This window comes from Antedon bifida, chromosome 9 (assembly GCF_963402885.1).
Source record: "Antedon bifida chromosome 9, ecAntBifi1.1, whole genome shotgun sequence".
Taxonomy (NCBI): Eukaryota; Metazoa; Echinodermata; class Crinoidea; order Comatulida; family Antedonidae; genus Antedon; species Antedon bifida.
Genome location: NC_136234.1, coordinates 5,064,545 through 5,279,441, shown reverse-complemented (window position 1 = coordinate 5,279,441; position 214,897 = coordinate 5,064,545). Strand labels below are relative to the sequence as shown.

Genomic DNA, 214,897 nt, shown 5'->3' with positions numbered 1-214,897 from the left:
GTATTTTCTTTTATTAACATATATAGCACTGATGATTTCAACTCCTGGAAAATAATGGATAAATTACTACTATTATCATAGCCTTATAGCCATGTTTGTTTTGGCATTGCTTGGATTGTATTTGTAGACAATTTAAACATCAAACATCAACATTGTCATCATCACGCACACGTATATATTGGTACAATTGTAAGGTATTTAAGGCTACTCATCTGGTGGATGAGTTAGAAATCATTAGTTAAGACAAACTTAACATCAATCATAAGTAATAAACATTATTGTTGTTTGTTGCATGATACAACACGCTGGTGTGCAATATCCCTATAATGTTGTACACTGGCTTCCCATAATTTGCATCTACAGGTGGACTACAGGTAAGTAACTAACGCAGCAAGACATCGCTTCAAGACTTAAAACCTGAGTAAGTTCTAAGGTATAACCCTGGGTAGTCCCTACCTCGTTTAGGCTAGGCTAGGCTAGGGTAGGCTAGGCTTGTGAATTAGCTAAAAAAACTCATGTATATTTTTTTTCTTTTAACTGATTGTTAGAAGCCAATGCTTCTGACAACTTCAAGTTAAAAGAGTATTTGTGTTGGTTTTTTTTCTTGACACATTGTTAAAAACAACTTTGTGACTGTCGTAATGGCGTCTTCTGCGTAAGCCGGTGCTTTTCTATCTTTCTATCAAATTAGTGACTTCGCAGGTCAGCACGTCTTTGCATGACTGTCACTAATATAAAATAATATTTCCGTCAAATGTGGTTATCCAATGCGGTTGTATAGGGCAGCTCTTTGAGTAACTGTATTTGATTTAATATAGGTATTTAAAAAATAAAAAAAAAGAATTGTATGGAGTTAAAATAACAATAAAACACTATGTTGTATAAGGTTTATAACGAAATCTTTATAGGGAGATTTCTTATAGCCTTTTCAACATATAACAGAGATTGAATTAAAATACTTTTAATAAAGTATAATAAATCGAACTAGCTAAACTTCATTCATTTCATATTCACATAACACATGCTTATTTTGTCATCGTGAGGACAAATAAGTCATTTAGATAAATTGAAAATGTACTTGAGCTAACAAAAACTAACCACTATAATTGTAAACAGACTGTCTTCCGGTCATTGTGGTGGGCAGTATTAGAAAACAATGTAAGCTTTATTTTTCAGGTTTAGGGTCATTTTGTAAACTGTCTGCCAAATGGCTTGGAACTCAGTATTTCAACAAATCTATAAACTAAATTCACTAGGTCTCGTTATGTGACTTTGGTTACCACATGCAATCGAGTTACATGGCCTAGATATTACCACATCTTTTTCAGAGAGTTATTTATAAGTGTACTTCTGTACTCTATCAAACTGTTCATATAAAAAGTGGTAATTCATTGGTTAGAATGGTTGGTTTTTAGGTGTTGTTCCCACCATAAGCCAGCTTGTAATTTTAAAACCTTTGTATGACGCTCTGAGGAGAGTTGTACAAGTTTCTGGAACAATGTTTTTTTTGTTTGTATTGTCTTGTCTTATAAGGTTTGTATGATTATGTTCCTGGTTCCTGATAATTATTTTGTGATCTGCAAAATATAAATTATTATTTAAAGAGGATCTAAATACGATAACATTTCAAACAAACTTTTCACAAAAGTTTGTACATTCCCTTCTTCCATTCTCATCAACTATGATTTAAAAATCATAGTTACCGACTTTCCCCTAATGGATTACAATGAACAACCCCAAACACCATTTTTCTCCCCTCCCAATACCACTCCACTCCCCTCCCCTCTCAATACCATTGACCTTATTAATCTCTAATCTGGCGCCTCGGCCAAGATATATTCTATGTATTTTATAGTTTCAGGAGTTATATAATGGTTTAAGGTGTGAATAGTAATCAACAACTTGCTACTGACCAAATGACCAACAACTTGCTACCAAATGACCACCAACAACTTCTTACCAAATGACCACAAACAACTTCTTACCAAATGACCACCAACAACTTTTTACCAGATGACCACCAACTTCTTCTTACCAGATGACCACCAACTTCTTCTTACCAGATGACCACCAACATCTTCTTACCGGATGACCACCAACATCTTCTTACCAGATGACCACCAACATCTTCTTACCAGATGACCACCAACAACTTCTTACCAAATGACCACAAACAACTTCTTACCAAATGACCACCAACAACTTTTTACCAGATGACCACCAACTTCTTCTTACCAGATGACCACCAACTTCTTCTTACCAGATGACCACCAACATCTTCTTACCGGATGACCACCAACATCTTCTTACCAGATGACCACCAACATCTTCTTACCAGATGACCACCAACAACTTTTTACCAGATGACTACCAACATCTTTTTACCAGATGACCACAAACAACTTCTTACCAAATGACCACCAACAACTTTTTACCAGATGACCACCAACATCTTTTTACCAGATGACCACCAACATCTTCTTACCAGATGACCACCAACATCTTCTTACCAGATGACCACCAACATCTTCTTACCAGATGACCACCAACGTCTTCTTACCAGATGACCACCAATGTCTTCTTACCAGATGACCACCAATGTCTTCTTACCAGATGACCACCAACGTCTTCTTACCAGATGACCACCAACGACTTTTTACCAGATGACCACCAACGACTTTTTACCAGATGACCACCAACGACTTTTTACCAAATGACCACCAACGACTTTTTACCAAATGATCACCAACTACTTTTTACCAAATGATCACCAACTACTTTTTACCAAATGACCACCAACGACTTTTTACCAAATGACCACCAACAACTTGTGCAGTTGCTTAAATGTTGTCAAAGATAAGTATGATTGATAATAAAGTAGAAAATGTGAAAACAAAATTATTGTAGTAGTTGGTTACAAAATTGTATGGCAACTAGTATGCCGGCACCGTATTTGATCAGATTAATGTAATATTGAGGGTTTTCTTTTTTACTAACGCTAACTAATAATATAACATTACTAGCTACCGTTCATCTCATTAATGTCAGTGCGAATTGTTATGTGATTCTTGATGTTTTTGTGTGGCACAGTGAAAGTGTAGGCCTACGTGTGTGTATGCTGTGTTACATAGTGATGCATATTCCACATCATTTTAATATCATTGTGATGTGCGCACATTATTTCCTCCAGTATTCTAGGATTCCGTGGATTTCCAGAACTGAGCTGCTGATGACGCCTGCTGCAGATGTATGTTACACTAATATAAAAAGTAAAACCCTCAATATTACAGAAGTCGAATTAAAATGATCAAATCAATTTAAGCATCATGAGAGTGCGTTCTCTCCAAAAAAAAGTGATTGCCTAGAAAATAATGTCACCACTGAATAACTTCGGTTTTGTAAAAGGTATTTATTTTCTTTCCTAGATGTACCTCAAGATGGGCCAAGTTTAACAACCAAGCTTGATCTGAGTATGTCGACAGTTCATCTGATGACCAACAACTACTACTTGCATCTGTGTGCCTTGCATTGGATTTGCAGAAGTTACAGAAGACTACAGTAGCAAGAACCTAGACTTCAGAGCTATCAAGTATGTTAATATTGTGCACCTCCTGTGTAAAAAGGATGCTCTCTCAGTACTGTTTACATATGGTAATTTCTCCATCGTCACATGCTATTATTCTTGAGTGATGTAAAAGATTATGGTAGTTAAAACATTGCATTTACTACCACTAAAATGTTTCACAGCATTCTTTGTTGTAACTATAATTCTATAATTTTCTTTCTCTAAAAGCTGTCGGTCATTGGTATGCAGATGACCGACAAATGGACAACATTAGAAACTGCCCAATTGTCGGTATGGTTTCTCTGTGGATAGACACACGATAGAATAGTAGGCCTATGTTAGAAGCTAACAGAAGGATGTGATTGTGGTAAGTTTTCTGCCAATGAACATGATGAAACCGATAATATTCATCATCACAAGTTGGCCATACAAATTGATTTGCCGCTTAAATATGAAACGATATTCTTTCAGAAAACCAGAACTGATGTAATGCAAGTCCTGGCACCAACAATCTGGACTGGTTTCATCTACGTATTTCGACAGTGACTTTATAAAATTATCATCACTGGACTGGTTTCATCTACATATGTCGACAGTGACTTTATAAAATTATCATCAAGAATCAAAATAATAGGGTCGACAGCGAGTTGTTAAAAAAACCATCAACAATATAGATGATTTGATCTTTTTGGATTACGTCGACAGTGAGTTTTTCAGGTGACCAACAATGTTGACCCTCTGGTATGCAGTACATCGACAGTTTTTCGGATGTTTCTTTGTTTGTATTTATTTATTAGAATTGCTAACCGATTGGTGGTTTAAAAACATAATACAAATATTTAAATTATATATTATGCCTTATTATATTATGAAATTAATATACTAAATTTAAAATCAATAGAAATTTAAAAAAACATTTTTTGGGGAGTGGGAGGTCGGGCGGTGGAAATTGAAGTATGCAAAAATTACTAAAAAAACAATTTAGGCTCTCTTCCATGTTCTAATCATACCTTTTTACTGTATCTATTTCTAATCTTAATACATATTTATTTCATTCAATCTTTCTGTCTCTCTCTCTCCATTCATTTAACCATTAAACAAGTGTAAACAGTATCCTTTTTATCAAACTAGGTGCGCTTAGGATTTAGTTTCAGCGTAGAGTAAGTTTTTTTTAGCTCAGTTAGGCCGTAATTTAAGTAATGATACTGTTTACATCTATCATCTAACCCACCTTCATAAACTTCTATATAAAAACTAAATTTTATTTCTACGTCTATTTTAGTGAAAAGGTATGAGTCATGACTATTGTTTGGTATCTTTAAATTTTCTTAAATTGTAATGCAAATTTTTATCGATCGCTAACCTTGATGAAGAATTGTTTATTTTAAAGAATAGAAAATATATATCTAGTAAAAACAATTATTTCTATTTAATTACATAATATAATGAGGCATTATGTATTTTAAAAATATTCTATGTGGAGTTCTCTGGTAAATCAACTTATAACCTGTGTTATGCTTATTATTGATCAATACATTTTTTGTTGGATGTATAAATAAATGCTATATACTTGTGAAAATTAAAAAAGTACATGTTTATGTTTGTGTGAGTGATATAAATAAACTAAGGTTACATTCTCGCTAATTTGTACATTATAAAGAAGATGTCTGCGCTTATTCAACTGAAACGTCAAAACATTCTTAACTTAACTTTATAATGTATGGAAATACCATGTAAACTTAATAAAACATGTTCTGACTTAATTGTTTAACTGATACAATATGTACGTTTGGTGTAACCTATTATATATGTATTTATTATCTTGACTACCCAGAATGAAATTATTTAAAAGGATTAAACGGAGTATTGTATATACCGTTGTATTTCTTTATAAAGACATAATTCACTACTTTCAATAAAAGTTGTGGCCGAATTGGTCCCGATTAAATTTGTACCACCAATCATGGCCATTATGCAAATTAGTACTTTGATGCAACTAAATAATTATTTTTATTTGAATAAAGTATTGCATTGTTGAATGTACTGTTTGTTTTATCTATTCTATCTATATTTTGCTAGTATATAAAGGTACTGTGCATATTAATTAAAACAACATTTTGACATACATGGCGTGTCATACATATACTTAGCTAATTCAAAACGTCCGTTGGAGGCGCTGCATCAAAAAAAAAAAAACAAGAGAGCGAAGCATGTTTAATACCGGTGATAAATGTGCTTACTAATTAATGTTTCTAGGCCCCTATATCAATCAACAAGTCGTGACTACAAGTGTGTTGTATGCCGGAAATGGTAATAATAAAAATCTTATAATAATACGTTATTGTACCAAGGGAAACTAGTACGTCTGTAGGCTAGGCCCTAGCTAGGCTAAATGACCGATTCATTCATCTCGCACCTCATTTCGGTCGTGATGTAATGGACTTCGGTCGCCTGCCGGCTCCAAGTGTACAGTGGAGTCCTGTACAGTAAGCCTACAACAACATTATACTTATCCTTATTAAAATTAAACAGATTTATGAAATTTATATTGCTAATTCGGTATTTTTATATAGGCCTAGGCCCTAGTTAGTAGTTAATGCTCCTCTCTTCTTGCTGTAATATGATCATGAAACAAGGCGAGTATGCCGCTATTGCGGACATGTTGAAGCAACCCAGACCATCCGAAGATGCCATCAATTCAACACTCAAAGCATTTCCAAAGTAAGTACAGTAAAAGATAAATTGCTTTGATGTCTCATTAAAAATAATGCCACTTCTTGCTTGCAACATATTTGAGTAGATTAGTAATTAATAGCTGCATGTTTTTTTATGCTCACATCTCGATCATTGTACCTTTTTAAATCCCATTTCATTATTTTATAAAGTCTAAATTACAAGACGGCAGTGGCAATTTACTCGCAGATTGTGCAGAGGAAAGTAAAAAGTTCTTTACACAAACACCAGAATGTGGAAATGGTCAAGTGTTATTACGAAGAGTAAGTATTATTTGCTGCCACCAGGAGGATGAACTGTATACGAGTATGGCCACATTCAATAATAATCCCACCCCCTAATTTAGGCTTAAGCACAGTACTTTTGTAATGATTTTTGCCACTTTTCTATCCAAAACCTCTGGAACTATACTCGGTCATACCAAAATGTATTTATGGATTTCACATTGAAGAACTATTCAAGTCCGACACAAATTTCAGTAAATTTATCAGCTTTATTGCATCACTTTTACAGTAATTCTCGATACTAACAAAATATTTTGTTTCTCTCCAGATACGTAGTGAATTCTAAAAAAGATCCATGTGGTCCAGTAATGCTGAATCTTGCAATGAAGGTAATTAAATCTTGGTAGATAGATGATGTCATGAATAAATGTTAATCTACCTACATTTTATCTTTTTGAGGAGAAAAAAAGTGTTTTTTATAAGGCTGATATACTGTATGTAAAGTATGATAGTGTACAACAGTTGAATACAGTGCATTGCCTGAAGAAGTAAGGTATAAAAAGAAGATACAAGATATAAAAATAAGATATAAGGTATAAAAAGAAGATACAAGATATAACAAGGCCAACAGCCATTAAGTCGCGTGCTACAATGCATAGTGATCTATAGAGTCGCGTCCACGCGACTAAAAATAAGATAAAGGTATAAGAAGATATAAGGCATATTTACTGTATGTAAAATTTAATAGTGTACAAGAACAGTTGAATACAGGCACCCCATTGCCTGAAGATTAATGGTGTGATCAGGAATTATCTGCTGCCCCCTACAATTTATATAAGTATTCAAGTGGTGCGAAGCAGTTACATACTATATTTCCTAATGTCTGCTTTTCTTTAGGTTGATCTTCCACCAGCTCTATTAGCAAGGATGATACTTGAACAACATCTTATCAACTCGGACGACAATGATGACGAAAATGGTAAACATTACTCAATAAAATAATCTACTTGTTGAATTATTTTTCCCTTTCCTCTTCGTTCCTTGTGGCATATATTCTATCCATCTCTAGGTTCTCAAACTAGTTTGACAACAAAAGTGTGATGTGCCCAAATATGGTAGTGATATGCCCAAATATGGTAGTGATATGCTTAAATATGGTAGTGATATGACATCATCATGTCCATATTTTTGTCACATAAAGTTTGTTGATACAACAACAACAACAGAGCTTTAGTACCGAGTGCCACTGATGTTAATAAATATTATTATGAATATCCACCACATTTATTGTGTGTACTGTGTATTGGTAATTCTTTCTTCTATTTGTTTACAGTAAGCAAACTGCAAGTAAATCAATTACTTAGAGATACACACCTTATAAAAGATCCAGTCCTCTCATTCCAAGTTCAGCAGGTAGTGGTGTGTTCATATTACGAATATGGATATTTTGTATCTACAGTAGAACCCTTATTAATTAAAGCAATATCAAGAAAGAAAGGGATTACATATGTTTTAATATTTATTATTATTCCTTCCATTGACATAGTTTCTTTACCAGTGTTGGTTTAATATTCTTTAGTATTGTGACTAAAGCTCTAACTACACTATCAAACTAGTTTGACGAAAAAAATGTGATGTGCCCAAATATGGTAGTTGATATGACATCATCGTGTCCATATATGTCACATCACATTTTTTGTCACATCAAGTTTGATAGTGTAGACAGAGCTTAAAACATATAAAACTTAGATGCAGGAATAATGTAACTTAAAGGTTGATTGATAAGGTAGCATCGGCCCACAGACAAGCTGATCCCAAACGTCACTTGAGACCTTATAATTTAATATCTATTGCAATTATTATCTGGGTGAATTAATACTATACATTCATTTTTGTTATAATATATAATATTCATTTAATTTTCTTTTTCAGGCTGTATTGAATGACATGACTTATGGACCTATTGTTGAAAGTATTAAACAGTATCCTTTCAAATTTTAAAGTATACAGTAAATATGTAAACATGTTTTTATTTAATTTATATGTCCTTAACTTCTGCTAAAGTTCTGTTGGTAATGAGTATGAATTCTTGTTGAAGAGCCATTTAAAGAAAAATAACATTTCATTTATACGTAAGTATCATCTAGTACAGTGTAAAGCGTGGTTCCCACTAGAGACGCAACGCAAGCGAGTTGACTAATGACACAATGCAACTGTTGTATGGAATATACATAATTTTTTGTATTACTTTTTAGGTGAGGAAGAGATGAGAAGCAAAGGCTATGACAAAACACCAGATATAAAACTCCAAATACCAATCGGTAACATTTTAAATTTGTTTTTCCCTCTACATTTTTCCTAAAATTACAAACAATAAACAAAGTAAAATTAATATACACAAGGAACATATTCACAGCAGAAATTTGTAATAAGGATTAATTTAATAATGATAATTATTCTCCCGAGATCTGGCTGTAAAGTTGGAAGAGAATTGCTGAATATTGTATAAGATGTTGGCATATTTTTATATAAATTTTACACCAGCCTGTGTCTCCTTTTTAAAATTTTATTTTATTCCAGTCCACTCAGGCAGCGCTTGTCTGCTTAATACTATCTACTTTGTCCAAGTACTCTCACTTGCACTGATGAAGGGCTAGTGTTGTACGAAAGCTCTGCTTATTTTTTGTTTTACTTTTATTGTTTTGATTTAGCTTTTTGCTTATTTTATTTTGTATCTCCATTGAGATCCAGCCACTGATACACACAGCATTGTCATTTTTTCAGTGCTTATTTTATTTTGTATCTCCATTGAGAACCAGCCACTGATACCCACAACATTGTCATTTTTTCAGTGCTTATTTTATTTTGTATCTCCATTGAGATCCAGCCACTGATACCCACAGCATTGTCATTTTTTCAGTGCTTATTTTATTTTGTATTTCCATTGAGAACCAGCCACTGATACCCACAGCATTATTTTTCAGTAATTTGCCATTGGATTTGTATAAATTTTAAATAAATAGTTTTTAAATAATTACATAATTGAAGTATTGTTGTTTATAGCTATGGATGGGTATATTATAAACTGGATTGAGAGCAAGGCTTCATTTGGAGACAAAGTCAGCCAAGCTAACTACCTAAAAGATCAGTTCTGGAGTTACGTCAACCGGTAATTTAATTTATGTTCTTTAAGGCCAATTTACACAGACCAGCGGATAACCGCGTAGCTTGTCTAATGTAGAATCTGTATCTATCATGAGCGAAAACCACGCGTCTGCTCCACATATTGTGTGTAAATGGTCAAATGGAATAACATCGATTCTATATTTGTATTACCATTACCGCTCGTTTGTGTAAATTGGCCTTTCTATGAGACTTCAAGATTTAATCAGCACTGTAGGAACCTAAGATATGTGGAAACTTGGACATTTTTGTGTCTCATCAGACATAATAAATGCCCTCTTCCATATCTCATAATTCATAATTTACCAATTTCAATTTGAATTTTGTAATATAAATTTTTACTGTATACATATTAGTTTTATCATATTTAGATTTCAACACTTTATCAAAATATTTTTCTATAATCTTTTTACCTCAGACTGTGTAATATCACTTATATATTCATTGATAGATTGATAATATAACCTGTATCATATTGTTTATCATTGCAATAAAAGTGGGTTGCCCCCACAAAAGAGAAAAAAAAAAATTCAATTTGAATAACAGCTACACAATTTATCTTACAGATTTGGCTCAGGTCTTGTAATCTATTGGTTTGGATATATTGAGGAGTTGGACGTACATAGAGATAGAGGCATCGCACTTGCCCAACATTTTCCAAATTCATTAGTTACGTTCAATCCGCTAAAAGTTGAAAACAGGGTGCATAATAGTTGAAATAGGACAAGGGAATAGTTTGATACAGACTTTCTTAGCTGCATTATGGGACTATAAGTGCTTGATCAAAAAATGGCCAGGGTAATAATATGTACAGAGGTTAGCGGCATTTATTATTATTATTACGATATTATTATATTATATTGTTTATAACATATAATTTAATATAAATCTTGTTGACATAAATTTTATTGTTTTGTTTGTTTGTGAAATTTATTTCCTCCAGAGAATAGTGAGGAGCTGGTGGGAGAGGAGGAGGGGCATACCATTCCCATTTGTAAAGTATATTAGGTCCCTTTATTTACAGATGATGTGAACATTCGTGCTTATGTGTCAAAATATATGTTGCACAGTAATTTAAATTATAGAAGCACATTATTTTGTACAGGTTTTATAATGAACCAACTCGCATTGCAAGCCATATGATATTAGATCATGTACAAAGATATACATTGAGGTAACATGCGCAGACCACATTATGTGCGTCTGTGCATGCCATTTTATAAAAAGGATCAAGTTTCGACCCTTTTGTTTTTTGACAAAACTAGCTACTTTGGCCCTATAAGATGATAACACTACGTTTTGTCAAAAAATAAAAAGGTTGAAATTTGGGCATTTTTCGAAAAAATCCCTGTAATTTTTCGAAAAATGGCCAAAATATCAACTTTTTAAAAATTAATAATTATGCGATAATATTGCCATATATGGCCATATATTGTGTTATCTTTTATGGCCATAGTAGCTAGTTTTGTCAAAAAATAAAAAGGTCGAAATTTTGGCATTTTTCGAGAAAAGGGAAATTTTCGAAAAGTGGCCAAAATATAAACTTTTTTTAAAAATCAATAATTATGCGATAATATTGCCATATATTGTGTTATCATCATCTTATATGGCCATAGTAACCAGTTTTATCTATTTTTTTGACATAAATGGTTACTATAGCATAATATACATGGGCAGAGTCGAATATTGGGTTCTGCGCATATCAATTATGCTATAGTAACCAGTTTTATTGAAAAATAAAAAGGTCGAAAATTGGCCATTTTTTGGAAAAATTCCTGTTCTATAGCACAGGGAAATTTTCGAAAAATGGGCATTTTTCGGCCCTTTTATTTTTTGACATAAATAGTTACTATAGCATATTAAATATGCGCAGAGTCGAATATTAGGTTCTGCGCATGTCAAATATGCTATAGTAACCAGTTTTATCTATTTTTTGACATAAATGGTTACTATAGCAAAATATACATGCGCAGAGTCGAATATTGGGTTCTGCGCATGTCAATTATGCTATAGTAACCTGTTTTATTGAAAAATAAAAAGGTCGAAAATTGGCCATTTTTTTAGAAAAATCCCAGTACTATAGCACAGGGAAATTTTCGAAAAATTGCCATTTTCGACCCTTTTATTTTTTGACATAAATAGTTATTATAGCATAATAATTATGCGCAGAGTCGAATATTGGGTTCTGCGCATGTCAATTATGCTATAGTAACCAGTTTTATTGAAAAATAAAAAGGTCGAAAATTTGCCATTTTTTGGAAAAATCCCTGTTCTATAGCACTGGGAAATTTTTGAAAAATTGGCCATTTTTCGGCCCTTTTATTTTTTTAAATAAATAGTTACTATATCATAATAAATATGCGCAGAGTCGAATATTAGGTTCTGCGCATGTCAAATAAGCTATAGTAACCAGTTTTATCTGTTTTTGACATAAATGGTTACTATAGCAAAATATACATGCGCAGAGTCGATTATTGGGTTCTGCGCATGTCAATTATGCTATAGTAACAAGATTTATTGAAAAATAAAAAGGTCGAAAATTGGCCATTTTTTGGAAAAATTCCTGTACTATAGCACAGGAAAATTTTCGAAAATTGGCCATTTTTCGGCCCTTTTATTTTTTGACATAAATAGTTAATATTGCATAACAAATATGCGCAGAGTCGAATATTAGGTTCTGCGCATATCAATTATGCTATAGTAACCAGTTTTATCGAAAAACAAAAAGGTCGAAAATTGGCAATTTTTTCGAAAAAATCCCTGTACTATTAGTACAGGGAAATTTTCGAAAAATTGCCATTTTTCGACCCTTTAATTTGTTGACATAAATAGTTACTATAGCATAATAAATATGCGCAGAGTCGAATATTAGTTTCTGCGCATGTCAATTATGCTATAGTAACCAATTTTATCTATTTTTTGGACATAAATGGTTACTATAGCAAAATATGCATGCGCAGAGTTGAATATTGGGTTCTGCGCATGTTAATTATGCTATAGTAACTAGTTTTATTGAAAAATAAAAAGGTCGAACATTTGCCATTTTTTGGAAAAATCCCTGTACTATAGCACAGGAAAATTTTCGAAAAATTGCCATTTTCGGCCCTTTTATTTTTTTAAATAAATAGTTACTATAGCATAATAAATATGCGCAGAGTCGAATATTAGGTTCTGCGCATGTCAAATAAGCTATAGTAACCAGTTTTATCTATTTTTGACATAAATGGTTACTATAGCAAAAAATACATGCGCAGAGTCGATTATTGGGTTCTGCGCATGTCAATTATGCTATAGTAACAAGATTTATTGAAAAATAAAAAGGTTGAAAATTGGCCATTTTTTGGAAAAATTCCTGTACTATAGCACAGGAAAATTTTCAAAAATTGGCCATTTTTCGGCCCTTTTATTTTTTGACATAAATAGTTACTATAGCATAACAAATATGCGCAGAGTCGAATATTAGGTTCTGCGCATGTCAATTATGCTATAGTAACCAGTTTTATTGAAAAATAAAAAGGTCGAAAATTGGCAATTTTTTCGAAAAAATCCCTGTACTATAGTACAGGGAAATTTTCGAAAAATTGCCATTTTTCGACCCTTTTATTTGTTGACATAAATAGTTACTATAGCATAATAAATATGCGCAGAGTCGAATATTAGTTTCTGCGCATGTCAATTATGCTATAGTAGCCAATTTTATCTATTTTTTTGACATAAATGGTTACTATAGCAAAATATGCATGCGCACAGTCGAATATTGGGTTCTGCGCATGTTAATTATGCTATAGTAACTAGTTTTATTGAAAAATAAAAAGGTCGAAAATTTGCCATTTTTTGGAAAAATCCCTGTACTATAGCACAGGAAAATTTTCGAAAAATTGCCATTTTCGGCCCTTTTATTTTTTGACATAATAGTTACTATAGCATATTAAATATGCGCAGAGTCGAATATTAGTTTCTGCGCATGTCAAATAAGCTATAGTAACCAGTTTTATCTATTTTTGACATAAATGGTTACTATAGCAAAAAATACATGCGCAGAGTCGATTATTGGGTTTTGCGCATGTCAATTATGCTATAGTAACTAGTTTTATTGAAAAATAAAAAGGTAGAAAATTTGCCATTTTTTGGAAAAATCCCTGTACTATAGCACAGGAAAATTTTCGAAAAATTGCCATTTTCGGCCCTTTTATTTTTTAAAATAAATAGTTACTATAGCATAATAAATATGCGCAGAGTCGAATATTAGGTTCTGCGCATGTCAAATAAGCTATAGTAACCAGTTTTATCTATTTTTGACATAAATGGTTACTATAGCAAAAAATACATGCGCAGAGTCGATTATTGGGTTTTGCGCATGTCAATTATGCTATAGTAACAAGATTTATTGAAAAATAAAAAGGTCGAAAATTGGCCATTTTTTGGAAAAATTCCTGTACTATAGCACAGGAAAATTTTCGAAAATTGGCCATTTTTCGGCCCTTTTATTTTTTGACATAAATAGTTACTATAGCATAACAAATATGCGCAGAGTCGAATATTAGGTTCTGCGCATGTCAATTATGCTATAGTAACCAGTTTTATTGAAAAATAAAAAGGTCGAAAATTGGCAATTTTTTCGAAAAAATCCCTGTACTATAGTACAGGGAAATTTTCGAAAAATTGCCATTTTTCGACCCTTTTATTTGTTGACATAAATAGTTACTATAGCATAATAAATATGCGCAGAGTCGAATATTAGTTTCTGCGCATGTCAATTATGCTATAGTAGCCAATTTTATCTATTTTTTTGACATAAATGGTTACTATAGCAAAATATGCATGCGCACAGTCGAATATTGGGTTCTGCGCATGTTAATTATGCTATAGTAACTAGTTTTATTGAAAAATAAAAAGGTCGAAAATTTGCCATTTTTTGGAAAAATCCCTGTACTATAGCACAGGAAAATTTTCGAAAAATTGCCATTTTCGGCCCTTTTAATTTTTGACATAATAGTTACTATAGCATAATAAATATGCGCAGAGTCGAATATTAGGTTCTGCGCATGTCAAATAAGCTATAGTAACCAGTTTTATCTATTTTTGACATAAATGGTTACTATAGCAAAAAATACATGCGCAGAGTCGATTATTGGGTTTTGCGCATGTCAATTATGCTATAGTAACAAGATTTATTGAAAAATAAAAAGGTCGAAAATTGGCCATTTTTTGGAAAAATTCCTGTACTATAGCACAGAGAAATTTTCGAAAATTGGCCATTTTTCGGCCCTTTTATTTTTTGACATAAATAGTTACTATAGCATAACAAATATGCGCAGAGTCGAATATTAGGTTCTGCGCATGTCAATTATGCTATAGTAACCAGTTTTATTGAAAAATAAAAAGGTCGAAAATTGGCAATTTTTTCGAAAAAATCCCTGTACTATAGTACAGGGAAATTTTCGAAAAATTGCCATTTTTCGACCCTTTTATTTGTTGACATAAATAGTTACTATAGCATAATAAATATGCGCAGAGACGAATATTAGGTTCTGCGCATGTCAAATATTCTATAGTAACCAGTTTTATCTATTTTTTGACATAAATGGTTACTATAGCAAAATATACATGCGCAGAGTCGAATATTGGGTTCTGCGCATGTCAATTATGCTATAGTAACAAGATTTATTGAAAAATAAAAAGGTCGAAAATTGGCCATTTTTTGGAAAAATTCCTGTACTATAGCACAGAGAAATTTTCGAAAAATGGCCATTTTTCTGCCCTTTTATTTTTTTGACATAAATAGTTACTATAGCATAATAAATATGCGCAGAGTCGAATATTAGGTTCTGCGCATGTCAATTATGCTATAGTAACCAGTTTTATCTATTTTTGACATAAATGGTTAATATGGCAAAATATACATGCGCAGAGTCGAATATTGGGTTCTGCGCATGTCAATTATGCTATAGTAACCAGTTTTATTGAAAAATAAAAAGGTCGAAAATTGGCCATTTTTTGGAAAAATCCCTGTACTATAGCACAGGGAAATTTTCGAAAAATGGGCATTTTTCGGCCCTTTTATTTTTTGACATAATAGTTACTATAGCATATTAAATATGCGCAGAGTCGAATATTAGGTTCTGCGCATGTCAAATATGCTATAGTGACCAGTTTTATCTATTTTTTGACATAAATGGTTACTATAGCAAAATATACATGCGCAGAGTCGAATATTTGGTTCTGCGAATGTCAATTATGCTATAGTTAACAAGATTTATTAAAAAATAAAAAGGTTGAAAATTTGCCATTTTTTGGAAAAATCCCTGTACTATAGCACAGAGAAATTTTCGAAAAATGGCCATTTTTCGGCCCTTTTATTTTTTGACATAAATAATTACTATAGCATAATAAATATGCGCAGAGTCGAATATTGGGTTCTGCGCATGTCAATTATGCTATAGTAACCAGTTTTATTGAAAAATGAAAAGGTCGAAAATTTGCCATTTTTTGGAAAAATCCCTGTTCTATAGCACTGGGAAATTTTCGAAAAATGGCCATTTTTCGGCCCTTTTATTTTTTGACATGAATAGTTACTATAGCATAATAAATATGCGCAGAGTCAAATATTAGGTTCTGCGCATGTCAAATATGCTATAGTAACCAGTTTTATCTATGTTTTGACATAAATGGTTACTATAGCAAAATATACATGCGCAGAGTCGAATATTGGGTTCTGCGCATGTCAATTATGCTATAGTAACAAGATTTATTGAAAAATAAAAAGGTCGAAAATTGGCCATTTTTCGGCCTATTTATTTTTTGACATAAATAGTTACTATAGCATAACAAATATGCGCAGAGTCGAATATTAGGTTCTGCGGATGTCAATTATGCTTAAGTAACCAGTTTTATCGAAAAACAAAAAGGTCGAAAATTGGCAATTTTTTTGAAAAATCCCTGTACTATAGTACAGAAAATTTTCGAAAAATGGGCATTTTTCGGCCCTTTTTTTTTTGACATGAATAGTTACTATAGCATAATAAATATACGCAGAGTCGAATATTAGGTTCTGCGCATGTCAAATATGCTATAGTAACCAGTTTTATATATTTTTTGACATAAATGGTTACTATAGCAAAATATACATGCGCAGAGTCGGATATTGGGTTCTGCGCATGTCAATTATGCTATAGTAACAAGATTTATTGAAAAATAAAAAGGTCGAAAATTGGCCATTTTTTGGAAAAATTCCTATACTATAGCACAGGGAAATTTTCGAAAAATTGCCATTTTTCGGCCCTTTTATTTTTTGACATAAATAGTTACTATAGCATAACAAATATGCGCAGAGTCGAATATTAGGTTCTGCGCATGTCAATTGTGCTATAGTAACCAGTTTTATGGAAAAACAAAAAGGTCGAAAATTGGCAATTTTTTTGAAAAAATCCATGTACTATAGTACAGGAAAATTTTCGAAAAATTGCCATTTTTCGGCCCTTTTATTTTTTGACATAAATAGTTACTATAGCATAATAAATATGCGCAGAGTCGAATATTAGGTTCTGCGCATGTCAAATATGCTATAGTAACCAGTTTTATCTATTTTTTGACATAAATGGTTACTATAGCAAAATATACATGCGCAGAGTCGGATATTGGGTTCTGCGCATGTCAGTTATGCTATAGTAACAAGTTTTATTGAAAAATAAAAAGGTCGAAAATTGGCAATTTTTTGGAAAAATCCCTGTACTATAGTACAGGGAAATTTTCGAAAAATTACCATTTTTCGGCCCTTTTATTTTTTGACATAAATAGTTACTATAGCATAATAAATATGCGCAGAGTCGAATATTAGTGTCTGCGCATGTCAAATATGCTATAGTAACCAGTTTTATCTATTTTTTGACATAAATGGTTACTATAGCAAAATATACATGCGCAGAGTCGAATACTGGGTTCTGCGCATGTCAATTATGCTATAGTAACAAGTTTTATTGAAAAATAAGAAGGTCTAAAATTGGCCATTTTTTGAAAAAAATCCCTGTACTATAGCACAGGGACATTTTCGAAAAATTGCCATTTTTCGACCCTTTTATTTTTAGACATAAATAGTTACAATTATGCTATAGTAACCAGTTTTATTTATTTTTTGACCTAAATAGTTACTATAGCATAATAAACATGCGCAGAGTGTGAATATTGGGTTCTGCGCATGTAAATTATGCTATGGTAACCAGTTTTATCGAAAAATAAAAGATCGAAAATTTTTCATTTTTGGAAAAAAAACCTGTACTATAATAGTACAGGGAAATTTCGAAAAATGGCCAAAATATCAACTTTTTAAAAAGTAACATGCGCAGACCACACTATGTGCGTCTGCGCATGCCGTTTTGAGATTACATGCGCAATTTTCTGAAAATGTTACAATAAATTAACTAAAATATGTATGCAATTTGTTTGCAATACCTGTCCTTTAGGTTTAGGCTTTTCACAAACAAACAAACCCACAAACAAAATTACAAACATACTGGCTACAGATGCGAAAACATAATTAATAGACCTAAATTGTGTATGGTTTTCACAAACAAATGAACATTCCCTTTTGACTTTTCCACATCAATCACTATCAATGAAGCACGTTGATCCATTGAAAAATGCAAATCTAACATTGAACAAAAGTGTGTGTAATTGTCTACCGTTTAGTCTCTCGTGTTAGCACGTCCATACTTCCGACATCTTTTCTTCGTAGTCTTGTTGCTCGGCATCAGTGACTTATTGACGTTGGAACCATCAGCTGATGACTGCAGTCTATAATTGGGCAATAAGTCTTCGTATCTCTCAAGAAGAGGAACAAATTTATAACTTATTTTACGCGCGAATGTTTCTTCCTCTGACGACAGTGCTGCTGCCTCTTCGTCAGGTGACGGATAGTCCGGCAAACGACCGACCAGAATGTAGCTATTATTTGACGGTAATAATTTCTCAGCGCTTTCGTATTGAAATTTTCCCAGTTCCTTTATAACACCTAAGAACCAAATTTGAAATAAAATTCTTAATTTCGTATAAGTATATCCTATACCGTATCAGAACGATTACTGTTTAGAAAAATAAATATATAATAATAAATTGGAAATGTAGGCCTATACTAGGTGACAACTATAAACTAGAGATCAACAGTAAAAACACCAGATTCGGGCAATCAAAACAAACCATGCATTTTAAAATGCAAGCATACCCGTCTCATCTGCTAAGTCGATGTCAAAGTTCGAATTTCCATATCCACATCTGATTCGAATGTTTCGGAGTAAGTTGATGACTGTACAGGACGGGTTAAACAACAAAGATTGGTTGAAACCATATCGAACAGTTATAAACATGACTGCAAAAGAACTGCGCCTTTTTGTGGAGTCCACAACACTTTGATACCTACTGGAGGAGTACCGTCAACTACAGAAATACAAACCGTCTCTTCTACTATTCCTTTGACTACTGTTTACACTGATAATAGAGTCTCTATCTAAGAGCAGGCGCAGGTGTTACTTTCTCGATTCTATTTGAATTAAGATGCAAAGTGGAAATGAGATTTCTTTCCGCAGCGTTGTGTGAAAAGAAATGATGATAATAAATGTACGAAATTATATAACAAGTAGTACAGCCTTCGGCGAATAAAGGTAGGTTGTTGTCTTGGGGATGAAGTCCTATTATTAAGAAGCTCACGCATTCATTAAAATAATGGGCTGCCTGATGCCTGGTGTAGATTCTATTGTTACGATTATAAAGAGATAATTTACATTTCAATCAAGTGCAATCTCCACCCCACTGTGACACTTCAATTGTTAAAAAGTCAAATTATTCGAACAATCACGATAGGGAAAGAAGGAAGGTGCTTTAATATGTGTCGCAAAAACAATCAACAGCGACAACAACGACTTGGTGAAATTACTTTTGTTGCGTCCAACATTACTAGGTCGCAACCAATGGATAAAAGTGAGAGAACAAATGCAGTGATTATTGTTCCGGAAAACTCTTTAAAGAAGTAGTGTGCAATCCAATAACTTTATTTTAGTGTATGGGTTGGCTGCGGTTTTTCCATGAATCTCCACAATTTATTTTTGTAATTTTAGTGTCTGGTGATTGGCTACTTGTTAGGTCATCTACGTCACAGCCAATAAGCGGGCCTAATCGAACTGAAACCGCGGTTCCTGTGCTGGCGTCAGAACGACGCATGCGTAGTTAAGGAAGAAGGTTGTCTATTTTGTAACATTGTGGGCGGCCCGCGCGCTGGCGGCAAGATACATTAAACGTTTGATCTTTTTTCATTTTTATCCATGGCATTTGACTGCTTACAAAAGCCAGAATCATCATAGGATGGGTCATCCCTCATCATTTATTAGGAGACAGTACTCACTGAAGAAGCACACCTTGATTTATGCTGTACATTTCAATAAATAAATAAAAATATATTGTAAATTTCTCTCACAGTTTTGTTTTATTCAAGCAATCTGCTTTGTTTACCAAATGAGAAAAACAAATTTCTCGACCTATTTATAGATCATGGTGTTTTTTAAACGAAAAAAAAATACAATCATGTAATAAAAGAATGTAAAAGATATTAAACAGGAATGTGAATTGAAAAGAATATATACCTGTACAAAATGACGTTAACACAATACTATACGCATGTATATGCATATATTTACTATAAAAGTGTAACAGATTTCACACAAATACGGTTTATCCAATTCACATTCCAGTTGGTTTTCCATTTTTATATTAAAATAAGTTTTGTTATAAATATTTATTACTAACTACACTCCCCACTAAACTTGTTTACATATACAAACCATTATGGAGCGTTCTCATGACAATGAGCAAGAAAAAATTAAATAAAAGAACAAAAACCGCAGTATCTAACTATAGAAACGGTCGCCGTAAAAACAAAATAAACGGTGAGCTTTTATGAATTCGATTTTTAATTTGAACAATAATGACATACCTTGGATAAAGACAAAATGTGTGAAACATTCCGACATTTAACCTTTAACCATTTCATTTTGCTTGAAACTTTTTTTTGTTTTAACTTACATACTGTCAGCGTGGTTGGGCACTGACACACAAGGCGTTAAACTGTAGTAGTCTGACTGTATCTACAAGTGAACACACAATTCGGCTTTTTACAACGGAGACAAATCTGAATATTTATGAGCTGTCAAACTATTTAATACAACAATATTTAGTTTGACATGAATATTAATGAGCGCCAATCATGAATTTATTAATAAATTATGATTTTTTTTAAAGACAATGCATTATACAGAATATAGAAATTCATTAACCAGCATTGGTACAGTTTTTACATATAACAGCAAAATGTTTTTACCTTAGCTAATTTAATGAATATTTCATACGATAAAAAAAAAGTTACCAAATATGAATATTCATGACTCATAATTAGCATAAAATTAATATTCATGTATCAAAATCACGATTATGAATATTCATGAGCCATAATTAACATAAACTGTATTCATTACAACTATTTCTGTTTAAATGGATATCTAAATATTCATGAGGTATCGTTTTCTTGTCAAATTTATGAATACAAACAATAATTTAGTTAAATTACTAAAATTTGATCAAATGACATTAAAAAAAAACATGTTTATAATTTGTTATTTAAAAATGACAGAGCACTTAACGTCTAACAACTATCACATATAAACATACTTACAACACACAGGTTTGCTGTTTGTGTTTTTACTCTTGCAGAGAATTTTTTACGAATGGTCGAAGACAAGAACGTACAGAGAAAGACGACTTTACGTAGTTAATGTGACCACGCACTAACAAATACCTATACATATATTCTCCCTTCAGTCTATTTACACTAAAACATACATTATTTAAAACACCCATTTTCTCAGTAACCACCAGAAGTGAACAGATTTACAAGAGCAATTGAATCCAAATCTTCCTTCATTTCAACAAAGTTGTTATGAAATGATAAAACTGGAAAAAGAAACTGGATATGACAAAATATTGTAAATGTCGGGTTGAAACTTTTTCTGTTAGACTAAATAGCTGTGAATGTATGTTTATCACTATACCTCAGCTAATAGACCTAGTCTGCTTTTAAAAAATAATTTATTAAAATTTAAACAGCATCGGTGAATAAAATTTATTCAGTGCGAGTGCAATTGTAAATTTCACTCTTATAAACTTGGTCATTACCTATTCCCCATCGTCGGTGTGATAATAATATTTGGGATGATACATTACTGTCATTTTCCCCGCATATCTCATAATTCTGAACACATTATAAAGATGCTCGCTGATATTCTTTATAATGAAAATGAACAAAAATGAGATCAAAAATCAATGTGAACGCCATCTATCACTTGAAGCCGTGGATAAATGCAAATACAATTGACATGTTTAGCACCTTCAAATCAACCCAATTTAGATTTTGTAATACTAAGAATAATAAATAGTTGAAATTTATATTCATTTTTTTTAAATAGAGAAAGGTTTAAAACAATCAAGGTTAAAATTGATTATTAAATATTAACATTTTTAAGAATAAAATAACAAGATTATTGATAAAATAGCATTTCATTAAATAAAATCAGCATTTATATTTTTTTACAATACATTATGATGTAAGGTATCTGTACTAAAACTATTATTTTATTATATTTATTGTTGAATTAGCTGATTTTGTAAAAATAATCCATTCATAATATCATTGTTATGTAATTAATGATCCCTTTAATCGCTTTGAATAAATTGATATAATCAGATGCTTAACGTATGGAGGAAAAACATATTTTTTCCTCCATGCTAACTCAAATACTCAAAACATACACATATAAAAATTCATCACTATGTCAGCATATTGTATAATATTAAAAATATAAATAAATAAAATGTCCATGTGACAAATTAGTTAACATACCTTGTTTACACAACAAGTAAACAAGAATATTTCAGATATTCACAAGTTTAAATGGATGGAATAAAACAAGCTAGTTTACTTTTCTAATTCATAAATAGATTCATCATCTAAAGGCCAAGAAAAATAAAACTTTTATTTTTAAAAACAGAATAATTTAAAATATGATATTATAAGAGCTGTCTTAATCTTACATGTGTCCTCTATTTTTGAAGAGCTTAGTTTGTAAACCCACCCAACTAAATACATTTTAATAATGTTTTTTTAATGGCCTATACCCTGAAAAGCATGTGAAAGATTGATAGAGTTTGAAACAGATAAAGTTGAAATCTAAAGAGAATTTATACATTATATTCTATCTAAAAGGTTTTTAATAATAATGACTTGTGAATGATTTTGCAAGTGAGAACTAAATACAAGTTTCCAATCTGAAAGGACGGTAAACGAATTATAGGGACGGTCATCGGTTTATTTCAACAACGGTCAGTTTGAGTGCAGGTCCATATGAGAGTCGACATCATTGGGGTTCATCAGAGCTGGTGGGCTGTGATTGGATGACAAACCGTGACTGGTTGGCATGTGCGCCATCATCATAGCATGATGGGCGTGGTTCGGTAGAAGCATCGCCTGCGAATGGACTGTTGGATGGTACTGGGAGATTTGGGGATGGGCGTATGTAGAACCGCTCATGTTCATACTTGCCATGGATGAGGTCATGATGTCACCACCTGGAGTAAACAAATACAAACAATCAAACATGAATATCTTTTCAAAAAATATACCATTCAAATATTAATACTTGTTCCCTCCTAAATCCTAAATAATTACTTAAAATCAATTTCTCATAATTTAGAAATATGAGCATAAAATGTATTTTAAGTGGAGAGAGGCACTATATGTCAACAAATAATTCTTGGTCCTTTCTCCATAACGGTTGTCACATAATGCTTTGTATTTCTTTTCTTTTTCTATTGTATGAATATGTTTCATATGGACAGTTTTTCTGTAATAAAGTTAAATTGAATTGAATTGAAAAATTAAAAAAGGACACATAATAAAATAATAAAATATATAGAAAGCATTAATAATTACCATAAATAATTATCAATATATATTGTTAACATTATAGTACAGTACATACTGTATATACAGCTATTGCTTCATAGCAGATTGCTGTACATTTCAGCTATGTAAATCCTGCAGATTTAAATTTGATAAATTAAAAGTGAAACCATTACACTACTTTTAGTACTACATGTTAATTTTTGTGCAAATCTATGCGACTATTAACTCTAAACACAGCCTTCGGACAAAACAGATGATGTAAACATCGACGATAAGAATCACCTACACTTATAAACAACGACTAAGGTTCATTATGCATTAGTACATACAGCTAGATATTCTAAAAAGCTCTGTCTACACTATCAAACTAGTGTGATGTGCCCAAATATGGTAGTGATTTGCTCAAATATGATAGTGATATGACATCACCTTGTCCATATATGGGCACATCACATTTTTTGTCACATAAAGATTGATAGTGTAGACACAGCTTAAAACTACTACTAAAAGTTCTAGTGCATACATACATGGGGGTCAGGGGTCAGGGAGAGAGGGTTGGGGGGTGATAGTGTCCCATCATACATGTTGGAAATACTGATGTAAGTGAACTAAGAAAGTTGTATATTTTATTGTTATAAATTGTTAATTTGTTACTAGTTTGTATATGATACGGACATCATAAAAAACAAATGTATCTTTCATTTGCAAATAAATGGGGTTTTTTTTCAAAATAAATTTATTTTTGTAATAACTTTCTATAGTACACTTCCTTGCATTAAAATTACATTTACTTGAGAATAAAATTTGTGGTAGATGATATGTTTTGTGGAAAGCAGCCCGTGCATTAATGTGTACATAGAAACATTTATATTATGCTGACTGTAATTTATTGGAATCTTTTCACCATTGAATCTCAAAAGTAATATTGATAATGTAGTAATATTCATACGAATAAAGTACAATAATTTGAGTAACTAAGAGTGGCAGGATCCAAAAAAGTAAAGCTTGTGAGAGGCAGCCAAATAACATGTTCAAGATTGGTAGTCTCTCAGTCCCTTGTGTTGAGGATGTCCCTTATGATTTTTGTCCCTCCCATGATGTTTGTCCCCACAATGATATTTGCCCCTTATGATGATGTTTGTCACTTGGTGGAGTCCCGTCCAAACAAATAGTGTAAAAAATTAACAGCAACCTGCTTAGTACAGGTGAGGATGCCATTCATTACCCGGTGGGCGCAAATGCATCGAGGGTTGCTGACCGTCCATCATGAAGCTGCCAATGGGTTGGTTATCTGAACCGTAGCCTGGTCCGCCACCAAGCCCGCCAGGCACTGCAAGACAAAAGACGATTGAGACATTACAATAAAGATTAAGAGGCATTTAGTTATACATGCTGGGTAGAAATTGATTGATTAATAATCATAAATTAAATCATAAATAAATTAAAAATAAACCTTCATTTATTTCATTCTTACCTTACAAATTTATTTTTTAAACTCTGTCTACACTATCAAACTAGTTTGACAAAAAAATATGATGTGCCCAATTATGGTGGTGATATCCCCAAATATGATCATCATGTCCATATATGGGCACATCACATTTTTTTGTCACATAAAGTTTGATAGTGTAGACAGAGCTTTAAACTTGCACATCCAAGTAAGAAGTACACAATAAGATGAGAACAAACTCATGTTTACCATTATGCAGTTTAGGTAATGATTCTGATACTAGAACAGAGCTAGGATCGAACCAATAACCCTGACAAACCAATGCAATTAGTGGTAGTAATTGCCATTCAAATTGACAAGCAAACCAAACAATCATTTATTAATGTTCTCAAGAAATAATTATTTAAAAAAAACACAAACCTTATTCTTCAGTAAGCAAGAATCACTTACATGAATACAGTAGAAAGAAAAAGTTGAAACAGTTTCAAGTCCAGAAGAAGTAAATCAACGTCACCCTCAGTAGTGGTGACATGCAACGGCAAGGGGTACAACAAAAACCAAGGGCCCTGGAGAAGGGTTGTTATGCTCTGTACACTATCAAACTGTATGTGACAAAAAAATGTGGCCATATATGGACATGATGATGTAATATCACTACCATATTTGGGCACATCACACTTTTTTTGTCAAACTAGTTTGAAAATGTAGAAAGAGCTTTAGAAAGCGCATGCATACATTCACTACATGCCATCTGCGATCACCTTATGCTCTGCGATCATTTTATGCTCATTTGAGATGCTTTAATTTGTTAATAAATAATAAATGCACTAGAAAGGAACAGATTGATTTTTTTTAGGACGGACAGTGCCACCATTGATATCAATATTGTTCTTCATAATATATTTTTCATAAACATTTCTCATATTCACATAATCTATATATAGCATTATAGCGTTTTTATATTAAATTTAAAAATTGTGCAAGGTTATCGAAAAATTTTAGTTCCAAAAAATAAACAGCATTAAATTTGTGTAATTAATTTTGAACTTTATCTAATGTTAGAGAAATATAAACAACCTTTCCAATTATAGTAATGTGAACATTGTATACTTGTATAGAATTTTAATTTTCTATGACACAAGCAACAGATCACATTAACATAAATGCTAATGTATTTGATTTATGTTGATATATTATGAATTCAAAAGCCGAGAAGACATCTGCGGGGAATAACGATCAAGTCGTGGTCCAAGGACGCGGTGACGAAAGAAGGAAGGAGATGAGGAGACTAGGACAATCAAGATATTAAACTGAACCGTCATCACTCTCGGGAATATCAAGCGAGTATCTTAGATCGCGAACATTTGACGCACAATTGGGGATTACAACGGAACATAACGAAGCTATAAGAAGCAAACGATTATGACATGACGGCCTGTTACTAGGTTGCAGAGTGGAAAGACTACATGAAACTTTGTCAAACATGATTAAGACATCGTAGGCTAGAGATTCAGCCGAACGCTACATACACGTCTTTTTTTACATGAATGATTTCTCCTGACACCGGTTTACGATAGCCGATATGAAAAGGGTTTTCCCAAGTGGGGTGATGTATTAGAGTCTGTATGGCGGGATTAAATAAATGGGGGATCCAATGTAGAGACGGGAGACTCGGAGGGGGGGATGTAAGGATTGTCGAGGGACTAGGTCGCCATTCAAAATTATCTAGTGTCAATATTAATCGAGGGTTTTAAAGCAATCACTAAATGCGGAGAGACACATCTAGGGGACGGATTCATTTAGGACCCGCGGTACGCTGGTATACCAAATTCTGGATAAAATCGAAACTTAAAACTTGTAATCACGATTGAAGGGTATACGAAGAAAACATGCAAAAGTTTCTTACAACTTTCTTGTAAGGAAATGTTTTGTACAGTAGATGTCCAAATCATTCATGCTAAACCATTAAGTGGGTAGTAAAGGGGGGTAAGGTTTTGTGAATTGCGCATTGGGAGTGGGGCACAGACATACCAGGGGAGGGTCCTGGTGACAGACAGGATGATGATTTACGTCTTCTGGACTTGAAAACAGTTACAACAGGCGATTTACCTGCTCTGTTTGATTGGTCAATCATTGGTTGAACAATCCGACGTCGTGCGTTGATAAACCTAAAGAAAATAAATTTAAAATCTAGATTATAATTTAGGCTTGAAAAAATGTTATTACAAATTGTTATTTTATTACCAAAAAGCAGGTCGTTAACACTTTGACCCCTCTACAAATAGTGTATTCCAATTTTTATCAGTAAGTTAAGGGGTAATTTCCTCGACCGCCATCATTAATTTCAGTAAATTGTGTACGTGAACAGACTTCTGTTTTTATCATTTGTGATAATTTAATAGGAAATAACAGAAATAAAATGCGTTAAAAACGTAATTACTTGGGTTGATATTGTTTAGTAGAATCCAATAGGTTTTGACAAGAACATATTTTTATTACAGATTAAAACTTGTAATGTTGGTTTTAAATTAAAAAAAAACTATTTCATGATTTTCGGAAATAAATTGTCTATTTAGAAGCTTTCACGGTTAAATTCAAAATGAAAACTGGTTTTTCTTTTCGTTTTTAACAACACAAAAATTTATGAAAGAAATATTTTACAAAACAAAAGCTAATACTATAATCATCAACAATTTAGTATTAATTATTATTAATATTGTAGATAATCTACAATTTAAGTAATACAATAATATTAAAATTTCTACGTTCTACTGTATTATTATTGGTTGTATATTTTTTTAATGTTCACAAATGCATAATTATGTTAAATATCGTAAAAATAATGATCACTTTTAAAACCTTGGCATATAAAACAGGCATGAAAACAAATAAAGAATGTTTATTGGATATTATTATGACCATTAGTAACCTTTGTCCTTCTGCTAATCCAATCAAATTGGCATCTGCAAAGTCTGAGCATGAGCAGACGATTTTACAATTAATTCTTTTTAGTCTGCTATGACTGAGCATGAGCAGATGGTTTTCTATTTCCAACTAATCAAATCATTTTATTTGAGCATGTGTAGCAGATTTAACAGTTAGTCTGCTATTACTGAGCATGTGCAGAAAGTTTTTTATATCATTTTCAGCTGCATGGCCAATGGCTAGTGGTCTTTGAATTGAAATCTATTTGTATTAATTAGATCAAGAAAGGCAATTTACATCCAAGGCCTTTGGCTATCCAGTTGGCTGGCTGTAAATTGATACTTTGCTTTGTTGCCAATCTCTAGGGCTTTAATCCTAAAATTTTACTGTGTGAAGGAATCCATTAAAATATGTTAACTATTCCATAATAATGCTTCTTCCATTAGGACGACGCCATGTTCTTTGATTATTTTTCTACCACCAGTGATATCTAATAACAGAATTTAAGTCTAGTTACTTAAATCGTTGATGATGATATTTTTAGACAGTAATGATAACAAAAAACGTTAACTACACATCTGCGGCGATGTAGGATCAAGTGAGTGGTGTAGATCACCAGGGGCATTTCAGTATAACAAACAGTAATTTAGCCCTGATGGTGCAAATTATCCGCACATGTTACTGTGTGGTGTAGCTTTATAGCTGTCTTTTTAGTGCGATACTGCTAACGTACTTTTGTAATGAGATCCGTGTTAGATCTGGTGGGTGGTTAGACCCCTGTTTTGAAGTAGTATACTAGCAGGCATTTATCCACTATGATTAATGATTTGGCATGCGTCTTAGGCGCCACACATCCCAAAGTATGCTAATGACTTCGGCAGCCCCCTGAGTTTCACCAGCTGTGGAATCTGCTATTAACCCTGTTCTCGTTCATTTTGGAGTTCTTCTTCTTATTATGTACTTGGATTATTAAGTCCCTCCCATTCAATTACGCAACAGAGGGAATTAAACAAAAGCATAGATTCTTCCAAAAAATGTAATCTAATAAAAAGAATAGTGCAAACAACAATTTAAGTATTGTTTATATTTTGATTTTCTTTTATTTTATTCAAGGTATATTTATTCATTCAATGAAATCATTTTACAGATATAAAATCTTTAACATTAATGTACATTATATATTAATCAAACATTAAAAAACACATAACATCTAGAAAAAACATTAGAATATAAGCATAAAAAAGACAACTAGGAAAGTTTAAGTATAATTAGCCTGATAATAAATACATATATTTAATTTAAACCAACTAAATTTATTTTGGTGCCTATATCTATGGATAAATAAAAACGAAAACAGCCCTGTGCTAATTTTATAGAATTATATTATTAGTTAGAAAATGGTGGTTTAAATTGTAAATATTTTCAAAATTATTAAAAACCTCACAAACATAGGGGGGTCCTAGTATTTGTAACCTAATTGAAACAAAGTGACTGATATAGGGCTTCAATCGAATTAAGCAATTTAGGGACGGAAATGCGTTAAGTAGGGTAATCCACGATAGCTTTGAAATCACTCAGAGGTCAGACGAGTCATCAATGAAAAAGATGAAACATCAGTTGAAAACTTTGCAATCGCTCTTCTTAATAGAACCATCACTGTCAACCTACTAATTAAGTATCAATTGATCTTTAATTAATCAAGTTATAACAGGTAAATGTCAAAAAAGAAATACAATTTTAATATTTTTCAGTTTCTTGAAGCGTCTAGTTAAAAATATAGTGATTTTTTTGATTTTAAAATAAATTAATACTGAACCAAAACTGTTGAAATAAGTAGTGTTTGCGATTAATAAATAAAAAGCGAGTCTAAATAAAAAGCGAGTTTAAATATAAAACGTTTGAAATGAATATTATTCAAAAATTAAACATTTAAATTTTGATGATGCAAATTAAAGATATTCTGATTCTTTGGGGAACAATACATGTTTTTTAAAGTAAATTCTAAATTGTTATGGTAATATAAAATACCCCCATCAGAGATTAGGCTACTCTCCTGTTTTGAAATATTAATTACACTGCATTTGAAGAACTTTTCAATGTCTGCTACAAATTTTGTCCAAACCGATCTATAATTTCCTGCGGATTTAGATTTTAATGATGCCTATAAAATTAAAGATCTTTATTTGTGGTTCAGTGTTCTATGTTCATCAGCACTCCTTTAGTAATATGTACGCTTCCTTAATTTGGTTTCCTTTTCAATAACATTTTAATCATTTCACTTTTCGTTAAAACATCATAAAGAAGTTTAACCAACAAATTCATTCATATTTATGTGCATCTTGGCACAAAAAATATATTATAGTAGAACTTTCTTAGGACGGACACACCATTAAGGGGACAAATAAGGGAAAATATTTTAATATTTGGTCAACTCTTATTTAAGGCACATTATTTGGGTCTCAATAGGTGTTCTTCTACTGTATTTTAGAATAAGTCGAGGAATCTTAAGCTACACTATATCAAGCTAGTTTGAAAAAAAAATGTTGATGTACCCAAATATGCCAGTGATATGCCCAAATATGCCAGTGATATGCCCAAATATGGTAGTGATATGACATCATCATGTCCATATTTGGACACATCATATTTGTTGTCACATAAAGTTTGATAGTGTAAACAGACCTTAGGTCGATATGGCACAGTAACATTGTGTGAATTCCCTTCTTTCATAGGCGGGCCATGCATGCCTTTTTTTTACACTATATAAACTTCAATTTGAGTGTATAATAATAATATTTCATTTTAAATATACTCTTATAACTTTTATAATCAAAAACTGTATGGGTTATCCTCTCTAAAGATGGTTATTCAAACAAATATTGGTATTAAACTAAAATTTATAACCAACTGTTTAATAAATATAAAAATATATGAATTGAATAAATAATTAATCTTTTATGTTTACTCATAATATTCTTTTATTCATGTTATCAATTTAGATATAATTTACTACTATAAATACAATTTAATTTCTACACTATTTATTAATAAAAATATTAATAAAAATTAAATAAATATGAATGAATGACTTCCCAAAGAAAATTACTAACATTAAATGTACTCCATGTCACAGTAAAAACTGTACACATTAGGGAAGGGGGCTAGGCCCCTGTTAGTTGTACCTCAGGGAGTTTCAACATAATTATCATCCTTTCCTATACATTATCTCTGGCTAAAGCTTAATAGACTCCGTCGGCCTTGGCCTATTTCAAACTACAGGATGGAAGTGAATAAAAACCAAATAAAACCAATTCCAATAAAAAAAAATTAAGCGTTTACAAATATATTTAATCATACATTAAAACAAAATTGATCATGTTTTTAAAAAAGTGAATACAATTGTTTTAACAATGATAAAGTATAGTAAAATAAATGTACATTTAAGTTTATATAAACATAACAAGGCCATAGCATTAGCAAGAGGTTAAAAACAGAAGAGGCAAAGATGCTTTAAATATAATTATTTATATAAGACGAGCTGTGCTGGGGGATTGGAAATCTGCAAATTTCAGACAAGGCTGTTTGAATAAGTTCTCAACATTAAGTAGTAGAGTTGTATGTTTTGACAAAACTTTAGTAACTTGTAAGTTCAAAGTCAAGCAAGAGTAGGCAGGTGTTAATGGGAATGTCAACAGGTGTCACACCTAGCTGGAGTCCCTGAGAACTTGCTCAAGGAAAGGTTCTAAGTTGAGCTACAGTTGTACAAACATACTCAGGTAAAAAAGAATTACAAAGCCAAGCACGAATATAAATACATTTCACATAACCACAAACAAACAAAAGATATCAACTCTAAAAAAATAACAGTATAAATGAACACCATGTGGAAGGTTTTGAGTTAAATGTAGCAAAAGAGTTCGTAATAAGGCCATATTATTAAAATTTAAAATGCTAATAACTGTTATTTATTAAACCATTTGGATTTAATACGATTTTTTAAAATGTAATCAGTGAATCAAAATTAAAAAGCAGAAAATCTATATATACTTATAATTATATATCACAACATTATTTCCAATACGACTTGATTTAAAAAATTCCTATACATTGTTGCTTACAGTTTTAATTCATTATATTTTGACATCGATAGCCTCCCATAGGAAATTTCACAACAACCAATGTCTCTAAATAGACAGCGCCCTCATATTTGTGCATGACCATGATCTAATATGCATAGTTTAATACTAAGTTACCATAGTAACAAAAGCAGTTGCTCAGGAAGTCCATAAGGTAATAAGATTGAAGCATAATATAAGGGCATTTAATGCAAACATTTACTACACCTGAAAAAAAGATAAGACTCAACAAAACACTTCCTGTTCATGATAATTATGCTAATTATTATGTTAATTATATTCATATTTCTAACAATCTGTCCTTATATAAATCCAAAGGCAAATTACTGAAAAAATGACAATGCTGTGCTGTCCTTATATATATAGGAATAAACATTTACAAGTTGTTTCCTTTTGTTGATCTATAAACTGAATTAATAACAAAAACAGTGCATTCTCCACATCCCAACTTTAATTTGTTTGCTAGCAACCTATGCTATTGCTACCTCTCTAATTTCTTTATTCAATATAATTCCTTAACTCTTTCTGAGCCCATTATCTCGGACATGGCATTGTCTTTAATTTTCAAACCCATTCACAATCATATATTACATTCGTAATTACACAAAACATTGACCGGCAGACAAATAAAAATCCTTTTTGTCCGGTCAATCCTAACTCTAGGCTACATTATTTTAATTCCACTGCCGATAAAACTAAAAATATCATTATTCTTAGAATGAAACATCCATTATTTTGTCCAATGACCATCAGATTTATCAATCAAAACATTTAATGTATCCTTGAGCGAACTCGTTTAAAATTCCCTGAACTACTTTCTTTTTTTAGTGTCATCCCTCGATAGTTTTTCTTCAAAATCTTATTTACCATGTAAAGTTACGACAGGATATTGCCAGCTATACAGCGTGAAAGAGATAGGCGACAGCAGGAAAAGCTTTTGCTACTACCCACTGTTTAGCGCGCTCTAGACGATCATTTCATGGGGCAGTATCATGAATAGAGACATCAATTTTAAATCTGAGTCACTCAGATTGTCAAACACAAAATAATACGACTGCCTTGGTATAATTTAACATATCTGATTGGAGAAGAATGGAGCTGAGCCAACTTCCTTACGATTGGTTCGTCTTGGCAGAAGACCAGAGGTCACAGAAGCAAACTTAACGCTCGTTTGTACATAGTATTATAAATGCTTTTAATTATTAGACTTTATCTACACTATAATATTTATAGCTCCATGGTAGAAGTAGTACTAAATAAATTATTATCAATAAGTTAGTAAAGAAATTATAATACTACAGTTATACTAAGCAACACTGTCCAAATTTCAAATCTTTTCCTAAAGTAAAACCACCTCATTAACAAAATTCCAACATTTTTACCCAAACCACACAAATATAATTGCTAAGTTGTCATACCTGGTAGTACAGTATTTCCTTTAAGTTTAGGCTAATTTTCAACACACTAGGGAGTCTGAAAAGTGGTAATCACAGACCTGAATGCACATTCTTTATTTTGTTTTTCTTTTCTTTTTAAGATGGTACAAAAGATGGTACAGACAATAGACTTGTATGTAAAAAGCTCTAAGTTCGAGGGCTCTATATTATCTGTGTCCTCAGAAGCATAATTATTGATGAAACAAAACATTAATAAATGTTAATAGTTATCTGATTGCAGGATTTTGGTCTGGGTATGTTTTCTGGATACCAAAATTATTATACACGATAAAACAATTTGTTTTTAAATATAAGGAAACTTAAAATTAATACTGTAGTTTTATTTTTGTCTATTTAAGATAAATTTTGTTTATATATTCCTTAATTAAAAATTGCAGCATTCAATTTATTTTTCTAGACAATTTTTGATTGACCAGAAGGTTATTAGAGGACCTTTCTGTGGTCACTTGATAGTTGGCCAAAATTCCATAAGCCAATCAATCATGTATTAGCCTCATCTAAACAGACCAGTTGACATTCACAATAATTTGCATAATTGTATGAAAGTTTAAGTTCATATGATCTGAGCATGCTCAGACCATCATCCAGACCACCTTGAAGCAATTGTTAAAACCACATTTCCCAGAAGCCTCTGCTCACATTAACTTACTAAATTGAATCACAAATACAGAGGAACCCCAATTAAGGTAAGGGGACAACTTTAAAAAGTGACCTCCTAATAGGGGGGGGGGGGGGCATTAGGAGACATCTTTAGAAAGTGACCTCCTAATAGGGGTGGGAATTACAAGGGGACACTTTAAAGGGGCTGGTTGGCCTTAGTGTTGAAACATACATGCCATTTTCGCTCATTTGTTTCAATGGAAAGTGTCTCTGCAATTTACAGAAAATGTTTTCAATTCATTTATTTTTTACAATTCTTCAAAATGTTATGAATGACAGACTGTTCCAAGAGTTAAAACTCTGACAAAGGTGGAAGGTGAAGGGAAGTGATACCTGATCATGTACCCCTCACAAAGGATTCGGTGACACCAATCTGTATACTCTGCTCACCTTTCGGAGACCCTCAATGAGCTGTAGATTATCCAGATTACTTGTGTTGAGTCTGTTTACATAAATGAGTGAACCAGCTATGACCTTTGTGGAAGAATGATGAAGACTGGACAAGGAGCAGATACAAGGGTAATCCATCACTGTCTTACCAAAACAATGTGACCCATATTGCAGTTATGCACAGCAGATGGAGACACATTTTAATTCAGTGCTGGATCTACAATCTTGAAGAAGAATGGAAATTGCACCACTTTTAATCATAGTAATTATGTGATGTCCACCAATTTTCATTCTTTTCTTTTGTTTATTTATTTAGAGTTTTAATCCAGCTGGATCTAGCAGAAGAATGGAAAGAGTTGTCTATAACATTGCACCACATTTAATCATAGCCGATTATTTTTGGTCTTTTCTTTTGTATTATTTTTGTGTGCGTTTTGTAAATCCAAAATTCCTTTTTGTTTTTTTACAAAGACGAATATAGTTTCTTCTACACCTGAGTTATATAGTTAACCGCAAGTAGGGTTGTGGGCTTGATCATTAGGGTAAGCAGTGTTTACAAAGGCGCAAATCAATCAGAACGATTTGCAAATGGGAGGTGAACACCCCAAGGAAAACCTCTCACACAACAACGAAAATAATTATAAAGACAACTTTTTATACATCTGACTGAAATCTCAGAAATTGAAGATATTTAAAAGACAACTTTTTATACATCTGAATCTGAATTTGAAATCGAAGATATTTAAACCGTTCATTGTTTTCTTCCTATTGTTCAGAAATCAAAATATTCACCCATCTTTGTTTGCAAATTACACATGAACGAATGGGGCATGTGATTAGAGAAAATGAATGATGTACTCAGGATCAGTAGCCTTGAACTTGCTGCAGACTTGATATGCAGATGATGCACAAATTCTCTTCAATCATTTCACTATTATCACAATTGCTTTATCAATATTTCTCATCTTCTCAACTTGATAAATTATTCATTTTCAATTGTTTTTTCATTTGTGAAGATCCTAAATCGAAACTGATCTACAACTGAATATCGTAGTGAATGCTGATGGATGTTGAATGCGCTTAAATTTAAACACGTTTAAAAACAAAATATTACAAAGAGCGCCAAACAACGCCTCAGCCCGACCCCTTTTCTTGGGATTTTACTTTCAATGTACACCTAAATCGGTATATCTTTATACTTTGTCCAGACTCTTTTTATGATTGATAATGGTTAATAAACGAACAAAATATATATCGAAATAAACCATCCCACTTTATACTCCTACACAAGATATTAATTAATCACCTAACAATAATTAGTTTAATTTACTTGTTAATCCTAGTACAAAAATAGGGAGTCTAATGACAACTAACCAGATGGGAGCAAAGCCAATTTGATCAGAGCACAGAGCACTTTGCATTCCTCAAACTAGGAGTTGTTGATTGACATAGGTCTTTACATTAGTATGTACAGGCTTGGTACCAGGGAGCAGTCATCAATCGACGGGTTCACAGCTCAAGCCTAGCTTGCTAATGACGCTAATGATTCACAGACTGTAACAGTATCGCAATCCTCACTATTCCTGGTGACTCCTGGGAAGGAAGTTTGCCCGAGTTCAAATGCATCTTTTAGTATTCTTCTTTTAATTTCCCAATTAAGGCCAACTAATTAATCCCTCATACTGCATCCGCAACTCAAGGGCTTGTCATATTTTCTACTACAGTTACATACAAAATGAACATTAATAAATGTATTTCAAATAGCCATAAATTAATATATAATATGGCAAATAACACATTTATGTATGTATCATAATTTAAATACATGATGACCTAACATACTGACCCACTTTACAATTAATTTTCTGTTTTAATTTATCTCCTTATCAATTAACAGTCCGGCCGCCCCCTTACATGTCCAAAACATGAAGTAGATAGCAGTTTAAGGCAATTGCAGAAGTATTTTTCTTGCTATTTGAAGGTGCCTTATAAAATAGATCTTTTACTTTATGATAATAAACTAATGGTCATAGTACAATCATAATTATCAAAATATATAAAAATAACAAAATTAAATACAGATTATGAATAATGCTGTAATAAATTTGATATACCGCCAATTTTCATAATTTTAATACTTTATTAGCGACTTCCGTCAGTTCATTCAGACACAAACTGAAGGTCTTATAAACTGTCAATCGCTTATTACTGCTATATATCGTTATGTAAACTTATTTGGTTTTTAAATATGGTAGAATCCCTATTAAGGAGACATCTTATATACAACAAAATCAACGTGTCCACTTAATTAAGATTGTCTGGAGTTCAGTTCCCACCCAAGAAACCTCCAAGCAGTACCCATCCTAGATTTCTCTAGCTACATCCCTGACCCACAAGTACTGTATAGACTCCTCCTATCCTCCATTTTCTTCCCATGCCCTCCTTTCCCCTCTCCTCCTCACCCCTTCTTTTTTCCTTCTCTCCTCTCCCTCAAAATAAAATAGATCAATCACAGAAATTTATTTTATACTATTTAGTATTTTTCATTACAAAAAGCATGCCATTTACAAAGTACAAATAAATAATTCTTCGTCATCATTTCATTCTCTCTTGGCTCTAAATCGTTCTAACCCACCTAATTGCAACTTGGTTTCTAGGCCTAGATGATGAATTGGCAATCTAACATTCAAGCGCACTAATTAGGACTTTGTATCAGTTCGTTGGAATTCCTGGTAGAGAGTGCAGTTAATTAGTCAAGTATAAACAAGAACAAGGCATTAGGCTAAAGTGCTTATTTGTTGTTGAGATTTTGTTTCCGATCTGTTGGATTTGCTTTAGATCAAAACGAAAAATTAATTTTTGTTGAACTGCCAATTACGATGATGATTATAGAAATTGGTGAAATACATGATGTTCATACTGATAACAATCATTATTATTAATATTATTATGATAATATAAATGAAGATGTTTATGGTAATAAAGGGACAAGATAGTGATTGCTGATAATAAATAAGTTTATCAATATTTGTTTGAATTAATAATAAAACTAAAATGTTGATTAAAATAATTGTCATGCTATCTACAATCTTAATTGTCAATTTAAACACTTTAAGCTCTGTCTACACTATCAAACTAGTTTGACAAAAAAGTGTGATGTGCCCAAATATGGTAGTGATGTGCCCAAATATGGTAGTGATGTGTCCAAATATGGTAGTGATGTGTCCAAATATGGAGTGATATACCCAAGTAAGGTAGTGATCATCATTCCCATATAGGCATATCACATTTTTTTGTCACATAAAGTCTGATAGTGTAGACATAGCTTTACTCTTTTTTTCTCAAACTTTCTTCAAAGTTCCAATAAAAAGTCAAAAAGTTTCTAATTCTGTATTTTTATAAGGAAATGACTAAATTGTTAGAAGAGGAGCAAGAGAGAGTGCTATTGGTACCTGGACTTAGCATTCATTACTGGTAAAGGAAGTGATGATGATGATATTAAATTAAGCGTGCAATAAAGCCAAGGATCCAATGACTGACTGACCTAGTAACGACAAATTGCTAACTTTCCATATTGCAAAGTTAAAGATTCACGTGAAAGTAGTGCATCAACCAACACAGTAGGCTCCATTCTGTGGCTTATGGTACTCATTATAGGTTTGAAGACACTATTGGAAAATATTGGTCTAGGGTAACTCTGAAGGGTCGATGGTATCTCTGAAGGGTCGAGGGTGTCTCTTAAGGGTCAAGGATAACTCTAAAAAGTCTAGGGTGACTCTGAGGGGTCTAGGGTGACTCTGAGGAAGGCTCTGAGGGGTCAAGAGTCACTGAGTGGTTGAGGGTGACTCTTATGGGTCGAGGGTGACTCTTATGGGTCGAGGGTGACTCTGAGTGGTCTAGGGTGACTTTGAGGGGTTTGAGGGTGAATCGGAAGGGTCGAGTTTGACATTTGTACTACTCACCAATTGTTAACTTGTAGTATTGTTAGTCCAGTGTCTTGCGCTAGCTGCTTCTTTTGCTCTTCTGAAGGGTACGGATGCTATCAAGAAAAAAAGGAAAAAGTTATTAACAAATTGTAGAAATGTAATGTAACAATCAACTACATAAACTTAATTCTTAAATGATATAACAAAATGAGTGAGAAAATGCCAACATTATCATTTTGTAACATATATAATATAGTAAAATAATTTCATTCTCAGTATAAGAAAAAAATAATATTGTAATAAAAATTGATGATGATCAATATGATGATTTTATATACAGTTATCAATCATAATTATAAAATAAACAACTACTATTATGTTGTAATTACATCACCACTATGCATTTTCAAAACACACCCATTTTTAATATGATAATAATGTCAGTAAGTTTAATAAAATAAACTTCATCATCAATTATAGTTCACGTAATTTATGTTTTAATAGTACACTATGATTTATCCACCTGCCCTCATGCATTAACATGACGACAGTGTTATAAGGTTCGTCTACGTACATCCGCCGTTTATTTTGTGAAATGTATTTAAATAAAAAGATAAAAAGACAAGCTATATATTGAATAGTTTCCTTCTTTAACAGGTGTCAGAGAGCCATGGTATTCATCAGCGAAAAATGATTACAGTAAAATGTGGTGAATATGTCATACGCTTACAATGTACAGACGCGGGATTACGTTTCTCGGTAGGAAAACGAGGAAATTAACGTGGATATTACAGAAAATAATCCCCCACTCTACTAACACGTTTGGATAACATCAAGCAAACGTCAATATTTATTGCATAATTATAGTTCTTTTGTTACATTTGATAGAGGAAGGTGGGAGGGATGTTACATAAGGCACAGGCCTTTGATAGTGTTTTACATACAAATACATGAAAGATGTATTGTCCCCCTAAAAAATGTTTACATTTTTTTTGTTGAATATGCCATTTTAATGTCACATAATAGTTATCCACTTTGACCTGAAAAAACTGTAAATTACAGTAAAATAGGGTCAATAGCCAATGGATTTTTGGTTGAATTTATTATGTTATTTTGTTTTTTATTTTTTTTATATTAAAACTATAAAATAATCTATTCAAAATCTGATTTAATTAATCTTCATTTTTTATGTTTTTGGGGGACAATACATCTTTAAGAAATGGTTCTGTAATGTACAAACACTTCTTCAATATGTTAAAATTATCCTAATTCTACAATCACATATTGTACAGTTTTTACAACTTTATAGATGATTTTCATGCTATCAAATCAAATTCATATTATTTAATTTTAAATGTCATTATTTTTACACGTTGTCTTTAAATTCTTATAAGTAAAATAAAATACTCTATCTACTAAGACAATGCTCTCAAAATTCATATCATCAAATCACGCTTTTATATTCGTCAAGGATAAAACAATCAATACAAGCCAGATTTTATTAAATTTACTTAATAATAACGCACAACCCTTCTTCATTCATTTCATCCTTACAAAATATATTTCAAAAACCCCCTAAGCTTCCTTTTACATTTTTTTTAACAAAATGCACAATTCCGTTGTAGCTATTACAAATTTCCATTTTAATAAATATTCTTTTTAAGATGAAAGCGATTTAATAACTAGAATGCTACTCCAAATGTGCTCGCAGAAATTACTTTTCACAAGATGTAATGACTTCTGAGGTGGTTTTTTAAAAGATTGTTTTCTTGATTATTGGACATTAGAGTTTAATGAGCCTGAACTAATTGTAATAGTACTTATTTTAAGCTTTCAGATATTCATTTTAAATTGAAAATTGTACAGTACTGCAAAATACATTAATAAGAAGAGTACTAAAGGTATTGTACATAAAATATTGCTTAACTTTCTCAGCGAAATGAGGCTGATGAGAATGAAGGTAGTTTGAGGCTGTCCTGTTTTCTGTTTGTCTGTCTTGAATTAAACAACTAACTCTATAATTATGTTTAATATAAAACTTTTCTTTTCTAAGTAATATAGTTTAAAAAAAATGTATAATCTAAAATTTCAATACAAACAGACTTTTATAATATTTGGAAGAGGTTAAAAGACAATAAAAACAGTAAGGTGGTAGTCTTCTTTCCTGTTTGTCTGTCTGTCTAAAATTAAACAACCAACTATAGGCCTATGTTTAATATAAAAAAATAATTTTCTAAATATTTATAGTTTAAAAATTTCAAACTTTTTATATATTTGGAAGAGATTATAAGATAATAAAAACATTAATTAAATGAATATAAGTTGACAAGGGTAAAACAAAAAAAGAATGCCAAATAAATAAAATTGTTATTCAGCAACTATGAACTGATAAACTTGATTTTGTTGATCTAAAGTTGCCCAATAGTAATAAATTATCTTGGATTGCATTAGTAAAATGGTTGAGCAATGTTTGTTGTAAACAAATTATTCAGCAGGCTTTTGTAACATTATCCACAGAGTTGACATCCCTCGCAGGCCTAGGCTCTGACCTGCGACGACAGTTCAGCAAAGCGAACTGTATTCTGGTGAACCTAGAATTATATTTGCCCTGAAAAACTTTTAATCAAAATTACTTGTGTCAGATGTTTTTACCTCTGTTTCTCGATTTGAACTTGGCAATTAACAATTACGAAATTAGAAAGTTCGTAACTACTATGTTTAAGTTTCTATTTGATGGAGTAATTGATGAATGAAAGAGTTCATCAGAATGTATATTTCAGAACTTTTCCATCTGTGTTGAGAATCTTTTCAAAGATAGTTTGTAAAATGTTGAATACAGTTACTGGATTAAAGAAAGAATGAACTACAATAACCCGATACAAAATACGATAGAGATCAGTACGGGAAACCAGCAAATAATTACATCAAGTTAACAGACGAACAACTAGGGGAATAAATGCCATGACCGTTTCATGCAATCAAACTCAATCGATGTTGTAACTTACAAATGTTTTGAAGATTTGTTAACTACTTTAACTATACTACTCTCTAACATGGCTACTTTAGATTTTGGCAAAAGTAGTTAGTTAACGTAAAAAAGAAGATTTGCAAGAAGAGTAAAACAAGAGAAACAACCAGACATTCTAAGCTTTTGGAAACACATGGTGTACCGTTGTAACTTACAAATGTTTTGAGAATTTGTCAACTACTTTAACTAGCTACTCTACTGTTAACATGGTTACTTTAAATTTTGGCAGAAGTAGTTTTAAGTAAAAGCAGGTTTGCAAGAAGAATGTTAGCACAAGAGAAACATGAAGAGATTTCCAGCTTTTGGAAACAAATGGTATACCGCAAACCTCACATTACTAGGTTTATTAGTATGGTAGTTAACATTTAAGAGATATGTTAACTATACTGTGTTTAACCTGTTTTTTATCATGACTAATAGTACACATTACTAAAAAGCTATGATTAACTTATCGTATCATTTTACTTAAACTTTCTTTTTTTTGCAAACTTTTAACAAGTTGTTTTGATATAGCCTTAACAAATTACTATAGTTTTTTTTATAAACTTCTTAAATCGGTTAATAATCTATCAACGTTATATAAAAAAGTCAATGCTTGATTTCCTTTTAATTTGCAATTAAAATCTCTCAAAACATTACATGCGACGAGAAAACTGTTGTAAGACAACCAACACTTCATAAAACTGTCAATAACCTTCATGTCTTCAACAGAATGACAGTTTTAAAAAGTTGCGCGTGATGTTTCTAAAATTTGCAACGTTGATAGTAATAAATGCTAATTCCTAAGCCACTAAGCCTATCAGGACAGCGGATATGTAAAGTCAATGTAAAAGGTAACAAATGCCCTGTTACATGCAGAATAACTAATTTGTTCAGTTTTAAAGAATTGAAATTGATCAAAAACAAAGTAGGCATAATTACTTTAAAGATGGGGAGATTTCTTCATATTTATAAATATCATAACTGCCTGATATTTTGTGTTTCTATGTTATTGATAATATTTGAGTTAAATTAAATAATAAAAATATTTCTTTTTTTAATTCATCCTAGAGATGCCTAGATTTTAACATTATCAGGGGTTTTTTTTTCTGTAAAAGTTATACTATTGACTCAAGCAGATTTTATTAAAAAAAAATTATTTTTTTACTTATCATATAACTGAAAACTTTTTAGCAAATATGAGCAAGTCTAGACTAGAACCAAAGAACCTGGGAATCTATGGGAGGCACTGCTACTATAGACTCGCATACATATGAACAATCTCACAAGTTTCATAGGATATAGAGAAAGACATCGATTTTCCTGCATGGGATTTACGGCAATTGAAAATGTCTCCTACAAGAGTCCTACCACACTCTGCTCGCATCCAGTGTGGCGACACGTTTCACATGGTGTTATAGAAATACAACAGGCCACAACATTTCATTTTAATACTACGATTACTTCAAGAAAGCCTGGGAACATTTAATTCAATATAACATAACTTAATTTGACATCATTAGTATAGACTAACAGGAAAAATTGTTTAAAACATTTTATAAGATAAGGATATATTCTTAACTAAATATAATTTATATGGAGTAATTTATATGGAAATAAATCAATTATAAATAAATATTATACGGTATTCATAAAATATATAAATATTACATCCATTATATAAAAATATAATATTTATAAAAACTTAAGTTAATATTATAGCATTAACAGCTAATGGAAATCTAACACTGTACACTTTATCCATGTATTTATTACTGTACTTTAAATTGCAAATTTAAACATTAAATTTCGTAGTTGAGCTAATAAAAACAGAATCAAAAACGTTACTACATTTAATACTCTATTTGAAATTGCAAATATAATCATGAAGTTTTGCAGTTGAAGATGAGCTGAAGATAATTCAATACTCGTGTTTGTATGCATTACATTGAATAGGTACAACTGTAAATTTATACATTAATTTCCGTATTTAAACATACAAACTGACAAGCAAAGCCTCTATCCTTGAACCCCTTACTTAAGTCTACAGAAGTAACATCCATTAAGGCTTATCGTAAGATGGGTATATGAATAAGATGCGTCGCTAACAAATATTGACAACATCAAATCTGAGTATCCATTAGATGACGAGACTGGGGAAATGGTAACCGGAGAATCATGAAGGTTAAAAAAAGGGTAACGTCATAGTAAGAGGGATTTATTGAAATGCTCCAGGGGTAACGTGAAGCGTAATGAATGTTACGGGTAAAATCTATTATCGTTAAGTCTCGTTTAGAGCATTAAATTTTATTTGAGAAAGCATGTGATGCTCGTATATGGATACTATAATTGTTATAGTTTGTTATAAATTGTAAGAGTTTTCGTTATGGTGAACGTCAGGCGGAATTTATTGAAAATGCTTTGGGGTAAGGTAATGTTTTCAGGGTGAAATCTATTACCGTATTAAACTTTATTTAAACTGTTAAATTTTATTTCAAAAACATGTGATGAATACATAAAGGGGATTTACTAAATAATTTGGGGTAAAGTATAATTGTTAAACTTTATTTCAACTGTTAAGTTTTATTTTATAACATGTGATGCTATGATACAGTATACACTATCATTTTGTTAAAATTAAAGATTGTAAGGGAATTTTTACTTTGACCATGACTTAAGGGGTAACATATGAAATAAAAAGTTTAAATAAATTTCATTTGACCCTTATGGAGATATTAAAATAAGACATAAACCATTGGAAAAATCAGTTCTATATTAGCATAAGTTTTTAATGTTTTACAAAATTTTTTATAGATTGTAGAAGAAAAAAATTATAGACAGAAAAAAAAACCATAGACAGACAGACAGGCAGACAGACAAAAAAAAACCCAACCTAAAGAATGTGGCACTCCTAAACCAAACATTTCTCATGAATTACACGATTAGAAACTGGGGCCCCAGACATTGCTAAGATGTCTTTAATGCCACCAGGGTCCCAAGCGGTATTTAATGCCACAATAAACCAATGAATCATTGACAGTAGAAGTACTGTAAATTATCTTTAAGTAACAAGTACAGGAGACTATCATGCTTTATAAATACATTGATGAACTTTTAGCGTTTACAGTACGCTACATAAAATGTGATACATACATAAAAGCAGCCGATTGAAGTTAATGGGCAACATTAACGAAAATACGAAGATGTAGTTGTTCAGAGAAACCAAATGATTAAAGTTTCTTTACACATAAATTTCACGTCAGAAAATGTTTTCGTAAAAAGATTCTAATAAAAGTGACAAATGCGGAAAGATTGAAATGCTAAACAAACTTGATACAGCCGATATTGCAACGGGAGAGTGCGTGATTCGTCTCGGATTTAAATACGTGTGTGGCTTTTTTACAAATTACTCTAAAATGAATAATGTTCAGGAGAAAGAAGTTACGGTGCATTTAGCTGATTATTTGAATAATCATGTCACTGAAAAATGATGCATATAAATTTAAAACTCTTGTTCACGTCAAGATTAATAAAAAACAAGAAACTACAAAAAAATTTAATAAACCCGTCAATTTTCCTATTTTGCAAGCCATCACAAAAATTAATTTTATAAATACATATTATAGGATTCGAACCCCGGACTTTCAATTTCTGTATGTAAACCCTACCAACCAAACCACTATCCTGTTGACTGGACTTTCTCACTTTCTGAGAGGTGGTGGTCTTTACACATTAAACAACAAGGCTACTGTTGTACAGTAAATAAACTATTTTTTTGTTAATACTGACTAGAATATAGACAGATGGTAAGTAATAATTGTATAATATGGTAGGACACTCAATGATAATTATGTGTACAGTACATCATTCAGATATTTAGACATTAAAAAAAAAAGCTTTCTCGAGAATGAAAACACGTCCAACAATTCTTGTTATACGCTCATTTATTTAAATTGGCGCATGTGTCTGTCAAACATTTCATTGTTGTGATTCATAATTTAATTGTTATTATTATCTATTATGAGTTATTACACTCAACTCGCTGTAATAGACATCAAACACATTTGATTGTTATTTCGTATATGGTAATCATTTTGTTATATGGATTTAAAATTACTAATCAAAAGCAATGAATATTAGCAAGGAATCCGAAATGAATAAATATGAATTTATGAATTAAATGTAAAATGTGGTAATTAATTTACTACTGTATATATAAGAATGCAAAAGATGAATAAAATAAAAAGAGAATGGTTGAAAAAAAAAAACCAACACAATTACGACAAAGTGGAATTAACTTTTTGTCAGCTAGTTATCAAAGGGTTTTTATCAAGTTTTCCCCCTGGACTCGGCCGGATTATGGCCTACTTATTCATGAATAATGATTGTGGAATTATGCAAGGATTACGATGAAAATGATGCATGAAACTGCGCTAATAATAATCCATGTAAAAAATGACAAATTAGCAACATTAATAACGCCAAATTCTCCATCTAATTAATGTGCATCATCATGTCTGTTGTATGTTGAAATGTTTAAGTAGGTAAGTATTAAGATTTTAAAAAATCTAAAAAATAATTAACAGTTAACTTTTAACATAATGCTATAATTAATTTTAGATAGATTCACTAATATAATACAGTAAGTGGTTTTTTCCCACCTAAAGAACTTTTTAAACAAGGCATGAATTAAAATAATACTGCTAAATCCTTTCGATTCTATTTAAACTCCAAAGTGCCCCTTAATAATTGTAAACCTAGTACTAGCTATGTACCATATAAGCTCTGTCTACACTATTAAACCAGTTTGACAAAGAAGTCCGGTAGTGATATGACATCATTATGTCCATATATGGGCACACCACATCACATAAAGTTTGATAGTGTAGACGTAGCTTTAGAATTCCAAATAGTAAACTTACTGTTAGATGCTGAAATAACCACGCCCTCATTATATTGGTTGCAGATTTTGGGAATATTCCTCGTTTTTTCTGCCTTCCTTTTGACCTGTCATCATCATCCTCTTCCGTTCCTTCCCCTGACCCAATGCTGTTTTCCAAATTTCCATCTGAAAAATGAAAATGACACAATATATTTAGGGATGGTGCAGTTAGAGAAGTATGATGTGCCTAAATATGGTAGTGATGTGCCTAAATATGGTAGTGATATGCCCAAATATGGCAGTGACATCATTATGTCCATATCATGGCACATTTGGCACATCACATTTTTTGTCACATAAAGTTTCTCTCCACCTACTGTACCTCTTCCCAGCACAATATACATCTTCATCCTATTATATTTGATAATTATCTATTTTCAGTTAATTTAAATAATTGATTAAATGCACACTGTACAGTAAACATAAAAATAAGATATTATAAATCAGATATTTAGTAATGATCTGGTGAAAAAAGTAAAATAACAAAAAAAGATGATTTAAGAGCGATTATATATTGCATTCTGGTGATAACAAGAGGCGTTCTGAGCAAAGATTTGCATTGAATTAAACAGCTGCACTATGCTTTATGAACGTCGCCAAATGTTTGCAAATTATCATTACATTTTGAATAAAATCTTCGCTAAAATGATTTGAACTGGAGTAATAAAATTTATCAATGAATATTTTATAAGATTTTTTTATATCTCACATTTTATTACTGTTTTCAGAATCATCGCAAATAAATTTAGTTATTAGTTTGTAATGTATTGATATTAATTTTAATATTTTATGTTTAGCGGGAACAGTGAGGGATAGGATACTCGGCTACAGTGTAAAACATTAACTAAAAATTCTAATGAATAAGCCTATTGGACATTGGAACTGGGACATACAAAATGCTACGGTACTTAAAATTAACATAAAAAATAATAAATTTATAATAATTTTATCCTACGTTAATATTTTGAATGTTTTTAGTAAAAAGGTGTTTATAGCAAAAAGATATTTTAAGCGGAGTATAATGGAGCAACGAGATGTACAGTTTTAATGCGTCTATTAAAAGATTTAAATGCTCGATATCAAATTGACAAGCCGACAGTAATCATGTTCAAATTTCAGCGTCACTCGAATCGGATCAAAACCAATTCACCGCTTCATTCATGAACCCTATACAAGCATTATTGGATTAAATTTTACTAAGGTTTCGGAGGAATGACCGCTAACTGTGCAAGAGAAAAGCCTATCTCCAAACCGCTAAAAATCAGTTTTAATTATCTGGGGAAATGGCTGTGTTTTCAACATACTATCATAATTCATGTTGGTTGCGATTGCTACAACACTTCTAGTTAAAGTGTTCTAGAGTGTTGGGTTAGTTCATTTAGATTACAACGTGTTACGACGCTACAATCCTATTAAGATCTATTAACTGTAATTTGGCTACGGTCGTAACGATTTTCATCTGTGTTTGATGGTCGGTGAACAAGACAACGGTGAAAGAAGCGACTGGGTAGTCGGAGTCTCAAACATTAACCTAGCTGCGCTGTAAGGTTAATGGCTTCAAGATTGTTTTTGTATGTTAGTCTACAGCTGACCGGTAAATCTGACCGATGACAATTGGCTATTTTCTATTTTTTTATATTCAGTGAAATTCAGTTTTGAATGATACTGTTTGTGTTATATGCCTTCCTCACTATATGTAATATAGCTCATGATAATTAAATAAACACAAAATTGTTTGTTTTTGTCTTACTGCCATGATGATGATGTAATGTTTAATATACCTTGATACACTACACATATTAAATCAAGGTTGTGAAAAAAAGAGGGGAAAAAACAAATTTGAATATAGGAACAGTCCAATATTTTCACATGACGTATACTTCATCAAATATATGTTTTAATCTGATCCAGTAATTATTAGATTCGTTTTACCATGGAAGAAAAAAATAACTATTTTTTTCTCCATGCTCGGTCTTACTATGTTACGAAATATTAAAATCTTGAAATAAACAAAATAAAGTGCAATTTCATTGCGAATTACATCATCTTCTATCAAAACATCTTCACTTGAACAGACATTAAACAAGTCATAAAAACGTTGACACATGCATTTGCTTAGACTTATATTTACTACGGATAAAATTTAGTGAATGTGATCCGTAAACATTACATATGATGAAACATTTACGATCGTTTTACTCTGAAATGATGAAAATCCTCGTAGATTTCAATCGTTAAAATCTTACGATATATGGTTACTCGGTATAAGGGCAACCAAGAAATAGACTATGAATTTTATATGAATTTTATCAAAATTCCATACAAATAAATTTAAACTAAATCAGGCAATAGTATACAAATAATTAATGTTTATGAGTTGAATGGTAAGAATATTTCATGAGTTGAAAAATTAAATGCTCTATTTAACAAGGTGAAGCCTTTGACCAATCAAGAATACAATCAGGTGTGTTTATAACATATTCTTTGCAATCAAAACACAATAGTACCTTATGAATTATATTTTTTATATTTTAGTGCTTAGTACATACAAAATTTTTCCAAAAAACAGAGTAAAACAAACAATTATTTTTTCAATTAAACAATTGAGTAAATCATCAGATTCAGATTTATTTGCTCCTTGCGGAAATTCATGACACAATGACATACAAAATATATATTAGTATGATATAGTAATAATATAATAGTATTATAATATAGTATTACAGCACTTTTTGCAACTCAGTAAATACAGTAAAAAGTAGTCTATTAGAATATTAGTATCCGTTTACACACATATAATAAAGTAAAATTGATGTTATTTATGTTGCGATGAAACAAAAAAAAAGTTTCAAAATAAATGGATCATTAATAATGAAGGCAGCAAAGCGATAGTAACTAATGATTTTAGTTTCTGGATCTTAGCACCAGCTATACAAATATTAATAATCATTTAATTAAGAATGGAATCCCTCGTTAGCGATCATTGATGTTATCAATTGTAAATTATATCAAGTAATTTAATACTTGAATAAATAATCGTTAAAAAAACACAAGTTTTAGATGATAAATGACAAGAATTATCGATAATTCATAAAAAGAAATTGGTCTAATAAATGGCATGGTTTAGCACACTTATATAAATTGTCAAACTTGCCGACTGTTGTCCGTTCAAGATGGACACAAATTCCCCTGCAGAGAATTCAAGATAAATCAGAAAAGCCAACAGAACCACTGGCCTGTAAAAATCCATGACATCAAATTTATCACTTGTTCATATGAATGAAAATATTAGCGTGTTTTTTGTGTACGATTATTAATCGTGTAATTCATCTGCTAAAACAAGCAAACATTTATAATATGTTAAAAGTACCATAAACATATCCAAGATATCAATTAGGCAACTGTAGATAATTTATGGTTAGCTAATGAGGGGTGTCCCCTATTCATTAACTTTATTTACAATAATGAATTGTGTATGGAACTATAAAATACTAGATTACCTAGATAATATATATCTATGGGTTGTGCTTACTGCTCAACCTTGAGAGACACTATCTCAAGATTTCTCTGTCCTGTCTTTACTGTATAGGTACATCCTTGAAAAGATTCATTTGGTTGGCAATACAAATAAAATATAACAGTTAATTATATCACTATACTAGACGTCAGGTCAACAGTGACATATTCGTCACTATACGTTGAGAAATCCAACTGATATTTGGCGAAATGTCAGGTAAATAACATAAATTTATTTACTGTTACAACCTACGGTTGAGATACAATTAACTGTTATGTTTTATTTGTATAGGTAGAGTTTAGGTATAGTAAACTCTCCCCAACATGTGGTCTATTTTGAGTGTATGCCGATATCCGCACATGGGTGAAAAGTAAACCACCTTAATAATTACTGTACCTAATTTCCCAACTTTATTCTTACTCACCAAGATACTCAAGTTTTTCATTGATTTTTTCCAGAAAGAAGGAAGGTTTAAAGGTCATCATTTGAGTTCAAGAACTTGTCCATTCTCAAATAAATCTATTTAAAACAAGTCGTGAATGAATAGAATATGAATATACCTTCTTTGCAGCCTTCATAAACTACCATAGAATTCAATGATTCGATATTACTCAATTTCACTTTACTTCCTGTGCGTTTCTTAACTACAGACTATTGTGGTGTTGTTGATTCCAACATGTCTGTTATATTATTGGAAGGCTGTCATCACCCAACTAAACAAGCCTACAGGCACGACGAAAACCAACGAGAACTTACAAAGTATCGTATTTTTGTAACGCAAAACGAGAAATAACATTTAGCCAGAGGTTATATGATCATAACACAAGTTAAAACCAGATGGATATTTATTTAAAACCTGTAAAATTTAATTCTTTAAAAATGCAATTATTGCGATAGAAAAAATAATGAAAATACTAAACAAAAAAATTTAGAAATGTATCTGTCTTTTAAATTCTGTGTACTGTAACTTTAATATGTGTGATATTGTATAAATATGGTTGTAGAAAATTAAATTGCTTATACTCTAAGCTTGAAAACTTGCCAAAGAATTATTATTCGAAAATAGACGCCCAGAATACAGACTTGTCTATTAGGTTCCCAATCCTTTCTCACTATTTGCAATGTAATTTCAAAACTGAACTTCTAGAAACTGGAAATGTTGACATGGCAAGGAAGATGAATTTGTAAGCTTGACCTGATGATCAAGGAATTTTCCAATCTCCGATTTAATTGAAATGAAAATGTGCAAAGGTACGTTACTAATAATGTACCAATCCAGAAGAGATACAACCACTATAAAATTGAAAAATTCCTAAAAATATTGTTTGTTTTTCCAAGAACCCCATAGTTAACTGTTGGAAGGGCAAGGGTAGATTGTATTAACTTACTACCAGTAGACAACAAGCTATGTTGCTTGCAAAGTAAAATAAACAATACATAAAACTGACTGCTTTCAAAATTACAATCACAATAAACAATGTGCAGACATAGACGTTATTTACCTTTGAATAAAAATTAATATACCAGAGTGTTTATATTAAGTTTATTTACATTGAAGATGAGTTCTTTCAGAATTAGTTGAGTGGTAATTTAAAACCAGACCAACTGGTGAATCATTTTCGGTAAATATCTATGAAGGAAAATTGGCTTTCTTCTAAAAAATTTGCTGTAGTTGCAAGCAATTATGATTTTTGGCTAAAAAAATTCACACTTTTGTCTGTCTGTAAAAGTTGCCAGGATAACTATCAACATTTTCACAATATGAAATATTTACATATACATAGCCTAGTAAGCCTAGTTTGCCAAGAATGCTAAAACCCTGTCCAGCATTTCTTGGTATCTGTGACTGTGCCTAGCTAAAACAACTTTACCATATAGCAGGTTAATTATTAACATTTTCCTAACATTGGATATTATAATGTAGTACTGTATAGTTTGTGATAACTAGTGCTACACTGCTAGCTAGATTTATACCATGCCAAATGTCAGGACCAAAACTGTGACTGCGACTGACTACAACAACTAACCATATAGCAGGTGAAGTGAATTAAACAGTGACGATACTGATATCAACTTATCAAATTAAAATATGTATATACACATGTAAACTGGTCAATGCTTTCTGTTATATCATGCAGAATATAATAACTAGAATTTATTTTATATACTTGAGAAAAGTAATAAAAAATTTTATATAAACTGTGTATCATTCTAATTTAGTAGTTACAGGTGAAATTGAGTTTGTAATTAAATTTTATTTCCTGACTGCAAACGTTAAAATCAATAATAAAAACCTTTTTTAAAATTTGTTGTTAATAAATAAAATTACATGTTAATATGTAGCAAGAAGATTCAAAATAAAATATTATTAATAATACTTAAATGCACAGTAGCTGAATTTGCCTGTCAAACAACAATTTAAAAATAAAAAATTCTCAAAAATATGTCAAAATTATCCCACTAAATCAGAGGGTGGGATTATATTTGAGTATAGAAATATACTCTTATGACATTTTAATTTGTAGTAGTGGTGGTTTGTAGAAAAGATTACTTTTAAATGAAATTTATTTAATCATTTTGACAATTACATTGTTCCTGATCTAAGACTCTACATTTATTTCTCACCTTGGGAGAAATTGTGGTATATTCAATCATAATAAAATAGTATTATGTACCGTAATAAGAAACACATGTATTAGAGAATGGTTATTAATATCATATTGATATGAAAATTATATTGGAAAGTTTATTCACCTAATAACTAGGTAATAACTAACATGTACACAAACAGTGTGGGAACCTAATATAGAAGAATAGGCAAGGCACATGTTAACATTTCTGATGTTGTTTCCATTTAAAACTTTTACTCTATCTAGAATGGTAAATAACAAAACATTTACAATCCAACATCCAATAAAAACTGCAATAAATACAATTTACAATTAGTAAAAACAATTAAAACTATGATATTACAAATGAACATGTTATAAAACTTGTCAACAAAATTGAACATTTTTAAATGTCTACAAAATCAAGATAAGTTTTAGTAAGATGATGTTCAATTCAAAACTAATTTCAAACTTCTTTAAGTAAACAAAAGATGAAAGAAATTAAAAATCACAAATAGTTCGCTTTCGAATGTACACAAGATGTTGAACATGTACACAAGATGTTGAACATGTACACAAGATGTTGAACAGGTACACAAGATGTTGAACATGTACACAAGATGTTGAACATGTACACAAGATGTTGAACATGTACACAAGATGTTGAACATGTACACAAGATGTTGAACATGTACACAAGATGTTGAACATGTACACAAGATGTTGAACATGTACACAAGATGTTGAACATGTACACAAGATGTTGAACATGTACCTAACATTGTATCTTGTTTACCATTTTTATTTTAACCTTTAATATTTTAACTGACATTATTTTTTATTTTTTACATTTTATGAACAGTAGCTTTAGTTATTTATAAGAAACTGTCATCAACTGTATTTTTAAACTCCAATGAAATATGATTAATAAAAAAAAAAATGTAGCTTTCCAAATAGTTAGGAATTCCATATAGCTTACTTGTGGGAAAGACAAGAGAAAAGAAAAAAACATTCAAAGGCCAGGCTAACAATTCACCTACAGCATACCCAGGGAATACCTTCCAACCAAGGCGCATAAATTTTGTCAACTGGTGCCAACTTGAGCAACATGATTTCCAGTAAAGAACTAACAGTAAGCACTGACTCAGAACAAAGAAAGGCTATAAACGTTTTTATTTATTAGAACCGAGCCCCACTGAACGCCTGACATCTGACCAGGGAGGCATAAATCTTGCCACTTAGGCAGGGTTTAAAACATGTCAGAATGTCCCTGTGGAGGGCTAAGCACAAAGCAGGCTATGTACATTGCGTTTTATTGTGTGCAATGCCTGTCCTAGTGGTAACCAACCATCAGGTCACAAAAAACATACATTAATTTTATTTTAATGTGATGTTTATTCACTCTCAACATTTTTTTTCCACTTTTTATCGACAAAACAAAACTAATAAAATATAACCAATGAATTTTCTCTTTCGTCACAGCTTGTTTAAAAGTTACAACATTCATAGACATTTCATTACAGTTGTATCAAATAAATATACTGTGAAACTACTATACAGCACAAAATGTCAGACCATGAGAACGCAACATAGTCAACAATGGAACATTAATAAGAAACATAATAATGCCATTTGGATCCGAACCAAAACTAATAAAATTGTTTATTTGGGCCAAGTTCATCTCGTCTTGAAGATTCAGATAATATTGTTTGTACTAATTTGTGTTTCTTATGGGCCGAGTTATATCTATTGGTTTCTTTGGGCAAAGGTAACTCTATTGATTGTTCTATGGGCTAAGGTAGCTCTATTTTTTCTCCTCTATGAACAGAGGCATTTTTGCAACTGTGTATTAACTTTGATACACTAAAATAAAGCTCAATTTGATTGGTAACTTTTCACTTTTAATTTGTAGAATGAAATTCAAAACGTTTTTGTTCTTCTATATCAGTAACATTTGAAATATTCAATTCACTTTAATATCAATCAAGTCTTCTCATATAGCAATCCTTTATTACTCAATGATAACAATTTGCGAATATTCTGATTTTTTTCCCGTTATTCAAGGACTTTTTTTTGTATTTTCATTATATTTATTTTAAAATTCTTTGCAGAGGTGAAGGCAATCTGTGTCAAATACTGCGTTTGGTGTGAAACACATAGCAATGATATTACAAACCCTTTCAATCAATGAATTCAATACAATTGTATACATCATTTAAACATATTTTAATTATATTTAACGATATTAAAAAATGCTGATATGATGCTTAGTTATTTGTCATAAATACAATCAAAAGACAAACATTTTTTTTTATCCATGTAAATAAAAAAAAATGTGATTTACACCACATAAAATACCTTCATTACATTAATAACATCGCTGAAAATGTTTTATTATTTTATGTGCATCATAAAGTAGTCTCTAAACTTTTATTTTCCTATCAGAAGGACGTGTAAAGCTCTGTCTACACTATCAAACTTTATGTGATGAAAAAATGTGATGTGCCCATATATGGACAAGATGATGTCATATTTACTACCATATTTGGTTATATCACTACCATATTTGGGTACATTACACTTTTTATGTCAAACTAGTTTGATAGTGTACAGAGCTTAAAGATGAACAACATATCGACATATTGGAACACAGTCTTCGACATTACATACTTGAAAAAACAAGCCCTTTGGCTGAGCCCTACTAATCAGGGCATAAAAAAAGCAAATAACAAGCAAACTCATCGATAATTATGTCTCGACTCGTTATCCTTCAATTTCAAATTACCTAACGCAGTCTAAACACATTCATAACTTTCGGTGAAAGAAAATTATAATTTCCATTATTACAGACCTTGACAGAGAAATAGAGAAACAAATTCTGAAATTACATTTTTGATTGTCAGATAGAAATATAGATCTAAAATCTACCTTTTCTTTCGTTCAACTCATTAGGATTATTGCGTAGCTTATTTTCGTATCTGGCAAGGACGGGTTAATCGCTGTACCCGATCAATTATCATTCGACTCGTGTAAATGTCAGCTTATTCGGTAATTTAAAATAACCTTTAAGTTCAATAACATCATGTTTTGCTGTTTATTCGACAGCGGGTATATAACTTGCAGATTAAAACTACTTAATTTAGTACAAATTATCATGTCATGTCTTGTTCAATTATTTAATCATGTAACAATGGAGCATTAACTTGATTGTCTCTTCAGATAAAATAATTCTAAAATAAAATAATCTTTATTTTCTGAAATTCTATGTGCATCATACATTCTCTAGTCATTTTGGTCCTCCACTATATTAAATGTCTAAATAAATTGAATGAGATTCAAAAGGCGTAGTGTTGTGCTAAAAATGTTAGGGTGGTACCAAGATATTAATCAGTATTAGTACTAGAGTACCAATAGTGTATAAACTTGCATTTTAGGGGAAGGATGAAGGGGAAAGAAGATAAATGAAAGATTTAATCCTCCATTTGCCAAAACAACAAACAAACCAAATACTTTCAAATAAATTGAATTATATTGAAACATTTTATCAGTAACTAAATTACGATTTGTTGTGAACTTCTATTGACCATAATTTGCTCCATGTGACCTCCAAAACGAGCTATGGTGCCAATGGGATGGGCGGGTGCCAGACTAAGCTATTTCAAAGAAAGACTTTTATAACATACCACTGCAATACCCAGTGAATTCTGTAGTAGGGATTATACACGCATGGTAGAAGTACTTGAGGGATAAACTTGCTAATCCACAGATAAACAGCTGATTTAATATAAATATAATTTATCCGGATTTGCTTTATCTTTTTTAAAGTACAGTATTATTATATCTTCAAGTATTATAATATTAAGCAGATCATTCTGAAGCTAAACATATACAGTGTCCCATTTAAATGATCATCTTTGATGCTATAAGAGTTGTGGTTTTTTCAACACCATATCAACATTTTTCATTTAAATTCCCAAACTGTGATTTTAGAACTAGTTTTTGTCATGCAGTTAAAGAAGTACTGATAGTGACACATTTTTGGTTAGTGCTAGTGTAAGTATAGATATTATTTGTGGTACAACTAAGGCTCTGTCTACACTATCAAACTAGTTTGACAAAAAAAGTGTGATGTGCCCAAATATGGTAGTGATATGGCCAAATATGGTAGTGATATGATATCATCATGTCCATCACCGTCACAGGTTTATGTTATGTTTCGGTCTTGACGAAATAAATGAAATGAAATATATGGGCACATCACATTTTTTTGTCACATAAAGTTTGATAGTATAGACAGAGCTTTACAGTATACAACAGTTAATTGTGCTCGCATTAAATGATAAACAAACAAAGTAATAATGTTAATGTATATATATATTTTTGCACACTTACTCTCACCTGTGTCACTCCCGTTGTCCCCTGGTAAATGTGATACCATTCCCAAGCCAGGCTCAGAATCTGGGTTTGGACTTGTGTCTTCATGAGTGTAGCCATGAGTATTTCCTTGAGTGTTATTCGGAATTGGAGGGTGACTCTGAAATCAAAATAAAATTGAGTAAAACACACTGCTTTGTATTTATTTGCATCATCTCCGTTTTTTTTTCTAGGATGCAGGATGGTTATAGTCAATAAACAATAAAATCATCTTTTACCGGGATAAAAAACAGATTTCATTAATATTTATTTGAAACAGTTCAAGAAAAAAACATACATTTACAATAAGTTAAATGGTAAAAATAATAGGAGCTGTTTCAGGGATCAGAAATAGAAGTAAAAGAACGTGTCTTATACCAACTCCTAAACAGAAGAAAAGACAAATAAACAACTACAGTATCATTTGCTAATGTTAGATTTGGAAATATGTTTTTTAACAGATTTATTAAATATGTTAAGTTTTTTACAACATGTCATTTCTGTAGACAGTTCATTCCATAACTTAAGACCATATACTGTAACAAAAAATTGACCGGTAATCACAACAAATAAAGCAGTAATCACCAAATGTAAGCCATGATGCAAAATGTAAAAGGCAATAAACCTCTCCCCAGCTCCTTCATTCTATCAACTTAATATTAATAGCCAAAATGTAGACAATAAGGACTATTAAATGTTGGATTGTGTACTATTTCTAAAGAGTAGAAATAATGTTTTCATTTAGTCGACATAATAGAAAAACTGTATAAATCAAACTGGTTAGCTTCAATATAAGAAACTAGTTATTAATATTGTCACCCATGTAATATCATAAATACAAAAAATTAAATTTAATAAATACTAATTTCTGATTGTTAATACAAAAATATAAATACAAAATGGATTTGACATCAGTCAGATTTCATCTCACAATATGTAGTGAAATTTAACTTTAGAATATATTAAAATTAAACTTATTTAGTTTAATTTGTATATATTAACCTTTATCTACCATAATTCTTAATACAAAAAGCTTCTTTAAGTTTATACTTAAATACTCAATTAAGTCTCATAATTTTAACTAAAACCATTATTTTGTGCAAAAAAAATGAAAATTGTAACAATTAGGAAGTAGAAAATTAAAGACCTTACAACACTAATTAACCAATTAAAGTTAATAGAATTTCTTAATCTTATGAAATAACAATCAATTTTTAAAAAACCTCAAATATTTAAAGATACAGTATAGTCACAATATTTGAACATTTTAGGCATTACAAGAAATTCTAATATTTATTTTTAATAAGTAATATAACTTTTCTGCTTGTTCTGTGGGTGCCCCTTTTTTCTGTTCAATCAACTGTTTTTACAATGGGTTTTTTTGTGTATTCATTTTCATTTGAAAACAAATAAATAAAACAATATTTAAATATTAATTTTTTTTGTTGAGTTTTTAGTTTTTAAAATAACTTTTCCCACAATTTTAAAATCTCACAATAATCTCACAAATTAAAAATCTCGCAATAATTCCACAAGTTTAAAATCCTGCAATATATGTGTAAATAGTGACATAAAAGACTGTAACCTATCAGAAGTATTATACATCTCGTAGCTGTGTAATGGTTTATGCATTCACAAACTCAACCAAATTGAATATTACACATTTTAAATGGTGCTTATTACAACACGGAAGACTTAAGTACTTTCGTAAATTTCTCAATGTGAATCTATTCGTTGAAAACATCGCAGAGCCAACTTGAATAAATTTCAAATTACGAACAATTAAAGACTTGTCATGTACGACGGTTGATATTTAAAAGACGAACGTCTGAGTTTCGTTGCTCCGGTTATTGCTGTCGTTGCATATCTAGAGAGGGTGTTAGTATCGAATAATGCTCCGAGCCTTCGCTAACCTAAATACAAGCATTATTGCAAACGCATTTGATTGTTATAACCTGGATATTCAGGCAAGCATTTGAAATGACTACGGGCTTAATCAAACAAATATCATACTGAAATCAATATTAATGAATTTACTAATATTCATTTGATTGTATATCACAAACCAACATAAACACATTTGAGTCTGATCATTTCAGATTAACAGAGTATAACGCAAATATGTATTAAATTATTATAGATGCATTCTAATACTAGTAGTTGGCATTATATATATATATATATAACATACTGTAGCAATAGTACAACCTAGATGAATTTAATAATACTGATGACAAGTAACAAGTAAAGTTCCATGAGGCACTACGAATTTTGGTAGAAATTATTGTGTACACATTAATAATGTATGTAGAGGGTGTTTATTTTGAGAACCTTCGTAGAACCATTTTCAAGTAAAGAAACAACTTATTATATTCGATAAATTATTTATTAAACATTAATATTTATGGTTTTAAATTTATTCAACTATATAATAATCTAAACTATATTATAATCTTATCTATACAATTGTTGAAATATTATCAAATTTGTAGATTATTTTCATCCTTTCATAATTTTGTCAAATTCGCACAAATTTAACATGTAAAATTCTAATGAGGTACTCAAGTTGTGATAATCTCCGACGATATCTATAATTCTACGATCACCCTTTTGTAATATTATATTTCAGTTTCTAATTTATTAGATCGAATTTCATATTGATATCCAGTTTTGTCAATTGTGGCGTAATTCACGTAGGAAACCAGTCTTCCTCTAAAACAACAACAAGAGGCTTGATTCTGAAATGATTAAAATTTGAACTTAAAGACGGCCAAATTATCAAGTCATTATCTTAATTTCCCGTTGCATGCTAATCGCATTGTAATACCGTCGAACGAAATCTACAGCCTTAACACAATTCAACGACTAATCGATGTAATTTCAAATAACGACTGTGTATCGTACACGGATTACAAACATGAAAATCTGACTGTAATTTTCCAGCGGAAAATAACCTCCCTCTCTACCTATATTTTCAATCAGCGTACGATAGAAAAAATATTGAAGAGAGTTGATTGCAGACCTAGATTGTAGATGACACTGGAAATTTACAACCAAAGCCAGCCAAATGCGACATAAAAAGCCTTTTAGAAAACACAGATTGCGATTATCATTAATATTGGTTTTAATGTATGATGAGAAAGGGAAGAGTCTGGTAGTATCCTTGTCACTTGAGGGAAACAACTACAATACATTTCTGATAATGAAAAATGTTCTCGTATGTAGCGATATCTATTAAAGGAAGTCGCCAAGCTTCTGCGGATAAGTCGTGTATAGGAATGCATGTAGAGGATAATCTGCTTTACATATGAACATAGCATTAATGCCTATATTTACAATAACAAGGATTTTTAAAGGAGGCTGTTAAACTTATCTCAACGACTTTCAAAAAGCCAATGACATTTAATATGAACTTTGAGGTTTACAATAGCAATGTTTTTTAATACGGTTATGTAAAAAAAAAAAATGCTTAAAAAACAAATATGCTTTATTTGTATCGAAAATATATTCATAAAAAGAATGATTATGATGTCATTGATAATAATAATGATATGATGTTGATTATGTTGATAATATTATTGATATTAATAATGATGTAAGATGACAATGTTGATATTTTAATAATATGATCATAACATGTCATTGATAGTAATTATGACAAAATTTATAATGATGATATTGATAATAATATCAATGACAATGTTGATAATAATATCATATTAACATTTTAATCAATCATATCTGTTTTTATAGATATTTTCTAGGAATAGTAGAAACACAATTTAGTTTGTGCATGGCCTCATTACCATAAGACAAAGGATTTCAATACACACAGCTAAACATATGAAAATTGAAAAATAATATTTGATTAAACAAATATAAATCTATCATTCTCTATTAATGCAAACTTAATACGTTTGAATTAATAAACAAGAATGGCCAAATATATATAATTTCTTTTTAAAGTAATGAATTGTAAATTGTATATTACACTACAGTACTGGAACAATATATATTTAATCCCATCATTGCTTTATATTCTTCAGTCATTAATTAATCATCATCCTTAAGGCTAATATCCGGCATCAGTATTATAAATAAATTTGTTAAACTAAGCACCCATAAAATTGACCACCGATTACTAAGCACAAAGATTATCGCACGCTCAGCTGAAGAGACCGCGTGCCACCGTTACTCATGTTAACACCGCGACAAATATCTTAGAGTAATTTCAAAATTAATCCGAATATATCTGTACAAACCCCAAATGTATTATTGTCCTGCATCATTGACATCCAATCAATTTGTAGTAATGAGCATCAATAAATCAATATATTTAGAAACGTTGTATCTCGGAGCCATAATCATTCATGTCACAGTTTGCGTAATTTATAAGCCGAAATATAATACTTTTTCGCTCATCAAAATTTCATACCGAACGTTCCTCTGGAATTACTGCAATAACGATGGTAATATACATCGTTTGCGCGCGGTAATAACACAACATTTCGGTTTTTTTAAACATATAAATTCATGACTCCCAACTGATTGCGATTTGCATTAATTGCACATCGTTATGCGGTGCGGGGACTTTTGTGTTATTACCGTCTACGTTGTTTGAACGCTCAGTGACTCCCAAAACATTCCAAAAAACCTATTTACAATTACATCAATACCTTCCAATTTATTGTAATGTTTCTCATATAATTACATACAGTACATGCTTTGATAGAAGCTGTGCGGTTTAATATCATACGGTTTAAGATCTCATTCAAAGTCCTGCGTCAACATTTTTTACCCACAATAATACTCATTAATAAATAATGTTTTGATCCAAGGAGGTAGGAGTCTGTCTAAAAATATAATCTACCATTATTTAATAGTGAAAGAGTTTTATAGAAATTTACTACTATGGCTAAAAGCACATCAAATTAATGCGAGTGGGAGTTTCCATGGCTGAGTGACTAAACCCCAGCTACCAACAAAACATGTTTGAGTCATAAAACTTGACAAAATCATAACACTTAAAAATATTCCTTACACTGGAGTAGTATTATTCCACTACCAACAATCCATTGTAAAGGAATATAGTATGGATTTATTTGTTATATTGCACTCATAATAACTTCCTCTTTCCATAGCATTTTAAGTATCTATCATGTTGTCTACACCTTTCTCTTCAAATATTTTATTGTCTTGAAAAAAATTTAGTAAGGTCACATGATTAAAAATTGAGTCATCATCTTAAGAAATCAGTCAACATATTACAGCTGCCAGATCTACATACCACCCTTGAAACAAATGATAGAAAGATACTCTAAACAACAACACACTGTACTGGAATAAACAGATTCAATGTTACCAAAAAACATTTCTTTGATCTATCATGTTAAGCTCTGTCTACACTATCAAACTAGTTTGACAAAAAAGTGTGATGTGCCTAAATATGATAGTGATATGCCTTAGTAGTGGTAAGACATCATGTCCATATATGGGCATGTACACATTTTTCGTCACTTAAAGTTTGATAGTGTAGACAGAGCTTTACACAATAATGATACCAATGTCTGATGGACTACTGTTGTATTTCGGATATATCGAGGAGAATATAAATTTCCCCATCCAAACAACCTCTTTACTAACTACACCATTCACATAGAACTCACTGCTCAGCATACTATGAGGCGAATATAACTCCCCCTACATGACAACATTATTTATTAATGGACCTGTAGGACCAACAGCTTAACATCTCATCCAAAAGATGACACTGTTAATAATGCCAAGTATATATAATGTTAGTATACTGTACAAGCAATTTTTACAATATATTATGAAGCCTACATTTAAATAGGTTTAATCTCATATCATTTTAAATATAAATATTTAACAAAAAAAATATTTTTTTCCACCATGACCAAACATGGGATTTGAACCAGGATCCTCCACGGTTCAGTGGTTTTACTACCTGATGATACTATGCTGTAATGCACCAATTTAGCACACAGCATTAAGACATGTAGTGTGCATTAATTAATATTATGTAGTACGTATAAATGTAAACATCGCTGTACAGGCCTACATAAAGCAATATTCTGCTTTTATGATATATTAAACATTTAGAAACCTTACTTATTCATTTATTTATTCAAATTTGTTTAAATATTTGATCTTTAATAAATAATCTATTATTATAAATACTTAATTGTTATTGCAATGAGTTAATATTTATATTATGGTTTGTTGATCAAATAAATAAATAAATAAAGTGAATAATAATAATAAAATCATATCCATATTTGTTAAAATTTATAAATATTCATCAGCTGATTTAATATAATAAAAAACAATACTAGTCTATATCAGAACATTTAATTAATATCACAACATAATTTACCTTTTAAAGCTATTAAAAATGCAGTATTTTTCAAAAATAATTTGTTTCTATTCTAAATAACATCCGGCAAAGAATATTTGTTAAATATCTGCATCGTTGTTTAGATAGAATAATATTATATCACTTAACAGTTTTGCTTAAAGGCTAGCTCCTAATCTAGCTGTATGAATTACGCCAGCCATCTGTGCTAGACATAGCAGCAGCAGCAAAGCGCTTTAATTTATTCCGTTTACGATATCAGCTAACTGAATTCAAATGCTAAACATGTTAAAGCCAAATGCCTATGATTTGTAATAGTATGTACCATTTGATTTCGCACAAAAGGAATTTGATGTTTGCATTATTAAACTATTTCTGTATCAGATTGTTAAGGGGAATCAGAGGTAATCATGGTGAATAGTATCAGGACGTCGTTTAGTTAATGGAGCAACGTTTCGTACGACGAGCCTTTGATCGTGTGCAGTGTGCTGTAAGTAAAGACCCTTGATTAGCTGGAATATTGCGTGCATCATCGCATTCACTTAATTAGATGAAGCCGAGCTGTGGTATACGGTCCATTGCAGCTTCTATCAACCCGTACAATAGCGCCACTCCCCAGGTACTGAAAACCTACTTATGATGTGCGTGAACTGGGTCATAGCCATCACGAGGTGAAGAAATTGAATTTTAAGTTTAGCTTTCAGAATATACAGCAGCTTGTACAATATTAACTAACCGTAAATGATTTCTAATCTGGTGGATCGGTGATCGTGTGTAACCATTTGAGTTAAATGATAAAGTAAATGATGAACAACCAGAGTCCATGGGGTTAAACGACCTCTACTATATCTTTTTTCCCTTTTTGTATATTTTTTTTATTATTCATTAACTTTTGCTTAATACTGATTAAATTTTATTTTATTTATTTTATTATAAACATACATTACGTCTGTTAAATATATTTATAAAACGAAAAATTAAAACTACCATTCCGAAATGTAATTGTTTTTATAACTAAAAAATGTTTAACATGAAAAATACTATTCGCCAGGCCTGGCCCTATGTTGATAATACTGTAGTGTACTTTTATTCTATTTTAAAATTATTTTATTAAACCTTATTTATAGAGAGTGGCCCTAAACAGTGTATTCTACAATCAGGAGTCTGTGTGTGTACTACTAGTACACCTGGGTAACCCCCTATTCGTCTCGAAAGATGTACTAGGTTCTTTAAAGTGCAGATGAGCTAGATGTGTACACTGGACCTACGGTTTATAGTCCTTATCAGAGAAGACTGATCGTTATACCACCAGAACCTTGGAGCGAGTGAGGCTGCCAAGGAGTGAGTGAGGTTAGAACCTTTGCCGATGTTATGGCCACATGTTACTGTTCCACTGTCTAACCGCTTGGTCACTCACTCGCTGTAAATAACAACCACTATAGTATTTGCATAATAGTACATTATAATAGCACATTCTTACCTTAGGTTCAGTAAGGCAAACTCCATGATGGGAAAGGCCATCACTGCCGGGTGACTGTTCTTTTTTAAATGCTGATTCATATGCCTATCATTCAAACAAATGGCCAAAATAACTTTTCCGTAAGAAAAACAAGAGAATCTCACACACACACAGCAAATAAAAGTTCTAAATATCAACAAGGGATAGCGACAGAGGTGCAAGATTGGACTGCCTTAGTGGGGATAGCTACAGAAAGCATAGAATAGGTGACAAAATGGTATGGGTGAATGCCAATGGTAAAGATATTACATGAAAGTACATAAAAAGGCTTGTTAGGGTGTGTTGATGAATTATGGAAGGCCTCAAAATTATTTTAAATTTATTTATTTTAAATTATTTTGACCCACCTTCGCGTATGCACAACTACACTATGATTTATGATATGATAATGTATGGTAGTAGCATAAAAAAGTGGCCAGAAACAAAATATTTAACACATCAAAAACATAACTGTTATTCAACAGTTGAAATATACAACTGAATTAAAGTATAGGGCTCAGGTAGACCTAAAAGCCTATTAGCTTATTCAGTACCTTTGCATGGCAAACATTATTTACAGTACATTTAAACAATTATTAGTGAACGCTGTATGATAGATGGTGACTATGACATGAATAATGTAATTTATGCAAATGAGTTATATCACATCAAACCATGCAGTGTTTAAAATTAAAATTAAAAATCTTAATTATTAAAATATGGAAAAAAATAGTTATCTATCTACTTCTGGTCTAAAAATAACAAATTATTTTGTAATAGTATTAAATCCTTTTTTTAGATTCAATTTTAATCATTTTTATAATAAATGTACTATTAAATAAGATTTTATAAAATATATTTATGATTTAGTTATAATCTATTTAATATTGATACCATTTTCTACATAATTTAATTATAATTTATTGTAATAAGTGTTAAGTTATTATTAAACATATCATTTAAAATTAAGTAGCAATTATCTAACGTAATGTTTATTGCAATTAAAATAGGTTAAGTAAATAAATGTACAATTTTCTACACAATATTAATACCTATAATCATTATTTATTTAATCTAATAACATGTTTATTACTAACAGATTTATCATATTTACAACTGTATTATTCTTGCTAACATATGTTTAGTATCATTTCTCTTCAGGTAAACCACATGTTCTTTACAGCTGCTTAATTTTTGGATAAGTCTATCTCATCATATCTCTATAATACAATTTTCCTTTCCAAAAATTAGATTTAAGCTCGAAAAGCTATAAAGCTCTTGTCTACACTATCAAACTAGTTTGACAAAAAAGTGTGATGTGCCCAAATATGGTAGTGATGTCATGTGTCAAAATATGGTAGTGATATGACATCATCATGTCCATATATAGGCACATCATATTTTGTTGTCAGATACAGTTTGATAGTGTAGACAGAGCTTAAAAACAGGCAAAAAACATGAATCTTTATTCAAACAAATATAAAAATACAAAACTTTGATTAATATTTGTCCTCTTGATGTTTTGATAAAGTAAATCTCTACATTTTTATTCATTTTTATCTACAGATATGTTAGCTTTTGATAAAAAAAACTTGGTTTAAAGATCGACGTCTTTAACAACCAATCCCTAGCCAATTTCTTCGCTAATAAAATAACGAAGTCCCAGGAAGCGATAGGCACATCGAAAAGTGCAAAGTATACTGATCCCATTCAGGGTAGATTCGTGAGTCATCGAGTAATCAAAAATTTCCAAATGGTCAGCAAAAGGAAGGGGTTACTGATTAGAATTTATTATTTCAGTGAAGGGTAAAAGAAGAGCGCAAAGGATGACACACAAAACATGACTGCCACAAAACATAAATTTAAAACGCTTTTAAATTTAAATGGAGCCGTCAAAATACTTCTAACTACAGGATGATTGTTGGATTTACTGTATCTTTGTTTTTATAATGGAAAGGGAATGTGGTACTGTACATTCATTGGTTTATGGGGAATACATATTTTACAGCAAGTTTAAAAACAGTATAATGTGTACCGAAAAATAAACAAATAAAACTACAACCAGAAAAATGCCCAATTGATTCGGTATATTTTTAATCTATTTTGAAATAAACGGTTTATTCGGCGCTATGCAGCAGAAACAGACCCGAAGTGATCATTGAATATATTGTATCAAAGTTAGTAAGTACTATATAATTGTAATGTGGATATAGAAATTACATAATGATATAGTCCTCTTCAAAACCAAGGATATACATATACTATTACTACAGTATATTGAGTTATTGACGTTTCAAAATAAGTTATCAAAAAAAGCTAAAAATAGTATAAAAACCGAATTAATTAAATTATTTTTATTGAGTTATCAGAGGAAAAAAAATTATAATTCTTTCCTTTTGCAGGAGAAAAAGAAAACAAGTCTGCAGGCCAGTAGAATATACTAGCAACACTTCCTTAAGAAATTTAAGACATGAATTTGTAGAGTAAAACTAAAAATGATTGCTTAATTGACCCAGCTCTGCGAAGAGTTCACCTAAGCTAGGCAGTCTGAAATGCTTCTTAACAGGTTTGTGTATTTGTTCTAGGCTGAGAAACGCATTCATAGTCCAGGCTACTTCAGCTTAAAGTCACTAGGCTAAGGGTTAACATTCAGGGGGGATGGATGCCATCGACATCAAGACATTCCAATAAATGAGCAAGGAACTGGAAAAAGGGTGATTCGTATGAGGATTAAATGTACAGACTGCTGTAGATTTATTGTTCAATGTCTGGAAAAGAACAAATAATGTTTATGGTATCACACTCAAGCTAATAGAACATAACTGGACATTCCGTCCAAAAACGCTTTTACAAACCGTCAACAAAACTTTGTTTATTGTTAAAGATATATTGTCCCCCTAAAAAAATATTTTTTTAAATTTTTTTGTTGAATATGTTATTTTAATGTCACATAATAGTTATTCACTCTCACAAAAAATTGGGTCTGAAAAAAATTTATTTACCTGAGAAAAATGTAATTTAAAGCAAAAAATGGTCAAATTGTCTGGAAGACAATGAGTTTTTGGGTAATTTAACTGTTTATTTTGTCTTTTTATAGGTGAAATAATTTTTTCCCCCGTTTTTTTTCTTATGGAAGTGAACAACTTCATTAAAACTGCAAAATGGCCTATTCAAAGTCCGATTTTAAAAATCTTTATTTTTCATGATTTTGGGAGACAATACATCTTTAAAAAGAATAGAACTACTGTCAACTAATACAAAATAAATATTGTTATTTATAATAAATTTATATAATCCATAAATGATACAGTACAGTACAGTTTCGTTCCTTCCACTGATGCCAGTTGCATCCAAGTGAATTATAACGATAATAGAGTTGGACAAATCAGATGCAGACTAAAGTTTAGTTTTCAAGCCAATAGAGTATTATAAACTTCACAAGTATACAATTGGCGGCTTACTACAGACAATTACACAAATTGAAAGATCCATTAATCAACTACGGTAGCACGTCAAAATAAGTCTACTGCAGAAACTACATATTGTTTACTATTTGATTACTTTATTCAATTATATAACAAGCCTTTTATACACTATTATAATACAATGACTGCTACATTAAAACAAAATAATTGTTTTATAAATTAAAAATGTAGTTACTTCAGTTAAGATAAGACAAGATAAATCTTTATTGTCATGAACACAACAAGGCGAACATGAAATTGTTTTTCCTTGATGATTACAATACATTAAAACTATATAGTAAACAAGTTATATTTACAGAAGGAATAAAAAACAACTATCAGTTACTGCTGTAGATCCCTTATTCTCACAAAAAGTTTACCTAATTTTATAATAAATCATTTTTAATTACTTTATTTTAATCAACCATACACAAGTTACTAAATGATTTTGTTATAATAATACTATAACATTGTAATGGTATTCACTGATTTAAAATACCTGGACATTTTTTTAATGTGAACCAACCAGCTTGGAAGAGTATGATAATGATATAGAAGTGAGGATGATCTGTTGGGTTACAGGAGTAGCATAGTAGATTACATTTAATGAGTTTTGTATCCTTAGTATCAACAGTAGATATCACCTTTAGCATTAGGCTCTGCCTGATTGATTGAAGGTGATGTAAATGCTATGCACATTCCTAACACGTAACAAGACACCATACTACTACTAAACTTGATGATGACAATTTATATATTTTATATAAAATCATTTTCAACAACATTAAATCACAGTTTCCAAATGACTAGTTATTTTATATGCAATGACAGATAAACTATGAAAGGTACTGATTTCTTGATACCACAAATACAGTATCAACCAAATTTGCCTATTGTTTGTTTTTATTTCAAATCTATAATAAACAAAAATACAGGGATGACCCAATTCATTGCAAGTAGAATATCCAAAATTTGTAATAGTTATTTATTTTTATTAATGATCACATTTGTAAACTAACTTTAATTTTTTTGTGACAAGAATAATCTTTTTGTTATATACAAAATACTGATATTTTAATTTAATTCTGTATGTTATTCTAAAAGAAAGTGTGGTTCTTTGCATAACCCAAATGACTATATACCGGTAATATTCATTCCTATTTCAAGACCATTTTATCGTTACATTTACATACAATTGTATATGGGTTATAGTCCCACATATAATATTCAAACATACATTAAAGTTTTTGAATCTGTCATACTTCAAAGAGATTACACGTTTTGCACTAAGCCAAGCTTTTAGTTACTTCAAAAAGAAATAGCATTGCCTAGAACAACGAATGAATATAATAATATTTGCAATTTAAGCAATGCATACACTGTATAATAGTGTATACTTATGTATGTTACAAAAAACATATGTATGCCAGGCATTAGAAACCTATTAATAATGTCATGTATTAATATCTCATTTATAAATGGAGACATTATCATTGCAAACATCTTCTAGATGAAAGCTTGAAATCTGACAAATTGAAAATTGATTGGGCTTCTCTACAACACAGGTATTAAATCAACTGATACACATCCATTATATTATAATATTTTTTTTTATATATATTAGTATGATCAACGCTGTTAACTAAAATGATTTATTTTCATCGTATTGTTTCCTACATGGCACACAGTTTATCATGTTTGTCAGTATAATCACTTTATAAACTTATCCTGTCAAATGTATTTTACATTTACAAAGCGATTGTTATATTATCATACATTTACTAATATTTCCAGGGAGTTGTTGCGTCAACTGGAACAACTTTAGCAAAAAAAAGATAAATTGTTTCACGTTGGAAAACTGCTCTTTTCTACAGATATTCCATCAACTAAGAAGATTTAAATTTTGGACAGAGAGAGAAAGAAATTCATCTACTAAAAGAAATAGGAATTGCTTATGACTGAGAAATTTCACAACTAGCTAATATTTAGGATACAAGTTGTGTAGTTATTGGATATCATTTCTTAAGATTTATATTTCAAACTTGTGCAAGAAAGAGATTGTAATTTTCTGGCGATTCAAGTGGTTTAAATATATCTATTTGTTAAATTCTTGTCAGGTTCAGCTTAGATGAAATGTATTCTTGAAGATTTTTATTGCATCTTATCTACAAGTGTTATAAAAAAAGAAGATGAGTCCATTTAAAGTATAAATCCAACTAGTTGAGAATTCATTCTTATTCTATCTCATCTCTGTCAAAGTAATTACAATAAATATATTAAATTTAGATTATAATCTAGTTTTTATTCTTTTTAAAATCTAAAAATATAAAGCAAAACATACTTTTATTTTAGAAATATCATTTGTATATGTGTAGAAAAAAAAGGGGAAAAAAAAGAAAAAAAAAGAAATTTAAACCTAGCATTGTGTAAATCACTAAACTATTACTATTACTATTACTAAAGTAATTGCGTATAGGATTTTAAAAAATTAACTTAAATCTGTAATTTAATAAAGACTAGATGAGTATGATATGTCTAATGCTTAATTCCACTACTTAACCAGATAAGTACAATTTAAGTTAGTACAATACACACTTCATCGCGAACAGATTCAATATTTCGACATAAATACATAAGTACACTTATATTTAATCAACAAATTCTATGTAAGTATTTTTAAGCGCATACTTAAATGTAATGATTTTTTTTTTGCATATCCTTTCTTAATTATACATTTAATATCTTCGCCTTCAGATAGTTCATCAGGGACTCTTTCAAGGACTCTGTTCACTTGCCAATTACTGACAGTTCTTATTCACAGACTAACTTAAAAAATCTAGTTAGATGTAATGGAGAGGTTCTTTGCTTGTCAAAAGTTACATCTCAAAATACACTCTCATGAACAACTTACTATACAGTACTTCATTAATACTAAGTCCCATTCACACAGGGTTACATGAATGATGGAATTTACTACTGTATAATTACATTTTCGTCAATACGCACACTCACAGTTTTTTGCCTGCTCTGTATAAAAGGGGTTTTACGTTCACTAGAAGTAAAACATTAAACATTTTTTTTAATTATTAAAAACGAATCAATTTAATCAAGAATGTCTTTACTCATCAAGTTAAGTGATGCCTCAAAATATGAAAACTTAAAATTAAAAAGCCTTAAAAATTAAAGTTATATTAGTATACTGCTGTAGTATTTCTGCTGTGCTTAACAGTAACAATAATTTGTTTAAACTTCTGATTTGTTTTATTCTTTTCATTTATGTATTTAAATTCAATATTTATATATATTTACAAAAGCTACAAAGAACACTGCTCAATTATCATCCCTTTCTGATATCATGTTGAATTTTCTAAAACCATTGAAAATTATAAATCCTGATAAAACTTTATCTTCTTTGACCTGGAGGTAGTTGTATAATTAATTCCTCCCCGATTCCCAGGAGAGGTAAATCAACAACGTTGATTCTCTCATTTCGGCGATATTTACTTCAAGTTAATTTAGCAAGTATATCGATAAGATGAGTAAATGATTTAGCGATGGAGTGGCGTGGCCTTCAACTTGCGAGTATATTAAAGCATGAATGACACCTTGATATCTCTCTCGATATCATGATGATTTATTTTACAAAACAAGTGCAGTGTAAAGCTTTGCTAACGTTTTTCAGAAAAAGACTACGACGACGATCAAGATTGATTGACGCAATTAAAAAGAAGAGGATGAGAGAGTATAAAAAGCGTTACTTAATCAGATTGGTAATAATCTCTCTTAATACTCTGTTCCTAGTTTACTGACCAGCTACTACAGTATTTGACCACTAACAAAATGGACATTTATGAACTCAATGATATTACCTTGGTCAAGAGATGCTAAGCTAAGATGTACCAGAAAGCATCTGTGGCCAGAAGTTGCTACATATGATTACCTACCATGAAGTCACCAGTGGTCTAAAGCTCTGTCTACAATATCAAACTAGTTTGACAAAAAAAGTGTGATGTGCCCAAATATGGTAGTGATATGCCCAAATATGGTAGTGATGAAATCATTAAGTCCATATATGGGCACATCATATTTTTTTGTCACATACAGTTTGATAGTGTAGACAGAGCTTAATTAGTAAGAGTGTCTAATCAAGCAGAGTTTTTAATTTATATAATTTGCATATTTGCATATTAATTATCCATATTTATATTCCGACCATGTTCATAGACTACCCTCAATAAATATGGTAACAAATAAATATACACATACAAAAATTAATATTTTTTACTTTCTGGAAAAACAAAATTAAATTGTTCTTTTACTTAAATCTACATTTGATATGAATAAACTAAAATGACTAATTTGATTATTTATTGATCAAATCATTGATTATACAAATCTATTAGAGGTAGTATTTTGGACATAACATTAGATAATGGTGCACGGCTATTGAAACCTGAAAATAGCATAGTGTAATTACCTATCACTTAGTCAAGGCCAAAATACAGTGATATTGTTACTCACACATGTAAATAGCAGTCAAATATTATCAGACGTAAGCTTTTATTAATTTCACACTAAAATGAATACAAGTTCATCTAAAATCACTACTTTATTAATATACAGTACTCTTTTACATTCATAAACAGTAACCATGAAATATCAGATTTTTAATGCGAATAATTCAAATGAAAAGACGACCTTGAAAATATAACCTTAAAAAAAATCAAGTAACATGCAAAGAAGAATGTATTAAAAACGGGAGAATATTCAAAAGAATACTCCCTGAGGTTCCGCAGCGAATTATCATCAGTCAGAAGAAAAGAAGATTAGAAAACCTTAGCACTAACGAAATAAAAATGATAATCTAAAACGTAATCATAGCACGAGAAAAAAGTCTCCACACGGAGGAATCGACCGCAAATAATTTACCATACAAATTATGTTTGGGGAGAATTTGATGAAGAATTTTGTAATATTCAACAACTATGAACAGGAGAAATTGTAATGTCTCCTTACATTGCTTGGCTTAATGAGCATTTTAAGTCTATTGAAAACCATCAATCATTTTCAACCCATTAGTAAGGCTTTGAACTTGCTGCAACACAGTCATGAATTCAAATACAATTTTCTTGCATCTCGACTCGTAATAAAAGCCAGCAACTAAACACGCCAAATCGTCTCGGCTAATTCTTTATTTTGATTTTAAGTAACGCGCATATCAATACACTACAATGAAATCTTAATAGACGCTGATGGTTAAAAAAATATAATTTTTTTTCCTAAACAAAAGAAAGTCGTGATTTATCTATACGATTAAAATAACAAAGCTGTATTTTCGTCGCTTAAAATATGTGATTATTGATTCCTAGTCTAACAATATGTTTTTTTTTTTATTAAAAATAACGCTTCTGTTGTTGGAGATAAATATTATTATTAGATATATGTATTTGTTGAAAGACAAATAAAATGTTATGAGGTGAGACGATGGAATACTGTGTCTTAGACAATAAAATTCATTCAAATTTGATATATAATATATATTAATATTATTCACTGTTGCTATTTGGCTATGTATTTACCATAATAAATGAAAACAAATTGTATTTATCATTTAAATAAAATACAATTTAAATTAAGAAATTAACAAAATTATTGTGAACATTTTTTTTTATCTGTGGGAGTTGTAATAAATTTCAATAAAAAAATCAAATAAAAAGCAAAAATGTAAAAAAGAAAAAAAATTTATAAAATGGTCGAATTTAAATCGGTAAAAACATTTTGGGTTTGAAATTTACTGCATTTTAATGAAACATTTAAAAGTATTCATGTTGAAGATTAAACCCGAATGCACAACTTAATGCTGTTAAATTTAATGTTTAGAGTAAGGTTTTAAAAGATTTCACGACAGGAACAAATATGTAATAAATTTGAACATAGCAGAAATAATTTAAAACATCTCACTTTAAATCTGACGAGAACATGCATTATTATATACTAAGAATACATGCAGTTTAATTCTTTTAATTTGTAACTTTTTCCCTAAAAATTAACCGAAACATAAACTAATCAGAAAGAATTAGCAAGAATAAAACAAGTTTGCTTTTAAGTCTCTACTTAATGCTTAGCGATATAGACAACGATAAATCTAAGTTTACTTAGGAGACAGGAGTTGGAAATAATCTGTAGTAATCTGGAAAACATGCGTGTAGCTTGCAGGCTTCAGATTTGTACTAATTTAGCACTAGAGAAAAAAACATAACATCTCCTTCTGGGGGTACACAAATCTATCTAAACCTGTCACGACAAAAAACCTGGCTCAAAGAATGTAAAACGAAAGAATCCATCATCGTTATTTACAATGTCAAGAAAAATTATCATTAAAAGAAAGTATTAACTTCAGTTAAAAATTAGAAAACATACTAGAAAAGCCAGTATACATAGCAATAGGCATTTTAGTCAGGTATAGGAAAGTTGAGACAACAATGTCATTGCGAACATATTCACTTTATAACTACACATTAAGATGATAAATATAAAGGGAAAAAACTGAAGAGCTTTCATATGGTATAATAAATAAATTTTTACTATGACAACAGAAAAAGAAAAATAACCAATGAACCAAAAATTGACCAATTTTCAAAGTAAGAAAATACTAATAAAATCTTCATTCTACTAAATAAAAACTTGTAAATCATGGTTAAAGACCTAGAATTAGACACCTATAATCTAGTCTTATAATACTCTATAAAATATATGCAAGTTTCAGTAGATACAGTTCTCCTTGTATGCACTATCCCTACATATTTAATAAAAAACACACTCTATAAGAATGAAATAATGGGTTACCCTTGGTAGCATCTGAGAAGAACGACCGTATAGCGCCATAACTCTTGTTTGTTTATAAAGTTGACAACGAAATTATCACCTCCGGGTACTGAATCTCAGAGTGTCAAGTATATTAATGTTGGTTATTAATATGAAATGCTGTATTTGAATCAAAGTGTCTTTAGATTTACCACAGAGCACAGCATGGCTTGTGCCAATCATTTTGAAAGCCCTAGCTACACCCTCCATACCTTATGAGAAGGTTGCATGGGAGAGTGTAAACCCAGTGGGTGCAGAAGGAGTTTACCCTGCTGCAGCCCGACATGAACAACCAGGCCTGACTCCATCATTAATGAGATCCAGGCCTACGGAGTAGATTTTAACTAGCATTAGCATGGTTTAACCAGGACTACAATTAATTGAAACACTCAACTCTGATATTAGGTAAATAGTGCATTGTCTGGCCACCTCATTCACCCAGAGACAACAAGTCCAGACAGCCTATGTAGCATATTAGGTAATTAGCATAGGCATGATTATGGACTTAGCTTAGAAAGAACAAAGAACGTCCATAGTAATAATAGTATCCCTTACTATTAAGGCTTCCTTACTGAACATTAGGTCCCTTCTTTGGATTAACCATTATTGGGAGAGGATTATTGACAAAGTAATACTATTGTGTCGTACCAGTGTTTATACTGACATAATCAATGTGGCTATTCAAAGAGAAGTCATAGATATGATGTTTAGTTACCTGCTGCTGACAGAAAACAGATCATATCATACTACTGTAGTACCCAAACCTATACTCAATAAAACCTATTGACAGCCAAAACATGACAGCATGGTGTTCAATATAGACAATAGAACAAACATATATTCAAATGTAAAGATCTCTGCCTCTTTAAATTTTACAGTACAATGTATTACTTTATATAATCTGTACCACTACAGTAAAAACCAGACAATTAAAGCAATATAAATCAATAACATTCATAGATAACGCAAGTGCTGACCCAGCCTGAGAAAATCAGCATATATGCTTATCTTTGATGATAATACCATACTAAATAGATGATTTACTCTTTAGTAAACAGTGGTGATAATTACTTAATTAACAGCCCTACTGTACATACTTGGGATCTGCATCTATTAAGTCTATAATTATTTTGTTTATTTGTTTGCCACCTGTCTAGGCTACTTAATATAATAAACAGAAATAGAGCAACAAAAAACAAGACAGCAGTGCAGTCTGCCTGTCTGTCTGTCCCCAAATTGATGATGCCCTATAATATTAGAGAACTGTACATTTTGAAACAATACAATAAAATCAGCATAATCCTACTGTATATTAAATTCCATCACACACTTTATCAACCTATTTTCTATTACAAATGTCACAAAGTTAAAAAAAAAATGTATAAATTCCTTCTTTACAATCATAAACAATTTGAGTCTACTATAAAGCCTTGTCTACACTATCAAACTTTATGTGACAAAAAAATGTGATGCTCATATATGGACATGATGATGTCATATCACTAACATATTTGGGCTTATCACTATCATATCTGGGCACATTACCCTTTTAAAAAAAATCAAACTAGTTTGATAATTTAGACAGAGCTTTAAGCAAAAATTGGTTATAAAAAAAAATTGTATTTCATACAAATACACGTCGAAAATGATGTTTACCATTACAAATGGTCATATGGTAGACAGCTCTCTTATTTGCTATCAATTTAGTCATATTTTCCTCCTATATGAATCGATAAGAATTTAAATATAATGTAAATGTTAAATGAAATAAAAAAGTGATGACGAATGGTGGCAGTAATGAATTCCCGCACACGCAAATACGTTTTCAATCTGCGGCTAATTGATGTAGAATTGTTGCCGTACGATCGATTCGAAGAATTTCTAATACTGAAATCATGAAATCATAAAAAAAAACACCTCAGGGGTTATTTTTAAATTGAGATCGATTCTTTACTTAATATGAATGTTGTATTATAAACATTTTATTTTAGACATAATCAATTTTAAATACATCATTGTTCCAAGGTGAATATATACTATTGATGGTCTGTTGACTTGATATTACTAGGAAATAAAGCTTAAACATCGATAATTATGTAAAAAATTAAATTATTTTGCATTTTCTAAATGCATTGTATCAACTTAATTTATTTAAATAACCTACGGTAACAAAATGTGGTCATTAAATATGTCTGTTAATATAAACTTTGAATAAACATCATTAACTATAAAAAATTTAAATTATTTTGCAATTTCTGAATGCAAGTATCAACTAAATTTATTTAATAACATAAGTAAAATATGTTGATATTACAATAAAAATAAAGTAAAAACAATAATAATAATATTTAATAACAAAATAAACATCAATAACTATCTATCTAAACAAATTTAATTATTTTGAATTTTCTAAATCATAATGCAAATTATGAATGTGTGATATCCAAATATGGTCATTAATACTTATGTACCAATTCAAATGCATGTATGTTTGACTATGAATAACATTTTGAAAAAGTTAAATGTCAAGAACATGGGTTTTACGGATTCCATTGAAAGTGTGTATATATTATTACCATGCTACGTGACATAGCAAGCACTCCGCTCACCAGGACGCCGCCCACTTCTGATATTAATTTTAAAATGGAGCCCATCTCCTAGGGACGCACTGTTTAACGGTCTGGCCTGCAGATATGATTTTCTTTATAAAAGTGTTTACATGACATGCTATGGATAAAATCTCACAATATCAAAACTAAAATAGGAAAAATAAATAAAACAAACTTGGTAAAGATACTGGTGTTAATATCATTTTAATAGCCGGTTAGTGTAAGATGAGGTTCTAGCTTAAAGTGATACCCGTGGTGGCAAAACAACAAGTGGTTCCCAAAAACAAACTATCACTTTCAAAATCAAAAATTGAAATAATTTTTAAAATACATGAGTCAATGAACCAAGTTTTTTTTATTAAAAATTAATTCAAATTTTACATAAATTATTTATTTGCCTTTTATTAGTTATATACTAAACGTAAAAAGTAAATAAAAGTGATACATACTGTATGTAATTTATTGTGTATTTATTATTATCTTTATTAATTTTTTAGCATTTAACTATACTTGTTTTTTTGTATTGATCTGTGTATAATATTATATTGAACAAATTAAGCAAGCAGAGATACAAATTCACAAGTAACGGAGAATAGCAATTCAACACTATATTGCTTTATCTATACTACATAAAAAAATCTTTAAAAAAATGTTGTTCTTTGGATATTTTGCCAAATAATTATCACTTTTTAGCGTTCTTGGCCTCAATTCAGGACTCGTATGTTCAAATAAATGATCACCAAGGGCTAAGCCATCAGGCCTAACAATCTAGAACTAGAGCGGTTTAAACTAGATTAAGACAGATCATGCAACCTAGAAGAAACATTTAAAAAAAAAATAAATAAATAGTTCACCTAATAATGCCTAAGGATTCATTGCATAATGCATGGCCTTTACTAAAAAACCCACTAAAAACAAAAACCTGAAAAAGAGATAAGACTTTCCACATGATTATTCATTTATATTGTCGCCTCAGGGAGATTAATAACTATTTTATATAGGCCTTTCTCAGCTTATTGGAGGAGCACAAGTGCCCTCCTGTTGGGCTTGGCCAAGGGTGTTGCTAATAGGCGTGGCCTTGGCCAGTTGTTTTCCTGCCTATGGAGTGCTCATCAGGGGAACAAAAGCTTTGTAAAGTAACCCACCCAGGTTTTAATAGCTTCTGGAGTCGTCTAAATTAGTGAACTTTGATAAATTAATCAGATTTTAAGAACACAAACTATACCATATTTGGTGAGGAAATAACTAAATCAAATACTATTGCATTCTCCTGTTAAAGCTGTATGCCGTTTTGTATGTAATACAAATCTAATGCCGTGACTGGCAATGGTAAAATTCTAATTTAATTTTTGTTTATGATTTGGAAATGTTTATTTCTTCAGAAGTTGAATCAAAATGTAATATAGTCCACTCTCCCAATACCAGACTCTCTAAAAACCAGAAAAACCAGACTTTTCTTGAGGTCCAAAAGGTCCAAAATTTTGTTTCATCATTAAAAACACATTCTAACAACTGGAAACTCCCAAAACCAGGCTTTCCTTGAGGCCCAAAAGATTCCAAATTTCTTTTAACCATTACAAACACATTCAGAATACCAGACTTTCTGGAAAACCAGACATATTTGGCCAGCTCAAAGGTGTCCGATATTAGGAGAGTTGACTGTACTATAACCTGTGTCGTTGTCTCAGCTATAACATTGTTAAAAACTATAATACGATTATCTATGCAAACCAGCGTCAATCATACTTTTAAACAATTATTCTATTTGAACTACTACATGACAACCATTATGCCACTAATATAATTCACTGGTTTATATGTTAACTATTAATAAACTAAAGGTTGTAAAGATCAACTCACATTACATTATTGTATGTACAATCTATTGAATAATTAACACATTGCTGTTGATAAGCAAACGATATCTACTTATATCTGTATTGTGTAACTAAAATTTATCATATCTTTCTATTTCTCTGTAGTGTGAATCACCTATGAAAATGATATTTGATAACCTTTCCTAAAGCTCTGTCTACACTATCAAACAAGTTTGACAAAGTGTGATGTGCCAAAATATGGTAGTGATATGACATCATCATGTTTATTATGGGCACATCACATTTTTTTGTCACATAAAATGTGATAGTGTAGACAGAGCTTTAGACTTATTACCACATTAAATCCAGGCAACAACTGCATACAATGATAAAAATATCTCACTTCTGTAGCATACCCTTAACCCATTTGAAACACACATTCAAAATCACCAGGGATAGTTTATACTACCTACTCTATCCATAGCCTTGCAACTACCAGTGCCACACACTCAGATACAAATCCCACTCATTGATAAGCCCACAATACATACTACATTACGCCCATCTTCACATAACCAACCCACTCATTTCATCTTCAAAAAATTACAGCCGGTAAATTATAATTTAAATTGTATTCTTCAATAAAGAAAGATTGAATATTATAATTATATCTATTGTGACGAAGATATACAATTACTTTTTCCAATGTTTGAGTAATAACATTGTCTCCTTTACCATATTCAGTTCATATAATATCTTTTCAAGTTCATCAACGCAATGTGTGAATGCTTGTCTATTCAGAACAAAAAACTGAATGCAATGTGAACAGATGCTATCAACCATGGAAACATTTACAATGCAAGAGGATGGCAAATAATAGTAATAATCTTTTATTCATTAATTTATTCGTAGCTCTTTTGTATTGAAAGGTGACGCTATGAAGTGTTAACTGATCCTCAGGGAATATTGTTATAATACATGCGAATTTATGAAATCTTAAAATGATGATTTGTTGTCAATCAAATTGTGTAACATTTGGTTCTTAATTAAAGTTATTAGAATGCTAAGTAAATAATATATTAGTTACTGCTTTTTTAGTGAACTACTATTGTGGTAACAGAGTGGTAACATAGTGGTACCACCATAGCGGTAACACAGTGGTACCATAGTGGTAACACAGTGGTACCGTAGTGGTAACACAATGGTACCATAGTGGTAACACAGTGGTACCGTAGTGGTATGAGCAGGTATAATAGTAATGATGGAGGTTAAGGTAGTATACACAGCATACAGTAAGTTAGTATTAACACATTATGACAGCATAGCTTAATTAGCAAATGGGCTATTATACTATAAATGAGAGACTTATTTGTACTAAATGGCTGAAGACTAAAAAACAATCATTTAGTAGTTAGTAGTGACCATCTACACATCCTCAAAAACCAATCAGTATTGTAATACTGTAAAAACCAATAATTGTGAAATTGGGGTAGTTTGCAGTATTTATCACAGACTGGTTTACAATCAAAGACATTTTGGAGTCTCAAATAACATGCAATAGATCACTGCAAACTAAGGGGGACCAGAAAGTGTAATGGAACACTTCCTGATTGATGGACTTTTTCATTTATTAACCTTGATATGATAAAATATTATCTTGACAAAAGAATATCATAAAATGTGGCAGCATATGGAACCAATATGCTACCAATCTGACAAAAAAAATGTATTTCTGATAACCGAGAAGTCACAGATCAAAACATAATGCTTAAATCATTACTGATTTCAATAGGAAGCTTTTGAATTGCAACGACCTATGACCTACGCGCTGATGAGACCTAGAAACCACCAAAACTGTGTCAAAGGAAGATTGACGAAGCACGACCTAACTTCTCCGCATGCGCAGAATGAATTATCATGATTGAACTTGTTACTAGATCGATCGTTGCAAAATAAAAGCTCCCTATTAAAAAAGAGTCAAATTACGCATTGGTACGTGTACACAAGTTCTAAAAGAATTACAAAAGATAAATTGAGTTTTTCTACTTACAGATTCAAGGAGTCTTGAGTCGGGATGATTACTATCGGTCGGCGATACTGCTCCGAGACTTTTGCCTAATCCGTCTCGGTCATCTATAACAAGGTCTATCGGCATTTTACCTTTTAAACAGTTTATGTATCTGTGGCAGAAATTGTCGCACAGTTCATGAACCTGTAAAAAGAAAAAATCAGTGTGATATCTCCCCAATATCTTGTGTCAAATTCTTTGAATGGTTGCCAACAAATTTTTAGTGGGTAGCAAGAGGGGTGTAAAATGGTAGCTAGAGGGGTGTAAAATGGTAGCTAGAGGGGTGTAAAAGGGTAGCTAGAGGGGTGTAAAAGGGTAGCAAGAAATTGTTAAAAGGTGGAAGAGGCAACTAAACTTTACTGTGTTAAATACAAAACATTTTATAAAAGAATTAACATACTTTAACTTTTTAAATTTTATTTGGTTATTTAAAATTTTTTGACAACTTTTTCAACATAATCAACACAATATTCAGCATTTTAAATTACACAATGGCCTGATTTCCCATAAAAAATATACAATAAAAGCAGGAAAGCATAAAATCTAAAACTACAACTATTTCTTACTAAGACTATAACAATACATATTATTTTCAAAAAACTTTAGAAGCCTCATAAAAGTACTAAATTTCATTATTTACCGCACATACCACTAAAACTAAATAGAAAACAATTTAGTACAATATGTATATATATATATATATATAGACAAGTAAAAAGCATACCACTGAAGACATGTCTATTCCGTTCGATGCCATCAAATAGAATGATGCGACTACCTAACTATCAATTAATCGTCGTAAACAACGATCGCGGCATACATAATACATTTTACAATCTTAATTAATTTTAAGCAGTAGAAAATTAACAAGCTTGTCCTCCAATTAATAAGAAGTATATGTAAGTGTTAACATGTTTAGAATGGAAGACAATTGCCAGGCCGTTGAAGTAGTCCTGGTTGTTGATGAAACTGCAGGTGCAGACGTGCTTACCATTTAGACAGTAATTGTGGTTCCTGACAAGGAGGTAATCTGTTGTACAGTGTATAAAAGGGATGTTATTTTACAGTAATTATTCGTAACAAGAAACATTTTACTTGGGAAGCTAGTACTTTGACGGACATCGTAGCATCTGACTGTTTCTGACAGCTCGTTTAATTGAAAAGCGTACTTTAATCATTGTTTCCTTCAGTTTCTACGTCGAAAAAAGATAATCCGCCAACTAATACAGCGTAATCAAGAAAATAGCCATGTCAGCGTGGATGAGGCGTGCAGAGCCACGAGCTCTTTTTGACTTCCTTGCGGTAATTAAGGGATCTTTAGATTAGGAATAGACCCACGAGATTTCACGACGTAGTAACAACTCAATTATCTCAAGAAAATTCCTTTACTTTCTCAGGAAAATTTGACAGTAAACCTTTAATTGACTCAAAGCATATATCTCTATTAATTTCATATTTTTGAACCCGAGAGAGTTTATAATTTGACTTATTATGAAGTTTGTTCGCTTAAGCACTGAGGGAAAAAATATCAGACGAAGATACTAAACACACTGCGTTGTTTAGTTTGAACACGGCGACTGTTTTACTTCTTCTTCACACATGTATCTTCTCAATGCACGACAAATTCATTACTGTGGTATGTGTAATTGGTCAATTTAAGTTAAATATGAGCAATTAGCGATAATAAACATAATTATTTCGCATCATTTATCATCAGTAGTAAGCAAGCTAACCAAGTAAATGCCATATTGCTTTAATATCATCCACAATTGTTAACAATCAATTGGCAAGAAGAAATTAAGATACATTGCCGTAGCTGCACAATCTAGCTTCTAAAGGTAATCGTACACTCATTTCAAATAATGTATGCACAAGTTAATGTGTATGCACACGTGAACTTTGACCTCTGTCACAACCGAGAGTAAACATAACGATAAATGTGTTGCTTGGAATCTAATGTACACTCAATTAACAAGACTCAGAAATGATATGTACCCTATGGAACGCAAAGTGAAAGGTTCACTAAAAGATGATGTATTTTAATGTGAGAGATTGAACATCAGAAAAATTTGCGGGGGTAGGACAGAAATCCACAATGAAAATATTCAATTCTTTTAATGTATTTGTTTACTGTTAGATGTATCAGTGAGGAAAATCCCAAAGACTGAAAATTTATACTGTCTTGTAATGTAAATTTAAATTGCATGCTATTTCCAATATTTATTATAATATCTAATCTAAAATATTTTTTCATTTAAAATTTCTGATATTGACAGGTTCAACTGAATGATGATGAATCTCAATGAGTTTCCAATTACATATTTTAAATTAAATACTGTAATGACAAAAAAATGTAAAAGATATTACCGATGTATACTGTAGTATATATTGTCTAGTGTTGAAACACTGACTTTTAACACTGACTTAACACAGACCTAAACACTGACTTAACACAGACCTAGACACTGACTCAAACACTGATTGACTAAAACATTGACTTAACACAGTGTTAATTCAGTGTTTTAGTCCACAGACCTAAACACTGACTTAACACCGACTCAAACACTAACTTAACACCGACTCAAACACCAACTTAACACAGACTTAAACACTGACTCAAATGTTGATTGGCTAAAACACTGACTTAAACACTGAGTTAAACACAGATATTATTCCATTACAAAAGCATTCAAGATTGACATTATCATATTTTTCATCAATGTTGAACATCAAGCTGTTTATTGATGCATATAATTTCACGATTTTCTTAACAACTGTAACTCTAAACTATACCTATTCATTTCGACACAAAACGTTTGTTAAAAAAGTGCGATACTATTCCTATTCTGTCGACACATGATTAGGTCGACACAATACCGAAGCCGAAATTGTGTGATTTGCCTCAAATGAGAAAGTTTAACAGTAACAAGTAATAAACGCATATATTAGTATTAATAATAACAGCAATGTCAATGAAAAGGTGATTTTCAAAGGCTTTCCACATAATGGTACTGCACTAATGACCCATGGGTTTGTAGTGACTCTGTATAATGATACGATTTTAATAAAGCCTGGCTTTGTGGCCGATGGCGGGTGAAGGCAAAGAGGAAACCAGATCTGGCACTATTAGCAGGACAATCCATGACTTTGTGCATAATTGACTGGAAAACTGTGTAAAATATTCATTGAACCAGACTGAACTTTGCTAGCTTCTAGACAATGCCCTGCTTTTTTCACAAAACAAGTTAATTTTAAGTATAAGTTTACCTAATGTAATGGAGCGGTGGTATTAATCAATCATTTTAACATCAATGAAAATGAATCATTAATATTTATTATTGAACTTTAATAAATGAGAAAGTGCAAGTAAATAATGCAATTTATATTTAGACAAGAATGTATTTTTTCCTCCAATCTGGGAGCAGGGATTTTATTGGGCTTTAGCAGTTCAGTACAGAACCCTGGTGATACTAGATTTGAACTTGTCACTATGGAGAGTTTGGTAATCTGCGTAAATGTTAAATGCATGCACAGAAATGCTATAGGAAGTTTAGATGGGCAGTTTACAGTTTTTAATATTGGATGAATCAATCTATTCATATTATTTTAAATGGTGACTTGAAATGTGAAAATTAAATATTAAACATCATACATTAAAAGATAGTAATTTAAATGTTATTGATATACCTACCTTTTCTAACTCTAAAAGATGAAACCTTAGCACTTGAATAGATTGTATCATCTAGAAAAGAGAAAAATAAATACTAAATAATAACAATGATAATAATTAACATTTTTACATACTGTATATTTTATAATAATGATCATAATGTATTATAAATTAAATGAAATATATTGAATAAGTTTTGTTTTTAAATTTGTTTTTCTAAATTGTGTATTCATGATATTTGCATACAACATAATAATTAACAAATAATAATTAAGATTACAATATTTATAATTCTTCACATTTTTATCTTAATTGTTCATTTTATTGGTTGTGTTTTGTCATTTTATTTTATGATAAAGGGACCACCTCAGAGGCAGGAAAGGTCACTTTTTTAAAATAGTGATGAAATAATAAAATATATAGACAAGTGTGATGGAACAAGAATAGAAAGAAATTTACAAAGCATAGTTTGCCTATAAGTATGCATTTACAATATTTTTATCTTAATTGTTCATTTTATTAGGTGTGTTTTGTAATTTTATTTTATAATAAAGGGACCACCTCAGTGGCAGGAAAGCTCACTCTTTTTAAATAATAGTGATAAAATAAAAAATATATTGTGATTCTTTTGCAGACAAGTGTAATGGAACAAGAATAGAAACAAATTTACAAAGCACAGTTTGCGTATAAGTATGCGCTTACAATAAATCACACTTACAACATACACAGTAATAAGCTTTCACTCGCTCAACAATTCATTATTTTCAGCCGTCTTTAAAAACGCTAACACGAATAAAGATTAGACATCGAGAATATTCACAAAGAAATTAAAAATAAGTATGCCTACAGGCCACGTGGATACTGATATATGCACTTGGTATATGAATGAGACAGATTACAAAAACTGGGTGTATTTACTAAGTCCTGGATTTATTGTTGCAATGTAACGGATAAGCTTATAGTACCTCATGAACCGATGAACCGGAACCATTAAACAAAAATTACATTCTAGATAGAAGTAACATATATTTTGTATTATTGAAACAAAACTCTCAGACACAGAAATACAGTGTTAATTTTAAATGCTTGCTACCTCTTTTCTACTACTAATAAATAGTGAAAACATTTTCCTCTGGTTTCGATTAGTATATATTGAATAGTAATTTTCTACTGCTGTTTTTATTATGTTTCAGCTTTTGTGGTAGTTTTATTATCTCTATAAAATTTAATGTAATATTTTATTTAATAAATTAATTTATTAATATTTAAATCAAAAAAACAAAATATAATATCTTGGATTTATCAGATGCCTTATGTTGAGAAACCTCTAAGCGCTATTATATATTTAATTTCAAACGGTCATTGGATCAAACATGTATGGAAACATACTCCCATAACTATTGCAGCTACTAATAGTAATCTGTGTAGATAATATGGACACTGTAATTATTGAAACAGTACATTACTATAATTAGGCCTGAGCTCAATTACTCGACACCGGAAAGGATTTGAACCTAAACCTTGTACAAGGTTCAACGCACAGACTTTGACTACCACTACTAGTTGCCAATTGATCCGAATACGATTTTAATGCGATCAGTGAGTTGTACAGTCGATTAGGATTATCGTGAAACTATAGATGAAATAGGGAAACTTGAGATGTAATAGGCCAGGCCAGAATGAGTTGAGAGAATGTGTTTACTTTTTAATCTACTCAGATACATGGCACATCGCAAGCCTACTTAGTGGCTAGCCTACAGCTATTGTTGCTAACATAAACAACTGAGTGTTTATATCTTTCTGCTTCTTTTGTGATGGTATATAGACGTTGTTTACACTAGGTTTGTCTGAGCTATTGATAGTAGCAAGTTGATTAAAGGCATGGAGGTACTGAAAACAAATATATTGTGTGATTTCACTTGTTCTATTTGTATACTCTGTAAACATCGCCAAAGATCGATTATTTATGAAAACACTGTAAGTTAACCTACTTCTATAGATATAAGAAAGTCATAACAATCGAAAAGAAAATTAAAGAATCAAATTGTCCATAAAAAAAATCTACAGTATGTAACAAAATATTGAAGAAAATGACTCCTCTCAAACTTAAATTCACTCAATATTTTGTTTAACTATTAAATTACCCTAAGCATTACAAAATTATATCTACTGTATATTAAATAAATTAAAAGGAGAGGGGAAGGTTAGTCTGGTACTGGTAGATAAGTGTAAAGCTCTGTCTACACTATCAAAATGTGTCCAAATATGGTAGTGATATTCCTAAATATGGTAGACTAGTGATATGACAATCATGTCCATATATTGGCATATTACATTTTTTTGTCACATAAAGTTTGATAGTGTAGACAGAGTTTTAAACAGTTTGATCTAGATTCACTGTTTACTAAGTGTATTATTTCCTCCATGGCGTATGTTTGTCTTTTTTTCCCATCACTTTCATTGTGTTGTGTACTGTACATATCTTATCTTTTATGTATCCAAATAAATAACTGTATATTGTTCATTACTTTAAAATGTATGTCCTATTTACAAAGCATAAAGTATTTGGTTTAAATCCAAGTATTTTTTTAGACAGATGTATTTTGAAAACGCTAAATGTTGACGTCGTTTCTTATGGAATAATTATATGGTAATTGTATTTTTCTGTCCATTACATATCGATTCTAAACACAAGGTTTTTGACATTCGGATATCCTGCAGAATGCGCTGCAAGATGACATTTAGAAAATTAAAATAAAATTTTGAAATGAATATTATTACTTACCAAGCTGTCGAGTTCTTCGTTGCTTGAAAAATATTGCTTATCTCCCCGAGCCTGCAAAAAAAAGACCCCCAAAAATAGATCGTTAATAAGCTTATCATCAGTAAACTGTTAAATGTGACAATCCGACCATTTACTGTAAGTATATACTCACTGTTAGCAGTTAACAAATGTTATTTAGCAGGTTTTGATGACATGCCTTTCAAAAGTGACATGAGTAACGCGCCATAATATTGTCAAAAATTAATATATATTTATCAAAATTATGCTAGAATCAAAAGATGAATAACATTCTTTTGGTTCTAGCAGGGATAATATGGTAAATAATAGATGTAGTATAATTCCTCATCTTCCTAACCCTACCCCACAGAAGAAAACTTCACAAAAATTACAATTTTAGGCCTAAAATAAGGCCCCATAAAAAAATTATTATTTTATCACCCTATCCCCAGCTCAAAACTGATGAGGGAGGAGGAAGTTTTTTTTTTCTTCCCACTGGCGTTTTTTTTTTTTTTCGGGCTTTTTCTAAAAATAGAAATTTCACTAAAAGACAGACTGTTTACTACATTTTTTATTGAGTTCCAAGATTTATTGTATCGACGGCCTACAATTTGTGTATATACAGTACTGTATATATTTTTTAGTATCTTCACCCAGATACAATGTGACCCATTTATTAAAATGATTCGGTAACAAACAAATTCTAATAATTTTTTTGCCGTAATAATAATAAATAATTTCTTGCAATCCTACAGACGTGTTGCCTGTGGCCTAATTTGGCCATAACAGCAAGAGTGCGTTACTCTCACATGCAAGGTTATGGAAACGCTCTTTGTTCTTCAAGTCTCTGAATTGGTCCTGGGTCTCCAAAGATTCTTATCATCATTAAAATTATGACCTAAAGTATTATAGAATTTATTCATTACGCTATACAAACAGATACAGGAAGTTCTTTGTCTATAATTGGGTACTTATTAAGGATTTTAAAAGATATAAATACATACTATGGATTTAGCAGTACAGAGGATTTTCACCTAAAAGTTGTTTAAATTACAGAACAACATCTAAATTTACAACAGAACAACATTTAAATGTAGTTAAAAAACAAATAATTTAATCAACCAATTGGAATAATAGCAAATTCGATTTTTAAATTGTATATTGAATAATAATAATAATTGAATTATTGAATAATTGTATTAACAGAAACAAACAAATCATATTTACAATACTTATTTAATAAAACTTAAGTTTAAAATAGTATTTCAATTCAACTCATCTTTTAATTCGGAAATTCACATAGTTGTTACAAAGAGAACAAAAATGTTAGTTAAACCGAATAAGTATAGATATGAATGATATATAAAAATAAATACTATATATCACAAACTGAAAGCCAATCTGACTGCACAGTACAGTTAGGGGAAAAATGGCAATTTTACTCCTAACTGAGTAGTACATTCCAAGTAAACTCTGGTTTATTTATTTATTACAGTACTTTGAAATGTATTAATTGTTCTCTTTTTAATTTAGCTAAACAGAACAGCTAAATGAAGTTAAAAACAAATAATTTAATTTACCAATTGGAATAATAGCAAATCAATTTATCAATCGCTTGATGAATTGTAATTATTAAATAATAATTGTGCATGCATAGAGTCTACCTCTATTTTTATACCTAGACGAATAACATCTAAATGTAGTTAAAAAACAAATAATTCAATTTACCAATTGGAATAATAGCAAATCAATCAATCTGTTTTTAAATTGTAATTATTGAATAATATTAAGTGTGCATGCATAGAGTCTACAGTATCTGTATTTTTAATTCATCTATCCTCTATCTCTATTTTTAATTCATCGATTCCCAAAAGATTGAATTTCTTCAAGAATTAATTTAGTAAAGGATGAAGCCTTTATTGACATTTCAATTGAGTTTTAATTAAATAGATAATTAGTGAAGGATTATATTAATTAGAGTTTGTTTGAGAATGTGAACAACTTAACTTGACAATGGCATTGTTAATTGACCTAATAAATGTTTATTATCACATCTCAAGTGCAACTAAGTATGTGCTGTAATATTAAGTTATTAAGGGCATCATTTAGTACCATAAACTGTATAAAGCCACTTTGTGCAATATTGAAAATTGTTTTTCTTGGATACTAGCTGTATCACAACTTTCACTATTTAAAAAATACCCGAGCTATGTAGTACAGTATGCAAAAACAATATTTCTAGTTTTATGATAATTGTTTTTTTAAAATAATTTTTTTATTATTTTTTATGGATAATGTGTGTATTCTTTACTATTGATAGACATTAATAAATGTTGATGAGTTAGCAATGTTAAGTGTTACTTAGTAAAATGCTTGTCTGAGCTACACTGTATGCTTAGGAGCATTTTCCATTTTGTTTTAGGAAGAAGAAAAGGAGAGAATGAGCTTATTCATGCATGACCAAGGTACCAGAGCTGTCAATCAACTCATCAAGGGATGCTACTAACTCAGTATATATATTGCTTTAAGTTTTATGATGATGGTACCCATCATAGACAAAAAAAAGCATTTACTGTACCTGTACTTGTTTCGCAAAGACCTGAATATCTTCGTTGAAAGATTCTGATGAACATACGTCTGCTCCCGTGACCCCTGGTTCACGCGGCGTACACGTTGCTAACTCGCATTTCTCAAATATCAACGCTAACAATGGAAATAGGGGGTGACTGAAAAATAAAATTTAAAAAAAATTATATATTTATAACATATTTAATGATATAAATAAATAAGAAATTTTCATTTCCATAAAAATAAGTAATTTTAATGTAAAAATCGATAGAATAAATTATTTAATTATATTTTCATTTTGATAAGGCAGTTTTTCCACAATATTTGTATAAAATTGGATGAATAAAAGTAAGATTATTAATGATTTATGGCATTTTATGAGACAAATGGTTACTGCCCTACGGAAATGTGCATTTATAGCCAATTTACGACAAACACAAATTTTACAATTTAATTTAATTTTTACTATAACACTCGTTTGGCCTGTTCAGTAATAAATTACACAATTCTCCACCGGTTTAAACAAGCCATCGTTAATTTTTTTTTTTTTTTAAACCTGTTTCTATCTTGAAATCAGAATTAAAAGCTGGTAAAAAAGATATATAAATGAAAAATATGCCAGGTCGGCTGACTGTGTGCAATAAATAATGACTTTTACATTGAAGTCGTTCGAACCAGTTCCCTACGACCTGTTTCCATTTCAATACATAATGCATTAATTCCATACATTTCACTGGATGTGTTAAAAAAAGCTAAATAAATTATATGACTCTCTCTAGCAGTAATGATAATTTTATATAATAATGATATCAATATTATCATAACAATGTTTTCTAGAAGTTCTTATATTTTGAAGTTGCTTCTAAAGCTCTGCCTAACACTATCAAACTGTATGTGATTGTGACAAAACAATTTTCCCATATATGGACATGATGACATCATATCACTACCACATTTGGGCACATCACACTTTTCTTGTCAAACTAGTTTGATAGTGTAGACAGAGCTTAATGTAACCTTCAATTCAGTTCCAACAGCCACTATTACAGTATACTATTATTTTTCTAAATTATATTAATGTTTTTCCTATTATGCTATTATCTATGGGATGAAAGCATATTATAAATAATACAAATCAAGTTAGAATTTAAGGTCCCAAAGGATACAAATATTATTCATATTTTATAATAATTATTAATATTTAATAACAAATTTATTCTAAAATGAGAAGGATGTCTGTTTGGGAAAGTTGACAGAAAAAGGTAAAACCATTATATTTCAAGTATAACAGTAAGTACGTACTACATAAAGCAGTGTAATACTTAAGACTTGATCTTACAGTATATGATTTATTATATAAAAATTGATAATTATACATTTTGTTATTAGTTCAGAAATAAGAATAGTAGAAGAATTAGAACACATGAAGGGCATCTTAAACTTCATAATGATAGTCCTCCTGCAGCATATAAATTGAAGGTCTCTAACTAACATTGAAAAATTGAAAACTGAGAGTAATTTAACAACAAAAGGTCACAGAAGTTCACCTACAAACTGTAACTGATGAATTTAAAAATGTTGGTGGTGCCATAAATGCTACGCGCGTTTACAGAAGACGAATATGAGGTCATCCGAGGTCATATGAGAATGACACACTTCCGCATGTTGTTAAGCTGAGTAATCACAAAGTTCTTAAACTATATGTTTATGATAGATATTACGTTTTTTTAAACAAACTTAAAAACAAAAATCGAAAATAAGACGAAAGTTTACTGTAAATAATCTGTTGATGTACTGTACAGATCTAAATCCATAAAATCATTTTTTTTTTATTTACAAGAGGGTTAAATTATTGCAAGTAAGTAAGTAGTGTTGCACTTCAAATACAGAAATTCTTCTTGTAATTAGTCGATGAATTTAATTAGTTAAAAAACAAACATAAATGTTAATGATTTCCTGTTACTGAAGTTTCAGAAAAGATGACAACTCTACAGTATCTGCACTGCCAGCAAATATGATATAAAACTAGCTTCACAAATATATAAGCATTATGTTAGACAGTATGCATCTTCTGTACAGTAGTTGAAAAAGTTATACTGCAGTATGTTATTGTTAGAATTAATTAATTAATAGACCAAATTCAGTATTATAAATAAAACTTCAGAAGGTCATAGACTACAGGGTACCTCCAATTTATTTTCCATGCACATATTTTAACATAGTGTACAGTACATTACAATGATTACTTTTTTAGGCCTCTAGGCCTGATATTTTCAAAGTACAAGTGCAATTTATGAAGACTCTATTTTTCAAATTTTTCTAAGGTTGCCGCATTTACAATTCCTCAATCTCCTCCCCTTCCCCAGACAGCAACCAGCCTACGCCTCTGATACTGGTAAAAAACTAAAATATATTAGCTGTCTGTCTGTTTTTTAAAACCCATTACCAGTGAACTCTGAATACTTTATCTCTATTTATTATCAATACTATGGCAATAGGAATATAATGATAATTGTTATAAAACAGATGTTTCTATTATTTTAACATTTTAACTATAGGGCAATTTTAACATTATTATGAATACCTCGAGCAACATTATAGAATTCATATTTGGTATCGTATATAAATTTAAGTCTGCTATACAGTACATGTTAATGCGCTCACAAAACATCTTGCCGGCTAAAAGAATTTTAGTGTCACATCATTTTAAAATCCTAAGCTGATATATTTCATGAGAGTAATAAACCTTGAAGATTAGTAGTTTTAGAAAATGTTTCCAAAGAGAAAAAGTTGACAGAAAACATCAAAACCTGAAGAATCCATTCTAAAATAAAGATACTACTGTACAGTATATCATTATTTAACACACAAAAAATACATTTATATTACTATATACTTTTTTACATTCACACAACTTGGATATCATCCCAAATTGCTATCATGATGTTCAGCATTTATTCAACATAAACTTTTACAACTGTATAAAAAATATCAGTCAATAAACTTACTGGTACTACAACCATGGAAAAGTAAAACTATATAAGATATAATAATTTTAGTCTGTTGAATCCAAGAAGTGGCTTTAATGTATTTAAAAATAATATTAAGGATTATTTTAGCAAGAAACTATCTTTGACAGGAGGATAATCTACAGCAATAAAAAATATCAAAATGTATTTTGTTTTCTTTAAAAGGGAAATTTTAAACATTACAATAAATCAAATTTAAAACCTAGCATTCTAATAATAATACAGTAGCTTGGCACTTGTCTGCAAGCCATTAATAGACTCCACCACAAAATTGTTGGCACTCAGTCTTTCCTTTACAGGTACCCATGTCAAACACATATGGTACCTACAGGACAGTACCTTTTAGAACCCATTTAAACTTCTTGGAAAAAACATGTAACTTTTAGAATCCATTTTTGTATTTTTCTGGCCTTCTATGTTTCAATTTGTTTGCACATAAAGTACAGTACAGTAATGTCCACTAAAGCTTATTATATTAGTGTATCTCTCAATGTCATAACAACATTAATTGCAATATGCTATTCCACCTCCTATAGTAGCTACAGTATAATAACATTCAGTAAGTGGTATTCCTATTGCAGAGTAGACACAATTAAGCTGCATTAAGGTGCCCAATTCCTCCTCAAGGAAGTTCTTGGCAGTCAAATTATACCCATTCAAGTGCTTATTGGATTATATAGGCTACCACATATAGTGCTTCATAAACAGTTAAAAACAAAAACAGCTTAAAGATTGTGAGACTTCAGATATTTTTGACCAGCGTAAAGTTATCTGATGAGAAAATACACTTCTGTAACAATTTCTAGGTATATTGGACATTTAATTGATGAATAAACTGGTTTGATTCGACCAACAGCTTCCATTTTCCTGTTAAAGCTAAAGGTCTGCTTACTCAGGGGGTATTAAAACCTATCACATTACCAATTCTAGGTTTGACTTCTAGGATTAGTTTACATTAAACAGAGAACACAGTGTGGATCTATAGTCAGGCTCTGGATTTTATACATAAACCGATATTCTAATATAATACATATCATTTTAATATTATTCATTTGCTTTAAAATTTAAATTGTTTGAGTTAATAATGATAATATAATACAGTAAGTAGTACTCTGAAATGTCAACATAGAATGATAACATAATAATACAATATGATATATGATTGCATAAGAGACAACTTTAAAATTGATATTTAATATTTAGAAAGAGTAATGATAATCACAAATTGTATACTAAATGCCAATTATATTCATTAATTGTTTTTGCATTTGCCCTATGCCAACATACAAACAATATCATGCATAATTTTCATATTTTTACTTCCTTACCTTGTCTAATAGTCATACTGCCTACTATTATCAACAAAAACATAAAGCTCTGTCTACACTATCACACTTTATGTGACAAAAAAATGTGATGTGCCCATATATGGACACGATGATGTCATATCACTACCATATTTTGGCATATCACTACCATATTTTGGGCATATCACTACCATATTTGGGCATATCACTACCATAATTGGGCACATCACACTTTTTTGACCAACTAGTTTGATAGTGTAGACAGAGCTTAACACACACATAATCAGTTTAAAAAAAATAAACTTCAAATTCTATTCTAAAAGTGAAATGAATCTTCTTTTTAAATTGTAACAGTTTTATCAGGTTGATTTACAGTAATTTTAATGATATTATGAACTAGTAATAGGCCTATATTAACTACATAGCCCACTGGACTACTCCACTATCATCCAAAATACTTATATAATAAAGCCTGCTAACACATATTAAATATATATTAATAATAATTTATTTTACATCTTCCTGATTAACCCGACGCAATATTATCATTTTTATCGAAATTTCAAACACGCTTATAATACCATCTGTCATACGATACGACATAGACATCTTAAATTATTTTTAATTTTATTTAGACAGGAATAATTAAGATTGATTGGCGAGGCCCCAAGGCAGATAAACTGTTAGTATTAGATTTAATTGTTTAATAATTTTGCCTTTCAAAAGATGATGGATATCATATTATTATCATCGTAGATAGTGATGCCCATTTGAAACTCAGTTCTCATACAATACATGTGATTGTGAACATTATTATTACGACTTACTGAAGTAAGTACAGTAGTACCTTTCTGTAACACTGTATACACAGACCTCTTGGGTCACACCTCAATACAAAAACAATTGGGTGGGGACGAATTAAATTAAACCCATAGGGGTTGCTCATCCTTAAAATGTAATTAAACAACTTCCTAAAGAAGTAGTAGATCTTCCCTGAATAGGTAAATTTGAATATAACCTTTCCATTCTATTTCAACATTAAATAACATAGTAGGCAGATGTAAAGTGGCTAGATCTCTCCCTCCTCCTCCCCCACCTCCAATTAAAAAAAATGCACTGCAAAAGATACAGTAGGCTATTGGGGTTTGTTTAAATTACATTATTTTAGAGTATGTAGGCCTCTTCTTCCACCCCCCACCCCCCATTTTAGAAATAAACATAACAGCCATGGAGTATGTATACATAACATATTACACAGAGAGTGATAGACCTATACTCACTAAGGTAGTATAGTATATAAATAAGCACAATTTAAAAATCCCCACAAACAATTATATCCTTATCTAGATTATAATTAATGATATCCATAATTCTAATAATATTCAATATTTATTTATCTGCATTTATTTTACCACCTAGCATTTATAAAATATTATTATAACTGATCAGAGTTGATTAATATGAAATTTAAAATGAATGTATCAATGTCATCGTTATAACGTCATCACAGCGACAAGAATGTCACAGGAGGTGGCAGGTCAATCTCACATCATTTATAAACACACGGGTGATTATTTATTAATGATTGTTATTATTAAAATGCTGTAGTAGACTATACTTTATATTACATAATCATAATAATGAATATTGCAAAGTAGAGAATTCATATTAAAATAGACCATTAACATTACATATGGTGACAATGAATACATTAAAATTTCATATAAAAAGATATGTTTAAATTTTAATGATGGCATTAAAAAGTTTTAAAATATTATATTGTACTACTGTATATTAAAATGTACTTATTCATTTATCATTATTGAAATTTGAAAATGAAAACACAAAATTATAATCTAATATAAACACAATTTAAAGAAAGTTTAAACTCTAATATTTTACGCTAAAAAAAAAATAAACACATAATAAATGCTCTTTAAATCACTTATTTTATTAATATATGTGTTTATTTATGGTTATACTGTAAGCTTAAGATAATTGTACAGTATTTTCTAGTACATTGACATTATGAAATCTCCAAGTTATGCAAGGTAGTTATAAAGCCTGTCTTTGCACGGCTAGGCCTATAGGTTTCACTGTGTCAACACATGGCCTGGCAGCAAACACAGCAGTGTGTGTACAACACAATACTTAACACGCCTTATAATAGATCTAAACATATATTGGAATCAGTTATATTTATTTAATCTTTCTTTACAATCTTTTCTTTATTCATGTCAGACAAAATAATACATTTGATAAAATTGTAAATTTCTTTTGATGAAATAATAGTATTAAGATTGGCATTTCTCTGTAATAGCATGCTAATTTAGCTATTTAATATTTTATATTATTTCATATCTTTATAAAAGATCTAGACACTTATGCTAACTGTTAAGATAGACTGTTAATCATAGCCTTTTACATGATCAAATTATACCAATGTTTTCAATGGAAAGAACCCCAAGAAAAAAAGAATGTTTACTGATAACCATTCTTTCAATAACTTAAAACACGATTAATTTTAAAATAGAGTTTATTTTTATTTAGGTGTTAGTTTAATACTATTGTTAATGTTATTGCTAATCTATTGTATTTCTCACACCTCTTTTGTTTGAAATAAATCTTTAATTGTGCTTCTACCTTTTGTAATTGTATCATTCAAAACAAAGTAATTAGATTATGTCACATTTTGCCTTTCATATATCTTAGTTAATCATGAGAAAATAGTTCCATGATGTAATATATTGTACTATACTATTTTAGTATTAAATATCCAGTGGTAGTATGATATTATAAGTTTAGAGACAGTATCAGGTTTTTAATATTACAGAAAATAAATCTTATCTTCAAAATACCTTTAAAATAAATTCAATGCATCTACAGTATTCCTGAAGATGACAAAATGTTCTAAAATATTGGATTTTTACTTTATCTTATTATTTGGAATATGTGTTTTTATATCAATATGAATCACAATTAATAATATACAAAATCTTCTTTTATCAAGATATGAATATTCTTGTCATATCTATTATTAAATTTGATATTAAACATATTTTTAACTGTTTACAGTAGATTGAGAAATTGTCTAAAGCACAGCATGGAGAAACACTGTATATACTACATGTACTAATAGTACAACATGTGCATCGGTTTGACAGCAACGCTAGCTATACCATAACTAAATTAAGATGGCTATCTCTAATACTAAAATACAGATATATTCAAGTTTAATACTATATGACATAATATATTAAATGCAAGTGAAAATAATTTTATAAGGTAATGACTACTTTCAAATATAATTTATAATATACTAATAGAGATATTATATAAAAATATATTTTATATATTATTTTAATTTTTTGACATTAAATACATTCTTTTGCTTTTCTAAGTTCCACAAAATTAAAGTGTTTATTTTACAAGTTGGTTTATAAAATGCTTTATTGAGCACTGTTTAAATTGTCTTTAATAATATAAACAATAATTCAAATATATACATTTTAATTAAAAATTTTATGTTCAATATATTTGTTTTTTTATTCATGTTTTTGCTCATTAATAATACCTATTTTATAAACAAACTTGATGTATATTAAATAAATTAATATTCTGGTAGAAACTCTAGAAAATAACTTAAGTATTTACTCACCCATAAATTGCATCTTTATCTCGTTTCTGAATATCACTAACTCCACTTGAAACAGGGTTGATCATACTACTTGGGTGTGTTGGTGGATAAAATTGTGAGGGTACAACTGGGGTATGATGACTGTTGAATTGATGGTGTACGGGCTGGCCGTAGCCCGCTGTGTAGTGTGGTCTCGGTGTGTCGTACATAGCACTGGACGTTGTATCCATACTGCCATAGTGTGGGGGAATCGGGTCTTCGTACTAAGAAAAAACAAAATACCTTACCGTATTATTCGAAGAAAATAATGCTTGCAGATAATACAATTAATTTTCCGTAATAAATAATCATTAAAGCGTAGAGTCGCAGAAGAGAAATGCCTACAAAAGATCGCTTCTTACCACCATACTTAAATGCGTTTAGCCCGTCTGCCGAGAGTAGATTTCCAAAGGTATTGACGAGCTGAGAACCGCTAGGCCAGTCGTGCGCCAAGAGTACACAAGTATTAAATCGAGGATCAGAAAGTCAACGGCAACCGCATGTAGCAACTCAACTTACCCTTTGAGCCATCAGGCTTGGCATTCACTTATAAAAATCGTTGTTGGTTTCAATCATGTAAAAGCGTACGTCTTTTGTTAACCAACTATTACACAGGCTCGAGACGGTTCACAGCCGTTCGTATGTCATGCGTTTTCTGACAATTCGTCAACAGACCCGCGTATAACGAACTGTCGGCGCTTGCGGCAGCCTGCCACTTCAAACGTCAATCAACCACGGTTACCATGGAGAATCTGATAGATGAGTTGTCACTGCTAAAATGTCAACTTTCGACTGGCTTATAATTTTCAATATCGTAACAAGCTTTTCGGTGATTTTCGTAATAATTAGTCTACATTGGCGTTTATCATTGGTCGTCTGGTTGTGGCTCTTTGATTCGATCTGATTGGTGTAGCTCTACTCAAATAAACGTTTCGTTGGTTTCTTTGTTATTATTTTATCTTTAGTTTCACAATAATACGGAGATATTAATCAAATTATTTAACTCTTTTGATCAAATATAAGATAGCTATTCTAGCTTACTATGCAATATTTTATATAGAAATATTGATTGAAACATTCGCGCGCCCTTACTAATTTTTTTCGTTAAATACAAGCAAACTAAAATACCAAGCGATGTAAAAACCAGAAAAAATTAAATTTATATATTTAATTCCATAGCCTACACCTACGTTAAAAAACAAATTAATTTTTTTTTCAGAGACGAAGATAAAATGGAAAGTCTGTGAATGATAAAATTGTATAGGTAACTGAAATTATATCGGAAATATCTTAAGTCTAACACCTTCACAGTAAAAATTAAAATTCGTAAATATTTAATGGTGGCGATAGACAGCTACAGAATCGTAGATGCATTTCTCCAATAGTATTTTCGTATGTTATTCGTTTTTTTGCTGGTAATTAGCTAAAAACAGCATATCGATGTCTTATTTCGGACTCCTCCCGCGAGTCGTGTGGCTATACCCTTGCAACTCACTCCCTCGCCTGCAACTCACTCCCCCGTCTGCTCAACTCACTCTCCCGTCTCTCACTTGCGAATCGTCCATTGATGCCAACAGCGCCTTAATCGTTGTTTTCTTTCTTAATTTATCGATTAACTAACTAATTATTTGGATCGTATTAAGCTCTGCCAGGGTTTCAATCGATTCGTATATTAATCAAGACAGTATAGTATTAACATGTTGGCTACATTTTTATATACAAAATGACACGCTTTTACAACAATGTATCGACACCCCTCCCCTTCCCTTCGCATTCTTCTAGTGCGACTCTTTCAACAGTGGGGTAAGATTAGAATCTCTTTAAAACATAGAGGGGGTTGCAAAAATGAGAAGCACACCCACTTTATAGCGAATGAGTCGGCGTGAAGAAAAGCTCTGAGGAGAGGATGAGGTGGAATTCATTGCATTTTCTCCCCACACTACTGTAGGGTCAATCAAACCATGAATAGGGCCCGGGTACGTTCAACAACTCAATCCACAGGATGGCTGCGTGCGTGCCGTCCGTTGCCATTTCGTACATTTGATATTTATCGTACCGTCTAGTTTTTAATCAAATTCTCGTTTACTCTGTAAACATCAAGGCGGAGTTGTTTACTTTACTATCAGTATAGATCATAACATCACAGAAGATTGCTGTTTGATTTGCTGTTCTGATGAGACACGCAATCTGATAAGGATATCAGATTCGATCGTCGTAAAATCTTTTGTTAATGTTTACATCTTATTTTAACTAAATATAAAGGAAATTGTTAAGGTCTTTGTGAGTGTTTAACTCTAGATCTTAATAATTTAAATAAATAGGCCTACCGTATTTAATATGGAGATGTTATTTCTACAATGCTGTTAGTTATTGTTCATAATTATATAGGAAAATATATACCAGTTTTATAAATGCGTTTAGTACTATGTTGCGGAACGCAAAATTGACCGTCAGACAGAAAATTCAAAAACGTTTGTGAAAACGATGAAGTATGGGGGTAAAATAGGACAATGACGATACTACTTTTTCCATTATATGTATATTGTTTTTAAGTTCGAGTTATACCTTTTATTTGTCAAATTACCACACAAGCAGAACAAAATGAAAGTTCATCCAATCTAATACTTTAAAGCATAGATTTTAGAAAGTGAAAGTACGGAGTAAAAAGAAATAGAAATTCTATCTTGGGTTTCGAGCCACCGAGCATTGAACCCAGGCAAAGAAAACCGCGCGTACACCTTCGAGTAAGCCACGCGTACACCTTCGGGTAAGCCGCGCGTACACCTTCAAGTAAGCCGCGCGTACAATACATGATATTGTGCGTACACAACAGGAAGACGTGCGTACACAACATGAAGCTGGCCGTGCGTACATTATAGTAAACCACGCGTACCCCAGTGTAAACCACGTGTGCATCTCTTGTCAGCGAAGACACACACTGACGCGTGCGTACAACTGACGATAATAACAGTACGCGCGCGTCAACATTGTGTTTCTGCGCGGTAGCAATATTTTACATTTCATTGAACCCAGTCCAATAAAAACAGTAAGCTACGCGTAAACCTTTGCATTTCATTTCCCGACTGCAAAGTTGCGGAAATTTATACCCACTGGTCACCCCTTCCGACAATTCAAAGCTACATGGAGCATACACATGGGAATTGAAATAGATCGTTGGACAAACCCCGGGGGACTTGTCAAGCTCTTTGGACTGACCCCGGGGGGATTCGTCAAAGTATCTAGACCCACCCTTGGGATTTTTATTCGTCATTAGCATCTGTGTACTATTATAAAGTTGTTGATACTAGGCGACAAATAAAGACGTTTTAGGTGGGTACGGTAAAATATTAGACGCTGATTCATGGAATCTTAATTGTAATAGCAACGTTATGTAAACACATTGTTGATACTATAAATGTATAATTACATTACGTTTGAAAACTAGAATATTTTAACGAGATTATAAACATTTATGAAGAATAATATGTCGTGTACACATGGTAAAAATATTGTCTGGACTTTAGCAGTTAAGTGGTGAGTAGTGTTCCAATAAAAAACAAACAAATAAATACAAAATAAGTAGTAGAACAAACCGTACAAACAATATACAAAAAACGAAACATTATTTTAGTCCTTGTAAGTTTTCACTAAAAATTATAGAGGGCGGTAGAGCATTTCAAACAAAAATTATTGAAAATATAGAAAAAATATAGATGGCGCTCTTCTTAAATTTGATTATATCTAATTATGTTTTAAATTTTTGGAGAGTGCTAAATAAGTAGATATATTATAAGTAAATTCATTTTAATTAAAAATAGACAATTTACTAAATGAACATTTTAATAATCACTTGTTACCAAACCAAACAAAAAAATTAAATTGGAGTTTATGAACCCCAGTAGGGTAATAAAACTAACCTCCATCATGAAAGTATAAAATATTATTTATGAACCCGCACTTCAAAGTTGTCATTCTAATTTTTACATAATTGACCTTTGACATTGCTTGTAATAAACACAACTAAAAATGTCTGATGATTTGGATACAAACAGTGATCTCGTTAGTACAGCTACAGTAGCATGATGTTTATAATAAAATAACAGACAAAAAAAACAAAATCAAACTGAAAAGAATTTTTTAACTTCAAATTGTGCTGATATCAAAAAATGCTGTGAGAAAAGTTACCATAGAATTTCAAAACTCAAATAAAAAACACAAAATGAGTAAGAAATAACATACAAAAATTTAGTTTTAAATCAATAAAAACAAATAATACCATAACAACGAAGTGAAAGAAACAAAAACAAACTTTTAATTTAACAGATATGAAAAAAAGAAAATAAATAACAAAAAGAAAATAAATAACAAAAATAAATGGAAAGAAGCACAAAACGCACAAAGTGGGATGTTCCATATCATTTCACAAGATACATAATTACAGTAGAATCCTGTAGCTTTGGGACCAACAAAGTGTCCCTTTCATATGAATGTCCTCTAAATAGAGGTTGGTATCGTTTTAAAACATATATTTCCACTTATTTCACAGGAAAGTGTCCCCTTAATAGGGGTATCCCAAAGGAGGGATTCTACTGTCATAATTAAAATTCACAATTTTACTGTTTTAGTTTTTTTATTTCAAAATATTAATAATATATATGACACTACAAAAACTTATTCAAAATAGCATTATTATTGTACAATAAATTGAATCACTATCTAATTAGTTAAAAACTATTATTTTATTAGAATACACTATAAACAGTTTTTTTTTAAATGAATATTTCAGACACATCTTAAAATATTTTGTATTAATTTCGTTGAAAACCTTTGAGTGGAATAAAATGGCAAGAAAACACTTTGGATATTAATGGACGGAAAGGGTTAGGATTGGATTACGATAGATTAGTAGTGAATTAGATTAACTTAAGTGCAATGTGTAGTTGAGTCAAATGTGCTTAAGTTGGTGTTTTGTAAAACAATAATAATTTATTTGTTCATAAGCCAACAAACGTGAACTTAAAAAACATGGTTTATAAAAACTGGAAGGCAAGAATTATTAAATGAAAATGTTATTATATACTGTATCATAAAAACTTTACACTACCGTCAATTTTAAGTTGCATATCTTTAGAGGGCGCTTTCACAGAATTCTCCTCGACTTAAAAAAGATACAAAAGTATTTGTACAATTACAGTATGTTGTAAATGAGACATAATTATGAATCATATTATAATATAGATTAAATATTTCGTAAGAAAACAATATTAATTTAGTGAGTAGAATTCTATCACATATATTCATGTATCATAGCCATGTTTCGCAATGCTACAAAAACGATAACGAAAACGGATACGTAACACGTATTCGTTTTTGTAAGCCAGTAAAAATCTGTCTCGTATGGAAATGAAATATTGAGGGCGCCGTCCAAAATATGACTGTGGTAAATTTGAACGAAGCGCAGTCAACACAAATACGCTTTACGAATATGAAATGGGGATCTGCTCAAAAGTTTCACAAATGTATGATGTATCCGTTTTCATATTTGTAGCATTGTGAAACCTCCCTATTAACTTATTTCCCTATCAGTATCACTGAATCCCTTACTACCTTTAAACATTATGTACAGTATTTTACAAGCTGAGCCAGCAGCTGTAATACACTAATTAATATTATTATGTTATTTGTTGACAGGACATGAATTCCATTTATGATACATGTCACTGTATATGATAAAGTCTTATGAAAATAATTTTGTTTCTATCTATTATTGTTGTTAAATGGAAGACAAACAATGTTAGCAAACAATTTCAAACTTTTCGTTTTGAATAAAAAATAGCTCCAATAAAAAGAGAGCATGTTTTATATTAGGATGCAAATCCCCATCTTTGCCTGTCATCAACATAATTAAGCGATGGTAATATTCTAAGTAATATTAATTATATATTTAAAAAACAATTAAAACAAATAACTACTGCATTAGTACCTATACTAAAAGTTATACTGGATAAAAATCTATATATATTTTTTGGCAAAATTTTGTCAGCATTTAAAATAGCAACAAGAACTGTTTAAACTTTCAATTGATTGTTTAGGCAGGCATACTGTACTTGACAGACATGACATAATAAAAGAAGGTCTTTCACATTTTCAAAGAATTTGGATTTCTATTAATAAATACCTTTGGCAACCACAAGATGTTTAAATCATCTTTCACATCATTTGCATATTCTAGATTTTAAGTTTTTGGAAATCAACAACTCCCTAACTATTATAAACAATAAATATATTTGGTAATGGAAAATTTAAAAAGATTCAGGCATATAAAAAGATGTACTGCAAAGTACATTATTGTACAAAAACCCTGAAATTATGTTAGTTAAAAAAATTAGCAATCGAAACAAAGGAAGTTGTCTAAACACCCAGTTACCAGTGTTTGTACCTTCTCTTCTTTTTCAAAAACATCATTCCAAATTTGGGGGTGGATTTAAAACTTGCTGCATCAGTACAGTAACTCAATTAATTGTATGATGAAGAACTGCTTAGCGACATCCGGAAGTTGGAGATGCTCTCCGAGTCGTCGTCCTCCATGTCTGCCTCCGCCGACAACATCATCTTGTATTCTTGAATGGACTCGTGTAACGACCACAGTTGGCATAGCAACGACATGTCCAGTTGACGAAGACCAACCTGAAAGTAATTAATCATCAACTTGCTGATAACAAATTTAATGAAGACAAAAATACTTTATAAATCTGAGGTTTGTATTTGGCACCACATTCGCTTAATATTTCTTCCTCTTCTTCTCAACGCAATTTTTGAAGTGGTATAGGAACATTTGAGTCATTATGGTGTATTTCAAATTACCATTGTTTTCAAAACAAAATTAAGTGATTAAATTAAGAAATTGTCATACATTAATAGTACTACTGTTGGTAGGTGGTTTTAACTTTTATAATCCAAAAAAATATTAATTTTTATTTAATTTAATACAAACACAATTAAAAATAGGTGAGCAGAATTATAAATATAATCACGTAGACCGTATATTAGCAATTAAATGAAAGAGATAAATAAAATCATAGATAATTGTCACGTGACGTTCCTAACACCCTATGCCGGCCACACACTACCAATTAAAATGTCGTAGGCTCACATACCATTTCCTTTCGCAGCAGTGCCAACCCGGCGTCAACGTTTCCTCGCGGCACGTTAAGTGGTGTCCTCTTCCGCCTAGCTTCCGCCACTAAATTGTGTTGTATATTGGCTTTGTGAGCGTGAATTCGGCCAGTTTCACGCCAAGTACCACTACTAACATTTAATAAACCACTTAGACTCTTTGGTAATTCAGGAAGACCTGGTAAATCTTTTAAAGAAACACTTTTCTCTTCGTCTTTATTATCCATTTTTGTGGCCTGGATATAGATGATGGTGGACGGTCTGTTTGTTGGTGTATTAGTATATTCGCGTAAACTGGAAGGACGACCTCTGTCGTCAGAGCGTGTACGTACAATTAACAAGAAGTTACCGTATAAAAATGAATGAAAAGATAAAATCAATTTACCATTGGATCAAACAAAATATTGGGCTAAAATAAGTAGGCTAACACTCAGAGAAAGAGCAAAACACAAATAATAATATTCATTGTACAATATTTTATTTATTCACAGCATTCACATAATTTATATATATAATGCCAATCATCGTCAAATCCGAAAAAATATAGGCTTACCGAGCGAAAGAAACGGGTTTAGGCTAGTTGAGAACTAAACAAATATGATTTGTATTAAATTATACAGTTTTATTTATTATTATTTTTTAACTATCGATTATCACTTATCAGTCAATCGTTGTGAGACACAAAGTACAAACGACATATCAATATTTGAACGCGCGTATTCTGACGGATTCTTGCCCACTAACTTTTGAAACAGAAATGTATGTATATGATTGTGGCACAATATGCAATTATTAGTATATACATGTAGCACAAAAGCGTATTAAAAAGGAATTCGAAGCGTGTAGACAATAATATACATGAAGGATAGTCTATCCTTAGGATAAAAAGTTAAAATTACACGTTGTCACATTTTTATATAATATAATGCAAGTAGTGCGCACTTGTTGGATTTACACACAGGTGGAAGAACATGGTTTGCAAGTCCAAAACAAATCCAAAATTTAAAAAAAACATACACAGACTTAAATAAATATAAATCTACCGTATTCCATGTGTCGAGGGAATTATTTGTGTAGGCCTACTCAACTTCAACCATGGAAAGTGTAACCGGTAAATATATACACAAGAATTGGAGATTGCACATTTTGTCCTTTCTGTGCTTGTTACTTATAAAGGTTTTCCCGCCATTTTATCTATCACGTTATAAAACTGACGTCACAAGACATTGACAATTGCACCTTGACTGCTGCATATACAGGGGTTGTCATGGAAAGAACTACGTTGAAGAAACATCAAAGAACATTTTGACATTATTACAATAAAGAGCATGTGGAAGATTTCTTCTTTGCTGGTTTTGCGTCAGTCTTCTTGGTATCAGCCTCTGGTTTGTCTTCTGTGTTTGACCCTTCCTTAGCTGCTGCCGCTGCTGCTGATTTCTCGGCTTCTTTGGCGGCAGCTTCTTCGGTACCACTGTAAAGATAAATACAAATATCTAGTGATTAAAGACAAATTTTATTAAAATGTAATTATTGATATGGAGAGGTGATTCATAAAGAATATTCTTCTTCTTTCTTTCTTTTTTTCCATTCATAAAATCATAAATATACATAAATAATCGTAGTACAAAACAAATGAATAAAGTATCTTGATAAAATATAACTACATTGCGACGGTTATTATGATAATGATTATGATCATGAAAATGATGATAAATGACGCAGGTGGATAAAATATGATATAATTACGATTTGAAGAAAAATGCTATTAATTTTTTATTTTGATAATTATTCATTCTGATTCATTAATAAATCTAATTCGTGGGGCCGAAATAATTTGCATTTTAGTCTGGTGTTCAATCATCCGTTTTACGAAAGTATGAGGCGCAAGAAATGTAGATCAATAATGTATATCTAATCACGAGTTCTATTTCTAAAATCAATATGTAGGTAAAGCATTTACCACTAGACGAATTTGTTCGCGCGAATTGAAAGCGTCAGCTTATACGCATGCGTAGAGAGAGATTTGGAAGATGGAAACATGACTACGCATGCGTATAAGCTGAAATTCGCCTAGTGAAAAATCGGTTTTATAGTGTTAATAAACACAACTCACGCTGGGACTATATCATCGATAGATTCCCCTTTCTCCAGCTTCTTCTCCATTTCAATTAACAATTTGACACCATCGATGACTCTCTGGACTTGTTCAACCTCAGATGAACCAAGGCGATCAAGATTTGAAATATCATATACACCTCCGATAGATTCTGTAAATTCACCACCTAAAAGAAAAAGTTTAATAATATAACAGTGTTTAAATTGTCAAATAATAGAGTGCGTCCAAACTTTTGAAATTACCACAGCCAGCTTCTGTTTATATGGTTTTAGAAGGTCATACTAGTACGCCTCATCCTTACCCACACTCCCAAAGGGAATAGTGCTTTCTTCCTTGAATTAGAGTATTATATATATATAGCATCACTATGTTTTGTTCAATGCACTCTATACAAACGCTTCTAATTTTTAAGCTCTAACATTACCAGTGTCTATCAAGAAGCACCTAACTGGCACACGCGTTTAAAAGCTGATTATCGCACGTGGGTGCCTCTGGCCACGTGCATTAACTTTACGGGCGTCAATGTGCATTGTAATTCTATAGATTAGGTACTTACTTGTTCCACGTTTCTGTAACCGTAGACTTGTGCATATGGGTCCGAATCGTGAGTCCTTGGCCATGTAAGGAAGCTTAGCATGTACACTACATCTGACACCAGTACCCAAGTTTGATGGACACGTTAGGATGAACCCTAAATGTTCGTTCCACATGAACTCTTTGCCTTCATTTTGAATATGTTTCTCCACCTGACAAACAAAATAGAAATTGAAATCATTCCTATCATAATAATGTATATCTAGGCATAATCTTGAAAATCACTACAGTAAAGTGCAACCATGCGTCCACGCAAGAAGAGCAGTTTACAACGTCGCGTGATGTGTAACGACTCTGGTACTATGCAGGCTACGTACACCTCTTAGCTGCAATACCGAAGAGTGTTTCAATAACCATTGTTATCTCACCAGATATACTACTACTACTCTGTTGACATTAACACTTGTTGCCTTCTACAAAAGGTAACTTCTGTATCGTGTATTACCAAAACACGTCACGGAAAATGTTTCAAACATGTTGATTACTAGGCCTACTACTGTAATTTGATTCAATGGATGTACCTACCTCCTTCAGACCTTTGCAGAAACGTTCAAAGACTGCCTTCATATTGCCTCCCTTTTCCATTGAAATGATTCGTGTATGGTCCTCCTCGTTGATCCAAACCAAGAAATTCTTTTCATCATTATGCCTTGGAAAAAAGATAAATGTTAAAGTGTTATCATAATATTGTATAGCCGACTTCTTTCCAAAAATACCGAACTCTCTCGGAAAACTAAAAACTCTCCACAAATCAGACTTTTCCTTGACTGTTACTTTTTTCAAAATAATCATTTTGTTATCGTTATGATATAAAATCTTCAGTATATATTTTATCTTACCATATTCCGCGTCCATCTGGGAAGTCACGTGCCATTCCACCACTTGTAAAATGGCGGGAAATTGGCTTTTCAAACAGAAAATGATCGTCAATCAATTGCTGCTGGTCTTTTTCCTCCAGAGTTTGAAGTGAATAGTATTTTCCAGTAAGTTCATCTCCGAGCGCACATAACGCTAAAAATAAAAACTTAAAAAATTTAATATCAAATATAGTACATGGAGTAACAATTCATTGCATTACGCATGCGCAATTGTTCGTAATGTTCTTGCTGACTTGCAATAAATCGTGATTACAGAATAATAACTTTTGAAAAAGTAAAATCAATGAAGAGTTTATTAAGTTTACTTTCTGAAAAAAAACCAAAGAAATCGTAGGCCTACCTTCTGAAACAAGTTTTTCAATTTGTCGTCTCTCAGATCGAGCCACATGTGGGGAGAGAGCAAATCCTTTAATGTTTCGACCAGTTCGTATACGGGAACTGATGACGTAATCAGCGTCTAAAATATCATCACTCACTTTATCTGGTGTTAAGTCTGTCACGTGATTATCTAAAAGAAACGAAATTGAGGATTAGCTGATATTCTGAGCAAATGTTTATCTTTATTTGAGAAATGAAGTTGATGTATTTGTAGAGTGTCACGAGTTTAAAAGGTTTTCATGGATGAAGTGAATATCACTTCCTTCGAGATTCAATGAAAGTTTGTTTATGTGGAAACACGTGAAGGTATTGAAGAATATGGACTCTACGTGGAAGAGTTTTTTTGTTTTTCATTAGAAAATATCTTCATTTATTTATTGTGTCTTAAATTATCTTAGAATTCTTAACGATAAGACACTTGAAATGTGAATACACACAACACGTTATACCGTGTCATGAACCTACTGACAGAGACATCATCGTGTATTAAAAGTATTTAATATAGTCAGACGCGCATATGGATGACTTGCAATAGTCAGTTAGACTCTATCTAGTGACAGCTGCAGAATTGGTATGTAGCAGAAAGGACAAGTGACACGTGACATTCTAACTTCTTACCAGTTTTCTTGAAGCCATTGTGGTATTCTTCAATAACGGGATCGAATAACTCGGCAAACACAGTGTAAGTTTCTTCATCTCCGGCCAAAAGCCCCAAATGAAAATCTATCAAAACAAAACAAATAGGATTGATTTAAAATACTACTAATGTTGTCCTAGGCTAGTACTACACTTGGTAACCGAGAATAGCACATAATACTACATGTAATGGTTTTGACATTTCAAGCAGTAACTGGAAAAGTCATATTTGTTTGAAGTTAGAAGATGATGTTTCACAGAAGTCCTCAATGGAGGAAGATCTGCATGGCGTGAGATTCTCAAAAATAAGTACCTGAATTGTCGACTCCATTTTGGATTGCCTTGTCTAAAGTATAGCCAGACGGTGTTTCCACATCACGGAGTCTGCAGTACATCTCTTCCGTCAGGTATTTTGATAGAAGACTATGATGTCCCTGGAAATTTGGAAAATCCTCCTTGGCATCGAAATTCTTCTGCATTAAATTCGCCATCGTGTTTTAAAATCTGAAAGCATTCACAGAACATTATCATTAAATGCGATACGTTTCAATTTATTATAAGTTGTCACGATTAGAAACCAAAATGTCTGAAAACATAGAAATTAATGTAAAATTAATGTAAAATGAATGTCAAATTGTGAAAGTACTTTCACAACATTAAAACCTCATGTATTATTACTTGTCTTTAGTTCAATTAACAAAATTAATGATGAAAGTAAAATAACAACCAAATTAATAAGATACTTCTATCCTCTTATATCTCCCTCGTTTTCCAAATGAATGCTTTGCGCAGTCTCTTTTTACGAAACAACCTTCATTGTAATCGTATGCCTAGCTATTTTATAAGAACACATCTATACCCTAATTAGCATATATTATTCTGTCGGTATAAACTTAAGGGATTTTGTCGGTTAGACTGAAGTACAGCTCTTTTATATAATTAAATAGCTTAGCAAAATTAACGACCTGATTGGTAGTTTTGAAGTTCACAATATCTCTAATAATCAATGAAAAGACTTATTTTCACACATTGGAACACACTTCTTACTTCAATTGTTTGTAACTGCGTATGTCAAAACGACTTTACGCGACGCAAAAAACAGAGAATAGGATAATTAGTATAAAAATAGATTAATTAAGACACATGGTCAGTAATTAGGACTTGAAGTAATTAAGAATAGGAATTCAAACATTATTATGACATTAATTGTGAAGCCAAGTTTTGGAAATGTCAAAAAAAGGAAATCACGAAATTTGATAAATAAATACATTATGTTTTTAGTCGTTTACGAGTATCAAATTTAAAACAATTTTATCATTTATTTATTTAAAAAGTGGAAGATAGCCCAAGAGGAAACTATAGGCCAACACAGAATTAAGTGGAAACTCTAATTGTGAGAACATTCTTGTGTATAATTATGTAACTTGATTGGAAATTTAAAATACAGTAATCAAACTGGATGAGAGAATACAAATATGGACACTCCTAGAAACCACCTTTTACTTTAGGCTTGTGAATTGCCTAATATTTGATTAAGTGGAGAGACAAGAGGCGATTTTGTTTGATCAAGAAATTGGCAAGTATGATTACAAAGATAACAATAGACCAACTTAACGGCGTATTGTTAACTTTGACCTGAGATTCAACAACAATATGTCGCATAGGCAACAATAACAAAGAAAAGAAACTTAAAACCAAACAGAGACATGTCTCACTGTCTTACGCATGTAAGGAATGATTAAGCTATCCTAAATTAAAACTCGATATAGTTAGTTACTTTTCGTAGTCCGAATCGTGCCTAACCTATGGTCACTATCCTTATCGCATCTTATCATAATTCTGGTTCTAATTTATATTAATACAGGTACTGAGAAAGGTACTACCGTACTAAATTGGGCCACGACTCTGCTTCATTGGGTCGTATATAATCGTTTCATTATCAATACATTATTGATTCATGTGGAGATGATAGATATAGTTCTATCAAAAATTGGAACATGATAAATTTGTTTGAAATACACAACCTAATTTATTCAATGAAATACTGAAAAGCTTTATTTGTCCATTACCATAATAAAATAACAATAAATTCTTAAAGATTGGCAAAATTAGTACGATAATAAACAGATATATTATGGTTATTTTGCTCACACACTCTTAATAACACTTTAATAATCGTCTGTACTTATCTAAAAGTCAAAGACAATTTTATAGGCCTATATATACAAGTATAAGAGGTCTATAATAGATAGTGTTCTGGTTTTCTTTAATACTATTATTTGGTTATATTACTCTGAAACTTCATTCGGCATTCAACTTACAGCTTTTATATTCATTTTGGTATAAATTGTGAATACATTTTTTGCAATAGATACATTAACGTACGGTATACAGCAGTAATTTATGAATAGCAAAAGACGTTGCCAGGATATTTACTCATTTCATCGAGTTCAAAGATTATATTTAATGATTTATATGATTATTATCACAGTGTGTCTGTTGCTCATGTTGTCGAATCCGTGCATTTGATATTCACGCAGGTGAATGTTAAAAGTTCACGTTTTGATATTACGATTCGCAGATGATGAACACATTTCGATTTCAAACTGTAGCTAATAAGAATCGTTCAATTTAATTACTATACGACGGTAAAAAGAAATGTTATTGAAAAGTACTCAGTATAATCTTATTATAAAAACGAGTATTAGTAAGTAAACATTTTCAATTACTGAATGATTTAATTTAGTCTCATTAATCGTCTGTTTTCAATGGACGCGAAGAGTAAAACAAATGTTATATGAGCGGTGAGTTGTCTATTGTAAACTACAAGAGTGCCGCACAATTTCGTTATTAATTCATTGCCATAATACATCCACCTATCATAACAAGCCAACTAAATAAATTGGATATGATGAACACTACTAATTATGTTCGGAGAAGTACATTGCCAGCTTGTATTCCATTTAATACGAATGTTTATATCTTGTATTATTATTATAATGTTTATAGGCTTTTTAAAATTATGAATTAAGTGTTTTCATTGCGATTAATGAAAAATGAATAATAAATGTATTAATCAAGTGTCATCAAAGATTTGATGTGACGAATTATCGAATTTAAAAACGTTTATGTTGTTATTTATATTATATTATATTATTATATGTTTAAATATTAATTTCCTCTTCTATTACTTTAAATATTTATATCAAATTTTGCGGCAGATGTTTGATGCTTCTCTCTAAGTGAATATTTTTATATTTGGCTAATTCTTAAGTTACATCATTAGATCAAAACAGCGGTATTAATAAGCTAAACGTTCGCGCATGTGCAGGCTTATATTTGCTAAGGTTAGTTTCAATACAAACGTAAGGTAAAATCGCCCTTGAGTTTATTAGGCCTATTAACATTACAGCATTATGCTTTTACATGTTCAACTTGACAGAAGTCAGTGATTTGACGCAATTAAAAACTTACTATAATTAATTCAAACAAAAAAATAATCTTTATAGATTTAATGGCGTTGTTCCTCAAAAACGGATCACACGTTGATTCGTCTATAGTCTCGCATTGCTTTTACATTTGTCTATTATAAATGCTGATACTTGCAACCATGACAACGGGGACGCTATGGGCAATACGATACAATGGGGACTTAAGTTGAGGTCTATGGCAGAGGTTACACAAAAACAAACTGTGGCCACGGCGACCGGGTAAACTCGAGTACTTGAACGACGATAAGATCAATACTGAGTAACATTATACATTTAGGACATATAAATTCGATCCACCAGGCCTACATAAATAATTTAACATTTAAGAAAGATCCTAAACAGAAAGTTAAATAAAACATGAGGCGTTGTTAAATGCACACTATCTACATAATATAACCGCTCTGCTCGGGAACTCTATATCTCATTTATGTACAGACATGAATTACGTACGTGCATCTGTAGTAGTTCGAGTTATGTTGATTAGCTCTACGTTTTGAATCCAATTACAACGAACATTTCCATCATGAGCAACGTTCTTATACGTCGATTATTAGAAATTAATTACAGGTGCAGCTAATCAGATTGATACGTAATAAAAATAACACATTAAATGTTAATGTTGTAAAATATAACACGAAACACAACCGAGAGGTATGTATGTTAATGGTTATTTAAATATATTATGTATTACAAAATCGAAAGAACTATGGTTCTAAATCTGTTTAGAAATAATAAAAATCTGTATATATACATACCGAGCTCGAATTGTCAGATAAAATATGAGTGTAGAATGATTATTTCTGATAGCCTGATCGTGGATCTGGTCTAGTAGGGACAGGTACGCAGCTCCGGTGGTGGTGGTAATTTGTAATGTGGGCTTGTAAGTTTATGAGAAGCGTCGACACACAATTATCATTCCGTGTCTTCTCGTCCAAGCGTACTCTGTACTTACTAGTGCGCCCTCATTATTAGAAGTTAGCGATCGATATCAATCGATATTTTCAGTAACATTCTTTTAATCTGATTTGAAGTGTGAAAGTTTGTGAATTACGGTAGTAAGGTTAGAGCCACGATACTGCAAGCGTACAGAAGTAAGAATGATATATTGCTGCCATGAATAATTCATGGTAAAACAATTGAATAGGCCATTTTAATTTTTTTTTAATATAAGCCGTAGGCATATATATACAAAATATTTAGGGCCTACCTGATAAAAACGTAATTCCTGATGGGACGTACCGCGGGAGGTCAAATGGATGTCCATAATAGCTTCTCTCAGTAATTATCTGATATATATATAATAATATATAATCAATATAGGCTATTTAGTGATGATAAGTTATGAAAATAATCTCAAAACTTAATAATAATAATAATAATAATAATAATAATAATAATAATAATAATAATAATAATAATAATACAAAATGGTATTGGCAATTACAATCTTCTTCGTCGCGTCGTACGTTCTACAATAAATATCAACAAATTTATTATTAGGGCCTACGGAACTACTTTTAAATACAGTGACTGTGTGAACCGGGGCTACTCGTCTCGAAAGATGTACTAGGTTCTTTAAAGTGCACATGAGCATTTTGTGTACACTGGACCTACAGTTTATGTCCATAACTGAGAAGACTTGTTGTTCAATACCACCATGGAGCGAGTGAGCCTCGAACCCTTGCCGATGATATTATTTGATCTGTATTATTGTTCCACTGTCTTAACCGCTCGTCTACTCACTCGCTTGATAATTATGATTATCAATATTTATAATGATAATCGAATTATGATTATTATTATAATGATATACGCATACCTTAATCATCATGGGAAATAAGCTTAAATCTACCCAGTCTGTGTTATATCACTGCAGAGTTAGGACAAGAAGACGCGCATTACGTCATCAACCGAAGTAAGCATTACGATTCGCTGTCTCATAATCAAAATCAATGCTTCTTCAGAGAGCTATATAGATTCTCTGAATAGGTCCCAGAGTATACGTTGGAAATCTTCATCTATATGCAAATAATAAAAGAAAATAAAACGATAAGAACCGAATAATATAACCATTATTAAGGGTAATGTATTGTGGCTGGCTTTCTCTGTTTACTTTCCATCGGCAATAGAGAGGGCAAGTGTGACGTCATGTTTCATATGTCGTTTTTAACAGGTGTGAGTAAATGTAACTCAGTCTTACGTAAAGTTTGTTTATGTGTGGTATAAATGACGTCACAGAATACATGTTCAATCTTTATGGATGTTTACGTTATACTGCACGAGCTGAATTTCTTCAATTCCTAGATTTAATTTCTTAGATAAGATCTTTGGATTAAATCAATTAAATAAAAGAATGATTGTACAACAGTTTGAAACTAGCGGTATCTGAATTGATTGCAAGTCGTAAAAAGATCTGCTGACGTCATACTATCAAAGCCTCTTTAATTTTTCCTCTTCGTTGCTAACGTAATTATATGTTTTATATAATAATTATGCAAAGAAGTATAAAGCCCATGAGAGAAGAATTGTAAAAACAAAAGCAATATTGGACTTTTGTTACGAGATAGATAGGTATTCTATTTATATATTATAATATTTTGTTTGATGAGATTACTTTATGCCTGTATCTTGCTTATTACGACTTTTCGAAATATTTTTTTCAGATATGAAGAAATTTTGAATATTATTTATTCAATTAGTTATTACTGCTGTTGCTACTAAATATCTGAAAAGGATAAACATGTTCTCTAATTACATTTTTGCCATCTTTGTAATTAATAATACAATATAGGTCACATAATGCAATACTACCACGTGACTCGAAATAGAAACGTTGATATATAGCTTATAAATAGCATGGTCTGTCATTTTAATTCTCTTCGTCCTGTCAAATGAAATGAGATGAAAAGGTCAACTAGCACGTGACGTTAGCATTCAAAGACAGAAATTGAAGTTACGCGTAAAGCTTGGTTCCAACTTGACGCGCAACGTAAACGCGCCGCAAGTAATTTGACCAATCACGCCGACGCAATGGATCATTTTTTACAACATATTTTCGACTGAAAGAGTACCGTACCAAATCTTATACATTAATTGACAACCGCATTTATCACATTTATTACCCATTTAGCGTCCCATATCGTTCTGGAATGGGAAGTTGTGCCGTCGTAATTCATCACGCGCAAATGTAATTTGTTTTTGTTGTGACGTGTACTCGTTATTTAATATCAGGCGGTCAAATATTATTAAATAGAACTGAAATATCAAACAATACGAATAATAAAATGGATAGCATACATTACTTGAGACATTTTGATTTATGTCATTTGTGTGTGTGCAATTATTGAAATGGCAATATAAACCAAGTTTTCTCAAGATATTCTACTTTGCATAGAGGGCGCTCATCTATACAGTAGTAACAATTCATTCAGATTGATTTCGCTCGAGTTTAGAAAACAGTATCGGTAGATGAATTTTGTTTGGTTATTTTAAATATTAGGCTTAATCAGCGGTTTAAAGTGAGTGAATGAGTAAGTGAGCCGTGTTAATCAGGAGAGCGTGTTAATCAAAACTGCAAATAAAGTAGAGTAAATAGATTTAGCTAAATTCTCCACAATGCACCGGCGGTTCAGTTATGTGATTGTGTAATTCATGACCACGGCCGTTCAACACAAAACAAATAGAATATCATAGCTGTATGAGAATAGTGGCATACGGTGTTAATTTTATGAAAAATAACGCAATTGCGACTAGGCCTATACCTAATGAGTAGTCAATTGCGTGTGAACGCCAATTGCCGTGTAAAGACGAGCGGCAACGATAATGAACCTACATACAGCGTGGAGGGAACGGGCGGTTTCTGCTCATAATAGATAGGCCTACATATTCTAAGTGGGACAAGCTACGCAGGTTCCCGCCTACCATTACAGCTCGTCTGTGTAAATTGGCCTTAAGCAGGCAAAGACACTACTGGCACCCATTTTCTAACTTGGCTCCTACTTTACACAGTTCGCGTACCATACAAAGCAGCCGGGTGGGTTTCCAAGTTCAAAGTTCAAGACAATATTTCTCCATTTAGTTTATGCCAATTATATATGTTACGTAATAAAATGATTACTCCGCTTTATCGGTCACATGACTCGACTTAAGAACTAATAACCTTAAGTTTCAAATGCGCATGCTAAGCAAACTACATAAAAAAGACAACAAATGAAAATAGCTTAGATATTGGGAACAAATTTATTTTGTATAACAATTTTAGTAAAACATTGCAGATAATGATATATGATTTCTTTATAAGGTAACTTATAAGCAGTAGCTTGAAGAAATAAATATATCGTCTAGTATCGATAATCAGAAGATCCGGATCTATAGCCGAATCTGTAGGAGTCTGAAGAAACTCTCACAACAACCAAAGTAAAACAAATAACCTATTATTCAATTGAAGTAATCGTTAAACCCAATAAAGCTTGGTTCCCACTAGAGACGCAACGTTACGACGTATTGACGTAAAGTGCTGTATTGCGTAACCGACGACGCAACAGTGCATGCTACAAACATCGTTTTTATTTAAGGCAGACGGGGAAAACACAATTATTTGAAGGGCATTTTCTTACGTTGGGTAGGTTTCGTTACGTTGCATCGCTAGTGGGAACCAAGCTTAACTGCGAATCATTTTGTATTCATTAGGCCTATGTTGTGGGTAATTAATGGTTCTATCACAGCACATATCCAATGAAAGATAAAAGCAATTTCAGAATATTGTTGCATTGCTTGGTTATGAATAAAACATCTTATTTGTTTTAGTTAACTGCAAAACAAACAGATTATTATATATATATAGCTGGGACTGTTAAGGCAATATTTAATTGTTATCATAATAAATACTATTACTATCCAGACAATATCTTATATTTAGAAGACTGTAATTGATTTAGGTTCTGCGTGATTCAATTCAAGTCTATTCTAAATTTTTACAAATTGTAATGTAAATAATACGTTATAGTATTACGACTGGAAAAATAAGAAAAAGGGAAGACAAAAATAAGTGAAAGACTCATCTAGCTACATTGGTACTTTGAAGATATACAAGAAAATTATTTTCTAAAAGTAGCATTTAACAAACATGTTTTCTATATAGAGCTTGGTTCCCACTTGGAAGCAGCAAAATGACGTAGGCACAACGCAAGTGAGATTTAACCAATCACAAGCGACAGTTCGGACGATCCATCGTGTCGTGATTGGTCGAATAACCTGCGGCGCACTTTACGTCATTGCGTTCAAGATGTCCCAAAAAAATAAAATAATAGGGAAGATGAATAAAACCAAATTTGGATTAGGTAGGATATTTTGTTGTTTTGATAAAGTTTTTCAAAAACAACGATTTCGCCTTTAAGAAACAAAATAAACAGTTTTAGTTTACCCTTGGAGTCAGTACCGCAAATTAGCAAATAGTACAATTTAAAACAAAACATTTAAGCACAGGACATGCATAGGCCACATTCAACAATGTAGTAGTACTTATGGCACAAAGTTAGTGGTGTGTAGGCCTATGTAAAACGTTATTATATTATAATAATAACAAAAAAACCGATCAGTTATTATACAACCTACATTACTTATAAATTACAAATGTACAGTTTTTTGTCGGCGTGTTTTTAAAAACAAAAGGCAATGTTTGGCATTAAGGGCGTCCCATAAGTTTTTTTTAGAACTCGCGCGCTCAGCAATCGACACGACTTTGCTATGCTTAGTTCCCACTAGAGGACAGGACAATTACGGCATAATATCTCGAAAATAGTAATGGAAATTGGAATTGTACACCAGCAGTGCATACCACTAAATTATACTAAATGTCAAATGTAATGAAAAGAAAATTACTTTCTTGATAACGATACAAATAGATAATTTAGTAACTGAACAATTCTCGAGAAGTATAGCCTAATCAAAATACTCCAGGTCTTTTATTATATCTTCCATATCTATTACTTCTTTTAAAATGGATTGAACTTAATATTCCGTCTATACGTTTTATATAATTATATACGTCTGCTTTTGGAAATTTAAAACACTCTATTATTTAATATATCTATATTATTATTATTCCAAACTTAATATAAAACACGCAGAGTATTAGTACTTTAATATTATAATCTCACTTTATCAAGAATTGTATGCAAACAAGCGTGCGCGTTAAAAAGTGGGTTGAAGTTAACGACGCGAGTATTTTGGCAATTCAAAATGATCGATGCTTGACATTTAGGAAAGAAACATCTTATTGTATCTAACGTAACGTTCAATTTTATCCACTGTAATAACAGTAATTAAGCATCACAGAAAAATAAATCAACTTATTCTCGAAGCAAAATTTCCTTGAAATCTTCGTGTATATAACGCTATCATAACAATTTTTTAACGGCCGGGCTACAGCAACTTTGATAGACAACGGCTCATTTGTTTAATTGTAGTAGGCCTATAAGAGACTTGACTCTCCTAAAGATTGCCCCAAGTAAAGTCTCTCTAGCTTTATGTTGTTAGTATTCTTGTATGAAACGCCATGTGTGCCAACATGTTTATATCTTTTTAACATTATTGAATCAATCGCCGTCTGGAACATAGACTAGGCTCTCCTTGCCACTTTCACTAGCCTACATTTGATTATGGCTAGTTACAACAATTCTCGTTGAAAATCTCTGGTTTGCTGGCGGCCGGCACTGACAGCGCATACGTTATACAATATTCAATGTATTTGTGGGTGGCAGTAGTACAAATGGGTGTTGCAATTCGCAAAGTACTGAAGACGTGATTTTATTTATAAAATTCAAATTCTAACTTTTACAAGTTATCCATCCAAGGTATCCATCATCCAATCAAGATCTAAAATGCAAGGTTTCAATGCTACATTGAAGTTCAAATAGTCAAAATAAACGTTACAGCCACGACGCATTCGCCTCATCCTGGCCATTACCTGCCGATATTACATTCGCGCTCGTCGGGACAATAGGCGCTGGCGGATCTCCATTTATTTCTACTTCAACGTTATTTTGCGTGGGTCTTGCACCATTAGGCTGCTGCATAGTACTGTAAGTCGTGGCTTGCTGCTGCGGCAACACATCACATCCTTCATCTTTTTGTTGATTTTTATCCTTCACTGATATATGCACAACAGCGCCCTCTCTGCGGTACGCGACACCCTTTTGTGTCCATTTTCGTTCCATCATCGGAGGCTCGTCCGAGAACTGATCGGCGTCTTGTTCGCCATCTTCGTCACCACGTTCTTCGGAAAGCAGATCATCTTCTTGGATTCGTCTATTCTTTTCAATTATTCGTTTTCTATCACTAAAAAAAAAAATCATTATAATTATTATTTATTAATATAATTCATTCGTAATTGAATACATTTTTAAATGAAATAAAAAACGACACCCCATTCCTTCACTTTTCACTTTTGTACGCGCAATCAAGGCTGGCCAATCACAAGCGATTGTTCGGAATACCCATTGTGATTGGTGAAATAACTTGCGTCAAGGACGTAACGCAACGTAAGTAAATTGACTTGAATTGCGTTGTGAGTTCGTCCTTGCGTTGCGTTCTAGTGGGAACCACGCTTTAACCAAGCTTAAAAATCGTACGATTTGACGCAATGAGAATAATAAGACATGAATCAAATGATTATTGGGTTGTCATTGGTATTTCAAGTGTAAAATTAGACTAAATTAAGTTAATATTGTCGGTAAAACCATTCACTGGGTAATAATTACGTCGATACCAAATATTGATATCCTAATTTCTTTTCAGACGATACATTGATTTCATATTTTACAGATATTGAAATTGTCGCTACGTTAGGTTTAAGCGTAACGATATTAAGCTCTGTCTACACTATCAAACTTTATGTGATGTGGCCAAATATGGTAGTGATGTGCTTAACTACGGAGTGATATGACATCATCGTGTCCATATATGGGCACCTCACATTATTTTGTAACATACAGTTTGATAGTGTAGACAAAGCTTTAGACGAGCTGCTCTCGGTATGCACGCATCTACTAATCCTTACTGGAACCAAAATCTCAATTACCAATCAATTCACCTAATTAAGTATTGCTACCATTTGAATTATGTGAACTTAGCTTAAATAACAACTTTTCCCAACGACTTCAACGAAGAAGAAGAACAGTAAGCTATAGAGGCGAAATTACTCCTGCGGCTAATTTATCATCTACATTATTGCATCTAAAATTAGTCTCCAGATATGATTGATTACACGAGGGAGGCCCTGCAGAGAGTGCAATGAATTAAGGTAGTGCATAAATAGGTAAACTTACTATTTATATAGTCGCTTTAATTTAAACCTTTGAGTAGACGAGATGATGAAAGAAATTTTGAGAGGATAAACAAATCAAATATGTCCATGATTTTCAACGTGTCGTGCGCGGTATTACAGTTGTTTAACCCATTGAAATATGATATTATATTTTTAATATGATCGTCCTTTTATTGTTCCAACTTGGACGCAGCGCAACAGTGGCATGACAACGCAAGTGAGTTGACCAATCACGACAGTCCATAAAATCCATGCCGTGATTGGTCAAATCAAGTTGTTAAATTGTCTGACGTCATTTTTCTGCGCGCTGTGCGTGCGTCCAAATGGGAACCAAATTTAATTGCACGAGCGGAGAAACTTGCAAATTGATTGCACGTACAAGGACTTAAGGTAAATCTCTTTCTGTGAGACTTCTTCGTGATGGAGGAGTTTCTGACGAGGTACATTCATTTTACAAATATTAGGCTGTACATTAAAAAAACAAAACATGTAGTTAATTAGCTCGAACATTACTGTCTTCATCTGCTCTTAAAGGTTATGTTAATCAAGATACTGTTTACACGTTCTCATAAATCGTCACACCTTTGTGTATAATGTTTCACTATTTTTGACCTCTAATGCTAATTGTATACTATCATTATAAATTCACAATTATCAACGTAAACGAAGGCTTAATTATACACCCCATACGTTTAACGATATTATCCCAATGCAAATGTTAAATGATAGGAATTCTACTCGTGTAAACGTACACTGATGTCTTCATCTTGCAACTCTTGCGACAAGTTTGTATCGAATATGTGAATTAATTATGCGAGTCGTGCCATTTAGAATTATGGATGGTTGATTTAGACGAAGTACGCCATAAAATAAAATAATCGAACACAAGCTTGACTATTCAAGATGAAAAAAAGCAGAATTGTGACTTGAATTTTTATAATGTCTGTTCAGGCATACGATAATATCGGTCGCGTTTCAAATCGGTCGCGATAAAAATCAACTTATGATGTATGAAACGCCGTTAGCTAAATAACTTACCCAATAAGCACTAAGCAAAGGGCCAGTAAAGAAGATCCTTGTACTCAACAAAGACGATGATAAGTTAAACAACAATGATAATGATGATGATGATGATGATGATGATGATGATGATGGATGATGATGGATAACGATGATGATGATGATGATGGATGATAATGGGTAATGATGACGATAATGATGATGATAATGATGATGATGATGATGATGGATGATGATGATGGGTAATGATGATGATGATGGATAATGTCGATGATGGATAAAGATGATGGTGCTGTTGTGTATAATGAGGATGATGATGATGACGATGGATGATGATGATGATGTATGATGGATGACGGATGATGATGTATGATGGATGATGTCGATGATGATGATGATGACGACGACGTTGACGACGATGATGATGATGATGACGACGACGTTGACGACGATGACGATGATGATTTATGATGACGATGATGATGATCATTAGTTGTTAATAACAAAAAGATAATAATCGACCTTAATTAAACACTTTATCGAAGACTATATCTACAAACATCGAGAAAGTTGTGCAATGGCTCGTATCAACCAATAGTGAAAAATAGGCTAGACGCAATACACACAGGATTTCATTAGCAATGGCAAACACATTCAATCAATTGGCTTTCCAATCTCTTAACAACACTTAACTTGCTTATCAATTTCTCTCAACCTATATTAATGTTGGAATGGAATTACACAGGAAAAAAAACACAGTTCCGCGCAGATTATTCAGAAAAACAAATTCATGGTGTACATAGAACATTGATGCCTCACTGTGTAATACGCCAAACTTGTACGCATGCGTCGTAGTAGGCCTACACAATGCAATGCACTCTACTGTACGACACTAAACGCATAAAAATGACACTGCGCTCAACAAAAAAACACAACATTGAGCAGCATGTGAATTTGTACGAAAACATAGTGTATGCGTACAAGCCTGAATAGTATTAGTATATATATTTTGTTAATACCATAGACCTACAGTATTACCAAAATAGAATATAGGCCTACACGTGCACGTTAAGTACAAAGATAGGGCAATGACCGTTATATAAGGTTTGCATTAAAATGATGTTATTATAATATTATAACGTACGTTACGTGCTGTATTCGCAAAAGAATTTAAGTAGAATACGATTAAAAGAAGAAGCCTGACGATAAAGACGTGGGAGCTATTGTGTACGTTAAATCGAAATGTCATGAAGACTTTTATTTTTGAGTCACTATTACAACAAGGCATATCCTAATGATATGCATACAATTTCATATTATTATCAATTAGGCATGTATTAAATTATATTTATTCACAAATTTCTCGTCCAAAATTTACTGCTTTTTTATACAGAAGAATTCGTGACAAACACAAAGAATAAAAACTCAATTATGTATATATAATAAAAATTACACGTTATCAAGTAAAATAAGCAACACAATATGCCTCACTAACTTTATCATTTAACGAACATTGGTCTAAACCACCTATTGTTGATGATACTGTTAATCAATCTCCATTCATTAATAAAGTAAATATGTGAATAATATCGGCGATAGGTTTCCAATAAGCTACTGTTGGAAGGTTGTGTAACCTCAAGTAAAGAGCCATAGTTAAGATGTGGATAATGTAGACATCATAACACAGGCCTAGAGAAAGACAAACTTGGATTTAGACACACTGACATAACGTAACTCATTGAGTGACCATCACGAGGCAGTGTTAGACTACTAAGTACGTAATCGCGTCGCAATTAATTTGACCAATCGCGGTACGGTGGACCATCAGAACTGTCGCTTTTGATTGGTCGACTCAATCGCGTTGCAAATACGTAATTGTATTGCGTACAAGATGAAACAAGCTTTATCCTCAATTGATGGCGAACTTCTTATGAAGCCCCGTAGAGACAATCACCAATATATCATCTCGATTGCATCTATATTCACTAACATTGGATTGGACCAACAGACGTACCGACAAACTAAGTTATAGCACAGTCTATTAATGGCATTGAGAGGCCCTTACATTGAATGGATAACGAACATTCTCTAAGCCTCATCATTGGCGAGACTAATGATCGTCATTGTCCCCACTCGATCACATCTATTCGCATCATTTAAATATGATATTAAAATATCTCATTCATTTTTCAATTATGAATTATATCTATAGCATCTGGTAACATTATCGGTCACAGATGGTTTCGGTTAATAACTCGCAGGAGGAGTGACACTGAACGTGTCATCTGTCACAGTCTGCTATATGCTTCTAATATTCACAGGCCTAAATACACTGTAGTATAGGGTCGGTTCAGGCTTAGCTATTTAAACGGGCAAGTTGGCTTTCATGGCTACAGTAAATGTGGTTCCCACTAGCGACGCCACGTAAGGCAACGCATCGACGTGTTGCGTAATCACGACAACGCAACAGTGCTGCAAACTTCGCAGGTTTGATTTTAAGCAGACGGGGGAAAACACAATTATTGGAAGGGCATTTATTTACATTGCGTAAGTTGCGTTACGTTGCTAGTGGGAACAAAGCTTTATCGCTAACTTTGTTGAGTATAACCATCTCCATGGTATTTATATACTAACAACTCTGGAAAATAAGTCAGTCTGAACGGCCATTTTTCTACACCAAAATTTGCCAAATCAAAACAACTCCGAGTATATTAAAGAGAACTCAAAATAAATATTTTCTATAACTCCATCCTGTAAAATCAAAGGATTGTTTTGGAGTACAAAATGTCAGCACGATTTAATTACTTCTGAGAATAATTAAGTCTGACATTATGTGACGACTTTCTGTCACTTTTCATGAAAAATACATCATTAATATAGAAAAAAACCCAGATAAAGTACAATTAAGTTGTTTTTCTTACAAAAATCAATTACTATTAGTGATAATATTCTTGTGTTCACTGTGCTTGACTATTGTTTACATTGATTATAAGCGAGGATAACATTGTACTATCAAGTAGTCAGTAATTAACGTTGAGTGGTTAGCTCGCGCCAATAACTCGATACGTTCTTCTTTCTACATGTTTGTGAAATTAATCCATACATTTATATTAAACACAATCCAGACGACAATATTGTCTGAGAACCGAATTAATGAAATCTTTATTACTACAGGTTTTCTTCGAATTAACGGTTCTCGACTAGTATATAGTCTCTCTCCGATTAGAGAGACTTATTGTGTGTGGATAAGATGTACACATATTAAGGCCATTACAGACGACGGAACGGTAAGCGGAAAACCGCGTAGCTTGTCCCACGTATAGTAGATTCTATAACTAGCTTACTATCTTGAGCCATGCAATCTAACATGGCCTTGCTTGAGCGGAAACCGCTCGTCCGCTCCGCGTTATGTGTAAATGGTCATAAGGAATAACATAGATTCTATATTTTTATTACCGTTACGCTTGATCGTCTGTGTAAATCGGCCTTTATGCCTGAAAGAACCCGCAATACCGACCCTATGTCTCAAATGTGATCATTTATTGCTTGAGACAATAAGAAGACCCGTATGTAAATATACCTGAATAAGATTGTTTCATTCGACCAAAATAAAAAAGATTCGTGTTGGTTGTAATAAGGTCTATTTGTCGAGATCATAGTTCAATCAAAATAACACGAAGAGAAGAGATTTCAAATAAAAAGGACCAACATTAGGGTCGAACCATCAATATCTAAATGCTATAGATGTTACAGACTATATTTGGACTATACCTTTCTCTAATTTTGTTAAACACAAAACTGAACACTCTTAAATTGACACAAACAATATTGATGAGATTCAAAAAGAGGCATTTGTTTTCAGCAGATATCATGAATAATGAATGGACGCCATATTTATCATATCTGACTTGTAAAGTTCAGTAAACCGATACCAACTAGTTTAAATTTAGCAATTTTATAGGCAATTTGTGTCCAACAAAATCAAAAATGGATTCGATATTGTTTTTAGATATATTATGATGATATTGTTGCTCCTACACTAAATGTGCTATTAATGACAGCCATATATAGATTTAATTTCATTTCACGTTGTCGAAATCGATTGGATTAATCGACAATAAATCGTGTAGAGTAATGTTTACGTCAAACAAAACTATAATAATAAATCAAAAATTTCTATTTAATTACCTAATTTTTGAATATAATATAATTATCCTTTTTTGCAAATTTGTTTCGACCTGATTTTGTTAAGTATTAATTGCAGCCTAAGATTGAATTATGAGCATATATATTTCATTTTTATGTATGCATTGATTGAATTATTGACACAATATATTCAATTTATGTCTTGTCTATTTACATAGGTAGGCCTATTATTGTATTTTTTTTAGTACCATCAGATAATTGAAAATACACATACATTATGAATTATGAGATAATAATAAAACATATAGCATTGTGTAGGCCTCATAACATACAACACCATTATTTACGCAACATGTACGCGCTCAAAAACCTCATCATATTTTGTACGCACGCGTTAAATTGCGTGCCCCTAGTGTCATAACGATATGATCTCATCTGTACATATCACATACTGTTTCACATACATTATCATATCATACCACTTGGCTATATCGCATATAATTATTGTATTACCAAATTATTTATAAAAATATACTTGTATCTTGTACCAGAATACCGTTATCAAATCTGACACACTGTCATACGTCATCACAACATCTAGAAACCATGTTGCTATTTTGTAATCAAGATAATCTCCAAAGTGTTTCTTGATAAATATCGAATTAAAATATTAAATACCAAACGATAATATTATACTTCAAATTTAATTGATTATGACGTACGGATAGGATTGAGGACTTACAAACCATCTCCCAGAAACCAAACAAAGTAATCACCAAATTTTCCCCTTGGTATTAAAGTTAGGACTGCGCGAATTGAAGGATACAGTACATATAAAAGCGATGACATTTTCATCAGTGTTTGTACGCGCACACACATATGCAATATCAGTTTCATCAGTATTTGTACGCGAGCGTACACAATCAATGTAATTTTACTTCAGTGTTTGTACGCGCGCGTATACGAACAATATCAGTTTAATCAGCATTTGTACGCGCGCGTATACGAACAATAGCATTTTCATCAGCGTGTATACACGCGCGTATACAAATAACATTTAAACGCTGTCTGTACGCGCGCGTGTACAGCTTTTATCAGTCTTCAACATTGTGTGTCCCTCTTTACGATGTCACTTGTAATCTACCGTACTTTATGAAATCATATTTTATGCAAGTGTATCGTTATATTTCTGGCAAGTATATATACTTCTTATGTAATTACAGTTAACACCTGCTTAATAACTAAGCCTATATACTTATAGTATAATAAGACAATATAATTATATAACTACAGGACAAAAGCGCGCGTTCAACAGTTGATAAAAATGATTTATTTATATAATATTGTTCAGTGAGAACTTTTTCCTGGTAAACATTATGATGCAGACTTTTTTTTCATCTGAATTTATCAGGCTGTAGGCTAAACATGTGAAAAAAAGATATTGTGAACTGTGATAGCTAGAATTCCAAATATTCATGATAATCCATGCTCGTACTACCGGCGTATTATAGCCTACATATACTTATTTCTAGGCATGCATGCATGCAGCTAGCTAAACCTGTATAGACTTTTTTACTTACACGTATGCTTTGTATGCCGAATAAATGAACAGTGACACGAATACAACGGCTAGAATACAACCAAACACAATACCGAAAATATTCCCAGCCGTCGACATCTTCAGTTTGTGCATGCAATCAGAGAGAGTGTTTTCTACGATGTCTAGGCTGCAGTTTTGTTGTAACCATTCGCATTGATGAACTCGACGCTCCTTAATATTCTAAACGTCGAAACGCAAACCATCGCTTAAACGTGATTAAATCCATAGATCACGTGATAAGCGTGAAACTAATTCGACACGCTTGAATGGATCTCGTGCTCATGCGCGTTAAAGTTTAATAAGATACGTACTTAAATATTAAAGCCCATGTGCTAACTGTTTTACAGCTTTTGTCGGATTTAAGACAGACGCGCAATCGATAAAAAATTTAATAATTTAAAGAAAAGAGAAATATTTAATATAATATTCTTCCATGATCTCACTAAGTTGTTCCACTGCTCTTACTACTGTGTGTGAAAATAACGTTAAAATGCATATTAAATGCAAATTAGATACTGTACTATTATAGTAATACCTGCATTTTTGCCAATGATAATTAAACCCATAATGCATTGCGTAGGCGGAAGCAATTTTTCTTGGGTTTCTTCAACATTGAGATAATAATATTATATAACATGTTTTTTCCTTAGTTAACAAGAAATAAACACGTTTAATAACGTTTGATATTAATGTGGTTCACCCCCAGATAAATTCTCACACGTATGATTACAAGCACGATGTGAACACATCGCATGATTCCCGGATGCTTAATAATGATTTTTGCCTTGGCCTCATAGAAGAAAAAAGAATGTTTCCCGGATGTCTTAACTCGCGCGTGTCGTAGGTTCGATTCCTCACTCCGGTCGTGTGCTCTGATCAACCAAAAGGCACGTAAGGAATATTTACATTCTAAATTCGCAATACAAATTAATGATGAAAATATATTGCAAGTCAAATTGAACGCAACTGTTCAGACCATTGTTAATCATGTTCGCTTTATAATGATACGCAGCTGTTTCTCTTCTTCTTTCCTTTCATTTGAATACTTTGTATCGCATAATGATAAACATTACTGTTTAGCTTCAAAATGTTAAACTGAAACAAAGAAAATAGGTTGTATGCTTAATTGCATTATGAGCATGTTTTCACTGGGTGCTCATTTATCCTCATTGGTGAATGTACCACTAATACCTTAAAGTGGTAACCAATACTGTATCTAGATTTGTCCAGTGTCATAGGAAAATACCGTGATACAGCATCACATGTTCATCGTTATTGTATGGCCTAATATGTGATACACATGTGATGCTGTTTTACGGAATGTTCCATGATACTGAGAAGTGAGGCTGAGATACAGCACTGTAAATCGGATGTAAGTGAATGCTGTACCAGTGAATGCAGGCAGAATGTCCACCACAATATCTTATTAATCCGTAATCCCTGCTATTAATCTGTAGGCCTAATGCTTTATCTTATTACTCAAGTTCATTTTCAGATGCAAGTATAACATTTTAATGTTTAATTATTCTAACGGAATAAATCAAATAGATACAATATCTATTACATCTTCATTTTAGTCTCATAAAATAAGAATTCTTGAGAAAAAAAATGTACGAAGCTATTATTTCCGACAAGACTTCATACAACATAATATTTTACAATATTTCTTTTTAACGAAAATATCAAAATTACAAGCCAAAAAATCTTGTGAAAATGAATATTAATGAGTGAATTCCTTGACCTCATAAATGGCTAACAAGCTAGATGAAATAAACCCCCCTGGGACAATAATACAATACAGTATAACACTAATTAACGCACTAAAACCATCAATTAAAGCTGCTTGTCGCCTCTGATATCAACATAGCGAGCTATTCCATGAAATTATAAATAATAATAAAAAAATTTGCTTTTAACATTTTTCTTTTCAGTTAATTACAATTCATATCAATTGGACCAAATATTATAATTGTTGAAACAAGATCCATACGGGCTCCGAGGTTCATAATGCGTGCTGACTCCATCGTATCGGGATATACTACACTAACATCTATAGTATGCACACGCGGTCTCTCATCAAAATGGCAAAAAAATATAACAAATGTTACATTTTACAAAATTCCTGGTGGTTGAGCCAAAAAAAAAAAAAATCAAATAACAAATTAAGAAAACCAAAACACAAATTTCCATTCTTTTATTTGTCATTTCTGCTCTTTTAAAAAGCGTTTACACGGGTTGACTGTAGGCCTGCTACCTTTCCCTAGCCGTCACTTATTCAAGGTTACTCCCGATTATAACTCTATTTCCTCCTGTGGTATATTCTTATAATTGCACTGTGTCTGTAACTTAATTGAGGGCCTGGAAGCTGGCAAACAAAGATACAACTAATGCACCAATAATAACTAAATGTAAACTGCTTTGTTTATTGATGCTGAATCCTGCTGAGCTAGACTTATATAGATTGCCAATTCTTCCTGGCTGGAATCCTTTCTTACTGTTGACGTTCGTGAAAATGTAAGGCTTTCCCTATAATAAACAAAAAATACAGGACATTTTTTATTAGTGTTATATATATCTTATGTAATTACGACAGAGCATACCAGAAAGAACATTCTTATTAGTAGGCCTATTCAATTCAATTAAATTTCTTTTATTTCGGAAATTTCATCCATATCAACAAACGTACAAACAGAAAAAGAAAAAAAAGAAAATTCGCAAACTCTAAGCTTAAATATATAGGACACTTCTCCATCTTGAGTTATCGAGCATAATGCTTAAACATTTTGCGTGTGTTGTCTTGATAAACATTTTGTTTTGTTATTTTGTTTAATAGTAATACATAACTGTATGTATTGAAATTCTTTTTAATGAGTAAAGATTTAAATTGAAATAGCCTGAAGTTAGAGATGCGCGGACGCTCGTCTGAGTGTAAGATATTTCCCGTTTGAGGTAACCGTACGAGGCCTATATTATTATATTGCAATATTGACCCCGTCGTACTAACTGTGTTATTTCGTATGGCAGCATAAATAAGGTAAAACCAAATTGATACATTATCGTAATGTACAACTACATGCCTAAACAATAAAGCAACACACGCCAGAGGCATTTTGATTTTATTTGATAAAGTGGAAAACACAAAACAGATTTATAATTCTTTGGAAATTGTCGCAATGATGAATGCGCTGGATTGAACGACGAGTCTCAAAAGGTCAGAGCAAGCAAATGAGATGCAACGTCTGCATACAGTATGATGTGTTACGGAGATATAGAGGGAAAGGTAAGGTAAAAGATGAACGTGATGTTGTGCACAGGTGGAGACAGGGCAGCCGGGGGCATAGGCATAGGCAGGTTGGGAAGAGGGCAGAACATAGGGGAAACAGCTGGTATTATGACAGTGCGTAGCGAATGAGAAACATTGCTACATCGCCATTGAATAAATAGGCCTCGAGAGAACACAGACAAACATACGCGACTGATAATTAGAAATTATAGTTAATAATGAAAAACATGAACAAATGTGAACATAATAATGATGTGCATTGATTCATATACTTTCGTGTTGATATTTGTCAGAAAATAACATAATTATGTTTGTTGATACAATAAAATAAAAAATAAAGATTGAATATGAAAATGTATGATATAAACATGATCATAGAAACGTAACATACGAACATATCAGAATAGGGATACGTCACACTGCGCACGCGTATACGGCACGTCGCACTGCGCACGCGTATAGATATACTGCACGTCGTAATCTCGGTCATCTTTTTCGAAACACTAATTTTCGAGTAACAAAACAAAATATTGAAATGGAGAAAGAATATTAGATGAAGCTTTTAGCCTCATTTGCCCGTTACAGAACAATACAAACTGTCCAGACACGATAGACGATAACTGGCATCGTAATGGATGTAACAATAACCCGAGGGAATATAGAATAATGTAGCGTAAAATTGATCGTCATGTTTTATCAATATTATGCGATGATGAGTATGATAACGTGATCCTTATTTAACGACAATTTGTACACTGAAGTCATAGTAATTATAATGCGATAAAATAAATTCACATTTAACACACCGGACATTACTAGGTTTTAGGAACATGATTCAAGAACATTCATATTAACTCACCGGACATTACTAGGTTTTAGGAACATAATTCATGAACATTCACATTGACACACCGGACATTACTAGGTTTTAGGAACATAATTCAAGTTCATTATGAATGCGCACATCAGTGCCTGCAACATGCACTAGCCTCGAGGCCTACAATCACCTACTTCCCACCACACCGCTCGCGAATTCCGCGCGCTGTGTCAATGGGACAAGCTACGCGGTTTTCCGCTTACCTTTACCGTTACCACTCGTCTGTGTAAATTGGCCTTTATATTGGCCAGTACAAGTTTTAAGAAAAAAGGTAAGCGATCATAAAACCTCATTTGAACAAACACACACTTTACTTAAAAAGTTTTCAAATTGTTATATATATATATATCTTACCCGAGTTGGACACGACAGGCGGCTACCTGGTACCCATGCGGTTTTCTTTGTTCCTACTGGCTCCATCTGAAATTGTAGGTACATATTACATTAGGATACATTATTTGATGGTTAGCCTATTTATTGTCCTTAAAATCAAACACTATTCATAAAAGTGCTATAAATGTCGCATTATTAAATACAATAATAATATTGAATATTAACATCATAGGCCTAACAGGGTTTGCCTTCACAATATCTCACCATGTTATTCCATAGACCAATTGCAGCAGTGGCATGACCTTTTGAACTTAAATGGAAACAATCAGGAGAGAAATATGAAATATCTGGTTCCCCTTTCTGAAATAAATAATTATAAAGAAATGTAGAAAAAAAGTAAATCAAATTACGAAATGATTTGATTTCGACATCGTTATTTGTAAAACCACATTAGCTCTGTATACACTATCAAACTAGTTTGACAAAAAAAGTGTGATGTGCCCAAATATGGTAGTGATATGACCAAAGACGGTAGTGATATGACATCATAATGTCCATAATTTTATGGGCACATCACATTTTTATCACATAAAGTTTGATAGTGTAGACAGAGCTTTATATCATGGTAAATGCTCTCGTCACAACAAACAACATTCATTATCGTCATCATTATAATCATTATCATTCAACATCATCATCATCATCATTTTATTAGTCGTCATTATCATCAAAATCAAAATCATCATCATCTAGTATAGCAAGTATGTTATACAATTACCATTGTCAATGGAACTCGTGTCTTGTGAAGGAATGGTTGTAACACTGCAGTGAAGTCAGGCTTCGAATCCAGCTCACCACTCTTGATCCGGGTCTCAAGTAATCGCTAGAGAGACAATATCAAAGAAAACTACTGTATCATCAATATAATACGATAGGCATGCTATGGATTGCTGTCGCAGTTAATCAGTTCAGCTCCTCCTGGGGATAACTGTGTTCTGGCTTTCCAGAACTCGTGGGAGTATTCTATCATGTTTTGGTAGGCCTACTTCATTCATGCAGTTATCAACCAGAACAAACGGGACACATGAATGTAAGCCAAACTGTTACATTCATTAGTTTTATATTCCTAAGCGTCGTGCATGTGAGTCATTCATTGATTCTAAGGTATAGAGGTTAGTAAGGCTATAGTGTTATCTTATGCTATTATATAATATATATATATATGCACTCGTACTGATGAAGTGTTGACCGAAAGTTCTGCTTATCTTTTCTGACTGTTTTACTTTATCGTTTTGATTTAGCTGTTTAGTTATTTTATATCTCCATTGAGATCCAGCCACTAGCATTGATTTTTTTCAGAAAATTATATGATAACTGTATAATCGAGATTTTTCAAATATTATCCTAATACCGTCCTTGAGATTATGGCATATTTCAAATAGTGAAAGTGAAAAAAAAAGAAAGATTGAAACTTGTTTTACCTGATAATCTTGTGTAACTTGGGTGAACTTTGCTTTGTCCTTATTGTTAAGAAACATTGCACAATCACAAAATAGCCTATAAATCAAACAGAATAATAATAACGTGATATGTTTAACATGTTAGGAGAAAAATGGTCGCCATTATCAAGTGCCTCTGTAAAAAGTTGCTATTGTAGCCGCATAGCGCCACGGAGCTATACATCGAAATTAGCAAGCTATTATTTTTAGAGAAGATTGTGCAAAACTCACAAATGAAAAGCGTCACATACTGGCCCACGTAGTACACCAACTTCAGGAACATTGAGCACACCAACAACATTCACTAATGTCCTAGGAAGCTAAACACAAATATGTTCATGTTTTAGTAATAAAAATGAAAGTACGATAGCAATGGGCCTAAAAGACTGTGAGTATTCGGATGTCGTTAATTAAGCAGAAGTGGAGCAAAATGGAAAACACATAGGCCTACTGTCTATTGAGTATTAAATTATGATGATGTCTTTTTTTTTTATTGTATGTATTATGTTTTATATGGACAGTTTGTCTGAAATAAAGTTGAATTGAACTGATACCTTTTGTTGTAATATTTTCAAGGCTGCCATAACGTTATCAACGTAGGCTTTTGGACTGTATAGTCTGTTGTTTTTACACCAGTCACAAAGATCGTTGGCGCCAATCAACAATGTGACAAGTTTCCAGTCATTTTGGAAATCTATTGCTGGATTCGATCGCATCTTTTTCACCAATCTCTCTGCTTGTAATGTCATATCTCTGAAACAAAACCGTGTCATGTCAGAAATGTTGTTGAAGTTTGGAAAATGTTTGAAGGTGACAAAATGCATATTTTATGTTGCACGCATTACTTTGACCCTTCCCATCATGCATTGTGCAATGACGTTCCTCGCGTTCAAGCTATTTGATAAACCTGATGAAGATGACTTACTTGGATAAATCGCCTGGAAAACCAACGCTCATTCCCGCATTTTTACTGTCCCAGCGACCCGTACCCGTACCGAATCCCTTCAGGTTAGGGTTGAATTTCTTTAGAATATCTAATAATATGAACAAAGATGGTTAATGTATTAGGAGAGAAAATAACTTTTACCTTTACGCATACTTTATTGTAGTCTGGATTCCAGAAAAAAGTTTCAAGTTTTATTTTACATTTTATGAAAATCATCTATTCACATATATCAACTATGGACATTTAATTGTTTTGATCAAACGAGTTTTTTTTCTTTGGTAGACCTTTAAAATCAATTAAATAACAGACAGAATGTGATGAGGCAGAAACATGTAGAGCGGCGGCGGCGGCGTTAATGCAATATTGTCATCATACTTACTTGCTATAGATGGCACCTTCTCGTACGTCTGATCACCTCCATGACTAGACGGACAGAACAAATGTTATTAGTTAGTCAACCGCGCATACATATTTTCAGTAATAGAATATTTACATTCCTTAAACATTAATGTTATTAAGCAGAATGAATGATTCACTTGCTTGCTAATGTGATATTTGTCGTCACAGAATATGCGGAAAAATTCAATCAAACGAAAAAAAAAATCGTATTTATTTGTATTTTTAATTCACATTATTATAATGTACCGTACCGTGACCTTCTTGTTTAAAATATTTGAATAACAGAATATTAATAATAAACATAAATGGCGAACAAACATATAAAATTGAAATGGGTACCGTAAATCTTCTAATTGTAAACCTGGGTTATTATTCTTTGATTGTTTTTTAGGGTGGGTTACTATTAGAAGAGGGGTTGCTATTAGGGTAGTGGGTTACTATTACTAATCTTGAATTAGGCACCTGAAAATAGTAACCCACCCCCAACTTTTCCGGTCAGCAACTCATAGCAATATAATAAAACAGTACGAATAAACAAATTTATTTTATAAACTCAAAAACACTCAATCCTCCCCCACTCCCAAGATCAACATGCATTATCTCCTTATTTTCAAAATACGGCTGCATCATAAGTTTTTGTGACTCTAATAGTAACCCCCATGGGTTACTATTAGAGCAGTGGGTTATTATTATAGATTGACTTATAAGGTCGATTACTATTAGAAGATTTACGGTATGTAATCATAACAAACCGCTTGGGGGCGCTAATTAGCCTATGTTTATAAAGGATACTATCTTTGATAAAGGTAGCAAAATCAATATACCTGAACGATTTTCCTCGATATTCGAACGCCAATTGCGGTAAAAGACATGCACCGGCTCCACTGGCTGCAGTGAGAGAATCTCCCATGGCACCGATAACTTTGATGTCTCCAGGACGAAGAAGATGTACTGTGAAAAGAGAGTTCTTTGTCAAAAACGAACAGAGTACCTTTCTATAACAGCAAAACCTTTGCGAGAGTCTGATGCACCATTTATTTTTGACATCTATCGTCATATTTTATTATAAATAAGTATTAATATGATAGGCCTAAATATTTTTTTGAAACGATTTCAAAATACTAACCATTTGTAGGTACAGCTCCAGAAGTACTGTTTGTCTTGCATGGAAATTGGAACGTTTTTAAACCCTATAAGATGAAACATTGATTAACATAATCTTGGTTAATATTGTAATCATTAATTATTCTTAAAGATATATTGACCTCCAAAACATAAAGTAATAGTACGTTTATTCTTAAAATTAAATACTTTTAGCAGTAACAGAAATTGATTTATAGCGCACCGATTGAAACATTGTCAAATAAGGCTATAGTGGACAAAAAGTATTTCAAATTAGTTTTAGATAAGTTCAAATTTAAAGATGGTGAGCATAAAGAGGTAAAATATCCAACATCAAGGCACATGAAAAGAAAGAGACCATTCCATCTTTAATGGTTTTGCAATTTGTTTTCATTTAGAAGGAACTCGAAGAACTTTGAAGAACAAACAAATACACATTAATTTGAACGGTGGCTATGAATAAGACTTTCCCCAAGTCTGTATTCATTGTCTTTTTTATGTTAGTCCACCAGTCGGCGTTTCGATTTTTTTTCTGAAAATACATACGTAATTGTGAGCATTATATTATACGTATGAGACGCCATTTGTGCCAAAATATTTATCTTTACTAATTACGGGCTAGAACCTAGTCTAGCTATGAATGAAAACCCGAGTATAAATTCGCAACAACCAGTATCATTATTACTTACTGGCCATGCTGGTTTTGTAAGGCAATCAGCGCCCAGTAAATCAGGTATATATGACGTAGGATTCAAACTTGGGAACGATGGTAACTTGATAAAATTAAGGAAACGTTCATACTTAGCTGAAAAAAAACACCAATAATTTCAAACCATTATTCATCAACAACGGATTAAAAATAGCTATCAAACATTTAGATCAATTACTATCAATCCACAACAGAGGTCATTATATCCTCTTTTTTAATGAAGAAAATGAAAGACGTGAACAAAACGACGGTTGAGTCACCGACAGGAGATGATGATGCATGAGTCAAAGTAGATAAAAAAAAGAAGAAACAATGATACAACATTGATTGGTGTAGTTTGAACAAATTATAGAAATTACAATTCATCTAGTTATTACTTTGCGCAGGTTAGGCCTATATTAGGATTTCCTTCTGACTAAAAGCCAGAGAACATGTGTGAATAATTAAGCTAATCAGTCTCTATACTATACTATAGTCTTATAGTTGTAACTTGGTATGATGTTGGTAGTCTTTCGATTTTTAGTAGGAACGTACATTCCAATTTTTGTATTTCTCTTGTTTTATTGTTAAATTTTGTTTCTTTGGACGCACCTTCACAAGTTGAAGTGTGCCACTAATAAAAAAAAGTGCAGTGCCAATAAACATGAGGCCTATTATATTTTTAATAAGACGGTATAAAACTAACAATATATAAATAAATATGAATAAGATCCAAATGCAGTAAGACTTCTCAGTGGCCGTTTTTCTATAGACATTTCTACTTTTAGCGATGCTGTACATTGTTATTGTATTAATATTTATAACTAAACGATATATAAATGTGTATATAAAATTAATAATGAATTAATTACTAATTCAACACAATCATATCAAACTAAATTTAATATAGGCCTACATTATACAAAAACATCAAATCAAACTATTTACTCTATAGTTAAACATCGTATAATCTATTTCTAAAAACACAATTTCAAACTTCTATCAACTAAAGCCGAAGTATAGTCATGTCCCGGGACCACACTCGATTGGTCACCACAGATAGACTTTCTTCATCAGTGCTTCAATGAATGGATGACTTTTGCGAGCAGGAACGCTAAGCCATATCCATTACCGTTTTGATTCCCGATCATTTTTTTTTACATTAGGCCCACAGAAACTAGTCTCAGGAGTTTTCTAATAAAAGTATATCAGCACCATTAACATTGATCTGATACAATGAAAAACATGGTTTGGTTGTATAGGCCTAGGCTATTGTAAAAACCTACCATTATCATTTATTACGATATTATTAAAGTATTGATTTTAAAAGGTGGAAAAGAGGCGTACTTACGGTTAATGCTGTGTCCCTGTGTCGGGCCTTGATTGCCTTGCCCCTGGTTACCTTGTCCCTGATTGCCTTGCCCCTGATTAGGCCTTCCTTGCCCCGGAATACCTTGTCCCTGATTGCCTTGCCCCTGATTAGGCCTTCCTTGCCCCGGAATACCTTTTCCATGATTGCCTTGCCCCTGATTAGGCATTCCTTGCCCCGGAATACCTTGTCCCGGAATACCTTGTCCTGGAATACCTTGTCCCGGAAAACCTTGTCCAGGAAAACCTTGTCCCGGAATACCTTGTCCAGGAAAACCTTGTCCCGGAATACCTTGTCCACGATTGCCTTGCCCCTGATTAGGCCTTCCTTGCCCCTGATTATGCCTTCCTTGCCCCTGATTATGCCTTCCTTGCCCCTGATTATGCCTTCCTTGCCCCGGAATCTGGGCCGATATCACAGACAATGTTAGAACAACACAGACTAATGCTAAGTATCGAAAACCCGCCATAATGGAGCGATTAAAGATCACAAGTAACCAGTACAGTGTGGTACACTGACACAAACGGGATCGCTTTAAATATTGAACGAAACAAAATGAGTGTCATTTATATACAACGTCACACGCATCCTTTGTCATTGACACGAAGGAAGTTTGCATTTATAGCCTGGTAACGTCTATATTAACCAGATTATATCTTGTAATTAGTTTAATTAAGTTAATTGATATTTTTACTTTTATTCAACAGTGGCCGGATCCAGGTGTATCCATTTTTATTTGATTTACCAATTCCTTCCTTAAGCTTGGTTCGCACTTTAACGCGATGCAAGGACGGTGTCATGTCTTTAGGCGCAAAACTGATAATTTGACCAATCACAAACAACAAGTTGATTGATTCATCATCGCGTTGACAAATTACTTATGTTGCGTGTACATCCTAAATTGCGTTACACCCAGTGCGAAACAAGGTTAAGTATAGACCTACTCCGAAAATGTAGCCTACGGTTGACGGTGACCCACATCCTTGGGATCAAATCAAAACCAAATGTTAAGCTTATAGTAAACTCAGTTTCATTTTTAAACACAACTCAGCGACAAAAACCAAGGCAACATTCTGAACATTATTTTTTTTTCAAAAAATGAAATTAGTTCATAATAATATAAACATTAAAACGTAAAAATTTATTTCTAAAAAAAATAACTAATCCTAAAATACTTTGGTCTATTATTTACTTGAAACTAGGATATATTAAATAAAAGTATACGCACACATTACTAATTATTGTTCTTATTTTAAATCATACAAAAGTTATTTATTATATTATTTTATTTATTATTCATTTTGCACAAAGAAATCGTTACTATCATTTACCTGTAAAAGAATACTGGGAAACCAACAGAACAATCAGAGAAAAAAACCGGATAGGTCACAAAGAGTAAAATTACCCTGTCACAAAAAGGTGTATCAATTGGATCTTATACTTTAATTAATATTTTATAAACAGATAGTTGAAATATCCCCACTAATTGAAATAGGTTTGTTTATAGGTTACAGTATTATTGCCTTTTTGACGAAAAATCCGTTCCCAATTCTTTATAACTAGCATCGTTTGCGTTTTAAGCTCTGTCTAGGCCTACACTATCAAACTTTATGTGACAAAAAAATGTGATGTGCCCATATATGAACATGATGTCATATTATACCGTATTTGGGTATACCACTAACATATTTGGGCACATCACACTTTTTTTGATAGTGTAGATAGAGGTTTAAGAGTATGGAGACATTTTCGAAACATAAGAATTGTTTAATTATATGCGACGAATTGGCACAAATATGGTTTAATTTTAATAACGTTTAAGCCTAAAGTTAGAATGCTTCATTGGACAAATAATCTACACAGGTATGTATCATCTTGACTCATATCCAACTTGTCATTATTGCGAAGCCTATTAATTTGAAGAGTTTTATGTTATTCTAGTTCAACCGTCGGACCATCGTAGGCCGCTACACCGTCTGTATTCGACCTCATGGTATTACTTTCAGTTTTAGTCATAGAGCAGCACTTGCGCCTCAGGAAGCTGATAAGTGGCAAGTTACTTATAGCGTGGTGGAAATCTGGAAGCTTTCTCCAGTAAATGAATGGGTTCAGGGCCGAGTTCATCAGGCCAAAATTGAGAAAAAAACATGCTAATTTACTGGCGAAAAAACAGTGTCTTGATGCAAAGTAATACTTAACGCAGATGCGAATAGCTTCGAAGCACCACGGTAACCAACAAACTCCAAAAACAACCACAATTACAGCGTACGCGCGTACTACGAGATGCGTACGTTTAAAGTCACCTTTTCCACCTAATTTCTTCTGTCTCTTTTTGTCCATTTTCCGCATACTATAAAAAATGGCAATATACAGACAAATCAAACTGATCATTGCCACTATAACACTGAACGGAGCGAATGTATACAGAAGCAAAATGTAATAGTATGGATAGGCTGTGAAAGGTAGAATAAACGATATCGTACAAATCCACATAAGTACGCAGAATATTATCAACTGTTTGGACGTGGCACCTCCACCAGGCGTCTTCGCTCTAACCACAAGAATGTAGAATCTCTCCACGGCGATGGCAAGGTTCGTGAAGATCGAAATCTGTATAAGAGCGACCGACATGCCATCCACGACGCTAGGTCGTCCGAATATCTGTATTGGCATCAGACAACCTGTCGTGACATCAGTAATGCACAGGCTGAATATCAGAATATACTTACGAGTTCGTAGTTTTTTGTTTGTAGCAAACGCCCAGAGAACAATGCCGTTTCCAAAGAGAATCATAACACTTATTATGACAAAGGATATAAAGTAGAGTAGAAGGAGATCCTTATCTTGGTAAATTACTGTCTTCCTAATGTCAGGCAGCGTACAATTGCTCGGATCAAAGTCTGTCGTGTCGTCCATGTTGGTTTCTAAGTATTCACGCTAACTGTAAGAAATGAAAACACGCAATGACAACAAATAATTAGCCACCGACTGAAAATGATCGAAATGTTATCGTCAAGGGGCAAACTCGCAATATTTGCGATACACAGAGGATGATCAACTATTTTCATCGTCTTACACCAATCATCTTATTACAGCTGCACAAACTACATTTAGTTTTCTCCGGCAGCAGTGTAAGTGGACCGGCAATATTGTTTAACCGGCCGCACCTTTTCCCGAAAAGTAAATCTGATGTGATGACGTGAAATTTGATGTACATGTTGGCCTATAATATCATCGCCTTGAACATGGATTAAATATTTTTTTGACTGATGTTAACGTTATGCTATCACAAATACGATTTTGTTAAATATGTTAAATAATTTCAATTTCAATTGCTTTTCTGGAAAGTTGAACTGTACTTATTTATGCAAGAAGCATTACCGCAAGAAAACATACATCCTATATTTAGAAACTATTTAATCTTAATCAATTGCTATACTCAATGATGAGAGAAGCACACAATTGTTGTTGATTGCGAACAATCATTTGAACACAGTACACTTTCTAGATGGTAGGTACCAACATGCTAGCTCTGATCTAGTGTTAAGAAGCTTGATTCGGCGGTGAATTTAATCCTACGTGCTTACGTGTCGTCGGTTCCCATACGTGACACTTTGCGTTGATACGTTGCGTATACGAATACCTAAAGCGTGGTTCCCACTAGGACGCAACGCAGTATTGACGCAAAGCGCTGTATTGCGTAATCACAAGTGGGAACCGACGACGCAATAGTGCTACAAACATCGCAGGTTTTATTTCACGCAGACGGGGGCAAACACAATTATTGGACGGGCATTTTTTTACGTTGCATCGCTAGTGGGAACCAAGCTTTACTAAACCTGAGCTTAAGGCTTTATGTTACTGAGGAGATAATTCAGAGCTCTGTATCACATTTTATTCTACTGTAACGGTATCTATAAAGCATTTCATTAATTTACCATCAATGCAATTCCATGTGAAGTGCGTGTCCATCATAAATGGATGTACAACTAGGCCGATGATGTTGATTATGAGTAATCAACTCTGGTGGTTTATTTTGGCAACTTTCACATTTGAAACATTTAAAGATCGGCAAGTTATTTATAGCTTCGCGGAATTCCGGGAACCGTCTCCAGTATATGATAACATTCACTGCTGAATTCAATAACCCAAGATTTAACAGAAACAGTAGAGCTGTTGACGCTTCGTAGCAGTGTTCACTATCTGGTGTCAAATACATCTCGAAGCTTATGCGGATTGCTTCAAAGCTCCATGGTAACCAACAGATTCCAAGCGCGATTACGATCTTATAATAAGCTCGTACTACGAGTTTTGTTCGTTTGAAATCACACTTGCCTAACCTCTTTTTCTTCTGTTTGTCTATTTTACGTATAGTGTAAAATATAGCCACGTATACGGCACTGACGGCAGCCATCGTAACCACTACACTCCAAGGACCGAAAGTGTAGATAAGTAAAATGTAGTAGTACGGATATATTGTCCATGGTAGGATAAACCCGAGTGTGCAAGCCCATAACACTACACGAAATACAATTAGTTGCTTTTTTGTTGCTCCTCCTGTCGGTTTCTTCGCTCGAACGACTAAAATGTTCAATCTATCGACAGCAATAGCAAGATTGGTTAAAATCGAGATTTCCAGCAAAGCGACAATTATCGCATCTGCTACACTCGGCGGTGAAAACAGCTGTATTGCTACCATAACACCAGTGATCATGTCAGTGAGACATAAGCTAAACACCAATATGTACTTTGTTGATCGCAGTTTTCTGCTTTTGGTAAATGCCCAAAGAACAACGCCATTTCCAAACAGAATTAAAATAGTTATCACGAGAGCAAGCAGATATAATATATACAGTAGATGTTTATTTTGGTACAGAGTAGTAGTTTTCAAATCAGGAAGGGTACAGTTTCTTGGATTGAAGCGTGTTGACTCCTGCTGGTGGTACGTCACATTCGAGTCCATCTTCATCTAAACTATATTACTAATTAACATTTCATGCCTATATTTCTGGTTCTTATTGTCGATTTAACAGTTTCCGGTGGTACTTTGTTGTTTCCTCTTGTCAAGGCAAAGTAGGGCTATAAACAATATAAGCATTGAACGAAAATACATCGTTTTGTAAATCACCAAAGAGATTATACTTAGTCTCGTGTATGGCGCGCCACAAGCTGTCATTATTCGAAAATAAAGATATCTCTATTAATAGAGATATCTCTATCTAAAACTAATATATCTCTATTAAAAACTAAGATATCTCTATCTAAAACTAAGATATCTCTATTAAAAACTAGGATATCTCTTTTTAAAATTAAGATAGGCCTATCTCTATTAAAAACTAAGATAGCTCTATTGATTAAATACATGACAGCTTGGCGCGCCATACTAGTTGTTAATTCCCAAGTAAACTGAAGGATGTCTATGTAGTCAAGTAGACCTCCTCAAGAATCAGGATTTAAGCAGGCAATTAGATTAATTTGTACGCGAAAAATGAACACTGTCTCGTAGCCTAAACCTTTTTTTACTTTTCACAATTTCAATTGTTCTTGCAGTAGTTTCTAATCCCCTTTTAACTTTCATAAAAGGTTTTAAATTTTAAAACCAACTAAACTTCAAAAATATTAAAACACTTTTGAATAACTGCATAATTGTACGATAATTGTAGGCGTATTATATAAATCAAGTGAAGGACTTTGATTTGATTTTCAAAGTACAAAATAATAGTAACCAATAATTGTACTGTATTTATGTACACAACCATAGCATATAATACTAATATTTAAGTAGCCCTAGTTGATCTCGACTGACCTTTTATTAGACAATAAAAAAAGCTGTTATGATAGTGCAGAAATTAACTGACAACAGTAGGGCCAATTTAATAGGCCTACCAATTAAAACAAGACTAAAAAACAAACACAGTAGAACACTTGTTAAGGGAACATCTACAGTACAAAGTGTGCACTAATTGGAGTTTGTCGCACAGTAGTGTTTTAACATTATAATATACGACATTACTTTTATTCGTTTTGCGGGAAAGTGTCCCCTTTAGGCGTCCCCCGAATGAGGGGTTCGGCTATACAATAAATATATAAACAGAGTTTATGCAAGACAACTTTGATTTCTATTAATAATTCATGCGTACGAAGAAAAAGAATAAAACTTACCTCACTTACAAAAGATTTCAAAATGTTTGTAATACCAGCAAACCTCTGCCTGCACGTTTGTCCAAGAGTCATAAACCTTTATCCTTACTTACCTACGACAAGGTAACAGCGCTAAATACTTGATGTTATGGAATATAATACAGCATTTAAACCATATTATTTGTAAACTCTATAATCCCCTTTGACTTTGTGTATAGATATTGTTTTACGTTTTTTTATTATTAAAGTGGATCATCTTGAGAATGTAACCTTTCTTAATAACTTTAATAGCTTTTTAATAGCTCAAGAAAATCAAAATTCTTGTCTTGAAATCGAGTTTTAAAAAAACAGAAGACCGATTTTCAACTTTATATTAATATTGTAAATAATATTAGGTTTTATAAATAAAAAATAAATTTAAATTATGTTTTTTTGTATTTATACATGTACATTGTTAAAGATGTATTGTCTCCCTGAAAAAATATTTTTCTTAAATTTTTTTGTTGAATATGCAATTTTAATGTCACATAATAATTATCCACTTTGACCAAAAATTGGATCGAAAAAAATGTATTTACCTGAAAAAAACTGTAATTTAAAGCAAAAAATTGTCAAATTGGCTGCCAGCCAATGGTTTTTGGTGAAATTTAACCATTTATGTCATTTTATAAGTGAAAACATTATTTGTTTTCATTTTTTTTTCTATGGAAGTGATTAACTTTATTAAAACTACAAAATAACATATTCAAAGTCTGATTTAATTAATCTTCATTTTTCATGTTTTTGGGGGACAATACATCTTTAAGTGAACAAATGAATATGCATTGGAATTTTAAGATTATATTTTTGTTTCCTTCTTTAATTATGGAAAAAACGGCAACAGTTATGTATAAATATAAACAATCTCAATACTTAATACAGCTGACAAAACATATTTTATTTCTCGATATTTATTGCTTCTATGTTATGTGTTATTGTTATTATGTTATTTATTGTTTCTATTATATCGTTTCATTTTGTTTTATCTAATGTTATATCTTACTGTTTATTTTATATATGGAGTAAGTACAAAACCTGTATTTGGCTTTAGTCTATTCTCATTCTTTTGGGTTATTATTCATTGGTGACCAAATAAATTTAATATTTTTATTATCAAACTCCTGTGTGGAATGTAATTATGTTGGTAGTACGTTTAGTTGAAGACAGTAGTTGAAATGTGATAAGATACAATGATTCTATTACAGTAAATAAATACACTTTATTAATTTTATTTTCAAATTTAATTTAGTAAACTTATTACAAGATACCAGTACCAGTATCATCATGTAATTTATATGGGAATAAATTTAATGTGATGATTAAATACTAAAGTACTGAAATAGTTATTATGCAGTTATACTGTGATATTAAAATTAAATCATGATATATATTATTATAACTGTAAATTTACTAGTTTTTAACCCATCAAGGTCTATGGGGTCACAGTTTTTTAAAGAGTACCATAAACTTAGAATATCTTTTCTTTTGTCAAGATTTTTCAACATTTTTAAATACAAGAATATTTCTGGAGTTTCTTTGCCTTTGAAATTATTTTTAAGTCACGAAAATGGTACAGCGCCCCCTATAGTTGATCAATATTTTTTTTAATAGTTTTGATTCAAGCTGTAGTTTTATTTTGTACCATACTTATCTCATAATTGAATAATTTTAAACATAAATATATCTAAAAAAATAATTTTAGGCATACTTTTTTCTTTCTTATTGTTGTGTTTAATATCAGTTGAGTAATTATAAATGTTGTGTTCTTATTAGTTAAGTACCTACTCTAAAACCACCATCACATAGTGGCGTTTAGGAAGTGTAGCAACTCGGCTCGGTTTCTGTCACGCTACATATGCAGCACCATGTGTTACAAAGTCACAATCAATTACCATAGGAGAAAAAAAAAAAAAAAAAAAACTATGGTTAATTTGTTTCTTTATTACTTCTAACGTAGGCTGAATAATAAAGTTTTTAGATTGATTTTTAGAACTAGTAAATTAAGTTTTTTAGATTAATTAATTACAAAATGAAAGAAAAATCTTACTTCTTTGTCCTTACTGCTTTTCTTCATCTTCATTTTTATCTTCTTTCCTGAAATAATACTTCTTGATGATTCCTTGTCTTTTTGTTCTTTCATAAACTAGGGAAAAAAAGAAAGGAAAAGTAAGTAATGCTATGGTTACAGAACTTTTATCAGAATCACTGTAGTTTATTAGCAGTTGGTACCCATTTCTACACATGGGTGCACAACAGAGTCAAAGATAACACTGAGTAACTTACTTTTGATAACTGAACTGGTCCAGCATTTTTGTCTGATTTACTCTTTTTGGATTTCTTTTTCTTGTTCTTCTGAAATGAAAAATGTGATACAAATAAATGTATAGAATAAAATACAATTCAAACCATGTAGTAGTAGTATGTACGATGAGGCTTGTCTGTTTTTGTAGTGATGAAAGTGCGCCCTCCTCTATGTAACGGTATACGAACCTTGAGTTTCTTCTTTTTTTCTCTGGCTTTCTTTTTCCTTCTGTCTACTACAAAATAATCATAAATAAAATTGTTATAAAAATGAAATCTTCTTTTGTTCTCACTAATTCTTGAATATAGATCGTCAATGCAACAATTTACAACATTTGAACAACAATTTAGTTAATATTCAAATAGAAAGGTTTATTGTAGAATGTGGGATTGCGATAGAATATAAATTTAAAATTAACGTACATGAGGAGTCGGAAGAATCTGAACTTGAGTCACTGGAATCACTCTTCCCCTTTTTCCGTCTGGATTTATGTCGGTGTTCAATCTCGGAATCACTGGAATCTGTAGAACTGCTACTGCTGCTGGAGGAGGAATGTCTTTGTTCCTTTTTCTTCTTGCTTTCTTTGTTCCGTTTTCTTGATCTACTTCGAGACGATGAACTGCTGGAGTCTGATGACGTTGAACTTGACCGATGTTTTCTCTTTTTGGGTTTCTTTTCTCGCTGTGTGTCCTTGCGTGATATCCGATGATCATCTTTTTTGTCAATAGAATTACTACTTTTATGTTTTAGTTCACTTTTATACATGTTTAAAATACTGGTACCAACTTCCACTAGAAAGAAAAAAAGACAAATTGTTTATGTGTATTGATTTGAATGAATTAAATCAAACATTATTATTTCATTTCATTTTTGTCTTCAATTCTCGTTTCAAAAAAAAATATGGGGCGAATCGACTCTATAACTACAACAACGGCCAGCTAGGCCTACTACTACTAGTAAGTAGCATTACAATATACTTAGGCTATTAAATAAGGGTTAAGAAGAAGGCCTGGCTAGCTAGATTAGATAATGATACTCAACTATTCCGCTAGCTAAAACTTGGTTAGGTGATAGAAAATAAGCACATATAAATACCTTTATTTTATATGCATAGAAATTTATCTTTCTTAGATATTAAAGTAGGCCTCAGTTTCTATAAATAAACTCCGACGACTCAAAACAACTCAACACGTCGCTCACTTCACTTTACAACGGATGCGAACCACAAGTTTTACAATATTGCCAGAGACAATGAAGTGTGAATTATTTGTATTTTTTGTATTTCACATTTATTTAATAATTAGTTAGTATAAATTATACATATATTAATCAAATATTTATTTTAATGCTGTATAAAATAGATGATTATTAATATTAAGACCTCCTACGTGGCAACAAATTTCGACTTTCTGGCAATATGAGTTTTCAAATTGGAGTGGATCTCTTTAGTTTGCTAAACTATTTTCTCTACAATATGAATTTGTTTAGCATTTTAAAATGCTTTGTTTCCACGGAACTTCGTTAATTTTTCGAAAAACAATAGTACAAACTGTCGCTAGTCATGCAGGAAAGGTATGGTTTTATTCCTGGTGGTAATTTATGTACTATTGTTGAATAAAATTGAAAGTCTAGTAGGCCTAGCGAGGCTAGCTGGGCTAGGCTAGGCCTAGGCCGAGACTATTCAATTCACAGGCCTGAGGCTGTAGGATACTCTACTAGGCTAGGCAAGGGTCATACTAATCTACGCCCGGTGAGGATGTTATGATATAAAATGTTATCAAGTATATGCAAAATCTATATTTAATGTTATTGTGATATTTAATTGTACGTTTTATACATTTTTAAAGTGAAAAACTGTCGAATTAATACTGATTAGGTTTATTCCGAAACTGAAGACCGCCCTCTGTGATAAGATTTTTGGGGCGTTCTGGTGTGACGCGTTGAACACGTGGTGTGAGAGATATGTGAATCAGGAGGTATTAGGGTGAATTAAAACTCGTATTGGCTGCCTCCTCTCTGTATATCACAAAAAGATTTCTACCTTGTTGTACTTTTTGTATTTAACTTTTTTGTTTGGTTTTTCAGGGAACCAATGCATTTTCTGAAACCGACAACACCACTCCCCCTTATTTCAGAAATAATGACTGGATTGGCCCCATAAACAAACTTTCTAATATTCGATTTATCGAATACAAGAGGACAGAAAATGAAAGCAATGTTGAAAGAGCATATCGAAATATGAAGGAAGACAATTTAAAGTGGAACCATGAGTTTTGGGAGGAACAAAATAAACGTTTTATAAAAGTAAATAATGTTGCGTTTTGATACAATAAAACATCACCACATGACTGAGAGGAGAGGAGACCCATACCCTACAATGATCAACCAAATATTATTATACACCCATTGTAAATGCTTGTTGATTTGTTTTACACTTTAGGCCAAAGACCAGTTTACAGCACAGATGTTCAAGCTAAAAGGAAGCAGTGTTGGCATGAATGAGGATGGTTAGTTACATTGCTCTTTAATTGACATTACAGGTCAGCAAGAAATGATAGAGCAACATGGAAGGACACGTTTTATCATGTGCTTTGCAGAAGTAGTTGTTAACCTTAATTCAACCATGGAGGAAATATATAGATTTCCTCCATGATTCAACAGCCTAAATTTCAGGTCGTTAAGTTGTTGTACCATGACAATTTCTCTTCTCGTTTTTATTTGCAGGAACAAAGATGGTTTTATCAACCGATGAAATGGCTCAGTTTTATCGACTGTTTCTCGAGGAACAAAAAGAACGAATGACAAAGTATAACAAAGACTGGTACCGCAGGAACGTGGCAACTATCTTACCAGGATTTAGAGTCTTTCTGGATCATGTTACAAAGAAATTGTTTTCATGATGCCAATAACTAAGGTCTCGGACATAATCAACAGAGCATGCAATAAAGTGGCATTTATGTTGTGAAGGTTATTATAAGAAATATGGAGATGAACTAATGCTAGTTTGTCTGAACATTTGAATCATGTGATTGATTCAGTATCCTATCTCGTTTCCCATCTATCTATCTAGATTAAGTAGATTTGAATATAGGAAACAAGAAGCAATATCCAGAATGGATAATTGATGGAAGCTATTACACTTCCTAAAGCATAAAACGTGTTTTGAGAGAAAACTACAATAATCTTTGTTTACTTGTATGACAATTTTCTTTTTATACCATTTACATGCAGGTATTTGAATAAAGATTATTTACACACTCATGACTCCGCTTGAGTAAGACGTGCTGAACGAGAGCTCCCGATATTACTTTTCATAATGGCTACAACACGTTCCAAAAAGCCTGACAACGTAAGTTTTGAAGAATTTGTTAAAGAATCTCTTTCCAATATCATGAAATCACAAAATAACCTTGAGAGTAAACTAGCTGAATCTATTAAATTTAACGAAGACAGAATTATTGCTCTGGAAAAGGCTCAGTCGCGATACGAAGCTAGGCATGCGGAACTCGTCGACGATTTGCATACAGCTCGCAACACAATTGCGTCTATGCAAGCTGAGCTGAACAAGGCTGAACGCTTCTCCAGGAGAAATAATATTCGCATTGTGGGAATCGCTAAATCGGATAACGAAAACCCAATCAACATTGTTGAAGATTTCTTAGCCACTCATTTTAAAATTAAACCGACGATTGAGAGAGCCCATCGAGACGGTCTAGGATTCGAAGGCAAGCCGCCCCATATACTCTTTAAAGTGCTTTCATATGTGGACAAAGTAACAATCCTCAAAAACCGACATAAACTCGCTAGTTCAGGTGCCTACATTATAGACGACTTAACCCGTACGGACAGGCAAGAGAAGAACAAGTGGAAGACCCAAGTTAAAGCCCTGTATGATCAAGGAATCAAGCTTAGGTTCAGAGCCGGGAAATGGCGTTCATCAACTGGTATCCCACATGCGTTTAAGTAGTAACCTGTTTCCACAATGATGAACTATATCCAACTTCATCTATCCAAGAAGAACTTTTTTTTTCCTTGTCTTTATATAATTATATTATTTTAAAATATGCAATGATATCGTTTTCCGTTAGCTGTTCACTTTTACAATAATTTTACATCGTATTATTATACCGGGAGCTCCTGTTTGATTTACTTCTGTAAAGCACTCTTACCACATGTCAAATTTGCATACGGTACATCTCAATGCAGCATTCATCATACTTTCAACACGCTGTCTCAGAACCAATGTTTTTATAGCTCTACTTTTGTTGTTTTGTATTGTTTTATTTTACTATTTATTTTTTCATTGCCTAATCTTACTAGCCTATACATATTGTATCTATATTGTCCCAAAACTACAAACTGAATGTCTTCACAACATTTGTATTTATTTGAATATTTTATTTTCTTACAATGAATTGTATTTTATGTAATAATGTCCATGGCTCAGACCTATTAAAATGCATTGCTTGTAATTCTATGGCTCATAAAATATGTATACATAGGTCTGAAGTAAATTCATGGATCTGCCTCTCTTGCACTGGAAACTTATTTCCTTTTAATTCAATAGTTGACAATGATGAATTCTTACATGTTTTAAAGCATTTCTCACTTGACCACGATATTGAATACGATCGGATCAACTCTCTTATTTTAAATCCATTTGATATTAGTCTGAATGGTCGTAGTGATAATGACGAATATGCTACTTTACATGAACCATGTAATTATGACCACATTGATAATTTTAACTCTAAATATGATAATATTGTTTCTTCTTTCAGTTTATTTCATCTAAATGCACGTAGTCTCGTTAAACACTTTAGTGAAGTAACAGATTATTTAAAATCCATTAGTCATGATTTCTCTGCCTTATGTTTTTCTGAAACCTTTTTCAACTCCAATAAAACAAATTTTTCTTTTTATAACATTGAGGGCTACAAACTGATTGAGCTATCTAGAAAAACCAGAACAGGAGGAGGTGTAGCCATATACCTGGATCAGAGATTACAACACAACGACCGTTCCGATCTTTCATCTCTTATTTCTCAAGAATCCGAATCCATTTTTATTGAAATCAATGCCAAACCGAAAAACATCATTCTTGGTCTTGTTTATCGTATGCCTGAGTTATCGGTGACCTCATTTAACATCAATATCTCCCTTATTCTCGACATCATAAATAATGAAAATAAAACAGCGTACATCTGCGGGGATTTCAATATAGATCTGTTAAAATGCAATACTCATAATAGCACGTCCCAATTCCTTACTACAATGCTTAATAACAACTTCTTCCCTTTAATTACTAAACCTACACGAATAACTACAAAAACGGCAACCTTGATTGATAATATTTTCTCTAATAATACATATGACAAAATTTCTACCGGTATTACTTACTCAGATATTTCTGACCATTTTCCTGTTTTTTCTTTAACCCATCAAAATCAATATTCCCAGCCACCTAACTCCAATAGCAATAAGTTCATCCTCCTACAAAAAATTGACGATGAATCTATATCATCTTTATCTGCTGACCTCCTAAATACAGACTGGTCCGATATATATGCGAATAATGACAATCCCAATCGTGCCTATCAATTGTTTAATAACAAGTTAACCAGTCTGTACAATTCCAGTATTAAAACTACACGTATTAAACGTAATTTTCGCAAAGAGCGTAAACCATGGATCACTGTCGGTCTGATTAAATCAATTGGTACCAGAAATAAGCTCTATACTGCCTACCTCAAATCTAAGAAACAGACCGATAAGTACAAATACATAAACTATAGAAACAAACTAACTAATTTACTTCGCATAGCAAATAAAGAGTATTATGCCTCAAAATTCAACCAGTATACCAACAATATTCATAAAACCTGGCGAACAATCAATGGAATCTTAGGTAAAAATAAAAAACAAAACCAACCCTCTCACTTATTTAAAAACAATTGTAAAATTACTAATCCCGGACTTATTGCTGAACACTTTAATGATTATTTTATTAATATTGGGAACAACCTTGCGCAAAGTATTTCATATAATGGCAACTCAAATTTTAAATCATTTCTTAATCATTCCTCTATTTCAAACTCTCTCTATTTAACTCCAATAACGGAAACTGAAATTGTTGATATAATCTTAAAACTTAGGGACAATAAGAGTCCAGGATCTGATGGATTTTCCAATCAAGTTATTAAAAACATCATAAACTTTATATCCAAGCCTTTAGTCCATATTTTTAACCTATCATTTCAAACTGGAATTTTTCCAGACCTTTTAAAAATTGCCAAAGTAATTCCTATATTCAAAAAAGGCGATCCCCATTACTTTGAAAATTACAGACCGATTTCCCTGCTGCCTTGCCTGTCCAAGGTTTTAGAACGCCTAATCTACAACAGACTTTATACTTTTTTTTCTAAATACGATATCCTCTTTAAGCATCAGTACGGTTTTAGAAAAGCTTTTTCCACTGACCTTGCAATAACTGATCTCTATGATAAACTGACTTCTGCACTTTCAAACAATGAACACACCATTGGTATTTTTCTTGACTTGAGTAAGGCCTTTGACACTATCAATCATGAGATACTTCTTCACAAACTTCAGCATTATGGTGTCAGAGGCCTTCCTCTTAAACTCTTAAAAAGCTACCTTACCAGTCGCCAACAATTCACTGCTTTCCCCCCTTTTGACTCAAAACTATCCTCCATTCTATGCGGCGTTCCGCAAGGCTCCATACTCGGTCCCTTATTATTTTTTAACATATATAAACGATCTCCCCAACTGTTCCAAATTACTCAAATTTATACTTTATGCGGATGACACTAATATTATTTATTCTCATAAAAATGATCAAATTTTACTTAATACAATTAATAGTGAATTACGCAAAGTTTCTGATTGGTTCCAAATCAATAAATTATCGCTAAATGAATCCAAATCAAATTATATTATATTTAAACATAAAAACAAAAAATCCATCTCTCAAAACTTAAAAGTTTTAATTAATGACAAGGTAATCACACGTGTTGAGGAAACCAAATTTCTTGGCGTCTCCATTGACTCAAAATTATCTTGGAAACATCATATCAATACAATCTGCAACACAATTGCGAGAAACACTGGTATGATGAACAAATTAAAGTACACACTTCCATCAAACATTTTATTTAATTTATATAATACTTTAATTCTTCCGTACATATCATACTGCAACATTGCCTGGGCCGTTACACCTGGCAAGTTCAGCACTTTATGCCCCTGGACTAGTTTCGAAACTACCAATATTGACCGAATTTTTAAATTGCAAAAACGAGCAATCCGAATCTGTTCAGGGGCATCATTCAGATCTCATTCAAAACACTTATTTTTTAACTTTAAATCTCTCAACGTCTTTGATGTTAATAAACTTCAAACTGCATTATTCATGTACCGACTTACAAATAATCTACTTCCGACCCACATATGTTCACTCTTTACTAAACCTTCTGATACCCATACACATTTTACCCGTTTTTCCAATACTAATGTATACACTGTTAAAAACTGCGACTCGCACATTAGACGTCATTCAATACTTTATACCGGACCTAAACTTTGGGAAAGTCTTTCACATTCACTGATAAAGAAACCTTCACTTTTTAGTTTTAAAATTACATATAAGCAATCTCTAATCCAAGCATATGATGAATAAGGTGTTATGATTATTTTTAATAATGTTAATTTATTGTTATTCTATTTTTTATATATTATAATTTAGTCACAACTATTACTGATATTTGTTATTCTCTAATTTTTACTAGGCATTTTGTACAGCAAATATCAATATTTCATGTGCTGTTTTTTGTCATGTACCGTAACTGCAGTCTTGTTAGGGGGTCAAGCTTAAAGTGTCTTACTTATTTGACCTCCTTTCACACTTCTTTGTTGTACAAGTTTCTCTATATATTTTGTTTAAATTAGTTTGATTACCTTAATGTTTCACATAACTTGTATTATTTTTGAAGTGTGAAAAATTGAATAAAAGAAAGAAAGAAAAAGAAAAGAAAGAAAGAAACTGTACAGTATTTTGTAGGCATTATTAAAAAGTACAGAAGTCCAAACTGCACACACTTTTGAACAGTAAACGTGCTTAAACTACCTTCAAAATCAACAACCATGAATACTTGTTTGCAGGAACAAATGAATACTTAAATCACTATTATGGCATCTACCATTAGCATTATTTATTGGGTATCAATAATTGAAATACAGTACAAAAAATTAAGCTTTAAATAATGCTTATCGAAACAAAATTGCAAGAAAGGCTATCAGTATGCAAATAGCCTTATTTACATATTTAGAGAACACCAGAATCTTCAATACACCGCATCAATACACTAATTAACATAAAAATGCATCTACAGTTATTGCTCTACCAACGACAAATGCTACATGCCAACTTAAAACATACTAGTACAAATATGTACTTTCTATGTAAAGTTTTTAATTGTGAACCACGCATTTCGGATATACTTGGCCACCTTCCAGAATTTTAACAGCATATGCTTAGCTTGGCAAATATATTATTTCAGTCAACAAGTCTTTAGACTTATATATGTATTTTAAACAACTTATTACATACAACATTTATATTTGTTATTTTATTTGGCATTTAAATAATATCGGTAGTATAGTATCGGTTAAGGTTGTGTATATATTGATTGTAGCAACAGTTTTCCTGGCAAAAACACTTAGCCTTGGTTCAGCTTTACTCTGGCCCCAAGCGTTGCAACTTCCACCTGCAGTTTGATTGTGCTATTTCCACTTCTTAATGAAACTATTATCTTGACGTATTAACCTGAAAAAAAACCCCCAAATTTTATCAAAGTTTCATACATATAAAAGTTAAGAGCAGTTTTTCTTATCAGAGAGAACCGAGTGTACTTACGATATCGTCAATTTTCATAATACTTCTGACCGTTTCTGAAGCGAGTTGAATTGCACTGATGGACACTAGGACAGGCTGGACAACGTTTTCATCTAGTATGTTTGTAATCGCCCCCTAAAACACAAACAAAATCTTGGTATTTATTTAACACTAAACTAAGGTCATGCCTTATATAGTAGTGGAGAAGATAATAACATTACTTTATCGTCATTAAAGATGTATTGTCCCCCAAAACATGAAAAATGAAGATTAATTAAATCAGAATTTGAACAGGTTAAATTTTGTAGTTTTAATAAAGTTAATCACTTCCGTAGAAAAAAAACCCTGAAAAAATAATGTTTTCACTTATAAAATGGAAAAGAAAATGGTTAAATTCAGCCAAAAATCCATTGGCTGGCAGCCAGGTAAATAATTTTTTAATCAATCTAATTTGTGGTCAAAGTGGATGACTATATGACATTAAAATGGTATATTCAACAGAAAACTTTTAATAATTATTTTTTCAGGGGGACCATACATCTTTAATGAATGTCATGCATCAGTGGTCCTTGGGGATCTTCATTGTCAAGAATGACTTGGAGTTGGATTGAGTATGCATCATTTGCACAACATATTCATCTACCCATCCCATTTCATTAGCGATTTAACAATGTTACTACTGACCTTTCTAACATTGATACCAGCGGCCGTTTCTCCATGGGCATGCCTATTCCTAAGATCTGTGACGACCGATATGGGATTCAATCCAGCATTCTCTGCCAGGGTCGATGGAATCACTTCCATAGCTTCTGCAAAAGCTCTAATACAATACGCTTCCAATCCAGACAGACTTCTTGAGTACTCCATCAAACGGTAGGCAACTTCGATCTCTGGTGCTCCGCCTCCTGCGATCAATGCCCTGTTCTTGACAAGACATCGGATGACACATAGAGCATCATGGATGGATCTCTCGGCCTCTTCCATCACCAGTTTATTGGAACCTCTTACTAACACTGTGACAGTCTTGCCTGGAGTAGCAGCACCTGTGACCTGTAAAAAACAAACGTAGCATCTTCTAAATCTATAATTTAATACCGTGATTAAGATGATGTATAGGTGTACTTTATAGAAATGGTGTTCGCTTCAGCATGGTAAAAAAAAGGTTGCTTTAAAGGGGGATTCTGGGTTTAAAATTGCTTTTAAATATCGTTTATTTATTAAATAAAAAATATTATAACAATATAGACATGTCAGAATGAAGAAGTAATAACGAGAAATTTAAAAAATTAAATTTCATATACATTTTAGGGTAAATTCATGGAAAGTCTGTTTTTTAGCAGCTTAGGGAAGCTCATTAATATTCATGAGATATTCACAAAATCACGTCATCAGTGGATTCCAAACTCGCGACGTCATGTACAGTGTGTTTGTCAACTAATTTACATCCCTCTCCCCTGTCAAACGACAACCACCCGATCATTGTGAAATACATTTTTTGTAGATTTTCTAAGCTAGGCCTAAAGTGTAATAATAACAGTAGTAGCATATATTTATTTGACATTTAATGAAATACAAAATTAAGTACAGATTATATATAGATTGTATACAGTTATACTATTTTTATACCTCGAATAGTATAGTAAAGATCGTATTATCGGCTTCAAGTACTAGGCTAGGCCTAGCCTAAATTATTTTTTGTCATGGGTGAGAGGCATTCTGACTAGGGATTCCATGCCACGATGGCTACCCTACGTTTTACATTGGGGCCCATCATGGGCCTAGCTAGCCTACTAGTACTACTAAACGATTGGCCCATAAATAACAAAACTCAGTGGATCCAAACCCATCCTATCAACCAAACTCCTAAACAATCTAAACCTAAAACGTTCTACAAAATCGGCTGTAAATATTGAGGCAAAACAAGGTCCGATCGCCGTCCGCACGTATGCCTATGGTGTCCCGATCGTCTAAGTAGGCCTAAAATAGGCCTAGTTTACTCTCCAAAAAAGCGGATACTGCATCAAGCAAGTAGACCAGGTAGTAGGAAGGAGACCTGGCCGATCCGGCCCAGTTAAAAATTGAGCTAGCTAGTGTAGTAGACCCTATGCGAATTGATACTACCAGGCCTTTTACTATAGGCTACACTTGTTAAAATTAGCAATACTTATGTTTACAAATATTCCAACTCTCTCGTTCGAGCTATATTATCTATACCATTCCGGTAGGTCGAGTCGACCTTCAATCAAATACTGTACATCGTTCATGTTGTGATTATAGACGGGGTATACTCGACCCGACCAGTTTGGTATTGTATACTGTATCTGCTTATCACGTTAACGATGCCAGGCATGGGCAGAGAGAGCACGTGTATCGTCGTCTCGCTCTCCTCGCTCAGGAATGTATACGTTACGCTTCATTGATTTTGAAGGCTTTCCCTAAGTCAGTGCGAAAATCGGCAAACGTAAAGTGCAAACATATCTAAGTTTTCACTGTTTTGATAAATTTTCATAGAAAATTGACTTCATAAATGGGAAGACCGACTAAAATTACATCAGATAAGTATAATTTTACAAAAGTAATTGATATGGTTAATGATAACGAGTCGTCGGAAGATTGACCATTTCACGAATTTCCTATTCTGTAACACAGTGTCATATCGCCGTAGCTGCACTTGTAATCTGGCCTCATTTCACAGCCTTCGTTCTGCTTCACTGGCCGCTTATATAAATTGAAACTTTTACCGTTCAAGAGACAAACAAATATATTTTACATTTTTTACTATTCATTTTAAACCCGGAACCCCCCTTTAAATCAATCAAATACAGTGCAGATAACAAATGAAATGGTATATACTGGCCTCATGCACATATAATATTTTGTATCCTTCCGTCTTCAATCTCCCAAGCTTATGCTCCATATTGTCTACCAACTAGGGTAGAGATATTTGCCATTCTGCTTATATAGTTAGGCCATGTTTTAAACATAACTAACACTATCTACACTATCAAACTATATGTGACAAAAATATGTGATGTGCCCAAATATGGACATGATGTCATATTATTTAAGCACATCACTACCATATTTGGGCACATCAAACTAGTTGATAGTGTGGACGGAGCCTCGGAATTGTGCATCAGTGGTTCCTTGGGTAATCCACATTGTCTCCCCAAAGAGAAGAACTGAGAGTTGGATTGAATATGCATCATTTGCACAATATATTCCATTATGTATCTGTACAGTTGTTCATTCATTTTTACCTTAACAGCTTTGCTTGTGCCTGCAACAACCTCTTCTACTAACTCAGCTTGCGCGAGCATATCAGGTTGGAAGTGATCAATACTAGCAATCGGCTTGCAACCAATACTCTGAAAAAAGTAAAGTGAACAGTGGTAGTGCCACGACCATGTTTCTCTCAAGATCATGGGTTCAAATCTGACAAATAGTTATTAATTATTATACATATGACTATTAATTTATTTGTGCATCAGTGGTTCCTTGGGGGATCGTCATTGCCTCCGTATTAGGAAGTACTTGGAGTTGGATTGAGTATGCATCATTTGCACAAACTATTAAGAACGTCAAAAAGATCCAAAATGGTAACACACGCATACCTTGCAGATGAATTCAATTTCAGAGCGTTCAATATCCTTGATTACCATAATCTTCATCTTGGCAAGGAAATGGAGTGCGAGGTCGTTGACTGCATCCCTGTCAAAACAAATGTCAAAGGTCATTATACAGTCGACTCTCCCAATACCGGACACCTTTGGGCTGGCCTAATATGTCTGGTTTTCCGGAAAGTCTGGTATTAGGAATATGTTTCTAATGGTAACATGAATTTGGGACCTTTTGGATATCAAGAAAAGTCTGGTATTGGGAGAGTACACTGTATAAGTTATATAGGAAGACTGCAGTCACAGACAGTGTAGAAATCAAGCTGCTATAAAAACACTAACCTGAGTATAGATTTCTGAATGAGCAGAACATTACAGCCGGCTTTCTTGATTTTCTTGACGAGGTCCAAGATGTATGCACGCTCTTCTCGCAGAATTCTGTCCATTTGAGTGTAGTCGCTCACAACAACTTGGTTGTCCATCTATAAATTATTAAAAAAAACCCCTACTTGTTATTTGCTTTATACAGTAGACATGAAATACATTTAACTTGCATACAAGATACTACTAACAACCAACATTTCATCTTGTTTTTCTGTCTGTATAATGAATTATATTTGTTTTATCTAAAGTAGATTTTAACCAGTTGGTGGCGATGATTCGCTGTTGGTTGGGAGTGAAATAAATAAATAACAAAATCAGTATCCAACGTTAAGAGCAGGTTTAAGATAACTCACATCTGTCTTTGGTGGAGATAGACAAAATTGAATAAGACCAATCTTGGCTTTCTCTACTTTTGATGGTCCTCCGGTTCCAGCTGGTCTCTGGGTGAACACAAGTCCATCAACAAGTTCTGTATCTTCTATTGTTCCACTAAAAACAATAAAAAGAATTATATATATAAATATAACTATAGTGAGGGTCTGTGGCGCAGTGTGTTGGACATTGGATTACTGAACGGGAGATCGTGGTTCGAATCCAACTCTCGCCGTATTGCTTGTATCCTTAGGCCAGATACTTTACTTACGTTTGCCGCTCTCCACCCAGGGGCATAAAATGGGTACACGGGTAGATGAAGACACAACTTTGCGCTGATTACTAGTTGCATTATTGGGGTAATAATGTGCAGCGCAATGAGAGCTTGCTTATATAAGAATCTATTATTAATATAACTATAATCGGCAATTTGACATGACTTTACAGTATCCGAAATATAATATAAGGAAATTCCAAAAACCTTACCCTAATTTTTGTATTAATTTGACATCATTTAGATCAACATTAGTTGCCGTTGCTGGGTCTATAACACGTAGAACAGCATCCACTGATATAGGAGCCAACAAGTTGGAATATTGTGAAACAACCTAATGACGTAAAAGAAGAGAAAGGGGGTTTTTACGGACTAATCTTCATAACATTCAGCTTTTATACTAGCTTTAATTATGTGAATGAGAGGAGATCGCAAACTACCTTTGGGTAGTGTCCCTAATGCTTGGTTACCACTAAAGACTTACCATAAGGACGTAACGCAAGCAATGGATTATTATTGTTGCTTGTCATTGGTCAACATGCTTACATTGCGTTATGGTTGACGTCCTTGCATTGTGTCCTAGTGGGAACCAAGCTTAACAAGTTACTCAAAATTAAACCATCATTTACATGTTGTGCATCAGAACAAAAACAATCTGCACATTCCACTGGGGGAACTAGGCGTTGGATCTTGTTTTAATCATCATTTTGCACATTTCATCACCAAAATTAAATCAAATTTTATTCTTACTTACTTACTCCTAGTACTTACTACTCTTAGTTTAACAATAAAGGCAGCAAAGTCAACCCAATGTTATGTACACAAATTCGTGCAATAGAGGGGATGTTCCATGAACTTTTAACTTTTCCTATCTAGGCCCTCCCTCTGTAGTGGCACGGGACTATTGTCAGTTTATCCAGGTAAGCTAGGCACGAAAAAGACGACTACAAATTATACCTTTGAACTAAGTGATGTCGTTGCGCTTTGAAGAAGTGCTTCTCTGTTATCAAGATCAAGTGGAATTGACATATTGTTAAGGATTTCTACCGCTTTGGTCGACGCGTGTTGGAAAGATTCAGATATTGTGGTGGGATGGATACCTGTAAAAAAAAAATATAAATCAATAAATAATATTTTCAAAGAAGGATGATTATCAACATTTACAGTAGCATCACTATTTTTTTTAATGGTGTAATGGGCATGCATCTAGATTTACACGGACCCTGGTTCAACTCCTGCTGATGATTTTTGTTTTTCCATTTTATTTATTGTGCATCAGAATATTTTATTAATCTGCATATTCCACAGGTTGGAACTAGGCGTTGGATCTTGTTTTATTCATCATTTTGCACATCAATTCTTCAAGTTTAATATTTTACAATAACGTACACAACAAGTGAAGATGACATGACAGAAAGGTATACCTTTTTGTAACAGTTTAGAGGCTGCATCCAGTAAGCTGCCTGCTATGACTACAACGGAGGTAGTACCATCCCCGGCCTCTATGTCTTGTGCTTTGGACAGCTCAACCAACTGAAAAATAGACACAAATACATGACATAGTACAGTACTGTAAATATATATATAAAACTAGAGGGTACTCCGAGAGTACAAACCTCCGCCTACTGTAAAATTCCCCTACATAAAATGCCCCCTGAATATTTTTTTCTTACATTTTTTTTTATTAGTTCTAAGTGTAAATATGTTAACTGCACACTACAAAGTTGTGGATGACAGTGTGGTGTAATGGTTATGTATCCAGCCTCTCACAGTTGAGATCGCTGGTTCAAGTCCCACTGAGGTTTTTTTTTTTTTTATTATTTTTTTATTTCTTTTTTTTTAGTTTTTTGTGGACCTTGATCTTTGACCCTGACCCTTCAAAATTTAACCAAAATTATATGATGTGTCATTGATCATTGTGGCTAAGTTTGGTGAGAATCGGATAAAAACTGTGGTCTCTAGGCAGTAAAATAGTTTTTTGTTAGTTGTGACCTTGACCTATGACCTTTTCCCCTCAAATTCGAATTCGTCCGAGCTTTTGGGGCATAGATCATTGTTGCCAAATTTGGTGAGAATCGGATAAAAACTGTGGCCTCCAGGCTGTTCACAGACACACACACAAACAAACATACAGGGGTGAAAACATAACCTCCTTGGCGGAGGTAAAAACAAATGAAGAGAGAAGGAATTATATATTTAAAGTGTGTTTAAAAAGCATGGTAACATTTAAAAACATGTTGGGATTGCGTAACGATCTGTAATGTACAATCTCGATAACTCACCATTTTAGCTGCTGGATGCAAAACCTGCATTTGCTTCAGGATGGTGGCGCCATCATTTGTGATTGTAACATCGCCTTTGGCATTCTGGATCTGAAAATTTTTTTATTGAAATATTATTTAGTGAAAATGCATACATTAAAACTTCAGGTTTTCATTTATAGAGATGAGGAGAGAACTTGATTATTTTTAAAATTGTAATCATGGAAATTTCACTTTATATTTTAGGTGGTCTTTGTCCATGTCTGGAAAAAATTAGCAGCAGTATTTTTTTGCTGTCCTTTTTTTTATTTTTTTTTATTTAGAAACATTAGGCATATGAACAAAACAGTTTATTGCGATAGAAATTATAGCCCAATTTTGCTGGATGAAGTATGTGCTGCTCTCTAGCGATAAATTATATTGGAAATTAAACTATCTTGTTTGTTTTTACCATTTTATCCATTCCTTTAGGTCCTAAACTTGTCCTGACTGCATCTGCAACCGCTATAAAAAGGGAATACAAAGAAATCAACATACTGCCATACATGTATAACAGATGGAGAATACATTACTTCCACTTCTCTTCATTCGCACAAAATCCAATCATAAAAATATTTTAAAAAACAGTTTGGCCTAGGCCTAGCCCATTTTAGCAATAAAAAGGTTGTTAGCTAGGCCACAAATTCAAAGAAAACTTTTTGTTTTACTATTTACAGATTGCACGATTTAGTAAGCCTATCTAGGCCTATAATACTGCAAGCTATCCTACCCAGTCAGGCCCAACCCTGCACCGATACCCGGCTTCATCACACTTACCTTTGGCTGCGCTGATGTTACTATTTCGAATTTGGGTCGGTTTTTCTTTATCGTGAAAATTACGACCCTTACTTGCTTTCGCTTGTTCAGGCATTTTAATTAATTTAAACTAATATATTTTTACCAATATACAAAAAAGGATGTTTTAGATAGATGCAGATTTCAATGCTAATCCACCGAAATCATGCAAATCAAATGAGCGAACATGCCAGAAGACAAAATCATTTATTAAAAACATTTTTTATATATACATTATATTAATGAAAATGAATGTTAAGGAGTTAGCTTTAAAACCTAAAAAAATATAGATATTATTTTAAATATTTATTTTTTTCTAACAGTATATGTAGATTTTGTATAAACAGCAAAATAATGTTATCCTATTTTAAAAATTAGTGACAAAGCCTAACATTTTGAAATTTTGCTCTGCCATATTGTAAACATTTATCATGGCAACTGGGCACAGCCTATCTGTCGTAACAAATTCATGTATTAAAACACCACTAAACCCAAAAACTAAACTTTCAGCAACATTAAATGAAAGAGAAGACAGTTTGTATCAAAGTTGGGGTACACACAATGGAACAAGAGGTATTATCGAACGGAGCCCAGACAAATACTCACCTCAATCTCCGGATGTTGATTTCTCAACTGCAGATGGTATGATAAACAGTCTAACAAATGACTTGGGAAATTTAAGTGATTCTGAGTTCTATACTAAGTTAACTGAGTTAAGACAGGAGCATAGGCGTACGCTTGGTATATTTGAATCCTTGTACAACGAACAATTACAAGAACAATATGATTACACTGATGAAAATCACGAATTTGATTTCCAAAAATCACCGGCGCCTTCTTTCAGCCGCGGTCATCCAGTGTATGTTGGTGATCATGAACTTCACCATATTGATGATGAAATTGAAGCATTTAACAAAAGCCAACCATCGTGGTCAGCGCTAAAAGACAATGTGAGAGATATGTCGTCAGGAAAACCTCCAACTGGCCGCTCACGGTCAGCATGGTCAGGGAGAAGTTCCCAGAAACAAAAACTACATCGAACTGGTAGTGTATCTGGTGATGATGGCACCAGGACGCCTTCTCTTAGTTCTAGTCGAAATCTTAGCAGAAGTTACGAAAGTCTGACTTCATCAGCCACAAATTCTAGGCGTCACTCAAGATCAAGTACACCAGTGGCCGTAGTTGAGGACATGTGGGAAGATTTTTCATTGGATGATTACATGCCGCGGCCACGCAGTGTTAATTCTTCATCCAGGTCATCGTCATCAACAAAGAAAAAAGATTGGTCACCAAAGATAACAGTACCTCAACCCTTTAAGATGACGATGCGTGAAACCTGCAAAAAAAGAGCTAAATCACGAACGTTGTTGGAACATGAGCAAGAAGAACTAGAAAGAGAGAAGCAGCTTGAGGCAGAATGCAGCCAGAGGTTTACAGCGGCACCCGTACCTGGACATACTTATCTACCTCTATTTGATGAAATTATGGAAAGACAAGAAGAAAGAAGGCGGAAGAACCAAGAATTAAGCCAAGAAATCCTAAAGTCAACAGAAAAACCATTTGCATTCATGAAAAGAGAATCACAGAAAAAACAAAATCAACAAAAACCATTCAAAGCTATTGCCCCAAAGCCTAAAAAGCAACAATTTAAGGCAAAACCAACACCAAAAGAAATGTTAAACTCCTCTATCGATGAGAAGATTGCCGAAGAGGAGGAATATCGCAAAATCCGTATTAAGATGCGTGCAGAGGAACTTCTTAGACAATCATCACTACCTCCAAATATGCAGATAAAAGGTAAAGAATACACAGATGGAAAGATGCGGCAAAAGATGTACAAGAAGCGTGCAAAGAATGCCTTCTTAACTGATGAGCATAAATTCCATCCAAATATCAATGGTGGGGATGTGCCTGACTACGAGGAATTGCATTGGAAATTTAAACTGAAATTGGACAAAGAAAAGCAAGTTAAAGAGCCAACAGTTGTTGAACCATTTAACCTAAGAACAGCCAGAATACCATCAAAGAAAGAGAAAATATTAGAGGACATTTCAAAAGATGAGGAGACTCTGACGGAGCAGAGATGGCCATATATGAGCTCAAGATCCAGTATGAAGTTCTCCCACGGCAGCATAAACATTCCAGATGATGCTATTCCAACTAAGACTACCCATACGTCATCATTGCGAGATTCTTTAAAACAGAGAAGGAAAGATGAAGATACGAAGAAGAGGCAGGAGATTTTGGAAAAGGAGAAAGAGAAGCAAATGCGAGAACGGAAACTTAAAAAGTTTATAGCAGAAAAAGCTCTTGCTAATGACAACTCAACTACATTGGAATCTACTCAGAAAGACAAACTACGCAGGCATAGGTTTGTTTACAATATAATCAATTAATTTACAGTAGGCCCACTAATATCTTGTCTAAGTTCTAAAGGGATGGTGCGTGTCGTGTACTTGAGCTGGAATAGGCCTGCCAATAATTTTTTTAAAAGAATGAATGAACGAACAATAACTATCAAACTAGGTTAACAAAAAACGTGTGATGTGCCCAAAACATGGTTGTGATATGACATCATCATGTCCATATATGGCCATTTCACATTTTTTGTCACATCAAGTTTTATAATGTAGACATAGCTTTACAAAAACATGGTCAGAAAAATTACTTAATATTTTGTCTGCTTACATGATACTCTATGGTATTCTTGTGGAATTTATGATAAATATTTTATTGATCGAGTGATGAAATTATTTTTTTCAGGGAGGCTGATAGAGCAAGACGAGAAGAGTATGAGCAGGAAGTCCGAGAGATGATGAGTAGAGTTGAGAATCGTCCATTGCTCTTTGAACGTGAATCTCAGGTTTGTATCTCAACATTACATCGTCTTAAATTTGTGTGAATGTTTAAATATAAAAGCTGTGGACAGATGTTAAATTAAAATAAATTATTGCAGTATCTGTTTAATTTATAAATTGTGTCATATATTATAAAAGGATTCCCATATAAAATAGGGCATTAAAATGTATGTTTTTGTTGTTTCCTATTATAATAGTCATAAAATGATGTAAATTATGAAAATATACAAGACTATAAATATAATTGTGTAAAGCCTTGTCTACATCATCAAACTTTATGTGACAAAAAATGTGATGTGCCCATATATGTAGGCCTATATGATGATGTCATACCACTACCATAGTTGAGCACACCACCACTACCGTATTTGGGCACACCACCACTACCGTATTTGGGCACAACACACTTTTTTTCAAACTAGTTTGATAGTGTAGACAGAGCTTTAGCAAAATTAAATTATATGAATTCATAATCCAGCTCATCTTCTATCATTATGTATACCTGTATTAACTAAAGTTATGTATTGATCCCATGAATATAACACTACACCAAATCTATAATGCATCGCATTATGTCCCGATAGGTTATTCCGCGAAGATCTACAGATTAAAGATGTTCTCCCCAGAGATGTGGTTTTGCTTGGTAGTACTAGTAGATACGGGAAAGGTTAACAACATCCTGGTCTTTTACCCACTATATCATATTTTAGATTCTTACAAGCAACCTAATCTAACACTATAAGGAATTTTTTGTTTGTACAGTGCCATCATTTTCGCCATCCATCTTTGAAAATTTTGCTCAAAATTATAGAATAATCTTTACTCATGATTGTAGCCTATTCAGGCAGTTTATACTAAAGGCCTATTTACACTAGGACGATGGTCGACAATAAATAAATACTGTATGCATTTTCATACATAAAACAAAAGAACAACAACAAGTTTTCATTCTAGAACTACAGGATTATAAATAACCATCTATGCTTCCTTTGATGAAAATGATATTTTCACACGTCCAATAAGGAAATTCGGGTTTTTTTTCCATATTATTTTATTCCAAGTTTATTAGTTTTTTTCCATTTCAAAAGCTACTCCAACTTTGGACATATATCTGAGTGTTCACACCTTAAAAGAATCCATTTCGTAGACATAACAGCATTGTAAATTACCACTATCGCAATGTATACACAAGAGTATTAATTAAGCGTACTGTACGCATATTGGATGATCGTAAGGTCATTTAAATTAAGTAGCCTAAGGTGAAGTAAGTTTACTACATCACACCGAGATGAGGTTTATGAGAAGAGACATTGCATGGCTTAATTAATGAGTTTATTATGAATTTGTTTCTTGCAAACGAATGACTTTACATTTCTCTTGTAGTTGTACAGTAATGGCAGTGTAAACAACTGACCATTAATTTTTACTGTACTACTGTACAACGTGTACAGTATTGTCTAGTAAATACACTGTACTTTATTATTTTTTATACTGGGTAGCCTCTTCAGTCAAAGACTGTTCTCCCAGAGGGCCCAGTGTATATATATGATGAGTTTGTGACAGTGGCTGTGTGTGAACTAGTACACCGGGGTAACCCCCTACATGTCTCGAAGATGTACTAGGTTCTTTAAAGTGCACATGAACCAAATGTGTACGCAGGACCTACGGTTTATAGTCCTTATCCGACTCGTTCTACCACCAAAACCATGGAGCGAGTGAGCCTCAAACCCTTGCCGATGTTATGTCTACGTATTATGGTTCCACTGTCTTAACCGCTCGACCACCCACTCACAAATATTAATTTTATTTTCTTAACAGGTGAATGCTAAGAGAAAAGCTGAACGAAAATACCAGCAAGCTCTTCTAGATGCCGGCATAGAGGAGGACTTTCTTTTACGGAAAAGTCGTGGAAAGGTTTCACCAGTACACATGAATGGCATCGATTCCAATGATGATTACGACAATGATGCCAATGATGATTACAATTATTCGTTTGAACAAGATGTAGAATCGCGTGATGAATCTAGGCACGATAGCTATCAAAAAACGCGTTCGCACGGGTCTAATGACGGGTTATCTGATGGAGACCGAACAGAAAGTTCAATCCATTCTGAGTATGAAGAAGATGGAGAAACAAATGGCAATATATGATGGATAATATGAATTATTTAATGTAGTACAGTACTTATGTGAATATGCTTGGTGTGATGGATTTTTATTGGATATATTATTGGTGGGAGACACATGCTTTTGTTAAGATAATGAGGCTATATTTATATTTCAATGTGGAGGGACATGTTTAGGAACGGTGTTGGACCCTGATGCTTTATAAAATTGTATATAAATTATTTGACAACGTCCATGGGTAGGCTTTATTATTGTTTTAATGAATTTCAAAGTACTAATGTAAATTATTGTGAATGTAATATTGGGCTCTACAAAATCATAGAAATTCTAATATCTGCTTTGACTGTTATTCTTAAATGTGTACATACAGTAGGTTACGTACTAGCATATTAAACAAATGGATTGCAGAAGGACAAACCAAAAACGAGGAGAATAGACACATTTTGGCAACTGAATTTTAACGTAATTTATTTATTTTTTGCATGAAGTAATTAAAGAATAAAAATGCACACCATGTAAAGTGTTAAGATCTGTCTACACTATCAAACTAGTTTGACAAAAATAGTGTGATGTGCCCAAATATGGTAGAAGTTTGATAGTGTAGACAGAGCTTTAGTGTGTGTCAATGTAAATTTAAATTAATTTTTTTTCCAACTGCTGATATAAGAGTAAATACTAATAAAAAACATTATGCAGTCTGTTCTTTGTTAATATCTGACAAAATACAATTTTGACCGTGTTATTAAATGCAATTGAAAGTAGACTATGTATGTAATGTTATCTTGTGGTTTAGTGGATATTCTTTATGTTTTATATTAAATAATATACAGCTAGCATTAATATTGAACATTGTGTTGTTTGTACTATGGCTGTCTTAGGCTGTCTACATTATCAAACTAGTTTGATGTGTATGGACACATAACGTTTGATGGTGTAGACAGTGCTAAAGCTTTGTCTACACTATCAAACTAGTTTGATGTGTATGGACACATAAAGTTTGATGGTGTAGACAGTGCTAAAGCTTTGTCTACACTATCAAACTAGTTTGACAAAAAAAGTTTGATGTGCTCAAATATGGTAGTGATATGCCCAAATATGGTAGCGATATGACATCATCAATGTATAGTAGACAGAGCTTTAAATCTAACACACCTTTCACATTGCCTAGCACACTGGGGTGTCAATGTCGACATGTTAGGTAGGTCATACAGTACATGTATATATATACACTGATACAATGCCATGATTACTATCTTGTTGCCTGCTAAAAAACTTTGACAAAAAAATGTGATGTGCCCATATATGGACGCGATGATGTCATATTATCACTACCATATTTGGCATATCACTACCATATTTGGGCACATCACACTTTTTTGTCAAACTAATTTGATAGTAAGAGCTTTAGACTAGGTTCTAGACAGCAATACTTTGTGAAAATAGAAATGTTTTGCTGTAAGTGTAATACTGTAACTATACTTGAGCTGGAAATGTGCCACAAAAGACGAATAATATAACTGGAAACTTCAGCAACAAGACCCTCGACAACTCCTACTTTCTCACAACAATGACAGAATAATTGGTCAGATCCCTGACGCAAAGCTACTTATTGCAGTGGTTAAACAATTAATCCAATGACAAAATAATCATAAAATTACATCTAAATTAACACTGTGTAACAATTGAACTTTTATTAATACAATGAAACATTTCGCATCCTACAAACAGTAAATATAGAAACTAAAAAACAAGAGGAAAGTATAAACTAAATAAAAATGAAATAAAAATGAAAAGCAAGGATAAAAATAAAATGTTACTAAGGTGGAATTAGCTACTAATGTTTGTTCAAAACAATGTTTACTCGATGTAACATTGAAAAAATTCTAAATCGTCCGGAATCAAATAATTTAAACATTTTAAAGCTAAAAATCTGAATGAAAAATTGAAGCCAATTGCAATAATTTTTTAGAATTAATTTAAACACTTTAAAACATCAAATGGTCTTGCTTTATAACAAGAGTACTGTATGTATGTTTTTGTTATTTTATACGGATATAAATAATGTGGAAAGCACACAGATAATCACATGCTGAGTGATTTGGATAAAATCACACGTTTATGGAATTACATTAGTTGCATTTGCATTGGTGCAGATTGTACTAACAACTGCCCTTGGAATATATTTGCATAATGAATGTTGTTCTTTCATTGACATGGTGTAAACATGAAGAAATATGTGTGAATTATGTGCACAAAGCTATGTACTGTATATCATTACAATTTTCATGTGATTGCACTACGCAGCTCTAGATTATGAAACCAATCAAGCATAACGTCTACGCATGATAAATGCGACTAAAAACAGTGTTGTTGTAACTGCACATTTTTAAAGAGCATGTGCAGATGTCTGTTGCTTTCAAACTCTTTATAATAGTAAACCTTGTTTTCACAATAAACAATGTGAGAACGCAGCTTTCGAGTCAACACCATTTAGATGCTCAGAGACACATGTAAACATGCGCAAGTGCAGATGCTTGACTCAATAGCCGCATAGTCTAGTGCCGTCTCCTGAAATTAAAAAAGTTGCTAAGGTTCAGGTGGAAAGTTCCAATTTGTGCAATTCACATGTGTAAGTCTTTAACTATATATAATACATAAATTAATAATATGTTAAGTTTAATATGTTAATATCATTTAAGTTTTTACCAATAACCTAAAGTGCTTTTTGTCTATTAATGTAACTTTGATATGTCTTAATTATTTTTAGAATGGAGAAATTACAGAAAATATACCAGCGTAATTATGTCGGCTATTAATTTGTGTTATACAGAAGAAAATGATTTTGTGTTAACTTACTTATTATATGGACTTACAGTACATTACACAATTTCCCATTTAGACTGAAAGTTACCATAAACTAAATCTTGCATTTTTTCATGTTGCAACACAAAACCCTTAACATATTTTTTACAAGATATTATGAAACACTATTGACGATTAAACTAATCTGGAATACAAGTTGTATTTATAATGAAAAATAATATATAAATGAATTACTGTATAAAAGATGTGATGGGGGTTACAATTCTGGCAAGTTTGTCATATTTTAGTGTGAAATTCATAAATATGCGCCTTTTCATACAAATTTGTTACTTAACTTTGGTCTATGTACTTAAAATAATGCACACAATACTGTTTTCAGTGTCTTTTAAAAACCTGGTTTTCATATGCCAACAATTCCATTGCAAACACGTCATGGATGCAAACCCTGTGGGTGACCACAGCTTGTGGATGTGTTTGCAGTGAAATTGCAGCAAAGTTTGTGGAAATATGCGGAAATACTCAGTTATATGGTGATTGTGTTTATTCTGTGTATGCAAGTTCCTCAAAGGAGAGCTCTCCTCTTCTCAACACTGTGGAAAACAATCTATCCTTGCTACCACAAAACCATATCAGGTATTTTATGCTTTGTTATGTACTGTATGGGTCAAAACACTAACTGAGATCTCAATGGGCATGATTATATTAACTGAAAATGCAAAGAAAACCAGGTTTTTTTTTTAACATAAAAAAATAAATAACTGTAACGATCATCACCACCACAACACAATTTACAGCATCTTCATTTAAAATCAACATGCACACTACCAACGACCTCTGCTCGCATCATACATACAAATACTTAAAAGCATACTATATCAACTTTATGCATAATAATAAATATATAAACTAGGAAATATCTTTTCTTTCATTGAAAATAAGGCATTTTCATTTATGCGGACATCCTTTGATGAAATTGAGAGAGTTTACAAACCTTATGGGACAGACTGGAATATCATAAAAGTGTAGTCCAGGAGACAATGTACATTTAGTAAGGTTTTTAAGCAGATGAATTTTTGTTCTCCCAGTATACTATGGGCAATTGAAAGCTCCCTAATATGGCTATACTGCGACTATATATGGTAGTACCCAATGAGTCACATTGGAGTAATTTTAATACCCTGGTTATTATGTACACCAAGTATGACAACTTGGGTACAATATGACTAAGCATGACTATATAAGGGCATTAAAACCTCATACAATGGGTGCTTTGTGACCATATATGGGCAATAACATTATATAACGATAACATTAGTAAACCATTATATTATATACGCAAAATATAATAACTTGAATATGGATGTGGCTTATAATATATATATATACTAATATGGATATTGCATGACCATATTTGGGCATATATCAAATAAACAATGCCTGCAGTAAGGATGCTCTAAACTTTTAACTATTTAAATTTTTATATCTTCATTTCACAAAACATTCCTCAAATACTAATACAATACAAACGATTTAACAAACACAAAGTCTATTCTTCTGTTCTGATCATACAAAATCATGGCGTTGCCTAGTCTGTATTTACAAGTTATTTACATTATAATGTACAGTCCTTTATATATTGAAAAAACAACATCAAAATAAAGGGTTACAACGTCACAAACACATTATTTCTTAAAACTGTTGGAAAGAAATTGGATTTAATTATAATCATCTTTCTTTGAATGATCAATATTCATTTTATGATTGTTAAATCAACAATTTCATGATCTTTCTTCAGAATCTATTCATTGCTAAATCTCTGTCCACACTATCAAACTTTATGCGACAAAAAAATGTGATGTGCCCATATATGGACATGATGATGTAATAGCACTACCATATTTGGGCAAATCACACTTTTTTTTGTCAAACTAGATTGATAGTGATGATACAGAGCTTTAAGCCTGTATATAGAAGATACGGTGTATTTAACAAACACATTCATCAGAGCTTAGGTAACTAACAAAATGGCTATTTGCATCTTGGGTTGTAAACATCAACGTCAAACTACGCCACACGGTTAAGTATGCTAGAACCTTGCGCCTTTCCCTCTCTACCACGACACGCATCCCGCGGCGCAGAATTTCTTCAAGTTTCCTGTTTACTAAAGGTTATAAGTTCTAGTCCTGCATGTCATCCGAGATGTCGTGCGGGTTAATGATACCAGGGACAGACATTTGCACCTTCCTCTTTTCTTCTTCTGCTTGTCTTAACATCGATTCTCGTTCTTCAACAAATAAATCTGATTGATCGGCACCAGCAATTTCCTACAAACGGAAACAAACAATCCAAAATTGTATTTTCTGCTTTTAAACATTTCTGAAAATATTATATTTATCTATTTTAAACATACCTTTATTTGAACCAAGAAGTCCCGCAGATGTTCCTTGAAGGCAGCAATGTCTTGGTTTAAACTGAAGAGTCCCGTAACAAACAACTTGATTTGTAACCTAGTAAAGAAACAATGAATAGTATATCAGGTAAGGACACTAGAGCACAGTTTTTAGATGCTTATTATTTTCTTTATTTTTATTATTGTTATAGACAGATAAATTGTAAGAAACAGACGATAAGTTAGACTTACTCTTGAAGATGGGGGAATGCATTCTTGAGCAACTTGCCCGTAAACTCTTTAATGTAATCTTCATTGGCCGTCTCGCCACGTGCAGCATCTAACGCCACCACTATTCTCTTCCTTTCTACCAAGTTGAACATGTACGCTAGGATAGTCGCATGCATTGTCAAACCTGTAAATAATAATAATCAATTTATATAGCGTACATATCAAAAAAAGTGCTCAAGGCATAAAGAATAACAGTAAGTCAGCCAGTCTTGTATTTTTAAAAATATGTGCTACAAAATGCACTCCTCAATACATTCAGGGGTGCTGTAGGTGTGCTGCTTGTATATCGTGGTGGCACCCCAAGGGCATTTTAGGTTGTGTTGAGTGATCGCAAAAACAAGGCCTTGGTCAGGATTAAATATTCCATGATGCAAAAAGTGCCTCATACATCATAGATGAGTTTCGTTACCTGCTGTGTGAGACGTATCCGTTACAACCGAGAGAACATGTTGTAAGATATCGGTGTAGTATGTCTGATAGAAGTTCTGGGCAGCGTTTGTGTCCTGCCATATGTTCTGCAGTAAGCCATAAAGTATTGCAAGCCCTGTTGAAGAAAAACACATTCACATATTAAAAGTAAAGTAAAGGTCAAACTATCTAATCAAGAATCACATGTATACGGAACTTACTATACAAACACTAACAATCTGTCTACACTATCAAACTTTATGTGAAAAAAAATGTGATGTGCCCATATATGGACAAGTTTTTTAATGAAATGTGAATGCAGAGCTCAAAAGTCTTTTATAGATACATCCCCGAGTATGAATTTCTGGTGGAGCCTGTGCTATTAAACAGTATACTAAATTGTACTGGCTGGGAGGAGCCACCTTCAAAATCTTCCATCCAACTCAAAGATGCCTAATTTCAACATACCACCCAAGAAACAACTTTAGGTACTTAAAAATATAATTTTATAAATATATTTTTTTTAAATATAAATCGCCAAGTTTAAGTTCCCAGTGGAAGTGTTTTTAAAACGGCACAAAAAATTCTTACCAGTATCTGCGACATTTCGCATGGTATGCTTCATCGCCCACACGATGGAGTCGAGAATAAGCTTGAACTGTGCCGCTGGTATCTGAATAAGAGCCGCAAAGCAATGATTACTAACAGCTTGCAACAACAGAAAGAAGTTTGTCCTGTGTTCTGGGTATTCTTCAAAGTCCTTGTTTATCATTTCAACAGTACATTCAAAAACGTGATCAAAAATTTTGGGGATTTGGTTTGTTATGTGATTCTGAAAAAAAAAGAAACTTTTGTCTAAGAAAATATACATAATAAAAATTATTTATTTATTATTTTATTTTATCATTTGTATTATTTAGTACACAAAAAACATGAATATTGTAAAGCTCTGTCTACACTATTAAACTAGTTTGACAAAAAAAGTGTGATATGCTCAAATATGGTAGTAGTAGTATGGCATCATCACGTCCTTATAAGGGCACAACACATTTTTCTGTCACATAAACTTTGATAGTGTAGACAGAGCTTTAAGTGTAGTAATTTCATATAATTGCAAAAAAAATATTGCCGTAAGTTACTTCAGTGAAATGTATATAATGCTATATTTTATTTCAACTTCTGCCAATGAAGAATTAAGAATTTACCAATTACAACACTTACCTCTAATTTATTTACAATTGTTGCCATTGTACTAAGTACCTCGGGTTCTCTACCAGCGGGAACGTTTCGTTTGTAATCAGAAAGAACAGCTTCCAGAAGTGGTGGGATAAAATTCTCAATTACCTAAAAAAAAAAAGCAACGAAAATTGAATAAAAGAAAAATAAAGTTACTTATTTTACATTATTATTGTTAATGCATGTATGCATTGTTACTATTCTCATTTTAGGCAAATTGCCAAGCATAGCCAACAGTGAGTTAATTGTCTTTTACAGCTACTAGCAACCCAGTCCTGAAAAAAAAACCACAACCAAAACATGGCATCTGACACGATTTGAACACAGAACTCTAGGATCAGTATTTGAAATCAGTATATTTACCATTTTGGGGTCATTTGATCTGCTAACCCAACCAGAGATCAGTTTCAATGTCTCTTTCTTTACGGTTCTCATAGCTCTGATAAGAGGGACCTTTGTAACTGATTCTCCATTTTGTGTTATGGCTGCCGAGATATTCTCACTCATACACTTATACACATTCAACATATCAAGGTATATTCTCCCAAGCTGTAAAGAAATTAACAAAATTAACCATTATAACTAATATACAATTAGTGTTTATATATGTTGTATAATTTTAATGTAAATCACTATATAATATAATTTTGATTTTACATATTGTTGATATACTTTACAGAACCAGTTCTTTCACACTGTAAAGCTCTGTCTACACTAGCAAACTACACTACCCAATTATGGTAGTGCTATGCCCAAATATGGTAGCATTATGACATCATCATGTCCATATATGGGAAAATCAAATCTGTTTTTGTCACATAAAGACCTGACCTGGGATTACTAACTAATCCAGAATCACATGTTTACGGAACTTCCTATACAAACACTTAGTCAATACAATAATGACAATAACAGACATACATAAGTATCAACTTAAAACAGCAGAGCTAATGGCAATAACAGCCATACAAGTATGAACTAAAAATAGTACTAAGAGCTAAAAATATCCTTACCTGTACAACAAAAGGATGTCCTACAGCCTTACATGCCCGCACATTTGTCTTCAAAATACTTCCTAATTGTTTTACAGTCTCCGGTTCTTGCAATACATCCATTTTCTGTAAAAAAACACAAATTAGTAGTAATTGTCACAGCATGTAGTATTGTCAAAACATAGTAGATTCTGAAACATTGTAATAAGGTACAGCTTCTTAGCAAATTCACATTGTCACACTACTATGTCACCCAGCGTTTCCAAAATTCCTGTACCTCCATGACATAAAGAGAATGTCACTTACTTTAGTTGCTTCTTGAATGATATTATCCCATACTTGGTTTGGTAACAACATATATTTTTCTATCAGATGTTCTTGCACCATAGAGTCTGTTTGCGCACTTATCATATAACCAACCGCTTCATAAAAGGTATGCACCTACAAAAGTTAGTAAAGGATGGTTATTAAAGTTGATGAATGGTAAACAATACATATTATAAATGTTATATTTTAATTAATGTTAATATTTATTATGATTATTGAATTACTGATGACTTGATTGGTTATTAAAGATAGATTAGATTTTGATGGAATTTACCTGTTGGGGTTGAAGATCACATATGATAGATTGAATACCATTGAGTATTTCCTCAATAAATGGCATCACTTCGCCAACTTGTACCTGTACAAAATGACGCCTACACTTCTGTGCAATTTTTATAAATGTGTCGCATGCCATGTCCTGTACACCATCATGTGTTTCTATGTTTAAAAAAGACATTTTTCTTATGTAAAATTAAAATAACCACACTCTTTAACCAAAGTATTAACATAACTGGACAAACATTTACTTTAATCTTCTCTTGAAACGTTTTCCGTCATTCCGACATTACGCTTTCCACAATTTGTTTCCATATTTTTCTGTTTTGTGCAGGATGGTTTGTTATTGTGCTAAAGTCTAACTTTAAACTTACCATGCATAAACTCAAACAGCTTATTTACAACAGTTTTCAGAAATTTCCAATGAGCTCTGAGGAATCGTGGGTATTGGCCAACGACGTACATGATGTTCGAAGCTATGATGGCTTTGTTGTCTTTTCCTCTCTTTTGTTCACACAAACCCAATAGGTCTTTGATTACTGTTACTAAAAATCGTTTTTCATCCTCTTCGTGCATAGCGCCACTAATTGAGCCTATTGCCCAGCATAACTGTGGAGGAAAATATTCAGTAGGCAATCTTTTATGATTCTAAAGCTCTGTCTACAATATCAAACGTTATGAGACAAAAATATGTGATCACTACCATATTTAAGCATATCACTACCATATTTGGGCACATCGATTTTTTTTGGTCAAAGTTTGATAGTGTAGACAGGGCTTTAAAGAGTATATGTATATGTTATGATTTGCATAAATCACAGATTGATGGTATATGAACTCCTTACTTTTACAGTCTGGGGAAAAATGGCAAAAGGCTTCCTACTTTCTAGGAGTTTTATGTGGTTAAGTTATCAGATAGTCTATATTGTTTTGACAACTCTTGTCACTCTTGTAACATGACCACAGCCACTTTTCCCCTAACTGTTCAATTTTTTTCAATATGAATCTATATCTTACTGTATTGAGATTTTTCCAAGACCATTCCTGTCCATTAACCTGCAAATGCAGCTTTTCTGTCATTATTTGTTCTGTGTCGGCATAATCCAAATGGGTCAAGTACACTGAAAATAAATAACATCAATTACATTCAAAATGAGTTCATCCACATGCAATAGCAATCACGAATTACAGGATAGATAAACTATATCATGCTTTAAAGCAAGGAAATCTAACAACAGGACGACTGAGCTCGCCTTACCAAGATAGGAACTCGCAACAGTCCTTTGATCTTATGTCTGGCTGCGACAAATACTGTACAATGTATATATTTTCCGCGGCACGCAGTGTCTGTTAAGGGGCTTGGAACTGATCGTGTCACAGCCACAGATAAACCTTTTGATCTCCAGAGCTCAGCATTCTGTTGTTAGATTGCCTTACTTACAGTAATTCTCATAAAAGACTTTGGCAGTGGTAGAACCATGAGATAAATATGAGCCTACTTTCACATACCTAATGTTTCTCTCATATTTTTGTACATATTAATTGAGTCTGTGTCTTTCATGAACTCTCTCACAACTTCTCCTTGGTCGTTCTCAACAACTAAAACCTCTTCTGGCTTCGCCATTCTCGATATCATAATTTTTCTAACCTGTAAAAAAAAAAAGTTAAGTCGATTAATTATTAACTGAATTATCAAATTCATAATCCCAACTCTTTTGTTAATTTGCTCTCTTTCAACTCATAAGGAAAAATGTGAGTCATATAGGCATTTTAACTAGGTGATTGAACTTATTTTTTTGGTAGAGTGCCATTGAATTTAAACAAAACAGTACAGTATTTTCCAGAAAGCAACCAAACATGCCAAACCGCTAGAGCCAATCTTTACTTTATTTTTCTACATGCTTTAACACTGTTAAAAAAGAAATGAAAGTTTTATGTATATTAAGTTTAGAACCTTGTCCTTATTTATTGACTATTTATTCTTCAATGTTTAGGGGCTGAACTTGCTTAGTTCTGACTATTTTTTAGCCCTTCCCTTGATATATTATGTTTTATAAATGTTTATAACTTATTTTTGGGTTATAATTAATAAAATAAATAAAAGAAATAAATACCTTTGATAAAACATTAAGATACATTTTTCTTCTCGGTGGGATATCAGTTGATGATGTATTTGCTAAAACTATTGGAGATGACGGTGTCGATGAGAACGGACTCTCACGATACAAATCTGAAGCAAGTGTGTTCCAGTTCTCCAAACAAATCTTAAAAATTTCTGTTTCTTCTACTTCTGATATTAATGTCAAATAATGATGTGCCTGAAAAAATCATAATCATAATATAATTATAGTGTTGTCATATTTAATATTACATTTTATTTGATTCAATCATTTTTATTTTATTTTAAAGTAAATGTACAAAGTTAATGGTATCAGGGTAAATTTTTACTTTTGCTGTAAAACAAAAATATATATTGTATATCCTCGGGTATAATCCTCCGACTAATTTGACTTCACAAACAGGCATATCCTTGGGTATGGTCCCAGTATAGACTTCTGGCTTGGATGTAAGCCTCTCCCTAGCCAGTTCAGATGAGTTTTTACAAGAAATGCTTACCAATCATATTTTTTTTTCCTGATCCAGGTTTTCCAGAGTATAATCCCACCCCAAAAGTCTGTCAAATTTCATGTTTTACAGGGTGGGATTTACAGAGGATATACGGTATATAATTTGTATCCATTGTTGCTAATTAACAAGCCAATATGTAAAACTTACCTCAAGAAGAATTTCAGATAATTCTTGTTTCTTTTCTATCAATTGAATATGCTCTTTAAAAAAAGTACAGAGGAATAACGCTAGATTCTGAATAAAGTTCTGCTCATCATCTCGTCCATTAGCATAAGCTTCTTTGATGTTTGTATCAAGCGGCAGCATCTACGAAAAAAATAAATTTAATGTAATACCAACAATAAAAACTGTTTTAATGTAAAATGTATTGATTCAGTACAATTCTAGAAAAAATGAAATTTTCTCATTCCTATAACGAAAACTGTTTACTACAGTGGCATAACGACAATGAGCGCTCACTGGCTAAACCCAGGGTCCCCATAGCTTAAAGGAATAGCCCCAATGTAACTACCAAGCTGTACTACCCACTAGAATGCAACACAACTCAGAGACGCATCAATGCAAAGTGCTGTATAGCGTAATCACAAGTGGGAACTGACGACGCAACAGTGCTGCAAACATTGCAGGTTTGATTTCACACAGGCAGGGACAAAGAAAATTATTAGAAGGGCATTATCTTACATTGCGTAGGTTTGTGGGAGTTGCTAGTGGGAACCAAGCTTTCGAAGTGCTAAGCTAAATGCTTACCTGTTTCAACTGCGTCATTGTGAGTGTAAAGAGTACCACGAATTGTTCATCGTACTGGCTCACGTTTATTCCAGCAATTTCAGTCAAACATTTCAGTGTTGTATTTCGAAACATTGGCACGTTCAAAAACTATAAAAACGAAAGAAATGAACAGATTAATCTTCAGAACTGAGGGACTGAAACGAATTCCCTTAAATACTTGCTACAGTGAATGTAAAGTTAACGAGTGCTCAGTATGTGTTTCTGAAGGAAACTAAAGCTCTGACTACACTATCAAACTAGTTTGACAAAAGAAAGTGTGATATGCCCAAATATGACATCATCATGTCCATATATGGGCACATGACATTCTTTTTGTCACATAAAGTTTGGTAGTGTAGACAGAGCTTTAGATTAAAATCTATCATATCATTCTCTTTAAATGAATTATTAGAATGCTTTATTTAATATTATTGCCATAAAAATATATCTATGGAACTGAAAAATGCTTTAAAACTGTAACTATAATAAAAGTAAAAGCTATTTATAGGTTTCTTCTTAAAGATACCACTAGTTCATAACAAAACTAGGTTGTAAAAATCTTATCTAATTAACTATTTAAGACAGGGCCATGAAGTGAACAACCTCACAAAAAAACAAAAAACACAATGACGAACTAAGTGTTATGCTGTTAACATCCAAAATGGTAAAAACGTAAACACACAGTACAGTACAACGTTGGTAAAAAAAGTTTGTTTTCTTTCTACTGAATTGATTTAAAAATCAATATTATAATCAAGGAAAATAAAAGTTGAAAAAGTGTTGTTTTATTTATTTGTACACATACCGGCATTTGCTAGAGAAATGTATAATTTTATCTATTTTAAAACTCCATACAGTGAGTTTGTATTGTCATTTTGGTACTTTTGATTCAGATTTGGGTATCTGTCACTTCATGTTCCTATGTATCATTATGCATATGTTTTTATAAGCAGTCGGCCTACACCACAGGGTGAGGTCAAGCATTTTGTTACCACTAATACCTGACGGTAGGCCCTCTGTATGGGAGTAGGACAGGTTAGCGAACTCTCAAAGGACCTGAAAGAGATCATTCTGCTATAGCATGGAAAAAAACAAGATCATTTAACCTACGGCTACATAAACCAAAAAAATGTATTGAATTGCCCAATTTTGAAAACTATCATAACAAATCTCATTGAAACACATATTTAAGAACATTATTTTATCAGAATTCAATTTTACTTTGTACTGTTTTGCACCCGATACTTGTATTTAGTGAAAATATTAATTTAGTTTGTCCATGAAATTTGTTTTGTGAAAATATAATTATTCAGAAACTTATGAACATGACAAACCCAAGTTCTTTGAATACGAAACTGCGTCAAGATTGTGTTCGTTCATGGCAAATGAAATGATGTTTATGATATGATGATGATAAAATGGGGTTATATCCATATTAGATGGTTGGATCATCAGTATGAAAATCATAAAAAATTGTAGTAGATTTGCAGTCAGTAAGGATGATGAATGTTAATCATGAGACAAAATATAAACAAAAAACAACATAACCATCCAAATAAATCAACAGAATTAATATATTACATCTGAATCAATCACTTCAATAATATGTAATGTATTACAATTACACTATAGGCAATTAAAAGCATTGTTGTGACTAATAAACCGCAACTAATTCTTAGTCAAATTGAATTATATTGCATTTAGCTTGGTGTAATGTTACAGTCACTTGTAAGAGAATCAGTTATAATAGAATTTCCTTCAGTAGTTAGTAATCAACGCCTTTACAAATGTGCATGTTGAAACTTGTTATCCTTATACATTTTATTTTTAGTTCATGTTAAAATGTATAGAATACTATAACCTCTCCTTTGCAACACCCTGATTCAGGGGACACCTTCCCTTGAAGCAACACTTTTATGGGTACTCAGTGTCTTAATTGGGTTTTGGTTCATAATCAGAAGTTAACGATTAAAATGCAAAATATTCTTTTATTTTTACAGAGATTTTGGAGTATTCATTGCACATATTTGTAAAGATGATTAATTACATAATTGTATTAGTTAGAAATGTGAAACAAATGGTTACCTTGTAGATCAGAGTACTAATTTGTTTAGTTTCAAAAATATATCCAAGTGGAATCCAGTTTAAGAACTTTAACAAAGTTTCAAGTGTTGAACCAACAAGTGGTGCATTCTGGGAGTTGTCCTAAAACAATAAGTAAGGAAGTAATAGTTATTGCTTTCCAAGAACAGTACAATAAAACAGCATATAACATTTACATTGACTAAACATTATACTCACAGTTGATATCTAGATATCATAAATATTACTACTGATTGTTAAACAAAAATAATTAATAATAAATATTTATTTCTGAAGAAAGAACAATAATTAAAACGGTTAGTGTTAGGTCTAAAGTGGAGCGGCGATTTTTGTAAGAAATATTTCTTGTTTTAAATATTTGCATGGTGTAGAAGCATACAAACAAATGTATTATAATGAAAGGCTCTGAGAAACCTTACTGTTTTGGTTATAAAGTATCATCTTTTGGGGAAATAATAGTAAATTTTGTAGCAGGAAGAGAAATTAATGTAAAAGGAATAAGAAAAACAGTGTTGGTATATTATAACAACAATGGTGTATTTAAACCTAATAAAATGTATATGAGTATTATTATTAAACAAATAAATCAAAGTGTATGGGTTTAATCTAGTACTGTACATTATAATAAACAATCCATTTAACAAGGCATGTTTATATAAAAAGTTGGGTCTTTATTATTGATAATCCTTTGAAAAGAAAAAAATTCAACTATAGAATTCAATACAGAAGAAACGAAACGAATAACAATTAGTAATTATATTTTTCTTAGTGGGAGACTGCTTATAATTCAATTCAGAAATGTTTATATTTCTCATCAAATAAAAGTAGAAAACAACAAGGAAATATAAATAGTGCATAGATATAATTAGAAAACTCACCAGAACTAGCTGACACAACTGAAAGACTTGTGAGAATTCATTACACATGCTGTCTTTAAGATGTTTGGCCTTTGCCTGTGTCATCTGACCACTTGAGAAGTCAAACACTTCCTCACTAAAAAACCAAAACAAAAAATACAATGATGATTTATTATAAAAAAAGTAGAGCATTAGTACATAGGCTATATTCTAAACAAATAAAAAGTGCCGCAAAACACTACTTATTGAGGTTACCAGTAGGACCGGGAATCATGTTAAGCTGTCTACACTATCAAACTAGTTTGACAAAAACAGTGTGATTTGCCGAAATAATGGTAGGGGGGGGGGGAAGGATGTATTGTATCATTAAGACCTAATCTGCCGACAAAGACCAACTTTAAGCATGGAAATGGTCTCAAATTACACATTTCACATTCATTAGTTCTTTGTTTTTTAAATCCTGTTACTTTTGTTATTTTATATTTTGTACATAATTTAGTTTCCTTGTAAATAGGCCTATTGTTATCATTTTTTTAAAACTTCATTCAAGAAGTGTGCCACTGTTTCAAAAGTTTACCTTCCAAATAAATTATTATGTTAGCATTCTATGTGTAATTTTTCACATTTTTTTCCCAGAACATGTACAGTAATGTAATCAGCGTGCTAAAATTACAAAAGGATAAAGATTATGCTACCTATAATATTATATATACACAGTATGCTAATTAGTAGTACCATCAACTGTCTGCAACAATCATAATTAATTTAAAATCTTGTCAAAAATAGAACTTAATTAAGATGATATTGTGGGCGACGTACACTGTAAAAACAGAAAACATGTAAAGAATGACATGTTGTCTAATTGTTAATGAATAATGTAATTGATTATGAACATCGTTTTTAATAACATGTTGTAGTCACATTATGTTTAAATCCTTGATTTAAGCAGTCAAATAGAAATAAATTAACATATTTGTATCTTGGAGTAAACAAGTATTCAGTATTCATGGTCAAACACAGTAGAATATGTACATGGTTTGAAATTAAAAAATTCACATAAAAATATAAAAATGAGTTAAAAGGTTAAAATTTGGTAAAATACAGATAAAACACATCATTTAAAATACAGCTATATACCAAGCTATATACATTAAATAATAAATAATGGTAGTCTTATATAGCGCCCAATACAATGTTTCTAAGCACTTTGCACACAAAAATGATTCATAAAATATCCTAAAAGAACCAAAAAAAGAAATATTTGTAGCAAATAAATTGTGACAAACCTGAGAAGTTTGAGAATAATCATGTTATTCTGACAAAGAGATTCATTTGTCTTGCTAGCGCCAACGATGTCGCTGATAAACGTTGGCCAGTTCTTAGGCCATTCTTGTTTCACAATCTGAACTAAGATCATGTTCAGCTTACCAAGGTACACCTTCTCTTTCTGTAATAAAAACAAAGTTGTTACAGTCACAGAAATTACAAATAGTTACTTTTATTTTATTGAATATAGAATTATTTTCTTGTTTTGGAGATTTTGAAATAGGCCTACAGTAGTTTACTATACTAAACTTTTTGCACTCTCAAATCTATATTTACAAAAATCTGGCAAACAATTTTTGGTGGGTGGAAAAGAGCTTTAGAGGGTTGGGTTAAGTTTATCTAGGAGCAAGGTTGATTATTAAAGCTCTGTATACACTATCAAACTAGTTTGACAAAGTGTGCCCAAATAGGTACTAGTGATATGCAAAAATATGGTAGTGATATGACATCATCATGTCCATATATATATTTTTTGTCATATAAAGTTTGATGGTGTAGAGTTTTAATCTTGAATTAGCTTGATAATCTAGGGGTTAATAGGTAGATATACATTTTACTTTTAAAATTGTGCGGCCAAATTTATTGGCGACCGTAAACAAATCAAAGTAATACCATTTATCCCTATAAGCACACACTAAAATTATTTTCATATAGCTACTGTACAGCTCTGTATGTATGCATTGTAAAACTAGTTCACAAAATATTTGTACGGAGATAAAAGACACACCTCCAAGTTGGTGGCATCCGATGAGAGCTTTATTATCAGACCAACTGTGTATTTCTTGATACCTTCACACTGAGCTCTATCCAATACCTTCCATCTGGTTTTTATGACAGTTTCAAGAATTTGAAGTCCGTAATACTAAAAAAAACAAGACAAATTAAAATAATCAAGTGTTTATTAATGTAAATAATATGTACAAACCTGTTTTTAATTTGTTAATGGGAGACAGCTTGATTAATGACTTTCACAAGGTGTGTAGTTCCATGTAGCCATTAAACATTCATTATAAATACAGACTGATCTGATATTTAAATTTAACAATTTTTTTCAATTATAATTATTAATTCATTCCGCATCTGTATTCTACAAAACACAATATCAAAACATCAACTTTAAATTTAAGTAATAAATTATTAAATATTGTTTAATATATTGTACTTACTTTTGTTTCCTGGTTGCTGGCGAATTCTAAAATGGTGTCAACTCTGGTCCAGGCGTCTGGATGTTCTTTCAGGCTGGTCAGGATCTCTTGTGCCATTCGTTGCTAAATAATATTTAATTAAAAGTCAATTAATTCAATTTACATCCATATAAACTAAATTACAAAAAAACTGTATTAAATTAATGCTGATTTAAATAACTTTACATCCATGAGTCTAAAGCTCTGTCTGTGTGATGTGCCCATATATGGACATGATGATGTCATATTACTACCATATTTGGGAATTTCATAACGGTAACCATACTGTATTTGGGCACATCACACTTTTATTTTTATTTTAGTTTGATAGTGTAGACAGAGCTTTAAATCTCTGTTATTTGTTATTGTTTTTTTTATTTCAAAGGTATTCATTTTGACACAAAGTTTCAAAACCCAAAGATTTGAGGTTTTGCTTTGTCATTGCAATACAGGATATGGTCAGAATGATCAATTAATAATTAAATGTTTTATGTGTAGTTTACTAAGCTAAAGTTGGATATAACAAGGAAGTGGTTTTTATTGATCATATGGAATACCATGCAGTTGTAGGTTGCTTTCCAGTATAACAGGTACAGTATTAGGAGAAAAAAACGAGCAATAGGCTCTATACAGCACAGCCACAAGTGGAGAGCTCCCGTAAAAACATGAACAAAAATGCTTCTTAATTTTGTCTAGGAATTAATGTTAAGGAATAAACTAGCCTCCAATTTCTCTAAATAGTCCTGGATAATACCAAAGGTGAAGAAGCATAGTCTTACCTCTGGTCCTTCCCCTCCGTACATTCTACCAACGACATCGTCCAGTAAAGCAATATCAAGCTTCTGGTTAAAATCTAGCAGCCGCGATGCCTGCTCTGTTAAAGTTGCCATGCTTTGTGAAGGCATTGAATTTCAATCGAATAAGGTATACCACTCTTCTTCAAATCTGCAATTCAAATCATACTATGTCAAAAAGAAAAACGTTAAAATAAAAAAAACTATTTTAATTTTTTTTTCTCTTTTTACAATCAAAATTTACAAAAATATTAAATTATCGTAATTTTTATTTAAAATCATTCATATTGAAAATCAATATTGTATGTCTAGAACTTGGCATTAGTCTAATTAAAATATATGTATTTTTTAGAAGTTTCTAGCAAAGTTTCTTTCATATCAAAAATTACATCACCCACCACCCAACAACAAGCAATCATTCAAAATGTGATTGACAAAAAAATAGATAGTACAAACAAAATACAATGGTTAATTTTTATTTACTTACATCAAATTAGGCTTAAATATAGCAGTATTACAGTTTACATAAATATTAACTTTAGCAATAATATGGTAAATTCATCAAAAACGATTAATATTACATGTGTAGGGGGAGACAAAGTAAAATATGTCTATTCTTTTTTTTGGAGAGCCAACAGGCCAAGTGTGACGGATTTTTTTTCACCGTCGTCGTAAACAAGCCCAACTGGTTTGGTCTGGCCTCGACCATGTACAGACGAAGGTAAGGCTACAACCAATCGTGTGCACCAAACCCATAAAATGAAATAGACTTTTATTCTTATAACATTAAATTAATTACTGTAAAATCAACCATAGCAATGAACGTAAAAAATATACCAAAACTACTATGCCAAATATTACAGAATTATATTGATTAATTGCTATACCTGGATGGAATTTCCAATATTCTATTTTTTTCTACACCGGAATCATCATGAAAACGTCCGCGAGGCGCGATAAACGAATCCCGTGCGAGCATTCTCATTGGCTGATCAACCTGATCAATGGAAATAAGATACAATACCCAAAAAATATCTAACTTGGTGCTATCTTACCTCTAAACGTACCGTATAACTTAAGAAAAAATAAACTATTACCTGAATTCAATAAAGAGACTTCATATACAATCATTTATGCCGGAGTACTACTATCCACACTGTATCTCTGATTATTGTCTGAATTGGAGTGATGGAAAATTTTGAGTTTCCTGAACCGGTTGGAACCAGTTTATGCTTGACTTTCTTTCTTCAACCATTCGCACAAAACACAAACACATTCATCATGTTTGTTGTTTTTCCAAATACGCAATATATAAATAATATAATATACAGTTTATTAATTTATATACAAAACACATAAACGAGATTTTATGCTCCATAATTACCCAGTCGATCTGAAAAAATATGGCAGGCCTACAATTCTAATTCTAATACTAGTATTGAATTTCAATACTTAGCATATATTTAACTGTACTACACAGTATATCCGATATATTCCGATTGATTTTGTCCCCTGAAAAAAATATATTTAAAAAAAATTGTATCAAAAACTATAGATTTGAACTCGTCACCTATTTACCTAAAAGAACTGTAGATTTATAATTGGAAAAAAGATTGTCATAGTACACAGACAATGGGCGTTTGGTTTCATTTGACCATTTATTTTGTCTTTTCTAAGTAATTATTTTTGTCCGCTTTTTTTTATAAGGAAGTTATGAGAATTAATGAGCTAGCTTTTTGTTATCACATGCGCATTTGCGTGTGATGAGGGATTTTCCAGCGTGCGCACATGGCAAAGTTTAGTTCCCATGTATATTTTTACTAAGTACAACATGCAGTGCGCTCTGTATGCATAAGAAGTAGAGTTTTAATTCTTATGTAGAGAGTATATAATATTTCATATGCAAAACAAATTTTTTTTTTTTTTTTCAAACTGAAGTGTTTACTTTTTATGTTGTTATCGTACAATAACGATATTTTATATGGTATACTACACAACAATTTTTGGCAGTCGAAGTTTAAAACACGGACACGGTCCATGGTTCAATATAAATTCCGAGGTACGGTATATTTGTTGGTACTTACGTAGTATATTGGGGTTAGAATTTCAGCACACTTTTCTTCGTTTACGCATGCTCATACATAGTCGCTCCTATCTAGCTATATTTCTCAATCTCCAAACGTTTTTTTTGTGTCTTTCTGTCAACCTGGTTGGAAATCATAATGGGATTACTATAGTTTCTTTCAGAAAATTAGACGGTGTAATTGTCTAAATAATCTAAATTGCTGAACATCGTACTAATAGTCTAGTAGTAGAACTTAGACCTATCCTAGGCTTCTAGGCAGCTAGGCCTAGGCTAGGCCTTTGTGTACGCTCTGTCTTCTCATTTGTTTGTGTCTATTGTGGGAAAGCGATGCTCTTTGTTGGGCGTAAGTATATTCCCAGATTAGTTTTTAGGCCTAGACATTTTTACACGTCGTTAAAAGTATATAGTTATCTATAAAATAAGGTTTGTGCCTTTACTGTTAGTGAATTAGTTTATTGTATGTTACGTCACGTATGTAAAATAATTATTATTTAAAATTGATTTAATATTTTATTAAAATATAATAATAATAATTCTGTCAGCTGTCAATGAAAATCCCCTCACAAATTTTATACTGATTTGTTTAATTGATATTTTTTCTTTTTGGTATGCATAATATTATTACTAATAATTTCTCTTTTCTTAATAATAATATCATTTATTCATCGATATATGTTTGTTGCTTTGTAGGCAGATCATAAATTGACCTGATTGACCATCAATATGACCAGTGACGCAACATCCAAAACTACCTACACGGCAAGTCTGTCTGTCGATTTCTTAGATTCTCCTCTTCACCACGAAACTGTTTCTACGTCAACCGCTCCAAAGGTTATCAACTTGAACGATGATAATATTCAAATTGATTTTTCTGATGGTAACACCACAACAAACATACATGAAGGCTTACTGAACATTAGACATGATCAGATGGACAGGACGATCACAGCGGACATCGGCGAAACATCTATTCATGAATCGCGTATTATGGACGAATCAAACAATGACCAAACAACCGATGATATGGTTGTTTCGCAACCGAGCTACTTGTTATTCAGCATTCCGAACCCATCGCAAACGCCCCTCCTTGACATGCCTCCTGTGTATGTTTTAAGTAATCATCTTGCGAAAGACAATTTAGACGCAAATGCTTTAGAAGAGCATCAGAAGAAGACTGCTGATCACATGGTACACCTACAAGAACTGGCGCATGCGAATCTCATCACCGCTACACAGGAGAGTATAGCCAGAACGTTTGGCATGGAATTGTTAGATGATAAGAAAGGTTTGTTTGTATAGAGTCTAACACATCTTATGGAATACAAAATTAAGGAGACATTTTCACATAAATTGAATGAGGGTAATAATCCAAGGGTCCTCCTGGGTTCAAGTCCTTAAGATTTTTTTTAATGACAAATTACAACTCCCAAAGACTTGTAATAAGACTTTGTTTATGTATAGCATCTTGTGTATAAGTTTGTCTTGTGAACAGGATTGAGAAGGATAGTGAATGAATTTGCTTATGGTTATCCTTATCAATTTTGCCTAAATATAAAAAAAAGAACATTATAGCTATATCCTATTAATGAGGCACTTTGTTGGGTTCCAAAAGTGTCCTTAATAGAGGTTCTACTGTATTTACCATTTATTTCCACATTTCTATAATGTCTGTAAAAATTTAAAATCTATATAAAAATAAAAGACAATTGGAGAACTATAAAAAATTTAGAACAAAGGAATAATAATTTAATCTCTTTTGATTTAGTTCGAAAAATCTACCTTTGTAAAGAGTGCGGTAAAGGGTTTAAATCTTCAACAAATCGTAAATATCATATGGAGTTACACAAAGGAAATAAGGTGTTAAAATGCTCGTATCCAAACTGTGAACGCCGCTTCTCTTGGCCTACGCATCTTCAGTATCATCTAAAAACGCATACGTATGTCATTTTATTTTACATTTTTGAGAAATATTACTGTATGACTAAAAAAAAAAAAAGTTTTGTTTTTTGATTTAACATAAATTAACATTTTTCTCTGTTTCAGTAACAATAGGCAGTATTTATGTGATGTACCGGATTGCGGAAAGGCATTCTTCACAGAGCAACGACTGGTAGTACACAAACGTACGCATACAGGTGTGCGCCCATACTCATGTACCGAAAAAGGCTGTAACAAAAGTTTTACAACTGCTGGAAACCTGCGTAACCATATTAGGACTCATACAGGTAAACTTATAGAGGTTTGTCCCCTGGATAGAGGTTTAGTCTTGGTGTTAAAAAATATATTGGCCAGGAAATTGTCCCCTTACTAGAAGCATGGACCTATTTGTCCCGAAGGAGGGTACTACTGTATGTTTAAAAAACACATATTGACTGGCAAGAAATTCATATAGATTTTGTTTTCGTCTATATTTTTTAAATAGGTGAAAAGCCATTTGTATGTAATATGACTGGATGTTCACTTCAGTTCACTGAGAGGTCAAGTCTCAGAAAGCACATGTTGACCCACACTGGTAAGTAGAAATTGGAACGATTAAATAGACCAGACATTTTGATGCATGGTATACAAATAACGAATGTTTATGAGTGTAATGGTACAAATAATGGAATAAGATGAATGATAAAAGAATATTTTTTTGTTATTTTTATATTTTTTCAGGTGAAAAACCATACAAATGTGAAGTGTGCGACAAATTGTTTACACAGATCGGAAGCAGGAATACTCACATGAAACGCAAGCATGCCAACTCGGCGTCGGACATTGGCTCATCATTGGTCAGCAAGACCCTCATGGGGGATAGTCTAGTAGAATTACAGGGTCATATTTCTTATACAAGTGAGTCTATGTACTGTACAATTACTGTGTATGCCCACACTACAATTTGAGCGATTTCTATTCAATTTCGTTTTTTTATTTTATAGGTTTGAGCCATGCTGAAACAGTGTCCTCGTCCTCTAATGGAGCCGTTGTGGTTTTATCCGAACCTCACACTAGTGTGACCATCAGCAACTCTGGTCATCTTGACCACCAGTCCGTTTCACGAGAAGACATGGTGTACGGGAACGATCTTTTACAGTCGGAACTGGACCAAAATATATCGCACAATATTCACGTCACTGGAGATATGGTTGGAACACACAAGCTGTCGAGTGACGTACATGGTATGCTGCCCTCGCAGAAAGGCATTGTAGGGTTAGACACGATGATTCATGGGAATGGGTCGGATGATGGTAGCAACGAAGACAGTAGGGAGAGCCTAAGGAATGCAACGCAAGCCATGTATTGTCCATGACAACTTTCTGTGAACTTGTTAGTGTAGTATATTAGGCATAGTAGATATAATATATTTAAAGACTACATACATACACACATACATGTACGGTCACAATATGATCGTCTGCCATCATGTGATCCACATGGTATGACTGAAGATATACAGTATAACCACGTTAAAGAATGCATTTAGTTTCAGAATTGAAATCACTCACAAAACAAAATTGTGACCACTTTGCTAAACTTTGGGTGCGATGCATGCAAAGGCGAGAGGACAATCATGGTATTAAATTAGTGTATTTTCAATTTGTGCTAGTGCTTTATATAGGTGCAATATACAGCTGCAGAGGCTGAATAAAGATAGAAAATGATTATACTTTGTGTTATTTGTTCATTTTTGTAAAGCTCTGTCACACTATCAAACTTTATGCGACAACAAATGTGATGTGCCCAAGTATAGTACTGTAGTAATATGCCCAAATATGGTAGCGATACGACATCATCGTGCCCATATATGAGCACATCACATTTTTTTGTCACATAAAGCAGAATAAAGTATAGCGTAGACAGAGCTTAAGTGTAATTTATTTGTGCAACAATCAGTATATATCCATAAACCAACTCCACTTTCTCCTATGAAATGAATACACTTGTATAGCGATTGACACACAGCCACATTAAGCGTCAAGAAAGCAAAACATTGAGGTTCAATTTTATTTGCCAGAGCCAAGGCAGGTTGTGAAAGACACTTAAAACATGCAGTGTTATCAAATTTGACATGGAATGATTCGGGAGGAAGCGTGGCTAATAAAAGTTACAATAAAACTTTACATTGATTCTGTTACAATTAGTTAATTTGGTTTTGTGCAAGTCTGGTTCCCCATTAACTGTATTCAATCGCTGGTCTAACAACTGCAAAAGCGCATTTAGTTGAACAGGAATTTTAACTTTCAAACGAAAATTCAGGAATACAATGAGTACTTTTATTAATTCCGAAGGTGCATAGTCATTCAAATGGGAGAAAAATAATGAATGTCATGCAAGATGAATGTGCGTTAAAAACAGCAAATTCTGGTTGTATCGCCTCAGTGGACATCCCTGCAACGAATGGATCTTCCAACCTGCAAAAATTTTCGTGCAACGTGCTGGAACTGAAAATTTTCTTCTCTTGACCATGTCTGGTCTTTTCTATTCGTCGTCAAGTCCGTCGACTTTTAATAAAACAACAACAACCAAGTACTTTTTAGCGCCAAGCTTTGACATTTATTTCTTTTTTAAAATTCGAAATACATGTTTTTTTTTTCTTTTATTGTGTAATATTTTTGTTTTCTATTATATTTGTTTTATATTTTGTTCAATAAATGATTACAATTAAAAGGATGCTAGACAATGCTGCGAGCCGGACACCCAACCCTAACTCCTTTGGCGCCAATTGTTTTTTTGTAAGGAGGGGGAGGTGCGATTTCCCAAATGCTCTGACCAGCCAAGGTGTTTTCTCACCTTCTAGCATCCATTACAGCCTAACAGACCTCGTTATAAGACAATGTTTTTAAATGAAATCTAGACAGGCGCCTATAAGGCCCCACCGGGAAGCGGGGTCCGCTCTTCCTATCAAGTTTTACAGAATATGTTCCTAACAAATTTAGAAATATGCATACAAGAATATCTCGAGCTGTTTACTAATTTACATTAAACCATGAACAAAAATAATATACTAGTTTTGACGATTAAATGCGACAATGTCCATAACTTTACAAAATTATTTTTCTGAAATACATTTTTTGGAAATAACATTTGTGTAATTTTCACAATCAAATCTTCAGTTAAATTAGGGATAATTGTGTGCAAAGCTTAGATATTTTTTAAAAGTAGAGTGGTACAAATTTAGTTGATGAATAAAAATATGTTTTAAATTTACATTCAACAATTACTGTAATGTATTTTGGAAATAACATTTGTGTAATTTTCACAATAAAATCTTTAGTCAATATATAATTTCAGATTTTGAAATGTCTAACTATTTTTAGAACATTTTGAAATAGATATAAACTAATGAATAAAATAAAATCATTATTAACCATTTTTACATTACAAACTTGTGTTATTAGTTGATGAATTGCTACAGTATTTTTAAATTTTGTTTGTCAAACTAAATGAAACTAAACCGAAATAATTATTACAAATAAAATATCTTTTTTTCTACAATGCTTTTTTTACACTTCTAGCCGGTGTTAAGTCATAATTACTATTTTGTCAGTACAATATTAAATAATGTAATATTTCTGAAATGCCGGTAAAAACTGAAATAATTGTTACTTAGTAAATATTTTTCATACATTTTTAACAATACTTTTTTTCACATTACTAACCGGTGTTATTAATCACAATTGATTCTTTTTTTTTATAAATTAATTTCTGAAATAATTTAATTTTTTAAATGAAATAATGATTTAAAAAGTCTGAATGTTTCATTTTCGTTTAGCAAAAATAATTATTAAACAATTTGCAATACATGTATCAAGACTATTATTAATCATTAGGAATTTTACATTAAAACTATATATTATAGAATTTCTACTTTGTACGATGACATTTTACTTTAAATAACCTTAAACATTAACAATTACAGTAGCATTGTATAGAGTATAATTTATTTTTATTATTTAAATTGCATATTTTGAAATAAAGGTATTGTATAAAAAAAATACAAAAATGGAGTACTTTTTAGATACAGAAAGGATAAAACATTTTCAGTTTGAAATTTAATGAATTCTAGAATTTTATTTTTGTAAAGTGGATACTTTTAATTATTTGTATCGTGTATCTAAACAAAGTGAACGCATGTTATTAGTCATAGAATTTTGTGTACAAAATATAATGTTTTTTTTAAATTTAGTACAGTTTGTTGCTGAAATGAAAATATCTACTAGACTAAATTAATTTTTATTAATAAAATAAAAAAATCTTTGTATAAATAAAAGAAGAACTGAATGGAGTTACAAGTATTGAAATTTTAAAATAAGATTTTGTAAATCTTTTTTAGTAAAATATAAAATGTTTGCTTTTGCGTAAAATATACCTTTATGTGTAACAGCACATTTGTTATCAGCATTGACATGAATATATTTATATACTTTGTACTAGATTTGTGTACTACTACTACTACTATTTTTAAACTGTAATTAAAAAAATCAATAAACATTGTGCAACTGAAATATATAATACAATAGAGTACTTTGTAAAATAAAATAAGTCCTTGGTAAAATAATACAATATATAGCTAAAGTGATTCTACATGATAAATATTCATTTAAAAATACATGCGACAGTTGCTAAAACATGAAATACCTTCCTACTTATGTTTGTATAATATTCACAACATATTCAACTTTTAGATTTTACAAATTCTTACTTTTTGTGTGTCTAATATTCACAGCATATTCAATTTTTAGATTTTACAAATTCCTACTTTTTGTGTGTATAATATTCACAACATATTCAATTTTTAGATTTTACAAATTCCTACTTTTTGTGTGTCTAATATTCACAGCATATTTAATTTTTAGATTTTGCAAATTCCTACTTTTTGTGCGTCTAATATTCACAACATATTTAATTTTTAGATTTTACAAATTCTTACTTTTTGTGTGTATAATATTCACAACATATTCAATTTTTAGATTTTACAAATCCTTACTTTTTGTGTGTATAATATTCACAAAATATTCAATTTTTAGATTTTACAAATTCTTACTTTTTGTGTGTCTAATATTCACAACATATTCAATTTTTAGATTTTACAAATTCTTACTTTTTGCGTGTATAATATTCACGACATATTCAATTTTTAGATTTTACAAATTCTTACTTTTTGTGCGTATAATATTCACAACATATTACATTTTTAGATTTTACAAATTCTTACATTTTGTGTGTATAATATTCACAACATATTCAATTTTTAGATTTGACAAATTCTTACTTTTTGCGTCTATAATATTCACGACATATTCAATTTTTAGATTTTTACAAATTCCTACTTTTTGTGTGCATAATATTCACAACATATTCAATTTTTAGATTTCACAACGATGAAACACCTTTAACTTAATCACAATATTCACATACTATTTTTAAGGCTAAACCTTTTACATAGATTTGTATTTATAATTCAATTTTAACGGATCATCTTAAATATTATTTTTTATTGTTTTATTTATTTTTAATAGTTTCAACTTTATTATGAACAACTTGTATTAATCTTTTTTTCGCACATGTCCATTTATTACCTGTACAGTATGTTTAATTTCTATGTCTGATCAATTACAAATTACGTTATATATGTCAACTTATTTAGCGTTTGTTCGTTTATTACCTGTACAGTACGTTTAATATCTATTTCTGATCAATTACAAATTACATTATATGTCAACTTATTTAGCGTTTGTTCGTTTATTACCTGTACAGGACGTTTAATATCTATTTCTGATCAATTACAAATTACATTATATGTCAACTTATTTAGCGTTTGTCCATTTATTACCTGTACAGTACGTTTAATATCTATGTATGATCAATTACAAATTATATTACTGTATATGTCAACTTATTTTGCATTTATTACCTTTACAGTATGTTTAATTTCTACTTCAATCAATTACTAATTAAAATATTACATAGTCAACTTATTTTGCGTTTATTCGTTTATCACCTATACAGTATGTTTAATTTTTATTTTTTATAAATTACATTACAAATTGTTATATGTCGAACTTATTTTGCATTTGTCCGTTCATTATCTGCAAGTTAAATTTCTGTTTTTGATCAATTAAAAATTATGTTATTTTGCGTTTGTCCGTTCATTATTTGTACAGTATGTTTAATTTCTATTTCAATCAATTACTAATTAAAATATTACATAGTCAACTTATTTTGCGTTTATTCGTTTATCACCTATACAGCATGTTTAATTTCTATTTTTTATAAATTACATTACAAATTGTTATATGTCAAACTTATTTTGCATTTGTCCGTTCATTACCTGCATTTTTGATCAATTAAAAATTTATGTTATTTTGCGTTTGTCCGTTCATTACTTGTACAGTATGTTTAATTTCTATTTCTGATTAATTAGAAATTATATTATGTTATTTTACATTTGTTCGTTTGGTTTACACTTTATTTTATTTATTGGTTAATTTAAAAAAAATAAATTGTTATTTTTCAATTACGAATAGTTTTTTTTATAGTCTATAAATAATAATAATTTAAATAAATATTTCATTCACCTATCAAATACATTTTAAATTACTGTAAATTAATGCATTTAAAACTTGTTTTATATAACCGTATTTTGTTTATAACTAAACACAATCTACCGACTGACAACGCGGCAAACCTACACAATATGTATACAACAATTAATCCGTACAATTTCTACAATATTTACAATTGTTTACAAAGATGTGGCTATAGAAAATAATAATTTTCTTTTAACATGTATAGTTACGGTGTAAACCTTTGTGTATATCGGTATTTGTTTTTAAATTACCGTAAATGAATGCATGTTTTATATACCCGTAATCTACCGACCGACAACGCGGCAAACCTACACAATATGTATACAATTTCTACAAAATTTAGTATAAATATTTTACAATTATTTACAAAGAAGTGGCTATTCAAAATATTATTAACAATGATTTTGGTCCTTTGCATGTTGATGTGACTTGAATGTCTGCTCCCTAACCACATTTGGTATTTTCCTATGTTAAGAATTATGGGTGGTTTCTTGTTTGATTATGGTGGCATGGTCTGGTCCCTGTGATATATTGGTCTGGTCCCTGTGATATGTTGGTCTGGTTTTAATGATCAATTTCTTGAAGAATATGATGATATGTCCTAATATTGACACCTAATATGATCAATTCAACTTGAAGATGGGTCCTCCTAAACTACTGCAATGCCCAAGATGCATGTCCCTTTTAAACTACTGCAACACCTGAAGAAACTGGTCCCTCCTTAACTACCGCAACACCTGAAGAAGCTGGTCCCTCCTTAACTACCGCAACACCTGAAGAAGCTGGTCCCTCCTTAACTACCGCAACACCTGAAGAAGCTGGTCCCTCCTTAACTACCGCAACACCAGAAGAAGCTTGTCCCTTAAATGCCAGATAGTGGTCCCCGAATCCTAAAATACTGCAACGCCCAAGAAGTTGGTCCCTTATGGTAAAGTAGTCCCTGGTCTTTTCACAACACACTGGGTGGTCCCTGTGGTCTTTGTCTACACGTTCTTTGCCCCCATTGGAATCATTGGTCTTGTCTCAAGTACAGGTCCCTATTCCAACCACTCAACACTACAAGGCCATGTTTGGGATGTCACTACTTTCCAAAACCATTCTAGTACCATTAACCATTACACCAATCCAATTTTTTTTTGCCAAGAAACCTGAAACTGAACTACGTTACGAGAAAAACAAAACACACAAGGTATATTTGTAAACAAAAAAATATTGCTTTTTCACTAGTGTCACTCACGGTACTCGATAACCATTTACTTTGCGCGTACACGAAACTTTACAGCATAGGGAAGCACACAAGTAGTCAAGAGAAAAACGACAATTCACCATACTCCTATCTTGATACAGATTCTATACCTAGTCACCCCTGCTAAGTCACTGTTTTGTTACAAGTACAAGTCTGAAAATGAAGGGGAAACAAAAAAAACGCACACAAGAAAGCATGTTGCATATGACAATGAGATTACTGTATATACTTATCTTTTGTACTAACCAATAAAAATGTTCAGAATATAACTTTATAACACCATTCCTTAATTTTCAACTTCTTCAAATTACTGTATTCTTTACGTGCCTGTCTTCTATGTTTATGTCCCTAGTAATTTTGCCCAGATCTTCCAGATTTCTCACTTCTTTTTTCCAATCAAGTTATGTCCCTAGAAATTTTGCCCACATCTGTTAAGATTTCACTTCTTTTTTCAATCAATTTATGTCCCTAGCAATTTTGCCCAAATCTGCCAGATTTCTCGACTTCTTTTTTTCCAATCAAATTATGTCCCTAGCAATTTTGCCCACATCTACCAGATTTCTCGCTTCTTTCTTTAATCAAGTAATGTCCCTAGCAATTTTTCCCCAATCTGCAAGATTTCTCACTTCTTTTTTTCAACCAAGTTCATAATGTGTACAAGTCCCAATCATTTCACAGATCCTTAACATACACTGCTAAAAAGGCTGTAATCCCACTCCCCATTTCTAAGCAAGGTAGCACGGGTAGTAGCTTCCAAAATACTTTCCCTCCGCCAATTCAGGCTTTGCCAATTCAGGCTTATACGTCTTCTTACATTGAGGTTTACCAAGTTCAAACTTCATCATGCATTTTTAACAATGCTCATTTTAGTCCAAAGAAATAAAACAAATATGCACACAAATCATCCAAACCAAATGCTTGCTCTACTGCTGCTAAAAATGAACACATCTTGCCACTACTAAATGATACATGAAGTGCTGTCAGCGGTACAATGCTTTGGATTTCTGAAAAGTGAGCAGAAAAGTATAGTTTGCCCCAAGCCCCCCTATACGATTGATTTCATGCTGATCTTGTGACAATAATAATTACTAATCCATGCGAACACAAGGATACAATTGTTTAGCGGTTATTACAAACGATTATCATACCTGTTATTATTAAGAAGATACCTGTGATAAATATACAGTGGTGCTATCCTTATCGGATTCTACAGCAATGCTGTGAGAAGACATCACAAAGCTAATTGTATTATAGTAGATTGTTCAAACATATAGTGTTATCTGGAAATACAGAATAAGAAACAAAAACCCCTCCGCATACACCCAATGATATGTATATCAAATACAGTGCTAACAAAATGAAAACGAGTTATTATCTAAAGCAGTAACCAAAAGGTTGGGTTAATTTAGGATGAAAACAAAAAATAAACACACGCAAATGATACAATGTTTTGCAATACTAGCAACGCTTTAAGAAAGATAGTAATCAGCCAAGGTAATTAATCAAAATGTTCAGTGTTGTAACACCTAAAGCCATAAATCGTTAAAAAGGTGGATGATCAAGAACTAAAAGTACAAGCAACTCACAGTTGATACTTATGTTAGTTTGCGATAGTAGTAGTAGTGATGGAAGAAAGCTTCAAATGTGCTTGGCTCTTTTGACTATAGAGTTATACAATGTGTAGATATATCTGGCAATACAGTAGGTGGTTGAAATGTCATTTTCTAACAGCACAGACAGGCAAGTTTGTCACCTGAAGAGCTAAACAAACCCAACCCTCTCCCTACAAGCCCACCCCTCATGCAACAAGTTTATGGTAAAACAAACACTGAATTAAATTGAACAAGAAATCATGAAATAAAACACATTGTGCAAATTATAGGTTCTATCTACGATTATGATATAAAATACAAAAGTTTTTTAGGCAAATACAAACTGTTTTAGGTATTTTTAATATACACGCACGGAAAAAAAACACGGAATATTTGTTTGAAGGGGGAAACTCACAGTTATGGAAATCAAATACAATAACAGCGCTTGACAATCACTGAAGAAATCTTGCTCAAAGCCATAATAAACTCTTGGCAACCTACATAACACAAATACAAAAAGATTCCACCCACTTTCCCTACAGCCAACCCCATTAGAATTCTTACATATTACTGACAAAACCAATATACTTGTTTATGTTGAAACCAGTAAGTAAAATACAGTATACCTTTTTACATCCGCGTTTATTTCTGAATAAAAACACCAACAATAAATTGGTCGTTGCTTTTAGTTAACAAAGCTGTAAGCTTCAAAGAGAGGAGAAATTCACCAAATATAATAGGTCTTGATAATCTCTGAAGAATATCTTTCTCGCACCATAAAATCTTGGCAACCTACACAAGACAAATACAAAAAAATTCCACCCCACATACCCTACAGCCAACCCCATTAGAGTTCTTACAAATTACTAACGAAACCAATATACTAGCGATAACGTAGTAAATAAAACAATTTATCATTGCATATACCTTTTTACGTCCGCGTTTATTTCCGAATTCACACACCGATAGAAATGCCGATTTGACTAATATTTTGTCCTGTAGAATATAAAAAAATACAAACTCCCTCTCCCAAAATATTCATAACACTTTCAATGGTTTAGGATGAAAACGTACAAGTTTGCTTACATACTAAATGTCAAATGTCTGGGCCACATCAACTTGGTTCTTTTTTAATTCGTCGTATGCGCAGTTTTCAAGCTAAAAACTTCTTACTTGTGCAACTGTCCACAAACCTATATGGAGAAACTAACAGAAACCAACCCATTTGACACTCCCAACCCTGTTATTCACAACATTTTATATTAAATACAGTACATTACAAAATATTACCTTTATGCAAGTTGAATCAATTCATGCATATACCTTTCATTATTGATTGTTCTTGGAACTATTCTCGACAATAACGCGTAAAACCAACAAATTACCGCACTACCGACTTGCATTTTGAAACCTGTGTAAACACAAGATAAAAAGGAAAAGGAAAGAAGAAAAAAACACGGCGCTATCTCCTAGAACCAAATGACTTCAGAACAGTTTTCTTGAGGCCCGATGATAGTCAACTTATACAACACTACACCTCATGTTTCGTTTAATACTCCAGGGACGTAATCGCTCAATGACGACTTAAATCTGTAAAATTTTGAGAAAAAAACCCCACATCCCCAACAGCCTACCCATGGTTATGATATTTAAATACAAAATATTTACTGGTGAATACGTAATTTAAAACAACCTATTCCTACTTGCAAATCTTCTATCGTAATTCTTACTTTTCTATAGTACTCGCTCACTTCCTTGCAATTTAGTATTAAGCGGTGTCGAAGCTTTTTTTTTACGTTGAAAAAATAATTTGTTATGAAAATGCTACCAAGATAAAAGATAATCATTATATTGCGCTCCCCTCCCCCATCACAAACAACGAAAAACAACTAGACAAATCACATCTATCGACTTCCTTTGAACCTTACTTGAAAAACCTGAACTTGAGGAGACTTGGATGTTCAGAACTTTCTTAATCGTTACCAAGATAGCGGTTTTACAGATGTAGACGACGTTACAAAGTTGATGAACTACTTTCAACCTGAATAGCGACAAAAATACAAAAACAAAATCCCCAAACCCATTTCCCTTGTGTTGATGTACAGTATTATTGAATACCTGTTACTGTTGATAATTTCCAATTTGCATGGATTTTGAAAACCTGTAGATAATATAGGAAATAAAAAGAAACAAAAAGTCTTCTTGGGTCCAACTACAATCAACACCTCATCCTAATATACCATTCCAACATCAGAAAAGTTATCTTGCAATGGGTACTACTACTACACTTCTGCAATGGCTACAACTACACTGCTGCAATGGGTACAACTCTATGAAAACAAAGACAAATATAATTGTCTCCCACCCTCCCGATGCTTCGAAAACAATCAAACTTGAAAAACCATCTAATTCGCAAACTTGAGGCTTACTTGATACGTCTAATCTATGAACTTGTTAAAAGATCTTGCTTAATGGAATCACTCGCACACAAACTCATCAAGTTTTCCAAAGCTGGTGTGGGCGACATGTTTAAGCGTATTCAACTTGAAATTCAAATCTAAATAACACTGGAAAAAAAAAAAAAAAAAGAGAACCAACCCATTTCCCAACAGCCAACCCTCATTAAACAAATCCATTTTACTTATACAGTACTACATATCTTATGCTACTGGGTGGGCACACTTGCCTTTTTTCCCTCGACACTTTCCTATTTCTGTAAGCAACACAAGAAGTTTTCAAGACTTTCTTCCTACGAAGACGATGAAATATCCAAATCTAGACAAGAAACAAAAACAACCAACCCATTTTCCCAACAGCCAACCCTCTCGAGTAAAGTTCAACCCAAATTATATGTTTCTTTTTTTTAAATAACCTACTGGTTTTAGGAACATTTTCAAACTTGAATGGCAGACGTTGAAACCTGTAGAAAATACAAAGAGAAAAAAACTGCGACCGATAACCATTTGCATCCCGAGAAGCTTGGTAAACCTTTTTATCGCAGATTGGTAGAGAGTAGTAGTTCAAACGCTCTTGTATTCTTCACTAGAAGCTATTGCAAAAAGAACAGACAAAATCACTTTTTCCCACCCTCCCTCAACGATTCACTACGAAAATAAAAACATGCACAAACTCCAATCCAAGGCTTACTTGAAATCTATGTACTGTACACTCGCGCATTTCTACTCAAGTTTGTCGACTTGTTTACAATATCTTCACACTATGACTTTCAACGAGTTGTTTCCAACACACCTGAGGTCTCTTTCAAAAAGCTGTCAACTTCAATGAGAGGTTTTTTTTTCCAACCTAATATCAAAAGGGAGATAAAAAAGAAAACCAGCTCCCCACATCTCAATTTTCACAACTCGGGTTTGAAACTGTAGATACATACATTAATCTTTTGGCTTACGCAACGTTTACTCGACTCGTCCGGTTTTTATCTTGACAACTTTTCATTCACGTAGAGTTTACTTGGTTAGAATAAGGCACGAGATGTTTAACAATACAAGGAAACACGATGACGGCTACTATCAAAGACCTGAATAGTAGAAATCGGAAGATAGAAAAAAAAAGAACCAACCCACTACCCAAACAACCAACCCTTTCTGTTAACATATTTACTAAACTGTACAAAATTTACCACAAAAAAACATGCCTCTTGCATGCACCAAAATACATAAAACAAATTAACTTCCAATTAATAAAACATATGACAAATAAATAGTTCTCTGGTTCTTATCAATTATTTTAATTTCTTCTTTGCGACATAAGTTACGTTATCTGATTAAGACTCTTACCACGTGGGATGTCATGCCGGTAATTAGCCACGGTGAAAACCAATTTAGTTACGATTTTATAGTCAGGAATTTGAAACGGAAATGAAAAATAAACAACCAAGATACTTATGTTTAAGAAGAATCCAGATTGGTCAACTTGTTTGAAATAGATTGGTAAGCTTGTCCAGAAAGACTGGTTACCGTAACTTGATTAAAGATTGGTACGCTTGTTTTGAAAAGATTGGTACACTTGTTTTGAAAAGGTTGGTACACGAAAAGATTGGTACACTTGTTTTGAAAAGGTTGGTACACGAAAAGGTTGGTACACTTGTTTTGAAAAGGTTGGTACACGAAAAGGTTGGTACACTTGTTTTGAAAAGATTGGTACACGAAAAGGTTGGTACACTTGTTTTGAAAAGGTTGGTGAACTTGTCCGAAAACATGGGCTGCTAGGCTCGGTAACCTGCTGAATTTGTATGGCCGTTCACACTTGGTACCTGCTCAATCACCCCTGACAACCATGACCTGCAGGAATCTTGACTAAAAAGGCTAATGTTGCAGCTAGCTAGCTTGGCAATATTTTCCACTGGTGGGATATCCTAAATAGATAAAAACAAACAGATTTTTTCCCCACCCTCCCCAATATACTTTATATGACAAACATATCGATATTACAATGAGCTCTACTTGTCTTACCCAATATCCAAAACTTAACCAGCAGATGTTTTTAAAATGTTCCAATTAGAGTATCGGTACTTTCCATTTAGGGGTATAAATCGACGAGTCATACAATTTTGACAATCCCTCGCTCTATGCTATAGATTTTAACTAAACCGGTTTCTGACGAATTATAGAAAGCGCCTTCTTTCTGGGTTTAAAAAGCTGTGACAAATCATCTACAAGGGGAAAACAAAGATGTTATTCACCCACCCCACCCATTTACAAAATTACACGCAATAATAACGGCTTTAAGTTATATTTTTTAAATCTATGTAAAATTCATTTCTCAGACCAGACTTATCTTTAAACTATTGAATCTTCTTCCATGTTCATGACACTTGTCAATCTAAAACTAAGGTAAAAGATATTGATTATAACCCCCAACCCGTAATAAAAATATGTTACATTACTCTACATTATGATTTAAACTGCGATTGACTAGTAGGTAGGATATCTGTAAAGGCTACTGTACTGTCCTTAGGGTAAATAGTTGAATCCTCCAATTATAAATTATTAAAATATCTGCTTCTCGCGTTCTTGGCCCACTGGTTATTAGAAATTCCTAAATAAAAAAGTAAAGATTATATTTATAATAATGTAGACACTAATTATTTGTTCTTGAGTTGAGCTATGGAGAATTACTTTTTTTTCCGAAATAAAAGATGGATGAATGAATAGTAAACACTGTACTGGTTTTAATTAGTAGGCCTAGAACTTCACAATTTTAAACGCAATAGGCCTACATCTTATTTTTGTCACATCCATGGTGCTTATGAAATTATATCGTACGATTACATTAAATACAAAATTATGCTCAATGTTACGGATTAAAATAAACTAAAAAAAACATTTATCCATACTGTAGTTTAGGCGACAAACCAAAAAATAAAAATGGGTTACCATGGCCTTTCTTATAAATATTCAAAATACACTGATTAAATAACAATTTAAATGATCGCAAAACGATTTGAAACAACAGAGTTGGTTGTTAATTTACCTGTCAATATTGGGAAATTTCTTCGTCGATTTGCAATCAAAAGAAACAGTCACTTCAATAAAATCAATTCATTATTATTCGGCAACAAAAAATAGGATGGAACAAATCATCATGGACAATCCAGACACAATTTCATCTTCAAAACGACCAATAACCGCCATTTTCTGTTTCAGTTCCAACAATTTCTCCGTGAAGTTGCTAAAATGCGACAGCACATAATCCTACATCTCTCAAGAGCCAACAAAATAAAGCAAAACTGGTCTACAGATGGTAAAGATACCACTCGACGCCATTTTGAATTTCAGAATCTTCATCTCACAAAAACGATTAAATTTACTGCCTAAAACTAATTATTTAACTAATTACTTGCTAGAAGATTAATATTTACATATTACTTTATAAGAATTAATAAAAATTATGATCTAATATCAACGAGCTCACAGTTTTTAGACGACTACGAAAAGAATCAGACAACAATGAATGCGTTTCCAGACAACTAAACACAACCAGATTCAACGATTCCTAACAACGTTAACATGACGCTTTCTGATCGCCCACTCCTTTATATAGTAGCGTCTACCATATCACTACCGTATCCATTCGCACTAATCAAATAGTTCACCACAAGGTATAACTAATACCAAATTCACTAACATTTTCAGTTAGTTTTATGACTCTAAACAAATATGATTTATTTTGTTATTAAATTGTTATAATAGATATTAAGTAATAAAATAATAATGCACATAAAATTGGCTACGCCTTGGCGGAATGTTATGTGATTATGCAAATTTTATCCGCCGGACGTTGGTGGAACGTGTTGGAAAGAACGTTTGTATTAAACATGACGTCATCATATATTATTGTCCACATCAAGGATCGATTTAGTTATTGCAAATAATTACGTCACAATGTCGCAACGTCATGTAACCACCAAAACACACATTACATAGGTGTTATTTTTAAAAGGTTAGACTTAGTTAAAATTTACAATTACGAAATAGTTACAGTAATACAGTTTTTGCATGAAAATTCGAGAAAATGTGAATGCTATTGATATTGAGACTTGTTAATTGTAATTGTTATAAAATACTTATACTTTTACAAAAATAACACTATCTATAAATTAGGCCTATATTATATCCAGTTTAAATCTTTTATTCTGTTCAGGAGATTAATGTGTTTATCTTTTAGACTTATACTGCCTTTTTATTAAATTTCTAAATTTAAATATAGGTCTAGGCCTATTGATATGGGTATATAATAATACAGTAAAAAAGTATACATGTTTTATACTAGTGCGCAATACAAATAAAAAATATACGCTATACAGTATATCGCTAAAATTACATTTGATCTTAAAATAACCAGGGAATCATGTCTGTAATGTTATACCGCATTAACATAATCAATGTTGATTTCATGTAAAAAGCATGTTGGGTATTTCCAAATTTGGTTAACGATTAATTACTGTTGGCCAATCAGCAAAGGAAATAGCAAAAATGACATAAATTTGTCTGTATATCAACTTTGGCAGTAAAGTCATTAATGTCTTGGCAACTATCAAATACAAACGGAAGAAAAATAATGTTTTAATGAAAAATGATTGATATTGAAGGAAATTATGACAAACCGTCTTATTTCCCTTTCCGTCTAAGACGTGTGTGTTATTTTTAGCTTTTTAGAAAGTTGTGAAGAGATATTCTATACTAGATATATACACCAAAAAAAAAATTATGTAAATTGCACAACCAGATAAAACCAGTTCAAAGTTTTTTATTTTACCAAGATGATCTGTATCACATTTTAATAACTACAGTATATAATACCATGGAGTAACTCCATGATAATACAGAGTTTCCTTTGTATTTGGCTGGCTTGGGAGGAAGCTATCCAGCCTAAATAACAATAGGGGTGTTAATGGGGTACCCTCACCTTCATTTGTTTACAGGTGGCATAACATACTATGGGTTATTGTCTAAAAATAATACATTATTTGTTGTGAATATGTCCAGACAAAGTGATTCATACAACACCCTTTGAGTGGGAGTGCATGTGATGGTCTATTATATTTTGTCAACATTTTTGTTTAAATCAAATAATAATCAGAATTGGTATCAAACATACTTTCATTTGACTAAAATCCATGGCTAAATGATAAAGCCTGAATATAATTCTAAAGAAACTATGGTTAATTCCATTTTTCATGAAAAAGTCAACAAACACAAACAGGTGTATCAGTACAGGTAATTCAATAAATGTTAGGATATAACATTACAGTTCACGGTGTCAACTGTTAATGTAGTAGAATGCTATTTTATTACATTAACAGCGAGAAACTAAATACACCAAGCATAATTCAGCATAAGCAATTGGGTATTAAACATAACAACATGTTATGTACTACACATTCCAGGGTATAATGTAGTCACTCCCTGGATAGGATTATACATTAAATACAGTAGTTTATGTACCAGACATGACATCCCTGGGTATGACGTAGTCCCTGGATATTATAGCTTGTACCAGACATCATCCCTGGGTACAATATGTAGTCCCTGGATATCCGGATCACAGTAAATAGCTTGTACCAGACATCATCCCTGGGTAGAATGTAGTCCCTGGCTATTAGGATCACAGTAAATAGCTTGTACCAGACATCATCCCTGGGTAGAATGTAGTCCCTGAATATTAGGATCACAGTAAATAACTTGTACCAGACATTAACCCCTAGGTAGTATGTAGTCCCTGGATATTAGGATCACAGTAAATAACTTGTACCAGACATTAACCCTGGGTAGAATGTAGTCCCTGGATATTAGGATCACAGTAAATAGCTTGTACCATACATCATCCCTGGGTAGAATGTAGCCCCTGGATATTAGGATAACAGTAAATAACTTGTACCAGACATTAACCCTGGATATGATGTAGTCCCTGGATATTGGGATCACAGTAAATAGCTCATGTACCAGCCATCATCCATGGATATAATGTAGTCCCTGGATATTTGGGTCACAGTAGTAAATACCTTATCTTGATATGGCACACAGCCAATCTTTATCAATATAGTACTACTAGTATGATAAAATATGGAGGTCCTTCATAATCTTTCTTGTCACTCCATAAACCTTTGTATTGATTAGTTGGGCCAATGTTAAAAAGGTGATGACCATCAGACGAAGGTAATATGCTCACCTTGACTATCAAGATGGCTTGAATTCCACCCAGAAAATACCTTGACCATCAAGATGTCCTGAATTCAAACTAGAAATTTTTTTTTTGTCTTGTATCATTGTGCCACTTTTTAAATGTAAAGCTCTGTCTACACTGTCAAACTAGTTTGAACAAGGCCAACAGCCATTAAGTCGCGTGCTACAATGCATAGTGATACCGGACCGACAGACAGACCGACAGACAGACCGACATAGTGAACTATAGAGTCGCGTCCACGCTACTAAAAATGTGATGTACCCAAATGGTAGTGAAATACAGTATCCAAATATGGTAATATGACATGGTGATATGACATCATCATGTCCATATATGGGCACATCACATTTTTATGTCACATAAAGTTTCATACAGAGCTTTATAACAAAATGTATACATTCTTGAGATCTTCATGATCTCATCATTGTTACCGTCCTGGTCCTATTTTTCACACATGTAAAATAAAAAAACACGAAATGGAATGAATGACAGTGGTGATCATATGAATGAGAATTTGATAATGTCATCAATGTGATGATGTCATCAACGATTGCTGATTACAATAGCATGATAGTGATAAGGTTTACTGATTACAGTAATTGTTTGACGTAAAATGTACAAAATACAACCACGACTGTTGATGGCTGAAATGGTGATGATGTAATACAATTGGTATAGCAAACTGTACATAAACATTATGTTATCTTTCCACTTAGATATAATATAATATATATTTATTTTCATTTTGTACATATGGAAATAAAAATGACGCAACAAAGCATCACAAACCTACAAGACTTTCTTAAAAACAAAATGAGTATAATTATTTCCATATTTTTTTTATACAAAAACCCTGTTTGCTGGTATAACAGCAGTAAAGTGTCTAATTATTATATATACAACAAACTCATGAGGAAAGGGACAAATATAAAGAGGAAAGGGACAATTAAAGGGGAAAGGGACAAATATAAAGAAGAAAGGGACAAATATTAAAGGGAAAAGGGACAAATATAAAGAAGAAAGGGACAATTAAAGGGGAAAGGGACAAATATTAAAGGGGAAAGGGACAAATATAAAGAAGAAAGGGACAAATATTAAAGGGGAAAGGGACAAATATAAAGAAGAAAGGGACAAATATTAAAGGGGAAAGGGACAAATATAAAGAAGAAAGGGACAAATATTAAAGGGAAAAGGGACACATATAAAGGGAAAGGGACAAATATTAAAGGGAAAAGGGACAAATATAAATTGAGTTGGGGTGTAAGCAGCATAGACAATAGTGTAAACAAGTTATACCATAAGAGAGAAAAAAATTAATTTAGAAAAATTATATTTTAAGTACATTATCATCAAAGCATGTTTCAATATGCATAAATGATATATTCTGCAACACAATACATTATATGCAAATAGATATTGTAATAATATGTAAATATATACTCCTTATTAGGGCATTAACACCTGGTTTTTAGGTTAATAATACTGTAAATAATATATAAATATATTAACAATAATTAAAATATTTTCAAAGGCAAGTGTGTAAAATAATGCATACCGCAGTATATCATGATATAAATATTTCTTTTTTAGCCATGATAAGTGACTACTTCAATGAATACTGTATCTTCTGCAATACAGCATCGAATTAGCAGCAGTAGAGAAAAGAAAAAAAGTTAATTAACAATAAAATTCAACCTAAATTTAAGATATGTGACCTCCATACTAAAAACAATAACATGACAATTTGCTACAGATGTCAACATGAAGCAGATGCCATGATTATTATTGAAATCACTACTTAAACATCAGGTGATTAATAAATTAATCATGTGACCAATCATCATATGACCAGTCATATCATCATGAGATAATTAAAGTAAAAATGAGTTACTATCATTTACATATACTGTATTCCTATGTATTTGATTTCTATAAATAAACCTGTTTTTGTTGTTACTGGCCATTATATTATATATAATAATAATTATTAGATATTGTCATCAAATAGTAGTAATAGATTTATATAAAACTAAAATTACACAAAACCATTCAAATTGAGAGGTGTTCCATATCTTTTTAGAGTTGTTTTATGATTAATCATTGGAATACAATTTCTACTGTAAAAACAAAACAAGAGCACAAATTCTGCTTTCATCCACCCGACGTTTGAAATATACTATAACTGCCCTTAAAATATAAATAAAACATTTTCCATTTACAGATTCTTAATTTTAAGCTATAAAAGACCAACTTGCTAGTAAATATTCCATTCATTTTTTATATATTATTAGGTAGACACCCACTTAATAAACTGTACTGCAATACATATACAGTGCCTATTTACAAAAATAAGCAATACTTAAAACTAAGCTTTTTGTTACTCTTAAAGGTAATAAAGTTTATATATGTTGGAATAATTCTTAATTATCATAACAAGTAATGGTGTTAATTAATTCATTTTTATAAAAGGCATATTGGTCTCTATTTGGTTTATATCTTCTTTGTTTATCCCATTTTATTTACATAAATTTTCTCCATTGAATAGAATTGTGTAGCCTTCGTGATGATCGATGACCTAACAAGGTCAGGTCAAACTCAGGTGATACACAGTACGAAAATACATATTTGTTTTGTTTTTGTTGATGTACCACAATAAAAACTATTTACTTTGTATAACTGCAGCATTTTGATATTGGAATGGGTTAGATTAGATTTTGGGTCATCACTTTATACAGCAGATACTGACTCACACCGATGCAAAAATGTACCATAGCAACATGACATGGTGAAAAAACAAGAGTAAAAAACTCACCCATCTACCCTTGACGTAGAGATTTTGGCAGAGAATTACCGAACACAGCATTCTGTCTTCACAAATTGGAATAAAAAAGCCATTCGAATGGCTAAAGTAGAATTAGTATTGGTTATACAGTTTAGGAGATAGAGAAACAAATTTTGGGTTTGACATGGCATGGTCTCATTGCATTTTTGCATTGGTTTGAGTAAATCTAAAGTATGAATTTCACTCAAACATAATAGGTTAGCAATCACACTTAAGAAATATGCACTTTTAAGAACTCACTTCTAAACAGTTACACCCTGTATTTGCAAACCACTTTACATATGGAAATAAGTGTCAACCTAAATATTTACAATGTTCTCCATACAGATTATCCACTCAAGTAGGAAACTTGAGTTCCAAACATTTTTAAAATGTACCCTGAATTAGTAAAACAATTAAAATGAATGTCTCTATTGTATACTAATGTTCTCAAATAGATTAAAACAATTGAGCAGTCGCACTTTTATTCTAAACTGAGTATTCCCACTTTACACTATCTGCACATCATCCATTCATAGCATACATGCACCTGTACACACATTTTTAAAATAACTTTTATTTTAAAAGCCATTTTCAAGGTTTGTAATTATCATAACAATTTAAAATAATGATAGACTATACATTATGGTTGATAATAATGGTTAAAATTAATTAAAATATGGTTCCCACTAATGCAAAACTCAGGCAAAATATAAACAAAGACATCATATGCTCTATAGTGCGAACCAACTCTTACACATTAGTAGAAGCAAGTACATAGCGAGGTGGGGTTCAAAGAAAGCACCCACTTCCCTTTTTTTCCTAAAGCTTGGCGGCTGAGCCAACTGGCACGAGTAACACTTGACTCACACAGATATTAAATATCTATCGTGTTTAATATTTGCGCCGAACGTGAGCAGATAGCTCACTAAAAAATTCCACTGCGCATGACATGTTCTGATTTATTATAATATGTCAGCGCGTGCCGTATAGCGTAGTAAGTAATTATCCAATCAGAAAAACGCGTACTGAAGGCGTTTAGTGTGCGACCGATAGAACGCAATCACAGTTTGCGGCAAATTTTTTAGTGAGTCAAGTGTTACTCGTGCCAGTTGGCTCAGCCGAAAGCTCTAGTGTGCGCTGGGCGTAAGAGATTTTTTCAATCAACAGCAGAGGTGGTGGTAAATAGGCCTAGATAAAGCCTTCAGTAGCTCATGGCAATTTTTACCCTGTAAAAATCCTGGCTACAGGCTTGGTATAAGTACTTGCACTGTATCTGATATTTACCAATGCAATACAAGTACTAATTCTATTAAATATTTATTCCCATTTATAGACCACTTCCCATGTTGTAGCTTAAACACATAGCGGTTCTTTCTTGATTGGAGAACAACGCAGAATAATTTGCCTTTTAAATAGAGGAAGCCATTATTATCATTGTCATTATTATTTTTAATATTATTATCACTACATATTATTATTATTATTCTATATTAAACTTCTTATACTTGAAACTTCTATTAAAAGTGTTTATACATAAATGATTCAAGCTGAATTGATTTGTATTGCAAAAGAAAATCTGCTATTTATCCAGCACACAAGGTTTTAGG

The 214,897-nt window shown here is 32.1% G+C and overlaps 14 protein-coding genes and 1 long non-coding RNA gene across 32 annotated transcripts; 5 read left to right on the top strand and 10 right to left on the bottom strand.

The window, feature by feature from the left end:
* The first annotated feature begins 5,740 nt into the window (after nt 1-5,740).
* On the top strand, nt 5,741-10,784 carry LOC144851515 (CDAN1-interacting nuclease 1-like). 3 transcript variants are annotated; one of them, XM_078709023.1, is made up of 11 exons: nt 5,741-5,875; nt 6,139-6,286; nt 6,451-6,561; nt 6,851-6,911; nt 7,420-7,501; nt 7,856-7,935; nt 8,455-8,504; nt 8,587-8,654; nt 8,778-8,843; nt 9,586-9,691; nt 10,272-10,784. In XM_078709023.1, exons 2-11 carry the CDS (start codon nt 6,162-6,164, stop codon nt 10,420-10,422), a joined length of 900 nt encoding a protein of 299 aa, XP_078565149.1. In that variant the 5' UTR covers nt 5,741-5,875; nt 6,139-6,161; the 3' UTR covers nt 10,423-10,784. The 3 variants fall into 3 exon arrangements, with proteins under 3 accessions (XP_078565149.1, XP_078565148.1, XP_078565150.1); XM_078709022.1 differs by having other exon boundaries at nt 5,747-5,875; nt 6,202-6,286; XM_078709024.1 differs by lacking the exon at nt 6,451-6,561 and having other exon boundaries at nt 5,747-5,875; nt 6,202-6,286.
* A 7,602-nt stretch (nt 10,785-18,386) lies between these two features.
* Nucleotides 18,387-19,096, bottom strand: LOC144852354 (uncharacterized). Its single transcript, XM_078710138.1, has 2 exons — nt 18,923-19,096; nt 18,387-18,712 (listed from the first exon to the last, which is right to left on the bottom strand). The coding sequence occupies exons 1-2, from the start codon at nt 19,062-19,064 to the stop codon at nt 18,387-18,389; spliced, it is 468 nt and encodes a 155-aa protein (XP_078566264.1). The 5' UTR covers nt 19,065-19,096.
* Nucleotides 19,097-20,150: 1,054 nt separating this feature from the next.
* LOC144851369 (homeobox protein Meis1-like) lies at nt 20,151-99,839 on the bottom strand. 5 transcript variants are annotated; one of them, XM_078708783.1, is made up of 13 exons: nt 99,227-99,839; nt 98,847-99,088; nt 90,863-91,010; nt 88,288-88,338; nt 85,524-85,574; nt 81,815-81,976; nt 64,993-65,076; nt 57,116-57,257; nt 46,578-46,723; nt 38,685-38,761; nt 27,264-27,322; nt 24,930-25,034; nt 20,151-23,367 (listed from the first exon to the last, which is right to left on the bottom strand). In XM_078708783.1, the coding sequence occupies exons 1-13, from the start codon at nt 99,230-99,232 to the stop codon at nt 23,123-23,125; spliced, it is 1,518 nt and encodes a 505-aa protein (XP_078564909.1). In that variant the 5' UTR covers nt 99,233-99,839; the 3' UTR covers nt 20,151-23,122. The 5 variants fall into 5 exon arrangements, with proteins under 5 accessions (XP_078564909.1, XP_078564907.1, XP_078564908.1 ...); XM_078708781.1 differs by having other exon boundaries at nt 99,384-99,837; XM_078708782.1 differs by having other exon boundaries at nt 57,122-57,257; nt 99,384-99,837.
* A 5,417-nt stretch (nt 99,840-105,256) lies between these two features.
* Nucleotides 105,257-106,287, bottom strand: LOC144851380 (protein FAM89A-like). The gene is made up of 2 exons (XM_078708806.1): nt 106,022-106,287; nt 105,257-105,551 (listed from the first exon to the last, which is right to left on the bottom strand). Exons 1-2 carry the CDS (start codon nt 106,265-106,267, stop codon nt 105,381-105,383), a joined length of 417 nt encoding a protein of 138 aa, XP_078564932.1. The 5' UTR covers nt 106,268-106,287; the 3' UTR covers nt 105,257-105,380.
* A 214-nt stretch (nt 106,288-106,501) lies between these two features.
* On the bottom strand, nt 106,502-115,068 carry LOC144851373 (arginine kinase-like). Its single transcript, XM_078708793.1, has 9 exons — nt 114,889-115,068; nt 110,956-111,146; nt 110,625-110,729; nt 109,969-110,136; nt 109,590-109,761; nt 109,276-109,399; nt 108,713-108,902; nt 108,154-108,322; nt 106,502-107,511 (listed from the first exon to the last, which is right to left on the bottom strand). The coding sequence occupies exons 2-9, from the start codon at nt 111,131-111,133 to the stop codon at nt 107,355-107,357; spliced, it is 1,263 nt and encodes a 420-aa protein (XP_078564919.1). The 5' UTR covers nt 111,134-111,146; nt 114,889-115,068; the 3' UTR covers nt 106,502-107,354.
* A 3,290-nt stretch (nt 115,069-118,358) lies between these two features.
* Nucleotides 118,359-129,416, bottom strand: LOC144851976 (uncharacterized). Its single transcript, XM_078709653.1, has 2 exons — nt 129,206-129,416; nt 118,359-121,471 (listed from the first exon to the last, which is right to left on the bottom strand). Exons 1-2 carry the CDS (start codon nt 129,316-129,318, stop codon nt 121,063-121,065), a joined length of 522 nt encoding a protein of 173 aa, XP_078565779.1. The 5' UTR covers nt 129,319-129,416; the 3' UTR covers nt 118,359-121,062.
* A 2,007-nt stretch (nt 129,417-131,423) lies between these two features.
* On the bottom strand, nt 131,424-140,260 carry LOC144851691 (phospholipase B1, membrane-associated-like). 8 transcript variants are annotated; one of them, XM_078709279.1, is made up of 15 exons: nt 140,018-140,260; nt 139,928-139,972; nt 139,724-139,876; nt 138,374-138,489; nt 137,689-137,752; nt 137,387-137,513; nt 136,543-136,586; nt 136,143-136,251; nt 135,772-135,970; nt 135,449-135,537; nt 135,200-135,275; nt 134,497-134,601; nt 133,983-134,078; nt 133,740-133,805; nt 131,424-131,751 (listed from the first exon to the last, which is right to left on the bottom strand). In XM_078709279.1, exons 1-15 carry the CDS (start codon nt 140,208-140,210, stop codon nt 131,572-131,574), a joined length of 1,662 nt encoding a protein of 553 aa, XP_078565405.1. In that variant the 5' UTR covers nt 140,211-140,260; the 3' UTR covers nt 131,424-131,571. The 8 variants fall into 8 exon arrangements, with proteins under 8 accessions (XP_078565405.1, XP_078565406.1, XP_078565407.1 ...); XM_078709280.1 differs by having other exon boundaries at nt 139,724-139,840; XM_078709281.1 differs by having other exon boundaries at nt 139,724-139,825; nt 139,928-140,002; nt 140,033-140,260.
* A 665-nt stretch (nt 140,261-140,925) lies between these two features.
* On the bottom strand, nt 140,926-149,457 carry LOC144851374 (sphingosine 1-phosphate receptor 2-like). Of its 4 annotated transcripts, none has more exons than XM_078708798.1 (6): nt 149,319-149,457; nt 148,646-149,014; nt 148,412-148,458; nt 148,205-148,273; nt 147,969-148,064; nt 140,926-142,682 (listed from the first exon to the last, which is right to left on the bottom strand). In XM_078708798.1, exons 2-6 carry the CDS (start codon nt 148,986-148,988, stop codon nt 142,674-142,676), a joined length of 564 nt encoding a protein of 187 aa, XP_078564924.1. In that variant the 5' UTR covers nt 148,989-149,014; nt 149,319-149,457; the 3' UTR covers nt 140,926-142,673. The 4 variants fall into 4 exon arrangements, with proteins under 4 accessions (XP_078564924.1, XP_078564920.1, XP_078564921.1 ...); XM_078708795.1 differs by lacking the exon at nt 140,926-142,682 and adding an exon at nt 147,116-147,770; XM_078708797.1 differs by lacking the exon at nt 140,926-142,682 and adding an exon at nt 147,116-147,770 and having other exon boundaries at nt 148,205-148,270.
* A 198-nt stretch (nt 149,458-149,655) lies between these two features.
* LOC144851378 (COA8 family protein CBG23705, mitochondrial-like) lies at nt 149,656-151,266 on the top strand. Its single transcript, XM_078708803.1, has 4 exons — nt 149,656-149,795; nt 150,309-150,527; nt 150,664-150,730; nt 150,948-151,266. The coding sequence occupies exons 1-4, from the start codon at nt 149,721-149,723 to the stop codon at nt 151,121-151,123; spliced, it is 537 nt and encodes a 178-aa protein (XP_078564929.1). The 5' UTR covers nt 149,656-149,720; the 3' UTR covers nt 151,124-151,266.
* A 207-nt stretch (nt 151,267-151,473) lies between these two features.
* LOC144851377 (uncharacterized) lies at nt 151,474-152,190 on the top strand. Its single transcript, XM_078708802.1, has one exon. It carries the CDS (start codon nt 151,540-151,542, stop codon nt 152,188-152,190), a length of 651 nt encoding a protein of 216 aa, XP_078564928.1. The 5' UTR covers nt 151,474-151,539.
* A 4,239-nt stretch (nt 152,191-156,429) lies between these two features.
* On the bottom strand, nt 156,430-165,062 carry LOC144851368 (T-complex protein 1 subunit delta-like). The gene is made up of 13 exons (XM_078708780.1): nt 164,862-165,062; nt 164,497-164,549; nt 164,067-164,156; nt 163,209-163,317; nt 162,742-162,884; nt 161,997-162,118; nt 161,492-161,627; nt 161,097-161,236; nt 160,752-160,848; nt 160,398-160,505; nt 157,822-158,187; nt 157,159-157,272; nt 156,430-157,068 (listed from the first exon to the last, which is right to left on the bottom strand). Exons 1-13 carry the CDS (start codon nt 164,953-164,955, stop codon nt 157,051-157,053), a joined length of 1,590 nt encoding a protein of 529 aa, XP_078564906.1. The 5' UTR covers nt 164,956-165,062; the 3' UTR covers nt 156,430-157,050.
* Nucleotides 165,063-165,271: 209 nt separating this feature from the next.
* LOC144851957 (protein FAM161A-like) lies at nt 165,272-170,700 on the top strand. The gene is made up of 3 exons (XM_078709630.1): nt 165,272-167,250; nt 167,643-167,742; nt 169,556-170,700. The coding sequence occupies exons 1-3, from the start codon at nt 165,311-165,313 to the stop codon at nt 169,886-169,888; spliced, it is 2,373 nt and encodes a 790-aa protein (XP_078565756.1). The 5' UTR covers nt 165,272-165,310; the 3' UTR covers nt 169,889-170,700.
* Nucleotides 170,701-171,529: 829 nt separating this feature from the next.
* Nucleotides 171,530-189,532, bottom strand: LOC144851361 (exportin-1-like). Its single transcript, XM_078708772.1, has 23 exons — nt 189,364-189,532; nt 188,252-188,417; nt 187,455-187,556; nt 187,016-187,150; nt 186,249-186,409; nt 184,984-185,098; nt 184,088-184,207; nt 181,982-182,110; nt 181,382-181,540; nt 180,721-180,924; nt 180,116-180,254; nt 179,624-179,727; nt 178,981-179,215; nt 178,605-178,768; nt 178,310-178,444; nt 178,025-178,129; nt 177,375-177,560; nt 176,997-177,119; nt 176,367-176,607; nt 175,777-175,911; nt 175,329-175,491; nt 175,098-175,194; nt 171,530-175,011 (listed from the first exon to the last, which is right to left on the bottom strand). The coding sequence occupies exons 2-23, from the start codon at nt 188,375-188,377 to the stop codon at nt 174,865-174,867; spliced, it is 3,225 nt and encodes a 1,074-aa protein (XP_078564898.1). The 5' UTR covers nt 188,378-188,417; nt 189,364-189,532; the 3' UTR covers nt 171,530-174,864.
* An 886-nt stretch (nt 189,533-190,418) lies between these two features.
* LOC144851650 (uncharacterized) lies at nt 190,419-194,001 on the top strand. Of its 2 annotated transcripts, none has more exons than XM_078709213.1 (7): nt 190,419-190,695; nt 191,047-191,637; nt 192,118-192,289; nt 192,396-192,577; nt 192,775-192,864; nt 193,011-193,187; nt 193,274-194,001. In XM_078709213.1, the coding sequence occupies exons 2-7, from the start codon at nt 191,076-191,078 to the stop codon at nt 193,642-193,644; spliced, it is 1,554 nt and encodes a 517-aa protein (XP_078565339.1). In that variant the 5' UTR covers nt 190,419-190,695; nt 191,047-191,075; the 3' UTR covers nt 193,645-194,001. The 2 variants fall into 2 exon arrangements, with proteins under 2 accessions (XP_078565339.1, XP_078565338.1); XM_078709212.1 differs by having other exon boundaries at nt 191,043-191,637.
* Nucleotides 194,002-194,862: 861 nt separating this feature from the next.
* LOC144852100 (uncharacterized) lies at nt 194,863-204,026 on the bottom strand. Its single transcript, XR_013614262.1, has 2 exons — nt 198,001-204,026; nt 194,863-197,914 (listed from the first exon to the last, which is right to left on the bottom strand). It is a non-coding gene; the product is annotated as an uncharacterized LOC144852100 (long non-coding RNA).
* Between the last annotated feature and the right edge of the window lie 10,871 nt (nt 204,027-214,897).

Excerpts from the sequence above, each read along its gene's own strand:
- LOC144851650 (XM_078709213.1), top strand. The coding sequence starts at position 191,076 with ATGACCAGTGACGCAACATCCAAAACTACCTACACGGCAAGTCTGTCT. Across the intron at positions 192,290-192,395 it reads TATCATCTAAAAACGCATAC|TAACAATAGGCAGTATTTAT; the intron begins GTATGTCATTTT and ends TCTCTGTTTCAG. Across the intron at positions 193,188-193,273 it reads GGGTCATATTTCTTATACAA|GTTTGAGCCATGCTGAAACA; the intron begins GTGAGTCTATGT and ends TTTATTTTATAG.
- LOC144851515 (XM_078709022.1), top strand. The coding sequence starts at position 5,812 with ATGTTTCTAGGCCCCTATATCAATCAACAAGTCGTGACTACAAGTGTG. Across the intron at positions 7,502-7,855 it reads CGACAATGATGACGAAAATG|TAAGCAAACTGCAAGTAAAT; the intron begins GTAAACATTACT and ends ATTTGTTTACAG. Across the intron at positions 7,936-8,454 it reads TCTCATTCCAAGTTCAGCAG|GCTGTATTGAATGACATGAC; the intron begins GTAGTGGTGTGT and ends TTTCTTTTTCAG.
- LOC144851368 (XM_078708780.1), bottom strand. The coding sequence starts at position 164,955 with ATGCCTGAACAAGCGAAAGCAAGTAAGGGTCGTAATTTTCACGATAAA. Across the intron at positions 162,885-163,208 it reads CTCTAAACTGTTACAAAAAG|GTATCCATCCCACCACAATA; the intron begins GTATACCTTTCT and ends TTTTTTTTACAG. Across the intron at positions 161,628-161,996 it reads AAATTAATACAAAAATTAGG|TGGAACAATAGAAGATACAG; the intron begins GTAAGGTTTTTG and ends TATTGTTTTTAG.
- LOC144851374 (XM_078708794.1), bottom strand. The coding sequence starts at position 142,657 with ATGGACGACACGACAGACTTTGATCCGAGCAATTGTACGCTGCCTGAC.
- LOC144851976 (XM_078709653.1), bottom strand. The coding sequence starts at position 129,318 with ATGCACAAACTGAAGATGTCGACGGCTGGGAATATTTTCGGTATTGTG. Across the intron at positions 121,472-129,205 it reads TCGGCATACAAAGCATACGT|TGATAGAAAACGAATAATTG; the intron begins GTAAGTAAAAAA and ends TTTTTTTTTTAG.
- LOC144851369 (XM_078708781.1), bottom strand. The coding sequence starts at position 99,407 with ATGCCAAGCCTGATGGCTCAAAGG. Across the intron at positions 81,977-85,523 it reads ATCTTTTAGAGTTAGAAAAG|GTTCATGAACTGTGCGACAA; the intron begins GTAGGTATATCA and ends TTCTTTTTACAG. Across the intron at positions 23,368-24,929 it reads GATGCATTTGCGCCCACCGG|GTGGTGACATCATGACCTCA; the intron begins GTAATGAATGGC and ends TGTTTACTCCAG.
- LOC144851377 (XM_078708802.1), top strand. The coding sequence starts at position 151,540 with ATGGCTACAACACGTTCCAAAAAGCCTGACAACGTAAGTTTTGAAGAA.
- LOC144851957 (XM_078709630.1), top strand. The coding sequence starts at position 165,311 with ATGGCAACTGGGCACAGCCTATCTGTCGTAACAAATTCATGTATTAAA. Across the intron at positions 167,251-167,642 it reads GACAAACTACGCAGGCATAG|GGAGGCTGATAGAGCAAGAC; the intron begins GTTTGTTTACAA and ends TATTTTTTTCAG. Across the intron at positions 167,743-169,555 it reads TCTTTGAACGTGAATCTCAG|GTGAATGCTAAGAGAAAAGC; the intron begins GTTTGTATCTCA and ends TTTTCTTAACAG.
- LOC144851373 (XM_078708793.1), bottom strand. The coding sequence starts at position 111,133 with ATGGCGAATTTAATGCAGAAGAATTTCGATGCCAAGGAGGATTTTCCA. Across the intron at positions 109,762-109,968 it reads TGAAAAACTTGTTTCAGAAG|CGTTATGTGCGCTCGGAGAT; the intron begins GTAGGCCTACGA and ends TTTTATTTTTAG. Across the intron at positions 107,512-108,153 it reads ATCGATGATATAGTCCCAGC|TGGTACCGAAGAAGCTGCCG; the intron begins GTGAGTTGTGTT and ends TTATCTTTACAG.
- LOC144851380 (XM_078708806.1), bottom strand. The coding sequence starts at position 106,267 with ATGGATAATAAAGACGAAGAGAAAAGTGTTTCTTTAAAAGATTTACCA. Across the intron at positions 105,552-106,021 it reads CACTGCTGCGAAAGGAAATG|GTTGGTCTTCGTCAACTGGA; the intron begins GTATGTGAGCCT and ends AATTACTTTCAG.
- LOC144851691 (XM_078709274.1), bottom strand. The coding sequence starts at position 140,210 with ATGGCGGGTTTTCGATACTTAGCATTAGTCTGTGTTGTTCTAACATTG. Across the intron at positions 134,602-135,199 it reads AAGTTACACAAGATTATCAG|CGATTACTTGAGACCCGGAT; the intron begins GTAAAACAAGTT and ends TTGTCTCTCTAG. Across the intron at positions 133,806-133,982 it reads TTGGTCTATGGAATAACATG|ATGGAGCCAGTAGGAACAAA; the intron begins GTGAGATATTGT and ends CTACAATTTCAG.
- LOC144852354 (XM_078710138.1), bottom strand. The coding sequence starts at position 19,064 with ATGTTTATAACTGTTCGATATGGTTTCAACCAATCTTTGTTGTTTAAC. Across the intron at positions 18,713-18,922 it reads CGACTTAGCAGATGAGACGG|GTGTTATAAAGGAACTGGGA; the intron begins GTATGCTTGCAT and ends TTTGGTTCTTAG.
- LOC144851378 (XM_078708803.1), top strand. The coding sequence starts at position 149,721 with ATGCTTTGTTTCCACGGAACTTCGTTAATTTTTCGAAAAACAATAGTA. Across the intron at positions 150,528-150,663 it reads AAAATAAACGTTTTATAAAA|GCCAAAGACCAGTTTACAGC; the intron begins GTAAATAATGTT and ends TTTACACTTTAG. Across the intron at positions 150,731-150,947 it reads TGTTGGCATGAATGAGGATG|GAACAAAGATGGTTTTATCA; the intron begins GTTAGTTACATT and ends TTTTATTTGCAG.
- LOC144851361 (XM_078708772.1), bottom strand. The coding sequence starts at position 188,377 with ATGCCTTCACAAAGCATGGCAACTTTAACAGAGCAGGCATCGCGGCTG. Across the intron at positions 187,151-187,454 it reads CCAGCAACCAGGAAACAAAA|TATTACGGACTTCAAATTCT; the intron begins GTAAGTACAATA and ends TGTTTTTTTTAG. Across the intron at positions 177,120-177,374 it reads GATCAAATGACCCCAAAATG|GTAATTGAGAATTTTATCCC; the intron begins GTAAATATACTG and ends TTTTTTTTTTAG.